Source organism: Apteryx mantelli, chromosome 5 (assembly GCF_036417845.1).
Source record: "Apteryx mantelli isolate bAptMan1 chromosome 5, bAptMan1.hap1, whole genome shotgun sequence".
Classification (NCBI taxonomy): Eukaryota; Metazoa; Chordata; class Aves; order Apterygiformes; family Apterygidae; genus Apteryx; species Apteryx mantelli.
The window spans coordinates 28,304,302-28,592,659 of record NC_089982.1 but is presented as its reverse complement, the minus strand read 5'-3'; the positions used below and the strand labels follow the sequence as shown (position 1 = coordinate 28,592,659).

Genomic DNA, 288,358 nt, shown 5'->3' with positions numbered 1-288,358 from the left:
AGAGAATATGTGAAATAATTCAACTTTTGTCCTGTTGACTCCTTTTGAGTAAAAGAAGAAAAAGAAACAATGCTTAAACACATAAATCAAAATTATTTTAATACTGGATTAGGTATTATGAAAGTGATATTTATAATATATGTACCATTCTGGCTAATAAAATGAAACAGGGAAAAAATAGGGAAAAGTAGGGAAACTTAGGAAAATCGGATGTGAAACAGAAGACAGAGCAATATAAAAAGGCTGAGAAAAAAAATACTTATTTAGGAAGTCTGAGAAGCAAGGTGTACATTTGGAAAGCAGTGAGGAAGATTTAACCACATCACTCTCACTGGCTTTACAGAGGCATAAATCCCAGGATACCATTATGAATCCCCCAAACATATACCGTTAGGAGGAAAAGGAAAAAAAAAACTTGACATTTCAGACAGGATTTACTAAGGGATACAAAATCCCACAGCTGTCAGGATTATCTCAGTAACTTTTATATTGTGAGCTCCCAAGTACTGATAAGACCACGAAGACTCCAAACCTTTTGTGCCATGCCATTAATGATGAGAAGCCAAATTTTTGTGGAATATTTTACTCATCAGTAGTAAAACTTTAGCTTCCAAGAGACTGATTTCTGCCTAACTTTCCTCTACAGTTTTGGATAAAAATCTGATGTAAGGAGATGGGAGGGTGAGTTAAGAAATAGAGGGAGGACAACGTCAGAAAGCCAGGGAAAAAGTGGTTAGAGTTGCAATGTCACTATTTACCTGTGCTGTGCAATTTAAACCTGGGTCCCACTCCATTCTTGACAGAGAGCAAGGTTTTGAGTCCACCTCCCCTACTCTGCAGGAGGCTATCCTAAATGCTGGCTACTCTCTGATGAATTTCTGTTGGCCTTCCCTGTAGGAGCTATTGCACTTTGCATGTAACACCTGAATATTTGTTGGAGCAGAGACCAGTATTTTGTTCTATACCACAGAAATCCAAGTATTTTGTTCTATAACATATCTCAGGAAGAAAACCTGTCACTTCCATAGATTATATTGCAGCAGGCACTTCACAAGACTGAGATATCAACAGAAACCTAAGTCTGCTTCCTTATTCAAGCCCTCTTCCATTCAATTCAGAAATGTTAAAAAGGCAAAAGACTCCTGGAATTCTGCAAGAGCAAGAGACCCAGCATTTCCATGGTCAAAATACCTGTGCCACGTAAGGCTGGAAAAATTGTAGCTGTGTATTTCAAGGGTACAGATAAACCAGACTGCTAGGAAAGGACTGATCTAAATTCTACATCAGGAAAATTATAACAGAAGCTACTGCAGAGAGTAACCTCAAAGCAGAACAGGTGCCTGAACGTCTCCTCCATCACACATGTCCCTGTCACTGGAAGTGGCATCATACCACATCAGGTTCTGCATGCTCAACAAATGAGCAATGAAACCTACTTTGAATAATTACATGATTCCAGTGATTGCACAAATAGGGAAATATTTGGGGAAGAAAGAGCTAACGAAGGTTTAGGTCTACTCTGCAGTTCTTTTGGGGAAAAAGAACAGCATCTTTGTCGTTCAGTGATTCCTAGGTCAAGTACATCCACTTTGCATGCAAAAGAAAGACTGATTTAGCTTCCAGCAATGCTAAGTCCATCTGAACCAAAGAGACTGGCTAAGGTCTTTCCATTTCATATCTAAGCACTAGCAGTAGTGTTTTTTTCCAAGCCATTACAGTCATACTGATCCTACAGTCTACAGTCCTCCTGTAAGATCTTCTGTATCACTTTACTAAACATGAGCCTGACTGATGCAACCAGCAGAATCCAGTCAGCAATGCTACTGGTGGAACAGGAAGAACAAAATCCTGCTCCTTGGTAAATATTACACTTGCAATTGAATTTGTAAAGTCTGAATTGCTGTACCTAAAAACCTAATAATAATAAAAACAATCAACAGATCTGACAACCCAAAAAGAAAAGATCAAATGAGAAGCATGACTTTTTTTTATACAGTCAAGATACACCCACTGGTGGTCCACTTGTCCTCATACGAGTCACCCAATTGTCTATTAGTGTCTAACAGTGTTGCTTAGACACCTTCAGATTATAGATGTTACTTGTATTGATGTATAAGAGCTTAATCACAGGAATACATAAACACATAAGAAGAACCACCTGTCTAATCTAATTCCATGGTTATCACTGTCACAGTTAAATAGTTACTATCTTTTTCTCACTACATGCTCCTTTTACATGTCCATAATATACACAGAACATCCCAACCTTCCCATCTGATCTACCATGACAGTGTCAGAAATGGTAACATGTATTATGCTCCTGTATTAGAGAGGCCAAGTGCCACAAACACTGCAAGGCAAAACCTTCAGGTAGCATGTAGAAGTTTCAGACATTAGTGAAATATTTCTAGTTAAGTGTTACTCAAATGATTACATCTCATATTTGTTTCAAACTACTACATAAGGTAAAGGTAAACATTACACATAGAGAGAAGACTGGAGTTTAATATTTTGTGGATAATTACACTACTGCTAGAGGCTGAATACTAATCGCCTGAAATCAAAGTAAAATAAAAAGCAACCTTCATAGCTGTTAATATGACAGCTGGTCATTTCCTCAAATCTGATAAAGAATCCTTGGGAAGAGACCGTTTTTAGAACTGTGCAAGTTATATTCCTGTAGGAGGAAACACAGCTGCAGGACTTCAAGGAGGGAACCTGATCTTTATTTAATAGACTGGCAGCTACAGGAGAGAACTCAAGTGCATTTGCAAATGTGCCTGTAGCTAATGAGTGCATGTGAAGCTCAGAAGGGTTACAGATCTCCACATAAAACTCTGACCTAAAGCTAACACTCAATTTAGAATCAAATTATAGGGGGGAAAAAACGTGTAAATAATTCATAAGAATTTTAATTGACATTTCCTTTCTGTGGCAACAAGCCCATTAGCAGTATGGGCGATTACCTGTTTTTTAATCACTCTTTGTGTTATAGTTGCGCATTATATAAACTACCCAGTCCTGATACGCTAGAACAATTTAATGACTAATTCTGCCATAATACTTGCACTCACACAAGCAGTCCCATTTTCTTCAACAGATCACATCAGTAAAGGTAACTCACCAGCAAAAATGTGTTGTACCATACCTTAATTTTGAGCCAAATTATTCCAACATTTTATTCACTCTTAAGCCCCACTGGTTTCCACATCACTAATTGCCAGGTTAGATGTTATTTAATTCACGGGCAGCTGACTTCAGTCCTTTTTCAGATAAGACCAGTGTAACAGCAAGAATGAAGGAACAGTACAGCATAGCACATTCATACATATTCTCACCCACTCCAAGACTTTTTATAATAGTACCTTAGTAGTGTTAAGCCTACTCTAAGAATCACCCTGTGGAGCTCTTACAACCTGTCAATCTCTTTCTCAGTCTATGATCAGCTTCTTTTTTTTTTCCACCTTAAGCAAGCACGGTGGTGGTAGCCTAATGCTGTCCAAGGATTCAATGTCAAAGCAGTTTGGGGAGAGGTAAAGCCATATAAGCAGCAAAATCCTGTCCTTGGGACTGGTCACTGGTGTTGGCCATGTCTTTTCAGGAGTAGCACATCTGTGTAAAGGTATATTGAGATTGTATCATCAATGATACCACCCACTTTCCCTCCAGTGGGAAGTCATTAAGGCCAGCACATCAAAATAGGATGCAAGGTGATATTAGGAAAAGGCTTAAAATATTATTTTTTCCCCCAAATGCAAACATGTGTTTCGTACAAACACATACGTGCAAATGTATGGATTTCAAGTTCAATTTCAAGTTTCAAGTTTGGACGCTTGTGCCAAACCTCTACCACATTCCCTCCCACTGTTCTGCACAAGTCTGCACTGGGAAAAACTGCTGAAGATAAAAGCACAGGAGATTCTGGATAATTATTCTGCCATTGAGCTACCAAACCAGCCATAGCTTTCAGAATTCCCACTAATCAGACTTCCTGAATGCTTTCTTTCATCAGGAAAAGCCACGTCCCTAAAAAGATAAGGTCTATAGCTTTGCGTTGGAAAGATGTTCTTACAGTGAGTATTATGTACGTACCAACAGAAGTAGCACGAGAAGCATTTATGGGAACACATAAACAATAAACAAAAGCAAAAATAAAATGAGTGGTGTAAGCCCAGAGACAAAGATTGTCTTTCTCTTCAAGGGCTCTAAATCTGTTGGCTGCAATGAGTCAGTCTGAAGTGCAGAAAGGATATTTTTCAAGAAAATAATAATACCAACTGTCATTAATATATTTCCTCATATCCAAAGTGATTAAAGCACCCTGACAAGTTCTGCATGTTGGTTTACAAGCAATTCCCTGATCCTCCAATCATGTATAAGTCTATAGATAACTAAATCCCTGGGTAGCTCCGACTGCTGGAACAACTCACATGCTTAAAGTTGTGCATGTGCTTAAGCATTTGCAAAAGTGGGACCTAAATTACAAATTGCATCCCTCATGCATCTGGGATAGAGCATGGCAGCTGTTTTAGCTTCATACATCAACACGACATAGGTACTGAGGCAAGAGAGTATCTGACCTCATGATACTACAGGGAGAATTGCAGGTAGGCTGATTAAAATTACTCAGATGGAATGAGTCTTAAAACATGAATCTTATAAATTATATAGTCCTGTCAATGCCACAGTGACAGAGTACACAGCAACTTCCATATATTTACACTCACAGTTTCAACCACCCCACTTTAGGGGTAAAGTTTGAACTCTGGTGTCAACAGAAGAGAAGGCAGAGGGAGACACTTTCTGCCAGAGCCTTGGTAAAGAGGGGAGGGAAGGTAATAAAACCGGTGGGCTACTCGAGCTAAAAGCATTTCTTTTAGTAATAACACTAATTGGATTAAAATTATAATTTTAAAATCTGACCACTAGTAGACTAGAAGCAAAGTACCGTACTGCCATCTGCTGGCACTACAGTATAATGACACTATGTCAACAAAATTACTTTTTGGCCATTCCTGCAGGACTTCACTCTTTGCATATTTGCCAGTGGTACCATACCAAAATAATTACACTGGTTTGCACTGCCAAGGCACGTGCTGCTTACAGCAGCTATATTAAGTGGATCAAGAAATACAGAGATTATGTTTTCTGACATGTACTGCAAGATATAATAGCGACCAACACAAGTTAAGTCCATACAGAAATCAAAAAGAAAAGGGGAACTGCAGAAACAGAACAAAGGTTTGCTCCTATCACCAAACCTGGGAGCAGGTTCTGCCCCAACTAGTATCTAAATTCACTATTAAAGTGCAGCAAAACAGAAAACTATTAATCAGTCTGAAAGATAACAGGAAGCTTTTGTCTGAGGAAAATGAGCACCTTTTGATGTATACTTACACTATACATTTCCATGCCATTCATCTCCGTATAAGAAGTTCATTGAAGCCTTAAACTGAATGCACAGGAACAGTCTTTTTTGAAACCAAGGATAACATCTAGTGTATGTTAACTTAATGCTACTGTATATTCATAAGCTGTTTTGATTCAAAAAAGTTTCATAGCAAAAGAATCAATACTTCGTACATTTTCTCCTAATATTCCCTGGGGTCTCCCCTCAACTTTAAAACCATTTATGGTTAAAATCAAGCTGCCCAATTGTTCCATTACTTCCTAGTTCTCATTATGTACTAAAATATCTATTCAGCATTTTTGCCCCTCTACTAATGTAACAGAAACTCATCTGCTCAACGAGATTTATTACTTGCTTTTTTTCTGTGTTCACAAGAGATTGTTGTGCATTTTGCAGTAGGTCTTTATTATCTAGTAATGATGGCTTGCAAATTAAATTAGTTTTTAATGGCACAGTTAAATTCTAATTTATGCTTTGGAGCTTTGTTTAATTCATTTAGTTGTAATGTAATCGCTTTCTCACTATTATCTTACATTACATAGGCAGAACAAAAGAATAGCAGCTCCTCTCCTCATATTCAGTTGTTTTGCTTTTACTAAATCTTGTTACTAATTGCATTTCCCTAAGAAACTTTCTAAACTACTGTAGGCTTATACTTTGGGCCAAAGAAGTCAAAAAGAACAGTTACTGCAACTCACTGGGCTCTGCCTGTACACATTGCTTGCTCATACTCTTTAGGAGCATGACTCATTACTGCCTTACAGATTTTTCTGCAACAGGTATGCTTTAAAACAGGGCTGTAAAGAAAAGGTAACAGCTCTTTATTGTCACTTTTTCAGCAGTGAATATCTGCTTCCCCCCCCCCCCCAAGCACTATTTTGGAGGACTGGAGACTTAAAGAGTGAGATTGCACCTGCAGGTCTACCTCTGAGTGATTTTCCTCCTTGTATTCCTGTCAGGTCATGTTCTGACCTTTAAATCTCTGCTTTTGTGATGAAGGTTTCTTACAGATGTCCCACCTGTTCAGCAGGAGGTAAAAGGGAAAGCATTTGTTCAATACATCATATAAGATACAGTAAGAGTGTATATATATATATGCATGTGCATATATATACATACATATGTGTGTGCACATAATGTGCATAGTATATGCATATAAAATATGCATAGTGTATGTATATGTATTATACACACATCTATAGTATGTATACATGATGTATAAATAATATACACATGTGTGATCTCGAATAGTCTGATAAAATTTTATCATGGGTATAACAACAATTTCTAAATTCATTTAATCAAGGATTTAGAAAATCTTTGAAGTTTACATGGAAATTAGGCATGCTAGTGGGACAGAATGTGCATATCTTGATCTGTACGTGATGAGCCATTTTTAAGCAACATTTCACTCTTCATTTGTAACCATAATGTACAATAATCCTACAGTCATGCAGGTGCCATAAAAATACAGATGCCAATAGCATGAGTACAACAGACAATACTTTACAGTGCTCCTTTCTGATATTATTAATGTATTTCTCATTGCTTCGGGAAAATTGGGAAACTTGTTTTTCTTGGGAAGAAAAACAAAAAAGAAAATATCGTTAACAAAGTCTTCAGAGTTCAAAAGAGAGTAAAAATCTTATGGTCCCACACCTACATCTTCTACCTGAAGCTCAAATTTCAATTACAATTTCATTCTCATTCTCTATCCACAACTGCTAATGATGTCAATAGCATTTTCTGCATTGAATTTTAATGTAAAAATGTAACAGAGAACCTGCCAGTATTCTCAAGCAAACATATCGTTAACCTTAGCAGAGGGATTTATTCTGAAGAAAATACGGGAGAAGATTAAGGTTACATGGTAGGGTGGACATAAGTTACATGAACAACCTTCTCTTTCTGTATAGCTGCAACACGTCAGACATTTCTTAGCATACTAGCCCTAGCAAACAGGAATCATTTCTGTTCTTGACATTGCAGTCTCTTACCATGGACAATTCAAATTCAAGTCTGCTTTCATGGAGAGATCATGTGACTGAAGAAAATGGAAAGTACTTTTTTTATGTATAAGTGTTCACTCCAAAAGGAGCAAAGATAATTAGAAAGGCAGGTATGCAGAGACTAAAGTGGCTTAGTATTTACCCTGTAAGAAAAAACCTCCATACACACTTTAAGCTACTGTATAGTAAATCTAGCTGGAGAAAAGTGTTTCTATTATACACCTCATAATGTGAAAAGGGGGGTACCAGAAGGATTTTTTTTTTTTATAGTTGCTAAAGGCTTTACCACATAAATGTGATAGCTCTAGAACTCCATAAGGAATCTGCACTGATAGATCATATTTTCATGACTTCAAGGATACTCAAAAGTCCTTGCATTACAATTGCTCTGCAGAATTAGGCTTTTATTTCTGAGTACAACTTCACCCATATACAACCTTGGGTTGGTCTACACCATCTAAAATTGTGTACCTGGAAAAAAAATACAGTAGAGACTGATATTCTGTTTGTATAAAGTAGCACCAATCCAATAATGTCACCCATTCCATTTTGCATCAGTTGAGGACCTGGCCTGGCAGATCTAACTCTCTTCTCATTTTCTGTAACTTAAATCAACCATTTAGACTCCACCAAGACAGGCTAGACTGATGGAGAATTAGACCAAACATACTTCAAACTGGAAAATATTTATGTACAGCAATTACCCCATACAACAATGCAAATGCATGTTGCAGCTAATCACGATTTGCCTGTATTACCGCTTGTGGGGATGTCAGTTCCTTGGTACACAACACCCACTCTCCTGCTTTATAAGGCCACTGCTTGGCTTCAGTACTTGCTAATGCAAACACAGCCACTGTCTCACCACACAGGCACTCTGACACTGAACGCACACTTCAGAGCACCAAACGACCTAAGGAGCTCGGAGAGCGCTTTATGAATTTCATCCATTAATTTAACCCTACAACATTACTTGAGAAAAATGCAAGGAAACTAAAGTACTGTGGCTAAGTAGCTTCCGCAAGCTTATATAGTAATTCTGACACATTAGTTTCGAGTCAATAAGGCTGATTCTGTCAATGCAGTTTGAGAAACTAGCCTGCCAATCACATGTACTTTTAAAGTTCATCTCTGCCTTTCCATAATCTGCGCTTTCAAAATTTAAAGAAATAAATAAAAACTGGGTTTAGTTTAGTAGTTTAAAACAACACACACAAGTATACGCAAAGGTAAAAATTCTGTATTTGCTAATCCCTGTGTGCACCAGAGATTTGAGCAAATATGTTCCAGATGCTAGGAGAGGAGATTGAGAGCAAGGTCTTCAGAAGTCTATTTCCAGCTGAGGTGACAATTTCCTCAATAACCCCAGAGACAGTTCCCTTTTCAGGGCCCCACTTTCTAGTCTGTAAACTGGCAATGGCAGCCTTTACTTGTTTTCAGTCTATTTAGGAAGATAGCTAATCTTTTTTTTTTTTTTTTTTAAAAACAAGCCAATGATTCAATCCACTCAGGTAAAATCAAAAGAGTTATAAAAGTGTAAACCATTGCAACTATAAAATCAGAACCATTTGCATGTAAGTGGTGCTGCTTAACTACAAAGAGAGAAGTAGAAAACTTTCTGAATTAACATATTTTGGTATAGTTTCATTTCAATTTCAACATTATCTGACATGTCACCTCTCCATGACCCTGGAGGGCCTACCAAACTGAATTTACTCTCTGCAATCTGCTACTCCTCAAACTAATAAAAGCTGGTTCTCAATGCCTGTGACCTAAGAAGAGGCTGTGAAAGGAATTACAGGTCTATATTTAGTCTAGGGACATCCATGTTATATATCTACAGTGTTTTTTGATGTCACAAATCTTTGGAGACGGTTATGTGGTTTATCACCTCCCAAGGTAAATTCAGTTTTGTACACCCTTGCATGTTAAACAACATTAAAGTGGTACTGTAAGAAAACAAATTACATACAGTACAGGAGACTTCAGGATTTTATCCAGTTCTTGAGAAAATATGATCGAAATTGTTCACATAGGAAGAATCTGCACTTTTGCACTCTACACCAACACTTCTCTCTAAAGATATATAGATTCCCAACTTGCTGTTTGCCTTTAATGACTCTATCAATAAATTGATAATTATCAATAATCATTTAATGACATCATTTAAAACATTGAACTTCTCAGACACAAGAGAATCTGAAGTACTGCTGTGAACATATTTTGGGGTTAATGTTTCATAAGGGTAAAATACCTTTCCCTCAATATATATTTTTTTAAAGATTTGGGACATAACATTCATTTGCTTGGTTTTTGACAGTTTTAACAGACTTCTAACAGGCATAGTCATTTTTCTGTTCTATGTGTGTTTTTTTTTTCTCCAAAATTAACAAAATTATCCAAGATGAATCTTCTAAAAAGAGTCCTTTCTTGCACAAAAGCTGTAACTTCTGTATCCAGCCCAAAATATCACTGGTCTGTTTGCTGCTGAATACAACAGCCAAAGACTGCCTTCAGCCAGGCAGAGTCCTATAATTAGCATGACAAGGCCACTGCAGATTTCAATTACTATACAATGATCAGTATCTAGAATAAAGAGGCAATTTTTGTAGAAGAAATCCATAGAAAATAAACTGGACTGACAACTGACTAGAATCCAATTTTACTGAAGTGATATTGAAACACGGAGAAGTAGCTGTGCATTGATTAAGCCTCAGGCAGCTGCGTTGCTAATACTGTCTCCTGAACCTGTATGCTCTGTTATCACCATGGCAACACGACCATCAGAGCAATCCAGAGAGCATGCAACACTACAGACGGTTCATTTACATTTGGGATAGACGTGGAAAAGACCTGGGCTTTAATAAGCCCAAATTTCTTCTAGTGCATGCAGGAAAATGAAGCCCAGAACCATAATTGAAGTTCATAAATTAAAGTCATAGAATAGCAAAGTGGAAAATGCTCTCAGGATTTTAAATATGTGTATTTACTCTGGATTTTATAATAAGACTTTCCACCCTCCAAAATTCTCCTGATCCGTTACATTACTGGCAACAGTATACTGTTAATGTCTCGCATAGCATCCAGACAGGAATTGCTCATACTGTTAATATTTTAATCTTAGTCACACCCACCCTAAAGTTGAAGTGGTCTTCAGATTATGGACCTTATCTTTAAAATCTAAGTAGTTTTCTCAAAAATTCAGATTTAGACTTTATACTATACTTCAAGTAGTACCAAACTTGTGAATACTTCTGTCTGAGGTATTGTGATGCAAATGGAGTAAAGGCCTACAAACATCTTTAAAAGCATCAGAATTGGCATATCCCCAGACTCATAATTCTGAGTAAGGCTATGCAACATCAGAATTTAGGACTGAAACTTTAGCAGGCTAATGGAGTTTGAGCTTTGAAAAAAGCAAAACAGACCCAGTACGGTTCCTTTAGACCTTAGTGTCTTCCCCATTTGCCAAAACAGACTCAAGTAGAGCCAAATTAGATGGAGGGATTTTGGTTTCCTGTGGCTCATGGGTTATATAAGACAGTTCTGTATCAATCCAGAGGACATGACTGCATTATCATTCCCTAGACATACGCTTCATGTCGCAGCCAGCGTCATCCTTTTGTGAAAGTCAGTCACTCAAATGGCAATCCAGTTGACAGCGTGGTTCCACATATAACTGTTCCAGTACAAGTCACAGGGCAGCAAATTAAATTAAAGTGGGAATAAGCGGCTAGAAACAGGTAGATAAGAATTATAGCCTATGTCAGCAAGACTATGTACCATTAGACTGAGAAGTGCACTATTATAAAAAGCAGAAGTCTACTATATTGGGGCACCTTTAAATGTAGATGTATGACTAAGAAACTGAACAAATACCTTCAAAATTTCAGCAAAATGTTTCAATAACGTTACACATATTAACATGCATTCTATACTCATGTGTACTGATTTTACAGAACGAAAATTACATAGATGCTTCTCCATCAGTCACTAAAGTCAGTCAGTCATTACACATGCATTAGCCAAATGTATGCATGTGTTCTGCCTCCCAACAGCACGGGCTCTTCCAGTTATGGACTACGTTGGGCACAACTCGAAGTTCTTTGTTAGGGCTGGAGTGGAGCTCCCCACAGGGCAGGAGGACTACCGTAAGAGGAAGTGCCTTCCTCTTAAGTTGTTTTGTTTGTTTGTTTTTAAGAGCAGTTATTCACAATGCCTCATGAAACCGAAATGCCACAGTAAATGCTGAGAGAAAGATTAAAAGGCATAAAGCAGTCAGAGGTGCAAGATAAAGCTACCAAATCTATTTCAGCTCCACCACATGGTATGTATGTAAACAGACACAGGCTTATATGGAATGGGTATATATAAAATAGCATCAGACAATTTAGCAGGGTATATATAAACTAGAAGTTGAAGCCAAAACAATCAGATACTCTTATGTTATAAAAATCCATCAAACTGAACCCAAGTAACACTCAAAAATGCTAAAAGTAGTAACACAGGTTTAAACACTCTTAAACAGCAAACACTTAAATATGATTTGAAGCCATTAAAGGGCACTCTTGTCTACAGTTATCTGCTCTTTTGAACGATGAGAAAAACTAAAATGCTGTCTTTTCCAAATGTACAATTACAGCAGTTCACAAAGCCAATTACAAACGAGTATCACCAGCTCCAGTTGCCTGCAAAGTAGAAACTTCATGAACAAAAGTGCAATTATTGTAATTTGTCACATTCCCATGCGATAGGCTGCACTACTGGCACAACATGTACGTTTAAGAATTATTCTGCAGAAACAGACCTCAAGCCCAGGCACTAGAATAAGGAAGATTATTTCTAGCACAAACTGATAATACATGTGATTAAAAGAAGAATACTAGAGGAAACCCAACACACAAACATCGTATCAGAAGCAGGAAAATTTATTTTTAAATCCCCTGGCCATAGACAATATTTGCAACCTGATCAGTTCTGAGCCCTGAATCTTGGTTCCTTGATTCATATTTACTGAAGTTCCTCTTTCCTTTTCTCTCTCTCCATTCTTTTCTACACATTATAGACCATGGGAAAAGTTGGTTCCTGATGAATACTATATTCAGATATTGTAAGCAACAATATTGCACTCATTTTATTACAGGATTTTACAATATCAGTGAAGATAGTTTCTCAATAATTGCATGCAATATAGTAAGAGAACAAGTCACTGTCCTTTTACTCATTCACATTTCCTGCTACAGCAACCAAAAGACTTTCCACCTACAGGAAAAAGACCAAAACACATACTAGCAGACAAGAATTTTTCAGAAACTGAATTACCTCTAATAAAAAAATATTTTAAAAAAGAGAAAGCACTTTGCAAATTTATGCCACTAGTCTTCTGAAAACTGTTAACAACTTACAAGGGTCAAGAGCCCAATGCAGTTTAGTTCCAAAAAAGCATTAAACATAACTACCTTTAACTAATAGATATTTTATGTTAAAGGATAACTTTTAATTCTGCTCTAAGTATATACTTGCCATTCACTGCAGACATTAGGAAATAAGGTGTGAATGGAAGTCATTCTGTAAAAATTAAAAAAAAAATGCCTATATAAACTTAAGTGATTCAACACATTGGAACTAAAATTGTGAAGTTAAAGAAATAATCCATAGAACTCAGATCCAAATGAAAATGAATTTTGGGAACTGGTAGATGTTTTGTATCTCAATTAGATAAAGTATTGATAGGGACAGATCAATGCCATGTATCACCATGTAAAATGACCCCTAGGAGGGAGTCAGAGAGAGTTCTCACAAACTAACATTCCAGTCTGTTAAATGCATTATGGCTTGACCCCCTTCTCATGTAAATCAATGAAGAATGGAGTCTAGAAGCAGTGGGAGCTATACAAGATGCCCAGCTTTCCTGTGAGACCGGATATCACAAAAGACTGACATTGTTCCCCCAGCCCAGCAGTTCTTTCAAGTCTTCTAAACAAGTCTCTGAAAAGTGAGCATTTCCCCAATACATACAGAAGATCATTCTTCAGTCCAAGTGTGGTTACTAAGATGAAACAGAAGGCCATCTCTTGGAAACATAGCCTTGAAAAATTCACTGTTAAATAGAGGTGCAGTTAGAGACTGTATCTATAAAGAGTATGCACTTAAGCTGTGTCCCAGTTCCACCTCAGGACAAGGCCTGTCTCTGTACCATCCCTTTTGCATTCGTCACTCTCTACAGGCCTGAAGGGAGCTAACCAAGACCCATCTTGATGATCAGGGGAAGAGGTCCATAGAGCCAACTGCAGAGAGCCAACTTGCCCACCTGCCCCACTGCACTGCCCCTCTACACCCCTCAAAAGGAGGGGGCTCCCACCTACCTAGGAAGCCACCAAGGGCTAGGAGGGAGATGGTTCACCACCACCAGGAGGGCTGACTCCTTGCTCTGAGGCATGGGAATGCATGCAAGCAGAATCCCAGCCAGCAAACCAATGAAAATGTAATTAGCTCCTTGTAAATTGCCAAGCTGAAAGGTGCGCTTGAGCAGGTGAAGGCAGGATTTTTTAAAACCAGTTTCTTGGCAGCTGCACACTAAGTCCCTGTGGAGACAAAAAGTGGATATATAGGAATGGTTATTCCATGGGAAGCGAGCAATCACTCACAGGGATTTCTTTTAATACCTCTTCATGTTAACACGGTGTAATGAAAGAAATTAAGCATAAGCTTTCTAATATAGAAGTATACACAGCTGAATGCAAAATCACAACATTTTCTAAGGACAGAGGAACAAAGTAATCACTATCTTGAACTATCCATTATTAGACGAATGACAAATTCTTTGGCAAAGGAAGCAGAGACTGTGTGGCACAGGCGGAGTTTTATGCATGCCCTAGTAGAAATGTTTGGTGACAACATGAAACCTGGAACAGTTTGCAGATACCAAACATCTACATCTACATAACATCTACAAGGGCAGGCAGTCTTCTTATTTGTTCTAAATACAGAAAGCACTAATTGCATATTTAAGTCACTTATGCAGTACCCTGTAGTTTCATATACATTAACTTTTTTTTTTTTTTTTTGGACAGTTGTACCATTCATTCTGCTACAAGGTGAATCCATGTTTTCACTTTTGGGGAAAAGTTTCAAGTAAGCGAGCAATGATGGAGGAAAAATGGTTGTTCTGAAACTACTATATATGCAAAGCAACAAAAATCTGTATTTTAGCTGTTTCCTACAAATATATAAGGTCTGTTCTTAGTTCTCAATATGCAGACATCTCATCAACTTCAATGAGAGCCTTAAATATGCAGGATCATGAACAACTATTTCTTTATGGCTCTGTTCTGAGATGTCAATTACTTCTTTGAGAAATGTATTCAAGGACAGTGCAGAGAGGAAAAGTCTGATAGCAAAGAAAGGAGAAACTATATACACAGCTTTGGAATGGACTGCAGCAAAAATGGAGAAAAACCTTTCAAGGCAGAATTATGTATATACTAGACACATTTTTTATTTAAAAAATAAGACCTCTGAAAAATAATCCAATGCTTAAATAGAAGAAAGTGTTTTTCCCACATCCACCCCATTTCCAAAGCTTCAAGTGTGCAATAATATCCATTTTAGGAGAAAGGCCATAAGTTATAGAAATTTGAGGGCAAAATATAGACAAGGAGGAGGATAAAAGTAGTCATTTCTTTCCATTCTCCTTCTATCTTCCCATCAAGTAGTCAGCCTGCAGTCTGGAGTAGTAAAGGAGACTCCAAGCAGGGAAATGTTATTTGGAATGCTCACCTCAGGGCGAAAAAAGACTTCCAGCTAAACAGATTATCTGGCAATTACTAGCAAGAAGAGTTGCAACTTCCACACCTTCATCCAGTCAGGCTTCAGTGGGGAAAGTACCACTCAAACAGCTGTGCAATCACATTCATCTTCCTCCAGTGATGTTTTGCTGACTGCGCGTACCCCCAAACCCACATCTCTATCTGTAGGAATATCTACAAATGCTAAATCAACAGTTCCTAAAGCATACTCCTGAAAATCCTACATGTGACATCAGATAAAAATTTACATTGAAAGATATGTTCTGTAATAGCTCCGAGTTTTGCTTTGTACTGTACCCAAAAATTATTTTTCTAACCTCTATTTCTACTGTCCAGACTTCTTATACGAGCAGCTGAAGAGGTTTCACCTGCTCACATTATCCTTACATACTGATTTTTTCACAAGGCATTATTCATTCAGGACTGATCTGAATTCCAGCAAAGTCAGTAGAAATATTCTTGTTGATTTCAGCAATCATTTACAGGGCAAAACCAAACCTTGTTAGTGCAGCTTAGAACCTGAACCTGAAGTGGTGCATTGTGTGATAGCAATTATTTGCAGGATTTAATATTTGAAATGATTACGATCAAAATAGCTGACATTTTATACTAGTTTAGAATCAGGCGAGCAGTCCTAAAAATGCCAAACCCATCAGACATTATTTACGTAGCTAGTGGACTCAGATAAATATTGACCCGCAACCATTGCCTTTTTGCCTGCGTTCCCTTGTATTATTTCTTCCCATCTTACAAAAGGTTTGAGGTAGAGATTACTTTTTTTTTTTTTAATGTGATCTTCACCTCCAAGAACTACTACAATACAATTAAATAAATATCAGTTTTTCAAAGTGCACAAGGGAATATTAGGTGTACAGCATACTTACCATATACTTCATAGGGGATTTCATGGTCTGTATGCTTGCACCAAATTCACCGCCTGATTCCAGTTTAGTCTAAATATCTCCTGATTCTGTCTCAGTGAAGTTGCAGTGGCATTAAAAAAAAAAAAAAAAAAGGCTTTGAACCAAGCCCTTTGTCTTCCAAGATGTTTCAATTAATTTATTCTACCTGTTGTTGAATCCCTTGCCAGGGATAGTCCCTGGCAAATGAGAGGGACAAGCAGGTGATCTTCTATGTCATCCATCAGATTTCACAGGATTTCCAAAACCAGAATCATCTTGAACAAGAAACATATTTAGGATTGCTTATTAGTGCACAATAATCAAAGCAATTAAAAGGAAGATTTCTTTCCCTGCCCAAAATCCTAAGCAGATGCAGCTCAGCTGCTGCCTTATTTCAAACAAGGAAATATTTACATAGCAGCAGTATATATATGCCTAGCACAACACAAAACTAATATCATCATTTGCTGTAATGACAACTTGACCACAGATAGTGGTGTCAATACTCCAGCATAAATACATTCATAATTACATGTCCTCCTTAAGCCTGATGCCAAGAGCTTACAGGTGGAAGGTTTATGTTGACAAGTGGGAAGTTATATAAAAAAGAAGTCCTGTCTTAGCAAATAGTTTTAACAAAATATCTATCATACAGACAGATCAATCCTTAGCATCTTTACCCTTTTTGGAAGCTTACTCTTCTTCAGCTTCATATTTCTCAATAATCAAGCCCTTGAGGTAGGGACATTATAGACGAAGGAGGAAAAAAAGGTAAAGGATAATACAATCCATGGTGTTACAAAAACAGTATTAATGTCCTGACTGTATTAGTCTGTCACTGTCTAGAATAGAATGAGTTCCTCAGCAAAATGTTATTCTTTGAGGGTGAAACGAACAGAGTGAGTTTTAACTGCACAGCATGAAGAATAGAGCAAGTTTTAACTATATCTTATATTGGCCTGTACGCCCCATAACATCAATTCAGAAAACTCTACATTCAATTTGGGCTTAGGCTATGCTCCCACAGTTGAAGTTTCCCTTTCATAATTCAGAATTTCTTGGTTTTCAGATATAAAGTTTCTTCAATCCACAAATGGCGCAACCATCTATTCTTCCCTTTTTTCTTATGAAAGACAAGAATTATTTTAAATCAGATTGTCCTTCACGCTTCAAACCAACCACTATTTTCATTCTGAAAAACAGTAAATTTTCCATTATATAAATCTGAGCAATAAATTCTGATCCTATGACACCTTACCTGATTTCATGAGAACTCAATGTCTAATACTGAAGTACAGAATATTAAAGATAGTTCATCATAATTTACTCAAGATAAAGATGTTTTGTTTCCTAAGAGCTTCACATATGTTGCCAACATGTTAATCATCTCAAGCAGCATTTCCAAATGGAAGTACATGGTTCTCTCTTAATCATACAGAAGATATCAATGTCGTCTTCTGCATTACTTCAGTATTTTACAGGAATCTACCAGTTTCTCTCAGTAAGATTGATTTACACAAGTTACCACGAATATTCCTTTGAAGAAAGTCACCCAGTCTCGTACGCTGTCATTTCTAGTAAAAAAAACTTCGTCAAATGCATGGACCATTGATTGATGGCTCATTTTCCCTGAGATCCAGCAAAGAACCCATGACATAAGAGGTGAGCAGAACAGTGACAATTTATCTGTCAGTAACATAGAAAGCCACTGTTTACTCCAGATATGCAATGATGAAACTCAACTGAAATCAAGGGAATTCCACCACTGTAGTGTAACACAGTGATCAGTCAGGCAGAAATCTTTTAAAAGTCTGACAGTTTGAGTTTCCCTCCACTTCCTCTCTTCCTTCCTGCCCTCTGAAGTGTTTAATTCCATTAGTAAAATAATTTGGGAAGAAAGTTCCTAATAGGGTACAGGACTAGGTGTCAGGAAATGCAGCTTCAGTTCCTGTCACTTTTCAGTCACTGAAGAAGTTACTGTTCCTCTCTGCTTCCTAATTACACATTCTTTTATTCTCTTTTAGGAAGGCAGTCAACAGAAAAGCAGTACAGTCCCTGGTTTTAAAAGTTTCAGTTCTAAAGTCCACAGTGATGAAATCATTCTATTTAAATTCCAGTATTTTTTCCAAGACTAAATCTCAACAACTCAGTTCTCTCTCAGGCCCCATCTTGCCTGAAAACATGGAAGACACACTATCCTATATCCACCAGATAAGATGAGATGGAAATGCTTCTGAAATTTCCAAAATAAAATAATATTCAAACATATCATAAGACTGGTGAGGGTAGCAGCTGCAGTGTTTACTCATGCTGATAAACCTTTTCGGTAAAACATATTAAACTTGATTTTTATGCTCAGTTCAAGAGTAGAGTTCAACAGTAGTAGTTTCAGTAACACCTAACAAATAGTGCCTCTACTGTGAATATCAGATTTTGAAGCAAAGGACATCAAGCTCTCATTTTTATGCTCTACTCAGGCAACTAGCAGCATGTGGAAGTTACTAGGCTCTGGACTATGCCACACCGTTTGGTGCGATGTGACAGTTTTCAGATTGACTGGTGGGCTGGGGGTTGGAATGTATTGCTGAGGCTCTTCATTGTAAGCCTACTATTGTAATGTCAATTAAAAAAAGCTCTCAAGCACAGAAATGCTTATTCAAGGATTCTGGGGAGCAGCTCATTGTAATCGCCACCACAGATGCGAAACATATGCTACAAAGTTAAAATGTCTTACTGCTTCTGTCTGCTGAATTTTACATTTCCTAATGACTGATACAGAAACAGGTGCTGTTATAAAGTCATGGGAAAGCACCAAGTTAGCCATATGACTACAGTGGTAATGCAAAGTTGGCCACAGGAGGGGAAGACTTCAAATCAAAACATGTGTAATTCATTTTCTGTTCAGAATATTCTCTGGTGACATTTGTACAAACCTCTGGGTGTTCTCTGGGTTTTCGCAATCTATTTGTGATGTTTTGCAATTGGTTCTAAGGCAGTTTCTGCTCTACAGAGTGACAGCAGCAGCAGCAGCAGCGATTAAATGAGGCTGGAATGCAAGAGCCTGCTGCGCTTCCCCTGCCGGGTAGCAGCCAAGTTTCAGCACTTGGGAACTTCAGGGAGCTTTTGTTGGGCTTTTTCTTGTTTTCCTTGCCAACTTGTGATTTGTTCTGTTTGACTTACTTCCCTCTTCCTTAAGATTGCCACTATCTATGACAAGCTAATTATGATATACTCAGTTCTGAATACTTTTAGAAAGATGTCCCAGAAGGTCGAGTAATGTTTTAATAGAGATGAGGAGAAAACAGCAGGTGCTTGACACCTAATTTAGAGCTGCCAGTCTGAAATAACAGAAGACATGAATGTACAACGCATACCATGCACATATTTATTAACTCTCCCTGTAGCTGTAATAGAGAACTCTAACCTGGCCAATGGATTTCACTCTTCTTCCATATCTCTTTTCCACTCTTAAGTTTATGCAGAAAAAGCAATGTAGAGTTTGGAAAATCCAGCCTCTCTGGAACTTTTAACCTACAGAGATTCATCAAAAGTGGAATTAGGAATTGAGACTAGGATAGTCCCATTGCATTCAACAGCAACTGAAGCTGTTCCATACTTCTCAGGAGAGGTCTCACACTTTGCAGGATTTGCAGTTAGAAAAGCATCAGTCACAGAAAATGACTACAAATACTACTGGCCCTATCTTAAATAGTGCAGCCTGTCCCAAGGAGTCATAACAGCCTTACAGCGAGTCATTCCCCCAAACACATGAATTAAAATACAAGTTCACCCTGCTTTCTTCCCACCCACAGACCTCAAGTAGTTTGTTAAGAAAATCCTTCTTTGTCTGATTACAAGCTCATAAGACAGTAGCATGGGGCTACACCATTCTTTTTTCCCTTAGACGATTCTTTCAGACATCATATTCCACATGTATCCTTGGTTCACTGGAGTTTAGATTTTCTTAATATGTGCTTCCCTTGAGAGATGAAACTTGGAAGGGCTTAGATTAATTTTACTAGCCTCATTTCCTCTGGTAGATATTAATTTTCTTGCACTGTTACATACCTATGCATTACTCTGGTGATGCCTGAGACTCCCTGCTTTCCTGTTTGGACACTGAGAGCCAGATTCACCAAGCAGCCTAAGCTAGAAGCCTAGCACCCTGAGCTGCACATACCAATGGTAGATACAGGTTGAGGCACTAAGGCATCCTCTGGCTGCGCCCCTCTTTCTCTCTCCATCCACTATAGGAGCATCAGACTCCTAATTTGGGAGATCTAGTCAAGTGTCTATAAAATTAGGTGGTTAGGCAGTATGAGCTATGCAGAGTCACAGCCAAAATCTGCAAGAATCAAAACGGTACCATTAGATATTAACTCTGACTTGCTGTAGATGCTCTTCTTATATTCACGTATGTTTTATACACCAGCAGGCTATATTAGGCACTGAGTCCAAACTGAATGTCTCAAAATGTGTTTAGGAACAGGCACAGAAAAAAAAACCAAAAAAACTTATGGAAACTGAGCAATAGCTTTCCTAAAAAGTTCATGGGATAGCTCACTTGGGATAGGCAAGCTGGTACAATTCATCAGCTGTGAGACTGATATGATTACAGTAAGTCTAAAGCTGAAGTACAAGATGCAGAGCAATCACACATGAGAGTGATGCTAATTAGCACATCTTCTGTAATTAAGAAATAAAATTGGCAGCACTCATGAAGGAATCACTGGACTTAAAACTGAGATACAAAAAGTGAACAGTGAGACAATCCTGCGGCAATCATACCCATTTTGAATGCTAAAGGTAGAAACATCTGTATACTTAAAAGTGGGGGACTGAGTCAAAATGCTTTTTGTCTTTATAAAATAGGCAAAAGAGGAGAAATGCAAGGCCTAGTTGAGAAATTTTATGATTTTAGAAATAAAATACAGGTCTAAGAATGGTCTGAATATACTAAAAATTAAAAACATTAAAATTTTAAACAAATAATAGGGATAGAGGTAAGAGAATCTTTCAGAATTTAACTTCACAAAAATGATAAAAGACCACTGGAGACAGTTTACCTTGTGAATAATATAAGTAGAGACAGATTTTAAAGACAAGTAAAACTGTAAAGGACCTCAAAACTAGAAATATCAAGTCTGAACTTTGTGTCCACAGAGCGGGGGGGGTGGGGGGGGAGGGAGGGAGGGAAAAGAAAGGATATTGTTACCCTCCCTTACCATAGTGGAGTACGGTAAGTCATGCCAGATCAATGAAGTATGCATGCATTTCTTGCATTCATGCAAAGGAATAAGATTCTTAATCATTGCATGACTTAATGATCTGTGTTGTTCTTACATAACCATCTGAAACTCCTGCCAGCTTACATCTATTTCAGATGCTACCTTTTTTTTTTTTTTTGGGGGGGGGGGGACGGGACGGGACTAAAAAACACTAAAAAAATACAATGAAAAATCCCAGACAATCTGGCTAGTCTATATGTATTGAGGGCTAACTAAAAAACAAACAAACAAAAAAAACCTGTAGCCACTGTTAACACCAACACAATTTATGTCCCACTTTCTACGACTGCAAAAACATCACAATTATTTTGACAAAAGAAAGAAAAAAATAGGCACAATTGACCTTGATATTCTTTTCATCTCCTTATTGTGAAAGATGCAACACACAGCTATTGGGGCTCTTTAATGCTCAGGAGACAAGGACAGAGGACAGCAACTGCAAGGAAACTCTCCAGATGGCCAGCACATTTGCTTAGGTAAGTCTTTAAAGCCAACAGGGCAACTGGAAGAAATCACTGAAGTCACCACCCTTAAGTCAGAACTGGCCCGTAACAGAAATCTGTATTATTTGTGTTAAATGTTTCCTCCATCCCATGATTGCTCCAGGACAAAAGCAAAACCATGCTGTCCTATTCACAGGCCATACTATGAGGCCTGAAAATGGGACCAAGGAAGAAGACTCATTTCAGTAGAAATCCACTAAAAATCCTCCTGTGAAATAGCATTTTACATAGAAATATATATATGATAGCATCTTATTAATAACACAAAGCTTTCTTTCAGTGCTCTATCCCCTCTGAAGTATGTAAGTGTATGAGGGATGGGAAGAAAAGACATTAGTTATTGAACTGAGAATAGATAGTCCTCATGATACTCAGAAGACCCCTGGGAAACTGGACTTTCTTGTAAAGCACTTTTGAGATTGATGTGCTTATGGCTCAAGTGCTTTTGCTTTCTCTAAAACTGTCAAATAAATACCAAAGAAGTCCTACTTATAACACTACTCTGTACAAGACCTCAAAATTTCACCAGCTAACCCAGTAACCCTTATCCTCAGGTACAGTACCCACTTGTCTCCAGCACAAAAAGCACAGCTATCTTAGTATTTATGAAACTGAATCTGTAAGTCTCCCAAACTCAGGCATATGTCCTGCACTGCCCTTCAACAGAGCTGCATTAAGTTGGTACTTTCACATTTGCATAATTTAAACCTGGAAAGAGCTGGCTACACCTCTAGATCTCTCAGGTTGCTGTGTGTCATTAATGGAAGGAAAAAAAAACAACTAAAAAAGAACTACCACCAACACAGGAACTAGCAAACAACAAAGATTGAGTATTCTCAAAAATAAAAAGGCCACAGACTACATTTTTATAGCTAGTACTATGCATTCTTTATAACACTAGCAATATCTGTAGCAAACTGCACTTATTAACCAGAAGCCTAGGACCATCATGGTCACCTCAGTAAATTAATGCTGCAAGGAGACCTTAAGTCAAAATGCAAAGTTGTGTTAACGTAAAACATGCAAAACCCTTTCTGCAATAAGCAGTGGATTTTGGCAGACAGCTGTGACACCAGTGTGCCATGATCCAGGCTGGCTGTCATCCAGCATCCACATCACTGGTTTCAAACTTTAAAGCTACAGTGGCTAATATCCATGCTAAAATGGGTGCCCCATGGGACTAAATCAATCTGGACAGAGGACTACATAAACATCACATTTCAGCAAGAATTCAAGCTAGCTGTCAATGTAGACATGCCCACTGTGTAAATACACTGCAAGTGTAACATCTCAAGTCCCAGTCAAGATACTGCCTCTTAGCAAGGATCCTAGTGATCTTATCTAAACCAGCAGCTGTAGAAGCACTAACAAATTCTCCAATCCAGCTAGATACCCTGCATCTAGCCACTCCCATACCAGTTAGACTTGCACCTTTATCTTTGCAGGAGAGAAACCCAGACATACAGGACAGAAGACAAGGCCAAGAGCATTCCAGGTCCTTCACTGGACTTTTCAGGAGCAGAACCCTAGGACATGCTGAAGAATGCACCTGTCCCTCAGCATAAATGTAGTATTAAAAAAGCAAGTTTTTTTTGTTTTATGTGAGGCAAAACACTCAGCAGCATTTTCTTCTTTCTCTCAGACACTTAAAGATATCAATCTTGCTAATTTTTTTGATGGAGGGTAGTTTTATACTTGGCTTCCGCTGCATGAGTTAACTCAAAACTAGCTAAACACAACAACAGCATCAAGCTAGCTGTTATCTTAAATAAGAGTATTTTTGACTGTCTTCCTTCTTTGTTCTCCTTGCTTATGTATTAAACAATGAAGTGCCAGTTAAAACTTCCGATTGTCCTTGCAGTTTCTGGAACATTTCTTCTCCAGAGGAACTTTTAAATGCTCCATCCTTCCTCTTGGAATATTTGTGTAGTTCACTTTACTTCTGATACAACGTGCTTGTTCTGTAATCAGAGCCAATTGAGAATTAGGAAGAATCATGCTTCATTCAATTGCTGACTGTAACAGGTCAGAGTTGCTTAATATATCACAACACAATAACCAGGTCCCAACCATCTCTTGCTAGAAAGATTTTAATGGCATGAAGACTATTTCAGATCAAGGATATAACCAGTTCTTAAAAGTACCCTGCCAGCAGCCCTTCCTATTTTCTGGTAAGCTCTAAAGCTTTCATAAATGCATCTGAGGTAATGGCTTGGGCATAAAGATGGCCCTTTGAGTAATGAGGTAAATTAAAACTTAGATGTTTCAGGAAATCATGGAATCTTTTGCTGAGGCTCTCAAATTATTGGATTTGAAATTCTTCCAGTTCCTGATGGGTTCCGGAGAGTTTTATTATGGATATTTCATGGAGACACTGAAAGCTCACCATCTCAGCAACAATTTCAAAGCAGCTGTTCTTATGCCAATCAGAAAGTTTACATGTAAAGAAACCACAAATGGGATTTCATACACCACACTGAGTCACCCTAGAACATGCACAAAAGTAACTTTTCTAACTTTTCATTTGCTTACAAATCCTCTCCCCCCTCCTCCCCCCCCCCACTGAGTTAAGGTAGGACCAACAGGTCCTACCACAATATATTTTACCACAACTTAAATCACTGAAAGAACATACCCCAAGTTTTGGTGACAATAAATTTAATTGATAGAATAACCATAGAAGAGTTCAACAGCCTCCTCTGCCACTTTAATAAATGTATTGCACTATTATAAACAGGTTTTATAATGAAAGTGCTCAACAACTTTGGTAGCTTTTAGTAGGTAGCCACTATACCCTTCCTTTATCTTATGTCTTCTCCCTTTTCTAATACAACTTAATGTGCTATTTGCTTATTTTACTGAAACAGTTCAACAGGATCATGGTTTCAACAATTTTTTCCCCACAATAATCCCCAAGTCTTTTGCTTGATCACTGTGCTGGATGATTGTTCCACTTAGTAGGTATTCCATAGATTAGTTCCTTACTTCAACTTTAATTATCTTACATTTCTCTACATTGAACTCTATTTGCCATCTGCTGGCCTGGTCTCAAGTGAAACAATTCCTTCTAAATTTGATTACATTACTCTGCATTATTTGTTCTGCCTCTAATCCTGGTATCATATGCAATCTTGGAGAGTTTTTTTTTTTCTGATATTCTTTTTCAAGTCAGAGTGATAGGTATCAAGAGAAAGGGCTCAGCCAGTTCAGAAGAGAATTTTTTTTTTCAAAATGAATTCCAGTGTTCTTCAGTAATTTAAAAAAATAAAGAAGCTTGTGTTTCATATACCACAGAAAATATAAATTACATACTGTCATAAACAGGCTGTGTACTGTGTCCTTTTCTCCCAAGGAAAGGTGACCTAGAAGTCCTCAGAATAAATTGTTCACCATTTTGGAGACCTCCGATCTTTGTGAATCCTATTCATCCTTAAAATTGGTCTTAAATGGACCTGTGAATCAGCCGATTTTAACTCCCTCTTGCAAGTTTTGTTTTCTTTTATTGGCAGTTAATAGCTGTATTTTGCTCCTAGAGAGACCAATCCAAAGCCTATGACATTCAGTTAGTTTCTTATTGGCTCTAATAGGCTTTGGCTCAGGGCTATCTTTTTTTTTTTTTTTAACCCAAAGAACTCCAGCTAGCTTAATTACAGACAGGAAGATAATTATCTAATATTTACCTTTTACAATATTGAGTCAATATTGAGTCCATATTGAGTCCTAGAGCCTACAACTAAACTAAACTAACAACTAACTAGAGGCTACAACTAAAGTATAAGATTAGCAATAGGTTTTGATCATTGCTTTTTAACAATTTGCCAAAGTTAGTGGTAGCATAGAATCAGAAACAAGACTCCGCATCAGTAATCATTAGACTACTCTGACTTTCCTTTAGATTTATTTCACAGTAAATGATTTCTCAGTATTCCTTTGAAGCAGATTTTATCTGTAGTGTCTGTCTGAAGACCGTGAAGTTAACTCACAATCAGATTAAAAATTGTTACCAAATTCTTAAGGTAGAAAGCAGGATTTTTTTTTTCCAACTGAAACAGAGACAATCAAAGACAAAACCTGAAAAATATTTCATTTGCTGAGCAGCAGGTTTTGATTTCCTCTTCAACTGATAATGGTATCCTTAAGACAGGCATAGAATCAGGCTTTCTGCAGACCAGAGGTTCTGATGTCAACTACAGCAAAAAAAGATAGTGCCTTTTGAATTCAGGCCCCATTAAGCATTAAAGAGGTTTTTTTTTTTTTTTTTTTTTTTTTTTTTAAGTACTTCCAAATGTCTGTCTGATTCAAATACACATATTCAAACTTGAACTGGAACAACCTGCTTTAGCTGGACATGTTTTGAAGTTCCTTCCAACTCGCATGATTCTAAATCAGTTGATCCTGATCCACTCACACATTCCAATCAGCCTCTAAAAGACAAATGGAACAAGTCTTGTAGGTGTCTGGCATATTAGCCATTTTTACATCCTCCTCCTAGAAAATGCTTTTGTATCTTAAGATCGCCCATTAACATCACTTCATAAGGATATTTACAAGAGGTTTAAAATACTATGAATTTAGAAGTTTGTAAGACATTCTTTTGATCCATATTTAGGAAAATGTGGTAATTCAAAGAGCAATTTGCTTTCAAAACTGAGTTTTATGTGCAGTCACACCCCCTCGCTTCTGGGGTGGACTGTTCTAGCTGAATGCTCAGGTTTGCAGTGCATTCTACATATGTAGTCCAATAGATTGAACTATTTCTTTAAAATAACAGCCTGCCTTCACAGAATCACAGAATCGCTGAGGTTGGAAGGGACCTCTGGAGATCATCTAGTCCAACACCCCTGCTCAAGCAGGGTCACCTCGAGCACATTGCACAGGATCGTACCCAGGCGGGTTTTGAATATCTCCAGAAAAGGAGACTCCACAACCTCTCTGGGCAACCTGTTCCAGTGCTCTGTCACTCTCACAGTGAAAAAGTTTTTCCTCATGTTCAGATGGAAGTGCCTGTGTTTCAGTTTGTGCCCGTTGCCTCGCGTCCTGTCGCTAGGCACCACCGAAAAGAGTCTGGTCCCATCCTCTGGACACCCTCCCTTCAGATACTTGTACACGTTGATAAGATCTCCTCTCAGCCTTCTCTTCTCCAGGCTAAACAGGCCCAGCTCTCTCAGCCTTTCCTCATAAGAGAGATGCTCCAGTGTTGGGGCCCTTGCAGTGCTTCACAACAATAATCTGTGAGGATCCCTGCGGCTATGTGAATTGTCCTTGAGCATTCCTAGACCATTACAGAAGGGGAAGATAAGTAGTGGTAAATAAGTAAAGGAGGGGGCTGATAAGCCCCTCCACGTGAACAGCAACTTTGCACCAATCGTGTATTCGCTTTAGGCGCGTGAACAGAAACTGTAAATCAATCATATTAAGGCAAACACCGCGTGCTTCATAGCAGCTAACCAATCATAGTGGCCAAGGTGCCGCGTGCCTGCATGCCACGACTGCACAAACATATATAAGATGGGCACATTGCTGAATAAAGTGGAATTGAATCTGCATTCTGTGACTGCGTATGATTCTTTCCCGCTACTCCCGCGGACCGTGACACTCCAGTCCCCTAATCATCTTTGTAGCCCTTCGCTGGACTTGCTCCAGGAGTGCCACATCCCTCTTGTACTGGGGAGCCCAGAACTGGACGCAGTACTCCAGATGGGGCCTCACCAGGGCTGAGGAGAGGGGGAGAATCACCTCCCTCGACCTGCTGGCAACACTCTTCCTGATGCACCCCAGGATACCATTGGCCTTCTTGGCCACAAGGGCACATTGCTGCCTCATGCTTAACTTGGTGTCCAGCAGCACTCCCAGGTCCTTCTCCACAGAGCTGCTTTCCAGCAGGTCAACCCCCAACCTGTACTGGTGCATGGGGTTATTCCTCCCCAGGTGCAGGACCCTGCACTTGCCTTTGTTGAACTTCATGAGGTTCCTCTCCGCCCACCTCTCCAGCCTCTCCAGGTCTCTCTGAATGGCAGCACAGCCCTCTGGTGTATCGGCCACTCCTCCCAGTTTTGTATCATCAGCAAACTTGCTGAGGGTGCACTCTGTCCCTTCATCCAGGTCATTGATGAATAAATTGAACAAGACTGGAGCCAGTACTGACCCCTGGGGGACACCCCTAGCTACAGGCCTCCAACTAGACTCTGTGCCACTGATCACAACCCTCTGAGCTCTGCCATTCAGCCAGTTCTCAATCCACCTCACTGTCCACTCATCTAGCCCACACTTCCTGAGCTTGTCTACGAGGATGTTATGGGAGACAGTGTCAAAAGCCTTGCTGAAGTCAAGGCAGACAACATCCACTGCTCTCCCCTCATCTACCCAGCCAGTCATTCCATCAGAGAAGGCTATCAGATTGGTTAGGCATGATTTCCCCTTGGTGAAGCCATGCTGACTACTCCTGATCACCTTCTTTTCCTCCACATGCTTGGAGATGGCCTCCAGGATGAGCTGCCTTATCAATCATACTCCAGCAACTCAAATCCTGGTTACCCTTAGGGGCTGATCCCTCACTGTTCAATTTCCTGCTGTGATGCAGCAGATACAACTTGCCCTTGTCTAATTTCTGAAGGGCTTTAACTCAAGTTCCCATACAGTTCAGTGATAGCATTGATTTTGTTTAATACTATAAAGTATCTAGTACTATTGTTTGTAAAGTGACATCCTCTTCATCCACATTTACATATTTACAGCAAACTCTCTCTTAATGGCTATTTGTTTCCACAGAAGGAGTATCTTTACTTGAACAGTGACTTTTGAAAAACATCTGAGGAATCAGTTATATGCAAACACATTTAACTAGGTGTTATAAAAGACACAGAAGTGTTTGTGCTCTACAAGCCTTAGCACTGGCTTAAAATTATGAGCAGAAGCCTCTCCCCTTAGTGGCACAAAAGTGTTGGCATAGAAGTATGTTGCTCTCCTACTGCTCACCCTTATCCTTTAGCCACTGCTGACAGAGTTCTCCAGTGGAGGACAGCAAGAGTTAGGGCTTTTTCTAAAGTAGCTTTAATTCTCCATCAGCTTCCTGCCAAGAAGTCTGCAGGGCCAGCAAGGAATGATGTTAGGAAGTCACTTTTTGTTGCTTGGATTTTAAGCTTTATTTCAGTTTGAGCTTCATTGTTCAATATTTTATAATACCTTAAGAAATACACTGTAAGCACCAGTAAGGGACATCTGTACTGCACAGAATATTCTCTCATCCCACTAATAATGGGCCCACCAGCACTTAACAAACATGCCCATGAGCTTTCTAAGAGGTGCAGTTTATCATTGGATTATCCAAATCTCGACCTTCCATCTTATCCTATTACTTACCCCTGTAGAGAGTAAATGTCATACCTGTCTTTATAATAGCATTTTGGTCTCAGTGGTACACCACTGCACAGTTTCAACTACAAGATCCATAAAGGCTTCCTTCCTGCAAATGCCTTTGAGGCACAGAATCTTCACTAGATTTACTGGAGGATTAAAATGCACCTCCTCAAAGCTGCCCAGCAACATCTCCTAGCATCTCCATCAAGCTCTGGTAAATACTATGGATTTCCATCGATTTTCAGATTACATTTAGAGAAGGGACTATCATTCAGTGTGAATTGTACAGAGCTGGGGTCCAGATCCATCACACTTAACTGAGGCACCAAAGGTAAGAGTGTAATAACCCTAAGTTCTCTCTGTAATCACTAGAGACAGAGGTTTTCAGAAAGCAATTTAGATCTTCGATGGCATGAATGGCTTTTGGAAAGTGCCCATCTCCTTCCAGTCACTACAGAGGGAGCCTAAGACAACAAGGTTCTTAGTTGAGGTATGTCAGTGTAGCGCTAAAAGTTAAGTGGCTGGGAGGTCCAAGCAGTTTCTGACTATTAAATACTGCTATGTTAGGCAAAAATAACATGGGTGCGTAGTTTTCTCTTTCGGAATCAAACACTGGATAAAATGAAGGGAGTAAATGTAAGGACCTTACCCAGTGATCCATATCACTTGCATGTAACATGCTATGGACTGTGGAAAACAGCCAACCTAGTGTCCACCCTGACCTCATTTAGAGCTCACATATCCCTTCTAGGACTCTTCATTATAGTACCCATATTATACATTGATTCCTAACTCCATTTCAACACTTACATCTAGATTTCAAATGCTCAGCAGTAAAACAGCTCTTTATTCTTGCTTTAAAACCTTTGTATATAGGATTTACATGTAAAAAAAAAAAAGTAATGACTTGCCCAAGTTCTTCTTTAGGAATATGCTGAGCAAGATCAACTGTAGCTAACTGTAATAAAATCATTACAGGTTATAATGTCACTTAACATTTACCTCACCAGGAAGAAAAAGTGGTGTGCCCAAACCCTTCTAAGGGAATAGAACCATTATTATAAGTCAGTTAGGCTTCATTAGTAAAACAGCAGCATTTGTGAGTCAGAGCAGCACTAGCAAACAGCAGGTTGGCCTATTTGATCCATTTTTAAATCCATTTCTATTAGTCCTCAACTATTATTTTCAACAGTAAAATGTTTAAACTGCTTACCATAACACAAAAATCACCTTCCTCAATGTATAATTGAAGCATTCAATAAATGAGGTATTCTGTCAAGTAATGAAAAACAGGGCACTATATACAAGAGTAAATATTTGACTGGTTCTTCAAATGAAAATTGCAGCATTTCAATATTTACTTTCAGTCAGAAGTGTTGATGATTTCCCTGCTGAGCAATAAAAGAGGAAAATTAAAAGTGCATTCATAATCACTTGATCTTCCTTTTAAAAAATAATATTTGCCAAAATATTCTCTGTATTCCTATTGTTTGTGAATTAGAAAATGTAAGCTTGCAAATATATTTGGAAGTGTTACTGTTTTAAAAATAGCATCCCAAACTTTGATTTTCAATATCTGTTCTCTGCCCTAAAGCAAATAGTAATTCCTCACTATGACAAGATGGATCTGGCATCCTCAAGCTATATCAGCATGAACAATCATCAGCACTTGCTGAGCATCTCTCATATTATATATAGTTCCTAGCATGTTTATGCTACAATGGCAATTATAAAAGTAACAGTGGCCGCCTGCAGATGCTTATTTGATCCATAACAAAAATAAGCCCTCGTATTGTTTATTATCACTGGTGTAAAATCTCCCACATCTGAGTAGGAGACAGATAATGGAGATCTTATTTTATCTCTTTAATAATGCAGTCTCTTGAAAGTGAATCATCAGTTACAACATATGGCAATACAGATGCCCCAAAATATCACTTCAATTTTGATCATTCAAAACATTCAGAATAAATCCCATCTAAGGTAGTAACAGTAGTCTGCCTGCACACCCCTTTCTTCAGAATTAAATGTGTATTTAACAGAACTAGATACAATTCACATGATGAAAAGTCATCTTATTCTTTGGATCCCACCTAAATTGGTAGCAATTGGATGCCTGTTAAGAATCTAGTCTCCATCTTCATAAAGTAAAATAAGTGAATTAAGGTAATGTTCTGCTCCTAGGATTGGTAGCATGATATTTATTTTAAGATTCAGTCTGACACTATTTTGAAGTACTTACTCTATAAATAAAGGGCTTAATCCTTAAGTATGCCCAAAAGCAACACCTCAGTATTAATTTTATTTATCCATACCAAACCCCTAGTTTTACATGAAAAGAAAGGTAAACAGATTTGATTTATCTTACTTTGACTATCTGAAGTTATGCAAATAGGCTTAGCCAGTCTTCTAGGCTTTCCTTAGGGTCAATAAAGAGAAACAGCCATCTCCAGAGGGCAATTCATCCCATCCCAAGATAAATGTTATGATACAGCTGAATTGCCCTCTGCAGTCACCTATCACTGATACACCTACTTTTTTAAGTAACTAAACCAAGATGAAGAGGTCCTCAGAGAGTTACTTGTCCAAAGTAACAGACTTAACTGAGTAAGAGCAAACCAAATCCAAAAATTCACTGAGTGAGTGGTGGGCCACAGTCAGCCAGGGATTCTTGGCACATAAATCCAATACATCTGCAACAGTGTTTCAGAAAATTAATCATAACACTTTGTTTTTAAAACTGTGCTACAGATAAAAAGCTATATAAATGTAACAATGACTGAATGCTGTTTTCTCTATTATCAAAATACTCTGAATTCCTAAAGAGGAAAAAATGTTCTTCTGAAAATGAGCAAATGCTAAGTTCAAAGTCAGATGGCTGACACTTCAGCCCATCACTCACCTGGTAAGGCTGGGTTTAACTATGAAATGAGGAAAACATCAGCCTTAGTTTTACATTTTCTCCTTCTGTCAGCTTGCATGAGTAACTTCCATCCCCTTTTGCACAGCTCTTAATGTATTAAATATAATGAATAATGGAGGCTCAAAGAGGAAAAGTCAAATATGACAATATAATTAAATTACTCAACATCCAGAAATCTCCTGGTTTTCAGATCTGTGAGTTAAATACATGCCAATTCAATTTCCTTAAACACTTGACAGGACCTATTTTCTATGAGATTTCTTGCTAACAGGCTTTCAGTCACCTTAAGTGCTCACAAAGTGCACAGAACTTGTATTTTACTGCACAGCCCTAATTGAGCTGTCTGGGCTAAAGTAGCTGAATGTTACAGAAATGCTTATTATAGAAGCCCACTTACTCTCAAACTAGAAAAGAATATTTTTGTAGATTTGGATGTAATTTATCCTAGGAAAAAAAAAAGAAAAAGAAAGCAAAAGGCCTTTTACCACCCTCTCATTTCAGTGAATTATGTTTATGGAGTTCTTTTGCAACTGAGAATCTGGTTTCACTCCAAGCTGAAGAGGAGCAAAGTCAAATACCTTTCAGTTGGCTCTGTTACATCTGATGTCTCTTTTTCTGACCAAGAAATATAACTTAATTCCTTGTGGTATTCAGTGGCAACCTCCTAATTAGCAACTGTTCACATCATAGCAGCATATGATATGATATAGCTACTATGATTTAGCATAGCATATGAATCAGGAGATATATTTTCCTTTTCAAAAAATATTTTGCTGTGCATGTTTGCCTTTTCTCCTATAACCTCATTCAGTATTCATTTCTACATTCCCTTTGAACATCTATCCATCCAGTCTGAGTTAAAATTCAAGTTTAAAGGCACGTAAAACTACAAAGAAAATATGTAAAAAAAAATTTTAACACCATCATATGAAATGCAACTGTGGCTGAAATAACACATCATGCTCAAAAAATAAATTCTTTCTTCTGTATAGTCCATATTCCTAGCTGGTGGCAGCAGAGGAGGGAAGGGATCAACTTCTCTTAAGCAGAAGACAAATACAGGTCTGTTACAGACTGGACAAGTCTTATTGCAGCCAATTTATTGTATAAAAGCTATAGCAAAGTTATCTTAGTTGTAAAGCAAGATGACATTCATACAAAAGCTGGTATCAGCACTTATCCCATAGGGGCCATTTGTTTCGGAACATTCTTTTTCTTGACCTGACCAGGGTCTTCCTCATTTTTTGTAGCTGAGCCTCAGAAAACAGCAACACTCTGCACTTCACAGCCGCCTGCATTCCTACCACCCCTTGGCTCCAAGCTTGCCATAGCTGTCTGCTCACCTTGGCCACTGCTGGCTCTGCTGCATGTCCAGGACCAACATAGCTCATTTGACCCTCTTGAGCAACTCCCTGCATCTCTGCTCCACGGCTCCAAGAACCCCCAGCTGTGAGTGCATGGCAAGGTCACCTGATTGACCGCCACACTGGGCCAGCATAGTTCAGCAGAACCCATTCATTTGATTTTTGGGTCACACCTTACCTGCAAGTGTGCTTGTACCTCACCTCCTGGGTGAGGCAACTGATCAGCTGGGAATCACTGATCTAACAGCCTCTTCACCTCTGCAAAGATAGAACACGCTCTTTTTTCTTCTTCCACATGCTCAGAGAAGAGATAGGAATACTCTGGTGCTTATATCAAAAATCCAGCCCTTGATTACTTTAATCTGAGATGACAAAGAAGAAAAGAACAGAAGTGAAGAGCAAAAGTAGAGAACCTTGTCAATCTCTTTTTAACCAAAAAGCCCCCAAATAATTATCCCATTAATCTAAAATAAACAACTATTTTCCCTAATAGACTCCCTTCCCAACATGCAATCAGTGCAATTACAAGCAGGGATATGAGATCACAAGATGGAAAAGAGATGGCACAAAGTCTTTGCTCTCCTGTCAAGTCTTCTTTTCCCCTGTGAATTACTTCCACTTTTCCAAATGATTCATTTTACTTCATTTACTTTTCTGAAGTGTCCTCACATTATAATTCAGTATCTACTAGACCTGCACCTTGACTGACTTTTTTTTCCCCCTCATGTCCATGCTTGGCAAGCATTTAATAGTAATTAAAGCTTTCTCTAGTCTATTCAAAGGGTATACAATAACCAACAGGCAGTGACTTTGACAGTCAGTCATGAAAACTGGAGGATGAGACCTTTGAGTGAATTTCCTTGAAGAAAAGCTCTGTAGATACTAAGTCCCAAACTACTACTGAGACGTTTTTACCACATGCCAGTGTGGCTTAGAAAGATGGTATGGACAATCAGAGACTGGCACAATGAGAGATTTGCTGCAGCCATCTGAATTTGTGTGATCTCATTCGCCCTGGGGTATTTCACCTTCTCGATATTAGTTTAGACTCCTTAGTGGCATGACATATCAACTGAAAATCCATAGCAATAAAACTAGCAGTGAAGCAGCCTTCATTGCTGAGAAATTAAGACAAAGTGAATCCCATGAGTTTCAAAATAATGATGAGATGACAAAACCAACAGCAATGGTAAAAGGGCAAGAACAGCTAAAGAGTCTCCCTGGGTCATCACTGGAAAACATATTATTCTGTATACATGCTCTTGATTTAGTGCTGGCTACACAAGGTCTATAGTACCACAAAAGATAATAAATCATTGCTCTGGATGACAGCCTTAGCACCTGTGCTTTATTATACAGCAGGGAGCCTTGTAACTTACCTGGAGAAGCAACTGGTGACCATACAGCATCTCTGCAAAAGAATCATGCAAATCCTATTCCAGCACACTCATTAGGTTCACTTCATTTTCAATGTTATTGAAGTCCACATGAACAGCCTATAGTAATATTTATCCTTTTGGCCTGACTATTGCTTTTAGGATCAAGTTACTATCACTTTGCTTCTTGCGCTAATATTTCTGATTTTTGAAGTAGTGCCAGCATATTTTTGGCAACACTCTGGAACTTCTACTAATTTAAAAGGAAAAGCAATGGCTAAAGAGTAAACTTACAAATGCCTAGGGACTTCTGTATTTGAGGATAGCTGGACTATTTATTTATGTGGAAGTGAAGCGATAGAAAAATCATTGAAAAAAGTATTTGACTTGGTACTGAGAGTCTTTGGTTTTTCTTTTTGTCAAATTAAATTGCACCAAACTTTTTCCATGTCATTGAAACTTTATCAGAGTTGAACAGAAATATTAGACTATGTGTCAGCATCAAGGAGAGAAATTCCACTTAAATTACTAGACCTCTATTTACATCAGCAGGGTGGAATGTCCCAGGATATTGGCACTATACAGATGAATGTGAAACTTAAAGTAACTTCATGTGTTGTGTCTCAAATTACAGCCTAGAAACATTTAAGAGAATTCTCAGATTTATTCTTCCCAGTGAATGAAGTGACTTTACACAGGTTCAGAAAAGTTTGAAAACAAAGCAAGCATGAAAAAAAATCTCCTTCAAAATTGAGGTATAATTTAACTCAATGGATTAAAATGTTTGAGAAATTAAAATCTACTATTAATTCCTTCTTTAAAGACAAAAACAAAATAAAAACAAATTCCTGCACAGAGTACACAAATAGCCATTAGCAGCAACAATAAATGCTGCACTAATTCCTGGTGTGTTGAACACTTACTTCTGAGTTCCAGAATGCATTTATTAATGCATTACCTATCATGACTTCACATCTGAGAGAAATTTGGTCATTTTCCTCTTCTCTTTTGAAGGCTAGACAAGAAACACATTATAAACTTCTGGCACAAGGGACCTTGCAGTGAAAGGAAGCTGTAAGAACTGTTTTTTTAAAAACAGAGCAAGGTCAAAGAAACATGACCATCCATGAAGAAAGGCAGAGGTCACATTCAATTCATTCCACAGTCCTCAGCCACTACTACAAAAAGTGTCTCCATAACAGCAATTTTTACGTTTATACAAATGCTGGCAGTGTTCTTTATCCTAAAGATTTAAGCAATCTTTCAGATATCCTGAATTCATACCATCAAGCCCACTAAAGATAAGAAACAAGTCTTCAGTCAAAAACTCTGTGGGAAGACACCAGAGAACTGAGCTCAATGCTCTGTGTTACTGAGGTCTGTTGCAGTGCTTTTAACTGGATGTGACCTCTTAAGTACTGAGTATACCATACCCAAAAACACAACTCTGCTCTAGACCAGCAAAGGAGTGACAGAAAAAATGAACAGTTGAGTCAAGCTGTGGTCCATCAAGAACATGGTTGAAAGATGCTGCTACATGACAGCAAGCTACAGGCCAGTTTTATTAACTATGGATATCCTCCTCTACGAAACAGGTCAGCTGCAAATGTCTCAAAATACTTTGCAGCGCCCACCACTATCACTTGTTTCTCAGCTTCATCTTCAGTTGTTTTATATCCATGAACCCACTTCAACCAACTCCTGGGCATCTTCACGGTAGTACATTTGTGCATGAGAAAGAATAACTAGACATGTATAATATCTGCATATTGAAGGCACATAAGTTCTTTATATTTAACTAAGTAGTCGCAATCTATATCCTGAAACAAGCTAGAAAGCCATGTGACTGCAGACAGGGGAATTACTCTGGCTGAACAACATATCAGAATAGGGTTCTGTCATCAGTCACTATTCTGGCTAGATGATACAGTTTCATCCTTCAGGTAAAGCCCTTCTTTCCCAGTTGTAGGCTGTGAGTCTTGTGAGTGGTGAAGAATTACAGCCCCAATATAAACATGCCTTCTTAAATTGTACCTCCATTTTTTCCCTTTTGACAATACAAATTTGGTCAGACTCTTTCCTCCCACACAGAAACTGATGAGAACCACAGTCATTAGAGATTTAATACAAATGTAGAAAATTGAATGCATGCTTTATAAAACACTCATGCGAACAGGTTTCATTAAACGGAGTGCATCAGTAGAAGGTCATTATCCAAGGAATAGCATGACAGCATTATAGCCTTGAGACTGCAATAAGAACAAATTGTAAGAACAGTATAGAGACTTCATATTGCTGTCCACTCTTATTTTGGTTGCCCTTACTAGGAATATTTCCAGTAAGTTCACCTTTTTTCTTTCCTTTAAGATGGTTAAGATATCACAGGATTGAGGTTCAAAAGATCAATGCTCCAAAGTTTCTGAAAATTGCAAGCAAGTTGCAAGGAATCTGCACTCCCTCATTTCAGGCTGTATTAGTAGTCTGCCATTCTACTTGCTTAATTGACAGGTCATTCTCTTTGCTTCTCAGCTTTCTGCTTCCTTCTAGATTCACTCAGCTGTTGGTCAAAAGTGAAATAGATACCCAAAACAGACTGTTCAGAAGCCCATAACTGATATAGCTTAACATTATCTTAAGGCACTGTATTAGCTCTAACAGTCCTGCTAACATCTAACAATCATTCTTGCCATAAAGTGTCTGATTTGTCACTCCCAGTGAGGAAACTAGGTGCACAAGAAAAAGGAGGGAGATCCAAGAATGAAATAAAAATAAGTAATTATTCGCTTTTCATATTTAGGATGTCATCAGCTCAATGCAAAAAGAGGCCCAATGCAGAGTATACAAATGTATAGACACCTATCACAGTCTCAGATTCAACGATCATATTGACAGCTGTGTACCTATAGCTTCATGATACTATGTATCAGCTGAGCTGCAGTCACAGCACATGTGCATGATTTTAGCCAGCTGCACGCACCAAATAAAAACTGTTAGCTCAAAGGCAAACTCACATTTGTATCAGACTAAAAAATGTACAGGGTGAGCATAAGCACGGAGAGAAAAAAATCTGAGACTGCATGATTAGCAGTGGATATATTTTTTGCAGGATACAAGATATGATTATAAAATAAATCAAAAACTCTGTTTTGGTGGTTCTTTGACAAACTACTGGCCTAGTCAAATATTATTTGTAATCATGGTTGGAAAACTTGGCTTAACCTATTCATTTAAAGGTTTTGTACTGGCAGTGCTCTTCTCATTTTTAGGATAAAATTTTAATATTTATGGATATGCATTTTCAGTCAAAACTATTCAATCATCTTCAGCACGATTTGCCTTTCTTACAGAAAACTAGCAATAAAGAGTAGAACTTTTTACTTATTTTTAAACTAATTTAACAAGTCATCTTTTTTAATAAAAATGTTTGTTTCGTCTTTGCCTTCTTGCTAGTCACTTAGAGATCTCTTTTTAAGAGTGAAAATATTGCCAAAATGTTCCCCATGCACCCAGGGCACATCTGGTTTAGGGGAGGATAACTAATCAGGGAGGTAACTTACCTCTGGAAACAATTCTAGGTTTGTCTGATTAACAAAGGAAAGAATGAATGCACAAAAGCAAGATATTACATCAGTTTATATTCACCTTCTCAGATTAAATTATTCATTTTTTAATAATATTTGACCTATTACCTCGTAAATTATGCCAGTTTCACTGGCATGCAGATTGGAAGTTCAGGAAGTGAACAAATTACCTTCAAAGTATTGGCATGCTGTGAGGCAGATTGTAACATCAGTATTCAGATCAAATATTTTGTACCATGAGTAGTCCCACAACAGCCAACAGGACCAGTTACAAAGATACAACTCAATCTTAGAGACAAAAGCACAAACGGATCCAATGGTTGGAGAGTAGAAGTTGAAAATAATTTATTAAAAATGTCAATATTTAGCAGTAAAGTAAGGTAATTACTTCTTGGGACAACTTTTGGTTGATTTGATAGCTTTCCTGTCACCTAAAATCTTTAAATCCATTGTAGATCTCTTCCTAAAACACATTCTAACTCAACTAGAAATTTTGTATGATACAAGAATTTGGGAGCAAAATCCTGTTATCTAGGAGCCCATATTCTGTAAAAAGTTGCCTGGGATTAAAATGAAGCTTAAAGTGGCTTAAGTAAAACTGATGTGAACCTCTCAGAGTATACAAGTTTTAGGTTATCTAAAACTTCACATCAGCTAAACTAAAAGGGTATAAAAACAGCAGAGATTTCGGGACTTCAGGAGAGGTTTCCTTGAACTGAATAACTTTGTTTATTCTGGAATATGAATTTCAACCAACGTATTTTTGTTTAAAACAAATGAACACTTTGTTATGAAGAAGGGAAGACAGAATAATCAAGATGTTCCCATACAGACTTAAAATCTATTAAAGAGTGTTACAACTCATCCCTTTCTTTGGAACAAATCCATAATCAGTATATGCAAGAAAGCCAGCTGTGATAGCTTTTTAGCCATTCACCTAAACAATAAAAATGAAAATCCTTTTTTTAAAGCTAATTTTTTTTTTTTTTACGGCTTAACCATGTATTTTAAAATATACAGGTCTTACTGCTCATGCACACTAGTTAAAAGTAAGAATTACATTGTCATACCACTGCAGTTAAAATCAGTACCTATAGTATATGATTCCTTTATTTGACAAACTGCCATGGGTGAAAGCACTTAGACAAAATTGCAGACTGTGCAATTGCAGACTTGCAGACTGTGCAAGAATGCATAGACACAGGAGTGGCAAAGAGATGTTACTTCAGTTGTCCTCATGCCAAAGAGGCAACCTAGAACCACATCATCACTATCCCAGCTGCGCAGAATGAAAAGCCAAAATAGAGATTGTGCTACCAGTTCATTAACTCAGTCAGAAACACTCACTGCCTGACAATAACTTCTACAGTTTAGGTCCTCAGCCTTTAAGTGTCCTACCAATCTTAGAAAGGCTTCCTGCATCCTAGCTCTTCAAACAGGTACTAGGAATACCTGTTTTCCCTTCGGATATATTAAAGGGTTGAGGAAAAGGAACTTACACCCAGGCATTCACATTTCTAGACTCTGCTTTCAGGCTTCCTTACAGGCTCTGAAAGCTCATGTCACATCTGTCAGGAAGAGTCCCCACCTCTGTTACTCACCCCTGTGCTGGCCCCACTGCACTATTTCTACTCCTGTGGGAGCTAGGGCTGCCCCTCACTCTCACCACTAAAAAACAAAGGAGGGAAGTGAGACCTTAAAACTTGTTTTCTCTTGACAGCTAGATATATCCCTCTTCCCCTCTCCCAATAACCACTTCATAAAAAGCGTCAGCATGCATATTGTTTCAGAGAGGTCAAACATCAAGTTTCTCTTGAACATGAAATCTTTGATCCCCTGAAACCTTTCTTGCTTACTGGGATTTAGGCACACTGGAAGAGGAGGAATGGAGAGAATGCTCCATTACTGCCTACATCGTGTCTGCAAATAAATAGCTCCACGCTCCAAGGCCACCTTCTTTTACCAACAAAGCCAGCTACACATTTGTAAAAGATTATACAATATTCTTTACAAAAAATCCTCATTTAGATCAATCTAAAATGAACTTTCCTGCATTAGACCACTAGCCTGTAGAACATCCTGGTTGCGGCTTTTATCAGTTCCATCCAACAGTATTTTGACAAACAAGTTTAACATTGAAACCAACAGTTGCAATTTGGCAGCCAGGAGTTCTCTTTCGTTTTACTAATGTTTCTGCCAGCACTCACCACTCCTGTTATTCAAGGTACAGCAGCCATAACTCATGTCTGCTGGGGCATCATTGTATGTATACTTTGGAGTAAAGAGGGCTCTTAGGATGTCTAATATCACGTCCTTTGCAGTCTGTTATTAGAGTATGAATCACCTTGCCAGTTAATCACACCATTATGAATGCTGAAGACATGAAAACTGAGAAGTACTGAAACACCTATGTTCCAAGATTAAGTAGTAAAGATACGTTGTGAACTGTGCTAGATTGGTGCACAAAATTGAAAAGTTTTAATCAAAAGGGCTCTTTCTAAATTGCTGCTTTTAATGATACTGGGAGAGCAAAGGAAAGAACACACAAACTCCCATTTTCCGCTAAAAAGAGACTTAAAAGGAGGAATTCACTTGTGTTTGGATGAAACTCAATATAATTAAAAAAACAAATGATAAATACATCCACCCTCTATTTACCTACACTGTCATTTTAAGCTAGAAAAGTCTGATTCATTTAGTCAGAGTCATCAGTACCACACAGCATCATTAATCTCTTGTTTATGCCTTAGTGTACATTTTACTTTCCTTGCATGTACTTTGCTGCCACCACCAGGACACTGTGGTTATAACGGGGAAATAAAAATAAATAAAAACAACACTGTAATTGACCCAAAAGATGCTTTTGCTCTGAAGTGCAATATTTCAAATTTTAACCATAGCTTTAGTTTCATTAAGGAATAAAAAAACCAAAATCACACACCAGAAATATGTTTGCAGACAACATTCACAGGCATGGGTTTCACAGTGGCTTACAGATGCAGAAGCTGCAGGCTGCTTGTTAGACAAGTAAAATGGTGCTTTAAAATAATAGCTTATTTAGCATAATGCTGAATTACAGAAGAAATCCTATAAAAAGATATTTACGACATACATTCATTCCAGAGAAGTCTGTCATGATTGTTATCGCACTTAATGCCAGGAAAACAAATAGTAAACAGACAGTTCTTAAAAGGACTTATTTTAAAGGTGGGTGTGGTTTTTTTTTGGGGGGGGGGTGGTTTTTAAGCTGTATAGGGAATTCAAGGCACACTGTTAGCTTCTTAAAAGCAATGATTACAGGTGAAACAAAGGTTCAAAGTCCTCTGGAATGATGAGGTAGTAGTGGTACCCTCTTTCCTCCTTTATTAATGAGGTGGTTAAGTTCAAGTGGATGGAATATCAGGTATCATTAAGGAACTCATTTTTGCAAAGAATATTTTAATGAAATCAAAAGTCTCTCAGGGCAAAATTGCACACATTAGACTGCAGTGAAATCTGTTTAGATGCCATACAACTAGTAACACCTACTTCATAAGTCACATGCAACAATAATTTCTCTCCCTCTTAGAGATCTTTACATCCTTCTAGTCTTTCCTGTTACCTTTTTTTGGATATTTCCTGACATCATATAAATGTATTTACCCTGTATTGTACTTTATTCCTTTACATCATGTGTCTTCACTTGGCCACAATCCCAAATCTACACTTTACATCAGCTATACTAGGAGTTCCTTACTTCTCCATCTGTACATCAAGGCACTCCTAACATATCACTTACCTTTTCAACATTCAGTTCCAACTGTCCCTCTTTGCCTCACCACCTTTTGGTCATTCATACAATTCTGTAGCCTTCATTAGCTAGAATAATGTCTTTTACCATCCTCATCCCTGCCTGTATATAACTAGGAATATACAGCTAGGAATATAACACAGCACTTAGTAAATTCTGAGATACCTCATTATTGCACTTAAAAGTACTTCTCAGTACTTGCTGAGAATAAAGACTGAAGGCGTGTTCTTGTCATAGACATACTGTGCACTTCTTTTGCATCTTTAAAAAAATCTTCAAGTCATAATTTACATAGTGAAGGAAAGCTCAGAGAAACCCTACTGAAATTAGCTTTCATTAAAAAAAATAACATTCGATGAAAACTAGTTCTTACCCTATTTCATTTCCATCATCTTTCATCCGATTTCAGAAATATAAGATGCAGCCTAGTTCCACTGTCCAGAATCTACACTCCAGATTTTTTGGTCCCTGATGACTGTAACAGGCAAATGAACATATCATACCCAATAGCAGAAGTGGTCTCTAAGCCAGATTGTACCATCACTCTTCTTCCCTGTAGAGAATGCCAGCAGAGGTACTACACATCAGAGAAGCCACAAACCAAGTTTAGTTAAATTCAGGCAAAGCTTTTAATTCCCATTAGCCCTCTACAAAGTTTATTCTATTTGCAGATGCTTCTGCATGGATCATACTTTCCCTGGCTTTCGTGGCATTTTGTAGATGGCAAGCTAAAATGCAGACACATACAGACATCTTTCCATGTTACTGCTCAAGTGCTTTGCCAAAAAACATTCAAGGTTTTCATGTATAAAGGACAAGTTATTTGGCTCCATTTGTACTTACATTTTTGCAGTTATTTACTCAAATGAAGACAATCACATTTATCATGTTAAGATATATTTCAATCTAAGTTCCTACAGTGAACTGAAAGACAAATCTGTAACAAAGGCTGCCAAAGATGAGGTGCATACGCTCAGTTCTTCTAAAAGTACTTAGTAATAATCTTGCCAGAAAAAGTGGAAAGTATAGTAATCACCAATTTTCATTGATTTCCTGCACTAAGATGATTACTAACAAAGACATAAAAATGCATAGAATAGGTGTTCATTGTGTTTACAATACTGAACTATACTTGCCTTTCAGAATTCAAAAGACTCCATTATTTTCCTCTATTTTAGACAGAATTCACTTGCTTTCCAATGTGATCAGAATTTGTAGCAGTTAATTTGCACATGGCACATGTTATCATCTCTTTGTAGCTGAAAAGTTTAGATATTGCTGAGAGGAGGAAAAGACAAGAGCTATTCCATGAGCTTCAGTGCAATGTTTGTAACTTGATTCAGAAAATAGTGCAGGTATATGCCGGTATTTCAGAATACTTCAGAACTACTAAATAAATCATACCAAAAATAAAAGCACTGTGCTCAGAATAAAGACTCAGCTGTCTGGAAAATTCATCCACAGTGGCCTAGATTGAAATAGTGAACTACTCTCTGGGACCATGGGCAAACACCATGATTTTCTGAAAAATCTCTTTAAAAGACATGTTCTAACATCAACCTTCTTTTTGGAATCAGCTGTTCTGAAGAACTAAAATTTAACATGAATTTATTTTGTTCAAAAGGGAAAACTGTGATAGTTCATAGCATATCAGCACCTAATGAACACATCAGATATGCGTGGATATTACTTGGACAATGGAATAAGCGTGTGCTAGAAGTAATTCAACCACTCAGAGGTATTTTTCCTTTGGGATTTTTTTGCTTTACATGTTCTGGAAATCCTAGGATTTACATAAGAAAAAGAACTATTTATGATCCAGGAAAAGGCTAGAAATTCAAATGAAAAGAGTAAAGACTAGCATAAACATATAGCCTGTATATCTGAAATTAAGCTTTAAAGTATGTTTCTAAAAAGCATTATCAAATCCCTCACTGTTACAATTCATTCTCCAAATATAGAGCTTTTCCTAACAGAAGGCTGGATCACATTCTTCTCATTATTGTTAACTTGCTACAGTTCTATGTAAACATAATCCCAATTAGATGTTCATCACATACAGACTTCTGCTGTCAATATTTAGTATGGTTCTTCACCAGAAACCATCAATATGACCTACACACTATTTTCTGTCTGACAGGTCATGCATCAGCCACATGCTGTTTATTTGTTAGCTTCATTGATTTCAACACTTTCTTAGGCTTTCACTTGCATATCTAGGAGGGGGAAGTTATTAGCAGAGGCTCCACAATACAGATGCAATGAACTACCCAAAGTGAACACACCATGAGGTGTGTTCTAAGTCTCGAAGGGCAACTGAAAATTAAATACTGTAAGTATATCAAGCTGCTTTTGCCATTTTGATTAAAGGGTGACAAAGATCTTTCAAGCTTTTGGGCATATATGTCCCTAACATGGTTTATGCACTCCACTTGCCATGCATCATCATGTCTTTTTCCAGCTAAAACCTTGCCTCATTAAAACACACACACAAAAAAGCAGCAAATGGCTTTTTATAGTTTACACTGCTGTTGGGATAGCTAATATAGAAGGGAGAAAGAGTTCAAACCTCCAGTGTGGAGACTGAATCACAATTTCTGACACCTTTAAAGCAGACAGAAGTAAGCTTCTTCCTTGTCATATGAGGTTGAATGGAAACAGTACTGGTCCAGGCTAAAAGGAGGATTTACCTTGCTTTATAAATATGTTGAGATTACAGCAACTACAAAAAATAAAGGCGCAACTTAAAATTTCACCCCACAAAGGGGTCAGATTTCCTATATTCTCTGGATAAAGGCAGAAAATTCATGACATAAGACAGGAGAAAATCCTGATCAAAGCAAGCCACAAAGGAAAAAAATAAATTACTGACCACTGTGGGCATACTGTGACTCCTATTTCAGGCTAAATCTCATTGAGATGAAAGTCCCAAGAGAATTCCATTTAAATTAATTTAGCATAATATACCACTCAATCTACTGGTGGCTATGTCTAGTCTTAACTGTCTCCTGCAATTTACTTGCAATCTATAATATTCTCCACCTTCTGTGCAATTTCATGGCAGAAAAATAATACTTATAAAGGCTACTTTAAAACAGTGTTTCTGGTTACAGACCATTAGCTGTAAAGACACTGAAGTACCCTAGTGCTTCTCTCGCAAATGTAAATACTTGTGATCTTTAACATCTCATTATTCAAAGCAAGACAAGCTATTCATTTACCACACTTTTTTATTCAGAACACTTTGAATAATATTTATAGTCAACATTTTATTTTTGTAAGGAAAATAATTTTCTTGCCTAGTTCAGTAATCATTGTCTTTCAAATGCTACACAGGAAGCTTTGTTGTCACTACTGCTACTAAACACCATGGCATCGCTCAGAAATTTTAACAATTGCAGGAAAAAAGGTAAAAATGTTTCAATTACAAAAGCACATAGTAAATTGTAAATTGGGCAGTTCATAACTGTTCTGCCTCAGCAAGAGCTGAGGGAAGGAGCTTTGAAATAGTTATAATTATTTCCTTGCTACCTTTTGTCTCAAGACCTTGATTGGCAATGGATTACTTTGAGTTTCCACCCCATCCCCCCAAAACCAGTTAGAAAGGCCAATATAGAAAAGGATAAAGCAATTGCTGTCCATTCCCCATTTTTCTCAACTCACCTCTTTCAGCAAGAGGCAACAGACAGCAGGAAAGGGGTGGAAGAGAGAAAAAAACACCATGCAAGAGGGTGCACGGAAGATCACATACCCACTTCCTCCCATGCATTCTGGCCCACAGCAGGCATGGAAGCCAACACTGGATATTCCAGTAAGAGCATACTGTGCGAGCAAACAACTGCGTATAACCTTTACTCTACCTGATAGAAAATGATGCAGTACTCTTATCTACACTGACAAGTGATTTATTGGGATGCTTTCTGTTCCTCAAAACTGTTTTAAGGTATTACTCTCCACAACTGTACTGAATTACTAACTTGGTACGTGTGAACAGTAGTGCCAGAGATCTTTAATTCTTAATGTCACATTAGTCCATTTTCCCCCCAATACCTGCTTCCTTAGGCATACTTTTACAGCTACTTTACTACAACATGTGAAAGAAGATCTAAAAGTTTTGAAAGTTGCTTTTTTTGGTAGCATGCATGCTGTTTGTCTCCCCCCACCCAAGAATACACACAATCAAATGAGACAGGCGTAATTCTCTCTCAATATTTTGTCTCACTACCATGCAGCTTAACGTATTTTACACCAAACCATTTCAGATGACCTCTAGGTTGCTAGCTATTTGAATACAAATAATCACTTCAGGATTTCTATATAAATACTTTCAAACTAGTTCGATTTGAAGTATTCTCCCTAATGAGGCTGTATTTTTCAGAAGTTCTCAGCATTGGTCTAATTCCATTCCCACTGAATTCCATAAAGTCCAGTGTTTTGAATAGAAACAATTAGTCACCAGGCAAATACGTTTTAAAATACAAGTATGGTTAACGCACTGACAAGCTGCACTGCCTAAACTCATTCTGTTCTCACTGATATTGGAAAAGGTATTTTTTCCACTTTAACTACAATTAAGTAATCCAATATCCTGATAGTTAAGTAATTAAAAAAGTCAGTAACTTATTGCAAAACAAAATTCAAGTTGAACTACTTTTGTAGGAGGTTTCAAGTATTAGCAAGAGAAAAGTAATTTCAAAGTACAAGCTGTTTTTTCTCAGGAGTTATTTACAATATCTACAGATGATCTATACACTCATGCTTCATATCAACAGTTATGAAGTTGTGAAAGGAATACACAGGGCTAAGCCTCAGCCCTTCAGTAAATCAGCTAAGTTGAAGTGGTAGTATTAAAATTTACAACTGGCTGTTACAATGGTAGAGACAAGACCCTCAAGCTTCCAGCAGTAACCCAAGTCCAAAGTCAGTCACTTCTGCAGTGCTTAAGAACCTCATTCTTTCTTTATTACTAACTGCATGACTATTAGTACAGTTGCCTCTTCAGAAAAGACATGTTTAAGTAATGTTACTCAGTGCCAGCCATTAAAAAGGCAATCCTAACTATAATTGCTAGATTAATGCAGTGTTTCTTTCACTACATTTAATTTACATCTGCTAGGTTGTGTTTCGATTTGCCTGCACCTGTTCAATTACATTAGTTCTCCCCTCATCCCAGCAGATCACTTACAGGGGTTTAAGTTTTCATTCAGCTTCCTTAATCCACAGTGTAATCTCTCTCCTTTCCTCTACACTGAGCTCAAGCTATTCAGAATCTGGAGAAGTTTCCAATGCAGGTAACTGATGCACAGTGGGAGGGAAAAAAAAGTAAGAATTTCCCCCAAAGCCCCATTATCAGCTGCCCTTCATATGTGCTTAGACCTTTACTCTACTTTCCAGTCCAGCCTCCTCTATACAAGCTGTTGTAATGCACAGTAAATAATACCCTGGGTTTAAGTCACAGTTCCTTCTTCAGCTCTAGAATAGGGTATCTGCCCCCTACCTGTTGCATATGTATAACTGCAACAGAAGTACTGAAGTTGGAGATGGGAGTGGAAAAAACTGCATTAGCTTTTTTAAAGAAAGTATTAGGTAACACCAAAAAGATTAGATAAACACCAGACGCAATTATATGGACTATTTATTGAAAAAAGATGTATAGTCTGAAGAGTTCAAGGACAATTTTGACATTATTTTAAAATATTTCAGTCCTTAAAGGTTTCTGTTGAAGGAAACAGATGTTTCTTTTTATTTAAGCAAGCTTTTGAGCATTTTTGAAAATCACACCATCACACCCCCCCCCCAAAAAAAATTCTCAAGTTTTTAGTCCAAAAATATCAAAAAAATCTTTCAATCAATGGAAATGTATAAACTCTTCATATACTGAAACATCTCATTTCTTTCTAGGTTTTGCCCAATGATTCCATATGAACCCTCCATTGCAGGAGGAGCTGACTAGGGTCACATGTCTTGAGCCTTACCTGACAGGAGTTACAGGTCCCTTTCTTATAGGACCAGAATAAAACCTAAGGAAGATTTAAATAGTGCTTCAGGCCCAGCTTTTGGCTTGGCCAGGATAGTTCACGACTGCACATGTGATTTTTGTGAAATACGATTGTTCTGTGTGAACAGGTTACTGAGAATGACTTAACTGAAAAGTCTGTCGAGTCTGCCTTCACCTCTTGCTGGCTCTGGGAACACTTACAGCCACAAATATATACCCTGCAAAAAGAAACCATAGCATAAATTTCTCCTGTTAAGAATTTGTTCTGCCTTAGAGAAGAACCAGTGAAGCGCCCAAGTTCTTGTGTTAACCTTTTATTAAAGAAGGTATGTAGCCGTTGCAGCTGGGGAACTGTTTTTCCGAAATTTAATTGTAATCAGCTCTTTCACATACTTATTACAAAATTCAAGACATAAGGCAAGATACATAATTTTCTTTAAAAAGATTTAAAAGATGAGAAAAAACAATCCAACCAAAAAGAAGAAATATCTCAAAAAGTTAAAAAAATTATTCCCATTTGCTAACTTGCTCTATTTCTTTTATATATATATATATATTCATAGTGTGATTATTTTTCAAAGAAGGGGCAAGATTAAAAGTCAATTGGCACAGTGATAGTTCTCTATGAACCAACTTTCAGCCTAGAAAATAGAGCTATACATGCATTCATACTTCAAAGCAATGTTGCACATTAATTTGGGGTAATCATTCTCAAAAGTTTAACATAAATAATTTATACATTGATTCAAACTTAGTGTGAAGCTCATGGGATCTCAATTTTTCAGTGTTCTAATCTAACAGAAGGCAAATAAAGATGAAATAAAGAGACAGCCTGATGATACTCAAGGTCCCTCTAAGGAAAGGCAAGTTATTTTGTTGCTTAAGTCCACAGCAGCATGCCAAACAGTATTCATGAACTTGGATACCCTTCTTAAAAACTGCAGTTTTGTAGTTAATGAGCCATTGATATAAACACTTCAGAGATGCATAAAATTGGGACCAAGGGAGACTGCTGACCTAATAAACTTTCCATTAGCAATTTTTCAGGTATCGTTTTTTACCCCAGTCATAATGAAACTAAGACCTAGGTAGGCCCATTGATTGCAACAAATAGTCCCATTCCATTGTAACCCCACTGAATTCAGTGGGATTATTCATGCTAGTAAAGAATTTGAAGTCTGTGCCTGACAACAGCCTGAGTAAGCACTGAAATAGAATCACTGTCTGTCATCCTCTGTGGCCAGGATCAAAGTACATTCCTGAAGAACACACAAAAAAATTAGCAGTGAAGTTGCTCTTTGTACACAACAGAAGTGCAGTAAAATACTGACCTTCAATTGCAAGATACCTTCAAGGATACCAAGGTGGTATTTTTCAAAAGCACTGAATTCAGTGAAGAATAAATGGAGTGGGCTTTTATTACTAAAGTAACCAGTAATTATTAAATTAGCAGTGAAGTGATGATAGAGTCTTGCCTTCAAGACCCTACCTAAGCAGCAATACATGGTCTAACTACAATCCAGTGTAGTGTGAGCTGGCAAACAAAATCAGTTCACAGCTTCAACACTATTCCACAGTGCTTTGGTTGCATTATGTAAGTTGAAAGTACAACTAGAGCAGACATCCTATAAAAGCCCATAACGATGTGATACTCTTGCAAGCAAGAATTCATATACTTAAATGGCTGCTAGCTGTTGTGTCAGAAAAGCAAGAATTGTTGTCCTCTTTTTAAAGCAAGAACGAACATTATACGGAGGAGCACTAAGATGAAAATTAAACTTTTGGTGAATGAATACTTAAAAGGAAAACTAACCTAAACACTGCTTCCAACAAGTATCCTTCTGAACTATTTCAGCAACCCATAGCCAGTGCTTTTTGACAGCACAATTCTACCAAACAATTACAGAATTGGTCTAGGAGTTTAAGACACCATTATAAGTTACATTCTCATTTGAGAATGACCAAAGAATCAAAATTCATCAATTTTGAGACATTCTAAATATGTAATATTCCATTGTTAAACAATCATTATTCATCACAATCCAATGAACATGGCAAATCAGTAATGGCATCTATTTTCTTCTTTTTCTGGGAAATAAGTGAGAAGTATGCATCCCTAGTAAGGGTCATGTCTCAAAGAAGTGTGTGACAGCTCTGAACATATAAAAACTGAAAGGAGAACAAATGAACTCAAAGTGAGAATTTTGGAAGCCTAAAGTCCAGCTTTACTTTAGTATCTTCTATACAATTCAGCTGCAAATCATTTAGTAAATTCAACAACTTTAAGCTTAAATGATTAAAGAAAGGACATATAGTAAGAAAAGACACTAAAAGTAAAAGCCCAGCTCAGACTTAGCTATGTTAAAGAGACAGAAAAATTGTAATGAGGCCTACTTAGGAGAGAGCATTGTGCAGTTAATGTAAGTAATGAACCTTTCATGTGAAATGATGTAGTGTCACAACTCATTTGCATCCCACTTAAAATGTAATTAACTTTCCCTGACAGCATGGCTTATGGCTGAAAGAACAGACCTGGCTGCTAAATTAATCCAGAATCCCTCTAGTTAATAACACACTTTCATTTAAAGTTCCTAAACCTACATTTAAAGTGGCACTATAAGCAATTCCAGAGAGTATTTTAAAGACTAAGCCACATTCAATCCTATGACTGACTTGAAGGTGGGTGTACTAAATCACCAGGATTATGTTAGACCCGATCCACAGTACACAAGGTAATGGAGTAATTTGTCTAAACATGTTTCCATTTTTACTCTTGGACAACTACCCTACATATTGCAGTAACGCCATCACTAGGAGGACATTCTCAACTGCAGAGTTGTAAGGTCACACAGTGAAAGGAAGCTCCTATCTCCAAAACAGATCAACTGTTTCATTTATCATGATACCAATGTCTGAATCTGGATAACACAAGAACATCCAGCAATGTTCAGTAAGTCTTTTTTAATGAAAAAAGCCTTATTGACTCTTACTTTCAACCATCTATAAAAATCCATGCTCAGAACAGTAGCTTCAAAAAAACCACACAGGTATTGTCTATGTAAAGCAATCATTTTTGTTGGCTGTTAACACCTTATGTTTTATGGATCAGCTCATACTTTATGGAGTTTCATTTTAAAGACCTCATTTACAGCAAAGAAAGATGGAACACTCCAAAAAACATGACTCATATATAATCCACATGGACCTATGAAAAAGCTTAACTCATTCTCATGAACAATTCTACAGTCATAAGTTAATGGCTGTCTAGAGAAGACAATTCATAAACACTGTCATCTTATTTATCATTATATTCATTTATGTATTTTACAAATAGCGAGGAGCCTGTGCAGTCTCTCCATTAACCTGAGAACCTTGTTGGAAAGAATCCAAATTTCAGCTACTCCATAAGGTTACTCAACAGTAATTCTGAAATACATTACATGAAAATCTGCAAAGGCAGAATATAGATCCTGGAGGATCTATAAAAGGAATGGACATACAGTGAGTTCAATTAAACAAACTGTTACTGTTAGAAGGGGCTTATTCCTCCCCTCTAGAGAGTCTGTTAAGTCAAGTAAAAACCTTTTGTGACTGCAAAGCATGACTAGCTGAAAAAGTGTTTTCCAAAACAGTGATGTTTTGGAAAACAATTTTACTGTATATTGTAAGAAAGTCAAAGCTGGGAGTAAACTTTTAAAATGTGTTCATTCAACTAGTCACAAAAAAACATGGTAATGGGATATGCACAAGCAAGTCTCTGATAGCTCAGTAATATGAATACCACCACTATTCTGAATATCGATCAAAATAATTTCAAATATTTTCTGCGATGAAGATGTTCTAGGAAGGTACACTGTGCCTGGAAAGAACAGTTTAAAGCACCAATTATCCTTGCAATGTCACAATTTAATTTATAATGATAAAAACGTGTGCTTAAGATGTAATCCCTTAGATGATGCAACTTGCACATTTACTTGAATGTGACTTTGAACATCAGACAACACAGTTTCAGAGATTTGAACCAGGTTTTTGTATTCAAGTAGCTAGTACTGTTACTTAACAGTAGGAACAGATTTCTCTATTTCCATAATAGTAAGGCAGCTGGTTCTCAAATATCTCCCATAATCCATTTTAGACTGAATACTATGAAACACACCAAATGATAGCTAGTGGAGAAAAATCAGGAACAGGAAAGTACAATGTGCAAGTAAAGAACATGAGTTCCAGAAATACTATGCACTTAATTTTTCTTAGATATGGTGAAACTAGAATTCATAGTCACCGGGTTTTGTGTGCAGCCACTCGCTAAGTATAATGAAGTAGATGTTAAAGGGCACATATGTATCTGGTCAGATATAATCATGCCCTGGCTGGGCCTCTCACGGCAGCAAAATTCAATTTTGCTTGACCTGTTGGAAAGTTTTGAGTTGGTTTTGTAAGTAATTATCAAGCACTTATTGGCATCAATTGAACTAGTATTGTATAAATTCAATATTAAGAACATAAATACTTTTATATTCATGTCAACTAGGTAATTAGGCATCAAAATACTATAATTTGTATCTACAAATAAGTATGCCGTTATGGCAAGGACAACAGAATTTACAACTACTTTGTTGCAAAAGTGAATAGCAAAGCTTGCTCTAACATACGTAAATGCATGCATCTCCTAGGGTCTTTCAGGCAGCCAGAAAATGTTGGGGTACTGCAGAAACATTCAGCTTGAGTGAAGGAGAAGCTGCTACAGTAGTTTTTCGTCTAATAACTTCCTGCTTAAGCACTGAAATCTTGGCTACTTAAGGTTTATAAATCAACCCTGGAACTTTAAAGTCAAATGTGTTCCTGAATGGCAAGAACTATCTAAATATATTCTCTGCAACTTGTTCACATATCATCACATTACATTTCCTCTAGTGTAGGCATTCCCTGTAATTGTATGCAAATAGTCATCTTACATAGGATGTTCTGTATTCTCATTAGCTGGAATGTCTCAGTGCAGATGACATTCCATTCTGGATCTAATCCAAAACCCATTAAAGTCAGAAAAACTTATTTCCAGACTTTAATGGCCTCAGAGCCCAATCTTGCTCTACTGGCAAAAAAAAAACTGCACTCACAAACCAGGTTCTTGGCCCAGTTCAATCCCTGCTTCAAGTACTGGGTAAAGTGTTCATCTATTCTTCCAATTCTACATCCACAGATAACAAAATTCATTATTCTCAGGTGGCACATACTTTCAATGAATAAATGATATGCCATTCCAAATGCTCCAGCTTAAAGTCCACTTTATATAGCAAATCAATCTGTTTACACGACATTTAAAAATTATCAAAATGTCATCCTCATTTTTAACATGTGAAATTAGCAAAGTATTTTGAACTAAGGCATTTTCAAATACTTCTAAATATCTTAATTATCTGCATTATTTAGACTCTTCATACAAGGGTCTGCAAGTTTCTCTGCTATTTTATAATTTATTATTTAGAGATTATTCAACTGATTTTCCCCCCCAAAAAAAATTCAGCATATAAATTCAGATAATACAGAAAATTACTTATAGAAAAGAATTACTGGATGTTATCATTACATGTATTATTCAAATGCACATTTTGAAATATAGAAACTGACCATACTTTGTAATTTTTAATAGTATACTTATTCTTTCTTCAAACACAGCAAAAATCTATTTATTTTGATTCTCTTATTTCTGATATCTGTAGAGATGAACAGAACAAGTTGTAATTTAGGACCCTTATTCTGAAGAATCTAAAATTAGAATATCATCACAGCAAGAACTGAATCCACATATTCACCTTGTATTTTCCAATACAGATTTTTCAAACCTTTTTCACAAGGCAGAATAGCCTTAACCTGACTTTTATACCTTTCTTTCATACCTTTTATACCTAATCTCTCACTCCAGATTACTCAGGAACTCTTCCAAGCTAGTCCCATTCCTATATACCTCCTTCTGTCCCATTTGAAATTTCCTGTGAGGATTGACACATGAACCTTCCTAAGCCCACTATTAAAACAGTTGTGGTAACTCCAGTAATTTCTTAACACATTATTAAAGTCATATTTTTAGCTGTCTTGATACAACTAGGCAACTGAAAATACAGAATAGCAGTTGGTATTATACATCTAGCTGAATCTTCACAGACTTGCTGCAAGTGTTTCATAAACAACAGTTTCTGAACACTCACACTAAGAATCAGCTTTTGACAAAAACGGATTTGCAGACGCTATTAAATGGATCATTGTATTATCTTACAATGAGTTGCAGTGAAATTATATTTTCTAACCAGTTCTTTTACCTCCACATGCCAGTACTAACTTTTTCATAAAGTCAATAAACACATTGAAGAGTATGGGCCTTCTATTAAGGTGCTCAATAGTTCCATCAGTTTTTCAGTTCAAATTTCAATCTGAAAGCCACCAATTTCTCAATTCAGCACTGATACAAAGGTATAAATGGTTTCTACATATTGGTGTTATAACAATTTCTTACCACTGTTGTGGTAAAAGAGAATAGCTTTTCAGAGCACTTTTACTGTGGAAGGTGCCGGTAAAGGTTGAAGTTAGTATCTTTTAAATCCATTTAACATATTTACAAATGAGGGAGAATAGCAGTTTAAGTTGTCACTGACAGGAATCTAAAAGGACCAAAAAGGAGCTGGTAGAAAACCAAATATCTTATACACCCAGCTACTGCTAAGATCAAATGCAAGTTTGTTCTGACAGCAAAAGCAAATTCTTCTTTGATAAGACAGGCAGCCCATTTACTTACAAATGCAGGAGTATTTCATTCAGTTTCTTGCAATATGATGACTTCTCCAAAATTAAAGATCTCTGACTTGGCATTTAGGTACTGTGTCTTTTATTGTATGCATAAGCAGTATTACTTATTTTTCCTGAAGTGTTCAGTTTATATTAAAAATACAATTCTTCATATTGTGCTAGAGTATTTAATACAGAACTATACCATATTGCAGATTAGATTAGAAAGTCTACCAATGATCTCATCCTATAGTTTTTTAGCTTAATTTCTATACAGCCTTGTTACATTTCTCCTAAACACTGATTTTATTGGTAAAAGACCTTTCATTTCTCATCATTCCCCAGACCTGCTATTTGGCCTATCTATCCAAATCTAAGAAGTCAACCTGTTTTAGCTTTATAGTTAAGATGCAGTAACATTAGAGCAAGCAGAACAAACAAGTCACACTAATTTGTGCTAGTATAATTCCACTGACTTCAGCAAAGCTACACTGACTGAGATCACAAGTATGTTAGAGCAGCCTAAATATATAATCTTTTTTGTTCCAAATGTAAATACTTGTTTTAAAACCTAAAGTTGCTTAGTTCTCATTCTTAGGCAAAAATATTGTCAATACAGAAATACTGTAAGAGAGCAACCAGGATTTCAATTTCATTTTTAATGTTTAATTTTTCTTTCACTGTTAGATGTTCAAAATTAAAGAGATATCATCAACTTAAAGTTTAGTTACATGTGATTTCATATACGTCTGCCCAACACATACAGTAAATGCTGCTACTTTTATCAGACATTGCCTTCTTTCCTCTGTAGCTTTGTCAAAGACACATTAAAAATAAAATGACAATCACGAAATTGTCTAACCATGTTGTCCAGCTACTGGCAAATATACAAAATCAAGACAAACCAGAAAAATTACTTTTCTTTAACCTTAGTTGTAGTAATATAAGGTATTAAAACACCTGCAGCAATGCAAGTGTCACAGATTAGGGCAAAGAGAACACTGAAGCACATTTCAAAAAAGTAGGCTGCAAATATTGTGTGCCTGCATACACATGAAGCTGCAGATGTGTGTAAGAGTACCTCCATGTAATCTATGGTTGAAGAATATTTTAAAAGGCCTTAGATGCAATTAAGCACTGCTGGGAAAGGCAAAGGAGACCTGTCCGTACAATTCTAGAAGTATCCTTTTTCTTCCAGATCAGGCAATAGCTAAGCTTCAAATGAGCCTAGGATTACAACATTGCAACTATTTCACCTGCCCAACTGAAGCCAAGGCCTTTTGTTATATCGCAGAAGAAAGTATCACTTCAGAAACTCACCTGGGGAGAGCCACTATGCAATACTGCACCTTACTGCAGTAGCGGATGCAGTATGTTGGTATTGAGAAGAGCAGTATTTAAAACAACCAAAACACACACAGAAAGCACAGGATAGGAGCCATCATTGCTTAAATACAAGCAACATTTTAATCACAGAGCCAAATCCTGTGAGTTTTGTAATTAATTGCGCAGGGGAAGAATTACAGCCTTAACAGAAGCATAATTAAAAACTCCACAGTAACCAGCTAACATTTCTGCAGTTTAAATGCCACTTTCTAATGGTCCTCAACTTTTGTCTTAAAAATCAGTATTATCACAGTATACAAGCCTTCTAGAAGCTATGCGCCAAAGATTTCACAAGACAGGAATTCTATTACTCTAAATAAAAACATTAACCTAGATGTGCAGTTAACTGTGAGCACTACTGAAAAAAATATATTTGTACTCTGCAAAAAGAGTTAAGTGAGGTTAAACTATTCAATAGTTAATTATTAATTGGAGAAGAAAAAGCAGCTTTAGTCATTCATATGGTGTACGTGAAGCTTAACTATAAAATTGAATATAAAAAAAGACAGCCACAGAGGAGTTTTCTGATTGACTGGATAACTTGAGCCAACTTACAAGTGGTATGGAGGTATCCTGACATTACTCAAAGTGCACTATTTCAGTGATTTATATTAGGACACTAAAATAAATGAAGTTAAATTTACAGGTTTTAACAACAGAAAGAAAAGAAATCATGAAGGGGAAGATGGCAAAGAGAGCAATAATTGTCGATTTGCAAACCTGTCAGCAAATGAAAAAGTGGAATCTGTTTAAAAATAAGAGATATTAGAAAAATTGATTTTACAATGATTGTTCTCATCTATTTTTAAATCATTAAAAAAATAACTTGCATTTAACCTTGAAGCTAGTATACTTTACATGGAGACCTACTAAGTGAAATATTTAGCAAGGTGAGAATTTGTTATAAAATCAGGAATATTTTACATATTCTTGGATGTTATGTTTTACTGTCTGGGGTTGTTTTTTTTTGGGGGGGTTTTTTTGGTTTTTTTTTAATAAGAGTAACACTGTTCAAAGAGCTCTAACAGAAAAAGTAGCTTATAATTAGTTCAAAAGTGTTTTCACCATCAGAGGAGGAACTGAACTCTTCAAACGTATTTTTAGTTCTCGCCTCCAGGTAACCTTCTTCCAAAAAAGGGAAGCAAAGAGCATCATGTACGAATAAGCAGTTCTTGATTTGAAGAGTCTTCTTTTGCCCAGTGCTTATACATATACACACACACACCTAGTCCAGAAAAATATGTCTAAATCCTAGCTTTAAATAATCCTCAAAACCTATTAGGCACCTAAATTAAATAACCAAATCTGTTTTAAAGGTGATCAAGAAAAATGTTTGTTTTAGACTTCCTGTTTTATTCTAATTTTTCCATGTAAAAAAGTACATGCATGAGAGCAATGTTTAACATAACAATACAAAACTCTGTACTTTTGTTTTTCTAAAGAAATCTGGACCTTACTGACGGGCGAGTGAAGAGTTAACAGGACTGAAGTTTGTCAATTGATATGCAGAAGAACTGATAGCACAAGAGCTGACGTGCGCAAAGCTGCTGAACAGAGGACTTAACAGGACTAAAGAAGTCTACCAACCGATATGCGCAAGGACTGACATGCGCAAGGCTGCGGAATGATTAACAAGACTGGAGAAGTGAAGTTTGCCACCTGGAATCTGCACGGACCCCCGGGGAGGGAAGAAGCAATACGGAGGTGTTGGGGTCTTGCCTCGCTAGCAGGGTCCTCCCGAGCAGACAAACAGTCCTGTGATTGCGAAACTTGCTAAAAGTCAGCAAAAGCAGTGTTTGCCCAGAGCCCCAGCCGTATAAAAAGAGACTTGGCAGCTAGGGGAGTTTGAGCAGGGACGGGAACATGACCTGATCATCCTCTCCGGCTGGACCGTGAGTATTCCCCCCCCCCCCCTTTTCCTGGGACGCTGGGTTAAGGTAACTCCTCGAGGTTGAGAGCCCTCTCACTAGGAGAGTGAAGAAAGCTTTCAAGTAGGGATAAGCAGTCCTTCCAATTAATAACGCAGTAATCGACGGTTTCAGGTTATCCTTTCTAAATTAGGAACTGATGGTTTTGTGTTATCCTTCCTAAATTAGTAATCGCATTATTTTAATGGATGTTACTAATCCAAGAACTTGTGTGAGGAAATAAACATCTTCTTTATTATTATTGTATTACTGTCTCAGTCATTGCTATCGAACCTTCATAGCATGACAGTGTGACACTTACCCACTCAGCAATGTTCTACAAACCTTGAAGTACCATTAACATCAGGACACTGGAGTATCTATCCAACCCATATGCTTACCTGTTCTTGTAGGACTCACTGTGATGCTTCAGTGCCTGGAAGAAAACTTAACTCAAAATAAAAGAGAACTGTATTTTGATTGCTGCAATTTCTGTTTTAAGATGTGGCAGCCCATAGCTCCTGTCATGGGAGTGGCAACCATCTACAGCATGGGCCAGCAACCCCTTCAACCACCCAACTGTAATTTGTCATCACATTTAAGTCAGAATTCTTCCCCTGGAATGACAGCTCTGAAGTCATTTCAATACCTCAAACAATTTAGTCCCTTGCTTCCTGCTGCTGCCCTGCTTTGCACATGATGAAAGCAGAACATACAGGCCCGACTGTATCCTAGACCTGTACTCACCAACTTTCTACTCCGTGGCTAAGTAAAATGACATATTACTAGGAACTATGATGGCTAGCAAGAAGAAGAAAGGACAAGGGCTCTGTTTCCTCCTGTGAATTTACAGGAAGGCACAATTTAATCTCAATTTGCATATAAGATTCACAGAGCCATACTGTATTTACAGAAATAAGTGTAAAGAGAGAGTGACATCGTATCCAATTAGCTGTATCCAGTCTATGTATTATCCAGTTATTATCCCCTATTAGTGGAGGATTTTGACAATATTTTTTATATTTTGGGAAACTTGCAATCTGTTGTCTGAACATGCCAGGTACTTGCTGATAACCTGAACAGAGCTAATTCTTCATGTGGATCTCAACTGTTTCTAAACACTAACATGCACTGAACACACCTAGAACTCTTTTCAAAGACTTCCTTGCTCATTGTTTTCTCCATGTAAATAATTGCTGTATTTTCCATAGACATAGTGGGAAATTATAGGGGAAGGGAATATTGTTCACAGAAAACAAACTCCAGTAGGATGTCTTTAATTCAGAAGAGTTCAAAAACAAAGCCTGGTTGCATTGTGTAAACTAAACAAGGGGAAAACCAGTCTCCAATTAATGTGTAAGATGACACAGAAACAATGAGAACTGTCTTTCCAAAAATCTGACCTTTCTGAAATCATTTTCCCTGGAAATTCTCTGATCTCATTGATAAGAACACACAGATAAAAAGCCCTTTCAGCTCTTAAGAAAATGAAATAAATAAAAAAATAACATCAAGAGGGTAAACAAGACAGATGTTAAAAACAGCTGAACACAAAACACTGAGGGCTGAAGGTGGGGCTATAAGAAACATCCTTGATACCAAGTTAGTTTGGCTGGCTTTTCATTATTTTTGCAGAGTATTGCTCACTGCAAAATAGTCTCCTCTAGAGAGGATCCCTTCACAGCCCCAAAAGTCACATTAAAAATTTTCAATTATAATATCAAAACAAGCTCTATAACAAGCTCAGAGTCCTCATTTTCTAAATACAGTTTAATTTCACATCTAAACTCTTCTTCAGCCAGCAACGTGATTGATCTATCCTCATTTCCCATCAATAATAGCAATCACAAGCATATGCATCCACACACTTTAAAGACAGTGGTCTATTTTATCCCAATGCAAACATTGCAACTGTTACAAGTTCAAATTAAAATGGTATTGAAATTTAGCTTATGCACATATACACAGAGCATATATCAAAACTTCATCAGCTAACTTTTTTGCTCCATCAGAAGTTAATTACTAGATAGGAAAACAAATTTAAGAACCAGATGTTTGGATTCATTTTAATAATTGCTCATCATACTGTACGTAACTTAAAATATGATATACATAAAATTTAAGTCAAGTTAAGTTTCAGCAACCAACCACCTCACAATCAGCATAGTGTTATAGAAAGGTAACTTTACTTATTTAACAATGATAGAGTGATAATTTACACAAATCCCTGTTGACAAAACTAGTAAACACATTATAACCCTGACAGTTTTGTGACGGCTCTATCTTTTGGCAGTTACATGAGTTTTTGTCTGGTTTTCCAAGTAAATAAAGTTTACATGGTTGCGCTACTTGTCTACCTGCCCTGCTGTAAAAACTTTTGAATCCGCTGCCAATCTCATCTAAGTTTGGGGGAAGAGAAGAATGAATTGACAATAATTAGACTTCTGAAAGTTTTGTGGGGAAAAAGAAACAGTGCATTGGTAGAGGGAAATCCAAGTTACTGTCCTTCTGAACTAAGGAGGGGTAGAATTTTCAGCCTTTTGTGTTTTATTTAATAAGCAGCTGCTAACCCATCAGTTGATGCAGGCATCCAGCATATCAGCCCAGATACACCCAGCCTCATGCGTGTGTGCAAAGCTCTATGCATACACCATCTTCTGCCTAGTATGTGGCATCAGAAGACAGGCAAGTGAACACGGGAAAAAAAACATAAGAAACTAGGTGCCACAAACCTGTTTGGAAGTAAGAGGTTCTCATTACATGATGGATTCACAGTTCACAGCACAGACTGAGGCATATAATTTGCTTTTTTTTTTTTTTCTTTTTTTAATAACTTAGCTCTCACTCTAAGAAAGCGAGCACCCACAATTCCTAGAATATTAGATTGGACTTGCTGCTAATCACAAGCCTGCAGATGCTGCTCAACAAATCTCAGAATTAGGCCCAAGTTTTATATGATTCAGACTACAGGTGCTTATATACTTTAAATCCAATCAGTATGCAAATCATTATAGAAAAGCAATTCCAACATTTTTCTGGGAACAACAGGATTGATTTAACAAAGCTGAAATGAAAATTTGAAATTACAACCTGACCATCTGCCACAGTTTTTTTTCCTAGTACTAAACATTTTCAAAGTCTTACTCACACTTAAGACTGCTTCATTCCAATGGGCACTCCTGTGCTGCATAATTCTACTCATTGCATCTTATAGCCTTGCATATCTGCAAATCATAAATGTTAATTGTCAAAAGACTGAGTAACAGGTGGCATCAGCTGGTTTCTTAGAACATAGCTCTTCCAGTGTACCTTTCAGACCCACACATTTCAGATTCTGCCAACTTCTGTTAGATTTAAAAATAATTTTCAATATCAGTGTTAATGGAGTTTAAGCAAATGTGAAAAGCTTCAGATTATCTTATGCTTCAAAAAGCTTCCTAAAATATAAAACACAAGCTCACAGACTTTGCTAAAACCTGACAATACATGTGAGCAATGAAATAATTAATCTTTTCACCAAAAAAAAAAAACCACCTCAGTATATTCCTGTTGTCTCCATTTGTGAGAAACAGATGACTGTTTTACTCAGCTCATTCAGAGTCTGACAGCAATTACAAGCTCCTTAACTGTCACTCTTCTAACAAGACCCAAGATTCCTGAGCGACTGCTAATGTGGATAGAAGGGCTCAGGGAACATAAAACACAAATCCATAGGAAACTAGGCTTCACAAAACAGCTTATAATTAGTATGCTCTAATTAGATGCTTAGGACACACAGCCATCCACAATTATTTCTCTTCATGGTATGTTTTAAGGAACATGACAACTAAGTTAGAAAAAAACACAACTGCCAAGAAAGAGAGCAGTGCTAGGTGTTTCCCATGATTTAGCCTACTAAACATAAGTCTTATCTTGTATAATCCTTGGAATTTAGTTTTAAGCAATCCAGTCCTTATGACCATAATTACTTAGATTATAGCTGCTGACAAAACTAGAGAATCTCAGTAAATTCTAATAAACCAGCCAGTAACTTGTGTATAATATAAATGCCCAATTTCAAGAGTATATTTAATAGTTTACAATAATCATTACATTTTTCGATTAGCACTATTTTTAATAACACAGCTTTCCATGAATGTAAGACAAATACAGAATCGGTTTTATTAAATTTAAAAACACAGCAGACAATTCTACATAAAATCCAGTTTTCAAAAGCTGTCATGGCTAAGCTAATGTTTTGAACTGTAAACTTAGATGCACAAGCTAAGCAGAGAAAGAAAAAAGGTTGCACAGATCTTTGGACAGAGTTCCACTTTAAGGTGGTCATTCTGGTCTTGCTAAACAGGAAAAAATGGATTTCAGCAGAATAACATTGTTGAAGATTATATAGATATTTCAGAATACAATTAAGAATCATGTGGTGTAAGGTATAAATAGCCTAAGAGGGGAATTCAGGATGTTACATTGCAGTGAATATAAAATTGGGGGAATACAGGCAATGCCTGTGAGGTAATTTGTTAAGATGAGGGCTGTCCCACAGGTAAATTACACATCTTTAACTAATGCTATAGTGAAAACGCTTCAGGCACTGTAGACTCATGAGGCTGAAAGGCACTGTGATACTAACACATACAGACTGATTATTTTTCCCCCCCTATATCATTTACTAAACCTGCTAACTAATCTGGAGAGCCACACCCAATATTTCCACAGATTGAGATGGAAAGCAGTCAATTTACTCCTCTATTAAAACTAAACAGGTGCAGAAATAAAGAAATACATTTCCATTTCTCATCAGCTCAGATATTCTGCTCCAAGCCCAAGAGCTAAATCTTAAGAAGTCTTGAAAACGTAGAGACGCAGCATGCAGAAATGGACTCAGGTCCAAAAGAACTTTCAGTATTTAGAAAAAAAAAAAGAACTTTCTTCAAAGGAGGAAGCAAATGCCTCACATTTGCAAATGCCTTAAATCATAGTAATTGCCTCTTTTCCCCTGATCACATGTCCCTCTCCCTTACCTTATGTCAAAATTCATCCAACTGAAAAGGGTTTTTTTTTGGTTTTTTTTTTTTGGGGGGGGGGGGTAGAGTTTTTTTCCAACATGCAGGGCCAGGGCAGGGTGGGTTTTTTTGTTTTGTTTTTGTTTTTTTTTGGGGGGGGGATGTTTTCAGCTGAAGCAGCTCTCCAGTGACTCAGTTCATGGCTGGGTAAGTGCCAGTGCTAGCACAAAAGGGATAAGGCCAGTAGCACTGCTGGGATAGAGTTGCCCCCTTTTCAGTAGCAGCCTGCACTCAGCCTAAAAAACACACATCCCAAATACTTCACTAATGACCATCAGTAGCATTTGGATAGCTATAACTAGTCAAAATTTCCTAACCAAATAACAATACCACTATATGGCTTGACAGGTTTTGAAAGTATGAGGTCCCTCAAAGGAAAATATTTGACTGTCGTCTTCTCTACCCAGATTATATCAACAACTTACAAATTCAAATGAGAGAGACCTACTTGAGAGCGGAGAGAGACCTACTTGAGAGCGGAGAGAGACCTACTTGAGAGCGGAGAGAGACCTACTTGAGAGCGGAGAGAGACCTACTTGAGAGCGGAGAGAGACCTACTTGAGAGCGGAGAGAGACCTACTTGAGAGCGGAGAGAGACCTACTTGAGAGCGGAGAGAGACCTACTTGAGAGCGGAGAGAGACCTACTTGAGAGCGGAGAGAGACCTACTTGAGAGCGGAGAGAGACCTACTTGAGAGCGGAGAGAGACCTACTTGAGAGCGGAGAGAGACCTACTTGAGAGCGGAGAGAGACCTACTTGAGAGCGGAGAGAGACCTACTTGAGAGCGGAGAGAGACCTACTTGAGAGCGGAGAGAGACCTACTTGAGAGCGGAGAGAGACCTACTTGAGAGCGGAGAGAGACCTACTTGAGAGCGGAGAGAGACCTACTTGAGAGCGGAGAGAGACCTACTTGAGAGCGGAGAGAGACCTACTTGAGAGCGGAGAGAGACCTACTTGAGAGCGGAGAGAGACCTACTTGAGAGCGGAGAGAGACCTACTTGAGAGCGGAGAGAGACCTACTTGAGAGCGGAGAGAGACCTACTTGAGAGCGGAGAGAGACCTACTTGAGAGCGGAGAGAGACCTACTTGAGAGCGGAGAGAGACCTACTTGAGAGCGGAGAGAGACCTACTTGAGAGCGGAGAGAGACCTACTTGAGAGCGGAGAGAGACCTACTTGAGAGCGGAGAGAGACCTACTTGAGAGCGGAGAGAGACCTACTTGAGAGCGGAGAGAGACCTACTTGAGAGCGGAGAGAGACCTACTTGAGAGCGGAGAGAGACCTACTTGAGAGCGGAGAGAGACCTACTTGAGAGCGGAGAGAGACCTACTTGAGAGCGGAGAGAGACCTACTTGAGAGCGGAGAGAGACCTACTTGAGAGCGGAGAGAGACCTACTTGAGAGCGGAGAGAGACCTACTTGAGAGCGGAGAGAGACCTACTTGAGAGCGGAGAGAGACCTACTTGAGAGCGGAGAGAGACCTACTTGAGAGCGGAGAGAGACCTACTTGAGAGCGGAGAGAGAAAACATGACAGTGCTAGTCTGAAGAGTGATTTCTGTCATACAGTCTGGTATCATCTTACCCTAAGAGAAGTATTCACTTATTGTCCCCAAGGCAAAAGAGTCTATAGGAGAGACAAGGGATCCAAAGAATAAAGGAGCATAGAAATCCACTGACCAAGTGCTCCGCAACTTTAGCTAAGGTTGCTCGTGTATATTCCATAATTTTCAGGTTCTTGGGTGTAATCATATGATTATCACATTTATTCAGTGCTCTCATTCCACATGATGGACAGTATGCAGGGAAGAAGCCTGTTACCATCAAGATTTCTGCATTTATTGCAGGAACTGGGAAGAATACACACAACAAAGTGTGAAATCACAGGTCAGTAAGTTGAATATCTTGGTAAATGGAATTGTATTTCTTCCTCTGACACAGAATTCTGATGTGGTAGTCATTTAAACGCAACTTTTCACAATTGACTACTAATGAATCTCCAGACCTCTAATCTGAAGCACTTGATGTCCAAAAAGAAGAGTTGAGCCTCTAAACTGCAGAAATCATCCTCAGTAGCAGCAGAGTTAAGTAACTACAGGGTAAGTACACTGTAGTAACTAAAATACCAGACTACACACATCTTTAAGTAGACACTGAAACTTACTGAACAACATTGACACTAATTTAGAAGCATCTTTTCATGATCTATAAAGTAATAATGCCACAGGATTTTCTCAACTTCATAAGATTAATTAAGCAATGCTTGCAAAGATACCAGATACCACAGTGATGAGAGTGATGAGCATCTTGGAAACCTCTTATAAAAATAAGAGTTTATATCACAGCATAGTTTATGTGCAGTAAATAATTTGTTAGGTGACAAACAAAGCTATAATGTTCAATATTTACGTTGAATATTCAATATGACAGACGATGTAAAAACTGTATGATAATGTAATTAAAATTTGTCATGATACATACAAGGAGAAAGGATTCAAATCCTTTCACATCATTCCTTAGATTTAATCCTCCTCCCTGCCCCATATTCCACCTCTACATAATCATACTGACTTTATCAGGTTAAAGTCTCCAGTACAGGTTAAAAGTGATAGCAACGAGAGGCTATTTATCCTCTTCATGGTCCACCAACAGACTATAAAAGATACAGTCTGCTCTTGGTCTTTATGTGGATCTAACAGCAGTAGAATGTGGTTATATTCCTGGATCTAAAGAGAACATCCTCTAAGAAGTTACTGATCCTTTTTCTTTGTTCTTGTCCTGGCCCTATCTGCATTTCTCATCTCCTCTCTTCCCTCCAAGTGCTTTCCCCTGACTCCCCCCAGACTTTTTCCCAGGCTGAGTCTACTCCCCCATGCCTTCCTTTAGTTCTTCAGTCATGTTTCCCCAGCCATCCCCTTTTGATTTCTTGTGCAGTTGCCTTTACCTCTGTATCATTTTCCCAGTATTAGCTTTCCCTTGCAGCTCCATGTCCCATTCACTCTCCCATGTCCTCTTCATTCCATAGTTTGTTCTCATCCCACAATAGCTAAGACTGACCTTTCCAACTTCCTGAATACTAACCTGCAGCTTTCTTCTTCCACATCTCATTACCTTGGTTCAGCACGAGAACACCAGTAAAAAGAGCTGCTTTGCCCTTCAGTTCCAGTGCACAGTTCTAGCGTAACTTCTAAGCAACAAGAAGCAACTGCGGGAAATTCCAAAGCAAATCCTTCAGCTGGGGCTTCCAGATATAGGAACAGCTACAGTGTTCAGGACAAAGTTCATTCAGGACAGTAGCCTTTATCCATAGAAATGCCTAAGGAAGAATAAGAACAGGCCTCCCTACCACTGAGAGGGAGGATGACAATTCAGTACAGAACAACTTAAAACTTGGCAACTCTACTGGCCAATGGTATATTCCTAGTGTCAGAATCTTCACAGAATTCACCTGTCAAGTTGCAGAAAACTGAGGATGGTCAGAACAGGTTTTTGAAAAGTTCCATTTCACAAAGATTACAAAATTTTTGTAATCCTCCTGGTTGTCTCCTCCTGATGACAATATGGCCTTTCATCAAGTCTCAAGGCCTCATTCTAAAAGTCATAAGATTTTAAGAAAGTACAATACCAACATTTTCCCCCCAACATCATGAAACATATTGCTCAAACAGCTAAGTGATTTTGCTGATATTAAAAAAAAAGTTTGAAGTAGATACCTGGCATAAGAAACCCCAGACCAACCTGTTAACATTTAGGAAAGTAATAAGCAACTTAAAAACAAGAACTAATTATTTGAAGTGCCAGGCACAATTAAATATAAATGCCATGGTTTATGTAAGCTATAAAGCATTGAGAAAGAGAAAGTACTAGTTTCTACAATGTTTAATTTGCTGACAGAAGCAAACTCAGCAGTAAGAAGGGAACCAATTACATTGCCTAGAATTAAGGGGATGAATAATTTTATGACAGCTACAACTGACATCAAGATATAAACTTTGCTGCCTGTGGTGACTGAATTCAAGAAGAAACTCATGAAATGAAAGACAAGATTAAACTGGCTAAAAATCTGTTCTGCAGAGGGCACTTCTGTATTTTAAAAAGGTTACACATAAAAAAAAAGGCAGCAAGGAAATTAAGACTATACTGCATATTCCAAGAAAGGCATAGTATTAAATTAGGCTGGCTAACTTGGTTTTAAAACAGCAGTGAAGGCACAGTAATTTGCATTTTATTTCAGTGCTATTTTAACAAAATGTAGTTAGTTCTGTTTTACCAAGTGTGTTAGTAATATATTTATATTTGCAAATATACTGCACAATAAGTGGTATTTATGTACTTGGTAGTACTCTTAACATTATTCCTGAAATTAACTATAAACATATCATTTGATATATTCATAGCCAGTGCAGATACAAACAGTGCCTCCTGGACCATTACATAAAATCCTCCCACTGAACCTTTAGGTAAGGCTCTTGTTTGCTTTAAGCCAGAGAAAAGAAAACAAGCAATTCCAAGCAGTGTGTTAGTAGAGACTAGCTTCTAGAATGGAATTCTCCCAACAATATTGATACTCTGATTTCAACAGATAGACAAGCAAATGGAAAAGGCCTAACTGCAATACAATTTCTTACATTAATAGTTGCACTGATCTCACTGGGACTACTTGCATGAGCATGTGCATAGCTGTTAGTACAACCAGTGTAAATAAGGGTTCTATCAGACTTAAATCACTTTCCAGTACTTTTGCTTAAGCACCGTTCAGAGACACAGTAGTAAACTAAAGCATTTACTGAAAGAAAAAAACAAAGGAATCATTAATAAAAGAAATGTGGGTTAACTATCAAACTCCAAAAGCATTCTTGTAAATGCACTGTGATTAAACACAATGAAGTACACTTTAGAGATGGATTTGACAGTTTGAAAGAATATTTTTAAACTGTATGTGCAGTAAATTAGGCACTGTGCTGTGCATATTTTGAAAGCATTTTACACGATTAGAATTTAAAATACAAGTGTAACACTGAGCAGTGCCTTTCAGAGGCATGAAAGGCACCTCAGACAGGGGAAGAGCAGCAAAGGTAGCTAAAATTGTCCATGTTCTTTTAGTCAGGAAGTGCTAAGGAAGGTGAAGAGGCCTTCAATTTAACTGAGGTAGCCTTGAAAAGTTATTTAAATTATACTAAATTCCCCAGGGTTGCATTACTCCAGCATGCCCACCATCAGGCTTGCAAGATGATCTTTATCATCTGGCCAAATGATGATCTTTATCATTTTATAAGACAAGATATCATTTGATGATAAAGATGATCTTTATCATTTGGCCAAAATCCTAATTTGGCCAAATATAGGACTTTTAGAGCCCGTGTTACCTCAGTTCATCTTGTTTAGTCAACTTGAAGGGTTACCCTTGCTGGTTACTGAGTGTGTATCGTGACTTGCTTTATTTTGTTAATAGTTGCATTGATCACTGGGACTATTTTATGTAAGAGAATGGTGGGTGAGGGGGTGTGTGGGTGCATGTAATTTTAAACATGTGGAATAAAGTTATTTCCATAAAAAAATTAATTCTCACTATTAGAGAAAAAAATCACATTGATTTCAACAGAATTAGTCTAGCACATGGAGTTAACTAGAACAGATAATACAGCAGCTATGCCAGCCACAGCAAATAGAACGCGTGATCAAGCATAAAGTTAGAGCACACTAGATGACATCTGACCTGCCATAAAGATACCCTATTAAATGAAATTATTAAAAACATACAATATCAGCAAAATTTTATTCCCAGAGTTTTTCCCTCAAAAACTTTGCAGTGTCACTGCAGTGTTAGATTTTACTGCCGCAAGCCTAAGGGTCTCCCTCTCCACGTTTGAGAGGCAAAAGACTTCTGCCAGTAGGACTCACTACTAGCCAAGTTTTCTTTAAAGGAAATTTTGTTTGTTTGTTTGTTTTTTCATTTTTATATTAAAGAACAACAATTCTTCTATCCACCTGAGGCTGTGTCCAGATTTTTTCACATTCCTCTCTTCTAAGCTTCACTCAAGTATTTGCACCTCTCAAACTTCACACTTGAAGTCCACCAACTCTTACAAAACAGTTCATATTTAAGAAAATATTTATTACTCAGAATTAAGTATTTATAGCCTTTTTGGAAGGTTTGCAAGAGACCATCTAAGACATTTGGGAAAAAAGCAAATGAATATTCAAATCTTTTGTGTATCAAAATACTATGTTTTATATTACTGTCATTCACCTTATTTGATTGTATCTTATGGTAATTTTGTCTCACAATTATATTGTATCTTATGGTAATTTTGTCTCACAATTATTCATAAAAAACATTACCATAGGGAAAAAACACTAGAATTGTAACCACAGTGCATGGTATAATTATTTTTTTTTTTGGGTGAAGATGTCTCAAGAACTCAAAATAAGCCATCATCAGTAAGACAAACATCTTTTTCTAAAAGAAAATAGGGAGTAGATCTGGTTAAGGATAACTGGGCTGGTAGCACCAAGGCACAGTTTTCATAACCTTCTTCTTCCACCTAGTGGCAAGAAGCATTAAAAACAAGGTCTTTGGAAATACTATCTTGAGATGTTTCCAAATCCCAAATCTGTAAAGATTCACTGACATAACAAGGAGGGCTGAGTAATGTAGAAAGTCTGAATTTAATGTTTAATGTTTAAGTGCATAAGTGATAAACATACTGTCACAAGGAGTTAGAAATGCACTTAAAGTTATTGAAACAAACCAAAGTTCTCTCTTTACAGGTATATTTTTCATTCATCAAGCCTAGTATTATTTTCCACATTAATCAGTCTAATCATTTCCCAAGACATTGTCACTATCCAACTCTGCAGTCAGACTCAATTGCTCATTTGAAAAAAATTTAAGAAACTGCAAAACTGCTTGGCACTTCATTAAAGTAGTTCAAATGACACAATAGCACAAACAATTTAAGACATAGTTCTGTGGCCCTGTAGACAGAGGATTTATTGGAGTAGAATATAAGAACTAATTCAAAGTTTCTGCTGAATTATCTCACCACAGTGGAAAAGAACCAGGCCAGTTAGAGTGCTTTGTAGGAAACAGAAATATAACTCTTATCTCAATTGTAATTCTAAATAAGACTAGTGCTTTCCACTAGTCTTTCTCTTCTGCTTCTCTTTGGGATCAACGTTCTCACAACAGAACGTAACATCTTAGATTAAACCAGAAGCAGAAGTGAATTTTGTCCTCATGCTTTCACAGCTCACCCTGACATTAAGCTTGTGGAAACTGTCTCTTCTCTCTTGTGCAGAAGCTTCTGCTGAAAAGGTCAGAAACAGGGAACTGAAGTTCATTTATTTCTAGTATCTGTTAGTCACTTTTAATATAGGTTTTTAAAATTAAACTAACTGTGAGAAACTTAGTGACACAAAATTACTATACACTTAAGAACTACAGCAACTTTTTTCTGCACTGTAATTAAGAATAATAGAGAAGTATCCAGTACCTGACAGGCCTGATATGATGGACAGGCTCAGCAACATACCCTGCAGCAAAAATGAAAATCCAGACAGACACCCTTTGTTTTTTCCAGACTTGTATCAATTTACTACTTTTACACTCAATGCTTAGGTTAACACAGCCAAACAACTTTTGTCAGTTATAAATAACATTTACCATCTTTGTCAATGTTTTCATAATTGAATTGTTACAGAGCAGTGCTCTATACTGATACATTGCAGGCAGCGATTCACTTTGATGTTTTGAACAATTTCCTTAATCATAAAGACAAAGCATGCAGTACAGTGTTATTCATCCATATGGGGTACAAGCTATAAATAAACACAAGTAACAATATGCCCAAAAAAATCATCCAACAGATCAAAAACACTGGTTCTCTAACTTAATATTAGGCTTAGAAATACAGGTTGGTCAAGTCCTGCACTCTGAGCAGTGCAAAAGAAGTACAACTCTACTGAAGTCACACAGGTTATATCAGTATAATACTGTTTGTGAGTAGAATCAGGCCTAGAGGTATTTTAGACAGATTAGAATTTACTTAGGCATTGTTTTTAAGCCAATACAAACTAATAATTTACTGTAGTTACTAATATAATGATTTGTAATATACACATGCCAATTACAAAGGTGCTGCTTCAAAAGAAGAATATTCAAGTAAAGAAGAACAAGCTGCCTTACATAAGAATCTGGCAAAGACAGACAAACTTCAGATGTAATCATCTACCTAATCATTCTACTTTTCTTCCCAAGAAGGACAGAGTTAAATGGGCACTACCCCACCGCCAGTCCTTCATCATTCCCATGGGTTGTTTCCCTGTCTCTACTCAAAAGGCTCTTCATGGGCTCCTTCTGCTCCCTGCTACACAGATTCCCTTTTCCCAGGCACTGGCAGTAACAGCTGCAGGCAGAACTTTCCCACCTGGGGTCTCTTGATAGGTGTTCACTGAAAACTACCATCAGGCACTAACCTACTCACTTAGAATCAAATTGCTCAGGATGGGCAAGTAGCTCTGAACCACAGGATTTCCCTGTCCTTTGGGATGCTACTCTAAGGAAGCTATAGGGAATACCAGAGACACTGAGGCAAACTCCTACTCCAGTCTGCACTGCAGTTACTTTTAAGGTTAGTATGTACGTGACAGTTGGTAAGTTCTTGCTAATTGTGTAACATCAGGATTTCAAAGGGAGACTTTAGAGCTTTTCTTAAGTTGTGTCTAACAAGGTGAGGTTTCATTTCTTTCATATCCCTGATCCATATCAAATAAGGGGGCCATGAAAATAAAGCCTCTTGACAGAGCCCAAATCACTTCACCATTTTAAACAAAAAATAAAGACAACAACCACCAAGTTACTACACAATGATCTAGTCTGTGGACTACAATAAAGTCTATGATAGTCTGTTCTATTGGTTGTCCAAATGATATTGTTCAGTCTTTCAAACAGCCTAGATAAGTAAAGACCAATAGAAGCTTTTTAAACAGAAAGCCTCAGCCCCTTTTTGACTGTCACATGTATACCTACAACTTGTAATCTCTACAGTAACACAAAATGACTTGAAGACTAACCAGAGAAGCCATTCCCTCTCCAGCTCATGTAAGAATACTCAGCAAACCTGAAAACAAGATTTCATCTAAAAAGACCTATGAAACTGAACCACATTTTTCATTCCAGAAATTGCTCTTTCAGAGCATGGGCACATAGTGCAGTTATGTTGTAATTCTGCAACTAATTTGCTCACCAAAACTATTCAACTAGTACACTGTTCCTGAATGATGAGTTAATTTAACAGAAATACAAACATACAAGAAAAAAATATCTACAACATGGAGAAAAAACAAAACCCAGCACAGATGGGTCCTAGAAATGAAAAAACTCAATGAAAGGAGATCTGATAATTCCCAGAAAGCTGAATCAAGAAAACCTTCAAAAAAACCTGAGAACTTTGCAGTTTCAAAGAAACAGAAAAGTTACTGTAAAGAAAAGCTTTGGACAGATTAGAGAGGGTCATTTACGCTATTTTCTAGACTGGCATTGGATATTTTAGGTTTTCAGAATTGAAGCAATAGAGTCTTAAAGCAAATGAGGAGCTTGTGTGCTGCTGCTCTGCAACAATTAAAGCATGGAACAAGCTTATGACCCAAAATCTAGAGATGTTTCTTACTGCAAGCATATTTGGGGATATTTATGGAAAAGGCAGGAAGAGAAAGAGCTAACAGGTGTTAGCAAACAGGTGTGCTTAACTCTCCCCACCAATACAGCATGATGGGAACCAATCCCACAACTAATAGCCTCAAAGAAGAGAAGATGCATAATAGGGTTGTTTCAAAAGGTTTTTTTTTCTTCACACTTTATTGAGAATGAAGGTCTCTTATAGAAGAAAAATACACAGTAAATTAAACAGATTACACAAACCTTCATTAACCCCCTTAAACCTAGTGTAATACTGTGCATGTCTATGCAAGGATAGAATAGTTTGCTTATACAGCCCTAAAATGTTTTATCAGAACTTTTAAAAACTGAAGTCTCAATATCTGTAGAGCAAGAGTCAGAGTTGTGCCTCCAACTCCAGGTAACTTAAGTTTTGTCACAAGTTACTGTTGAAAAGAAGAATTTTCATAAGTTTTTCCAAGAGCAGTAAGACTAACGAAATAGGTTCCTCATAAATTTGTATTTTATGCATACACTCCCTTTCCCAAGACTCTTACCTCAAGATAGCAATATGACATAGTCTTATAACACCTAGGCTAACCTCTGCCACAACATCTTACAATCCTTCAGTCCCATGCACTTCCTAATTTCCTAGTCAACGTCTAAGGTCAAGAGGCTGCATGTACTGATTTGAAGTGCATGCATCCAATGCTTTTCAAAGAGCTGAGATGATCTTTCCTCTTCTTCATGAGGCTCTCTATCCAACTGTTCATGTCCACACAACTTGCAAGAATACAGTATATTTTTGAGACCATCTGCTCCTCTGTCTAGTTCAGCTGAAACTGGCTAAAGGATTTAAAAGCTGCTGTGATAAGGGAAAAAAGAGAGAAAGGACAACATTGCCAGAAAGGAAACAAGGTAGTGATATCCCAGCAGCCTCAGTTCCTTAAGAATTGTGGCCAAATATGGTAAAGCAACTGAAAATTATGATACTTTTTACATGTAAAGATGGCACATTTAAGAAGGTTATCTAGAGCCTTTGCAGAGCTAGAAAAAGAAAAACAAACACAACAAATACCCCACTCCCCACTGGGTATTCCCCATTTCCAAAGTTAAAATTCCAGTATCTTATATTCAGTGTGCCACAGGATAACTGGTACAAGGCTGAATATTATCCTCAGGAAACATTTATCAGACAGGTTGATTTTTTTAAGAGCTAGTGATGGCTCAAAAGTGCTCACAGGGTTGGAGCGTTTAAATCCATTTCACCGTGAAATGGATTTGTGGATAGAGCACAGTCACACGATCTATGCTTTTTCATCATGCAGCTCCACAATTTAATCAAACTGATATTCTATACAGATTATATCCAAAGTGACATTTTAACAAATTTATCTGTACATATCAGATTCCTGAAATGAGCTTGCCACAGAAACACTGCAATACTTAATGCCTCTATTTCTCTGTGTGCATGTGCATGTATTTCCTGCCCCCCAGCCCCTGCACTGAGCTGGAACTGGGTTGAATCCCATCCCTTCAAGACCATGATTAACATTTAATGAACAGATACTGAAATGGAACCCATGCAGGACAAGAGTTTGCTTAGGCAGTCTTTTCTTCACATTTGCCTGTAGATTAAAAAAAGGGAAATTCAGGAAAGTTGGGGCTGAACTGGCTTCCACAGTGTAAAAACAAGGCCCTATTAGAAAACAGAAGCAAAAATGAACTAGCCGGCCATTTGAAGGAACATTGATACCTATCCCTGCAAAGTCCTGAGAGATATAAGTTACACTGGCAAGTATTATGTTATGAACTCACTGCTATGTGCCAAGACGCTGTGCTTACATCTGCCACATTTCATGTTGAGACTCACTCCTCCAGGAAGTTCCTAGTAAAGGATGAATTTAAGTTTAGACTTCTAGAAACAAGTCAGTGCACAGGTTCCAGCTCCATTAGCTACAGTACAGTCTGCATTTCAAAAAAAACATATAGAAACCTTTTGATGAAAGGCAGTGTTTACAGTTCAAGCAGACTCTAAAAGCTTAGATGAATACAAGTGAATCACCTGACAGTGGTGGAACAGCATGGAGTAGCATGTGCCTTGAAGAAAGTCTGTATGATTATTTCCATTTTCAGAAGAATCCAACATTACATTCTGTGCTGCAGCAACACTTATTTTACTCGTTTAGAGTAAGAAAACTACTTCCCTCAAAGCTGATAATTCACTAGTTGCATCCAAAGTCAAATATGACAGTCAGTTTGAAGTAGGAATGAATGAGGTGAAATCACCTGAATGATTTACTACTCTTACACATAAAAGATCATTTATCACAAAAAAACACTTTATGATAAGCAGTAACTTTTGCACTCACTTTTTTGACAAAGTTAATGTATTTAAAATGAAGTCTAGAAGTGTAGCAAAATATGTCTTTTGCTTTTGACTAAAGCTTCAAAAACAGCTTTGAGATGTCAGAAGTCAAATAGCTTTTTAAAATCAATGTTTATTGGATTATTCAATATCTTAGACTATGATGTCAGTCTTCAGAAAACCGTACACAGACTGAAGGTAGCAAAGAAGCCAAACAATTGCACATACAATACTTACAATTTTCAACAGATGGCACTTTATAGCAAGGAATCTATAGTGTCTAATTAGGAGAACGGAAAGAACTGGATGATTAAGTACACAGCAACGTGCCAAACTTTGTGTCTGTAAAACCAGTATCCTAGGTTAGAAAGTGAAATCCTATAAAACTGAAAGTACAAAGGGGAAACCTAAAGCCAAACAAGAATTCTGAAGTAGCATTCTATCTCACAGATATTAGTTACGTTGAGATAGTCTTTATAAAGGTAGGCTATTCCAACCCCTGTTCTTCCCAAGCAGAATTTACAGTCAGAGTTAGATTTAAAAATAGCAGAGAAAAGCATGACTGTCAGATTATGGCTACTCATGCATGGATGCTCAAAACAGACAATCCTTTCAATAACACTTATACACATAAAATGTAGTCTAGTCCCAAACTTTACAGGTGTTTTGCTATTTAAAGTTACACATAGGACTTAAAACCATTTATGAGCTAAAGGAACAAGAACCACTTGGGAATATGGCTACCTCTGACTTACAACTCAAGATATTCATTTAAGCTATCTCTAAATATCTGACCATGAGGTACTTAATGCAATTCACAAAAAGCAAACTGAGAAAAACAACACTCAAAGAAGCCCAAGGGAGATCTAATGATGGGTAGTTATAGAAGAGAAAGAATCAAACTTTTTGAAGGTGCACAGAGAAAGGACAAGAGGCAATGAGCAAGTTGCAGCATGGGAAATTGCAAGTAGATTAGAAAAGTTTCCACAGCAAACATGGTTACACATTGAAACAGACTACACAGAGCATTTGAATCTCTTTGGAGATATTCATAACTCATCTTGACAAGGCCTGGAGCAAACTGATCTAGCTTCAGTGACGGCCCTGCTTTGAGCAGGATGTCAGACTACATGAACTCCAGAGGCCCTTTCTAGTAACTTTTGATTCTAAATTGTTCAGTAGGAAATGCTACACAAATGGGTAAGACCCAACACTACATCTCAAGGAGTCATCTTTCTGAAAGATATTCCCTCAATTACAACTCAACCATATTCTCTCAGAATCCCAAAACAATCTTTCTCATACAGCCAAAAGAAATGTCCACATTTTACAAAACAGCTTTATAATGACATTTCAACAGGATGCAGAAAGCCTTCTTTCTAATACAGAACAGTGACCATATCTTGGTGTGAATCCCACACTGAATTAAACAGAGAAGTTTGATTTTAGGTTACCCGCTTTTCATATGAAGAATCTGGTTAGTGGGTAAGCTTTTCATTTTCCAAGATACCTTATACAGGATCCAATCAACAGTCATGACTAACGAACACCTATTCTGCTAGACACAAGGTCAAGACACAAAGGGAACATCTCATTTGAAAATCCTGTGGGAGTTTAGTCATTAGATATTACCATCCTGTGAGAGTTTAACAGCATTCAGTACTGTTAAAATATTTGTGCCAATATGTAGAAATGTTGGCATTCACAATTCATTTGAGTGTTTCCAGGGTCTGGTGGCAAGCAAATACAATTTGTTAGTTTCAAGTATCTCACACCTGAACTGAATACTTAGTGATATGACAAAAACCTTGGAACAAACATTGTGTTAGGCAGACAATTATATCAGAAGATCTTACTAAACATTACCTCTCTCAGAAACTTTGCCTGGGGTGCATAAAACTTTTTCTTTATCTAGCCTCTGTACCTAAATATCACTAAAAATTCTACACCGACTTTGAAGCAAAGTCTGCTAATAAACTAACAGCCAGACTGAGTTCCCCCTTCAGCACTGTGCAAGAAAAAGCTTAAGGTATGAGAAAGGGGTTGGTTAGTGTCAGACCTCCAGAACATCTTGCAACACAAGACTTGGGCCAGAAAAAGGTATGAGATCTGTGTTCTCTTCTGTTCCTGAAGGAGGCATACGTTGTCCCAATTGCAACAAAAATAATTTAGGCAAACAAGAATCACATTTAACAGCCAAGAAACAAGTAGCAGTGAAAACCACAGCAGAAATACAGCAACTATAGGAAACTGATAAAGGTCCCAAGCCAGATATTTGCTTTGTCAAGCTGAGAGTTGTCCTGAAAACAGATGCAATTTTGGCACACTTTTTTCCATCAATTGGTAGGGGCAGATTCATCACTACTGGACAGACAGATAAAAAAGCTCCATACACACGAGTGGAAACAAAGACAGTTGCACGCTTCATACATTTAGAAGTAACTGGTCCAGATACTTTGCAGTTGACTGTAAGAGCAATTAATGCTTCTGATGTCAAGGAAAGCCTTACTAATCATATATTTACAAATACATACTGAAACTCTACTTAAAATGAAGAGATTGTTTCCATACAGCTTCATCCAACCTTAATCCTATCAAAAGTGTAGGCCTCAGTTTTGCTAATCAGTGAGAGATTTCCATATATCTGATTCAGGCTGCTTCCAATCTTCTCCCATTAGTTCTTTCAGGTTCAACTGTTTGAAAAATTCCAGGCGATGACTATAAATAGAAAAGAAAAAAAATAAAAATAGTTACGGGTTTTGTAGTATATGTCTTAAAAAAAGAAATCTCCTCAGCAGGTTTGCTTAATCTTTATTTTCCTGTTTTCTTGAACAGGAACAGAACCAACATTCAATGTATTCACTTTCCAAAACCTGAGTTCATAAATAACACTACAGTACTTCTGCAAATCTTGTATTAACACAAGGGAAAATCCTCAGCTATAAGTACGTACCACACGGCATAAAGTGAAGTTAACAAAGCGTTCATCTTTTTACCCATCCCAACTTTTATGTTGCCTCAAACTGCAGTCAGAGCAAAAGCAAAGAGGTATTCTACTTTGACTTCCGTGCTGTATTAGAGTAGATGTCATTTACAGCTCTTGATCAATCAAAAGATCATATCACAAACAGAGCCTCTCCTTACAGAAAAGAAGGCTAGGATAATGAAGTTAATATCATCTTTTTCCCCCATAGACTAGAAGCCCCATTTCCGTAAACATTATGAATCAGGTCTTACTAAGAACACCTCCTTTAGGCTACCATACAGGAACAACAGAAGGAAGACAGCTGTTGATTTCTAATTGATGTTTACATTAAGCAACTGCCAAACTGTAAACAGAACATTTGACACTAAACTAATTCACTTAGAAAGGTAAAGGAAATTTTCTCTTATTAGGAAGTGTTAATTCTGAAGAGTGAAGACAAACTAAAAACAATAGTAGTAAGGAGTAACCTCTTCACATCAATGCACCTGCTATTATGGTCTGAAAAAGTCAAATTTTTTTGGAAAGGGAAAAAATCCTCTCCTGGAAAAATATTACAGGCATTCTCTGGTTTACTGCAGAAACCTGAAAGTGTGTATTTCTTAAGGAACAATGATAAAGAGAATATACTTCATTAATAGTAACTTAGAATTTGTTTAAATGAACAACTGAGGAAGCTAAGGATTTCCTGAACAAAGGAAAAATAGGGTTGTTTACCTTAAGTTTACCTTACCTTGCTCTCATTGTATGTTGAGTAGCAAGTTTGTGGAAGAACTGTTGGTCCTCTAGAGCCAGTTCATTTACACAAAACACCCAGAAGCAGCAGTTTGTGTCAACTCATCTCAGCCTCACAGTCAAAGAAAATAAACGAGCCCAAAGCACAGTCTAAAGATCAAGATATTCTAGTTTTCTATTGACATTGGGTATCCTTTCACTACATTTTTCAATTTAGTCTGCGCCTTCAAATTTTTCTATAATGCAGAGCCATCTGTAGAGGTGAGGTTGTTTAGAACAGTAGGGGAGAAACAAGAGATTCACTGTAGATACATCTGGTGAAATTAACACTGAATGGCATTTCAGAAGGTGCTATAGGCAAGAAAAAAAGTGGGACAACCAGTCTATGATTTAGCAGAGGAAGGTGATAAAACAGATGCCTTTGGTGCTGAATGCATCATTTGCTATGCACCTAGGGAACAGCATAAAAATCAGGCACTAATTACAGCTATCTGCCACAGTTCTTTACACAAAGTACTCTGCCAATGGGTCTGGGGCTAAGCAATGTAATTAAAGTACTAGCGGCACTCGATCAGAAAACCAGATTAAATTCCTTTTGTAAGTATTCCAAAAATAGTGCAACTATGTTACAGAAGAGCTAATTTTACACTTACAAGTCTGGTTTCTGTCCTTCCTGTAGTTCATGCTGAGGCACAGGATAAAGCGCTTCAAATTTTCTCTCTACTCCCGAGCCATGAATTGCAAATGCATTAAACTTGTCAATGCATGGTGGAAAATAATTCCAAGGAAGACAAGCTTTACCCTCCCATTTGTTTTCCATTCTGGTCACCTCAAATTCTAAAGGAAGTTTTTCCTGTTAAAGGAGCAAGAAAAAGCTAATGTCATCTTCCAACCAGGCAACAGGTATCTAAAAGAATTACTTTTTCCATATATTATGATATGTACTTTATCACTTACTTTCCATACTCTTCTTCTGCCAGAAAGAAGCAGCAACAAGTGTTGTCCATGGCTGTCAAAGATCAGAGCCACAATTTTCTTAAACTGATGCCAAGATGCCAAACTGATGCATACCATTCTACTACAAATATGTGCACATTCCCTACATTGAAGCAATTTCTGTAGTTGCGTTCACTCGCAGCATTCCTCATGCATATATCTTGCAAGCATTAGAATTGAAACTGGAAATTCAAACTAACATTTAAAACTTTTCCAAAGAGTGCTGTACTTACGGACAAAGTTCAACTTCTAAATATTGTTCTGTTCTGTCACTCAAGAAAAATGTTTCCACAACTTAAGAAAAAAAAAGAGATAGGCCATCGGTATTTTACATTGCTTACCTATTTTGCAACATTCCAAGATCTCCATTCCCCACTATAAGTATTATATTGTTTTCATAAAGAGCTTTGCCTGTGCTATTCCAGAGTTTGACTAGCATACCTGCCATTGACAGCTTCTAAACCATTCCAAGCACTGTATGATAATCCTGTATTTGAGAACCTTCACTTAATGACTACTACCATAAAGAGATGTGTAAGGCATGGTTCTAATTTTACTTTAACTACACCAGTTTTGGAGACACTCATCTTGATAGAGCAGAAAAATGGCAGTTCTGATAACTAATGCTAGCTGTTAATAGAGTAAGAAGTGGGTATGGGCTGGTGCTATTCACCTAGTCTGCTTGCTATGAATGAAGATGAGTAGGACAGAGTAATCTTAGTCAAACATACTCACAGCAAACACCCCACATAAAGTACTTAATTGCAGGAGTTTGATGCTCTGAACCCACAAGCCAAACGAGAAAAGACAGAACTGAAAAGAGGAAGACACTCAGAGCAAGCTGTAAGACGACTGTTGATGGAAAAAACTCAGCTGATTCTCAGAAACAGTATGAAAGCATTTAGGATTTAGATGGCTTTTCACTGTAGATGACATACTTTGGACTGGGAATTACAGGTGCACCTGGAAGCCAGGTGTGACTACTGAATCACCTTTCAGGAACACTAGGTAGAATTACAGTAGTGATCCACACAGCAATGACATTTTATTAGAAAGCTTTAGTTAGGGTTAAGTTTGTGCACTGTCAGCGCTATCAAGGTATACCGGAACATTTCCGAACATTTGTTTGGGGCAACAACCACAAAATTACTGGTTTCAGCAACAGAAAGGTATGATTTATATCTTGATTGTATTTTCCATGAGCCTATTCTGTATATTAAGTATCAAAAAGGTCCTAACAATGTTCTAGTAGGACCTTAATAAGAATTTTTCAATAATCAAGAACTAGAGAACTGCTAGAAGCATGAAATTCTTTCATTATTCAAAGCAACAGTTAAAAATGAAAGTATTGACAGAAAAGAAGAGAGACAGACATCAGCACTACCGTAAGAATATTCTCCATTCCACTTTGATACAATTTGGAATCATATTTTGAGTTTCACCTTTTGTTACACATCCTCCTATTTCTCAAACAGGCTTTGGAAAAAAAGTGATTAAAACAGACAATGGTTTTAGCTATTGCCTGCTACTTCTTAAAGTCAAAGTAGGACCTCTCTAAGATTTCACTTTTGTTTCTTTATTCCAAAGGCATTTATACATACATGGCACAAAATTATTAATATCCAAAGACGTCAAGCCTCTGTTCTTCCAAAAGTTATATCAATAATCCAGAAACCAAGTTTGAGAGCCCATGCTGTTGACAGGATCAGGAAGAGTCAATCTTATCATTCTTGAAATCAATCTTAGTTCACTGTATTCCATCTCCTTATGTCCACCTAGTGGCATCAGTGTAATATATTTGCTTCTCTTCCCAGTCATTTTTATCATTACACTACTATGAAACAACTGGACCCCCTACTCCTATCTGTGTTTGTGGTGAAAGCAAACATCACCTAGGAAAAAAAACACACTTTGGAGGAGTTTTTAGTTAAATACAGTATAAAGTTTATGGTTAAAGAGCTTTCTTAAGGGTAAAGCTGTGATTACAAGTAAATTCTTTCCCAGAGCACTCAGGATAAAACAGAAAGGAAATTTTTACTTTACATTTCAGTTCTGACCTTCAAAAGTGGTATTGTCATCAAAGACCCTAAATTGAATTAGTAGATGTCATACGATCATCACTTCAAATGAAATCAGTTTGAAAGAATAACTGTAATAGAACCTGAAGTAAGACTAGATGTATTAACTACAGAGGAACATTAGTGTCTACGCAAATCAGATATACTTGCAGTGGAACAATCGCACTTACCCTCATAGTCCCACAGTCTACTAAAGGGTTTCCCTGGCTCTCCAAGTGGTGCTGGAGGATCATTAAAGAAGGGAGCACTAACTTCCATTAGCAGTCCTGCATTGCCTGACTTCAGACTGACAGTTACGGGCTCATGGCTCACAGGTATACCATCCCACGTGTGTTCAATTGTGAATTCCATTTTAATATTCTGCATAAGATAAGTGAGAAAAGAAGCTTTCAAAGAAGAGTCAAGATTGCATTTCAGCACCAACTGCACAGCTTGCTTGGCTAGAAAACATTGCCAATCAAAAGGCTAAAGAATAAACTTTTATTAAGCATAAAACTCCAAGACAGACCCAAAAGAAAGGGACTGATTGCTCTGTCCTATTTACAGTCATGAAAGATATCTACTTGCATGAGTCATTGTTTTAAAATTGACTATTCTTTCATTGAATTTCTCCATAGAACAAGCAAAACATTAGGAGACAAGGACTTGCGCAGTGTTATCTGTATCCTCCACTCAAAGCCTGAAGAACATGAGCATAGCCAAACAAAACCCCGTCCCTTTCCTAATAGCACAGAGCAGTTGTGTTTGCCTCTTATGCTACAAAAGCAGCTTCCATACACTGGGTCTGCAGCCTAGTCTCTATAGCTAGGCTTTGCCAGGAGCCCTGCTGTTACACAATCAGCACAGGCAGGATCCAAATACAGCCTGCTTCTAAAAATGGAGTTCCAGCTGCCCCTACCCTGACTGCATGTACATGCCCCCTTGTCTGTGCTATTCCGGTCCACAAGAGCCAAACAACTATTAGGACAGACTCAAAGGAAGACCAGAGGTAGAAATGCTCTTGCATCCACCTCTAGCCATCCTTCTATAATCCCAGACAGTGAATCATCCCCAAAGTGATAACATTGCCTGAATGGTTCCCGATGCTCTGTGCAACTCCTCAGCACTTTAAGGAACGCATTACAGGAAAAAAAAATTAAGGGCAGAAACCACATGGGTCATTTTTGTTAATAAAATACAGCTATATCTATTGCTGCAGAATTATTTTCAACAAGATTAAATTTAAACAACTGATGCCAGGATTTAAAACACAGCAATAAATAAAACAGCATTGTTAACACTGATGTAATTTACAGTGTCAGCTGCTTTATTGTAAATCCTTGAACTGTAAGGTTTGCTTTTGCCTACATACTTTTGCATGATGTTATAATCGTAAAATCATGCTTTTCAACCTCAGAAGAGCTGAAATAATTTAGCTGTATAAAATGACTAAATAAATACTTAAATGAATGCTTTTCAGAAGTTTTTATACTTGCATGGTTATAAATCATTTTTGGAAGTCCTGCCAAGCTTAAGGCATTTCAACTACATAATTGCAATAAACACCTTCCACAAACCGTAAGAGATTTTTATTAAAAGAACAGACAGACAAAAAGTTTCCACAAAATGATATTAAATGATTGGGAAGTATTAAGAAGAAAAAAGTAGTTGACAAAAACCTTCCATGAATCTCAAATGCAGGAAGATGGAATGATTAGCTAAATCTTTCCTTAGTGGTCACTGCAACCAAACTCAAGAATTTAGAAGTCAAACTGCAAGTGCATCTTGTTAAACACACTTAGTTCCAGAGCAGCATGAACAGAGAACACTCCAATTCAACAGCTTTTGTGTCTTAGAAATAAAACTGTACAAGCCTTAAGAATAGCCTCAATCTAGTTCATGAACAAAAGAACTAGTGTAGTCTGGTTTCCAGCAAATTCACATCCCCTTATGCCTCCCTCCTCAGTATTATGAGCTTCTTCCCACGTCCACAGCAGCAGTCCTTGATTTGTTTCCTTACACATCTCCTAGCCACACAGGAAAGAAAGTGGCAGTACATGGCCTGACTGAGAATTACACACATGCTGATAAGCCCTATGGCTATCACAGTGGCCAAGTTATAATCACCTTTTCTTCAGGGGGGAACCTTAATTTGGGTCCTCCATGCCCTACTCAAACACCATTTTTCTTGAGACTCATAGGAAGTTAAGCGTAAACTAAACTAGTACATTCTGCAAGTGCAATAAAATTGACAGAATGTAAGCACACAAATCTTATCTCCCCATACAGTGTAGCCTTATCATTATGACTACACTTTAAATATGTTTGACAACCTCTGCTACAGTCATATTAACCAGTTTCCATTAACCGATGTTCACACTGAAAAGGGCCAAAACTCCTTTGATTTGAGTTCAAGTTAGTAAAATAAGTAGTATGATGTTAGACAAGTAGGTATATTTACAAACAAGGAGGTGCTGAAGTGAACAAAGAAGTGTAACAAAGATTAAAGCAAATATGAAGCAATACATTTTGTAATCAGTCATCTTAATTTGAAACATCCAGTGAAAAAGGAAAGTAAAATATTAGCTAATTAAATTGCCTTTTAAGTCAGCATTTTAGCTGCATGATGAACTAGACAAGCATCAGGTGGGTTATATGCAAGAGACCTGGGATAGCCCTAAAAACCATGAAAGACTATTCACTGTCATCAATGCTCATTCCAGATCAGGTGGCAAGTTTCTGGAAGCAAGACAATACATAATGAAAGAAAATAGTCAGTGACTTAAGGATGTAAAAAAAAAAAAAAAAAAAAAAGACACCCAGTAGTGTCCTAACAACATTATGTTAAGTCAGCTGAAATACATACACAAACTCACAGTTCAGTATTATTAAGTTAAATCAAACAGGCAAAGCTAAACAATTCATGCAATAGAAAAAAGAACTGCTAAGAGAAGTCATTCTAAACAAGTACAATGACAATTCCTCTATCATAATTGAAATGTACACCACCAAACAAAACTGCAACATGCTAAACTAAGTCATCATACTGTCACAGCACAAACAGATGCTTAGACACATCCAATAGGCTATTTAATCATGAAATGATCTAGAAAATATTCATCTTCAGGAAGCACAGACTAAGTTGTGCAAAAGGTATATATGCAAATCATACAGCTTGAATTTAAGCCTTGAACACTGAGCAGCAAGAGTATGAAATCTCCACAGACAGTAAGACCTTTTCCAGTACTTGCTGAAACAAATGAAAGGATTCCTGTTAACTGTAAATGGAGCTCTACATGCTTTATGTGTACTTACAGTGAAGGGAAACAAGGCACAAGGGTACAAGCTTACACTAACAGGCTCAGGGTATAAGAGTGGATGAGTGCACCTAAGAATGTAAATAAGGTGTTATGACTCTGTTTTACACTAGGAAAAAGCTAAATCACCATTACGCAGCTAAAAGTCAACATTCCCTTGCTTCTACTCTATTTTCATTGTGCTAATATATTTAACTCTTTGCATTCACTGGTTAAGACAAATATCTGAAACACCTATCTGAAAATACTGCCAGATATCAACAAAGTTTTAAAGTTACATGGCCTTCTAAGAGAAATAGCTTGGGGGAATCTTAAAATACAGGGAAAATTACATGAATAAGACTGCAAACATCCTGAGTAGCTGGTTAGTTTGTGACTGAAGCAAGGAACATGACACTTCTCCTTGTCCACAAGATTCAAAGGAAATTAGTCACAACATAGCCAGTCTTTTTAAAAAAAAGACAGCAAAATAATGCTTCTTACTAAATCATCTACTGTAACTATAGCATCTAGAGTGCAGTTACAGAAGATAGGACACAACAGACTTAACAGTTTGCTGTTTGCACCTATACAAAAGACAGGTGTATTTTATTTATTTGGTTTAAAAAAAAAAAACACCAACTCCTGCAAACGACTTACAGTGTATGCAAAGGTCCATTTTGACTGAAAATCTAGCCTATGGTAAGCAAAGGACACTTGTGACTACAAGAACATGCAACTTCAAGAAGAACCACAAAGTAATAAGGAAGACTACAAAACATCTATTAATTCTTGTTAGAGACCTGCCTAGCATTAAGATGTTACTTAACATCTAGTGAGCTAATATTTCCCAATTAATAGCCTTTCACACAAGTCTTGAGGAGAATACATGCTGCACTACATAGACTTTGGGAAGCTCATCACCAGCATACTTTTCAAATATAGTAATAAGAGCAATATAAACAATAGCATAAAAGTATTTTAAAACAACAACAAGCAACCTTTAATAATATTCTAATACTGTATTTACCTAGCAGACTCAGCCAAATGTCAGTACACTGTAAAGAAATGCAAACTCCAAGTGAAAGAGTTTTATAGCAAGTGCTTAGCCATATTAAAGTATAAATACTGCATAGCCTCAAACTAGATGAAACAGACAGCATCCGGCTTATACACTCAGACCATCAACTACATCAGTCTTACAGTAATGAGTATGCTATTGCTGCCTGCAGCTTCAAACACCTCACTTCTCCAAGTATCAGAGTCTGAGGTCTTCCATCCCAAACTCCATCTACGTTGGCAACAAGAACAAAAACAAGCAGAAAGTAATCATATTGGTGTTTCTTCTTAATTGCTTCAACAGGATGGGGAAGAGCTGGGAGCCCTATGAGAGTAGCTATGGCTAGAGTTACATTATTAAACGTAGATACGGGCTCGCAGAAGACGTTACAGTTTCAGCCGTATCTCCCCTCCCAGCTTCTCCAGCCTCTAAGCGGAGCAGCACTTCCTGAAGAGAAGTTTCACACGTAAGCTTCGTAGTTCAACGTAAACGTTTCCTAAAGCTGAACGCGGATTTTTTGGACCTTAAGGCACCACCCACGACAACTCCAGAGGATTCAGCCCCCCAGCGAGCCCAGAGTCCCTCCACCTCCCGCTCCCCTCCCAGCCGCCGCCATCAGCCCCCAACGGTCCCCAACAGCCTCGCCTCACCGCCTGCCACCCCCGCGCGTGCGCAGCCAGCCCTCCTCCCCCGCCCCCGCCCGCCGCCTTTCTAGCCTCGCGCCCTCACGTGGGCGGCCAGGGGGCGGGGCGAATCATTTAAATTGAGAATGTGCCGCCGCTGTCATGTGATCGCTGCTGCCGTGTCTTGACGAGCCTGTCGCTAAGGGAACAGCGCGGGCTTCCCCGGCTCGTGGGGTGGGCTGCTGGGCGCGCGCCGGCAGGTACCGCCGCGTCGGTTAGCCGTTGGGCGCGCGGGGGGGAGGGGGCGGCGGTTAGTGCTGGCTGCTGCGTGGGGCCGCGTACTGCTTGGGCGGCACAGGAGGGGCCGCCTCGCCGGGCCGAGGGGAAGGGGCAGGTGTGGGTGGAGGGCGAGCGAGTGAGTCTGTGATTGCTGCCCTCCTCGCAGCCCCAGCTTTGCCTCCTGGAAGAAACGCGGGCGGGTAGGCGAGGGAAGCGATTCCCGCCACACACACACACACACCCCCCCCGGCGCCTGGCGGCTGCTGTTGCCGTGTCTCTCCCGAATGGCTTTCGCCCTACCCAGCTGCTGGTGAGGCGAAGCCCGACGTGGCGCTGGGGGTGGGCAACGGCTGAAATAACCGACTTTCCCCCGGGGTTTTGCAGGCTTTCCCTGGAGCGGGCAGTCACAGCTGCGGGGAAGCTTTCGACTGAAAACATGGCCTCTGACCTCGGCAGCTGGGGAGAGCCGGGTGAGGTCCCTGCGAGCGCGCGGCCTCGTGGGGTGCTCGGCTGCCCCCGGGCGTTGCGGGGTGGCCCAGGTGCTGCCCCGGTGCTGTTTGAAGGGTAGAGCAGGGGGAGCCGAGACCTTCCTGAACGCTTCCTCTCAGGGCTTGGGGTTAGCTTCTGCACGGGTGGGAAACCCTGACACCTACAGCTGAAGCAATGAGAAGATACCTTTTCTAACTCTTCTAGTATTTGCTAGAGTAAATGACAGCATCAAAAACTATGTTATAGTTAGTAGAAGAATTGTAGTTAAAAGTTGTTAATGAGGATAATAGGCCAAAAAAAGTCTACTGTGATCATGTCTCTTTAATAAAGAAATTACTTTTCATATGCTAAGCTTACACCTGAGAGGCAAACAAAGCCATGTTTCCAGTTATTCATGAGATTTGCTTAACAGACCGGAGCCAGTATTTGTAAATGTGTGTTCTCTGCTATAATTTTGATAACTGTAAGTTAAGCTTAAATCGATTGAGTTGGTACCTACTTTAATCACCAACAAAATACTGGCAGAAATTGCATTTGCAGAGCCTGTATTTCTGTAAATAAGGAGTAAGCTGGTGTATCCCGAGAATGTTACAGACCTGAAACTGGTTGCATTGCAGGAAGTAGGAACAGGATCAGAGAGCAAAAAGTGCTAGGGCTGCACATTTGATCATTCACTTGAAACTCAAAATTTCTGCTGATAGCAGAAAGCTTGTTTTGTGTGATACCTTTGGCCACCCAAGCTGAAAGACCAGCTCTAGAAACCAACAAGAACCTCTCCAGAAGAACAATTTGTGTCTGAGCCAACTGAGTCATCCTGGCTCAAAAACCCAAATTTGATTTTGCTTGAGTATTTATTATACTGTGACTTGAACCATTGTGTCTATGCTCAGATATTATGGTTTTCCTTTTTCCTATATATTTGACATATTTGGGGATAGTTTCTTGCTTATTATTTTGGGCTCTAAATAAAGCTCTGAACAAGTCCTCTGTGGAGTGATAAGAGCTGTCTTTTCTGTTGAGGAGTTTGATTTTTCTAAGAGATAATTATATACCTTTTTCTTAAAGGTACCAAGTGACAAATTTGAAATTAATTTGCATGCCACTTCAAATATAACTTTTAAGGCCTGTTCTAAATCTGACACATGGATTAATGTTTCTCTTGTTTCATGAATGTGAAGTCAAAGTTTTAAAATACTGCATGTGTGTAATGCAGGTAAAGCAAGATCCTTTAAGCACTGCTAAATTCGTCTTTGTAATGTAAATATTTGTCATGTTAAATATGTAGTTGTAAAGAAGGTTCTCATTGTGATGAGTTCTGTTTCCTGGCTGTGATCAATTTTAAATTGAGTTTTACCTGAATGCATTTTAATTATCAATAGCCTGTCCAACGAATGAAAAATTAGTTATGCCTTTGTCTGGTAATCTACTGAATAAACATAGCTTTTATAAGAATATATTTAATGAATGTCCATTGAAGATGAGTACATCTGCAAGTGGTGCCTAAGGCTTGTCCCCTTTTGCTCCTATAGTCTCTCATCTTTGCAAACTGCTTTGACTGGCTGGGGCAGCTACTTTTGCCTTTACTGCTCTTTGGCATCTTTTCAAAGTTACCCCCTTTCTCTCCCCACTATTTCTTTTCCACAGCCTCCTTTAGATTATTAGAACTGCAGAAAGAACCATTGGGATGTATATCAAGAAAAAGTAGGCAAGAAGTTGTTTTAAATCAAAATGTTTGTACTACTTTCCATTCCCTTTTCTTCCTCTTTACCTGTTTCAGATACAAAGGTGTCTCTCAGATTCTTATGTATTTGTCGGACTGAAGAAGGCTCTATCAACAAAAGGAAAGAGCTATTTATCCCTTCAATCTCTCTACTGTTGTTTCATATGTAGTAGAAGTAGCCTCTGAAATCCCAGTAACCAAAGTTAGATGAGTAAGGAAGGATGATGTCTTAGTTCACCTTCCCCATTCAGCAGTGTGAGATCGTTAGTCATATCATCATTTCCTCTTTGTTTCAGAAGATGCAGATACTGACAGACCACATATCTTCCATCTTGGGGATATGGGGGGTTTCTGGATATATTTGAATGCTCAGGTTCACTTATCACAGAATCACTGAGGCTGGAAGGGACCTCTGGAGATCATCTAGTCCAAACCCCTGCTCAAGCAGGGTCACCTCGAGCACATTGCACAGGATCGCGTCCAGGCGGGTTTTGAATATCTCCAGAGAAGGAGACTCCACAACCTCTCTGGGCAACCTCTTCCAGTGCTCTGTCACCCTCACAGTGAAAAAGTTTTTCCTCATGTTCAGATGGAAGTGTCTGTGTTTCAGTTTGTGCCCGTTGCCTCGTGTCCTGTTGCTGGGCACCACTGAAAAGAGTCTGGTCCCATCCTCTTGACACCCTCCCTTCAGATTATTTGTACACGTTAATAAGATCTCCTCTCAGCCTTCTCTTCTCCAGGCTGAATGGGCCAGGCTCTCTCAGTCTTTCCTCATAAGAGAGATGCTCCAGTCCCCTAATCATCTTTGTGGCCCTTCGCTGGACTTGCTCCAGTAGTGCCACATCCCTCTTGCACTGGGGAGCCCAGAACTGGATGCAGTACTCCAGATGTGGCCTCACCAGGGCTGAGGAGAGGGGGAGAATCACCTCCCTTGACCTGCTGGCAACACTCTTCCTGATGCACCCCAGGATACCATTGGCCTTCTTGGCCACAAGGGCACATTGCTGCCTCATGCTTAACTTGGTGTCCACCAGCACTCCCAGGTCCTTCTCCGCAGAGCTGCTTTCCAGCAGGTCAGCGAAGCTCTTTCGATCTAAGTTCGTCAAATGTTTATTGAGAACTTGCAGGGTCCAATTCCCAACAACAGGTTAACTGTCAAACATCCATTAACTGCACTGGCCACACATGGTGTTTCTTCCACTCAAAGGCTTCATGAGCCATTAAGATATTGCGCCATATGCATTTGTGGCTTTTTAGGCCGAAATGTTATTTTTCAAATTTCTAAAATGAAAGAATGTGAAAGAAATGGAACTGAGTATTTATAACACGATCTTTGTAGGCTTCTTCAACTCCTATTTTTTATGAAAATAATTATGCGCTAAGTAGAATAATTTTATGAAGCATGTTGTGTGCCTTTAACCCACTACATCATTAAATAGGTTTCTGACCGCCAGTCCTTAATCTAAATAATGATTCATGAGGTACGTAAAATTCTCTGACTGTTTTTCAGATCAGAGACTGAATGCAGCTTTTGGACAGTATGAAATGGATAAGTTTTTGAGAGCTACTGCTGAGCAGGTATGTGAACTAAGGGATGGAATTAGTAAGAATTTTTGTGCTGAAGTAGTATAACATGTCTTTGCTTCTCTGCTGCATAAAGTGCAGCTCATTTTAGTGTTATCTTGCCTAGCTGTGGGTTGATCACACCGCTCAAGTGTTCCTTGTCGTTTTACCAAGCAGCAAGAGAATAGAACTCCTGTAACAGTAAATTCTGATATTTTTTGCACATTTTCAAAAGTTTAAATCATACAGAAGAGGTAATGTATCCCAGAAAGAATACTTGATTTCTACAGAGTGGACTTTCCACTTTTACAGGCTTGCCTTTTCTAAGAGACTAGTCTTATGTGGAGACAATTTTTTGTGTTAAGTACTATAAGCCTGTCTGACAATCTGTGCAGAAGCTAGAACGTCAGCATTTTCCTGATCTTGAGACACATGGAAATGAATTTAGCACTTGGGCAAAACCTTAATAGTTCTTTTAAGAATGAGCTGATTTCCTTTTGTATGCGGTTATGCTTTATTTCAGAGAACCTCCAGGAAAAGAATCAGTAACAATTCTTTTTCAAATTGAAGCAGCCTTCCAGAATTTTTGAATGTAAACATGAAGCTGATTGCATGGAATATTATGCATGCTTTCAGTGCAAACAGAATAAACAGCTTTGGGTGATATATGAAAACCTAAAACTGTATGCAGTGTAAGTATTAACATGTGAAGTATTCCATTACAGAAAAATGTCCTTGGACGTGGTGCTGTGTCAGGATCCAGAATGATGAACCAAAGGTAACAGCAGTTCCAAATGATAAGTGGGAATACTGTGAAGTGTTCAGAAGACTGTCATGTGCTTTTAAAAGTATAAATATCCAGAAGAAGCTGGGTTTATGTACAGGTATTCACAACTCTGACTTGTGAATAGATGTCTGCAAAAGTTTTCCCATAGCTGTTTTTAGATACTATTCTGTTTATACAGTAAATATATGAATTTTCTTGGACAATTTGTAAACTAAAGGATGGTGGATGAATGAAGAAATTATTCTAAATTTTAAAATAAACAAAGGTGGGGTGAGATTGTGTGAATCTAGGTAGCACAGATAATTATCTACCATCTGAACAAGTCAGATGAATGTTTTTAAAAATGCTTGCTGTGTACATTAAATCAAATTTTCTGTATGCCCATTAGTAATAAGTATTGCTTAATATTAATTGTAATTTCCTTTTTATAATGTGAAAACAACCTGCCCAATCTTGTCTACTGAGCATTTAGCTTTTAAGGCATTATTGCTTTATATTAATATAGAATTTTGGGAGGATTACCATTAGTTAGAAAAAAATTTGGAAGAAAAATATGTAAATAGAACTGCATTATTTTACATTGTCTTGTAGGCTGCTTAACTGCTGTTATGTGAAAGCAGCAAACTCCAGTGTTAAATCTTTTTCTTGTGTTCTGTGTATAAAATGTGGATAAAATATTAATGTTGTATTAATGCTCCTTTATAATGTCACATATTCTAGTTTTGGTGTGCAGGAATTTTGCAATAATGATCATGCTTGACTAACATTTGTTAATGTGATTCTGATGAATGTTGACCTTGGGAGTAGAAATGAAAAAGAATAGAAAAGTGACTGTTCAGTTCTCCAGATTAACAATATTGTAAAACCAGTTAAATGCTGAAACATTGTTCTGATAATTATAAAAGGCATTCTAAGCATGTTTTTCTACTTTTTAGCTTGTCGCCTCTAATTGTGGAGTATGATAAGCACTTGGAAGAAATGAGTGAACAGCTGCAGCTTTATCAGGTAGGGATGATCCTATCCTATTTCAGACTGTACATTCTCAGTATTTTATAGTATTAAAATTTAGACCATTATTTTTTTTATCAGTAAAGGAAAGTGTGACTGCATCAAGCTTCACATGAACTATAGTCTGCCTGAAGTTGAAGGGAGAGCTTTTTATGAAAAGATTGCGAGACTGTCCAAACTGATTAGAATATCTTGTTTGGAGAAGTGATATTGTGAAATTAAATACATGTATTCTATTTCTCTAGACATTGATATCGATGCAAGTATCACCTTCTTAGGTGATACCTGGATGAGGAAGCTGAGCCTCTCCTGAAGAGACCGCTCTTGCCCTTTTCTTATTGGTCTGATGTTGGCCATGCAGTCCTGCTCAGTCCTGCAAGTGTAGATACACTCAGACTTCTTCAAATGTTTAGCTATTATCATTGGTGGGGGGACTGTCCTCCTTTCAAACCACAGGAGAAAAGTTTGTGTTTTGGGTTTTTTTTGTTTTGTTTTTAACCAATTCTTCAGAAAATCCAAAAGCAAAGTGGAAAGCAATAGAAGTGTTATGCTCTATACTTTAGTTAACAAAGTAGTATATTTAACTTCTATGTAACTGAAGTTTCTCCTTAATTCCTAAACTTTTTAGTAAAAAATGTAATGTGTATTGGATGGTAGTTGTCCTGTATTTCTAAAAGAACTTGAGTTAATTAAAAATCAAGAACTATAAAAATTCCAAAAGCTAAGTTTAGTGGTGATTAATACTAAATTAAAATCAAACTTAACTTTCTTAACAGGACTTAGCAGCTATTAAATTTAAGTGTCATCCTGTGACTTTTCTTACAAAAGAAAATGTTAGTTTTAATTACTGTATTGTACTGAATTAAATTGTCCATCTTTTACAATATTAGTCAGAATTAAAAGATGAAGTGAATTATCAAAGCTTCAATGTCATTTGAATATGAGAGCTCACTTAAATATTTTTGCATTAGGCACAGATGGGTGAGATGAGACTAAAATTTGAACAAGTCACCAAGGAAAATGAAAGGTAAATAACTATTGCTCTACTACTGCGGGCTTTTTTTTCTAAACCTTAAAGAGCATTTCTCTAGGACCTAGAAATCTTTTGAATCTACTTAAAATAGTTGAAAATTTTGTACTTGTGTGCTTAGTGTTAGAATCTTAAAGTTCTTCATATGGATTACAGCATCAAATTTAGGAGCTTTAGCCATGTGTCTGTCTAAAAAATGTAGACATTATTTCAAAATGTTTACCGTGCTTATAGAATATAACTTGCTTAATACACTTGCCTACAGTTTATATGTAAACAGTATGTAGTAATTGAAGGTGTGGTACTTCAGTTGTTCAAAAAGTTCCTGTTGAGGAAATAGGTTGCCATACTTGGCTCTTTCAATTTCAGGCTGCATGCAGAGTTGAAAGAGGCTGTTGAGAAGCAACTGGAGGCTCTTCCTTCTTTCATGCTTATGGGGACTGATGTTTCTGCAGATGAAGAAATAGTGAGAAACCTTCAAGAACAGCTACAACTGGCCAGTCAAGTATGTGAGATGAAACATTTGTATTGGTTTATTGCTCATGTAGCCCCTTGGCAGATTGGGGGGAGCGGTTTTATTTCTTGGTTATGAATTTGTTTATAACAGTTTCTTGAGACTATTTTTAGGCCCTGTTGATTTTTCTGTAGCTAAAGAAACAAGTGTTTACACTTCTGACTTCAAGACATGAGAAAAAAAATTGCTGTTTTTGTACCCTCAGGGAGTTTTTTATATTGTTTTGTGCCTGTAGTTTCTCAGCTGACTAAATGTTGAATTTCTGACCAAGAAATAAAGTTCCACTTAGTTCAAGTTATTGTGGTAGCTTGTCATTTTGACTAGCATATTTGATCAAAACATTGTAATGTGAAATGAGGAGACAACCATATGTGGAATACAGAAATTAGTATTTACAGCTGTAAACATCAACTGAATTTCCTGAGGTTATTACAATGATACGTTAATCCTGTTGCACAGGATTAAATTGAGTTAAATTGAAGGCTGGATTTTGAAAATTGAATATTGTATATACCATAGGCCTAAAGTAAATATATGTAAAAGTCTGAATTTGACAGTTTCCTAACTTCTTAGTGGAGTTCCACTTATGAAAAGAGCTGTTAAAGATTATGGAAAAATTAGTAATTCACTTCTAGATAGAATTCTAACCTTTGTCTTTGTTTATCCATCTCTGAATTTGGTATTTCATGTGGTTGCAAAATCGGTGCAGAGAAAAGTACAGAAGGCAACCTTTTCTTTAAAGGTTAAGACTTATCTTTTTAGAGAATGTTATATGTAGATAAATGAGCTCTAATAAGAGAGAATATTTTATATAGGCCATCTTGTTCTGCAACTTTCTAGGAAAAAGAACAAGCACTAGAGCTCTGGCAGACTGTATCACAGGACCTTGATCGACTCCAGCAGCGGTACCAGGAACACATGACTGAAACACAGATTCATGTGGCTGAAAGGCAAAAGCAGAAAGTAATTTTCATCTATATTATTGTTAATTTTGGGAAGTCTTTGTATACTGTAGTGGTTCTGGGTGTGCGTATAGTCAAACTGAAGGGGGGGCTTCTGCCAGTACTGTTAATTAGTTTCTCTAATATACTCATCTAAAACTGAGTGCTCAAATGTGGTTGCTGATTCATCAGATAACAGCACAGTTAAGACTGGAAAAAGTTTTATATTTCATATGTCTATGGACAGTAATTTAAACTCAAAGTGAGTCTGAATGCAAGTATATATATGCACAAAATGCACACGCATATAAAATATTTGCATTGGATGGTCTCAGAAATCTTCAGTAGAATTCAACTTCTGAACAAGCTCCTAAAGATTTCTAAATTCTAAAGTAGAAGTATCTTGTTCGTGTTTTCTCCCATCTTTGAATCTAGACTTCTGTCTGCAAGATCAGAGTGGGATGCTGGGAAAAGTAGTCTCCATTTCAGTTTCCTTTTTTAATTCAGTAAACAAGTACATGTAAAGAGATGAAAAAAATCTAAGAATCAAGTTCTCCAGTATTTTTCTAATGCTAGTTTGTGTTTAGCAGCCCATTCTTCCTCTTCTGTTTTTGGGGAAGGCCTTTAAGCCGTATGTCAGAAGTGTGCAGTGTCTGGTTGCTTTTCAGGAAATCTTAGTTCAGAAAAGACTCAGCAGACTGTGTGAAGGTGTTTTGCTCTAATGAGCTATAGGAAAAAGATGCTCAGTATTTGAAGAATTAGTAGAAACATCATGCATATGTGCCTCACAGCAGCTATTTCTAGTTCTATAAAGAGATGCTACAGAGTTCTAGAGTTTGCTTTCCATTTTCAAGCACAACTATGGCTCAACTACATAACAGGAATTTTTGTTTAGTAACAGACTTTTGTTAAATCCCCTGAAACAATATTTTCTCTTCTCCGCAGCTGTTGTGCTCAATCAAGTTTCATAATTATTTCAAGTTATAGCTATGAGGACTTTACATTTTATCTATATGCAGTTACAACTTTTCACTCCTATTCCTTCTATCAGATTTTTTTTTTATGTTCTGTTGTCAGATTCTGGTAACATACAGAGAGCACTGTCACTCGTAGCTCTCTGGAGGTTTCAGAGCTGCAAGGCTTTTCATTAACTAAATTCTCAGCAGATCTTCATGCCATTATAAGAAGAATGAGGTTGAGCTGCCCTTTGTTCTTAAGTGCTACTAGTCTGCTACAAAGGAAAGGCTTTTCAATTGAATAAAATTTCCATTTTAGGTTTTGCTTTTAATGGAGGAATAGAAAATACCTATCAGTAGATATAAATAGAAGTAGGTAGGCTGAACAGAATTAGAATCGACAAAGCTCCAGAAAATTTCTGAAAGCAAAGATGAGAATTGAGATCGTAAGGGTTGGACATGGTAAATAAGGGAGGAGTTGGAATAGATTGCTTACATATGGTTGTTTTTGGGCCTGTTACTTAAACACAGCACAACTAATGGATATTCCAGTTCTGGGAGCTGAGTCTTGGGTATGCTTTGTAGATGCATGGTATGAGGAAGGTGATTTTTCGCATTAGTCTAGTGTTCCTACAAAGGCAGAACTCAAGCCCAGGGACTCAAGAGTTTAACTGAATTAAACTATTTTAGGTATGAACACAGGATGTTTCTATGTTGCTAAGAGCAAATTAAGCCTGTCATATAAGCATTTTTTTAATATTCTTAATGGGTGCATGCCTGAATACTTTGTTTAGCAGAAATAATCACAGTAATGTCATAGTCTGTGTGGGTATTTGAAGGCACTGCTCAGTTAAGTTTTCATATTTTGGTAGTCAATGTGTATGGGTTTTGGAAGGAGGCTATTTGTAACTGAGTGAAATTCAGATGCGTTTTTCGTTAGTAAATCTGACTTGCCAGATGACTAGGTCAGCAGGTAAAAATGATCTAATTCAATCTACAAAGACACATTGGATTTTCTGCAACATGCATAAATGTTTTTGAAGATGTTTTCAGTTGACTATAGAACTATAATGATTGTCCTTGATGATTAGAAGCTGTGAATTCTCTTTTCAGGATCAACTGACTGGCTTTCAACAGCTGACTCAGCAACTGCATGTAGCCAATGAGAAAATAGAGTTGGTAAGTGAAACCTAGCCAGTGATCAAATTAGTCAATTGTTTTTTTTCTGCTGGACCCTCAAAGTATAGGAGAAAAGCAAAAAGACCTTCAAACATGTATCTAGTTGGAAAAGAACTTGTGCTACTCAGATTTGCAAACTCCTCTAAGGACCAATCAGAAATCAAGAAGAAATGGCTTTTTTTCCTGGAGTCTAAACACCAGGTCAGGGTGGTTGGGAGATAAGACCTTATGTGGGCTTTTTTTCTGTGGTGAGCTTACACTCAGAATTTACGATGATAAATGCATCAAAACCGTCTTCACAAGGAAACTATAAGGAAAAAGGTTATTTAAATGAGGATGTCTTATATAGGCCAGCTCTGCCACACGCTTGTTGATCCCTAGTTTGTCACTGCTGGCTTCAGTGCCTTCACGTTTGATCTTATTAGGGGTTTTTCTGAGCTCTAATAAAATTTGAATGCATCATCGATACCCTTAGACTATGAGACTTTGGTCTCAAAGCTTTAGCCCAAGACTTCCAGGAGTGACAAGTAATTTTAATACTATCATAGCAAAATAAGTGTGTAAGGGATTTTGTGTGATTCTTGATCAATGTTTGTCTTAAATACTGTCAGTGCTAAAGACTCAACCTACCCTAGGCAGTCTGCTCTCTTTCTATCTTCTTTGCTAGAATCTTTTTTCCTACTGTCTACCTTCTCTTTCTTGGTTCAGTTTAAGGCTATTTCTTTGTGGAATATTGTAGTTATGAAGGAAAGATTACTTCATTCTTCTTTGCAGTACCTTTTTTGTTGTTGAAAACTGTTACATTGGCATGTCTTCCCTTCCCTCATTTTCCCCCTCTTTTAGGCAAAGCAAGTCAATTCTTCTGATTTGTTCTTTGACTATGCCTAAGACCTCTAATCATTCTTGCTTACCTCTAAATTCTTTCCAGTTGTCCCATCATTCTTGAACTGAGGTGCCCAAAACAGTATGCAAAATTCCAGTCAAGCCCTTACTTTGTATCATGCAAGCAGTTGCCTTGCTAGGCAAGGTTATTTCATTAGTATTAAAAATGAAATAATGCATTTGAAGAGAAGGAACTTTCACCTCATGCACTCCATGATGGAGTCAACTAACTGTTCTCTCAGGATAGTTACTTTAAAGTTATTGGGCACAGCTGTTTCAAGCAAATACAATGCTGAGGTTTTTAAAACAGTTTTGGTGAGGATTTGGAAGTTAGACTGCTTGATCTGATCGCTATTTTAAGCAAATCGGTGGAAGGTATCTCAAAAAATAGAATTAATAGATACTTAAAAAAAAAATCATGCAGCAGGGAAGAGATGATGTTGCTTTTATGGGAGAGTGAATTTTGGGGATTCTTTGAAGGAGGCAGTGTTAAGTAAAGGTATTCCATTTGCATTTGCTTTCTCCGAAAAGCATTTGACAAGGGCTGTTATGAAAGGCACAAAGGTGTCATGGGATAAAGGAGCATGTCCTTTCTTCATTTTTTTATCATAAGACAGCAGTATCCCCTAGATGTTCTCTGGTTGGAGTTGTTTAGTATATTTGTAGAAGTTCTGGAAATGAGATTCAGTGATCAGATGATAGTGTTTGCTACTGATGTTAAACTATTCAGGATAATGAAAACTGAAATAAACAGACTTGCAGAAAGATCTCATACTGATTAGCTGAGTAAATTTCAAACTGTCGTTTCATTGGTATTAGTAAAAGCAAAATAATGCATGTGAGGAAGAGGGAACTTTCACTTTTGGTACTCGGCGATGGTCTCTGAGTAGGTATTTTAGGAGTAGCTTTATGAAAACATTTCTCAGCAACAGTTTAGAAAAGGGAGGGAGTAAGTAGAATGCTAGCAGTTACTAGGAAAGGGGAAAATGAAAAAGACTAACATGGCCTTTAAGTCCATAGCACACTAGCATTTTGAATGTTGTGCAAGGTTATGGTTATCGCTCATGTCTCAAAGGGGAGTGTAAGAGAGCTAGGAAAGGCTATCAGAGTAACAAATATGAAATGATTTTCAAATGAGAAGACAGCTGACAATGTGACATATCCAGAACTATGGGTGCTGTAGAAAAAGTGAAGGAGGAGCAATTACTCATTACTAGTCAGAGATAGAGGGCATTAAATATAAGTCATTAAATAGCTGATTTAAAACAAAGGAATTCTTTCTTTCCAGCAATGGGTGCTTCAGCTGAGGTGCTCATTGCCACAGAGTATTCTACATAGCTAGAGTAGCTAGATGGGAAATGTAGAGGGTAGGTCTGAGCTGTTACAACCCTTGTCTCAGGACATCTTCACACTACCAAAATATGGGGAGAGAAGGGGACAATTAGGTCACATCACTCAGCATGTGACTTTCTATGATACTCTGCCTAAGCCTTGGTGCTTGGAGACCAGCCACAGTGTTAAATAGTTTTTTATCAGCTGTTTTTATGGTGTTGTATTCTGTAGAAGTGTCCTATAACGAGTTTGAACACATGACATTTTCAACAAAACACGAAATGTGTTACAAATCTCTCCTTGTTTTGCAGAGCAATCAACAGTTTCTGAAAACAGTAACAGAACAGAATGTGGAACTAGAGCAGCTACGCAAACAGCTGAGGTATAAATCAGGCCATTTAAAAAATGCTTGAGCATCTTTTCCATGCCTTTTTTTGACTGCTGTATCATGGACCTTGTGTGTACTGCCAAACTGACCTGATAGCGATAGCCAGAATAGTTTGTTAATGTGTCTTAACAGTTCATTAAAAATGTGTGTATCGGTATTGATAGTGTAGCATGTTTCCAGTTAGCATTGTTTTAGCTCATTGAAATATTAAATGCTTTTCACCTTTGATTTAAAAGGAATAGTGTTCAGTACTTCAGCAAAATTGACTCTGCTGATAGATTTCCTTATTAGATGATTTTCACAAAATCCAGTTATATGTGTAATTACTTATCAGTTATTGTCATGAAATTTGAATGTTCTGAATAGTTGAAGTTTCAGTTTTTAATGTTTGTTAATAAAATTTCCATTCACTATTTCTAGATGAACTATAAACCATAGGCTGTTAGGATGTTAGAGGTAAGAGAAGCTTTAATTATATTCATGAAGTATAGCAGGGAAAATGAGAAAAATACCTGAAACAATTTCCTGATTATTTGTATTTACAGCCAAGCTGTTTAATGCCAATATCTGCCAGCTTTTTTAATTAGCGATGGTTGAGGTCAAACTAAAGTCTAATTTCTTTAAGCAGTGGGTTTATGTACTGACAATAAAAAGGAAAACAGATTCATCATCTACAGCAATATTTTTTGTATAGCATTACCTAAAGCTTTTTAAAGTACACATGTAAAACATTTACACAAGATGCACTTAAATATTGGTTTATCTAATTATTACATTTTCCTTGATTTTTGTGATTGTGGTTTGATACTGTAATTAGTGTTCAAAATAGACTGCTGTGATGTTCTAGTTGGGCCATCTTCTGTATAATATTTTGATTTAAAAGAACTTCACACCAAAAATTGTGCAACTGATTTCTAGAATTTACCACACTTTTTATGTAAAGTTAAAGCTGACTACATGTGTGTGTGTTTGTATGCATATGTGTTCATGCACACAATTTTGCATGCTGCTTTTACAGATAATGCTGGTATTTAGTTAAATGTGTGCTGATACTAATTTTATGACTTCAAGTGAAAGTCTGATGCAGCATTCTTTCTCTCCCCTCTTCAAAGCCCATACAAAATATTTACACAGACCATCTGGTATCTGTTGTAATGGTAACTGCTTATCCTTGTGAAGGTTGGGTGTTATTCGAAGTTCGGCATTATAAGGAGTTTAGAGTACCATATCTCTTACACTCACAGCTCTGACAGCTATTGTATACTAATATCCACAGTAAAGATAAAGGTTTAGAGTGACTGGACTGATTGATTCATGTTCAATATTTACTTGTTTAAAAATTGCTCACTTAAAGATTGGTTGTATCTAAACTTTCTTGCTGTTACAGCAATAAAAATTAGCTGCTTCTAGCAGTAGGCTTTCACCAACTGTTTAATAAGTTACGGTTTGGCTACCGTAAGAATTCTATTTGTCTTAAATGTTTCTTTTGTACAGTAGATTTAGGATCAGGACTTGCTTACAGATGCAGAGTTATCTTAAGCACTGAAAATGAAATTGTGTTTTTGAGGGGACCTGCTAACACCTTTCAGATTTTTATTAGCCAAGATTTTCCACAGCAAAATTATTTTGAAAAATAGCCTGGTTTAGAGAAGAAAATATGACAGAAGCACAGGACGTGGTTAAAGCATTGTGCAAGATATTTGCTAAAATAAAGTATTTTCCAACTCAGTTATTTGCAAGTTCCTTGTGCCTGCTACAATTCCATTTTTAAAATGGAAAGGAGAATGTTTTCATATCTCTGCATTTTGGGGATTTTTGTTTGCGTAGGGTACTAGTAGTGAATTACTGTTGTGGTATTGCTCATCTGTAAATCTTCAATCTCACATTGACATACCCTTCTAGTAAGGGAATATGAAAGCAATTAGCATGAACTGAATCTTTTTCTTAGACATGCAATAAACATGTTATCAACATTCAGTCTTTGTCCCTTATATTTCTAAAACACAATAGTTTTGGTGGGGAAAAATGAAGCCGTTCTGGTTGCAGCTGGGCAGCCAATGGGGTGGTTTTTGTCAAAATTATAGGTGTTGTGATTCCCTTTGAAATCATGGGTCTGGTTTGTGTCTTTGTATTTTTTGCTTTTAAAAAGCAAACTCCTCTGTAGGCTGGCTTCTCTGAGTTGTATGAAATTCTTCCATGATAGCACTTTGCAGGTCAAGTAACTGAGAACACGGAATGACAACCCAAGTGGCTGAATTAATATTATTTGGTTCCTAGCCATGTATACACACAGGTTCTGTATACACTTTCTACATGGCAATGAGTGTGCGTGGTAAAGAAGTGCATATTTTCTGCTTAAACTGCTGCTTCAGGAAGAAAGTTATTAAAGGTGGAAGCACAGCATACCAAAAAAAGGATCTGAAAGCTAATAGATCATCCTCCTCTGAACTTGTGCCCACAGCTGCCACTGTTCAGATGAAATATTTTTGATTAGTTGCTGTTCTATAAATAGCAGTAAGAAATTGTAGTGAGCAAATTTTCATACATTTATGCATGTTCTTTATGTATGTGAGTTTATCCCATCTATGTTATCTGCTGGGGTGGAACAGTCATCTTCATTCTCAATTCAGAACACTAGATTTCTGATTTAATAGGGTCCTGCAGAAGACTGTGGTTTAAATCAGGATCAAAGCAGTTTGTTTCATTAATGGTATGTAATTACTGACATATGTTCATGAATATCAACAATGCAACAGATAAACCACAGTACCAGGCATTTACAAAGTATTAATAAATGCTTGCAAACTTGTAAACACCCATCTCTAATCCCATAAAGTCGTAATCACACGTATATACACTCTTTGTTCTTATGTGTATGTGTATCCTCTCTCAGAGGAAGCATGCGTGTGCACAGACTCACGTTTCTAGGTGTGCTGATTTCCCTATTTACATATCCTTCCTATTGGATATGTGGGTGCTCTTGTTAAGTACTTGTACTGCTCCCTGAATTCTGCTAATGTACACGTCGCTGAGAAAGAGCCCCATGAGTTCACATAATCTGCCCAAGACATTGATCCCTTTCTACTTCGCCCTGCACTGTCAGTCTGCTAGCTAGATGCAGGCTACTCAGCATCTGGCAGGGAGGCTGCTCTGTCAGGCCTGGGCAGGGTGATGATCTCATGGGACAGCTTCTGGCAGGGTCAAACATGAATTGACTGCTGCTCAGGTGCTGTCTTCTCACTCTAAGGTCTCTCTGCCCTGCACTCCCAAATGTTTGTTCCCCCCCCCCCCCCCCCCAAGCTGTCTCCTGCTCTCAAAAGTCTCTTGGTTACTGTTTAATCAGGCTGATGGTCCTCGTAAGCAGACTTTGTCATTGTTACCTCTCCCTGTAGAATTGAGTTTGGGGCAAACACCCTCTCAGAGCAGTTTTGGGTCTCCAGTTGCAGGTGCTGGTTACATTCATGTTCCTCTCAGATAAGCTGTTATAATCCAGGCTACATAACCAAGAGAAGGCCATGTGGATTCCCTCACCATAGGTCTTATGGGATCTCAAATGATTTAAGAAAACTTAAAGACAGTACTTTGTCATATTCACAAATATTGTGACATAGCAGCACTATATAATTCTAAGGTAAGTGCTGCAGTGATGTTCCAAAAATATTTTCACCAACTGTTTTTTCTCTAACATGAAATTAGATAGAAGTAGTTTGCATGGATTTTATAGCATATATTCCTGATAATTCTAATATTTCTTTCTGATTCTAGGTTTTTGGGTTCTTAATAGGTTTGTATTGACTTAGGATGATAGGATAACAAATGTAGAGAGGAAAAGTAGGTTCAAAAAAAACATACATATAAGAGAATTTAGGTTTGATTTGTATGACCTGGATTGAATGTAACTTTGGAGTTTTTGAAGTTGCTTATAAATAAGACTGTAAATGTACATTTTAATACATTTTAGGTATTTTAAGAGTAATATGTAACAATGTAAACAATCTGCTAGCTGTAGCTATACCTCATTTTAAACATGCTCCTGACAGGTTGTCATCCTGTATTTCCAGTACTTGTATCTAAAGGAAGACTGCTAGATTAGATTTTGGTGGGTATTCTGGAAAAAAAATTTGAGGATTCTGCTGGAGGTTAATTTCAGGAAAATATTAGGTTTTATTGTTTAGATAAGAAGTTGGCTTTACCCAAAATAAAAAATAGAAATTTGGGGTGAAAACTGCCTAAGAAGAGTTTGAGACCTGAGTCTTTGCTTCTTATCACTGTTATCATAAACTCGAACTTGTTTTGTTTTGTTCCACACCACATTTTACAGATTTTTAAGGAAGCAACTTACTGTCCTTGTAAAATTAACAGCACTCTTTGTAGAAAAAAGATGCATGATTCAAATCAGATCATGATCAAAGGTTTGGATCTGCAGTGAGGTTCATATGTCTGGAAATACTGTTTTTATCTTCATTTTTGTTTTTTTAAGAAATGACAAAATCAACTTTCATTACTGATGAATTAAGCTGAAATTAAAAACTTGCTGTAGAATTGGAGAAATAATGTGTATGTTGCTTAACTCTTACATATAGGCATGATATGCTCTTGCCTTTTATGCCACCAAATAAAAATTAGTTATTATTTCTAAAATCAATTTTTGCTTGATGTTGATTCTTAAAGGTATTAAATATCTTCTAGCTTATTTCATAACTGTTAGTGCACCAGGTTTGCATTAGTTTACCCAATATGTATGCTCTTTTTTAATTTTATCATGCATGTATTCACTGGTCTTTAAATTTAGCCTGATATGCAGCCTGAATAATTGGTCACACCCCAGTGAAAGTACTTTGTCTTTCTGTTCCCATGTCAGAGGAGTAGCAGGGGTGCTCCTTTAAATAAGCTTTTATACTGAGGAGGAAGTGTGATTTGATAACTAGTCCATTCTTGTTACTTTTTCTGTTTCAGCTCTCTTGCTGAGCCTCTTCAGATTACAAAGCCTATCAGTTCAAATCTATAAAGTAGTTAATGATTTTTTTTAATTCCTAGTCCAAGTTGCTTTAAAAAGTAAAATCTAATTCTAAAGAACATTTCTCTTATCTGAAGCTGATTATATAATTTGTTGAATCACTCCAAATTTTTGACTACCTAGTCCTCCCAAATATTAATTCAACATGTACACCTTCCTGTTTAGCCATCTTTAAGAAGTCATTTCCACAAGACAAATGTTTTAATGAATCTTGCTGTGCTACGTAATAAGTGGATGGAAGGGGAAGTAGGTTCTGCCCTGAATGAACAGTTTTGTTATGAAGTCTGACTGCCCTTCACACCTGTTTCAATAAAGTTGTAATAGAGTCTGTTTTTCCCCGTAATAATTGAAATTTAATTCATAGACTGTTTTCTTTATACAGGCAAGCTAAAATAGATGGGCGGACAGCAACTGCTAAGGCTGATGAAATGACCAGATTGACAGAGAAGCTTCAAGGCCAATTGGAGAGAAAGGTATTGTAGAGAAAGGAATAATTTTCTATTGCAGTTGAATCGCTAGTCATTTACCTGAGTGCGGACGTGATATTATGGAATTAATATCAGGTTGTTCTCTAATTTGTTTTATGCTAGTATATCTTCATGTTGTTAAGTAAAGCTCAGATCATGTCTAGGTAACGCATATATCCTTTCTAGGAGGAAGACATGGTATCTGCTCAGCAGAGAGAAGAAGCATCTGACAAACGCTTGCAGCAAATGCAGTCTAGTATAAAACAATTAGAAACAAGGTAAAGATATTTTGTTGAATGTTACTAACAGGTTGCATACAAGTGATATAAAATATGATCTTTTCCTCAGCATCTGGGTTTTGTATTTCTGAATAGTTCTGTTTTCTCAAAATACAGATGTTTTATGTTTGGCTGCTTTTTGTCATATTTGTTCTTCTCTATGACCTTTCAGAACAGTTTCTGGCATCAAGGTATTTAAAATTATAAAACATACCACCCCATCTTATTGACTGTAGTGGAGGAAAAATGGGACATATGTTTTTCATTCTAATGCATGAGTTCCAGTTACTCAACTCTCATTAGCTTTAGGTAGAGTTTTAAAGGAAAAGATTTGCAATGGAATTTGAAATCATTTATGTAAAGTAGCTGGTTTGGGGTGAATACAGTTTTTTCTCCATATTAAATAAAGTATGGTTTCAGGTCTTAGCTTAGCACTCTTCCTACAAAAAAGATTATTTTAATAACACTGTTAAAACACACTTCTTAACAACAAATGCTAGCTACAAAAGTCGTTTGAATACCTGAAAAGGAGTAGAACTTTATTTCCATCATTATCTACTGAAAGTTCGAAGACTCAATTAATTTTATTTTGTGGTCTCTCTCCCCCCCCCCCCGCCACTCTCCAAGATTATCGCACTTAGGCGAGCACATTAATTTTGTTTCAGGTATCATGAGCAATTGTTTAATTATTAGAATTAGTCAAATGACTTGATAGCTAAGAAGAATTCTTAAATTTCTTATTGAAATATTTGTGTGACTGTTCATCTTCTCTTCTTGGTCACAGCCTTGTGGTTTGAGTAGCAGATTCTTCAATAATTCCAGGACCCAAATAATTATCTGGGCACTTTGTGACTGTATGGTCAACTGTTGCCTTGAAGAGTTACACAGATTTGTACAGCTGCCTCTATTTAATGAATTTTCCTGGTCTAAGCCCTGTGGAGGCTCTTATGTTTATTTTGGAATGTATTAAGGAACTGGCTAGCTTTATTACTTTCTATAGGCTTTTGGTTCTCCAAAAATTGTGTTTAATAGAGTTGTTCTTGTTTGTTGTGTATTTTCTCATATACATGTTAGAAAGTAGAAAGCCTGGCTGCTTGAAGAGGCAGCCCAAGTGTTGCACTATGGACATTTAGAACCATGCACTTTATTGAATGAGCAACACTTAGAGAACTTACTGAGTTTTATTTTTTTTGAGGATACCACAGAGACCCTCTGGCCCTTTCTCATGCCAGCCAATGCTGACAATCATAATTAAACAATAAGAATTTTTGAGCTATTGTAAAATTACCAGTGTTTTTCTTGTTCTAATGGTATAGTTGAAACTTCATTGCCCACATCTAATTATTCCATTTCTCCCACAGAGGAAAACTTTATCCCTTCTGGGGTTGTTCTATTCTGTTTTAATATAAAACATTTTCAGTGATGTATCCCTGGATAGCAACATTCTTCTAAGGATCTTCTGAGACTAGGTATCTGAGTTAACTCCTTTAGTTCTGTTTCTTTCTAGGACATGATGAACATTAAACTGAAAGGATTTCTCCAAAAACAAGCAGAAAACCAGTAATGCAATTTTGGCAAATTACAAATAAATATTTTCTACATCTGAAAAGTAGTTTGAAAGAATTAAAGTGTCTTAATTAAGCATCTTATTGTTAAATGAGAAAAATTGTTACTGTCTTGTAGATTACGTGTTACTGTCCAAGATGCTGAACAGCTGAGAACAGAAAGAACAGCCCTGGAGAAACAAATCAGAGAGCTTCAGACAAAGTGTGCTAGTCTAGAAAAGGAGAAGTATAATGCTGTTACAAAAGTCCAAGATAGCATACAGCTTTTAGAAGAAGCTAACCTACAAAAAAGTCAGGTAAGGCAATGAATGAAGGTATTTAGATACTGGAATAATTTTATCGCTTATAATTGCTAAGTGCCAGGTAATGTATTCATATACACATTCATGTATACACAATCAAATTTCTTCTATTTCTGTTGTTCTAAAGTTAGTCATGCAGAAGAGAGCAAACTATGATATGTTCGTACATTATTCAAACTTGTCATACAATAAATTTCAAAATAGATGAGTGCCTGGATAAAGGTGATCCAAGTGTACTGTACTTGAACTTGAATACTGAAAAATTTCTGATAGTGTTTCTTATCAATACTTTTAAACAAATTGTTTTGTCAGAGGAAAAAGGACGCTCCTGTTATGAATTTATAATTTGTTAATAGTTAGGAAAGAAGAGCTAAAACTAAAGGGAATTTTTTTTTGTATGATGAACGTAGGTCACTAATAGAGTGAGTTCTGTGCTCAGATCTTAATTATTTGTAAGAAATCTGGAAGAGTGATTGATTAATGAGCTAGTGAAGTCTGCAGGAAAAAATTGCAGAGGTGCTTGGATGTGGATGATAAAATAGCAGATGAAATTCAAATTCACATATGCCATACTCAGTGCTGAATTTACTGTTACCTATCGAAAAAAAGTTTTCAGATTTGCTGCAGATATTTTTTATGAATACATTCACTCAGTCCTCAGTGATAGTCAAAACAATGAATAGAATGTTAAGGAAGAGAGTTGAAAATAAGTTTTTAAGCACAGTATACCTTCATGTGCAGTTCTGTTCAGTGTATCTCAGATAAAACATAGATGAACTAAGAAAGTACAGGAGAGGTCAGTGAAGAAGATTGCAGGAGTGGAGAGGCTTTAAAACAATTTTGATGCAATGTGGGATTAAACTGTCATAGGATATGTGTATGCCAAAAGCATAGATATGCAAACAATCAAATTCATGATAGAAGAATCCACCAAAACTTAAGAACAGTCTCTAATCCAGGAGGTCTTGACACATCAATTGATCCCCAAAAAATCACTTTGTTTTCCCAGTTCTTACCTCTTTTGAAGCGTCTGCTGTTGGCCCCTTTCGGAGATAGGATATGGGGATTTGATAAACTTTTGTCTAATATAGGCGCTTTCTTGTTTTAATGCTGAGCTTTAGCTCAGTCAGGTCAGGCCTTTAGAAATATAGAAGTAACTTGAACTGTGTTTGCTGGCAAGACAGAACTTTAATGCACTTAATAGACTATAGTCATCAGTAAATGAAGCCCAGCTTAGTTAATGCCTGTGGTAAAAAATGGAGAATCTTAGAATTCTGTTCAGGATAACACATTGAACAATTAAGGAGATTAACACACTCTTTTAGTCTGAAGTTGCTTTTCAAACTGAGTATTCTCCTGGGAACCTAGTTTTTTAGTTTTATGTTTTGGAATATTAAAGTTAGTGTTTTGTCTTTTTTGCTCTTTCTGATTTCAACTCTGTGACAAAGGAGCTAGATCCTGTCTGCCAGAAAAGAGGACTAACTTCTTTGACAGGTCCTGCTACCTTCTGGCCTTCTTCCAAAATAGATTAAAATATTAACAAAACTTACAGACACTGGTAGTTATTACAATAGGCAGTAACTTATTGTGATTCTTCTTGTTATACAGAAAAGAAGCATGATCAGAATGATTTGTAAAGGATCATTGTAGCTGAAAGTGGTGCCCCTGAGAAGACTGAAATTTTGAGCACTTGGTAATAACTGAAAAGTAGGAGACAGGGGTAGGGACAATTGAAGCTGTGGGTGAAGGAAGTGTTGTGGTACTTGGGAAAAATTACTAGAAAGGAACAGAGATATTTTCTAGTGTATGCACCACGTTTTCCTAACTATGCCTGACAAGCACTTTTTTCTTACTTGCTGTGGTTTCACTGTCTTCCCATATATTTTTTGTCATTTAGGAAACCCTTATGTGGCATCTTTCCAGCATCCTGCTTCATTTTCATAACTTCCTCATAACTTTCCACATCTCATTTGTTTTATACACTGATCTCCTGCAGTTCTCTTAACCTATTAGGATCTTGTTCAGAGAGAAAAAAAGTTGAAATTTTACGTCCTTCAGCTCTTGCTGGATGCCTTTAGAGTGGTCATTTTCTTTTTCCTAGTAAGAAATATTTGATCCTTAACAGCATGCCCCCTAGAGCCAGACAGTGGAGAACATGAAAAATAGAATAAAAGATAAAAAGCCATTTTTCAAAGTTTAAAGATCAGAAAACACTCTTATTTGAAAATTACTGATAAGGAGTGTAAATCACATTTCCAATCTGCTAAGTGTTAGTACATCAGAGCAGTGTTAGAACACAAGTATTCATTCAGAAGTTCTTTAGCAGAGTGTTTGATGCCACCTGCTATGAACTCACATGAAGTGTTTTGACAGAAAGAAGTGGCCCCATAAAGATTATGGTGCTTTAAAGTATGCCTCTGAGACAGTAACTGAACAGTATAGGTAAATATGTGGTTTGTTATTAGTAACAGTTTAGTATAATCCTGTAGTAAGAATAAACTTGAAGTTACAGAAACTTGTTAATTTATTGTTATAGCTAAAATACTCCTTCTGAATTTTGCTTACTGGAAAATTAATGAATGAACAGGATCAAAATACAGCCTAATATATACATTTAGTTAACTCTGTGTTTAATCTGTGACCAGGGAGGTTTCTCTTTGCTTTGTAAGAGATTATACGGGGAAAGTAATAGGAGCCTATCATAGTAATGCAAGATGCTGCTTCTGTTATGTTAACATTGTAAAGCACACACAGTTAAACCTATGAAAAGAAACCAGAAGAATTTTAATAGGGTGCTTTGAGAAATAAAATACAAAATCGAATTGAATGGGAGCAGTAAAAGAGAAGATGACAAATGAAGTGGCACGTTACTGCCTGAAGGGAGTAACCTTGTCTGGGTTGAATTCATACCAGTCATTAGGGCTGCTTTTCATGTCTTTCTATCCATCTGTGTATTCTCTAGGCACAACCTAAGATTTTTTTCTCTCTCTTTCCTATCAGGAGTTCTGTAATCTGTTTTACCTTCTGTAATCTTTCCAGACCAGGATCTCCTACTACATATATGCACTATATTCTAACTTCAGTAGCTTTCTTCCATCCTCATCTGGCAAGGTTTCTCACTATACCTTTTTCTGTAATTTTCACCTTCCTTTTATGCTAAAGAGCTGTTTGGCCCATTGTTATCCACCATGACAGGGGTCACATACACATTCCTTATTTGCTCGTTAATATTTTTTCTGTTAACTTTAGTTTTCTGGGAAATGAGTAATTTAGTATATCAACATTAAAAATGTTCAGCTATATGTAGGAACACGTGGGTAAGTGTGTGTAGGTGTGTGTGTGTGTGTGTGTGTGTGTGTGTATACAGGTATTCAGATTCCTAACAAAAAACTTTCTCTGTGTGATTCCTGGCATTGTTTTTTGTTATAGATCCTGGCCCCAAATAAGAACATTGGAGAGTACTCTTAACTTACCTATGTTTTTTTTCTAGATCCCAATACAAAAAGGCATCTATTGACACAAACTTTTTGCATGGTTCTGGTTTACAGGAATGCGCATTTCATGCAAAAGGTTCTCGTTGATCTTGTTTTCTTGTGTTCTTGTTTCAGCTACCCCAAAGTAGAAGGAAAAAGGACTTTTTTGGACAGTGGCTGTGTGTGGCTTCTCCTCAGTGCTAAAGATTATCTTATCACTGAAGTATTATCAGTAGTATTTCAAGTTGTTATTTTTTCTAGGCACTGTTTGGGGAAAAACAAAAGGAAGAGGAAATCAGAAAGATGAAAGATGAAATGTCACAACTTGCAGAAGATACTGCTGCAAAAATTAGAAAGGCAGTAAGTTATCCTGTTCATAAAGAATCAGCTATGAAGTCAGAGTTTAGTCTGAAATAAAAGTTCCAGTGTTTATAATAGGAAGTATATTGATTCCAGAATAATTTATTGCAGGGTTTTTTTTGTTTTTATTTTTCAAGAATGTATCAGAGTGGGCACATCTGTGTGACTGAATTCTTATAATGGTAGTGTCCTGTGCAGGTCAAACATTCACCTCATGTGCCTGTATAGCAGTTCAGATTAGGTTCAGATTTCCATAGAATGCCCATGGTAATTGCAGCTGACCTCATTTTAAGTCAAGGTAAATTTTAAAAAGTCTCACAGTCTTTGATATTCTGTGTCAGCTGCCCTGAGCAGCTTCTGTTGCCTGAACTAGACTTGCCTGAATAGAGCTTCTTAACTTTGCAGATTCAGATCTGTTTTCTTTGAATTGTTAGCACTGCAAATACTATGCTGTATGATCTGTATAAATGCCTTGGAGGTGGTTTCAACTAATGAGAAAGAACCGATAAAGATTATGACTGCTCAGCCTTCTTGCCTTTATACAGAAGCAGGAGGAAATAGTAAATATATATGCAGGAGCCACAGTTGACGTTACAGGATTGCATTTTAATTTTACTCGGTTTTTGACTACAGGTAGACTCTGCAAAGAAACAATATAATGTGCAGATTTCTCGACTAACAGAAGAACTTTCTGCTCTTCAGATGGTATGGTCTTGACTGATGAAAATATGTTTTGATAGCAAAACATTTGAGAATTCTAGCTTCTGCTGATCAAATGAAATAATACATTCTGGTATTTATTATTTGTGATTTAATAGCAAGCCACATAGGAAGAGAAACGAAAATGTTTTTCAGGACTGAAAATTAAGCAACACATTGTTTGATAGCAGTTTTGTGAAGAGAGGATTCTTGGGTTTAGACATACATTTTGAAACTTTTAGGCAAGACTGTCAAAACTTTAGTTTAGTTGTTTCTAGGCTGGTGTTCCTTAGTGTTATTAAATAGAAGCTATTAGTGACAATTTGCAAAAAAAAATTGATCATGACTGACTCCACTATCCTTTTTTTTCATGTGTGTAGATCAGTGAATGGAAATCTGTTAGAAAGTACATCAGAAATAGGTTTGGGTGGTTTTTTTCTTATCCCATTTGAGAGATTTTACTAGAAATCTTATGTTTTTAGTGTAGTCTGGAAATGATTGTGTGTAGATTTTTATGATGGCTACCAGTAATTTTCCTAACTGCATATGAAACTTTTGGTGTCAGCCCCAACAGTCCCATAATTTCTGTGTACATACATGCTGTTTTTGACTAGTGAGTCTGTCTGGTCAGAGGCAGTAAGGGCAGCAGTTTAGTACTGCTGTGTAAACATTTCCACATTACCAGTATAGAGCATCTTCACAGCTCTTCTGTACAGTTTGGTTGGCTTAAAAGACAGTGAACAAATAAGGTAGACAGTAATCCCGTATGCAGAGGAGTCCTGCATGTATCTCAGGATTAATGAGAGAAAAGTAATTGTCTAGAATTATGCTTTATTACTGTATAGCACTTTGCCTCCTGCGGATTTCCAGGCGCTAATACACTGTTCAGTGTCTTTCATGTTACTTGACAAGAGCAACTGTCTTACAGTTAGTGCACAGGATTTGTTGATGGGGTAAAGGATACTTTGCTTTGAAAAATCATTTTTAATGTGCAGATTTCCCCTATGTGTATTCAGTCATATCTTACTGTGAATCTTGGCTGGCTCTGCAGGAAATAACATGGTTTTGCAAATACAGCAGTTTCTTTGCATAAGCTTATTCCTTGAGTTATACATATTTTAATCATAGTTCACAAGCTTATTTACCCTGAGATTAGTAAATGACAAAATTCTGTGCTTTAGCAAGTATTTCCCATGTGATGGCATCCCTGTTTCTTTCAGGGATAAATAAATCATGGAAAGGTGATTATTGTATATCCATAGTTGGATGTGTAGAAATGAAATATATGAAAGTTAATTAAGTATGCTAAGAGAAAGTCTTTGCATCACAATTATCATTTTCTTGAATGAACTAGGAACTTATAACAAGTCATGTGGGAGACCAAAAGAGCTTGGTTAGTAAGCACCTATTTATGGATTAAATTTAAAAAAAAGTTTAATTTTACATGTCTGTGGAGTGAATGAGACTGATCCCATAGAAAAAAATAATAAGCAGATAAATATAATCAAATGTATACATACCAGCAGTGAGAATTACATTTGCAATGGCAGGTTTTTGTCTTTGGGATTTCTTGACCTTTGCTTCCCTCTGCAAATTTAATGTTTTTGTTATGAGGTATTTTTTGATTAGACATATTTAAAAATGACTTTCTTAAAAAGGAATGTGGAGAAAAACAGAGTCAAATTGAACGGGTCATTAGAGAAAAGCGAGCAGTGGAAGAAGAACTTGAAAAGGTAAGACAACTTCATGCATTTTTACATGGCATTTAAGTTCTCTCTTTAGAAAGAAAAGATGTATTGACTTTTTCCATGTTTCTCCCTAATATTGGGATGAAAGATTATACTGTGATCCTTAATTTTTTTCTTGTATTATTTTTCATTAAATTTTCTTGATTGTAAACATTCATCTCATTATTTTAAGTTCTTTTTTTTTTCTGGAAGACATTTTAAAGCTGTACTAGTAAACTGAAAAAGATGGTTCTTTGGAAAGTGTAAAAGGTAAAAAGAGATGCTTAACATAATACGAAAGAATGTAGGTACATGTCCCAAATAAACTTAAGCTCAATAGACAGAAAACTAACTGAATGCAAGATCTTTGAAAACTTATTTCCCAGTAGCAGCAACATTGATAGAAATTCAGTTTTGTTTTAGATCGCTGGAAAATAGGACACAATGAGGAGTAGCCTCATTGTCAGTACTATACTGTCAGTCACCAGTGCAAGGTAAGGATGATCTTACATATAAGTTTATTCTTCAGATTTACCGGGAAGACAGAGGACATGAATCTGACAGTAGAAAACTAGAGCAACTGCATCAAAAATACCTACTTGCAGAATGTACAAAAGGTGACCTTCAGCTGAGTCTACAGACAACACAGAATAAACTGAAGCAACTGGAAATGAAGTAAGTAATGGATGTTCTCCAAGTCCTTATTTAATGAAATTATTTCTGCCTAATCTAAAGCCTCTTGCTGATTGTATTAGGTTTTTGTGATGTCTTTTTAACCAGTAGCAGGAATAGTAGTAAGTTATCATATTTCTGAATTTTGTAAGCAAGGACAGTTATGAATCATTATAAAAACATTAAAGGGGAATAGCACACTGTAGAATCTAAGATTTTCTTTGTTTTACAAAGGAATGAAAACAGGAGCTTATTGTTTGGAATCTTACTGCATTTTTAAATACTGTTACTAGGGAAAGTTACTTTCTATAATATATTCAGACAAATTATTACTTTATAAATTCATCTATGGTGTGGTGTCTCCAGTCCACACAGAACATTGTATGTTGCATACCACAGTGAAGTTTGAGTCTGTCTTCAGAGCTCATAGACAATACTGCAGTTCAAATAAAATAACAGTAAGAAGTACAATATGCTCCACATTTTTAGACTAGGTTGTTTTTAGCATGAGAAGTGGAGGATTCTCTAGAAGTTTCAATCATTTCTGTATTCCAATAATCATAAATCCTGCCTCTTCCCCAGAGCAATCCCCAGTTGGGAACCTGGAAATTCTATAAAAATTAAAATCTACTGCTTCATGTTGGCATTTCACTGAGATTGCTACGATATTAGATTGTTTCATGAATGCCCTCTTCTCGATAAAGTTCTTTGCTGACTTGTACATAGTCCCAGCTGTAAAGCCCATTGCAACATATGAGTGCATATACACTTCAAAATAAAAAAAAGAAAGAACTAAAAGTTCAGGAAGAAACAAGAGAACATCTGTACTGGATCAGTCCAAAGATCTGTCCGTCCTAATATTTTCTCTAGGACTGTCTAAAAGAAGCTGTCCGAGGAAGAACTGCACACTATGGCAAGCTGACTGTGATGCTTCATTGGAACGCTCTCCTGGCGTTCCAGCAGTGATTGGCTGCTTAAAAATGTCCAAAGGTGCCCCCATAGATTTTTTTTTTTTTAACTATTATTACTATTACTATTCCACGAATATCTCATTGTTACTTGAATCCTTGTAGATACTTCACAACATCCTGACAGAGAGTTCCAAAGCTGAAATATGACTGTATGAAGAACTCCTGTCTTTTTTTTCCAGTTTGCCTCCTGGTAGCTTCCTTTAACAGCCCTCTGTTCTTTTATTGGCAGAAACAGTTTCCTGATTCCCATCTCCATACCTTTTGTGAATTTTGTAAACCTCTAGCAAGTTCCTTGCTTCCCATTGTTGTTCCTTTCACGGAAGCCATTTCTTACTTCTGATCAGCCTGTAGGTAGAGACAATACCCTACTAGACCAATTGCTCTATTAAGGTTTTGTTGCTACTTACAAACTTTGTCTTCCTTTTCTTCTTCAGACCATCACAACTGCAACAAAATAACCCTAGAAAAATGTAGAATGGGTTCAACTCTTGAATAAGTCTTCAAACAAGACTTCTTCTCTTTCAGCTCTGAGGAAGAGAAATCTCGTTTGCAGGAAATGATCTGTAAATTGCAAAGCATTCTGGATTCTGAAAGAGAAAAGAGTGGCTTTGTCAGTGAACAAAGGCTAAAACTTCAGCAAGAGAATGAACAATTGCAAAAAGAAATGGAGGGCTTAAGAAAACTGGCCATGGAGGCTCAACAAAAAGCTAAAATAAAGGTATTGTTTATGTTTTATTTTTATTTTAGCATAAAACTGTTTTTTGCTTAATAAGACAGCATTTCTTTGAAAAAACGAATGTAAGCATAAGTTGGGGGTGAAAGCTTCAGTCATATGCTTCCTGTTTTCTGCTTTGTAAGTATCTTTTTGTTGTAACATTTTGTTTTCAGGATCTATTTGGTAGCTCAACCTCTGCTAATTAAATTGTACTTTAGTGTGTATTAAGTTCTACTTAATAAGAAGATCCCAGATGTTCTTTGCTTTTATAAAGTGAATAGATCAAACAATAACATACTTTCCTTCAAGTGATTTCGCTTATTATTCCAATTCTAGAGCTTCATTTATCTACCATTTATAATACATTAGGAATCTCTGTATGCCTTTCAGTCCAGAGTTTTCATTCTGCTTTTGTTCCTTTACTTTTGTGTCCACCACATTATCAGAGCAGTGCTTAACTAATAAATAATTTAATAGCGTGGTTGTCAAACATGGTTTCTGTATTTTCAGAAGGACCAGAAGAATAGGATCAAATCTGTACAAAGAGTACAGGTTTTTGGATTGATAGGTGCAAACAAGATACTTATCTCAAAGAGGATTTTCTTTTTCAAGGTGTTCCATTAAATGCACCTGAACAGACTGCAGGTGGGATAATGCATTAGTAGCTAACCTCAACAGATCAAGGTACCTTTGGCTTCTGAAGGGAATAAGTTTTGATGCTTGACATGATTTCTAAATATATAAAGCCAAGGTATTTGCTGGTACTTTCCCCTCTATTCTTAACTCCAGGAATGTTAAGATCCTGGAAAGACATCTAAGAACCTAAAGCAATGAGGAAGACCTCAGTAAGTGGTCTTACTAACCTGTGAATGGGAACCATCTCAAATCCAGTTACTGCTTTGTACCACGAAGTACAAAAGCTGTCTACCAAGTAAAAATTAGTCAAATGAAATAGGAAATCTTGTTCCAACTCCGGAACCCTTTGGTCAAACAGTTTAAAAACAAAGGATCAGAGTCTCATAATGGATAGGTAGAGGTTATAAAGTTGTCACGCTGCGACGGTTTGATAGTAACAACTGAGACAATAATATAATAAAAAACTATGTTTACTTCCTCACGCAAGCTCTTAGGTTAGTAACATCCATTAAAATAATGCGATTACTAATTTAGAAAGGATAGCCCGAAAGAATAGCCTGAAATCATCGATTACTAATTTAGAAAGGATAACTCGATACAATGCAATTACTGATTTGGAAGGGATAACCCGAAATAGTCAGTTACTGCGCTAGTAACTGAAAGCACTGCATATCCCTACTTGAAAGCTTTCTTGGTTCGCTCTCTCAGCAAGAGGTCTCTCAAATTTGTGGAGTCACTACTGGTTCACTCTCTCAGCGAGAGGTCTCTCAAATTTGAGGAGTCACTACTGGTTCACTCTCTTAATGAGAGGTCTCTCAAATTCGAGGAGTTACTACTTGCAAGCTTTTGGTTCACTCTCTTAACGAGAGGGCTCTCAACCTCATGAGGAGTTACCTTAACCCAGCATCCCAGGAAAAGGGGAGGGGGGGAAATACAGTCCAGCCGGAGGGGATGGTCAGGTCACGTTCCCATCCCTGCTCAAACTCTCCTGCTCGGTGCCCCTTTTTTATACCTGGCTGGGACTCTGGGCAAATGTCATCCATGCTGATTCATGCATAGTTGCATATTCGTAGAGCTGCTTCTTATTGGCCCTTTTGTGCTTTATTATTTGTTTCCTGCCCCTTCCTGATATGCTAATTAGGAGGGGGTGTGCGAGATAATATTAAAATAGGGTGTAATGAGCTGAAGGTTATCGTGGGTCAGAGTTAAGTTCTGTGATCATGGTCTTTTGCTCCTTGCGAAACAGGGAGGTGGACTGCAATGTCTTCACATCGCTTCCTCCTTTGCCTCGTTTGTCTCGCCACCATCTTCTTGTAGACAGCTTGACCCAACCACGCTCATTACTCAATCCTTAACTTCTCTAATTTCGTCAATTTGTGGGCTCATAATAATAATTTTGAGATGGTCTTTAGTACCCAAGTATCCTTATTTATACGGCTGCAACTCTGGGCACATACTGTTTTCGCTGACTCCTGCGAGTTTCATAACAACAGGGCTGTTTGTCTGTTCGGAAGGACCCTGCTAGCCAGGCGAGACCACAACACCTCCGCATTGCTTCCTCCCTCCCTGCGGGTCCATGCAGACTCCTTAGTTGGCAGACTTTTTCAGTCCTGTTTAACCCTTCACTCACTCGACAAAAGTGTATACCAGATCATTGTCTGTCCTGTTTTTATCAGATGAGCTTCCATTATAGTCACAGATCAGATTAATTGCTTGCCTCCATTTTCCTCTGATGCGCAAAAGATTTTAGATGCAGTTAAGAAAATCCTGGATGAAAAAGAAAGAATGTGTTTCTGTGGAGAAAACACAAGGGAGAAGGATAAGGATTATTTACAAAAATAAGTGTACCCAGCTCATTATCCTTTATTGTCAGTTGTACTATTTGCTTAAATTGGCTTTGGGAATATGTGTCTATTTGAGCATATAATTACAAGTTTAATTATTGTATGTTACATGCTTACAGCAAATGTTTATACATCTGACTCAAGTGTTTTAAAAAAAAGAAAGAAGTGAGCAACTTGATTGTATCCTGTTTGTATTTTTTTCTAGATAAGCACAATGGAACATGAGCATTCTGTGAAAAAACATGGATATGAAGCTCGACTTAAAGAAATGGAAGACAGCAGTCAAAAATCTACTGCTGAACTGAGAGGTCTCTTAGTAGCTCAGCAAAAAGCAACAAATCGGTGGAAAGAAGAAACAAAAAATCTTACTGAAACTACAGGAGTCAGGATCAATAAGCTAAAGTAAGTGCAACCTTTTTTTCCCTTCTGGAAGCTGTTATGGTTTTAGTTACCATTTGGTGCAGCAGTATACCTGTGGTGAAAACCAGTGAAGAGCAAACCATCCAGACCAGATCATCTGCTTCCAGCTAAAAAGGAGGAATGATCCAAAAAGGAATGTTGAGGCGCTTTTTGTGAAGATAACAACTAAGCACTGAACGAAAATTTCACATCTTGTAATGACAAAAAGTAAACTTCTAAACAACTTCTAAAATAAACCAGGAAAAGAAAATCCTTTTGGGAGGCACATCTAATGCTCTCTTCTGAATACTTGGTGTCATAAATGAGGATAGAAATGAGTTGTGTGATTGCCCTAAGCAAAGATATGATACAAACTTTACTTTTCTGTTAATTCATACAGGTTGTCAGGTAACTGGCAGATACATGTATTCTCAGCACAGTACATAAGAATATTTTCAGTTTTGAGAGGGCATGATAAGAAGGGCATCTCACACAACAGATAAAGATTACATATCATTCCTAGCTACTGGGGAATACATGCAGCTATGGTGCCTCTGAGCCTGTATACAGACAGGCATCAACTTGTTTAGAGGAATGAGACTTACAGTGGAGTTATTGGAAATGGCTGAGTAGAGAAGGAGGTATCTCAGTAGGAAATGAGCCACTTGCAAGTCATCTTTGAAATAAATTCTACCAATGTTTCATTGTTTTAAATGCATAGTGCTATATAAAGTGTTTGCTTCTGCTTGTATATTAATTTTCATTTAAAGATATTAACAGTCCACAGTGATCAACTCAATACACAGATGTCACGTCTACTTTCATCTTGGTTTTGTTTTTCAGTGTGTGGCCATGTTGCACAGTGTTAAAATTTAAAAATTTATCTGTGTACAGTAGATTCGTAGTGTCTTTCCTGTTCGGGTACTGCTTTCCCCCACCTCAGCTGCCTGCGTCTTGTGTTTGGCTGGCGGGTAACAGCCAAAGTGTGGCCGATTATAAGCTGCCACACACAACGTGTGTTTGTTGGCCAGCTGGCTGCTGCTGCTTGTCAGGGGTAGGAGGCCAAGTAACAGACTGCCTCCCAGTGGAGGCAAAGACACCATATCTTTGCTTCATTGTTTATTTGGTTTCTAAGATCAAGAGGGACTGTCAGAGCAAGTAGCCTGTAAATTAGAGATCAAATTAGCCTGATATTTTTATACAACTTGTAAGAATTTTGTATCCTCAAGATCTCTTCCTCTTCAAAATTGGTTGAAAATTGAAGGAGATTTACAGACTAGGACACAATAACTTCTGAACCAGGAAACCTGATTTCGTAAGTCTCACTTCTTTAAATTTAGAATGATTAGAGAAGAATGCAATGTTAGAATAGTGCTTATCATTATCTTTTAGCAAGTGCATTCAGTCTTTGTTTTAAAGGCTTTGTTTAAGCCATTATTTTAATGGCTTAAATATTCTCAGCTTGAACCATAATATTTCCAGTATCCTCTATGGACTAGGTAACTGCACAAAAGGTAATTTTTTTGAGACATAGTTTTTAATCTTAATTTGACACTTGTTAGTTGACAGAAACAGAATGCTTATGGTGTGAGTAGGATTAGAACCCGTGGTTCTAAACATGAGCAGGAAGATAACTTCCTGAAAATCTTACCTACATTTTTACCAAATTTTTTTTAAAAAATTTACCAAACCAGTACACTGACTTGTTTTTTCCTCTTTCTGGAGAAGTGTGTGATTTTGACATCCAGTGAACTTTGCTAATAGGAGTCTAGTATATAGCTGTTCATCCCCTAGAAACTAGTTTCTTTCCTGTCTTTAAACTGGTACAGTTTCTAGTATCGTGACTTGTACCTATTGTCTGTCCAAATAGAGGAATACTAGTAGTTCTATCCTACTAGAAATATAAGAAAATTGAACAATGTTTCTGTTTTAATATCAGCTCACTGATCTACCTAGAAACCCTTTCTTTTGAGACATTGGGAGCTATGCTTATTCTCTTTCAGTTTTAGTAGTATAGCTTCACTGTATGTAATTAGTTGGGTCTTTCTGATGCTTTTTTAGCATCTTTTGTAAATACTGTAACTAAAGAAGAAAAGTATTTTGTAGTGTTACATGCTAAGGTAAATTTAAGCTGGTAAGCTTATGCTAGGAAGCTATAGTAAAGTGGTTTATTTTCAGGAAACAAAACTGTATAAACTGTCACAGTTGAGCATCTAGGCTCATAACTGAGATACTGAATGTAGTTCAGCAACTTCCGGTTAAAAGAGAAAAATTGCAGACTTCCAAAGTGATTGAAATTGTCTGTGAAACAGCTGCTTTCCTTCTTAAGGCTTTTAATGTTAAATGTTAAAATGTTATTATAGTGGGCCAAAAGCTTTAGACGTTATTTATCTGCAACAAAGTGCTGACATAGAAAATCTAACAGACACGAGAGGAAGTTTGTTTTGTGAATCTGCATGAAAAATGGGTAGCAGATTTTGAAAATGTCCCAATTTATATGAGAGACTGCCTATGTAGCATCATCTGAAAAGTCCTGCGATGATTTAACATCCCATTTAGTAGTGCAGTAGCTTTTTCATCAGAGAATACTGCCTGATGAACAGAAGAGAAAAAATGTACTTTTCACGTTAAAAGTTGTAAGTCTACACTAAGTCCACATGATTCTCTGTCGCTTTGGTTGATATTTTGGTGCAAGTCTAAAAGCAAAGTCAGTTACTTTTTAAGATGATTTTGTAGATGATGTTTATACATGTTGTATAAAAGCCAGGAACAGAGGTTTTTGTCAGATACGTTTATTTTAACTACAAAGGAAGCTAGTAACAGAAACAAGTTAGTTATTTACTAAAAGAAATTTGTCATTTAAACCAACATAAGAAATTTCATAATTAAATCTGTGCAGTGATGCTCTGATACTATGTTGGCAAGTGCTATTCCAATGCCTATAAGTAAATATCATTCAGGACTTTTAAAACCAGCTTATTTTTTACTTGCTGTATACATTAGTGCAGAATGAGATTGGTATAAAAATTAGCTCCTGTAGTAGAATGAGATTGGTATAAAAATTAGCTCCTGTAGTTACACAGTAGTAGTTATTCAGTGCAAAATCCTCACTCATATTATGAATGAATAATTATCATATGTTTATTTTAAAATCTTATAGCAATAACATTTAAAGTAAGTATTTTGAGTGCAAATACAGAATGGTAAATCACTTCTTATTTTGCTGTGAACCAAAATAGTCTTGCTTACTTATTTAAAAGACAAAATAATTTTGTGGCTAGTGCATTTATAGATTTATCACAGAAACATCAGCAAGACCACTAAATAATAGAGTGATGCTGGGTACACACAATCTATTGAGTTAAAGGCTTCATTTGAAAACCCTCTTGATATTAGCAAGCATAATAGTGAGGTCCAAGTAAATGGCTGGTGTTCACCAAGCTTTCCTGTATACATACATCTTATGTGTTTCTGAGAGGGTTAGTTAAGCTGTGAGCCATCTGTAGGGAAAATGTAGTATTTTTCTTAGACACTTAATCTTGTCTTGACTGGTCAGCAAGACTGTGAACCTAGATGAAGATATCAACCTGTCCGTTTGGGTTTAAACACAGAGCACTCGAAATAATACCAGCGTATCATGATTATTTACTAAATTTTCAGGACTGCCTGAGATATTTTGTGGAACTTCATGAACTTACTATTGGATAAATGCAATTCATATAAATATATGAGAAAATACAGTGATTTGTGTTGGTGACATATAGCAGAATTTCAATTTTTAGTAGTTACTACTCTTACAGCACAGTAATGTCCTTTGTAAGTGCATATTTTTCATGTAGTTATAAACTGCTTTAGGGAGCCATACTGGTATATACTGGGGAGGTGGTTTATATAATAAAAGCATTTTGTATTGAATTTCACCAGCAGTTTGCTGTTAGCGCAGCTCTCGTAAGCATTGAGTCATTGTCCCATTTGTTAGTGTAGGTGTTTCCCATTCCTTTGCCTTAAATTCATAATCTGTTTGTTTTTTCTCTTCTCTCCCCATTACTTTAATTTTCCATGTGAAGGTGTCTGAAACATTTTGATTTCCTTGCTGACTTCCCAACAGCAGCTGCTTACTTTTCCATATTCTGTAGTGCTCGTTTGTCATCTTTTCAGTCTGTAATGTCTTTTTGGGAGGTGTAATACATATACATAAAGGAAACATCAAATAAGTATTTTAAGAAATGAAGCAACATCAGTGAACATTAGCTGATTTTTAAATTAAAAAATTCAAGAAGTAAATTTTGTGGCCTGTAACAGAAGAACAAAGCGATGATTTTTTTAAATTACATGATAATTTAGTAGTTCACTGAAAAACCTGTAGATAAAAATATGTTGATAGTTTTAAGCTTCACTGAAAACTATTGTGTGCTTTCTTGGACACTTGGGTCTGTCTCTCTGATTTCAAGTTGAATAAATAATCATTGCCTATAAAACTGAACTTGGAATTAAAAAACAAAAATAAGTCTGGTGAAACAGGGGGCAATGCACTGAATACTTGCAGACTAAATTCCATCATTCTCTTCATAAAAACATAACAGAGTCTTCCTACATGACAAGAATTTTCTTCCCAGTAAAGCATCGTAAGATGCTGTACATTTTTGAAAGGCTTTATTGATAATAGACTTTACTTTGGCCTTCCAAGAGGGCAGAGAACTACTCTTGCTTCTATGTACTTGTGCCAAAAGTCAATCTTGAAGGCAGCTAAGAAGGTCACTGATTCTTGCAACCTAAGTCATGCTTCCAAATAAAAACATTGCTCTTGGCAGCATGACTAACAACTCATGACTAGCATTTGTCTTGTTTATTCCTGCAAAAAGTCTAAATAGTCTTGCAGACTGTAAAATTAAGTTTTTCTGACTTTTTATTGCATGAATTTTAGATGTACTTTAAATTCTAATGACACTTATATGAAATGAACTTAGGATATAGTGGGTTTACGAACAATACAGCAAATATTTACAGTTACAAAATAGTTATGTAAATGAATGATTACTGGTAAAGGTTATAAAAAATGGTGTAGCACTCATATTTATTACAAAATGAGTTGTTCCAGGGCTTTTCTGTCGAAGTTTTAGGTTGTTTTTTTGTCTAAGAATGTATATGTATGTACAAAATTATTTTTATCTATCTCTAATTATATAAAAACATACAGAAAAATCTGTTACCCTCAGATGAAATTTTGGGTGATTCTGAATTTTAAGTTGAGGTGAATTTACTGCTTCAAATGACAGAGCTGGTGTTTGAGACAGAAATTCATATTAACACTTAATATCAGTTGAACTTCTCTTGGGCAGAAGATACTTGCTGTGTTATGACAGCTGCATCTCTGCTAGGGTCTGAGATAGAACCACTGTTTCAGTTCTGTTTGGCAAAAATCAGTAGAACCAAGTAAGCTTGTGAGAGGCAAAACGTTACCTTTCATATTTTTTATAAGGTTTTAAATGGAAAGTAGTAAGGAGAGACATATAGACATTCTATAACACTAGCAAACTTATTTCTGAAGGTAATTTTTTAAGACTTATAAAGAGCTTTTAAGTCTTGGTGAATAAAATTTAGTTATTAGATGTTCATTAACTTAATAGTACACACCTACTTGAGTTTCTATTTGTGTTTTTTTTATTCCGCTATATAATGAACATGGTTTAGGAAATTAAATAACTAAATCGGAGTTTGGTTTAATGTTAAAAAGTTAGTTTGATCTTCAATGTCACTTCTTTTCCACAAATTTCTGTGGTATTTCATAAGAAATAGAAGCAATCCACTTTGTTGTTTATCTGTGGGGTGTAGAGCTTCCAAATGTAAAGCAGTAAGTTCTAAGATAACTGTCAGTTTGAACGTCCCAAAAGTTCAAAGGATATAGGAGATCTGCCTTTGACAGCTGTGGTAAAATAATGGTATCAAATGATTCACTGCTTGCATTTCTTGTCTTCATTTGTAAGAAGCTACTTGTGATAGAAATGAGGGATACATACACATATTTTTAAAGATTTTTTTTTTTAGGAAAACAATTGTTATGACCATGTTTTTCAGGGAGAGGACTGGCTAGAACTATTGCTATTACCATATAGCATTGCATATAAAGCTATATAATTCTTCAGACTTAAGTTGAGAACAACATATGACAGCAGTGATAAAAAGCAAAATCACCAATACCAAAGGAATATTGAGGAAATATGTGAATTGGAAGGGAACAAACCTCAGTAAAGAATGAAGACCAGATTGAGAGAGATGGAAAAAGTTCTGACAACAGAATTTAAGCAAAAACAGGGTAATCAAATCTACCAGCATTTACCAAAAGAAAATGCAAATGGAAGACTCTGTATGCAAGTTTAAAAAATAGGGGCAGATTGTTCATTTATTATGTAAAGTCTAGTGATGGGCCCTGACTGGTCTGTACATATGCTAACTAGATTAAGCAAGTCAATAAAACAAGGTAGTAATACAAGTAGTGATAGGTGGTTAATCTCTTCTAATTAGCATAGCAGTATTTTTTATAGATTAATATGTTCTGATCCTGAGAGTGAAGGAAGGAATTGGGGTAAATTGAAAAAGAATTTGGCAGATAATCAGTGGCTACACATAATCCCTTACCAGAATCCTCTCCTGCGACCAAGGCCAAGACCAGGTCAAACAGGATTCTGGTTGGACCAGGGATCAGAATAGGATTCACAAAGAAAAGTTTCATGTTGAATCAGATTACTGAGGCATCCACAGAATGGCCTTCAGTAGAGTAGAACATGAAAACTGCAGACATGAAAAAAGTAGATCTTGTAACTTGAAAATTGTACAGGGAATTGATAATTCGGTCAACTTTGCTGTGAATATTACCTTGCTCTCTTAGAAGTGTGGATGACTGCTCAATAAAGGTATTATTAAGCCTGTGTGCAGGGGTAGTAACAGGTGTCCACAAGTTTGTTCTCTCTCTAGAAATATAAACTGAATCTGCAAAATAAACAGCACTTAAGAAAGAATTTGTAAACATTGGCTTAAATAATAAAGAAGGTAAGAACTTTAGAAGTTACTTTCATGTAAGAATGCATTTGAGTTAGCTTAACTTAAAAATCTTGACTTGAATGAAAAGTAGTAAGAAGATAAATACTAATGCATAGTCTGAACAAGTTGGTAAATTCATAATCCAAACCATCTGCCACTGTTGTCTAGTATTGAAATATAACTTTTTGAAAAAAATCAAAAACATTTGTTGTAACATAATCTATTATATTTGAACAAATAAATGCTACTGGCTTCAATTTTTTAAATTCACTTGGATTATAACTGTTAATAATTATAAAATGAAATCCTTGCCATAATTTTTTAAATATAAATACTGTGCTTAGTGTGTTTAATTCTTACCGTTGTTCTCATTTGATTGCAGCTGTTTCAGGTGTCTTTGTTGCAGTTTCTGCTTCTGAAACATTTCTGTGTCATAGAGTCCCTGAGTCATTTGTAACTATGTGCATTTATAGGAGTCCTGAGGTTTGTCTTTTCTATAATTGAAAAGAATCTGCTCTGAAGAATGACCTTTTTTGTGCCTGTGTATGAAGTGTTGGCCAGGACTGCCTTCTCCCTACATGCTGTACAGTACATTGAGTGAATTACACAGCATCTTGAGCTGAAGATGTTTCCTCCATTTCTAAAACATTATTCCTGGCTGCACTTCTGTAATGTTTGGCAGCCATAGCTGCTTATTTTAAGATGTTCATTAAAGAAAAAAATATTAACAGGATGAGAGACAGCTGCAGGTACTGGCAGTATACAAAATTCATAATTACTAAGAGTAACTGAAGCATGTTATAGTATAATTCAACTGCAAAAACATCTGGCACATGCTATATTTGTCGCATGAGAGTGCTGCAGAAAGTACTGGCTAGAGCTGGCAGATTTATCACCCGTCTGCCAAAATACTAAAAGCTCACCTTTGTTTCCTGCTCATTTAACAGAGACAATATGGAGCAGAGACTGATTTGATTATTCGGAAGTTTGGGTTACCTCTCAATATTAAAACCTCATAATGTGCGTTTGGGGGTGGGTTAACAATCAGGATGGATCAGTTTTCTAGACCAATAGCTGTAATGTTTCTTTATGCTTACAGAGTTAAACTGTTTCCTTTAGAAACATGTTCAGTGTGCTGTATAAAAATAATTTCTTGATATACAACTGTACATGAGAACATAAACTCTGTTTATAGTCTGTGCTGCTGAGAATGCTAATTCTACACCTTATACAAGTATAGGAGACAGATTGTTTTCAGTGACTTATTAAGAATTTTGAATTTAGAAAATCAGTCTATTTGGATAGTCACCTTAAGATGACATTGCAGTAAAGTTGATTTGTCAGAATTTAATTGCCGTATTTTCAAGGCCTTATCTTATTAGCATAGTTGAACATAAGCAGTCTACACATTGTAAGAAGTAATTTGAATAGTTTTTTAGGGAGTTTATTTTGAAAAGGTATGTTACTATCTTACACATGTGAAATGAATTGTATGAAATTTCATTGTGAAGAAGAATGTTCAAGTCAATTTGCTAATAAAACCATTTATAAAAACTGACCTCGAAGACAGCATTCAAAATCTGCTGTTCGTTAGGATTCCCAAATTGAAAGTGCTTTAACTTGATGCTTAATATTGATTATAGAGGACAAACTGCAAAAATAGTGTTAAGTATTAACATAATATCTTGATCCTGCAGTTTTAATCCATCTTTAATACTTGTTTTATATAAAAAATAATAAAGTGGAACATGCATATACGATTTTAATTGTTTAACATGGTTTAAATATCTGCCTATGTATTTTCATTTTTATAGCAGCTAGTCAAAAGATATGGTGAGCTGTTTTTAATGATATCTAGTTGGGATTGGTTAAGAAGGTTGATAGAGAAAAAGAGAATGGAAACTACTAGTCAGCTATACTTGCAAACTTATATTATCTGGCCCTTCAAGTATTATACAGCAGTTTTCAGTCCAACTTTTATGAAATACTAAGTTTAAAAGTTTTTGCAAGTAAATTACAAACAGTAGAGGCTTTCTGAAGATGGAGGTTTGAGGTTAAAAAGTCCCCTACCCTACCTCCATTCCTCTAGAAAAAATAGAGCTTTAGCTTCCTCTACAGGGCATGTCATTTCAGTAACCGGCAGAGCACCTAAGGGTTAGGTATTGCCTTTGTGAGCATTGTCAATGTACTTATATATTCATGAAAGCTGTTGTATTTCAGCATGTTTCCAAGTTGGGGGAGATAGATAAAGTGAGAACAGACTTGAAAATTCTTCTTCACAAGTATGTTTGAACCTAAAAGCAGAAGGTGAAATTGGTGGGTGAGGATCTTGATCACAGTATTGTTTTGTTATTGCTAGAGGAGATAGAGACCGATCAAAGATTGTGGCAGCCTGTTTGGTTTTGCAAGTTCCTCTGCCTAAAATTACCAAAGTTCAGAGGTTTTTCTTTTGCATCTTTGTCATCCCTCTTCTTTGGTGGCTTGTTGATAATAGAAGGCAAGAACTGTTTCCTTTGAGGACCAACTCAAAGATGTCCATGCTAACCCAGATATTTGGTGTCTTCAGTACTGTACAATTTAGGTTAGGATCACTAGAACTCAATCAATCCAAAAGTGAAAAGACCACTTTTGAAGAAGCTGACATGTTTTCTTTTTTGTTTTGAAATGTTGCGTTGTTTACTGTGTCACAAAGTTTAGAATGATTTGTTTTTAGGTACTTCAAAGCATCTTCAGAAATGTCCTCATTGAGTTCTGATTATAGGACATTAATTAGATGGTTAATCTAAAAATTGAATGCACTGCAAATGCGGTTTGTTTATAACTAACATTTAATAATATGCTTGTAAAATAAGATAATAAACAGCAAAAAATAATATACCTATAAAATATTGAATGTTCTTGGCAGAGTCCAGTTGATAGTTGATTTTGACAAGTACATCTCATTCCTGTGCCATTATAGTTTTGAATATGTATCGTTAAGAGGTGCAAGCTGCAGTGCTTTTGAAATGAATGTATTAAGAGCAATGTTATAATTAAAAATGCACCATAAACTCCTATAATGCTTCGAGAAGGTACCTATGCGATAATATTTAGGTAACTGATGTACTACTGTGTGTTCATTAGCATCTTTTTTTCTGGTTAACAGAAGTGAACTGAGTCAACAGAAACTTCGCATCCAAGAGCTCCTTTCTCAGCTGGAAATGGCAAATGAGAAGGTAATTGAGGTAAGATAATGATTAATGTGGCAACTACTTTCAGCTACAACTTGATGCATATACACTAGGATCTTACCAGAAACTTTTAGATGAGTTATGTTGCTAGTTTATAAAAACTTAAATATTTTTGACAGGAACAGTTGTAGCTTGAAAAACCCACTCTGTTTCTCCTGTCATGTTCAAATGGAAAAGGAAGACAAGTTAACTTTATTTTGAAATTATAAAATAGGATAAAGGAGAGATCCTCTTTCATGGTTACTAATACTGCAACTTTAGACAATTCAGAAAATGTTTCTGAAGACACTGCTATGTATGCATGCCTCTGAAAGGGAGGAGGCATTGTTTTATGTATAATGTAGCATATGCAGAGAAGTAAAATTTTTCATATACTACGTGTGTAGTAGAATTTGCGATTCCTGTATATGTGTATATGCATGTAGATAAAAGCATCATCCATTAAAGATTAAAGGCAGGGTTGTTTTGGAATGTACATTGTTTAATAATTAATGGTCACTTTAGAGAACAGCTATCCTGTCAGTTTGCCTCATAAATCTGGGATAATATCTAATTCTGTTTAGGGTAAGTCCTTACATGTTGTTTTTTGTAGTGCTGTATTATTTAGAGGAGAAAAAAGGGGCTGATGCGAGAAAACTTCCATTCAAGTAAAGGATGATTAAGAAAGATTTTATACCTACTCTTTGATGAACAGAGCAGAAGAAAAAATCTGACACAAAAGATTATCTCCTTTTTATTATTTTGTATGTTCTTTTTCACTTTGAGAATAGCTAAAACATTTATATTGTAAGACTGTGTAAATTAAATTACCTGAATTAAAATGTCAGCTTTTATGCATCTGACTTAAAGATGGTGAAATAAATAAAGCTTCCTCTGAAGATTACTGTGATTGGAAAAGTGGTATGATCTCATCAACCCCAGTTTGTATATTTGATCTAGAAATTCTCTATTATGTGTCAGCAGTATGTGTTCAGTCTTTTCTTACTGTAGGAGGTAAACAACTGCACTTCATAAGTTCCTGTTGCTGTAAGCTTTCTCACTACAGTACATATGGATCAGATAAAGAGAACTTCACATTTGTAATGAGATATCTCATTTATACAGGATGAAAAATTAATGATGGAATATCGAGAATACATCAATAGGCTTCAAAGACGACTAAGCCAGGCAGAGCAGAGGGCAGCTACAGCATCTCAAAAGGTACAAAACTTTAACAAAAAACCTGTTATTTTCACAAGCATACAAAAATCCCTTTGAACATTGGGAGGAAAAAAAAAAAAAAAACACTTTGTATTTTCCCCAAGGCAGAGGTGATCATTTATGTGCCGTATTACTAACATAATTTGAACAAGCTTGTGTTTTGAATATGTCATCCCCAAAGTGATGCATATTCAATTAAATCCTAAGTCTTCTTCTGACAGGATGCTTAAGTGACATAGATCTGTTTAGGGAAACAAACCAGATGTGAATTAAACTTGTATGGTTCAAAATCTGAATGAAGGTTTATGATCATTTTCATATTCAAAAATGATAGAAAGTTAACAAAGAGGGGGAAAAAAGCTCCTTTTCATGTCAAATTAAATTTAGAGCTATAAAGTTAAAGAACTACAGCTCCTGTTTACATATAAAACAAGCTTTTTTAGCTTGTTGCAACTTATTTCAGCTATCATAAGTGATGGCTTCATGTGATAAAGAACAAACATTGTGCTAATGCATGCATCTATCTCTTGGGGAACCTCTGTCAGATTCAAAACATAAAGCATGTTTTTAGTTGATGGCTAGACAACAGCCTCTATAAAAATTGTTAGGTAGCATGGCCGTTTGGCGGGAATTCTATTTTGTTTTTTTTTCAGGCAAATAAGCTTCCTCGTCTAATTTATTGCGTGGCTGCATGCAGAGGGTGGGGAGATGTGTGCAGTGGGTGAGGACAGACTCGATAGTGTGGACCTATACAGTGTTCATCAAATGGCAACCTTGAGCATCCTCTGTCACATCATGTGAACTCCCTGTGTTGTTAATTTCTTGTCTGCACACGTGTATTTTCATTAGCAGCCTCCAGTGGCTATGTCCCCCAAGAGTGCTGGCGAAGCACACCCCACTGTAGTTACTATCAGTTAGGTACCGTAAGTCCTGTGGTATATGAAAAGTACTGAAAATTGTGCAGACAGTCAGAATAGGAAATACTTGGTTTTCTCCAGGGTCTGGGGAGGGGGCAAAGAAAGGGAAGATGTTTGTGTATCACTGCAAAGGTAAATGTGCCTAGTGCATGTTTCAGTGACCCTGAAAACTTTAGACAAGCTGTGTCCGTTAGAGCCATGTATGTGCCTAAGACTTCCTTATACACCTGTGTGATTATGTAATGGGCTGAATTGTTGCAGACTTCTTTTTTCCAGTTCTCTTATAACTCAGAATTCCAACTTTCACCTGTACCCTTCAATATTGTCTCAACATAAGGGATTTGGGAAGGAAAAGTTTTGCTTATCTTCAAGGGGAAAGAGAGAAACTTCAGGCTGTAACTGCCTTAAACACTGTGCTATGTATAGCACAAATGCTACGTTGTCTCTGCTGGACAGCAGGGTGTTTTTTCCCATCTAGCATTCCTCTTTCCGTGCTATTCAAGCTGTACATCTTAAAGCAAATCCCATGAAGGGTTTCTACACTGGGTTCACTTATTTGACAAGCAAATTTGTTATTCTAGTTGGTCTCCTATACAGAAAAGGCAGTCCTTCCTCCTAATTTTATATGGTGATTTAGGAAACACTGTTTACAAATTACAGAATTTTAATGCGGGTGTTCCCATATAAGTTGCAGAGAGGAAATGTTCAGTCAATCCAAATTGTCTAATTAGAACAAATGGCATTTTTTTCCCCAACAGCAATGAATAAGTGGACATAGCTGCCAAGCTATCATAATATAAACTATCTTTTCTGGCTGTAGATGCTTTCTGTCACTACAAGGTCTCTCCAGCTGGTGAAAATTTGCTCTGAAAGACTGATTATTTTTTTTTAATTTCCTTTGTCATATGGATCTGTTAGCTCCAATATTTCTGAGACATTATCTTGCCTAAAGGAGTGTGGTCACATCAGCTTTCAAGGGAGCAAATTCATGGCCTCAGTACCCATATAGGAAGAGGTTTTGCTGTTCCTGAAAACATCAGTAATTATCTGTTCCTCATCAGTCTCCCTCGGAAAGGTAACAAAGCAAATTTGATAGGACATGTAGAAGCTATTTTGTTGTCCAGATCTTATTGCCAGTCTTCAGAACTGCCTTGCCCTCTTCAGGCTTGGCAGAGACTACTGCTGACAAACATCTGGCATGGCTTCTCTGTAGTGACTCAGGAACTTTTCTGTCAACCCCTCTCTCCTTCCCCTGCCCCCCCCCCCCCAAAGCCCTACTGTCAGTGCTTCTGCTAAAGGCTGGAAAAAGGGGTCTTCAGGAGTACTGGTACAAGAATGTCTACTCTTTTGAATCTGAAGAAAGGAAGTCTTCACACTTTCCTAGGTCTCAGAAGACTGAATGTGTATATATGCCTCCTCAGATTCAGGGTGGTAACTCTTCACTGTATTCTTAATCTGCAGATTCAGGGTTGCTTTCTGACTTTACTGAATTGTGTATTCTCATTATATTATCCAGTTTACTTGTAATTCTAAATCCAGTATAGGGTAGAAGGACTTCACCATCCCTGTCTTAGAGCTTATTGAACTTCCCTCATGCCTGCATGCTTGATTACATGTCACACACATTGACAAAACATATTCCAAACTCTTCCCACAACTGCTCAAGGGGCTTAGTATCTTGTGAAGCTGAATATCGTCAAAGACGAAGGTGAATTACTCACAGCATTCCTCCAGTTGGCAGATGCAGCTCCTGCACTTGTCATTGAAGCTCAAACTGCTGGAATCAGCTTGTTGCAAAAGCAAGCTGGCTAGAGAGCAATCTGTTCATGTTTGTGAAACATTATGCATTTGACTTGGCTGCTAGATTTAGTGGCAGGTTTGGTAAAGCATTACTCCAGCTTTTGCTGACTGATGCAGCTGCTTTCCTCTTCATTTCATCCTGAAGAAGTTAATACAACCTGCAACTTGAACATAGAACTCTGTCAAAAAAGGAATGATGCTGACTTTCCTTACAGTTTGTGTGCTTCTGAGAGATGTAGCTAGTATGGATGGCATCATCTTTTCTCCCTTCCCTGCTCTTAGCTGAGGGAACTGACATTCAGTTGTTTGTTTTCCCATGAAAGCATATTTGAAAGATGCTAGTCATCCATGTGGCGCATATAAATATATATGTTTTAATTTGTGTATGTATATATATATATATGTATGTATGTGTATATATGTCTTCATTAGGATCTGCATCAATTACAGTTGCAGTTCCTCTAGGGTAATTAACCTCTTTACTTGTTTTAAGCTTTGCAGCAAAACTAGAAATTAGCAGAAAATGCAAACCTGGAAGCTCAGATGGCATCTCTGTAAATTATTAATGCATACAAGTATTTAGTAGTAGGCACAATTGCTGCCAAGGTTGACATAGGACGGATCTTGAAGGCTATTCAACAGGATTAGGACCTGGATGTGATGGCATCTCAAGAAAGTCATCTATGAGAAGCAGCGGCACTGATTTTTCCAAATACAGAGGGAACAACTTCTTGTATACTCGCATGTACCAGCAAAATATTGCTACTAAAATGATATGCAAAACTATCCTTATTCTGCTGACGTTCTGCCAGCACTCTTAAGTTTTACTGGGGGAAGGCTACCTCTGGAAGATAACTACCTCTGGAAGGTAACCTGTTGCAACAACATTAAAATTACCAGAAAGGAGGTGTTGGTCGCTTCAAGAGTGCGTGCCTAAGCAGTTGGTCCCATATTCCTTTCCCTCAGAAGCAAAGCTTTGGTCTTGTGTAAAGATTGCCCCAAAGCTGTTTCCAGGGCTTCGGTACAAACCAGATACATTTGTCGGTGTAGGATAAAATTTAATACTCTGCTTTCCCATCTCTCTCTCTCTTTGAAGTGCAGGGTTATTTTAACAGACTTCTCTACATTGATGCATGTCACCATGCATTCCCACGAGCTGTTAACTCAGCCTTTCTGAAGAACAAGTGGCCAGAGACAGGGCAGGAGGGAGCTCCTTAAGCTAGCATAGGTGCCTGGGGACATGAAACTAAGGCCTAAGTAGGGCTCTCAAATTAATATTCAGTCCACTGTCAAATAGGTGTGTAGGTGTGTGCTGTTGCTTTTTGCCCTCTAAGCCAAAGACAACTGCTTTTCAGTGATGCTTTATTGTATGCTCTAGCTTGTGCAGTATTTTGGTATGAAAGAAGTATTTTGGTATGAAAAAAATGTTAAAATTTACCAGTGTTTAGTTCATGACTATAAATCTTAGCTTAAATAACAGTACTTCAGTGAGGAATCATCATTACAAATAAAGGATCATTTTTGCAGTTTTAAAATGTGTGCATTTTCTGTGTAAATGTCTTTTAAGTGTACTCCTGATAACCTGTTTTTCTTCATTTGCAATTCTTTGGGATCTGAAATAGGATAAAAACAATAACCACCTACAGACTCTATTGTAAATTCTTTCATTTACCCCAAATTCTCGCTTGTCTAAGCTTGTTCCATCTCCTCCATGACATTTTCTGTATTGAAGTTTTACTAACATTCAGGTCCTACAACGATTTTTATAAGAAGGGGAAACTATCTGCTTGTTTTTAATTACAGCTCAGCGTGATAACTGCACACAAGAAAAAAGTTGCTTCCCTGAAGGAGTTGGAAAATATTTAAATATATGTATTGTTCATTCACACCATGTTGGAGTTGAGAAGATTGCTGAAGAAACTCCTCATTGGAGCATTAAAGTCAAATGCATAGCAAGATTTTTTTGTAAAATTTGCAGAAACATTTTCTATTTTATTCAGGTAAGGAAGGGAGTGGATGAAGCTACTGTATCTCTATGCATAGTAAAGACAGGAAGACGACTGCAAAATGATGTCATTAAAGTCCTTCAATGTAGCAAATTCAACAACCTGATACAGTGCTGTGGTATATCGGTCTTTTTGGTGAAAATCACCCATTCCAACCATGACAAGATTGTGTACAGGGACTAGATAACAGTATATTAGAATTAGTAAACATCTTTGCTCATGTATAGTTTGTACCTTTTTCTTTTTCTTTCAATAGCCTGTGAACATTTTGAAGATGCTTTATGTAAGGTGTGCTGAAATCACTTATGATTTATAATAAGATACGAATTATGTCACAAATGTCAAATTGTTGCTGTTTTTATAGGAGGTGTGGTAACTGGGAAATACCTCTGTTGTCTTCCATTTGTAAGAATTCAGTTCAGTTTGTTCTGATGCCCCTGGAAAACAGTTAATAAATAAAGTGTTGCTATGGTTATTCATAGAGCTAGTTTCTAAGGACCATAATCCTTTCTCAGTTGTGCTTTTTCTTCCTAATTATTATTTTACATTTGTTCCTTGCCTTTGTGTTGATCTGCTTTTTGGTTTGTACATCTGGGAATTTGAGATACCTATTACTTCAATTTGCACAAAGTTGGTAAAGTCATCCAGAAAAATCTGCAGCTTTTATGCATTCTGAAACAGCATGCTTGAATTCTACAGATTCCAGAATGTGGGGATCTTCTTGGGTACAAGTTTTTCTTTAATAGAGAAGAAACTCCAGCTATATTATTCTAAAATCAGGACTGACCTCTGTTTTCTCAAATTTTGAAGTGCTCCAGATTTTAATCAACTGTGCATATATATATATGCATATGTACATATATATACACACACATAGAGGGAGGTAAGTACCAAGCACCTTATTTTCATTTGCATAGTGCATAACTGAGATGATGACACACTACTTCCATTCACTGCCCCTTGGAGAGATGCTCTAGCTGTGAGGCTAAACCTGGTTGGTAGGTGTGGGTTGTCTGTTTTTGAGCAGCAGGATTTGTGCATCTGTTCCTTTGCTTCTAGAGGCACAGAAGATGCTTGCTTACTTTTTAATGATGGGTATATTCATTTTCAGCTGTTGGTGTAGCTCTTGTGTAAGAGTGGTTATTTGCCAGAATATGAACTGAGATGATGACCCAAGCACTTAATAGCAAGCAAAGTTAGGGAGCAGTGGAGCAGTCTTGGCAGATACACCTCAGGAAAGAATCAGATTTCCCTCTCTTTCCTCTATCTCAGAGGAGCTTAAAAAAAAATTGAACAAATACATCTGTCCACAAAAGGGAATGTGGTCAAATTAAGCTTGCCATCCTAACCACCCCTCCTTTCATTTCAGTTTGACTTCTAGAGGGGGCTCCTGGCTTGCACATACTTGTTCCTCACAAGCTGGACTTTCAGAGGAAGGGCACTTGCTGATGCAATCAAGATTTAAGGTCTGCTGGTTCTCCTCCTTGTGACACTAGGTTATTTAATGGAATTGAACATTGGGCTTTTTGATCATCTTCCCTAGTTATTTTACCTTGTAGCTCTTTGTTGAAAAGCTGTCTCCCCCACCTTCCTTTTCCATCCCAACACTAGCGTTTTAAGTGTTTTAAGATTCTTTAGTGTGGTATTAATGCTCCCCAGTGAGTAAAACCTTTATTCTTGTCTATGTTTATTTAGGAAAATAGTTTCTAGGTGATATTTACTTCTACTCAACAGGTGAGAGACTGAATATGTAGGAGTGCCTGTTCCTTCTGGCACAGGTCATTTTGCATACCTTGAACTGTTTCTCAAAAGATTTGTCACTGCCTACAAGAAGCTCTTGCATAGCCTTTTGAAGTGGCTAGCAGCTCTGCCCTCAGCTCTGACGGTCTTATTCGTGTGACCTCAGCGATGCAGCGCCTTTCAGAAACGCAGCCACAAGCACCATCTGTAAGGCAGCTGCAAGAACCCCTTTCAGCCTTTTGGTCCAGCTCTGAAGAACTTGAAGCAGTAGTACCTCAGGGGAGGGCTATGCTTTAGTCTTCATTCTTTGCAATGTTCTGTGAGGGGCAACACTCACAATTGCGCACAATGCGAATGCATGCACATGTAAGTACATACAGATTTGACAGAGAAAAGGTACTCACCGGTAGCCATTTTTCAAAATGCATATGCATTCACAACCTTGTCCTTTCTTGTTCTGCTGAGTCCTTTCCATGTTTCAGCACCTTGGGTAAAGAGGAACCAAGAACGAGGGACAGGTTGTGCCCCCTCACCTGCTTGGAGCAGCTTGTGTCCTACAGATCCTGCTATAGCAGCAAACGTGCCTGCCAGTGTTGCCTGATGGCATGGATGTACACTCAGCCTGCTTACCTTGAACACCTACGGCTAGGAAACCTCTTTTGCTTCTCCAGGGGAATGTGTATGAAGATTTTGAACTTTGGAAGGACAGTGCATGTCAAAGAATTTGAGGTAAGCAACATCTCTTTGAGGATGTCAAGAAAAAAAGTTAATGTATAATTTTCTGCTGACTGGATAGGCACAGCTGTCAGTAATGAGACCCCATACTAATTGTCAGATAATTTTTTTTGCAAACTTAGGATGCATTTTTGATACCTGTAGTGATCCAAATTAAATGCTTATTTTAACTACAAAAGTAGTTCAAATCATTGCAGTAAGTGTTTATGCAAAACCCCAAACAGAATAATTAGTGCAGATTCTAAAACACTGCTACAAACCTATTGCAAAAATGTACAGCATTTATTCACATACAGACAAAAAGGCACAATTCTACTGAATATTTTAACAAAAAAATACAGCTGTCTTCAACTAGGTCTTTATAAATACTTCAAAAAAGGGGGAAAATAAATACAGGATTGGGCCATGTAATATAAAATAGTCATCTCTACATATACTTTTTATTTCTATCTGTTCTCTTCATGCACCTTTTTAATTTTAGCTGAATGGACACCAAAGCTAGGCACATAGTGAAAAATCTTCTGTACAAGGTTTTACAAATGTAATGACAGTTTTTTCAAATTTCTGAAATTAAGATTTATACACAACACGTATAACCCTTCATTTAGATTTGTGTGAGTTTATAACCTAACAAATGGCATTTCAGGCAACTTTACAAAAGTTTTAACTAGCCTACGGTTTGACATACACCAATCATAATCAAAGATTTCTTGGTCAGTCTGCACAAGAAAAGGTAACGCTTAAAAAAAAAAAATCAGCAAATGGTTTTATCCCAATAAAATACAGGGGGTGGATTTGTATTCTCACTGCTGTACTTACGACACCTTCTGCTGAACGCTAAGCCTGGGAGACAAAACTAACCTAGTGGTCATACTGCAGTCATCTTACAGCTTTTTGTAATTAGGGGATGGGTGAAAAGCGCTTTTTTGTTTTTGGTTCAGTGTAACTTGAAGCATTAGAAAGCTTATTAACCTAAACGTTGGGGAGCAAAACAGATAAGGCATTAATTCTGCACAATGCTAGCATTCATAATAGTGCAAATTAATCAGGTACCTCTTTCAAACTGGTGTGAGGTTAAATGTTTACTTAGAATCAAAATTTAGATTATTCCATCTATGGCTTGACAAACAATTCCCTATATGTCACAAGCTTCTTACAGAAACTAACAACGCTTGTCTAGAAAATGTTGCTATATGTTGAACAGAACTACTTGCATTTACCTTTTGCCTATCTTGTTGCTTTCTGATCAGATAAGTACTCTTATTTTATCTCATCCCAAGAATGACTACATAATTTCAGATTCACCAACGCCCTGTTAGACTTTAATCTGGCCAACTCATGAGACTAACCTAATTTCTTGGGAGCAGCAATGGTATTTTAAAAGTACACTGTGTTAAACAAAATTTCCCCTCTTCAATATCATCCCAAAAGGTATCAAAAGGTTAAGACTTCTAAGTTTTAAAACATGACAGGGACGCTTTCTGTCAAAATATTCAACTAAGTGATAACTTGCATAGCAAGATAGGGTGTTAATAAGCCTTTTTCTGATTGAATCCTCTGGAAGACTCCGTTATGGCAGTTCTATTGTATTTTAAAATTTTCCCTGCTCAAGAGGCAAGGGTCTAACATTAAAAAAATAACTGAATACGTTAACAGTAGGCTAGGAGTAGAAAAGGGAGGGGCTCTTCTTTATGCCTGCATTTCTGTAACTCATTGCTGCTTGAACTTTAACTAATATATACCTGACTTAAATCTATGCAGAATTCCAAAACTTACAGGCTCCTAATAATCCACTGTTATGTGTGCACTCTCAGTACAAAACAGTATCCTAATGAACTGTTAATATTATTGCTGATAGCTTACTAGTTATTGCCATTTGCAATTATTAAAAAAAGTAGTATGCAATCAGAAGGTGAGTTCCCTCTTCCATCAAATCTAGTCCAGAATAGAATGAAATAATTTTTCTTCATTTGAATGTAAAGAGCTAATCACAATTTATTGCCTTTCCATTTTATTCTCTTTAAAAATATATATTTATGTCCACTTTAAAGTAACCCTTTAGTGTCATAAGCCTGGCTTTCCCAATACATACCATTAGTGCATATGTGGTGGGCTTTGGGAAATCCTACTGACTAGTGCCTTAGATTTTTTTTTTTTCTTGAATTGTCATTGTAGTCCAGGAGGCAGGTGACTAAATGCTGATGGGTTATTCCACAGGGTGCAGTAACCCATAAGCCTGCTCTCTTCTCAAAACTAAGCTGTTTGGGAGTTCTTTCTGTGCTCAGTCTGAGTCTTGTCAAGCTGCTGCACTGTAAGGCAGCTGCAGCCCTGACCTGTCCCTTCCTTTCTCCAGTATAAAATCATGTTTATATCTGGCCATCTCTTAGATGTATTTACATGTAAACTCTGGAGTTTATGGAGGGTTTTGAGCTGCCATATATGCTCAAATTGAATGCAACAAAAAGCATTCTGCAAACAAAGGACAAAGACTTACCACCAACCAAGGACAGTGACCAGTTTTAACAGGGTTTTGCAGTGCAGTATGGTTAAATAACCACCTTTGAGTTAGTACACTCAAATTACCAGCTTGTGCTTTTTTGGATGGGAGGGGAAGGGAACAAAAAAAAAAAAAAAAAAATCTTATCAGTGCTGTTTAGCTAAACAGGGATGAATGCAGCCTACCTCCCCCTACCCACCCTAGCCCCTCCTAAAGTTTTTAGAGATTTTAGTGTTCATCACAAATCCTATTTTAGTAGTGATGTCATTTCTCTACTTCATCAGGAAAGTTGCAAATAAAGATTCAAATTTCTCACAGAATGGTTTGGGGGGGGGGACAAAAAACATATCTTTTAAGTGCATGTAAACATGTTTATACAGCTCAGGAATAATGGGTTCAATTTGTCAGTCTGTAGCCATGCCTAAGAACTCTCCCCTCTCACACCAATAAATAATGTGGGGTTGGCTTGTAGGCAGTGACTCTACTGACCATGGTGCTGACACTACATCCCTCTGTCCGGTCAGGATGCCAGAATGCTTCTCCTAATAATGTCCGTCCTCCTGTTGATCGTGCTGTTGGGACTGAGCCTCTGCTGTCTGCACTTTTTTTCAGCCACTTCAGTTTCTGAGTCGCTCATTTCAGCGTCGGGGACATACCCATCATTCTCGCTGTCGGGCTTTAGCTTGTTTTTCGCCCTGTCCTTCGGTGAAACCCTGCCCATGCCCAGGTAGGGGTAGCTGGAGTTCTGGCAGCAGGTCTCCTCCGGACTCTCGCCCTGCTGCTGTCTCTCCCCCTTCTTTGGAATTCGGAATCCGCCCCAGTTTTTCACTGGGCTCGTGGGCGTCGTAGGCACTTTAACTACTGTCTGATTAGAGTTTATTTTGACGAGACCTCCATTGCATTTAGGCACTATATCCCTCCGCGTGCCAGGTGCTGTCCTACCACTGGAGTGGTTCACAGCCCTCTTGTTTTCTGATTGCCTCTGAGAGAGTTCTGTGGGTCTCAGCGGTTTGTGGTTGTGTTTAGAAGTCTTTTCCTTCAGTTCTGCCTTGATTACCTCACACTGTGGACGATTGTCTCTTCTTTTCCTGTGGTCTGGTATAACTATGCCGTTTTTCTGCTGTGCTGATACAACCTGTGCTTCTGCAAAGGTCTTGTCAAAATTTATAAAGCTACCTGGAGTTGCACCACCTTCCCTTTGGCTGGGCTGCCTCAGCATGGATTTGCTGTCATTCCCAGAGCTATTTCTTACTCTGTCACTCTTGTGTGATTTTTTCAAAGAGTGGGTTAGAGACATGCCCATCTGTTTCCTGAAGAATGCAGAATGCCATTTCAAGTCCTCTATCTTAGGGGCATCAGGACCCAAAGATGGACTATTGAACAATACCATGTTTTCCATTGAGGAGAATGAGGAAGGCACACCTAAATGTAAACAAATTAAGTTAAAGCCAAGCAGCTGCATGTCTTTGTTATGTACCACTTTTCTGAACCGCACCTATTTTTAACTCTATTCTTCATGCCAGTGAGGCATTCTTCAGCATATATGGGCATTTGGTGGCCTATCCAGCAGTATATCATGACTATGCGGGTGCCTATGTAGTGGGTTCACTATGTACTGCCCATGGGGGTTACCTTCCTTATAGCAGTGCTGCACCTGTTTGTTATACTTGCGGTGAATGTAAATCCCAACACTGCTGCATGCACTAAGACAGAAAAAACTCAGGGGTGGGGGAGGCAGCCAGCAGGTATGGTTTTGATTGACTGACAATTTTCTCTAAAATTTGTATTGTTACTGAATACTTCAAGGATAGTCTAGTTAATCACTTTAAAAGTTTTTCATCTCTGAGGAGATCTCATTCTGCCACTGAGAATAGGCAGAAAGAAAACCACGTTGTTTCAAAACCTATTTGCTACCTTTTCCAAATTCATTTCTTTAAACTACCATCTACGGTAGCAAAGAAACACATATTAAACACTAACATAGCAGCATTAATAAACCACAAACTTACTGGGTACCGTATGGCACTTGCATGTCTCTGTCATAAGGAGTCATTAGTTTAAAAATAAAAATCACACCAGAAAGGATCTGAACCAGCAAGCCATTCAGTACCCTATGGATAAGAACACAGACATACCAGTTTCTATGGCAATGCGACCACCATTAGAGCTACACAGATTCTCATTTTTTCTCCAATCTGCTGATGCATGGTGGACTACACAAGATTTTAATGAGAATAAACAAGGTCCTGTTGTCCTTCAAAGTAAGTAATTAGTCTCTAACCAAACTTTTTAATGCTTGTGCCTGTGGTCTTACCCTTAGATGTGAAAAAGGTAACACTGAAGCATACCTGAAACTCGTTCCAACTGCTTTGCGTAGAGATTAAATATCTGTTCTTGGACTTTGCAAACAGATCTCTTGATTTTTTCCCTTCGGGTCACCATGTAAGTGAGATTACGTACCTAGAAGGCATCAAATTGATGAGTTTTACAGAAATTGTATTTCTATGATGCTAGAGATCTGTAGTCTGAAAAATAATAATAGTAATAATAATCTCTTGCTCAGCAAGATTTTTCCACTTATTCTGAAAAGTGTTATGTATGTGTATACCATTTAACAAGTTAAATATCTCAGTTTTTAACCTCCTTCAATACACTTCTTAGAAAGGAGTATTACATACCATTTAACCAAGAGATTAGTCCATCAAATTTGGGGGGCCCACAGTACAGAAATAACTTCTGTGAACACTTGTATCATAAATATGCAGAAATCAAGAGAAAGGCAGGAAATGCTTAAATATACTCAATGCTAAACAGCCTAGTGCTATTTATTTGTCTCTTACTATTTGAGACAACACAGTAGGGAATTATACTAAATAATTTACATGATGAAAATGTGGAGAGGTATTCAAGAGAACCAGTCTTTTTAACAAATTTTCCATTGCAGTATGATGGATCAAAATGGAAGCAGGCCTGCCTGTGCTCTAAAAATAACTGAGACCAGTCAAAATAATCTCTTTATTACTGTTCCTAATCCATGCAAGTCTGTTGTGCTATGGCACCTACAAACTACATTTTTGCCTTCAAATTTTGACTTTTTAAATCTAGACAGCGCTCTAAAATCCTGGTTGCACAATCACCACTCCCTACAAGCATAATAAAAGCTTTCCTAGAACTTGGAAGTTCTCTGTCCAACAAGGAGACTGCTCAGCATTGCTGACGCCCGTATGTGGGGGCTTCCAAGGCTCTCCTCTCAGTGCAGCACAGGGGCATACAACATGGCATGCTGGGGGTTATAACCTTGTGGGCTGATCTCAAAACCATTAAGGAGCAGACATTTACCAATTGTGATCATTTTTGCTAAGGCCCTGCTATTATATAAGGCTTCCAGTCCAGGCACACCCAGTGATTTAAGAAAGTGTTAAGTAAGTAACTCATTACTCTGTAGATTTTAAGAGATTCATCTACCCCGATATCCATTCTGATACAGTTCATGGCATTTTGTTCCTTGCCCTGCCTGATCCCAGCTGCAGAAAAACAGACATGTCAGGTCCACAAAATTACTTGTGTTTTTAGGTAAAGCGGATGCCACCATTTCAAAATCTGTTTCTAGATGGATGACACTGTCATTAATGACATCCATAATTACATCCACCAGACTTTACCTTGAAGAGGAACAACACTGGGAGCCATTTTTGTCAGAGGTTATCATCTTGGATATATGCATCAGTGAGAACAACAGAGCAGTAAAATATTAAAAGTAGCGCTAGAACAATGTATCCTGTTTTGACACCACACACTTACTTAAAAATGGAAAGGATACAGAATATGTTAAGATCCAGAGAACACAGTGATAAACTCATTTTATGGAGCTGATCAAGATTAAAGGAAATCTCGAACACACTGAACAGAAACAGAAGATGATATTGGTAAATGTCAAATCCCTAATCTATCAAAAGAAGAGTTGCTGGCTAGAAGTTGAAACTAGAAAAAAACACTTTAAAAAGAAAGAAACTGCAGCTATTCATTAGAAAAGTAATTAATTAGCCATCAGGACCTTTTACAAAAGGATGTAATAGATGTTTGAGCACCTCAAGTCCTGATTCAAAGACAGGATACTATTCTGAAGGAGAGCCCCTAGTTCACCCACAAGTTAGTTACTGGAGCTGAGGCAGGACCTTCTGAGTCAGGTTCCATATGTAGCCTGCCCAAGACATGCTGTACACACAAGATCAAACTAAACCACAATAATTTTTCTGGCCCTAACATTCCTTAAACTCTCTACTAGTTAATCCAGAAACAAAAGGTAATGAATTCAGGTTGTTACAGGGTCAGATGTACTTAAGATTAAACACCAAACTGATCCCATTAAACTGCTCTTCAAACACTCAAAACCTAATTAAGTGGAATATCATATGCCTACCAAACCTACCACACAAATAGCCCAGTGAAACATCATTCTATTACTATGCTGTGTCAATCAAAAACAGATTGGCTCCAAATCAAGATAAGTTTTGAGATCTTTTTTCTAGTGCATTAGAAGTAAGGACCAAAGAAAGCTCCCACTGGCAGAAAAGGCACTACCTGTGGGGTTGCTGCACTACAGCCAACAGCCATCCAGAGCCATCGATGTAAGCAATAAGAAAGCATAATCTAAAATATGACAATCCAGTTATATAAAGGCTGGCTACTGCAAGCCAAGACCTGTCAACCCTGTGGACTAACCTACTATTTGAAAAGCGTAATTGGTTTAACCCATTTTGCCCTGTAGAAGTTTAGTGTAACTGTCTTTTACCAAGTGACAATATAGCTTTGAGTTAGAAGGAAGCCGGGAGTGCCTGCGTGCAATGGCAACAACTGAGAGTGTAGTTTGGTAACTAACTTGGCTAATAAAGCCCAGCACACATGGTGCAAGCACAGGCAGTGCAGTGGCTTACCCGCTCCAGATCCTGCCGGAGGTGCGTGAAGAGCTGCAGTCGTCTGAACAGAACATCCTGCTCTCGCTTGGCCAGATTGTCCTCTTCATCCTTCTTTGGGGTAATCAAGGGCTTATTGAAATTGGCTTTTCTCTTCAGCTTCCAGTACTGGTAAAGGAATCCCACAGGCTCCTCAGGCAGCCGTAGCACTTTAGCCACTTCTGAAGACTCAACAAACGTGTAGAACTCGTCCTCCAGCTGCTGGAGTTTTTGCTTGCGGACGCTGACTCTGTGGGCCTCCTCTTGGTTTTGATCGATGCCGTGGAAGGGGTCGATGTGGGCAGGAAGAGAGCTGTCCTGAAGCCCATTCCCATTCTCCTGGCCTGGGCTTTCACTGAGGGGCTCGTCGTCCCCTTTCTTGGTGGAGCTGTGCTTGGGACAGTATGACTTAAACTTGACCTCATCATTCTCCGCCAGTATGGTCTTCATCTCCAAGCCACGGTCAAATGCACAGGTGACATGAAAGGCTGTTCTGCAGTTCTTCACTGAACACTACAGAAATTAAATTAAAATTAACCAAATATAAATTTTAAAAGCCACACTGCCTGTAAGTATTTGAGCAGCCAGGACTCCTTTGGATGAACAACCACATTACTGGGCTCTGCTTCCCAGCTGCATGTACTCTCTTGTTCTCTTTTAATTAGGTTTACAATTTAGTGCTTTCAATCCAGGCAACGATCAAGTGACCCAGTGGGACAGGGGTGGTTAACCCCTCCCTGGCCCAATCACACTATTCAATAACCAGCAAATCCACATGAGGACAGTTCTTACAGTGACTGGAGCCACTGACTCAAAGCAGTGTTACACAAAGCAAAATATTCCCCCTTTGACTATGCCAGCATGAGAGAGAGGAAAAAAACATCTCGGTGGCTCCAGGCCAGTCTGATACTTTTAATTAAAAGTCCTTCCTAGCACCTGTACCCATGCTACCCAAAAGGCTTCAACCAAGTGTATTTTTTCCTCTTGTTATCATAAGTTTATAATGTCAAATATTAAATCACTGTCAATCACTGCTTCACTGACTGTAGCCTTTACTTCACCTGGGGGATGAAGAGAAGGGGCAATTCAAAATTTTTTTCTTTTTGTCATTTTTCATCCTTCCCAGTGAAATCTAGCCATAATGGATTGGCACTAGTTCGGCTTATTTAACACTTCATTTCAATTATAATTTTCTCTTGCAAAATGCTGTCATAGTTATTACCAGCCATAAATTGAAAGGTTTAAATATATGTTCCTACATACACACACACACACAAATGTATTTCTATCAACTCACACTTCTGTCCCCAGTGAAAATAATTAGAAGTGGAAATGAATGTTACTGACGTTAACTAGGAGGGAACAAAACTACACTTTAACCCAAGTCATCTAACCTTAAAAAGAAATTCATTGCACTAGGATATTTATACAGTACTTTGTAAAGAAGCCAAATATCTTTCTCCTCTGGGTTTTCCTGCTCAGGTTGACTCAGCAGCCAGATGGCACAAAAAGGTACACTGGAGTTTAAACTGCAGAAGTTTCAAATCAACATTGCTTAATAAGATCAATATATAAAGTGAGTTTAAAAAAAAAAAAAAAAAAAAAGCACCTTTTGCCCTTTCTTCTCTCATTAACAAACAGGGCAAGAGCAGCCCAACTGGACATCAAAATAATACAAAAGAATACTTTAGCCATGGTCTCCAAGCTGCTATCATTTCAAATAATTAGCTCCTAGTGTGGTCATGTTTTACTGGGAGAAGAGAGGAAAGCCTGTCTCATTGGAAGGAAATCTGCTGAACTTGGAAGAAAACGCAGTCTTCGCTTTTCCCAGCTTACTGCAGCTGCTCTCTGCCCAGCCCTACACATACTTCCAGCTGCTGGCTTTTCTAATTATTGTGAACATCTCGTAACATCTCTGGAGAATCTCTCTCAGTTCAGCCAGTTAATGCTACTTCCTTTCATATGACAGCAACTTTGTAAAATGTTCTTCTCTGCTGTATAAAAATTTCACAACACAAGTGAAATATTTCTCACGCCTATCTTTCATGATACCAAGATTTACACAATTCCTACGAGATGTCAGGCAAAACTGTAATTTTCTTCTCTCCTTCCCCCCATAGGTTAAAATGTAGAACTATCTAAAGTGGCAGCCATGGTGCCTGCACATCATCCTGTGTCATAACTAGAAGGGAGAGAGAGGTATTATCAGAAGAAATATGGGAGGACACCCCCTTCTTCCCCGCACACTAACATATAGAAATATTCTGTGTTCAACATAAAACTACTATAGTTGCCCCTCAGAACAGGTCTGGAAAAATGAACAAAACAGTTTCAACTACATAAGAGCTGCCAAGAGGAAGGGAACAGATCTGCAAGGAGGTATTATGTTTACAAATTTATATGCTGTGGACAGATTTATTTTCTTTACTTAACATTTACTATTTTATACATTCCTTAAATGGAAACAGACTGATAGGTTTCACTGGAGCTCCTGCTGCATTGCTGTTTTACAACTTTTTCTGGCAACCTCATCAAATGACTCAGAGCAGGCAGAGGAAAACGGGAAATGGATAAGTTTTAATGTAAAAAAGTGTAGGATTTTAGGATTTTGTGTGTCCCAATTCTGGTCTTACCATCACGGATTCTGTAAAATTAGGCTAACCACAAAGTAATAACAGCTCTATTTCTTCAAATTTCCTGCTTGTAAAATAGAGACAATAATATCTTCCTATCTGTCTCGGGGAGCTTTCTGAGAACCATTTTGCTGAGGTATCTGAAGCACTTTGAAGGTGAAAAGCATTACCACAAACACTACATTATATTTTATTATCTTTTTCTAAAGAATGATACTACTTTGCCCCAAGTAGGTCACCTGCACTTACTCCCTCTCATCATTTGTTCCAGAGTAAGTTCAAACTTCTGCCTCATCTCTCAGCAAGCTGAACAGGTCCTCTTTCACAAACGTGGGGTTTAGTAATGTGTTTTTCTCAATTGCTCTAGATTTTAAAATTGCTCTCAAAATTATTACTTAACATCTCTGAGTGATTTTCCACTGCAGAGGATCCCCAAGTACTTTACAGCTAACAGACTGATAGAATTATGCATACAGAAAAGTCACAGTGCCCAGTCTGAAATGCTCTGGTGCAGATCAATTCAGTTATTTAAGAGCAGCAACAATTCCCATGCTAGAGTGGGAAATGCTGAATCCATATCCAATTGGAACCACAGAGAATTCTCAAAGTACACAGCAAGACATGCTGGCATGGCACCAAGAATGCAAGCTGGTGGTATGAAACAGGACCTTCATGCTGGCTTTACAGTTGAAGATTATTTATTTATTGCATATGGGGATTTTTTTTTGGAGGGGGGAGGGGGTACTATGGAGGCTATGGAACTATGGAGAGATTTTAGTTTCTTTGGTTCTGCCCTGTCTTGCTGTTCTACACAGTCATCATCCCTGTGCTAAAGTGAGTATTAAGACTCAAAAAACTGACACTGCTTCTATAGGGATGTAAACTGGGAAAGTCACACTCAGGAGGCTTATTTTCCTTAAAAAACACCAAAAGCTCCAGAATTTACCCACAACCAATGGAGGAAGTGGGGCTCATTTCCTCAGCTTGTGGCCTGCTTGAATCTTGGGCAGACTAGCTAAGCAATCTGTTTCTTTCCTACTGTTCAAAAAGCCTAATATTAAAAGGTCAGATGTACTCCTCAGTAAATTAAAAGCTGCAGCAACAAATACCAACAGTAACAGAAAAAAAACCAATTTCTTAACCCAAGACTTGTAGTACCACTGCCTCCTTAGCAGTAACACCAGAGCTTGAAATTCACTCTAACCCCAGTTACACTCACAGCCAAAATGTTCCAACATTAGGTTGTGCCTAAAATTAGAAATTCAAAGCTAGAACTAGCCAATACAATTAGTTTTATCATCAAAGTAAAAGGTGTTCACTTCCACTGACTTCAGTGAGAGCTGGGGATGCTTAGCACCTTCGAAAGTCAAGTTGTTGCAGGAAATACCCAACTCCCATTAACATATCTACCTTATCCCTAATAGGGATCAGCAGATGGGTTTCAGCACAGAAGCTTTCAGCATGCAAGCTTCAGTTTGCATGTGTGAGGTACATCATAGAAAATTAGGAAGCCTAAGACGACGACTTGGCTATTATTACTAAAATTTTACTAGAAAGTTCGTGCATACTGACTTTCAAAAGCACTTTGTGTGCAATTAAATCCATAGTAACAACAAAGAAATCAAAAAATTCTACTGCAGATACGCATTTTGTGTATCTACTAAATATGGACAAAACAAAACACACAGATATTAATGTTACTTAATTACCTGTATTGAAGCCCCAACTTTTTCATTACAAAGGCTGCACACTAATGCCCATCTACTGCTGGGAATGTGAGAAACCTTCGTAATAGGTTCCATTTTTTCTGGGCTGCCAATGCTCACCTAAGAGAAAAAAGTTTAAAAACAGAGTGACTACTATACAGTTAACTGAATAGATATGCAATTTTATCGAAAGAATCTAATTCCTTGAGGGCATATACCAAATTAGCATGTTCCAATTTCTTCAATTTATAAAGAACTAAAAATCAAACATTACTTAAAAAAAGTCAGTTCTTCACTACTGGAACAAAATAGTTACAAACTGAGCACCACCAATTTAAAATTATTGGACAGGATGAATATTTTGATTATCAGAACCCATAAGAATTCTCACTGTTACATCTGAACCTCCCCTTACTCACCTTTAAATTTCAGTTTACAAAATAAAGCAGTATTTTGTGCCCTCACTATAATGACCTTTGCCAGCAGTTATCCTTTTTGAAGTCTAGTTATGGTTGACAAAGCTAACATGCTTACTTTCTTTATGATGGATCATCCTGTCAGATCTTACATCTAATTGAAAATAAATGCATTTCTGTTTTATCTTTTATATTGCCTTTCTAAGAAGCATCACATACATGTTACAGTCCTTGCAGCAACATGCATTAAGTTGAGCAATGTTTTTAACTAGATTTCTTCTCTCCCAGAGTCACTGTAACCCTGAGTACTGGCACTCCCACGGATTGGGGCCTACCTCGGGAATCCACAGAGCACAGCTAACATGGACCCATTTGGTCCCACTCCGAGTCGGCTTCATGGCGCCACCCTTCTTGGGACACAGCAAACACTTGGGCTGAACGCCAAGCGCACAGGTCCTGCACAACCAGCTGCCTTCTGGCACCTTCAGGATCCCGTAACATGCCTGTGCTCCCATTTACAGAGAAGGGAAAGAAAAGAGAGGAAACAACATGCATTCCAGTTATTTAGCTGCTTACATGTAGCTTTTCACAACTCTCAGAATGTTATTGAAATGTATATAAAATATATACACATATGCATCTATATTTTATATATAGTATACATATTATGTGCATGTATATTATACATGTATGTATTTTATATACACACACATATATAAATATATATAAAAACATTAGCTTGTGGAGCACCTCAGGATGCTTTCCTAAACTTAGCGAACCATATTACCCGTTCCCCAAACAGATTTTTCCTTTCAGTGAGAAGAGCAGGAAGCCATCACCAGCTGTTAATGTAAAAAAAACACTGCCCACACTTCAATTGGGAAAATAAAGAATATTTTTACCAGCTCGAAGAGCAAAGGGACTACTGACAGACAGCCCTGTGAGCAGTGAGCTACAATGAAGCTCAGTATCAGAAAGACTACAACTAACAGGAACTGGTCTGTACCTAATTCAAAAGGCAAGAACCAGAAATTCAAGAGCCCCGCTGTGCAACACCCAATGTTATTGCAGAGCATTGGTTTTTTTACTTCTTGTTCAGAGGGAGGAGTGCAGCATAGTGACTAATTAAGATCACTTTCCTCAGAAGACTGTTTCTTTATGGAGACCTCCATCCAAACTACTGTCAATTTTAATCCTCTTTAAATTTCAGATTTGGTGTGATTAGAGATTAAGGTGGAACAGCTACAGGTCTACAAACATCAGCTTTACTCTTGGAGTACTTTGCAAGATAGCCAGTTGTACCTTACTGCTTTTGTACTCATATTTCTTTACCATGTGTACAAATACATTTAAGTAACACAAGCAAGAAAATGCTGTCTTGCTTACCAGACGACACAGCTTTCCTAACTCTGAATGACAAAGCAATCTTCTTAAAGTTGGAAAGGGAGGACAGGCTGATAGGAAGGTATCTTCCACAATAAGCAGCAGCCAAGGAACAGATATGCTAAAATAGCATCTGTTCTTCTCTAAAATAGCATCTGTTCTTCTGTGCTAAAAAAAATTGTTCAACTGCCACCAAAAGGTGGCACATAATGGTGCTTTGTTTGCTCAGCTCAGTAGGTTCTTCACTAAGGTAAAATTATTAGGATAAATCCGTCTGTGACCCTAGCAATTGCCTGAAAGTTCTTTTTTCCTCCCTGCTCAGTCTAAGTTGCTGATACTATAGGTATCTAGAAGCATGTAGAAAGAGGACAAAGGCAAGAACATAGCAAGAGAAGTGACCAGATGAGAATATACAACAATGTGCATCTGTATGTATTCATGAGACTATGCTTTATCTTGTAACTTCCTTCACACATATGCAGTATCATCTTTTAACTCTCTTAGCATGACATTTTTCAATTACATGTAATTTTTGATTATATAATTTCTGAACTCATCCCACTGCTCAATGGTCAACTCTGGAAAAATGTAATAGAGCAATGACTGTCACCGGAAAAATCCAGTCTGTTATCTTTAAACTTTAATGGTTTGGAGAAGCTTCTGTAAGCACCCCTGCATTCCCCACTGTGACTTGGCTGCCGTACCTGGTGCACACAAATATTGCATTTGTCACAAAACACCATCTCGTTGCCATCTTCTCCATCTGGAGACTGACAGACGTCACAGACAACATCTTCATCGTATTCAATCCCAAGGCCTTCCTCCGTCTCAATAGCATGATTCATGTTGTCATAGCATCGCTGTTCAAACTCCTCTATGACCCTTTCCATAGTGTATTCGTCCAGCTCAGGCATCCCTGGGAAACAGGATTTATTACTTGTTTGAAGAGAACAACCACCACCACACGCAACTCCAGCTTCTTTTTTTAATCAATAGCTGATTAGATATTGCCCACCTCCCCCCCACCGCAACCTCCACACGTTTCCTTCCTAGACAATCATGGCTACTCCAGCATAAACTAAGAAAAGCATAAAAAATGACACACTAAAAACATACATGGTCTTGTAACAGTACTAAACTAATAGAAGTGAGTTATCAAAATCAGTCTTTCAAAATCCTCAGAAGAATTTTCACAGACAGCTCTGATTTTGGTTTCCTGGTCTTGTTCTCATTTTCACTTCTCCTTGGACAGCACTATCTATGATTTTTGTTTCAAATCTGCAACCCAAATGTTGACTTTTTGGCGACAGATTTGAGAGTATTTTGAACTAAAAATGGACAAACACCAATCAGGGAAATATATCAAACAAAATCTGGTATGATGCTTGTAGCAAATTAATAGTGTCTTTTTAGAAGTCCTGACCCAACAGGGCACAACCCAGACTAAGGTCTCTATCATACCCTGCCATACCAATAAATAAATTTATTTTAGTAAGTGGAGAACACAGTTATAATAAATGCAACATTGAATCTGAGATTTGTTTTTTTCCCCCAACAGTGACCATCAGAAAATTGTATTCATGACACTACAGCTATGGACTGATTATGTTATAAGATATTATAACTCAAATGTGTAATTTATTTTAAATGATTATTACAGGTCTGAAAAAAATCCACTATAGAAGCAGCAAGAAAATACCAAAAGAGAGCACAGTCCTCACCTCTCTACCTGTAACTAACAGATGGAAAATATTCCATCTCTCCCTTGCCATGAGAATGAGCTAGTTGTAATACCTTCACGTTGGTACCACGCTGACCTTTACCACAAAATCATGCCACGCAGACACTTGTGTAACTGAAAAGGCTGTGCTACTACAAATAATCATTTCCCCTTGCAAAGTCAGTTTAGCACAAGAATTTCCATACTCTTAAATAACTGCAGTGAAGTGTAGGCTTAGGATATTCTGCTTCTGGTCCAGTTGTCAATACCTAACATTACTGTGACATACAGAAGATGGCAACCTCTTGACGTGCGTTTTAAGGAGAAAATCCTCCCTTCAGCTCTCACTGCGAATAACTCAGTCACAAACTCCACAAAATGAAGAAGAAAAAGCTTCTCTAGTGCTCCCAAACCAGAAGAGAAGAGAAACACAACACAACTTCCCTTACTGACAGGTAAATCCTTGTGGCAGTGAGCAGAGCGTTTCCTACTTAGCAAGCTGAAAGCTGAAAGCAAGAGGGAACATCCAAAATTCTGGTGAACAGAGTGAATTTTGCCCTGCAGCCCAGAAACATTACACTGGCAAAGCAGGTGATGACAGGGCTGAAAACCAGAGGGTTTAAGACCAGTTTGCCACAGCACTGAATTCTATCCTCATGATTGCTATCACTTTATAAAAAGCCCTTAGAGATATGTCATTTATATTTAGAAGGATTAACAGAAGGGAATTGAGGGATTGGAGTTTAGTTTCAAATGTTTAGATTCATTCTTTTAAAGAAAGAATATACATTTTCAATATCTGAAGCATTTCAGTAGATGTCAAAGAAAACATGGGAATTCATAGCTGCAGGGACATCATAAAGCAAATGCTACAACTGCAGATCAAGAAGTATTTCACTTTTTAATGCCCTTTAAGAGTATCTGTGGAGTGCAGTGTCTGATAAGAGCACCCAAGTACATATGTTAAGACCCACTGTGTACTGCCTGGCATGGACAGGAGGATTTCCTGCTGTCTGCGCACAGCACGATTGAGTTGGTCAAGATTTAGAGAAAATGAACTGCAACAAACTACAACAAATCAAAACAGCATATCAAAAGGTATCAAACTCATTAAATTCTAGCTGTTCAGTTCAGTGTGCAATACCTATGTTAAAGTTCATGTTGGTGTGACAGACCCCAGATTGATTTAAATCAAAGACCAACGCCATCCTGAGTTTATCGACAAAAGCCCCAAACAAGTTCCCTGCAGTCACAATGGTAAGTGAAGGAATCCCTCCTGATACGCTGGCAGAGATCAGGAAACGCAGGCCACAAATACAACCCGAGGCTTTTAAATAGATGCAAATCTCTCCTGTCACCGGTATCTGACGAACCCAGCCTCAGTCCCTGCTCTGCACTCTACACCCAGAGACACAGACTGCTGCTGTGGTCAAGCATCTCCTATGACTGCTGCAGAGAGGTGCCCTTACACACCTCTGGGTCTCTTTGGCACACTGGTTACACCCTGGGTATCATGGCACTGCCCTTTGCACTGCAGGAGCCTACCTGTCACATCCCCCGGGGAAGCCTGCAGTACTGACTGCTGGGGCACAAAGGGAGAAGGACAAGGCTTCAGTCTGGGCTGTGGTATCTCATGTCCCTGGGACCTTAGGCCCACACCGGCTCTTCACCAGCCACAAGGTTCATTCTGGCCATCAGGCATGCTGAGCTCATGTGAAGCACTCCCTGCTAGAGCACCCTGCACCCGCACAGCAAGCGGGACGTCCTGATGGCGAGCAAGCTGGTACAGCTTCCGCCTCTATCCCATCCAGTGGGAAAACACTCAGGGCTCAGCTGGGGTGTGCTCAGGTGGTTTCAATGGGGCTCCAAGTACAGGTACAAACCTGCACCAGAAAGAACCCCTCCTGTGTGATAAATCACTAATCTAGTCACTCCCACACTGTAACAGTGTGGTAGCTCTCCACTGGTTTTGGCAATAAACAGAAATAAAGATAGAGGAGATTTCTACATTGAAGAGACAGATAGATGGATATCAGTTACAAATCATACAAATTATTTTCAATTTTTCCTTAAAAAAAGCTAAGGGGGATTGCTGCTGTTTTCCTGAAGACAACTGGAAAGGTGACCTAAACTTTTACATCTTTTTTTGGTTTTTTTTAATCATCTAAGTCTAACACCGAACAGGACTAAGCCTGACTTGAGATCTGGAAAAAAGGCTTCAGTAAGAGACTAGGTCAGAGCTGGCTGGTCTGTTTCTTCCACATGTGGGTCCAGAAAGGAGGAACTTTTTGAAAAGTTGTAAATGGTCAGTTTGTGGTTTGCCCAGTCTTGAGCCATGCCACATACAGACTGCAGCCAGGTAAACCCAAAAGACTAACTGTAACCCAAAAGAGGGAACTGCCAGAGTGCTAAAAAAAAGAAAAAGTCAGCAGCCTTCACCGACATGTCCAAACCTCTTCCATCTGGCACAGTATCTTTTCCCTTATCTAAACAGTGTGGTCGGAGTTCTGTGCTGACTTACATCCTCCTCAGTTCCAGTGAAATCCACTCCTGAAGCACAAATCTTTCCAAAGACATGCTCCTGTTCCTCCCATGCTCTCCCACCCCCTCCCACACATAACACACAAGTCCTTCTGTACGAAAGGGAACAGTCGGCCCCACTGTGACAGCTCATTCTTCCTCCTTCGGAACAGGAGCACATGGTCACAGAAAGGTTTGGGAGGTTCTTCAAATAAATCACTGCGGAAATTCCTTACTGTCTCATTCCCTGAGCAATTCAGCTGGCACAGGTTCTTTAAACTGCCCAAGACTCCTTGTCTACCTTCTTTACAGTGAGCATAACTAGCCAAAGGGGAGGATATGGATGTGTGATGCAGAGGAAAAAATAAACAGAAAATACCAGCTGGACAAACTACCTGAATGGTCTACGTGATGATGAGGAACCTTAGTGATGGCAGAATAGGAACTTTGTGTGAATACCCTTATGAGAAGGAATGCAGCAGAGAACAAAATTGTGTGGCCAGACTCTGATCTTGTCTAAGCAGATACAACTCAGCAGTTATGAAAGCTTATAAATTAGGGCTCAGTCATATCAGGTCTGGCTTCCAGTGGCTATCTCAAGTCTAATATCAGTAGTCTTAGGAGATAAAACCACATGTGATTACTATCTCCTCTTATCTCTACCACTTTTTCCCTCCACTGCCCTCCCTACAGCTCTGTTCAAGCTTGCAAGCCTAAAAACAAACAACAACAAAAAAACAAAAAAAACCCTAAAACACACACACAAAAAAAAAAAAACCCAAACCAACCAACCAAACAAGAAAAACCCCAAACACTGCTTGCTCACCCATTTCTTTAAACTCTTCATTGGCAAGCTGCAACCATGCCACATCCACATCATTGAGATCGTAGCGACACACGCTGTCTGCTAAGGTTCGAATGTCAACATAGCCCAGCTCTGGAGGCTCCAGACCTGATGAAACAATGTACTTCCTGGGACGTGTAAACGTGACAGCTTTTGTCTCGGACACAATCCTAAAACAAACACACACACACATTAGCTATGCCAGGTTGCTGAGTGACTTGTGCCTAGAGAATTCAAAATGTCTTATTCTAAGTGGCTAGCAACTATCAGCAATCTTCTAAGCATGTCTTGTACCAGTGAGATGAGAACTGAAAACAGCATAGTGCGCTTTTATAAAGGATTGGCAAGGTTACGAAAAATTAATTGGCTTTGTCTAGAAACCCAGTTCATTACCAAAATCATTGATAAAATGAAAAGATTAGAGGACAGAGCTCTGGCTACTCTTACCTGAAATTCTTACCCGTTTCAAAGCTAGAGAAGACACACTGTTTTTAAGTAGTGATGGCTGCCATATACACAGATGCTAAGTTCTAAGATTTTTTTTAATCCATCTGTTTAACTACAGTAGCAAGATCAAGAAAATTCAAGAAAAAAAAGTAATACTTGCTACTATATGTAACGTTTTCTTTCTTACAGTAAATTTTTTATTGCGTACCTACAACGTTGCCATCTTTGTGAAATTCTGAAGTGCTTTCCACAGAGAAACAGTAGTTTACATCAGCTTCACCTTCACTTACCCAAGCAGATCCAAGCTCTGGCATCCTGGGTCTGCATTTCCTCTTTCACAATCACTGATATCACACTGGGCCAAACCTTTGAGCAAGTAATTGATCAGCTGCCACTGAACTACCTTCTCTCAGGTTTTGAAGGCTCCAGGTGGCCCACAAACAGGTAGGAAAGCGTATTTCAGCTGCCAGCTATATGAAATTTTGTTTGACCACAGGGATTGGTTCAGGAGACAGCAAAGTACCTACAGCACATAACTTGTTCTAGGTTAGATTCCTGGGGGGCTGCAACTCTGCAAAGCCAGGAACTGGGACAAAAGCACCTGAGTTGAAGGACAGCAGTCACTCTCCCAGCAAACTGACAGCTCGCTTCCAAACAGCAAGTTAACTCCACTGGTTCAGCGGCAGTGCAGTTCTCGCAGAGGATGTTCCACCTTCTCTCAGTTAACTGCACACACTGAAACCCAGTTTGGATGAAACCCACTTCATGGCATAATGCTTCAACCTCAGGGAGCGCCAGGCCACGCTGCCAAATGACTGCCTCCTGCAGCACCAGTCACAGCACTAGTACTGATGATTTCCATGCTCTAGTCCTACAAGGGAGGAGATGGAACCCTCCACACAGAGCTTTCTGCTGGGGCCAGCCTAAGCTCCACAGCAGGCAGGACGTCCTCTGCCCTATTTTTGCCCAGACCTGAGGCCCAACATGTTGACTCCTCCTCCCATCCAGGAAGATACCTTGATCTGCCATTACTGTACCTGTACATACACAGATCCCAGTAAAGCCTCTATTTCAGTCCCCTGCACAGCCTACATCTTCCCCAATCTAGCTTGTCTCACATGACAATCTGAGACATGGTTGGCGAGAGTCAAATGCTGAATTTGGGGCTTCTGAGGTGCAGAAGGGGACCTTTGGATGAATCAGAACCCAAATGGCTTTGCAGAGCTAACGGCACTGCCTGAATTGTTCCTGGCCATACTGCGTGGTATTAACACATTAAAGACTACTACATCTCACACAATTTATTTTAAACTGGGCACAGTTTTCTGAACCTTCGGTGCTGTAAATCCCTTCCTGAGTACCTCTTCATGTGGAATTTATAATCTCTGGGCAGCGTCCTGCACATGCTGCCTAAATACCACTGTGGTTGCACAGAAGAAATAAGCACAGGTAGTTTGGCTTTGAACCAAACCATCTGCATCTCTTCGGCTTTGTGACAGAAAGAATACAAAAGCAGTAACACTTACTACAAACCAAAAAGCACATTCAGCTGAATCATCAGCATACACTTACGCTGAATCACCACACTGACTCCCTCCTTTCCCCATGCTTCTGGACCCACTCTCCCTGCCCTGACCAGACATTACAAGGGCAAAGCCTTTGGTTCTCCAGGATCTCTCCCTTGTTAGCATCAGCTACCTGTACTGTATTTTCCTTCTGTTCTACATGAGTGACTATTTGACTACTGTTGATTCAATTTACAGTCACATCACCCTTCCTTCCCAAAGCCATGCACAGAATAGGTGCAGCACTCCAGCCCAACTGCAGCAGGGCTCTCCAAGTGCTTTTCGAGGGGCCGACAGGATAGTAATTAGGTATCAGAGGGCCACTCTGACCAGCAGGTACTCACCAGTAGGACCATACAAGACAGCTCAGCACCTAAAAAAAAAAAAAAGTGGTGCCTCCTGCCTCTATCTACAACTTTAAGGGCCCTTTTGCCTTGTCCCCTTTAATTTCTTAAACTTGGAGCAGCTCCCCTGCTGGCCATTCGCACAGAATGACTCTCTCCTAAGTGAGTACCTGGACCTGATATAACCACCCAACCATCTCCCCAGAAGCGAGACAGATCCAGGGAGCACCTGGAAGGTCTCCCTCTGCTAAAGCCCACAGGTCTCCTGCCCCTCCTGCAGGACTGGGAGACACCTTGAGAAAGCAGTGAAGAGAAAGCAATGTGAGCATGCATGTACATGTGGGCATTAACGCAGGGGGAACTGGGTGAGGTCAGTGTGGGGCAGGCCATGGGCGCTGCAGGGAGAGAGTATGCTCCCACGTCCGGAACTGCAGAGCAGAGGAGGAAGTGCTGAGTTTTCCTCAGAGCTCCAGGTCCAATCCTTCAGGAGGAGGAGGAAGGAAAGGATTTACCTGAAGTGGAGCCATGTTCCTCACTGCACAGACTTGGCAGGGCAGTGCAGCAGTCTGCAGGTTGCTGCACAGGACACAGTAAGCACTAACAACGTCCCCCTGTACCCCCCCTACTCCAAGGTTAAAGCTGGCAGGTGCAGATCTGACAGAGGCAGCATAGTGTCGCCCAGACTTTTTAGCTGCGTATGAGAGATCGGGCTGTTGTGGCCCCACTAGCACTGGTAGGTCATTTACTAATGCCTTATGAGCCAGACTGGACTTACTCACAGAGATCCAGTATGATTAAATGGCAATAGTTCTCACTTTCCTCACTTTCTCCAACTCCAATCCCAAGTAACCATAAAACAGCCAGATTGCTGCAGTATGCTCCTGCCTTTACAAGTATACCGTTTAATTTGAAACAGAAAACAACATCTGAATGTAACAAAGAGAAGGAAAATAAGGCTTCCTTGGATAAGAGCTGGAAAATCTCACATCAATGTATTTAGTTACATGCACATCTGGATGGTTCTTAAAACAGCTGAAATGTTGTGTAACAAAAAAACTTCTAAGTTAGTAAACAAAATGAGACCAGAAAACAGCATAAAACCAGAACAAATGCTGTATTCTCTCAATCCTTTAAATCTGGCTTGTCTAACCGATTCCTTGAAAGGAACCTCTGGCTTGGAACTAAGCACAAGAAGTGTCAGACAAGGACTCTTCTGGCAATCATGAGTGAGGTCAAGTCTGGGCTTAAAAATGGAAGCTATTTTTGAGGCCCTGTCATCACACTCCTTCCTAACATAATGCCAAAAATGATTCTCTGACGTTCATATTTCTACACATAGGCAGAACACGCCTGATTCTTGACCTCTCTGACCATTCAAAAAGCTGAGGCAGGTTGCTCTTCATCCCTGAGAAACAAGTCCTTCCTAGCTAGATACCACAGAATAAAGCTCAAGAAACCAAGGCAATGTAGACGTAAGCTGCTAGCATAAATGTACGTGTATTTGTTTACATTCCTCCAAACTATACCTGGCTACTGGTTCTGGGATGGTCCCTGGGCTAACTGGCACCTGAACTCCCTTTTCCCACTCCTGCCTCCAGGGATCTGCCAGCACATAGTATTCATCAGGGTTCAGCTGGAAGGAGTCATGTAACTTCATGGCAGTGATCAGGTCCGTTCTGAACACCTGCAAAGAGAGTGACCAAGAGAGAAAAATAGAGACACTGACATTTGATATTTACACTCTATGATTCACAGCTCCAGGGTAACCATGGAGCACAGTGCATAACAAGGTCACTGTATCAACAGTGAACTAACCCAGCCTACTGCAGGACAAAAGTTTAGCTTCATGGCAGGGAAAGGGGTGGTAGAAGGTGCAAATACTGATACAATGACTTGCAGCTAACTCCTCTACAAGCCTTGATGCTCCCCCCACACTGCAGACAAGATGCTGAATGGTGCTACCCACTTTCACCTCCCTCTTGGCTGCAATAAAAGCTGCAGGAACTCAGAGTCTTAAAACAGCAGCATAAGGAAGACTCAGCCTTGCCCCACGTGAGCACCCTTACCAATGATCCAGCTGGCTTCAGAGAGAGCAGGACCAAGCCTCAAGGCTTTTTTAATTATTGGAGCTCTGACTAATCCAAAAGCATTCTAGAAATTCCCTGTGGTAGAAATCAAGGCGTGACTCTACCGTGACCAGACGCAAGAGGAAATTCTAAGGAGATGACTCTTTGTGCAAGTATTTTAAAATAATAACCAAAAGATCAAGTAAAGTAAGCTCCAAACTGGAAGTCTGGTGGCAGCTCCATGCTCAGCACAGGTGCTTGTTATTCTATCAGCTACAGACACCTCTGCACCATAGTCATGATTTTGCTTTGCCTTTGCAAAGGCATCAGCCTCTAAAATCAGCAGGATGTCTGGCAACTTTGGGGTCAGCAGTCATAAACAAGCAGCGATGATGTCTTCAACAAGCCACAGAATGAAATAAAAACAGATTCACTCTTGTAGGGGGCACGCTGTGCTGCTGTTGTGGCAGCTTCAGCCTGGTTTGCCACTGCCTGTCAGCACTGCAGAAAGCAAAGGGTGATATCATAGGCATAAGAACCACAAGCCTGTACTTGTCTACACATCTTGCAGCTCTCCCCACCCGCTCTCCCTGTAAGGCAAAGCTGCTGTAGAGGACAGCAATAGCACTCAGTACTCCTCATCTCCACAACTCCTTGCAAATATTAACTGCTCAATGCCGCATTCAAAGGAAACGATTAAAAAGCAACCAGGTTACAAAACCTGAACACCATTAGGGCAAGAAGAAGAAAAGTAACATCGTAAGAAAAATTCCCCTGCAGACTTCCTAGTTTATGGCAGGCAGAGTCAGCATCTACGCAGCTCTGCATTGCAAGTTACAAATGAAAAGGCAGATTATCAGGAAAGTGCTCCAAAAGCTGCCCCTGGGGAAAGCGACACAACCTCCTACTCCTCTGCCCAGCCCCAAATCAACATCCATATTGGCTGTTTTAGGTTGCTTCTAGCCAACTGTTGCATATGGCTGAGGAAGGACCAGATCTATATAGTGTACTAACTAGGCAGGCCTCCCAAGGACAGCAACTTGTCATGCACCATTAATACACCTCAAATTTCAATAGATTATCTGTGATTTTTGGGAAGTATTTTAGAGAAACAATGAATCTGATGGTTAATTGTACTTCTTATGTCAAAGTGTGATTTGCCTTTCCAAACAGCATGTTTTGAAGCCTTTCCTCCCTCCCAGCACACACATACCCCCACTTCTGTCTCATATGTTTCTGTTTCAACACTGGGTTTGCCATAAAAGGTAGCATCAAATCATGACTTTTTTCTTATACTAACACCTGTCAAAAAATCACCACCCTTAACAAATAAAGAATAGTATCACAGTATGAAGGAAAGGGTGAATACAGGTAATGAAATATAATGAAAATGTTTTAATCCAATTACAAGTCTTGTGAGGCTGCAATCAAGGAGTGAAAAATAATCCAAAAAGTAAACTGGCTCACAAAATAAGCACGGCTGGCCAGGAGATTCTGCACTTCTAAGTGATTTGAAATAAAGCAGTCAAATGAAAACAAAACTTAAAATATAAAATAGGATGCAAAACTTGCTCAATCTGAGGGCCACTCAGGCTCTCAGATGAATTTGTCACAAAGCTGTCACAAAAGAAGAGAAGCTAACACAGCACCTGACAGCTAAGAAACTCCTTCCCAAGCCAGTGGCCCTGTGACTCCATTCTTTCTGCTCTCATTTCTGATGCAATCAGACTGCCCGGAGCAAAGAGGAGCTTACAGAACTGCTGGCTCTCTGAAGCACAAAGCACTTCAAAGTGAAGGGGTGAAATCCTGGCCACACTAGAGTCAATGGGAATTTTGCCACCAACTTCAATGAAGCTAGAATTTCACCCGGGGAGTTTAGCAAGCGCCACTTTTCTGCCAGCACACTTATCAGCAGAATAGTGTGCTGTGGCAAGCAGGGACAACGCAAAGAGGGGGAGGGAGGGGAGAAACTACTGTGGACCAGACCTAGAGGGAAGTACAGGAAAAGTCCATCCAGGTTGAGAAGACAAATGGAGAGAACAGCTCAAAACTGTAAAGAAATATTGCCAACAAATGCAAGGAAAGAAAGAGGAGAAAACAGGAACACACAAAGACAGACAACAGCAAGATTCATAATTATCTCAGATTATTTCTAGATAGCCTTTCATGAAGTAGATTTCAAAAATGGGTCTAGGGGCTACTTCTAAGGGAGATGCAAAAGATAATTAAGGAAAGCAATCCTATCATCAACAAGAATAAATTCACGATAGGTTTTGCCCAGTCACAAAAAAATCCGTAAGAGCCAACAATCAAAAAATTATTGAAAAACCACCAGTAAACTCTCCAGTTGAAGTTCTAACAGACTGAGCAATGAATGGGAGTCTTCCCATGAAAACTCTTCTCCAGGACCTAGGTACATTGCCATCAGGGAGACTAGCAAAGCATGTTTTTTCTCAGCACCAACCACTCACTAATGCATCAGAAGCACCTGTGCTGGCTAAGCACGTAAGCCCAAGAAATTCTGCCTCCCAAAGCTAATGCTTTCTTTGCAGCCTCTACAGAATCTGGAGTCCCATATTTGCCTGAAGATACAAAGATTCAGCATGAATATCTCCAAAGAACTGGATGGCGTTCACGTGTTACTAACAGCTGATCCACCCTGGAAAGTTCAAAATGATTTACATCTCCCTTGATATGTTTTCCTCAAAGCACTAAGACAGAACTGTCAAGAAGCAAATTTCTGATTTGACAAGCATGTTAAGAAAGATCACCTATTGAGGCCCAGTAACAGCTATGAAATGAATGCACCTAACATAAATTTTCACTCTGCACAAATCAAGCTACAAATAAACCCCAGCGCCCAAAATACTAGAAGACAGACTCCAGAGCTATGTTGGATGTGTGTCAGACTAAGCCAAAAATTCACAGCTAAAAACTGGTGCTGGCAGTGGCTGTGTCAACAGCTGAACTCCCTGATCTCCAGGCCAGAAAACATGGGGGCGGGGGGTAGGTGCCAGCTAAAATGGAGCAAAAAGAAAAGAACATGTAGTTCAGAAGAAATGGATCCATTACCAAGATATGTATGTGCTTTGCATTAGACATATGTAACAAAATGCAAATCTAATTGCAGAAATACCTCAGAGGGTTTTCGATCTTCATGTCTGGAACACGAAGTCATCCGACGTCGAGATCTTGAATGCTGGGACCAAGCAGACAAACCTAGAACACAGAAATGATCATTGAAGACACTGCTGCCATCTATCAGCAAAGGTCTTTCTCTCCCAGCACACCCAAGTAGGCTAACTGACTTCAGTAAGACTATACGAGCAAGGCAAGACAGTCGAGCTTTTATGACAAACCTCAGAAAAGCTGTTTCAAGATGAACCAGAAAAGAAGAAAAAAAAAAAAAAGTTGCTCGGTCACTTCTGTGATCACTCTTCTGGTTTTGTTTTCTTTATAATTCTCTATTGATATATGTATTGGCTGGGCTATACTTACTACCTTTCCACCCACCATTTGGACAAAGCTACCTCATAACATTCTTCTCTCTGAGCAGCAATAATCCACTTTCTACAGATTAATAACTGGTCAGGAAGTCTGCTGATAGTCTGACACGTAATCTTTGAAGCTAACGTACCTAACGTCCTATCTCTGTGGGCTACCCATTTTCTACTAGCCCAAGCCTTTCCAAAATTTCAAAATGAAGCAAAATGCTATGCTCACCCAGAACAGCCCCTACAAGACCTGCTGTCTCTTCTCCAAAGGAAATCTCTCAGCTTGGTTATGCCATTTTTGGTCTATAGAATTATTCTTTCATTACATTCCAAACAAATTATATCTTTTTGCCTTGAAACCTTTTGACAGAGTCTCTGTCAGCTTTTAAAAATATTTTAACAGGAAGAAAGAAAAAAGGGAAAGAGGGAAACTACACTCTATTGACAAGGTAGTGCTTTGACACCAGTATGTAACCCACAGTTAAACCTGCTTATATTACACATGTGCAAATCAACTCAGCTTAATGCAGTAAGACTTGCATGTATGGCAGGCATTTTCCAATGCCAACTACATAGCAGTAACAAAAAAGAAAAAAAAGAGTCAACAAATAATCGTCGTGGGGTGGAGAGATGAGGACAATATGAGAGAGCAGCTAGAAACTGCATACTGAACTCTGGGCTTAACAGAGACCCTGCAGCTCTGGGCATTAATTGTGGACAAGTAAAACAAAAACAGTGCAAAGGCCTTCCCACACTGCTCTTTTTTTTTTTTGCTGCCTGTGCAAGCAGATGCTAAGAGCAAAAAGTATAAGGCTACAACTTGTTAGAGCAACATCTCCTCATATCACCCAGCAGAAACCTCTCGGAGGTCAGCAACTGTAACAGCACTGGCTGTTCAAAACCAGGCTGTTTGCAGGGGATGGGACAGTTCTCTATTAAAATCACAAAATTCATTTCAAAGTAAGTGACTGCATATGAATTTCATTTGAAAGATACCGCTGAGTAACCAGTCATTAGAAGAATTCATTATGTTGTAGCTATGAGTGTCTCCTCTCTTCAGTTAGTAATACATTGAGGGATATGCCCCATTAAAAACCCCTCTTTAACAGTGCAATGAACATTACACACAACATGCATAACGGTCCCAAGCTGGAACAAGGTATGCAGCAACCAGCTACAAATCTGATCTTCTGAGGTAAGAATACAGAAAAGATAATTTTAAAGAAATATTAGTGTTTTAACATGAAAGATGGGGGTGGTTTTTAAAGGTCCAAAAAAAAAAATAATAATGGACACTTTCCCTAAGCCACTTTATTTTAGAATTATAATTTTCTAAGGAGAAAAAAAAAAAAAAAAGCACAGAAAGTGACTGACTGCAGTTTATTAACCTGTGTGAAAAGCCAGATCCCAAGACCAGCAAACTATTATCTCATTTAAATGCTCTCTTGATAACTAAAGAAAAACACAAGCAGCCCACAAATTCCTGCTTCTGAGGCACCTATCAACCTATGCCCAAACTCCAGGTAAGAAACACTTAAGAGGAGAATAAATTAAATCAATTGAAAAAGTGTCAGAGATACACAACAAAAATTCCTGACAGGAAAAGCACAGCAGATTTTTCTTGTAATCTAGCAATTTATATATTATCATTTTAACATTCAGACAGGTGTGATTTTTTTTTTTTTTTTTTTTTTAAATCAACACACTCTCTAAAGACATACACCACATAAATACCCACATAGATAAGTGCTCAGTTTTTTGGGGTTCTGACACTTTTTTCCATCTGCAAGACATTTAATATCTGACCAACTACCTGTTACAGCGATATTCAGCTCATTAGACACTGGCACTTCAGCCCCTTTGAAATTTCTCCTGCATTTGTGGATCTGGCTGCTCTGCGCACACACGCTGGGACTCAGGGAGGGGGCTGCAGACCAGGTGCGCGTACAGAAGGACGAGCCGTGTTAGCAAAGAGCTGTTTGGTTCTGAAGTTTCTGTGAGAGCAGAGCTGGTGACTTTGGAGGCTTTAACATAGCTGCTCTAAGTAATGTATGTGTCTGGCAAAATTAGAGCAGCAACAGTATGGTGTACTTCCGGATCTTTATCTGTGTGCTTTAATTCAGCTCTGGTGACAACTTATCACAAACAGAAGGATGACAGTAAGCAAGCATATGGGCTTTTTTTAGGGTGCACTTTCCCCCCAAAAGTAGGTATTAAAAGATGGATTTCCAGGTCTCTCTCATGCCATAGAGCTACAAATGTGCAGAGTAAAATAATCCTTACCATATCTTCCATCTCCATTTCTATACTTTGTTATCTGCAGATGCTACACGTCAACATAGTGTCTTAAATGCGTACTTCTGATTACAGACACAGTACAGGTACAGGGCTAGGCCACTGGATCAGTTAACCCTTTCATGCAATGTGAAGAGTAAAATCTTATCACTTCCTAAACTACAGAATCTACACATTCTACATTGCTTTTTTTTAAGGGCTATATGAAATCTCACTATATAATGTTTTCATATGGAAGGGACAACTCAAACACAGCCAGCCTTCTTCAGGATGAGTATTTTTTCCATGCCAAATAACTTCCTACAATGAAGGATGGAAGAAAGAGTTCCTTGCATAGTTCTGTAATAGCTATCTCCTTGCACATAAAGCTGGTGAATGGACAGTGAAAATGTTTTTAATAGGTTATTAAAGAGACTGTTGTATTTTTCTGAGCAATGTAACATGGCTGTACATAATACTATGAGAAAAAGGTGGAAGAATTTCTCATGGGACTGAGATTTTAGTACCCACTAAGATCTGTAACTGTAGCTAACAGGTGACCTTTGGCAAGGACTTCACTTCAGTATGGAAAACATTTACCCACTGAATAAACAAAGCCGAGCTATAAAGCACACGTTCACAGATTCAAATAACCACCACTTAAGACACAAAAGTGCAAGAAATTAAAGGAGCCAGCCAAATGATACTAGAATATCCAGCTCATAACGGCATTAAATTTAACTACCTATGTAATCTCAAAGAAGAACTTCAACTCTTTCACTAAATTCAATGGCAAAGTATCACTGCCTTCAACAGTGCCAAGACCAGGTCACTAAATTATCCCAAGTTTCTTTCTTTCATAAGCAATCCACCCACTCTGAGTATACCAATAGAAGTGCAGGAGGAAAATGAAGGATGTGATTTATCTTTAAAGCATCATTTCCACATTTTAGTACTAAATCCAGCAGAGGGATCTCCCTGAAAGAAAGAAGTTCACAGGCAATTACAGCTCTTTCAGTGAAAAATGATCCGATTTTTATGTCTAAACACATGAAGTAAGAACCATTCATGGAATATATGGAAGAAGCAATATGCTGCAGTCAAAACAAACACAGGATTCAAAACAGTCCTTCTGTGTTATAAAAACACATGAACCTGATAGAGTATTTTAGAAAGATTCCAGATTCTCTTCAGCAAAATTATCCCCTTTATTAAGTATCTGAAATGACTATGTTCACCAACAGTCTTCTGAAGAACAGCCTTAGTCCAACTCAGATGAGGATCACCAAGACTAGAAAAAACACTAATGATCAAGACAGAGTTAAACAGAGTTTTGGTAAAATAACAAAAAAAGAGAATAGAAGGCTGAATTACTGGGATTTTGAAGATATAAAACATTCATAAGATAACATTACACCTCATGGGGGAAATTAGTTCTGTGGAAGATCTATGAGATGTTAGAGAGCATATACTTGCAAAAAACCATGTGAGTAACAGCAAATATGAAAAATACAGAGCTCCAAAGCATGGAGTCCCCTCTCCCCCCCCCCCCCAAAAAAAAAAACCCACATCCAAAACATACAACCCTATCATCATTAGAAATCAGATATAAAAGGTGTCTTATTAAGGGATTATCCTTTTACATGATCGTGCAAGGTAAGGATGAACATAGCTGGCATCATTGCTCCGGGAGACACATACCAGGACCGTCCTGATTCTTCTATTTAAGATCCTTTTGAATGTCCTAGGTGTTCATATGTCTCTGACAATTCTTTTCAACACCACACACAGAACACACGAAAAACACCTCACTGAGAGCAAAGGGAAAAGAATCAGATCCTTACTCCAGGTCTCAATTCTCCCTTCGCATTTACTCACTTAAAAACAAAAAGCAAAAAATCCCAAACAACTAACCAGGCATGATTCACAACAGCTTTGTAAGCTCTTGTCAAGAGAAGCAAAGCTCTAACACACTACTGGTGCTGGAAAGAAGACCTGTAAGTCCCGAGCAGGAAAACTTTGTTTTCCTAGGCTGTTATATATACGTTATACTGTAAATACTGGGTTTTTATAATGTCACTAGAAGGTGTATATAATATATACACCTCCTGATAATAAAAGGAAACAGTCAAGGAGCGTGAATTCTTTTTCCATATTTGTGAAAAACATACGCATCCCAAAAGGAAGAAACCTAATCAATTCTAACTGTATCAATTTGTTAAATGATCTGTCAAAAACATGTTTTGATTCAAAAAAAGACCATCAAAACAGAAAATTCCTTGGGACCAATAAAGCAATTCAAGCCCTCGGAGCACTCTATAGCAACAATCAATACACCACACAGCATGAGCAGAAAAGGCTCAGTTATTATGTATCATGCACAAGGCTGTTGTAAAGCCACCTGCAAGGCACCCAGCTGTGTCCCTGGAGAACAACCTGCTGCTACAGCCTCTTGAACACTTCAAAGCCTCAGATCACCGGGCACTGGAAGGCACTTCTCCCACTGTAAATACACTCCTGCTACACCATTACACCAGACAGCACAGCAGGGTAAAACATCTGACGTGGATGTATGCCTGGCTGCTGCTTCTGCTTAACACTGGCATTTCCACATGCCTATACTCTTCCTCAATTCATTCTGAGGCAAACCAGGTGCTGCTGCCAACACCTGTCAGAAAGATCTGCAGCCTGAGGAGAAAACATAAATGCTCCGAGTCTCCCTGGCCTACATCTCTTTGCAGTCAGGCTCATGTCACTAAGACATAACTCCACATGTCTAGACCCAAATTCCAGCACAAAGGAAACGGGGGGGGGGGGGAAAAAAAGGAAAAAAAAAGGTACTCTGAAGGCAGTTTTCCATTATGTTAGGTATCAAAAGAGCTGTCTGTGCACAAATCTTCAGGCCTTATCACAGAGAAAGCAGCAAGTATGCAAACACAACCTACAACGTGGTTTCACGTATCCAAATTCCCCTTCTCATGTTTCTGTTGCTGGAAGATTTGCCCATCTATCTCTTCCTTACCTTCATGTAATAGTGTATTATTATGCAATAATCTCATTCAAGATCAAAACAGAAAAAGCAACTGCCTTTTATCTCGTCAATGTTGATGCTACTCAAAAATTAAAGTGTCATTTGACAACTACCCAATTCCACCTGCTGAACAACACATGGATCCATACAATCTCTGCAGCGCTTTACAACAACACTGCAGAGTCCCCCTGTATCTGACACGCATAATGAACAGTCTTTGCAGCCCCCTGCCACAGCAGTTCAATACAGGCTCCCTGCTGTCCTTGCTTTTGTCAGCAGCATAGATTTGAATTTCACAGAACGCATATATGACCAGGCACAGGCACACACCACTCTTCTATCAGAGAGGAATTTCTAGATCCCATCTTACTTTGCATCACAAGACACAAGTGTCACTCCAGCTCCCTAGCCCAATGCTTCCTATTATAGCTTTGCTCTAGCATAACAGTGTACTAAGTTTTATCGCAACCTGCAGTACAGATTATCAAAGTTCATTTGAGCATCTCCCAAGCTAGCATTCACAGGCCAACAACACATGAGGCTGTCAGGCCTTACAACTCAAGTGGAGTTAGTTATTCTCGATATTAGGAGTCTTGCAAAGAAAAATGTGCCTCTCCAAAAAGGTGATGATGATGTCATGTTTCTCCTCAGACACAATATCCTAGCAGCCCAGATGTGTCTTTCAAACTACTCTTTCAGCACGCTCAAAAGCATAACAGATGCTTCACCGAAAGCTCATTCCCCGCCCCAGTGAACCTAACCTTCAGGTAAGATCCAAGTTCTGACCATTTGTCATCGTTTCAAATCCCATAACCCTCTTTCAAAAGTGTAGCAGTGACTGCTAAATCTGCTGCTCTGGCCAAACTCTAGCATTATAATTACATTACATTCTGTTGTATAAAAGCCATCCTTCATCTTCCCAGTCACTTCAACTGAGAGGGGAAAAAAAAAAAAAGAAAGAAAAAAAAAGTTCTTCACTTGTTTTTCATAAAAGGCTACACAGGGTTACATGTACTGCTAAGTAGCAGCCACTGCTGGCCTGAAATGTGGCAGTAAGTCCCTGGTAAATGACGTACATACCTAGGTTTATGTACTCAGTAACCTTTCTTAAAGCACTTTTGAGATGCGTCTCAAACACTGGGAATCCACTGGGATGAAAAGCACTTTATAAATCTAGAGACCTATGTCATTCAGTCAAAGCAATGGATATTGCCAAAAGATGTTTACCTTTAAAACAACATTTGTTTAGCAACGGTAGAATAAAAGTCCATCTAAATTACAGAACTATACTCCATAATCCGTAAGTATTAAATCTTTCATTTCTCAGAAGCGATGGGAGACCTTGTAAAGCCTAGAAGTATTTTTCATCTGCAAGTGTCTTCAGCTCTTCTTTCGGATACTCTGGAAGGAAGAGTATGATAGATTGACAAACCCTCCAAGAATAAATGAAGAGGCACTGTGGGAGCAAGTAAGCGTGAAAAAATCATGCTCTGAATTCCTTGCTCATTGAAAACAGGGCTCAAACTGTCACTGACATCAAAGGGGGCCTGGACTTCACCCAAGCTCCCCACAACTGTCTGAGGTTCAGGCCTTGTCTCAAATGCCATCTTTCCAAGTGTCCGAGCAATTCTGTGCAAAAGGGACACACCAAAACTGTAAATGGAAACCACCACACAGCTTTATCTGTCAAGGAAACAGAGTGAAAGGTATATTCACCACAAACTATCTTTGCAGATTTGCAGGCCAATGAAGCTAAAAAGTCAGGTGAAACACTGAACAGAAAAGATCTAATACTTAATACTTCAGATCTAATACTTAATTAGAGTAAGACCTGGAACCACAAAGAGGAGGAGTTTTGCAATGGAGAAGCAAGTTGAAACACAATGTAACAAAAATGGCTCCAAAACTATCAAAGCCCTGGCCAGCCACTTAGATAACAAGGACATAATTGAGTTTGAGGTAAACTTTACTAATTTACTTAATGCAGGTTTTGAAGAAGATGTCACATACATCATAAGGCCTTTTATAAAGGGGCTGACTAATATTAATGGCTATTATAGTAGCTGTAATACATTATCTGGAGAGGTACAGAAACTAACAAGCTGCCAGATGACAAAAAAGGATTACTCTGAGGTGCCAATAATCTTACTCCCTTCCCCAAGCCTCTTCCAATACCATCTCTCTGTCTTTAGCAGAAGTTCAAAATTCAGAACTATGCCCGTAGCCATTTTTCACTCAATTATATTTATGGATACAATGTTCAAAAGTGGCCTATAATTTCAGAAACTGAAATCTCTGAGAAAATACTCAGATATCTAGGAACTGACTGCAGTACTGCTGCACACAACTTTCACTGGCACCTCTTGCTCACTGCTTCAGATGAGCTATTTTGGAGTCATGTCTGATGATTTAGGGATCTGACTTAGATTTAGAAGTCTGATTTTATGGAGACACAGCTGAACAATCTGCAGCAGTTAGGTTGCAGGAGAGAAGGTAACATTTTGGGGGGCAAGAAGTTTGCAGTTAGTTTTTGGAAAGAATCAAGTCAGAGGACTCGGTGTCTTCTGAGGGATCAGAAAAGTGAGAGTTCCCTCTTCAAGCTGCAAAGCTTTAACATACTTTAAATAATATATACCCACCCTCAGTAAAGTATCTTACAGAGGTCAATACAATTATGTACTGTAGGGCTGCAGCCCTGTTATTAAGCCTCCATCTATTTTCTGTTTGATGTATTTCACCCCTAAATGAAAACAATTCTCCCTGCTTTTATCTCACCAAAGGAGAGCATCTTTTTCTTTCTCTTAAGAACTACAGATAAGCTGATGTATTCAATTTTAGCGTCTGGTGTTTGTATCATCCTGTGACTACCAAGGAAACTAGTAAGTCATCTAACAAAAAACAATCTTCATATGTCAATATATTTTTGCAGATAAATCTCAGTATTAGTAGCATCATTATTATTACCTTATAAATGTTCAGGTTTCTAAGCTCAATAAAATAAAAAGCTTATTTCCTCATGACAAGGTATTTTGCAGGCAGCATTAGCGCACATAGTAGAGTCCACCCGCAAAAAACCATCATCGTTCAGGTTACTCCAACAATATATCCAGTGACATGATAAATCCAAGATGCCTGATCACACAGTCCTATTAAGGCACAGTATGAAAACTCAACTTCAGAACTGAAGTACCCAGCAGTTGGCAAGCCCAGTCCTCACCTTGCGAGATGAGGGAGAGCAGTGTCGCGCTCTCCGCCGAAGGACTACAGAGTTCAGCGTGACGGGAATGCAAGCAGCACACTGGAGGGTCAGGAGGTGGGACTGACTGAAGGGAAGCAGATGTTTGGCAATAGGATTTCAACTAAGTGTTGATTAAAATTTCAACTTTTCAATTAGAAGGCGGCTGTTTGAAGTGCTCAAAATAGTCTATTTAATTGTCTTCTGCCTGTGGGAATCTCTGAGAGGGAAAAATAGCTACTGAAAAAACTTAAAAGCTTCAACAAGGAGGCCAGAAATTCACAGAAATCTTTACCTTTGTTTTTGTTTTTGTTTTTTTTAGGCAACAGAATTTGGTTACCCTGTGTAACACTAGTATCAGTGCAGCGAATCAGAGACACTATTGACAGAATAATTACGGATCTCTATACAGAAATTAGCAGAGTCAGAGTAACCAGTAATTTCAAAGACAAGAGAAGATTAAACGAAGATGAAACCTATACGGGGAGAGCCTTTAAGTTCAAACATAGTTATAAAGAACTACTGGTATACTGGGGAAAAAAATCTAACGCGAGAGGAGTGGAGGGAAAGGGCATGAATGTCAGACACTGTTCTCATGGAAGTGTGAATGACAAAAAGCCTTGGAGATGCTGACTCTATAGTAAACGTTATCACACCTTCTGATTATTAACCCTTGCTCTTTTTGAACATTTGTGTAGTAATATAATGAATATACAGGGACCTGTATCTGAGTTTGCCCAGTAATTTCATAGTAAAAGGGAAAAAGGGGAATTAAGCCAAGGGGGAAAAAAGTGTAATGAAAGGGAAGTAATGTATATTGCAAATAATACTTGAAAATACTCTTAAAATTTCATTGGGTTTTGCTATGTAATTTATTCAACAAACAGTTATTCAGATTTGTTAATCAACTTGTTGTAAACTTAATGGTTACTAATAAGTATATAATTATTTGCTTGCTTTAAATTATAGAGATCAAAAAAACACCAAGGTTTTCTTTCTAGTTCATTTTCTTAGATCTTGATCTATGGAACAGATAAAAACACCATTTCTGAAAGTAGTAGTTGAGTTGTGTAGCTGAAATCAACAGCTCTTCTCTAGACAGTTATATATCAAATTATATTACAAACAAATATTACAACCAGCAACAGATCAGTCAACTATATATATTTTGGAAGTTCAATTCCAAAATTATCTGCTTCCTATTTTATTTGGTAAAGTTTCTAACACAAGGCACATGAAGGGACCAAAGAGTAAAAAACAGATATAAGAGTGAAAGACCATTATCAAAATGAAATGCTATTATATAAAGCTAGGAAAGAGGGAGTGAGAAAACGGTGAAGTAAAATTTAAATGAAAGACATTACATTTGCTGCTACTTGCATATTTTACACTTGTAGATGTGTAGATGTAAAGATGTGTAAACACATCTTTATTTCTTTTGAGGAAGAAATAAAGTATAGTGCACTTGACCTTTGGGGAAATACACCAATTTCAATTTTTATAACCTCAAGTAAGTAGTCTAACCCAGAAAAACAGGTTACGTTTGGTTTTTTTTTCTTCCAAAATCTCCTAACTGCAGGTATTTCTCCAACCACAAGCCAAATCCCATGCATCTTTAATAGCTTTTACACAATCCTTACTTGGACAAACTCCTAATCAACTTGCTAGTTCTCACCTCCTCCAATCCTTTTACCACACTTGCATTTCAGCAACAGTCTGCCTAAGGAAGGTTTGAAGCGTAGATTCGGCAGTACGAGCTACTTGAGCAGACTCCTGTACAACACGGATGCGCTTTGGAGTGACAGGTGAAGCAGTTCACAAGCGAAGCCCTTCACAGGGCCACAACACAGCACAGGAGCTACATACTCAGAGTTAAGCCTTCAAAAGCACCTGAAAAATCTCCCCAATCATTTTCAATTACATTCCAGACTGAAGTATCAAAAAACAAAAACAAAAAAAAACCCCAACCCTTACAGATTTGGCCCAATATCATTTTAAACTTATTGAACAACTTTTATCCCAGCAGATGTGCATGCATATAGATCAGATTAAAAACAAGATAATGTCTCTGACAACTGGCCAAGTTGCACTGTTGTCATGTACAATCAACTTGCTTGTTTGTGCAAACGAAACACCTTGGCACATTTCCCACGCTGCCATTTTTTTTTCTTTTTCACATGAAAGACTATCAATTCCCTGGAATTCAAACACAAGAGGTACATTCCACATAGCTCAGTGTTAGTTACGTCAGAACAGAATGAGACAGTTCAAGAAGAGAAATAAATTTCTATTCAAATTCCTTAATCACTGCAAATTGTTGAATGTTATTCCTCAACTAAGATAATCGTCAAACAAAAGTAAAGAACAACTGTTAAGTACTGTCAATCTTGTAAATGAAGTTTAAAACAATATACCTTTCCATTGCACAAGAGAGTATGAGAACACTGAAGCAAATTTAAAATCCTAATGCAAACTTCTATTAAATATTGAGCTGTGGACAATGTTAGCACATGCCTCCACATGGATTGGGTCCCTGCAATGACAAATGATATTGCTTAAAACTGGAGATTTAAAAAAGGAAAAAGAGACTTTTTTCTTGTTTTATCATATTAACTAGCACTGTTCAGTCAACAGTAAACCTTGGAGGATCCTGAATCTACCAGCCACCTGCATTCCCAACAAGTGAGTTCAAAACTGGTTCCTTACAACACAAATTTACACCAGTCCAACCACTATGAAAAATGCCTGTCATGTAAAATGTTGCATTAAAACGTGTTTCAAACTCATAACCCAGTGCACTCTACAACAAAGGAGCACTTACTGCCATTGTCGTCAGAGTCCTCACTGCTGCTAGGAAGCTGACGTCGTTTCATGATCTCCACGGGAAACAGCAGGCAGCCTGCAAAGCAATGAGACAGCACTTAACCCACAATAATAATACGCAGTCATCAAGTTGTGCTTCTGATGGCATTCGAGGATTTACAGCACACAAAGGAAAACAAACAACTTTAAACAGCATTTGAAAGACGAACAGCAAATATCTCAGCAATGCTTAATTAGGCAGTCATCATATGAGCAGGTGTAAACTGTATTGGAGGGTATCATGACAACCCCACTACCGCTTTCACCCCAGAACAACAGCATATTTTGCTCTCCGAGGTCTTAAAAGACTAAATATCTGCAGTAAATGTGCTTAACTTTCCCTGCCCACTCTGACACTAGACTTGCAATACAAAAACATTTTTAGTGCCTCTGTAAATATTTACTTTGGCTAATATGTTCTTGGAACAATTTTATTCCTGTGCAAAGTGCCAGATTATGAAATCAAAGATAAAAGTCTTCCACTTACTGGGGAGGGGAGAACAGCAGTAGCCAGGCAAGCTTTCCCAGATAAACTAAACATGCAGCATCTATGCTCTGGAAAGCACCACTTCTAAAAGCAAGCGAGTCATTTCTTCCTACAAGCACATTTCTACCGCCCTGCCTAAAACAAACTCTTCTGAAGGAATCAGACCAACAACCGACTACACAGAAGCTCCTCCAAGCTGCCAAAGTTGATGACTTCTGGCAATACAGAGTTCAACTGCGCAAGAACCAGTGATGTAAAGGTGAAAAGTTCCATGTCTTTTTATCAGCTATTCACAGGGTGTTGGCATATTCACATGTATTCTCTGTGGAATGAAACTAAATTCAGAAAGTTTAAGGAAGTTGTAAATAGCTAGAGTGCATCTACACGTAAAAAGCCATTAAAAAGCAGAAGTTAAAAAGCAGAAAGAACATGACAAGACAAGTGCAGAAAGGCATGTCCACCGTAAGTTAAGCTGACAAGGACTCCAGATCGCACATCAAATCCCCTGAGTCTTTGCTTGCCATGTTATCAACTGTGATGACAACCCGGGCTGGGCGTTCTGTTAGCAGCAAAACCCTCATACGTGCCTGCGGGATGCAGATTTGGAAATCAAATGCCAAATTACTTTTGCTTCTAGGTTGGTGCAGAAAATCTAACCTCTTCATTTTCATGTGAATTGGGATTTCCTAGAAACCTTTCAGCAAAACTATTTTCATTGACCCCTTCAGTTCACAGTTAACCACTTCAACTTTGTTCAGTGAGAACATGACCCAACTGTAGTAAACCTGATGGTAGTGTTTTCAACTTTAGAAGACTAATTTCCAAGGTGAGGAGGAGAAGAAAAGCTCAACCAAAGACTGCCACTATTCCCTATAAAAGCACAACAATATCTGCTCTTAAGAAAATGATTCATATAAAAAGGAATAAGCATGTTTTTGTTTGAAGGATTTCATTTTATCATCACTAGCAGATCACAAGCAACTGAAACTAAGACTCTTATTTTATGCTTCCAGTGAACTCCATATAGCCATAAGAACCTGTGCATTGAAAGATTTCCTCCTTTTTAATCTTATACATGCAAATTGCAGGGGGGGGGGGCAGCAGCCACGGGCTCTCACAGAAACTGACTTTACAGACTGGGATTGAACATGGCTGTTTTTGAAACACCTAAGAGTTTTGAGTTGCAAACGTTTGCTCACTAAAGGTAAAAGAAACTGAATGGTTCACTTCACCATGACCTTTCATAAAGTGAAAGCTCAAATACAATTTCTGATGCCAGAGAATAAAGAATTATCAGTGAAAACCTCCTTAGAGGGCTAAAAAAACTGTTTCCAAAAGAACAGCTTTGAGGTAAACCAGAACTCTGCGGGTACAATAAACAGAAATGCCACCATTAAATAAAAATATACACCAAGCTCAACCCTCAAAAGCTGAATTCAGATTTGGTATAAATGCAGTCTTTTCAGAGCCAAGTTTTGATACAGTCACTTGTTGAAAAACAACACTCGGATCCAAAACAGGGTTACGACAGGAACTGAAAAACAGACCAGTGCTACAAGGCCTAAACCAGGGGGATAAATACTTGTTCCTGAAGGTACTTTTTCTAGTTGTTCACAAACTTTTCCTGTAACTGAAGGAAATATGAACACTATAGACATAAAAGAGCATACTTACTTAAATGGAAATATCTCCCATGAACAAAGTAAAGGGGATATGGAGGAAAATAAAAACAAAGTTATCTCAGAAATTTAACTTGTACACTCCTGGTCATACTCCTCAATTCTTGACTCATCTCCACAAAGTCTGAAAAGTACTATGCGCCCAGAAGCAAAGTAAGACAACACAGATACACTGTGATCCACTAATCTCCATGAGCTCGAGATGAACAAGGAACTTAATTCAAAATTCTGCCCCTCCACATCTTTCGGAAGAGTGTATTTTAAATTCATCTTCTCCTAGCCATACTTCTGTAAATTCATGAAACAAGGAAAATCCAGGAGCTTCTTTCCTATCATGTCTTTAAAAAACAAAACAAAACAAAACACACTTCTTGTTTGTCGTTTTTAAAAGGAGAGGACAGTATTCACACCTCCCAATTCAAGCACTCAAGTTTAGTTAGTTAGCCTCCACCAATTCTCTAGGAAGTCAGAGAAGACAAAACGGAAACCAGTTCCCTGGAGTACCGAAGATTAGATAAGGTAGTTAATGTACTTTTCCACCCTAGTTAAGTTTCTGAAGCTGGCCACATCATTGAAAATCCTGGGCCCTCAAGAGTAATGTTAAAAGAAATACCCAATTTGATGAAGTTTATGCAAAATTCTTTTACAGATGCATGTGAAAGAACAGTTGAAGTCCATAGATCTCATTTTCCCATCTTTGAACCTAATCTGAGTTTACAGCGAGCTTAACCACAGATGGAAAAGCAGCATTTGCCTGCTCAGACCAAGTCCCAAACCTTGTAAGATTAACCCCCCAAAAGTTTTATCATTAGAAGTGATAAAACAGCATGTTTCAGCTTCTAAAATGATTTTAAACTGTTCCTACCAGATGTTCATGTCCATGGTTTAAAACACATTTTACAGATAACACTAGAAGAGCTGGTGACAATTATAACCACAGTGACTGAAATGCAGCTGCTCTTAAGGGCATCAGTGCCTCTGATTTTTGTAGCATGCTGTCAAAGACTATCAGTTTCTATTAACTACCTTAAGTCACAAAAGAACTGTATTAAAAATAAATGCAAGGTATTGATAGTGATGGTTAGGTGCAGCTTAAAGGTGCTTTTTTCCCCCCCCTTTCCCTGTTCAACCATGTACATACATATTCTGCCTGTGAATTCAAGCAGCTTTTAAATCTTGAAGAGAGAACAAGCTATAGTAACTCGTTCCTGCTTGCAACGTTTAACTAAGTAAGGATGTATCTCTACTGAAAAAAGGCAGAATGAGAAAGCTATCAAACTTTTCTTCTCAATGCTGTTGCTTATCTCATTCTCTTTCCTAATCTGGGATTCAAGTGCCTGCAACATTCAATTTCTTTAAAATTCTCAGTCTTAACATTCACAAAAATTTTGGTATTTTTCACTTGCCTTTATTTTGACATACACTTAATATACTCAGGTGCCTACCTGAGTATACTCATCTGATTCACCTCTGATCTCATTAAAATGTATTCTGAAATAGAACAAAGTCTGTCAATTTTCCTAGCTCAGAAGCAAAGGCAGTATCAAGACTGACTATACCACAATCAGTTTAATGGTACAAATTGGCTAAGATCATTATGCATGTAAGCAAAGCAAATTCACATGTAAGCACAGTTATATAAAAAGGGTGAAGTGTTTAAGCTAACTTTTAAGATCCATTCCAAGAAAAAGTAAGAGCTATGCAACTCAGCCTGCAACACTCACAGGACAGGAAGAGACCACCCAGGTCACCGAGACCAGCTCCCCACAATCGCATGTAACCACATTACTGCTGTTTAGTCCACAAAGGTCCACAAAACATTCACTGCACCCACACATGCCACACTTCCCAACCCCCTTAACAAACTGAAAACTTCTCTGAGGCAACCAGCCAACCAACCAGCATCCCCGAACATTTTCTAGCACAAACAGCATCTATTGCTGTTTTTCCCCAAACGGTTACACCAACTCCAAATGGGCATTTGCCCATATACTGTTCAACCGCAGAATAAGCCCAACACTAGAAAAGCTACGAGGTCCATTGGCTCCAGTGTACCAAAGACTGCTGGTCGGCCATGTCAAATGTTCCCCCGAGGTTTCAGTTACACATATAAATTCCTAATAACCCAGCAGTTGCAGTGGTATAAGCAACAGTACCTCACAAAAGTTGCTTACCATAAATACTCAGAGAGTTGCTACCAAGTGGCTCCAAGTAACACAGAAGCCCTCGGAATAAGCCCTCGGGTGAGAATTTTCGCTCCGATTCCACCTCTGCCTCCAACTGCAACACAACGAGGGAGCACTTCTGGCGTCACGTGCCGGAGCATGCGCCCAGGGCCACAGGGCAGAGCTTTGCTCCGTGTGAGAGCCCAAGTTCGATCCCGTGAGAACCTTCCTAACTTTTGTACCAAGCTTCAGCCCTGTTTCCTTGAGAAGAGATTTTTTTTCTTCATGTTAAAAGCATCCGTTAGGAAATTAGGCAGACCAATCAACACACAGCATGCTGATAGTTATTTCTACTGAGGACTGTAATATTTATTGGGGAGGAAAAAAAAAAGTGGACTGAGGCAAATGCCAGCCTTTAATCAAACACAGCTTTATAGAACAGCCATGACTCTGCTGGCAGCACAACCTCATTTCCAAGGGTGGACAAAGCATCTAGGAGTACTCCACATAATCACATCACAGCAATAAATCGTACAGATGGGACAGAGACCATGACTTTTTAGCCATCAAGCACAGCAAATGAGCTAGCTATACCAGGGCAGCGCTGGCAAGGCTGGCAGAGATCGCAAAGGGCGCACCAAGTGCTGCTGCTCTGCTGCACTGCCCCAGCGGCTGAAGGCATTACGCTTTACAGAGACAGCATGTCACCAGCAGCTCTTCTGTCTTCCTTTTTCACCACGCTAGCTCCAAAAGTTAAGCTCTGGTCTTTATTCACTGGTTAAGTACACACTTTGAACATACAAACTTAACTATGGACTTGTATTTTACAACTGCTAAGTATTATTCGGATCATTTTTAAGAACAAAACCACAATGCCTAAAACATTTCTTATGCCTACTGTATTTTGGAGAGAGCAGTAAGCCCTTTTAAAAATATATTTGTAAAATGCTGCACAAATAAAATTACTAGATGATAATTCAGAATCAACGTCAGACTCCAAAATAGTATCTGGACTTGCATATCATATCCTTGCAGAAGTCAGCAACGAATATATAACTCTACATAAAAACTAGATATAGTTAGGAATATAGATGTTTCTGCCTACTTTCCAGTATTGCTGGTAGATGCGTTGCAACGGGTTAGAATCAGCAATGTGACAGAGTACAGCAAATCCACTATTCTTACCAATATGTATTATCATGCTTCTCATTTTCAAGCTCTGCAAGAGATTAATTTAAAAGAACCAACAAGCAACAAAAATTACATCAGCCATCAATGCCAAAATCTTTCCTTTTACTTTATTTTTCCTCCCATACTGAAGTCCTAAGAGTTGCCCAGATACGAACAAACAAAATCTGAACCCTTCTTCCTAGCTTCCTCAGAACAGAACTCCAGACATTAGCCCATAAAAAATGGCATGGGCCTTTGCACACATATATACTCATGTGCAATATAAAGGACATTATAAAGCATTTTTATGCTACCACTACAAAGTAAAGAACATGGTATACTTTTTTTTGCTAAATTTGACCTCAAGTAGATAGATGGCCAAAGAGAAAGATGCAAAGTGTGTCAAAGTCTTTGTTACGGTAATAGCTAAACAGAAACAGATTTTTTTTTAATAATTATATTAGAAAAACATACATCCTCAGGTCAAAGATTTTATATAGCACAATTCTTACTAGCTTATTTGTAAGGACTGTATAAACCTCTGGGTAAAAAGGGTTTATAACTCAAACTCTGACAGACAATCAACTGTACCAGTGTTAATGGGTGTCACTATAATAAACTGCAACGAACAGTTGCAGAGACAGAATGGGAAGAAAGCAGAATTATGACAGATGTAAACCCTGAAGACAAACTGAAAAACTGACTTTTCCTGAAAGTAACCCACTAACTGCAATGAAACTGAGACCTAATTATTTCCAGTACACAAGAGATCACTTCAAAACACTTTCTGTACAAATGGAAGCAAAGTATAACATAATCAACTGGATGGTAGATGAAGACATTTGGTTTCTACTACTATACTCTTTTAAGTAGCTTGGTTATGACACCACTTCACTCTTCACTCTTCACAATCGACACCTGAGATGGCAAGAAAACATTATGATTTCTTCTTCTATGCCCATAGGAAAAAGCAGAATTACCTCAAAAGTAAGTTATACTGTTAAAACCCACCTAGAAGCTTCTACTTTTCCCTTTATCACCTATTAAAGTTTTGATTGCCACATTTTTAGTCACCAGAAGAGAAGAAGAGTTCATATCTTAATTTTAAATGAAATACAATTCTGTGGGACAGGCCACAGCACAAAAAGCCACAGACCTTAAATGTGGAGAAAAAGTCCTCAAAGTCTCCTGAAACAAAACAAAGTATGTTCCAAGGGCAAGAGCGTTCTCCGCAAGGGCTGCTCCCATTGACTTCAGCACACCTATTCACAATTTGCCAAGGAAAAGCAGGCACGCAAGTTGAGCGTATCAGCCCAGCGCTCTCAGGGAGGCTCCCTCCTCAGGCACCCCTTTCACACCTGTGCAAGATGAGCTCCCTTATGACCGAGGCAGCGACAGCAATTTATTCCCAGACTGTGCTGGTGCGACTGCCTAAAGCACTAAGCAATGATAAATTGGGCTCTACAAATTAATTTAACCACCCCTGCTCCTGTTACAGTTGATCTCTCACATCTAGAAAAAGCTGTCAGCGTGGTCAACTCCAGCAGAAAACAGGAGCATGAAGAAGCAGCACTAACCACATGGAGAAAACATTTGAGCAAATACTCAAAGTTTTTTACTATATTTTGTGAACTGGGAATGAAACCAGAGAAGCTGGAAGGGGAATCTGCAGCTGTGAGGGGAAAGGGTTTCTTATATTATTATTATTTTATTTTAAACATATGTATTAAACATAACTCAAAAGCAGGGAGTGAGTGGTATCTGCAGCCAGAGGGAAAAGCCTGCCACTAAAACGTACAACCCTTGCTGTTTCAACAATATCCCACTGAGTGTGAGAAACCTCTAGAAATAGAATCATAACAAGCATATTTTGGCATAACTTTTATGAAGGTTTTTGGTTTGCAAGTGTGGGCAGCTTCTGACTTATTTAAAAGACAGTGTCTGCTTAAAAAAGGAAATTATTTCAAATCACAGTTAAACCTTTCTCTGGAAAAAAAAAGGGGGGGGACTGGCATAAAAGCATCCTCCTGCATTGAAATTAAAATGTCAACTAAAATGTGTTGTTAAATGGTGTCATAATTTCTAATACTGTCTAACAGCTATCCAAAGGGAAGAAATCTATTTTTAACGCTTGTGTGCGGCATCACAAACGCCTGCATATCAGGCATGACAAGTTCTTACTGGACGACTGACAGGTCTCGAGACCCCGCAGACTTCACCTACGGGCGATCAGATAAACTTTATTAGAACAAAACTGTCACCTGAAGGAAAAGAGCGAGCCCCAGGGAGGAGGAGCGGGCCAGAGGCAGGCACTCCCCCTGGAAGCGTGGCTTTCTGGAGTCACCTCACCGGTGAGCAGCGCTGTGGCGAGCGACCGCCGCCCCGGCTGTCAAGGGCCGCCGCGACGGGCTGCCCTTGCGGCGGGCAGGCGCCCTCGCCGCAGGCGTGAATTCAAAAGCGGCGCCTCCCGCCCCCACTCGGCCCCGCTCCGCTCCCGCCGCGCCCCCACCTCAGCTCCCGGCCCGCGAGGGCGGCGGCGCCGGGGCGACCCCGCGCGGCGCCACCCGCCGCCCCGCGGCCAGGGCGCGAGCCCGCGGCGGCCGTTAGCGCCGGCCGCTAGCGCCCGCGCCCAGGGCTCCTCACGCCGCCGCCGGCTCCGAAGGCGCCGAGACACGGCCAGCGGCAGGCAGAGGAGACGGAGCCGCCTCCCTGCCCCGTGCCACCGGGCTACACCTCCCCCGCGGGAGTGGCACCTTCCTGGGCGGCAGCGGCGGCGGCACCGCCGCCGGTCTCCATTTGAAACGGTCCGGCTCGCCCCCTCCTCCTCCTGCTGCTGCTCCCGGCTCCCTCCCCCGCTCCTCCCCGCCGCCGGCCGCACCAATCCGCTCGGCCCCGGCTGCAAATCAAACTTGGTGCCCCCGGCTCCGCTCCCTCTCGCCCAAATCCGTGTCACTGACGAAAACTGCCGAACCACCCTCCCCATCTCCGCCCCCCCATCTTCATGCTACGATGGGGGGGGGGAGTGGAAGGGGAGGGAAAACGGGACGGCGGTTTCGCGGATTGAGCAGCAGCAGGAGCACGGAGACTTGAGCTCGTTTTCTGTGTCTGTCTCTCCTCCCACTCCCAGACAGTTCTGGAAACTGTGTATCACCTCTTGTCACAGGAAACCAACCAGCAGGCGGTGCAAACAAACAAACACCCTTTGCCACCACCCTCCCCAAAATAATGGAAACCCCACCACGTATCGCTAATGAACTGGCGGGCGCCAACGGAAAGGGAAAATCGCGCTCTGAGCATGCAAGCAGCGGAGCCCAGGGACACGGAGAGCGGCAGCAGCATCAGGGCGGCTTTGTCTAATTTCAGCAAGTGGAATAATCGCTGGAGCCGCACTCTCCTCCCCGCCTCCTCCGGGCAGGCCAAGGAGGGACCGTTACACAGAAATAATGCGGTTATCTGAAAGCACCACAACCCAGACCCATTTCGCTTGGAAGCCCTTGGGGAGACGGAGGAAGAGAAAAATCTCGGGGATACCCTTACGCCTAAGCAACTTCACACATCTGCCACTATTCCCTTGCACTGGTTGTTATACTAGCGTACGTTACATATGCATTTTAACACCACCGGTGACATTCAATCGCCTGGCTAATAATTTCTAGATCGATTTGTTATCGTACGAACTGCCGTGTGCCACACCAAGTGCACTCAGCGCCGTAGGGATGGAAGCAGGGAAACGTCCTACCCGAACTGCCCCACCAAGCGCACGCACAGCCAGGCCAGGCCGGGCCGGGCCGGGCCGGGCCGCTACGCCGCCGCCCCCCAGCTCCGGCTGGGCATCCCGCCCGAGCGGCGCTGCGGGGGCAGCTCGCCCGCTCAACAACGGCGGCTCGCAAAAGTTTGCGCCGCGCACCCGCACGTGTCTGCTCGAGCACAGAGCCCCGCTCGCAGTTCAACTCCCCAGCCCGGGGCGGGCGCAGGGCCCGAGCCCGGGCCCGGCCGCCCTGCCGGCCGCTCCGAGGCCGTCGTGCACCTGCTCGCCGCGGCCCGGCGCGGCCTCGGCGGCGATACCGTCCCTCCCCCTCCCCCCGGCGGCGGGCTGCGGGCGGAGCCGCCGCCACCCGCCGCGGCGCGGCCGGGCAGCCCCACACGCCCCCCCCCCGCGCGCACACACACACACACACACACACACGCACGCACACACACACTCTCTCTCTCTCCCTCTCTCTCTCTCTCTCTCTCTCTGAAACACGTGCACTTCTGGGCTCTTGCAACTTGCTCTCCAGGAGCACATACTGTGCGCTCGCTTGAAGGTGGGGGGGACCCAAACCACCTATGACAACATGCCGATCTCCCCCCTCCTCCGAAACACCCACCGGTGCCCGGGAGCGCAACCTCCCGCGGGCATTAAGCTCACGACTAACCGGCTGCGGTTCTCCCACTCGAAAAGGCAACTTCTGCTTAATTTCACCGATGAGCGGTTTTTATGCTTTCCAAGCATTTTTTTACTACAAGCAAAAGCCAAGTGTGATTGGGGGGAGTGCAACTACCAAGCTGCTTCTGCATATAAACACCTCCCCACTCGGGCACTCCCCGCCCTCGGTTAGAGGCGAGGGGTATTTTGGACATGTGGGTGATACGGTGACAAACACTGGCCATGGCTCCCCCCGCCCTCTTCCTATACATCTCTATCTGAAAAGGACCTGCGCTCTGCCATTGCTATCTGTCTACCAAGTTGCTCCACCGCGACTTCCCGGGGCGGGTGATGCGGGCTGCTGCGCGCCCGGCCGGCGCAGCCCGCGGCGCGGGGCAAGGCAGCGAGCGCGGCGCCCGGGCGGGCGGGCAGCCGGTGCGGCTCGGGGCTCTTCCGCCGTGCCGGAGCCCGCGGCGGAACAAAAAGGCGCCCGCCGCCGCCGGCATCAGCCCGCCGCCCCGAGCGGCAAAACAGCCTCCCCTCCCTCCTCCCACCGCCCCGTCCCGCCCGCCCGCCCCAGCCCGGCACAAGTTGCTTGTGGGATAGCGAAGCCGCAACTCGGCCGCCTCCCCTCGCCCCGTACCGAGCCGAGCCGAGCCGAGCCGAGCCGCACGGCTTTTGGCGCCATGTTAATGACGTACTATCTTATTTCCACTAGGCAGCGACCTTCGGCACGAAACTGCTCTCTCGCCGCCTCCGGAGCGACAAAAAAACCATCAAATATGGCTGTGCTGGCGGCTCCCCGGCTGGCGCGGCGGCGGTGGCGGCGGGGCGGCGGCGGGCACGGTTACCTGCTGGCGGCGGCGGCGGCGGCGGCGCGGCGGCGAGGGCGGGCGGCGCGGCCGGGCTCCCCCTGCGCGGAGGGCTCGGGGCCGCCTCATGAGTTCGGCGCGGCGCCGGGAGCGGGCGCGGAGAGCGGCTCCCTGCGCCACACACACACTCACACACACTCACACACACACACCCCGACTCCCTCTGACTGACGTTTGTACTTGTTATGGAGGAAGGACTCCGTGAATCAAACTCGTTTCTGGGTCACTGCTGCCACAGGGGGGAGCTACTTTAATCCCCTGCCAAAACTGGAAGGAGAGCGAAGGGGCGGGGGGATAATAATAATAACGTGAAGCCGGGGTGGGGAGGCAGCGGCAACGCCGGCGTTAACTCTTGTGGGGCCTCCGCGGCGCGGCGCGGCGCGGCGCTGCGGGGCGCCCGGCTGGGGGCGCGGGTCGTGCCCGGCTCCCTCCCTCCCTCCCTCGCCGCCGCCGCCGCCGCCGGAGGTCTGGCGGGGAGGCGCTTCGCCGCGCGCCTCCCGGGGACCTCGCTGCGCCACCCTGGCGGCAGCCCGCGCCCCCGCAGCGGCCCGCCTCGTCCTCGGGCAGGCGTGAACGCGGCGGTGCCGGGCGGCGCTGCAGCGCTGGCGGCTGGGAAGCCGTGCGTGCCCGCACCGACATCCTGCTTGTGGCATTAGCAGCGCTACCCTCTGACAGCTCTTCTCGCCAAAAATATTAATCCAGTTCACAGCCAGGGAATTGCAATGCCTCACAGCATCCCTACGCGTAGGAACATGTAATCACTACTTTTCCGGCAGGGAAACTGAGGCACGTAAGAGTTAAATGATAACGGCCACATTCATAGCAAGTAATTGCCAGGGACAGGAATAAAACCGCAGGCTCCCTCTTCTCAGCCCCCAGTGCTATCTATCCCTGTCGCTCCCCTAACTTTGATACTTTTAAAGAATACAGAGAGCTATTGCGGTTCAGTTCACATCCTTCTAGCGCGAGATGAAATTATCTTAAATTGCCACCAAATTACATACTAAGCTTTCCATTATCAAAAAAGTGTATTTGAATGCAGATTTTTTTGTTTTTCAGGTAAAATACCTCAGACCATGAACGTATGTTCCCTAGGTGAAGGAGTGCTCCCTTTTGAACAGAATTCCTAGGCAAACGCAGTATGAGGTAACAAACACCACAGAGAAGAGCTGAGGTAGTCCCAGACACAAAATTAAGGCTATCTGTGGAAACTAATCTCCACAGTATGCAAATACAAATCAAAGCAGCCCCCACAGCAATATTTGTCTGCCAAAGAATCACACCTTAGTTCAACAGGGGAATTTAGTTGTTACTCATCCATGCAAACCAAGTCATTCATCCTGCCATCTTCACCCACCTACCCACCTAATAATGAAACAGTACTTACATTGATACACATCCCCAAAATTTGCAGTTTACTACAAAAATACCTTTTTTCCCAAAAAATATTTTACTGTGCAAATAGGACAATCATGTTTTTAATTTCATAGAACAGCCTGAAACATCTTCAGATTTTAAAGCCTAAACTATTCCTCTTGTTTTCATCTACCTGAAAATAAATAAATAAAAAGAAACACACACACACACACCCCCTACGCTCTCCCACATTAACTTGGGGTCCAGACCTGTAAAGATACCTAGGAGAGTAGCTTCACGCGCGTCAGCAGTTTAATTGGAAGCAGTTCTACTGATGTCATTCACATTTGCTGGCTCCGGGCCTTAACTTTTTCCATTCATGGTATGCCCTCCAGGCAAGCGTGATCATCTCTGGGAAATGTCAGATCCTCTTATTTGATAAATAGTCCACCTACTGCCAGAACAACATTCATATCACCTATCGTCTTTCCCCTGAAATTCCAGAAACCTACCCAAAGCATTAATTTTCAATACTCCCAAAAGAAAGAGTCACAGACTGGAGAATTTGTTGATCTGTATTATCTAAACAGTGTATGCCCAATGCTGTGCTATAGTATAAAGTATAGATTAGTGGTTTTTTACTCAGTGGTCTGCAGGCTCCTTCGGAGCTCATGGACTACTTCTGAGGAGTCCATAAAAAGTAGCCAAGAACAGAAAAGCTATTGTCAGTAGGCTATTTGATATACAGAGGTATGCACCTCTATAATACTAATATATATGTATTTTTTCTTTTTGTTTTTAAGGTGTTCAGTAATTGTAAAAGACTGAAGAATCACTGTAAGTGCCATTTGTCCCATCTTTCTGAATGCTTTCAAAGAAAGTTCAGAACTGGCTTCTAGGAAAACCTTAAATGTGAAGGTGCTCTGATTTCTTTGGAGAAAGGCTAAAAACTTTCCTGTCTCAAACTCCCTGGATCTGAGACTATGTTTTTGTTTTTCTTTAATTGGTTTTCCTTTGTGTACACAGCCAAGTTTAACTTATGTATCATATTTGAGGAAACATTTCTCCTGGAAGTTATGCAAGGCCATGCATGTAAGAACAAAACATGAATGTCTGCAGAATGGTGGGCTGTATTTTAGAAAGTAGTGACTAAAAATGCTTTTTAAATTCCTCTAGAAAAGGGTCCAAACACAAGCCCTCTGCGTTGTAAAAGCAGCTAGTCCAGTCTTTATGAAGAAGGTAATGCTGAATAGAAGAAAGATGCTATTTTGCCTCTGCACATTAATCTGGAATAATGTGCTAATACTTTTTAAAAGAATATTGAAAAATTGGAGGGATAGCAGCTACAAGAATAATGTGTATCCTGGAAAACACATTGCAAAGAAAAGGTTACATCCTGTACTTCTTTAACATTACAGGTATAAAGTTTTATACTAATATAGCTACGGTCAGGCAGGAAAGTATATAATAAAGCATACCAGGATAAGCCACTTGCATCATTAATACAAAACAGCGCTCAAAAAGGCATCTACATAGGCTGTGGTGAGACGTTCACTGCAGAAATGGCTTTAGTGGCTTAAGACTCTGCTATTATTCCTGCCTGAGGATACCACTAGTCGAGCCACCAGAATGGACTGCATGAGTGTTCCTCACTTGCTTCTCTACAAAATCAGTGTTTAGCTCAACCTGCCAGACCAGGCAGGCTGCCTGCAATGAAACAGAGGAGGATGCTAAAAGCAAGCAACTCAGGAAAAAAAATTAAATCTTAATTCTATGTTAAAAATCTGACCAAGGCCTGACTCTAAAAGTGAAGAACCAACAAAGTGAAAGACTGACTTCATAATAGTTTTCTGCTGCCCTTTAGCCCCTCTACTGGCTAAATCTCAGGATTATGGGTAAAATCTTCTAGAACTAGAGTCAGTAGAGTTTTTCCACAAACATCAGTGGGACCAGAATTTCAGCCTTCAACCCGAACGGATATTTAACCACTCCGCAAAGTATGCATTTTGTTATAATAAAATCTCATATATTAATAAGGCTCTGTGCCTCGCTCAGTCATCTTTATATAGGAATTGGTACTCATTCCAGGAGCACTCAGAGAATACGTATCAACTCTGAAGTTAGGCTTTGTACTAACATGCAGAACTTCTGGTCCCTCCTCCAAGTTGTTTCATTAGGTATATTCGGTCCATATTAAATTTCATCTAAATCTTTGATTGTTTATATAGTTGCTTAATTTCTTCCTCTTGACTTATTTCTGGGCAGATGCATGCACAAAGCCAAGGAAGGAAGGAATATGTGGCTTTTCAGCATATTTGCTGCAGGCTTTAGTGGGAAATGTATTGCTGCAGCAGTATCTGCTAAAATCCTTTCACTCACATTTTTATTTTATTGTATTTCATCCTTTATTTGATAATACCAGTTACTCTTTTTATGCTTGAAATCTTTCACGTTAATCCTTGCATAGTCTCATCCCACATGAAGGCGGGACTAATAAACTTGAGTTTCTCTCCACTGTTAAACTTAGCACTAGTATCACTTAAAACTCCAACCTCTCCTTTTGCTCTTTTAGCCCCAATTTTTAAGAACTTTTGCTTCCATTTTCCCCTTTTTTCTTTCCAAGATTAGAAACCTGAAGGGAAGAACAAAACACTGACCCAAACCAGCAGTGTCAAGATTTTAGCTTGCATCCAAACTTCAGGAGTAATAACTCCAACTCAGCTTTTGCATCTTCTGTGATAGATGCATATATTGCAGAGAGATAAGACAGATGCACAGTTGGGCCAAATGTTGCTCAAGTCCTTTTGTCTTTGGACTACTCATATGAGCAAGGGAAAAAAGACTGACTCATGCATAGGTAAATCTATTTCATTTACAAATTGTATAAGAGCAATATTTTTAACTACTGTAAAAATAAATCTTTCTCACACAGCTTAGGCATGGACTATAAAGGAGCATGGTTGTCACAATTCTGTCTAATTCAAATACATCATTTATGGCAACACAGTATCTGACCATCTCACAAAATTACACGTAAATTATGAATCCCCCTCTGTCTTTTTCTCCCTTTTCCTTATCTGCAAGTTCTGAATTTTGGTGTGTCTTTATTAGGAAAGTCAGGGAGACTAGACTCAAGTAGTGCGTTATTTGCTTTTACTCTGAAGCTGAGGTTTATGGCCACCATGATTTCTTGTAGGAGCAATTTGCAGATTCAGAGGCCGGACTCAAAAAATGTGCTTTCTCCTGTGCTCCCAAGCCTTATTCTTGTGGTTTACAGTTCCTTTGTTCTATTGAAATGCAGCTGTCAAGGGTGTATGAGCCAGTGCCCCAGGAAGCAGAAGCAGTGCTGTAAGGGATGAGGATGTGGAGAGATAAAAATGAGTCTTCAAAACTGAACTTTATTTTTAAAATGTTATCAAGCAGGGTACTTGCAACAGAGAGGCTTTTGTAGTCTGTTTAACAACAGAACTTGAGGAGTAGAGATTCTAATACTCATTTTATGTGTGGGTAAGCAGGGGCATATAAAGGTTAAATCACTTGCACAAGTCACATGTTAAGTCAGCATTAAAACCAAGAATAGAAACCAAAAGTCATGCCTCTCAGTCCGAAGTTTCTAATGATTAAACTATACTCTTTCCTTTGGCCTGGTATATAGCACATAACACAGTACAAAGGATACCTCCATGACATTTTTCGCATAGATAGCTTAAAACATTTTTGCAAGTCAAACACAGTCATTGCACAGAAATGCAAGTGTTCAGCTTACACATTTATCTTAAAGTGTAGCATGAACAGGCATGCCCAATAGGTAAAATTTATTAAGTCCGCAATCTAAAAGCTCAGCTCCTGAAAGCAAGTGTTTCCAAATTATTCTAATTGAAAAGTGGAAGCTGACAGGAAACCAGCAGAACAAGAACCTCAAGGGAACAACTCTAAGCAGGCAGTTAACTTGTAGGTCTGTGAGTTAAGCAGGATGAAGTTGAGGCATCACCTTTAAGGTAAACAACACAATTTTGTACATGATGAGAGAACTAATTAGCAACCAAGGCAATGCCCTCAGCACAGGAAGAATGGATTGTGAAAACCTCAGGCAAATGAGAGTTCAGCAGCTACAGATCTAATCTCAGCTGAAGTATATACACGTGCCTATCTGGCAGCTCATCAAGCAGCATTACACTGTCTAATCTAAATGAACTTCAGCTTCAGTATTAAATTGTGTTTGTGCAGACAGAAATCATGTATTGAAAGGAAGGTGCTGTGACAAGACTCGTAGGAGAGTTCAAAAGAATCCGATTACAGATTTTCTGATTGCAGAATGTGTCCTGATAACTGGTTGCTAAAAGTGAAGTAGTGGTACCTGTTTATTGGGGAAGTACTAGAAAAATCAATTTTATTTTATTCTGTAAGAATCTAGCACCAAAATGACTTAAAAAAGAAGTGGCAACTTCAACTCTGAATCCTTAAGAGTCAAAAAAAGATTAAACTAAAAAATTAAGACCAGCTGTTGAGATTGCTCCCAGCAGCTTGTGGTAACATTTCTGGAAAGAGCAGAAACCTTGGAAGGAACTTCCTCTGTGGCCCTTTTTTGCTTCCACTCGGTACTTTATGGAATTGCCCTGGAGTTACTTCTATTTGTGGTCTCTCCTCAGACAGCCTCTTCCAAATGCTGTGACTCACTGTTCACTGCATTTAAAGCTGATTCCAGATTGTGAGAACTGAGGTCTGCCACAAGGTCTGAGAGATCACACACTCTCCAGTTTCTGCTAGGAAACAGTGGAGTTTTCAAACTGTTCCAGAGAGAAAATAGCTCAAGGTGCTCTGAGAGTTTATGACTACATACAATCTCCCAAAACACAGGGGATCCAGGTGGGGCTCAGCACAACAGCCTTTGGCTGGCCCTAGCCACGGCAGCAAACTGGACTATGACAATTAGAAAGAAGTTACAATGCAAAGGAGATATTCTGTTTATCCTCAGTAGATACATCTCTCTCTTCTCAGCTTACCAGTTTATCAGCTTCCATGCTTGAAACCCCCCTTAGGAGATGTCAATCGTAATTTTGACAAAGGGCAAATTTTCTCCCTAAATAGTTAGAGGTCCAGTGATTTCACTTGCAGTTGTCCTGAAACCTATTTCACATGTTAATAACTTCTAGCTCAACATTGCACAGATGAGGCAAAAAGGGTTGAAAGAAGCTGTTACTCCTGAATAAAGAAAATGCTAATCAGACAAACAGGCCACTGCTGGTTACTTTAGATTTTACCAGTTAGATATTTTAGAAATTAAGCTACTCGATGTTTAACACATATGAAAAATGATTGAGAAAACTACTGTAAATGTCTTTTCCTGTGGCAATATTGAGTGCTGAGATTTTCCACAGGTTTCACTGCATAAGTAAGCATAATAAGCAGTTTAGTAAGTTTTAATCAGCAGAAATGTAATAAAAACTGCCTCACATATTTCCATCTCTCTATGGAGACATTCAGAGGTTCAACATCACCAGACAGGACTAGGAACAGGATACCCAGAACAAAAGAACCTTTACACAGCAGGGAAAATTGAGTCCTCTAACCTACCTCTCTCGCCCTCCTCTGACCAAAAAAAGGGGGGAAGGGGGGGGAGTAATTGGGATAAACAGTTTATCCCATATCTCTCTGGGCCACATAGTCATGCAGCACATGGCCATAGCTGACTGTCTCTGTATCTGACCTGCACTAGTACATACCCAAAACAACGCAGCTCTTCTGCTTTGCTAAGAGCTTATCAGAAATACACACTCAGTAAAAAGTTCACAAACATAAGAAAAACCACAGTACTCTTATCAGGTAGGAGATTATTACTTTATCTATTTTGCAAATAGAGACATTGAGACATAATGGTAAAAAGATACACATGAAAATGGTCACTGGCAAAGCAAAGAGATTCAATGCCATGATTCAGCCCTAACACGTTACAATAGTGTAATCCTTCAGTGCTGTTAAAACATACACAAAAATAAAAGGTCAACCATCTTTAACAGTGCATTTGCAAGCTGGATGTGTCTAAAACTGAATTTCTGCTTCAGATTTTAGGAGAGCAATGAGAGTTGTAAGAGGTGGCAGAAGCTTTGCACATGAAGATGTGTTCAGAGGAAGAACCTCGAAGAGCTGCATAGTAAATTTTTAGTGCACGTAATGCAAGCATTCAGGATGTAAACAGCCCTTGAGTCATTTCATACCATTTTTAACAGTAATTCTGAAGTGACATTTCAAAAAAATGGACAATGGGGTTTATTGCTTATTTAGAAGTTACAGCTTCTTTGCTACTGATCAAAGCCAAGACTACCACAGTTATGTTTAACTATGCACATAGTGGGAAATGAAAAAAAACTTGGAAATCAAATCATTACTCTGGCTCCTGTGAACTTTGCTTCACTAAGCAAAAAAAATGCAGCAAACAAAATAGGCTCTGACCTCCCAGAACAACATTTAAAAAAAAAGTCTGATTTGCTTATGTGGGCAGAATTTGGCACAGGGTAAACATCCATGTTTGCTCCTCAAATTACACAAGCCACAAAAGAATCTTGTTTTCTTTTATCCAGTACATGCATTTGAGGATCTGAGGCAGGTTGCTTTCTCCGTGTGGAAGTGCAAGTTCTGGGGCAAAGTAAATGTACCCGCTGCTTGTAATGCGGTCTCGGTAAGGGAAGAACAGACACATTCTGCCCTGAGCACACGTATCCTTACGTAAGTACCAAAACGGCAGTTCCAGCCTGCTTGGCTTCTCAAATATTCAGCCAGCCATAGCAGCATCTCTGCCCTCAGCCAAAGCTAAAGGTGAGTCCACAGTGTGTCAGATCTCTTCTGGAAAAGGACCCAGCTACTTCAGGGAGCTGGGCAGAGCCGTCAGTCTCAGGCCACAAAGGGGAAAAGTTTGCAGAAGATAAGTTCAGGGGAGCCTGGCAGGACTCCAGCCTTGCAGAAGACACTCACACGCCAGAGTACAACTCGTACTGGCACTCTAGCTGGTGCTTTGGATCAATAACATCTGTAATAAAGCACACATTGACTGATAAGCTGGACAGAGGCACAGAAGAAGGGAAGGGATTTTTCCTCTCCCACACACTGAAGCTGGAGCCTAGAGCAATGATTTGGCTCTACTTTTCCATGTTTATCTTTATTTCCATACTTTTCAAAGATCTGCTGTTGTGGGTTCTTTGGGGTCCCCCTCCTTTTTAAGGAAATTCAGTATCTTCCATGACTGTCTCTTAAAAAATCCTGAGTACTGGGCACTCAGTAATGCCTGACACATGCCTCAGACATTGTAGGTAGCTTATCTGCAAGAACCTGATTTTGGCCAAGGAAATCAGTGACAGCAGTAAGGTCCCAAACTTTGGACAATGCAATTAGAGACCAATTGCACAACTCCTATCATTTTACATGAACAGAATAAATAAGTGTGCAAAACGTGTACATCCCCCACATACTGTCCCTAGAGAGGGAGCCCCAATAACAAAGAAAGTCCCCTTCAGAGTGCAATCAACATCAGCTGGTCAAATGTTTTTAATCCTTTTAAAGTTGCCCAGGATAAACCAATACCCTGAATTCTGTATTTTTCCATGAAAAATTGGCAGTCCAGGAAATCAGGCTACAACATACACACAAAATCATTCTATACTACACATACACACACACGCATATATACATGCTTTGTTTATGAAAACACCTTGAAGTCAGGAAATCTACATGCCTAGCTAAGGGAAGAAGACTGATATTTGTCTTATTTTTAAAGTTCATCCATGTACCTACACTTTGTAAACAACCACTGAAAACAAAAGCATGAATTGAAACTCTCTCCTCACTGGAAATGAGTGCTGTGCCACTGACTTCTGTGGAATGAGGATTTTTCCCTGCGTCTACATCTTGTAATTACAGAGAATTCTATACAGCTATTGCCATTCAACCAGTATGTTTTTTTATTTTTAACTGATGTACCAAACACAACATACTGTACTCACTTTGAAGATCACTATCTCAGCCTGAAGATCAAATAAGGAATTAGTTGGCAGAGAGCTTAAAAGCTGTATGTCATCTTCAGCATATGCACCAAATTAAATGATATTTAACAAGATGTTTACTACACTACCCCAGTTACACATCACAGAACAAAAATAGACACATTTAACCCTGTGAAAATTTATGCCATGATGGAGAACATCAAATACAAGTAAAGTCAGCCAAAAATGTGCTAGGTGACTGGACTAGGTTCAAAGGACTTTGATGCCCAAGGCTAAAAATGCAGTTCAGAAATTTCCTGCTCATCTGTCTAGTCTTGGAATAGCCTAAGCTTACTTCGTACCTCTATGCATGGCTGTAACATTCCCTGAAGAAGACCTGCAACTCTTATTTTTTTGGCATGATCTGAACTGCTTCAGTCTGCATAGCTAGGTCATGGCTCTGGTCTCAGCCCACTGAAGTCAGATGTGGCCATCTAGGGCTACCTATTGGTTAGATGCTCCCACTTACTCCAAGCTGAATTTCCCAATGCTGTGCTACAAAACCAGATGGCCTGCTTGCTCTCATCCAGCTTCATGACTCTCGTATTCTTTGCTGCATGATGTCTTAACTTTAATAAAAAGGGTGGAGAACGAATAACTCAGTCTATCATGATAGATGGGTGAGAACTGAGTTTGAACCCTCTCGGTTTGCAAATGGTATCACGCCTAAGTCTGAACAAAACTAAAGTCTGAGCAAAACTTTCTAACCAATGTAGCTCAAGTAGAACAAGTTCTTTCAAAAAGGATTTTTAAATACTTACTGAAAAAAAAAGATTTTTTACCTCCAAATCCCAAATAGATCGAGACACTTCCCTCAAACTCTGATTCAGGTACCTATTTTCAAGAGAGTATCAGGAGTCAGATACAGCACTGTACTTACTATTTTCTTGGCCAGCTCTAGAAGGCTCCTTGCCCCCTCCTTTTTCTCCCCCCCCCCCCCCAAATCTTCCCTGTCAGTTCTTCCCATTCACTATTTAAGGAGCCCAGATAATTAATTTGCTGTCCTACATTCTACTATTCTACACATTCTGGTATCTAACTTCAAGGCATAAATGCCCTTTTTTGGGCAAGTCTTGGCCTCTTACTCTTTTGAGTGTTTTTCCTAAACTCCTCTGAAATCAGAAAACCATAGGAAACCTCATCAAGCAAAGCTTCTTGTTGTTGAAAAGCATCTGAATAATGGTAAGAAATTTCTTTAAAAAGCTATCTGGAAATTTCACTTATGACAGGACATTTTAAATACTCTGGATGATGAAGAGATTCTACCCTTGAAGATAACCATACCTTATTCTCCTTAGTCATTCAGAATGTAGTTTCCATACAAGCCTTTTGGTAAATATGTAAGCTAATAGAAACATCAGTTTTATATTATTTTATGAAAAAAATATTTTTTGTTTTTAATTTAAAAAGAAACAAACAAAATCTGGACCTGTTGTATTCAAACACCTGAGCATCAGCAACTCAAATTGCATCACGCACTGCTACAGAAGATGGATAAACTAAAAAAGAAAAGACTCCTGCAAAGCAATTCATTTTTATCAGCCGAGCATATTGTTTCAGAGACCAATGGCTCAAATCTGTCAATCTGTCCTAACAAGCCTAAATAAAAACACTGTTCTAATATAAAAGCCTTTGCTTTTCATCCGTATGTTTGTAATTATTATTACAAAGTATGAATACAAAAGGAATGCTAGCCCTTGAATAGTAATTTGGTAAAAACACGACATATATATTCTGGATACCTTTGTAGGACTGGCTTACTGTTGCCTTTTTCAGTTTCCTTTATCCTGAAAATAATGTACTGATTTGTGCATGCATTTATTCCAAATGCATAAGTAGTCAATATACCTTTTCACACATCAAGAAAAAAACATTTGCAAAGATGTTTCCTGAGCTGAATGAACAAAAAGCCACCCATCCTTTATATCAAAAAGTTCAAAATTTAAATCTGTTTGTGTAGATGAGAAAATCTAATCAATGTATGTATTTAAACTGAAAAAAAATAGGTCATTTGTTTCAATGATTGACCCAGCTCCATAAGAAGGTTGAAAAATTTGTTCACATTTTGCAAATACATTTAGGTTAGGCTATTACTAAAAGATTAAGTTCATTTGCTTTTACATTCTGGGCTGAATCGTTCCATATCATATCTTTATACTTACTAATTTTATTATACCACCTTTTAAAAACTGCAGGAAAAATTCTTAAAGCCTGACTCCTTTTCTAAAACAACATTAATATTTTAAGGCTGAGACCTGCATAGGACTTTTGCTAGATGCTCTGTGCACATAGGACATTAACTAAAGTATCTTAACTGTTCCGTATTTTTAACCTCTATTAATTGTACTAATGTGTTCAGCTTATACTTGCTATTGAGAAATCCTTTTGTTCCACATACAGAAAAATCCTGGGTTTTGTAGGCCTCAACAAATTATTTGTTTGCAAAAACAAATAAATGATACATTTTTAAGGAGTTGAAGTTCATAGGTGCGTTACAACGCCCTACAATGACAGCAAACCATATGAATTTCCTCAGGAAAAAGCTTTTGCAAGAAACAAGTGAAGTTTCAATTTTTTTCTTTGCTCCGAGGTTACGTCACTGTTATCTCTTGAGTACAGACGACACTAATAAGCATGCTGCCTGGACTTCAGCTGAATTACAGTTTCCTTGAAACAGTTTGAGAGAAGAAAAACAGCAAGGACGCTGCCCAGGAAACTACAAAGGCTTGCTCTTGAACCTAATTTTTAAAATTCCTTCAGGTCGGCCTTTGAATTTTAATTTTACAGGTTTTCATATGTAAAGATCTATCATCTGTGCATGCAGACTCAAGAGCTGCATATGTTGCCACCCAAACTGCACACAGTACAATGTGTGGGTATAAATTTTGGGCCTCTGTCTCTGGACAAGTTCTAGCTATTCAACCCAAGCATTTTAAATGGTTTCTACCCTTTAGGAGACCACTCGCCCCCTTTGTTGGGAAAACTTATTTATCCCTAAAGTCTCTGGTTCTCATACGAGTAGCATTATGCTTTCCAGTGACGTTACACAGAAGTGTGCATACCCAAATATTTGTAGACAGAACCAGTTCTACATCTCTCTGTGAATTAGTGATAAAAAATTTGATACTGCAGGATGTTAGTTCTCCTTGTGTTGTCATTCTCTTATATATGTTCAGTCCCTGTACCATGTCATCCTTACTGTGTGTATATATGTGTATCTTTAATCACATGGACAACAGAATACATGCATGAAATATCACCACAGTCACTATATATAAAATGTATACCCATTTTGTTAATTAAAAAAATACAGATATATCCTGATAATGCAAAATTGTTTTATAGTGATAATTTCTGATATTTGTGGAACTCTATTTGGACTCTGAAAAAAAATATTGGCATTCATTTTTCTGTATTGTAAAAGTACAGGACACCTGAGCATCATGTCTTCCTCCCTCATACAAAGAATAGGGGAGGGAACATACATAAAGGACAATTCCACAGCTATTTTGTGGTAAATGATAAACTGCAAAGTGTCCCTTAGTAGATGTGCAGAACGTACAATCCAGGGTTTGGCATGTCCTTGTTCCCTGACACTTTTCTCTTTCATTGTCTATATAAGAACTGCTGACTACTACATTTCATAGGGAGAGGCAACCTTATTCTTCACTGTTTTACATGCCAGCCTTAGGAAAGACTAATTATTCTGTTCAAGTATTACAATAGAAGTTCTGAAAAGAAAAAACAGATATAAAATATAAAAGCTGAGGGTTAATGCCTGTCTACATCCTTTTTTACCCCAATTTTGCCACATAATTATTAGGATCTTCTTGGAATACTCCATGAAATGCTAAATTTGCCACTGACAGAAGTTAAAAGCACTTCTTCCATACTCGCTGATGCCAGCCTTCATAGTTTGACTTAAAGGTCAAGTGAATCAAATAAGTTATGTACTATGCAATAAAAGAAAAATGGAACAGAAATTCATGACCAGAACTGCAAAATATTTAAACTCCTTCATTCTGGGCCCTCAAGACCCTTGTAGTGTTTCTACTTTAATGTCCAAATCTATGCCATGATTACATGAAACAGACCTTTTTGGAATGAATAGAAGGTACTCTGATAAACAGCAAAAACATTAGATGTACTAAATAATTTCATTGATAGAGACCATAGTAATAGTATTTTCAGGAGAAAATTGCTCTTTAGCCGTTTGAATATGCCAAGTTCTAACGATCTAAAAAAATAAAGAATCAGTGATTTGGATTCTTACTCCAAAGTATGAGCTTGTGTACAAAATTTCCAGGAAAAAGCACTAGCTAGAAACCAAAATCAGAAGAGGCAATTCTTCCTATGAATGGGTAACTAAAGCTAAACACCATTTTTACTAATACATTCCTAATCTACATGGCTAAAATAAATAGCACCTTTCAAGGTATCTCTGCATCAGAAATCATATGTTAGATCTGGCTGCCAAAATATTTATAGTATGTTCCCTCAGAAGTTACTCTGCTTCAGTCAATATAAAGTTCCCTCATTAAAATTCTCTTACATTAATTGAGGAGAATGTGTCTTGTGTAGATTCATTTCCCTCCTTTTGCATTCCAAGTCCATGTGTCTCTTCTTTCATTTTAATGCATATTTCTCCTTATTTCCTCTTCTCCTGTTCCTCATGGATATTCCTTTACGTTGTTTCCATTCCTGGCAGCTGTTCCTCCCAGCAGCTGCAACAACAGCAAGAGACAGGAGTCACTTGGACTCCACTGCCCATGCAAAAGCATCGCACTTGTGGTCCCCTGGTTGCTAAATGCAGCATGGTTAGTTGAGCAAGAGCAGCCTCGTTCTGTTGCAATTTTTCTGCTGGCAAGCCTTGCTGGTTCTCACGGTGGGTGAGTGTCCGGTGACTGAATGAGATTTGGTTGTCTCCAGCCAGCTCTGTGTTAAAAACACATCACGGCCTGAAACAGCTGTCTAGACTTTCATCACACTGTTGGGTTTCAGTCCTCCATATTTGGTCTTCATGCTTCTAGGCTTCGCTTGGTTTGAACAGGCTTAAGTATTTTCTCTTTCTTTGCTTTCTTTGGTACATTTCCAGAGCGCTAGCTCTCTATCAGTCACTCTTTCATGGGACTTGTTAGTCCAACTGCTGTTCTGAATCAACTAATATTAACCTTCCTAAAAAGGTGCCCTTTTCTACATCTCTGCCTAGGGATACTCTGATCTATAGCTCATTTCTTCGGGGGCACAGCGCTGCTGAAGCAAACTGACCGTTAACTTTGTGTGTAACACCTGTAAATCTTCATTTTAGGAAGCACAAGCATTCATAGATTTAACTTAAAAAAGGAAAGCCTTATATGCTAAATACACCCATGTACATCCTCGCCTGATTCTCCTAAGTCTAAAAAAATGCCCAAGAATAAGATTGAAGTCCTCTAAGAAGTCTACAGTCTGCCATCTTCTACTCAGAACCCCTCTGAAACAGAAGGCCCACCAAACATTAGCTTTTCCTCACTCCTCAGTCAGTGTATTTGTTTTCTGCATTCTTCCTAATGTGGCTAGGCAGAAGACCTGTAAGTCCAGATTTCTTTTTGAGATATCTCACAGAGAAGTCCCAAAGTTCCTTCTTCTGTCAGATGAGCCATTACTTACTTCCCTGGCAGAAAGGATTTTCTTTCCTGTCCACCATTTTTTGTGGTGTGTTTGTTAAATAGTATACCTATTCTAATGTCATTGAGTTATAATAGTCCAGGCACCTAACACATAATAGTTAATGCAGAGATGGTTGCATCTTTTTTTCCCTCCATTCATTTCTGTAGGGAAGGCCATATACTGATTTCAGTTAACAAAGCTACACAACAAAAACTGTCAAATGAGACTTGTGGAACACTTCATACCAATAATGCAGAAACAGCCTCATTCTTATTGCATCATCAAACTAAGGTTTCTCTGAATGCATTTTCTAAAATATTATACCTTTTGCAGTAATTAAAGTTAAGGTAGTTAGAAGAGTAAATGGAGTTTACTAATTTATCAGCAAATAAACATTTGCAAGTCTTAAACCTCCATAAATACCCAAGAGTTTTATACTTTAGGATACCTCTATAGCACAGGCAATCTGCAAAATTAGTGAGAAAGCAGTAAGAATAATTTTCGTTTAATTTGACTGGCTTTAGTAACATTCAGAGAATTATGAGGACAATTTTTTTTAAAGCATCCATGCCATGATTTGAGCTGTTGCAGGAGTTATGCTATCTGTACTCCTGCAGTTTAGAAGAAAAGCCACCATAAAAACAAACAGCCCAAGATTTTAAACAGGAAAGCTTTTTACTGGAGCTCTATGATGCCAGTGGGTGAAATTCAGGTCTGCAAGTACAGTCTGTTTTGAAAGTTACCATTATAAAGACATAGCACTGCTGTACTTCAGTGATCTGCTCCCTGAATACAGATAGAGTCCTCTCCATTTATTTTAGTGATGAAAATAATATCTATTACTCTTTTAACTCAATAGAGTCAGGGCAGCTGTGAAAGGGAACTGAATTCTATTTCACTCTGGTCACCGCCAATAGACTTCCTTATTAAACTTCTATCACATACATCTGATATAGCATCAGGATTGAACAGGTAGTATTAAGCATCTGCTTTAAAGACTGTGACACCAAACTATTATGCCAAAGACCTGTATTTTCCAGGAGGTTTTGTTAATGATGGTAAGGTCTAAACTGAGTTTGTAAGGCTGGCATTTATTAAAATATTATTCTGTTGAAAACAGCACCAAAATGCCAATACTTACGCTATCTTTAGGACTGAAAACTCACTTTAAACGCTCTTTGTGGAGGTTGGTGGGAATACAGCAGAACTGTAGCTATGCTTTCATTTACAAGTTGCACAGCACAGTAACAGCAGGCCTGAAGAGATGTTGCTGGGAGCCAAAACCCCATGCTATAGGTGCTTCTGCAGGGAAAGGGGTCTCCTGGACTGAATGATCATTAGCAGTTAAAGCACTTTAAATATGCTCCTGTGGTATGCCTTTTGGTTTAGTTTCATCTAAAAGGAACTCAGTTTGTGTTCCCCAAGATAACTCAACAACACAAACCAAAATCAGGCAAGGGAGGATGATAGGAAAAGTCACTAAGGCGTTCCTTCTCTGAACTAACACATTAACATATATGCACCCTGTGATGATCAGCAGAAATACCTGAGGCAAAAACCATTTTATATAAAAGGAAGGATACAGATGCAGCATGTTTTCCATGAGGGCTCTGTTCTTAAATGCTTTCCCTGATCTAGTAATCTAGTACATTTTCAGGCATGTTACAAAGCCCACTAACTTTGGAGTAATCATTTAGGAAGGGAAAAAGGTGGCAACCAAGATACCTGTTCAGTGTTAAAGTGCATTAAGGAAACTTAAACAAGACTCTGGCTGGAAAGGAAAGATTAGAAGACAATGTTACACTACTCATATATATATTTGGGGGGGGAGAAAAGTATTTGTCCCTAGCAATATGGACACAGATGTTTTCAGAAACAGAAATAAAATACAGATGTGTAAGACTAAGTGAACTTCATATCAGTAAATGGGTCTAGATGGTCTCAGGAAGAATGAGAACCAGATTCTGTTCTTAATTTCATGTGTACATCATCACTAAAGCACCAAGGGGTTCTCTGAGTTGTAAATTCATTCATCACTATGTCTAAGAGTGGGACATATCCTGATGAGCCGGTCCATTCAATTTTCCTCCTCGCTAACTCAAGGATGTCACAAGTCAGTCTAAACTGGAGTTCTGACATCTGAGCCATTGCCATCTCTTGTCTGTAAATTAAACTCAGAACTCCCCAGCTGGAACCCATGGCCAAGGAGTTCATGTTTCTGTGGTCTAAGGCTGAGTTCTGCAAAGCACAGAGGTATGACCTTGGCTCAGCTTTTCTTGAAAAATTATTGCTGAGCTGTGAGAGAATATGTAAGCTAAACCCATGAAAGATAAGAGAAGTAAAAACAAAGACTAACATGAAATTTTTGAGTGGGCAGCAATAACTCAAGGACTAAAGAGAAAAATATTGCCATGAAAAAGTATAAAACACCAAAGAAAAAAAAGCAGTCAAAAGTCAGCAAGTCAGCAAGATCAAGGAAAAGCCTGTTACAAGAAGCAACAGAGGCAGATGCTTCTCCACCTGACTGGCCAGCAGAGAGTCATTAGATGCTTGCAGTAAGGGTGGTGTACACATTACTGTTAGGCCTATTAGAGTGTTATTCCTACCCAGAATAGATTAGCCAATAAATAATTGCTGGGTACTCCCACTTGCAGGTCTATATGCACAGCAGAGATGTTGACAGACACCGATGCCTATGGATATCAATACAGATTTCAGTATCAGCAGGCATCAATACCTATATCAATATCAAAAGGCATTGGTACCTATTACTTTGGATATGAATTTTGATATCAATAGGTATTGATAAGTATTGAATTTGATAGGTATTGATATTGGTAGGTATTGAATTTGATAGGTATTGATATTGATAGGTATTGATGCCTATTGATATCGATATGTATCAAAGCCTATCATTATCGATAAACATTGATACATATCAATAGCTATCAATATGAATCTATAGGCATTGAAACCTATTGATGCCTTTCGATATCACTACCCATCGATATCAACAGGCATTGATACCTATTGATATGGATACCAATTGATACATATCTATAGACATTGATGCCTGTCAGTATTGATACCTATTGATAGTTATTGATGTAAACATATACATTGGTATTGATAAGCATCAATACCTGGCAATATTGATAACATCCAATAGGCACTGATACTTACTGATTTGGATAACTGTCAATAGGTATTGATCAATATGAATACCTATTGATACCTGTGAATCCATATCATACCGATACCTTTCGATACAGATAGGCATTAATAACTATGGAATTCAATACCTATCGATAGGTATCAATATCAAAGGGTATAATGACCTATCAATACATATTAATATCAATACCTATCAATAGCTGTCAGTGTCTTTCAATACCAATAGTCATTTATACCTATGGATATCAGTAATGATTTTGATATCGACAGGAACTGATACCAAATGATATAGATACCTTTTGATATTGATAGCCATAAAGATATATTGATCTTGATACCTACCAATAAGTATTGATACTGATTGATACCTATTGATATCAATTCCTATTGATAGGCATTGATACCTATCAACTCTGATACCTATTGACAGATATTGATGAGTATCAATACCTATTGATAACTACTGATATTGATACCTATCTATAGGCATAGATATCTATTGAATCTGACACCTATCAATAGGCATTTACACCTATTGGTTTCAATACCTTTAGATATCGAAAGGCATTCATACCTATCAAATTCAATACCTTTCAATACCTATTGATATTAATACCTTTCAATATCAGTAGGCATTGATATCTCCCGATACCAATACCTATCAAAAGGTATTGATATTGAGAGCTATTGCTGCCTATTCTTATCAATAGTTATCTAATCAATAGGTATTGATGCCTATCCATATCAATAGGTTTTGATGTCTGCTGATTCCTATCAATTTTGATATGTATCAACAGGCATCAATACTTATTGATATCAACATGCATCAGTATGTATTGATAGGCATTGATATCTATAATATTGATACCTTTTGATAAGTATTGATATTGATAGGTATCAATTCCTACTGATATGTATTAAAAGGAGTCGATAGCTATCAGTATCAATAGACACTGATACTTACCCATTTCTTTACTTATCATTAGGCATCAACACTACTACCTCTCAATAGGTGTCGTTACCTATCTTTATTGACAGCTATCAATACCACTAGGTGTCAATACCTATCTATATCCATCAATACCTATTGACATCAATACCTATCAATATGGAGAGGCATCGATACCTGTCAATTTCAATACCTATTGATAGGCATTGATATGGGTGTTTATAGTCTGGCCCAAGAACTGTATGAAGTTTGGTATGTAGAATATGGGTATTATTGTTTGGTATGTAGCTTTTTCACTTGTATTATACCTCCCCAAGCAAAATTATTGAGAAAAAGTATATTACTATATAATACATTTTGCTAGTATTTTGCATTCACGATCATCTGCACAAAACTGCACTGCAAGTGTCAATGAGCAGGTGCAAAATCACAGCCTAGATGCAGGGGTAATTTCTGAAGAAGTGGTCCTTAATATTTAGATAGAGAAGAAAAATATAAAGGTCTTGTTCTTTCTTTATTTCCAGGAATTCTGAGTACTTACATATTCTTCAAATTTGTTTGATTTTCTTGGAAATCAATTCCCTCTATAACAGGCAAGTTTCCCTCAAGCATCTCTCCAGATAGCTCAGGTTTAGCCTCTAGAGATGCACTTCCTTCTTTCAGGTTTTGCAGAGTCATTAGTTCTATATAAATTTCTCTCTACCATACTTTGTCCTCAGACATGCCCACAGTTTTTATTTCTGAAGACTGACAACACGGACGCCCATATCAGCTTTTTCTCTCCCAGCTGCAAACATCATTTCTCAGTCTCGCATGGACACCTCCAAAACTAGCACAGTGGGACAGACACATTCCCACAGTGCTGCCTAAGAAACCACAGTGCCACATGGAAAGACATTTGCATTTACTGGCATTGTTTCTCATTTTAAATATTTTGTCAACTCTAGATTTTGCTTTGAAATCTGCTTATGTGATCGAAGGAAAACTGATAGCTACAGAGTATATTGCTTGCTCATGTTATCATAACACAGATCAGTCTTGCAACCAGAGAATCAGCATACTGCAACCAGCAGTATCAGCAGACCATGTGGTCTTGCTGGCACCTCCTGAAGAGGCAAGTTTTCAAAGTTCACCTCTTGCCTGCTGGAGAAGGCTAGAATCCCAAGACTAATGCTTCTTGCTGCTTGTAAATGTCACCATGGTATCTCATTACCACAACTACTTTAAAAAAGTCTGACATTTAAAAGATACTAAGTTAGAAACCACCTTCCAACTACACCACCGATTAAGTACTGACTTGTAAGAAGAAAACACTTACAAACATTAACAAGATCACAGCCTCAGGGGGTATGGCTGTTGGCCAACACTGAATCAGATAAGTCAGGATGAATGTAACATGCTATAGCAACATCTGCCAACACCAAACCTGGGAATGAAAAATAAGACTCATCTCTACCCTTAACTCTAAAGTAAAATATACTGAATATCAATAATATCCCAACATCTGTGGAACTGCTTCATTAAGAAAAGTCATGAAGTGTGACAGAGGTTCTTAAAAAAACTGGCAAAGTTTTCACAAGCTATAACAGTTCCCTTTATGAATATTTAACTACAGAAACAGGGCACAAATGAGATGAGTTAAAGACTAAATGGCTCAAAGGACTGCAGGCAAGCACCTTAGCTTTTAGGTTATGTCCCATCAGAAAGTAGCTTAGCACAATACAAGCGGCTCAGCAGGTCTACAAGATTGGTGCTGAAGTTCCTCATATCTCCATCATATTTGGTTTAGGAGGATTATTTTGGATTAGAACCAAGGGCCAAAACATCCTCACAAAACATGTTGCTCAGTACTTTTTGAAGGGAAGTTATCCTACAGAGCTTTACTTCCTCAGCTACAGGTCTCCCCAAGAAGCACTGCACTGTTTTCTCATTTTTCACAAATATTTCAGTATCCACATTAACATCACTCATGAAAAGCCTCATGTGCAAAAGCCTACCTATGACATTTCCAAGCAGCATTCTGGCACCCACTGTCCAAAACACTTCCCCACCCTGAGACTCGACAAGATGCTCTTCAAGGATGCATGGAGGAGAAGGGGCAGGGGAAGAGACTTAACCCTGCAGCTTCAAGGGAACACTGGAAGGATACTGTAAATGAAACAACATCCATCTTCTTACATCTCCTTTTCTCTCAGAAAAGAGAGATGCAGAATGCCTTTTTGGGAATCCTCACTGCTGCAATTGCTTGCTCCTTCATCAGCCAGAGGTGCTGAGCCTATGAGATGAGATCAAGCTGGTTGAGATCACTGACCTTCAGACATTGAACAACCAGCAACAATTACAAAATTTTTGGATGTGGAGTGATGCAGCCAAGGCCCTTTGCTGTGAGTTAGTCCCATGCTCTCTTCATCCTGGCACAAAATTTCAGGTACTCGCATTCAAGAAAGTATGGGCTAGATGAGTGGACAGTGAGGTGGATTGAGAACTGGCTGAATGGCAGAGCTCAGAGGGTTGTGCTCAGCAGCGCAAAGTCTAGTTGGAGGCCTGTAGCTAGTGGTGTCCCCCAAGGGCCAATAGTGAGGCCAATCCTGTTCAATTTAGTCATCAGTGACCTGGATGAAGGGACAGAGTGCACCCTCAGCAAGTTTGCTGATGATACAAAACTGGGAGGAGTGGCCGATACACCAGAGGGCTGTGCTGCCATTCAGAGAGACCTGGAGAGGCTGGAGAGGTGGGCGGAGAGGAACCTCATGAAGTTCAACAAAGACAAGTGCAGGGGCCTGCACCTAGGGAGGAATAACCCCATGCACCAGTACAGGTTGGGGGTTGACCTGCTGGAAAGCAGCTCTGCGGAGAAGGACCTCGGGGTCCTGGTGGGCAACAAGTGGGACATGAGCCAGCAATGTGCCATCATGGCCAAGAAGGCCAATGGTGTCCTGGGGTGCATTAAGCAGAGTGTTGCCAGCAGGTCGAGGGAAGTGATCCTCCCCCTCTACTCAGTCCTGCTGAGGCCACACCTGGAGTGCTGGGTCCAGTTCTGGGCTCCCCAATACAAGAGAGACTTGGAGCTACTGGAGAGAGTCCACCGAAGGGCTACTAGGATGATTAAGGGACTGGAGCATCTGTCATATGAGGAAAGGCTGAGAGAGCTGAGACTGTTCAGTCTGGAGAACAGAAGGCTGAGGGGGGGTCTTATCAATGTATATAAATATCTGAAGGGAGGATGTCAAGAGACCAGACTACAGGCATACCTCATTTTATTGCGCTTTGCTTTATTGCGCTTTGCAGATATTGCATTTTTTTACAAATTGAAGGTTTGCAGCAACCCTGTGTCGAGCAAGTCTATCGACACCATTTTTCCAACAGCATGTGCTCACTTCGTGTCTCTGTGTCACGTTTTGGTAATTCTCGCAATATTTCAAACTTTTTCATTATTATTATATCTGTTATGGTGATCTGTGATCAATGATCATTGATGTTAGTATTGTAATTGTTTTGGGCGCTACAAACTGCACCCATATAAGACAGCGAACTTAATCGATCAATGTTGTGCATGTTCTCACTGCTCCACCGACCAGCCGTTCCCCCGTCTCTCTCCCTCTCCTTGGGCCTGCCTATTCCCTGAGACACAGCAATATTGAAATTAGGGCAATTAATAACCCTACAATGGCCTCTAAGTGTTCAAGGGAAAGGAAGAGTCGCACATCTCTCACTTGAAATCAAAAGCTAGAAATGATGAAGCTTAGTGAGGAAGGCATGGCGAAAGCTGAGACAGGCCGCAAGCGAGGCCTCTTGTGCCAAACAGTGAGCCAAGTTGTGAATGCAAAGGAAAAGTTCTTGAAGGAAATTCAAAGTGCTACTGCAGTGAACACACCAATGATAAGAAAGCAAAACAGCCTCATTGCTGATATGGAGAAAGTTTTAGTGGTGTGGATAGAAGATCAAAGCAGCCACAATATTCCCTTAAGCCAAAGCCTCATCCAGAGCAAGGCCCAAACTCTCTTCAGTTCTATGAAGGCTGAGAGAGGCGAGGAAGCTGCAGAAAAGTTTGAAGCTGGCAGAGGTTGGTTCATGAGGTTTAAGGAGAGAAGCCGCCTCCATAACAGAAAAGTGCAAGGTGAAGCAGCAAGTGCTGATGTAGAAGCTGCAGCAAGTTACCCAGAAGATCTAGCTAGGAGAATTGATGAAGGTGGCTACACTAAACAACAGATCTTCAATGCAGGTGAAACAGCCTTCTGTTGGAAGAAGATGCCATCCAGGACTTTCACAGCTAGAGAGGAGAGGTCAATGCCTGGTTTCAAAGGACAGGTTGACAGCAAGAGAACTAGAACTGACAGCGAGAGAACTAGACTTAGAAGTGGAGCCTGAAGATGTGACTGAATTGCTGCAATCTCGTGAGAAAACTTTCACGGATGAGGAGGTGCTTCTTACAGATAAGCAAAGAAAGTGGTTTCTTGAGATGGAATCGACTCCTGGTGAAGATGCTGTGAACACTGTTGAAATGACAACAAAGGATTTAGAATATTACATAAACTTAGTTGATAAAGCAGTGGCAGGGTTTGAGAGGATTGACTCCAATTTGGAAAGAAGTTCTGTTGTGGGTAAAATGCTATCAAACAGCATCGCATGCTACAGAGAAATCCTTCATAAAAGGAAGAGTCAATCGATGTGGCAAACTTCATTGCTGTCTTATTTTAAGAACTTGCCACAGCCACCCCAACCTTCAGCAACCACCACTCTGATCAGTCAGCAGCCATCAACATCAAGGCAAGACCCTCCATCAGCAAAAAGATTACGACTAGCTGAAGGCTCAGATAAGGTCAGCATTTTTTAGTAATAAAGTATTTTTTAATTAAGGTATCTACATTGGGTTTTTAGACATAATGCTATTGCACACTTGATAGACTACAGTATAGTGTAAACATAACTTTTATATGCACTGGGAAACCAAAAAATTTGCGTGACTCACTTTATTGCAGTGGTCTGGAACCGAACCCACAACATCTCCGAGGTATTCCTGTATTTTCAGTGGTGCCCAGCAACAGGACAAGAGGCAACAGGCACAAACTGAAACACAGGAAATTCCATCTGAACATGAGGAAAAACTTCTTTACTGGGAGGGTGACATAGCACGGAAACAGGTTGTCCAGAGTGGTTGTGGAGTCTTCACCCTTGGAGATATTCAAACGCTGTCTGTACAGGGCCCCAGGCAGCCTGCTGTAGGTGACCCTGCTTGAGCAGGGGGGGTTAGACTGAATGATCTCCAGAGGTCCCTTCCAACTTCAACCATTCTGTGATTCTGTGAAGAAAGCAGCTATTGTGAGTGAAGCCTCATGGCCCCTGCCTACTACTAGTCAGTGGTGATCATGGTCTCTGAGGCCATCCTGTGTTATAACATTGTGTTATCAATGAAAATATCCAGGCCTTTGATCGCCAAAAATTCCCAAATTGGGGGGGGGGGGGGGATAGTGATGGAATATGCAACCCCATCCAGGGCTTGTTCCATGGCAGCTGTTACTGCATTTATTGCAAGGGCCACCACTCTGTTGCCATTCAGGCACTGCTAGGCCACCAAAACAGATTTACAAACATCACAGAAAGTTTCATAAGAAGCATGACAACTGTCTTCCATAGTTTCTACTTTGAATGCAGTGAGACACAAGTACCATCCAGTAAGGCTTAATGGGAGGAGGAGAATAACTGGGGGTGTAAGGCAATTGAGAGGGCCTGCTAGTCACTATGCTGTTGGCACTTGCTGCCATGCCTACCAGCTCAACTTGTACATCCAGAGAGGTGTTCTGAGGACTGGACATCACTCATTACAGGTCCCCCCCTCAGCCTTTCTTCACAGAAAATGATCACGTTCTGAATAGGATGGCTCAGCAAATATTGGTAAATTATCTCTATGCTGTGACTGGCACCATGGCACAGACTAGCAAGGGAAGGCAGAAGCAGAAAGGGGGAACTCAAGAAAACAGGCGAGAGATTTGTGCTCAACTGAGAGGGCAAAAAGAGGCTCCTCATGGTAATGTTGATTTCTTACTCTGTTTTTGTAGCCTCCACCATACAGGGAGGAAGTAAAAAAAAATCTCATTGCCCAAGAGTAGTGGATACACACAGTAGTGGAGCACAGCAGGGGCATTTTACCAGCATTTGCTGGTAATCTGCTTGATGCCTGCTGCTGCCTGTCCAAGCTCATGCATTTGGTGGCTGTGAAGAACACTGCAGGCTGCCCTCTGGGTGTTCCTGCTGATGCAGAAGTTTGCCTACATCTCCATCCCATGCTGAACTCAATATCCTGTTCAGAGTAATGGCATGCTAGCAATCAACAGCAACCCCTTTCTCTGTTTTCCTCCCCAAGAGGTTTACAAGTGATCCTGTCGCCAGGCTGTTTGCGGAAAACAGGAACCAGCACTGTTCTGTACCCATAACTCACAGCCCCCTAAAGTGAGGGTGATGACTCTGTGCCATGCAGCATTTCTGCAGAGGATGGCAACAGAAAGATGGGCAGTTGCAGGAGGGAAAGGGTTGCAGATCAGAATAGGTGAGGATGGATAAGGAAGGAGCACCAGAACTGCAAGAAAGAGCAGAGGGTTGGCAGTCAGCAGCAAATAGGATAGTGTGCATGGCATTTGGCCCTTTACAGGGCACCAGAGCTAATTCAGGGTGTTGTGAAAGCTGTCAGCATTTGAGATCCTTTGCTTGATTCTTGTGGGTTAGGTCTTTCCATATGACCTCATGGTGACACAGCCCAAACTGAGGCTCGGAGCCTAACGAGCTCCATCAAGCACAGCCGCATATTCGGAGCTGAACTTCCAGTTTTGTTTCCTCCTAGATGGATCCATTTGATGTGCCTAGACCACTTCAGGAACTGAACCAATGTGCAGTAAATTGAGACAATCAAGGGATTCACTTCAAAACCATACTCTTATTTAAAAATCAAACTGCTAATGTAGACATAACCATAGTCCTCCCATCACTGCTCTAAACCTAGACCAGACAAAATTAATCTCAAAGTTAATACTATCTGGGGACTGGTTTGTATTTTCTTTCTTCTCTTTCTAATTAAATAATGGTTAATTATTCTCTTATACTTGATCTGGGAAACCTAGTATTCGACATTCACAAACATGCTAGTCCCTCATTCTAAATGAGCTGCACCCATTGCCTAGGTAACAAACAGCCCCCCATCTCAATGGGTCTCCAAGTATTAGTTTAATCTCACGGCCTAAGGACTAACTACATACAAAATCTGATGCCTAAATTATTATTCAATTGGAAAGCATCGAAAGATTACAAATAGGGATTATACTCCTTTGGTACTGCGCACTGGATAAATATGATTTTCACCCCATCAAGTTTTCCAAGTTCCTGTGCTCTCAGAATAAAAGCCACGTCAAAAATTGTAGGGTTTTGGATCACAATTGACTCTTTTGGGCCAAGGGGGGGAGAGAGTTGGTTTGTTACCTTCTCCCTCTTAAGGGTCAGGGTTGAAGGATAGGTATTAGGCAGTATGAGCGAACTTGTAAACTAATTGCTTGCACTATACATATTTTGGACACAAACTGAGAGCTATCAATTTGCCAGTTTTTGGAAAAAATGTGTATTTAGTTTCATTACAAAAAATAAAAAACAATCACCATAAATCCTGAAGATTATGAAGTCTAATCTACATCCTCAGTTCTGTGGTGTTCGACTAAGAAGGGTCACATCTGACTTACATGGTCACACCACATACATATTTCCATAAGTCTATCAAAGCTTTCAAAGGGCACGGGGTTCTATAGAAAACAGAGGACATCCCCAAAGAATTTCCCTGCCAAGTACAAATCTTTCCAAAACTACATTATTGGCCACAGCTCTTGTGCATAGCTCAGTTGAGAAAGCCTTTATTTGCAAAGCACTAGTGATCTACTCACGGATTTAGTACACTTTGGAAAACTAAAACATTAAACTGCAATTCAGCAGCTAATGAGAACACAAAAAAAATGTTTCTCTGAGCAGAACTGAAAACCTCACTTAAATTTCAATGTCCTTGAGATACTATAACTGCACCCAAGATCATTTCCAACCGATGTTGGTCCTACTGGGAATTTCTTTAATTACTCTTTACTAGAGCGTGGTCACTTCTACTTTTTATCTCCAGAAATCATTGTATTCATGCAGTCAGCCAACAGTAGCAATGGTCTGGTAGTCCCTGTTTCAGCATCATATTGGGATCTAATATAATTTAGATAACCAACATGGAATAGGCCAAAACATGCTAAGTGGGTCTTGTCTAAATATTCTGTCTAGAACATAAGCTTAGTTCTTCAGCACACTTGTATTAACTCAAATCTGGTAAGTTCATTTTTGTTATAATCTACTATAGCTATTACATTCAAACATTTGTTGAAAGCCAAGGAGAGACTGGCCATAGTTTTACTATCTTTATCTGATAGCCCTTTTTAAATGCTTTAAATCTTCTCTATTGATCTAAGTCCCAGGAATCTTGAAGAAAGATTAAAACATCAATGAAATTAACCTCTCGGCCCTCCTGGACTCTGCATGTGCTTATCCATTCCTACTTCTAACTTAGTATCTCCACATATCTTTGCACATACATTGCTTCCAGCACTGTTTGTGACTTTATTATTATTACTGTAATTGACCATTCATCTGGATCATGCTTCTAATCTGTTTGTCTTGTTGAAGAACTCCTTTAAAGGGAAAGTTTTGACTTGCAGTTGATCCATATGAAGACTCCATCTGGAAGAATGCAATTTATATCTTAAGATATTCCACTTTTATTAAACTCCGTCTGTAAAAATGTTTAGGTTACCACATAAGAAAAGATATGATGCTGTAAGATATATTGTATACATACACACTAAGGCAAACCCATATCATTTACAAGCATCAGTAGTGGACGTTTTCTTCCTATGATGAGTTTGCCACAAGAGCACTACTCAGAGATAAGGTCTGGCTTATTTTGCAGCCTCCCAAACTTTCAGTGTGAAGTGCTATATCTTTTAGTGATTCTTGCTTCATTTTTCTTTAACAATGAGCTTTGTTGATTAATCTTGAAATTAAAAAAAACACAAAAACTATACAGCACTTCTGGCTTTTGAAACACTGTATCTATTTAATATTAGAGTTACTTCAAATGCTGTGAGCCATCTGGAACATTATGGCTCTGTCTTGACTGCCAGAAATGGGTTTTCTTTTGTTTATTCACTACTAGAGACAGTTTTTAGTCTACAGAGAGTCTGTAGTCTTATCACAAAACAAACCAGATAAAGTCAGCCATGAGCAGATGAGTACAATGCCCCCTGTCCTTAAATACCCCACAGTAACAGCCCTGCTTCCCTTGGGATTTCACAGCACGGTAGCTCATCTACCACAGGTAAAGACAAAGCCTGAAATCATATTATTCCTGGTGTTGCAACTGGTTTTTCCTTTCCATTATTTTTCTGCTGCGGCAAAGTCCAATTTTAGAGAACTTCTCATTTCTAATTAATTTGCTGGAGAAAATATAAATCCTATATAGAAATAAACTGATATCTTAATGCACATGTACTTCAGCATAAAAATATATGATGCAAACAAGGGCTCTCATCTTAGCTCTCAAGAAGTAAGCATACAAAATTATATGCTAATATATTACATAACGAAAATATCTTTGTGTACATGGTGTGGGTGTTGTGTCTTTGCTACATGCTTAAATAGCAAACAAAAAAAAATAGAAGCACCACAGCTCGTAAACTAAGAACCCTCTATCCATTGCACTTTTATTACTTCTTTTTTTATTAGAAAGCCAATATAGAAGAAAAGTCTCTCTAAAAAGGAAAAAACAGCTATTCGTCAAAGAAACAAAAATCATAATTGAAATAGAACCAGTTTGGTACCCTTAGCCAGATGCAAAATGGGGCTGCCTTGTTTCACAAAGTGAATTGACATCTGCTGGAGACAAGCCTGTCCTGCCCCAGTGCAGCCCTCATGCTCAGAATGTAAACTGCAGCTATCAGCATCCTCAAGGCCAGATCTGATAACTGCCTGGGCCCAGAGCAAATCTGTCTCAGCACTAGGAAAGAAATCATGCCATTTTAAAGCAGATGTATGTTCTTATCATTGTTTGCTTGTAAAGCAATAAAATAACTTGCTCTTTCCTAGTCTATCTCAGCTGCTAAGCATAACTACACTTGCTTTAGACATGGTCTTTATTGTCAAGCTACTTTAGCACCCTTTTATCTCCCCTGCCCCCCCCCTTCTTTTCAGAGGATATAAGAACACGCTGCTTTTGCATTATTGTCACACTGTGGGCCAGCACCTGCTAGGAAAGGTGGGAGGAAAAGGACTAAACAAAGACAAAAAACAGAACAACTCCTTTTTCTCTTCTCCTCTACTCCTGTCTAGTAACAGACATATAGTAAATCACAGTAAGTTTGTTTTTTTTTTAATCCTCACAACTTTGTATGAAGAAATTTTTTGAACGTTTAGATCTAAAGCACTGTGATGCTCTATTGACTTTTAAACTTTCATAAGAAAGAACAAAACTTCTTGTTCTATATGAGCCTCCTTTTTCTAATGTTAAACCATATATAAGAAATCAGTTCTAGTCTTTCTTACATCTCTTCTGTATGCAAAAAATATAAACAATCACATTATTTTCAGCATGCATCTACTTTTCATAAAAATACAGGTCAAAATTTGAAGCCTAAAGATTTAAATAGTTAGCAAGGTCATTGAGCGGAGCCAACTGCTTTAGATGAAGTCCACAAAATATTGAGATAGTGCTGCACAAAAAAAACAACAGAGGTATTTGCACTCCCTGGGAATAAGGGAAATTTGCCCTGCATCTGTGGGATACAAGAGCAGCAGTCCAATGGATTTCTGCCCAAAATTAGAAAGAGGTTAACAGTTACATGCAGATTAGCTTTTTCTCTGTCACTAGATTACCAGAGGTTACAACTTGCATCTTCTCCCCTCCAGATTAATTACAAATTCAAAAGCCATCTAGAACACAAGACAGAATCAGCATCCCATTTCTTATCAAATACATCTTTGAGCTTATTTTTGACCTTTCCTGGCTATGACATATAAGGAGCTTATTTTTGCCAAATAAGCCTTAAGGTATTTGGGAAAAGTGTGTATCTATAAAAATCAGACCAACAAACAGCTCCTTCCTTGTACCATACTGCCAGCAGCTGAGCACCAGGGCTGGAGTGCCAGTAAGAGGAGGCAGATGTGCGCTCTCTGCTGCAGCTCCCCAGTTTGGGAACTTACTCCCCCTCCCACTACAAAATAGTTCCAGTTTATTGACCTTCAGGGCAAACTAAAAGGCCCATTTGTTTTCCCTAGCTGTGAGAAGACTGGGAGGACCCTGGTGAGAGATCATAAAATTGACTCTATTCGCAGTTACAACATTGGTGATTTGTATGTTAATAATAGGAAAACTGAGGGAGAGGAGCCTCCAGAGAAGTCTGTCTGTAAACTATTTCCAAAGTGTGTCAGAAAAAGCTAGACACTTAATTTCTGGAGGGAAGGAGGGAAGGAGGGAAGGAGGGAAGGAGGGAAGGAGGGAAGGAGGGAAGGAGGGGATCGATCCATGTTGGTGCCTAAATTAATGTTATCTGACTTTTAGGAGTGCTTAGTACATACAGATCACATTGGCCCATGGGTCATTTGTGTAGAACATGTACATGTACTCAGCTTTTTTACATTGATCAGGCAGGAAAATAAAACAATACCAACCAATAAACTAATGTAAGTATGTGTGCTCAGTTAAGAGTACCATAGGTCAGCATTTGCCTACATGAAGTTCCCTAGTGCTCCATCCTTTCTCACAAATGAGACACACTTTTTACACTCCTTCAGCCACATCAGGTTTTTAAATGTGGCAGCATGACTTAGTTTCGTTATTTCAGTCAAACTAGACATCTTTTATCCAATATGACCTGAACACAGATGCAATTGACTGTAAGCGAGGGAGGAAGGAACACAAAGCAAGACATCCTACTTAAAAGCACTTCTCAGTATGGCCACCTGAAACATGAGAAACCAAACGGTAGAGCCAACCAGTGAAAACTCTAGCTAATGGTATAGCCATAAATGGGCAGAATCCTAATAATGCTGGGGAGAAACAAAAATGGAAAGGAAAGAATTAGTAACCATACCATTACTGAAGGGGTAGATAAAAACCAGGTAGGGATAAACAGAGTACAGTGACTTCAGCAGTTAACACTGGGAGGGAACATGGAGAGCTAATAGAGGCATCATGGTAGGCAATTTATCACACAACTTGGAATCATAGGCAAATTAACATAAAAGATACTACACCTTCATAAATTAAAAAAAGCAAAAAGTTAGATTTAAAAAGCAACAATATTGATGAGAGAACCTGAGAAAAATGAAAGTGAAATGAAAGACAGGAAGATGATCAACAGTGAAATAAATTTTGTTTTTGAAAACAAAGATTTTCAGAAACTAAACTGTATACATTGAGTTTTTCATAGTCCTTGCAACTCATTTTTTAAAATACGCTTATTATCTGGTATATAGCTGAAAAAATCATGTGCATGTTATGCTGCAGAGAAAGAACAGAGTAAGAGGTAATTGCTGCAAACTTTCATCATGGATGAAGGTACAATAAAGACCTTCCCTCAAGGAGGCACATAGATGAGAGCCTAGGATAAAAGGTGTGGTAGTAAGATAGCAAAGAAGGACACTTATTCTGCCTGAGAAAATGGCTAGAACAATTTGCAAAGCTAGTTGTACAGCCTTATTTTGCATGTTTAAATTAAAAATTGCAGTAGAAAAGTCATTTTCAGTTAAATCTGAATACAAAAATATCTCATTTAACAATACTGTTCCTCTAGTGGTTTGCTGTTTAGATATGAATGCAGCTTCTCTCCTGGCTCATTATCAAATAGAAAGCAACTGTATCATTGGAGAAGAATATCATATACTGAATAATTACAAATGCTCAGTTGACAGTCCTAAACTGCAAGTAAAACTTTTTAATTATTAAAATAGATGAGCAAAATATATTTCCATTGTAAAAACAGATCATTCCAAAGAGTCAAAATAAGATAGCATGAGGATAACACCCTCAGGAGGCAGATGTGGAATTAGTCAGAGCTATAATGACAATATAAAAATTTATCTTCAGGAGATGAGGGCTGACCTTATCAAGTAACCACCAGAAAAGTGTTCCTTACTGAGGGTAGATAAGTTCCACCCCTCCAAACTGCATATTTTATAATCTGCTTATGCAGCAACTCATCCGTACAGCTGTCCTTTCATTTTAAATCCACCTGCTGTTTTAGTTGCTTCTGCTATTGATAGCCAAAGTGCAACAAAGTACTGCATTGGGTCTATACGACAAAGAAGAGGGAAAAATAGACCAAGCCCCCACTATTCTGAAAGTAACAGTGAAAAAGGCTGCCTTTCTCTTTAACTAAATGCTCTTACTTCATACCCTATTTCTGAAATCCTGGGGCAGGAAAAGAGAGAGGGAAATTATTTCTAGGGGATAAGTGATGCAATGCAAATTATGCAACTTAAACTGCATTATATACATAATATTGTTACACCCATCTCAGTCTGGCAAACATCTCAATGTTAACAGGCCCCACAGTTTATCCAGCTGGGCACAAGGTCAGGCTGAGAACATCTCATGGTAGGTTCCATTGTGGTCCTATAAACTGTGCCTTGTCAGTCAAATCAGTCACTTAAAGAAATGAAACAGTTACTTGGTTAAATGACTGTTTCCCCTGGCTGTTAGACAAAGTGCATTACATCTCCAAGCACGTGATCAAATGATTGAGAGTTTGACCTAAATTTACTTACTGTGCTAAACAACCAAAGGAACAAAAGGAATTGCGCCTCAGTGCCTCTTGTCAGCTACACAGAATATCTGCGTGTGTAACTTCAGAGGAAAGGTAGTTTTGTAGCAGTCTGTGCCTGCTCACTGGAGCACCTGCAGTTCTGGCGACAAAGACATTTCAGGGAGTTTGGGTTTGTTTGGTTTTTTTTTCCTCGAAGCTTTATGCCAATTGTTTTTTGCACTTTCGGGCCCCTAAGATGATATGCTTTAGAGGTTCCTTGACATCAACATAGCCAAGCTTGTGTGGAATTTCCACTTAAAACAAATTCACTTTGAATCCTTACAAAAATACCAGCCTAAAAGCAGTCCTAAAAGCAGTCTCAAAACAGCAGAAGTACAACCAGATCCTAGTCTCACACATTTGAAAGCCAGACTAAAAACATAAGCATTTTTTTTAGAAATGTGCTTTCTTGAGGGGGAGGGGACATTCTGAAAATTTCATAGACTCCCTTGGTTTCTGGAGCACCTGCTAGAAGCTATTAGCATGCAGCCATTTGAAAACAGGTTGAGTTCTTTTATCATGATGTCATTTAAAAGAAAGCTGGCAAAATACACACTCAGTTAACAAGCCTGGGTATTTCCAATTGAAATTCAAATGTTTTGGACACCCAACTCTCTTCAGTTCCTTTATAAATAGATTTTCATCTTCTGGTAACAATAGTTTTTCAGTCTGTAGCACCCCTCAATGTGTGGCTTGTAGCCATTTTGAGAAGCAGCAGGGAATGAGCAACAAAATAGTCCTTATGTGCAAAGCAGAAAACACATGTCTGTGCCTTTATTTGGTCTCCTGCACCTCAGAGTAACCTGCAGTTTGACAGGGAAAAACAAGGACTACAGAGGAAACACTATAAAGGGTAACAAATCCAGACGCGAGAGTTTAGAGAAGTCCAAGGACTAACGTGACTAGGGACTGATTTCACTGAAAGCGGCACCTGATTCCGGTCTACGAGATCAGAGGTTTGGCCCATTTTAAAATAAGCTTTGGCACCATGGTGTGGGCAAAGCTTGTCAGAAGAGATCACCCCCCAAGACTAGATGCCTTGGCAGGGGTACTAACAGCAGGATAGGGAAAAAGGGCACGAAAAAGGACTTTCTGCTCATGAACGCAAAGCTCATACTGACCCACTTGGATAACTGCATACACAAGTACAATACCTGCGAGCGTAAGTGGCTGTGCTTGCAAAGGTCATTTGGTATACTCATTTTTCTCCTGATGTTGCTTTGCTCTTTAAAGTTCGGCCCATTATAATATTTAAATTCACTAGTTGCGCTCAGTGTAGAAAGCTTTTTCACTTGGCAGAAATATAAAACAACAACAAAAATAAGCTTCATACACATACCTCCCCTCACACATTCAATCTCAAAACCTCTTTCAGCTCCAGCTTCCTCTTGACTCCTATTGCCATGCTCAGAGAAAAAAGCTTATTCTCGACTAGCCCTATAACCACTTTTCTTTCAGAAAAATGCCATCCAAAGCTTGGCATTAACTGTTAAAGATTTGGGGAGGTTGATAGGTTTTCTTCTTTGTTTACTTTTCTATGAAAATACATTCTTACCAATATAAACTTCTTTTTTCCCCAAGATGTAAAAGGAAAGGATTGAGAAAAGAACAAACTTATTCCAGATCCTAGGCACCACCCAGTTTTATTTACAACAAAACCCAGCAACAGGAGATTCAACAAAAGGAAGGGTGAGGGGAAGAGGCACACATCCTGACACACTGACAGTATGTTGACAAACTTCTTTCAGCATCAAAAAGATTCTTTCTTTCTGCAGTTCATTTAAAGCTCTTGCTCAGGGTTTTTGAACAAATGGGCCATTGGCAGGCCCTCAGGAATTAATTTTCAAAAGAACTATAGGCCCCAAAAGAGCATTGCTTAAAGATAAACATTTATTTCTGTGAGTCACCCCCATCCCCTAGCCACACTTCAGATGCTTGAGAAGATGAGCATCTGAGTCAAGGTTTTAAAGGCACTTTGAATATACCTCTGGAGGCTCAAAAATGTCTTAAATCTATTTCCTTGATAGAGAATACTATGATGCAGTGAACATTTACCCTACACTGCAGATTATTAAGCCTGGATAACAATTCCCTGCTGCCAGCACAGTGAAGTTCTTCCTACCTGCCCCAAGCCCCACATCTCTCCCCACCCCCACCCCCAGTGATGCAAATCTATGCTCTTCATATACCAAATAAAAATCTACAATCAGAGACAAGGGAGCTGCTTGCAGCTGAGCTGACAGTGACAAACTTCAGGTTATACAAAAGATCTCCTTACAAGCTATGCCAAGCAGTATTACAAGCAAAGCCAGCAATGTGAACCAGCAGCCCTCTAGTTCTCACTGGCTGTACTATATCCCTACCTTCAGCAAAAATCCTTCAGGGCAGCAAGAACAGCAGTAAACCTGTCATTAACAGCCACAGTACTGACACATCAGCGACTCTCCCATGTCAGCTACAATCTTTAATTCAGCTGTGTGCCTCTTTGGGGAGAACTTTTGTCGGTTGTCTGGAAATAGAACACGTACATCGGTCCCTCATAAGCATATACAAGCCCTCCAGGGCACAAATAAACAAAACAGTCTTATTCTTTGGTAAATCATGTTGATTTTTTTAAAAACAAGCCAAAAGAAACCTTTGTGAATAGTCCTATATATGAACTAGCATGGTATAACTTACATGCAACTGTGTCATGTAGAATAAGCCACTATCACTCATTTCCTTTCCCTACACCAGAACTGGAAAACAGATTATTTTTACCACATGCTTGACACAGAACTGTTTCCAAAGTGAATAGCTAAAGTCCTTGAATCACAGCCAAACAATTGGCTAAAACCCTAGAAACCTACAGATCATTACCTTGGCCATTGGCATCTAGAAGCAAAAAAAAAAAAAAAAAAAAAAAAAAAAAAAAGGTCTCTTCCTTCCTTTGTGCCACTGTCAATATCAGTTAAAAGCAACCACCACAAGTAGGGAAGCATATATGTTCAGCAATCCAAGATGCTATCCGTTAGATAACAGTTCATTTTAAAGCATCTAAAAAGATAAGAGTTTCATAAAAGTAACTTTTTGGTACAGCCAAAGCATTTATACCACAGCTGAGTGGTAATGCAGTGGCATTTTGGTAAAGTAACACAAGCTTTAGAGAAACTTGGAACATCAAGGCAGGAGTTTTGAGGCCTCTGAAATCACTGAAGGTTACTCATTTCTCTGGCTACTTAGAATATAGCTGCTAAGACACAGCACATGGAAGGGAGCAGGGAGGTAACAACAGTATCAGAAACATACTTGGTAACTTGGTTAAGAGGCAGAAGAAATAAGAAGTGTACACCTCTGCAAGTCACAGTCCTCCACAGCTCTTAAGTCTGTAGGAGATTATTTCAGGAGATTATTTCTGAAAGCTTGATTACCTAAGTAAACTCAGAAGTCCAAATTAACCTAATGGATTACTTAAAGCATTAAATCCTTGTGTGGATACTCTCATTCAGAATTATGGTGGACCTAGTTTTATTAATCTTGCATTCATTTTCAAGATTAACTATTTGGAAGGGTAGACTTCTCATCAATTATATGCCCCCTTCTTACAAGTATTTACATAGTAAATCCAAGAGGAACAAAGGTGTGACTGAGGCTACAACAACACTGTACATGAGTATAAAGCACTAAAGAAACAGTAGATACAAACAAATGCTGCTGTTATCTCCAAAATGGCACAGTCATGTCCCCACTCCGCATGCTGGCTTTCCACAGAGTAGCAAACCAAAGGCAAAGCCTCAGTCCCCATCTTTAGAGCAATCAAAAATGTAAGCCCAGGGCCTACAAAAGTTAGCCCTTGGCAAGATGCTGAAGACCATGAAGGATAACCTGACTTTTCTGAGGCAAAAGAACGTTCTCCCAAAAAGAAGCTCATTTTGCAGAAGACAGAGGGTTCACAAGAGCCAGCAAAATCTGGAAATAGCTTCTCATGGGAATCAAAGTCTATGACAAGTCTAAGGACATAATGGCAACAAACTAAGACAGTGCTTAAAAGCATATATATGCCAAACAAGACACTTCACTCCTGACTGTAGGAAAGAAGATGAAATAAAAATCATATGATGGCTGTTAATGAATACACTGTATTAAGGTATTAGGTCATTAGTGTAGAACCTGTAGTGAATAGATTGACTTAAAAAGGCTTTGTCAGCTCCAGCCCAGAAAACAGCTGGCTGATTTCTTTTGAATAGCTCAGCAGAAGCGGCTTATTTGGGGAAAAAAAAAAAAGCAGTAAAAGAAAAGGATAGAGTTGTTCAGGGCCTTACAAAAGAAATACTAACTTGATATGACAGGAATAAGGAGAGGAAGCTGAAGAAGGGGCAATTCAGACAGAGGTAAACTAAGCTATAGAAAAGGTTAGCTCCCATCATCTAAAAAAAGATACCTTTGCATATCCAGTGCTGACAAAATTCTTATTTTGACCATGGAGTAAGCATCATGATCTCTCCAACGAAGCAGTGCTGTCAGCCACACATTGGACATATGTATACAATGATGTAAGTCTTCACTAGTGTGACAAATTTTTATGCTATGTACACAAATATATTACAAAATATAATCTATAAGCAAGTTATATACTCCATATGATATGTCAAGCATTGAACGTTTTTAAGAGCATCTGAATTTTGTTTGTTCCTTAAATTAGAACTATTTTAAAATCATTTCCTTTGCAAAAATTTAGTAGTGGTGATTTGCACAGAAGACAAAGAAAACCATAGAAAGCTCTAAATTGACCTAAGATAGTTTTCCTGCTAAAATAATTCATATAAATTCTAAAAAAATGCAACACGTCTTTTGAGAGGTTCTCTTCATTAGGTTTGCTCAGTTTTATCTCAATTTGGTTAAATGGGTGAAAAGTTCTGCATTTATCTCCCTGTCCTTCCCCCAAATTATTTTCAGCAAATCTTTCATGTGATAATATGAACCCAGAACTGCCAGTCAATATATAAATGTGCCATAAGATTCCCATATGAGAGATTCAATGTTTTGAAAGGAAATTTAAAAATCAAGCATCATTTTTAAACAAGGATTTGAACCCTGCTTCCTATTTTGCACTGCAAATTCCTCCAAACACACCTTATAGTGCTTAGCCATCGTAGTCACCATATTTCTGATCCATCTCACCTACAAAGGGATTATTTTTTACTAAGATAGCCTGACCTTCTTGGATCCTGCTAAAACATGCTTGCTAAAGACAGCTCCCTCCTTCCACAACATACAACATTTTTCTCATGAATGAACTTGATAGTGCTAGCAGCAGGTGTTCTGGGAGAAAATAAAACATCTAGGAAAAGATACCTTGCTGTCCCATGTATTCTTAAGGTATCACTGATGCACACTTCTATAAAGACTTCAAATTATACAAGCTGAACAATATGTAATGTTATCTGTTTGCTTTACACACATTTCAAGACTAACCAAGAACAAACAGTTGTCACAATGAGCAACTTCAGATATATTTGTTTGCCAAGTTTTCCTGCCTCCCCCCACAATTATACTTGAGACAAGGGGTTTTGTTTAAATGAAAACCCGTTTTAGTATCCTCTGTGGAAGAATCCTCCACTTTTTTTCCCTCAAGAAAAATTCCCCAAATCCTCCTATAAAAAACAGGCATGACATTACTACTACAGGAACAATTAGACACACAGAGAAGACAAACACATACGGAGAAGTGGAAGTGGGGCCACCCTTTTTTGCAGCAGCTCCCCACAGAAGATCAGCTAAGCTGCTCTGCCCAACTACATCCCCAGATGCCCGAACAGGCATCTCCAGAGGACAATCCAGTCCATCTAGAGTAATTAGAAAAGCTGTAAGAAAATTGACTTCTTTTTCTTCCACTGGGTGATACGGAATAAGGGGAGGTGGGAAGAGTCAAAATAAAAAGGTTGTTTTCAATTTGAAGAACTGAGTTCTTTTAAGAGAAAACAAATAAAAACCTAAAAGGGAATCTTCTAGATGACATATTTAGCCTTTTTCAGATTTTTTTTCCAAGGTTTTCTCTGCATGCTGAAACAATTCAATGTATCAGACACAAATTTATGAAATGGTTCTGTTGACCCAAAATAGCGCACCTTGGTTAAAAATAATTTCAGTGAAAAATTCACTCTACACAGAGAGGAGTTACAGGAAATAGCTGATGCATGCCTGAAAGACAAGAATTATACGAGGATCAGCAAGGAAGTCTCGCCTGATTTGTTAGATGGAACTATGAACCGAATTCTGAACTTAGAGAAATTCTTTCATTAAAGACTTTCACCATATCAAAGCTCTGCATCTGGAGTTCCTCAACAGCTGAATGAAAATCAGCATTTTAAATGCAAAGAGTAAAGGAAGGATACTATAGGTCAAATACTTGGTTACCTACAACCAAAAATAGTCAGCTGCTTTTATACTATATTAAAAGTTTTTGAAACCTGACAAAGCAGAGGATTCAAACAAAGCAGATTAGAAACATGACTAGAATCCATCACAAAATTACCTAAGGATAAAAATATATATATTTTTTTTTTAACTGTGATGCATGAGTCTGATCTTTAGAAGCAAGCCATTTCTTTGGTGGGAAGAAATTCAGATGAGAGCTTGTATCTCATTGCATGCCAAGTTTTGGCCTCTTATGGTACAAACTGAATCAACTAGATGCACTTAATTCTATCTGTCTGTCAAAACTCATCACTGCTTTTATTTTCAGTCTCTTGATTTTCATTTGGCATGGATATTTTGATTTGTACAAAAATACAGCTTATATTGATCCAAGATGTTCTCATCTGTAACATGATATTAACAGGGTTATGCCAAAAAGGACAATATTTAGAAAATGTGGCAACCTAAAAAATTTCTTCTGATATACCAAGTAAAAATATAAAATCTGAAAAATTAAGTTTTGTGATGTAAAAATATTATTTTAAAATATCTTTTTTGGTCAAATTATTATCAAAAATTAAAGGGACATGAGCTTGATTTCAAAATGTAATTCTGTAATTAAGCTTATATTCTTAGACCAAAAGAAAACTAAAAAATTATCTGCTCTTGTCTGTAATACATAATTAGCCCTCCCACACACATTTGCTAATACACCTATCAATGAATTGAGAGTGAATTTTGTGAAAGGAAACAAGCTTATAGATCTGGAGAACAATGTATTCAACCACAGAATAGATGTACAGCAGAAACAAAATTAGTGCAAGCTTTCACTTACTTCACTGTGGGCCTGAAAAAAGCCTTTATGTAGATGCCATTATAGTTCCAGTTCTCATAAGCCTTTATTGTTGTTGCATCCTATTGGGAAAGCTAGCAAGAATGTCCACTTGCTTGTTTTTGTTTTGTGGGAACATAGAACATCTTATATAGTTATGTCAATAAGCACCAAACAGCACCTGGCTTACATCTGCATAAAATATTGATCCAGTGCATGCTCTCTTTAAAATTCTCTTGGTAAGATTTGAAACAGTAGGACTATTATCTCTCTCAGACCAAAATGACCTTCCATTCAAGACAAGTCACTACAAGTTATCACCAGAATCCTCACCTAAATAAACTGTCTCCTGAAAATGCTTACTACTTTAGTAAAGCTGGAAAAATTTGGTTGTAGAGATGAAAGGAATGAAGAGCTGAGAGTCAAAAGGTGGGACTGGTTGGGAAGAGAAACTAGTGCTACTGTCCAGCTGGATGGAGCTTTTCACAGGAATGCTCCCTATATGCCATATGCTATGAAGAAGTCAGAATGGATATATCCCATGAATTGTGCATGGATAAAAATACTAGAGCCTGTTACCTAGTAATATGTTCATTTGTAAGTCTGTATCACCAAGAGACACCCTGGGGGAAGGTGAAGATGATGCCTATAATAACATCCAATCCTGATAATGTTAGGCTTGGAAGAAAAACTCATCGTACTGTTAAGGAAGCATTCTTTCCCTACAGCAGAACAACAAGATACTGACTATCACAGTCATTGCCCATAGGAAGAAAAGCCACTAAGAGCCATGAAGGAGAGTGTCTGAAGGCTCAGGAAAAGGCCAGTTTATCTTGGACTGACCACCAAAGGAAGGAAGAAGAAGAAGAGCACAGCTTATCAATCAGGTACTCTCAAATCAGCAATGGAAGAACGAATGTACCCCAATCTGTAGATGTTTTTCTGGTCATTTATATCTGATGTTCAGGCTCCGAGGGTCATTGTACTACAATGAAAAGTCCTCAACAAATATGCTGAGGAACACTGCCTTTACCTGAATCCTGATCAGACAACTTTAAAAGGTACCTGGGAGTCTTGTTTGGATATGTAACCTATATTTAACATATATATGTATGATCTGTGTGTGATAAGGCAGTCTTAAGCATAGAGAGAATCTCTGCACCTGGATTCACCCTTTGGATATTTTGCTTCTTTTTCTCCACAACTTAATGTCAATGAGAATTGTACGTATCTGAATCCCACACAGTACAATCTGCAACACACTTAACTCAACCAGAGTCTTGATTAGACTTCCGTGTTTCGTCTGTCTCTGAAGTGGGAAAAGCTACACATATGGGAATAGGTGAGAAGATTTAAAAAAGGACTAGTGAAAGTATTATGCAGCTTAATAATGCCATGTGATCAGAGTCGATTCCTCTTCAAGTCAGACCGAAGAGTTTCTGTTGACTGGAACGGAGATTATGGACCAAGTTACGCTGACCACTCAAGGCATACAAACCTTTCTAGTACTACTCAGCCAAACACCCACGAAACCAAAAATAGGGTTGTTCTGTTGTTTTGTTATTTAAATAAGCAGACCATTCTTGGATCATTTGTTCAGACGCAGTTTAATATCTGAAGAGTCATATACATTCCTCACCTTCATGGAAATAAAATACAAAAGTAACTCCACCACATACACACCCTTTCTCTCCTATCTAAACATAAGCCAAAAAAACTGGAGTAGAAAAATTTTCTTATCCAAAACCCTAACCTAAACAAATTCTCTGAGTTCCAATTCTCAGGTCCAAAACTCCAAGAGAAAGGAAGTTGAGTCTTTGACCCCAAAAGCCAGATTCTTAATTAGTACAAACCTCAAAGTTCCAAATTCATCTAACATGGATTACTGCTTCCAACTGTTGAAGCAAATTTAGTATATGTCAGCGGCACAGCATACCCTCCTATAAGTGAAAGGAGAACAAAGGAAAGCTGGATTTTGAATGCATAGAGGTAGAGACTTGTTTTGTTTTGTTGTGACTTGAGACTGATTCAGGGGCACACATCAATTATGATTCTTTGAATATTTACTAAAAAGGTGGGAAATGCTTAAGAGTGGTAAGGAAAAAACTCCCAAGAACAACAGGCACGTAGAAATGCATACACCATATTTACAAACAGAACTATTTTAGGTTTCATAGTTCCTCACCCTCCAATAGCAGAATGGTCTTCTAGTTATGCTTTCTGGAGCTTTACCTTTGGCAACTTTTTTGTTGTTGTTGTTAAATAAAAGAGAATGCTACACTATAAATAAATAAATGAACAAACGTGAATGGCCTTAACATGAAAATCTTTCTGTGATTCCAATCTCACAATTAGTCTCGTTGCCCCTTTCCTCCCCCTGCCCTGCAGAGAGTTGCTGTATGTAAATGTATTCCATCACTACAACTTCTTTCCTTCACCTTAAGAGCCCATTTTCTGTTCTAGTTTTGCCTCCTTCCTCTTCTGTGTGGTTCGTTTTCTGTTTACCAATTTCTTTAAATATTCTTCTGAGAGAGAATAAAAGAATATATGTGCAGGTTGAAACATCCAGCCGTGGCTCCACAGGCATGGGCCTCACATATGGAGCTGGACCTTATGAAAAGAATGTAAGCATACAATTATCACATTATAACCACATCCTGATTTACATTACTGCTTCTAGTTTATGCAAAACAATGAATTTTAAAGGTGATCTACAAAGAAAAAGCCAGATCAAAGCAGAAACCTAGTACAGAAGAAGAAAAAAAAAAAAAAAAAGCAAACTCAAAACAGCCTTAATCATTTTGGTCTTTCTTATACATCATAAAGGAATGAAGAAAACAGAAGTCTTATGAAAGACCCCACTAAAAACACTAAAAATAATTTTCCCAATATTGATCTATACACTGCCTTCTAACTTCTTATACCCAGGTTTCTCAATGAAAAAATCTTCACATGCTTTCTCTCGCACCCCAATAATTTCTGAAGCAATTGGTTAATTTTCTCAAAGATAGTCACTTCCATCAAACTTTATGATAATAGGTAGTTAAGGAGAGGAGGGAGACTATCAACACCTCAGAGAAAGGCTGTAACTTGCCTTCAAGCCTTACTAGACACCAGAAAAAGCACGCGTGGCAGAGGTGCTGCAATTGCCTTGTCTGCAGAGAAATCTTTAGTTGAACCTCATATCTTCATAGACACCAAAAACTCCAGCTACTCAGCACAAATCCACAAGAAACCAGGGCTTATTTGTTGTGCTGCTGGTGGAGTGACTTGATTAAGAACTGCTTTCATAGTTTTTACAATGCAGTTCAACTAACTTATAGACCTGATTAGCTGGTCTAATCATCTCATTTAACTAATCTGAATTCCTTTCCCTCATTCTACCCTCCTGCAACATTCAGTTGTGCTTTGAAGACAGAGGCAGCATTTATCACATCTGCAAAACAACTGGGACATGAACAATTCCTCCTATGCAAACCTTATGAAACATTCTTCAAAACCATCCAACCATCAGAACATAAAAGTTTATTAAAAAAAAAAATCTCACCACGTAATTTAAGCACATGACAATTGTGATAGAGTGCATAAGGTGACACAGATGTCTCCCTTCAGGTTATCTTCTGCTAGATGTCTCAACTAGCAGATTTGAGTGGTAAAAGGTATACGAAACTCTCATAAGTACGTTCAGTGGCCACAGCCATTTTTTCCCTGCACTGGTGTTTCATTATTGTATATTGGTAGTACTGAACAAACATAAAACACTTTTAGAATGGAAAGAAAACTTTACAATAGCCAAAGTATCTGCTTGTCAACCACGCTGTTCTAGTTTTGGCAACAAGAGAATGAGAATTGGTTGTTTAAGAAACTATTTATTGTTTAAGGGCTAAGCTGAATAGTAGACTTGAAAAAAAAAAAAAAGAAAAACACAAGTTGCTGCATGAAACACGGTGCAAGTCTGCATGCCATATACAGGCACTAGGAATTTTGTCAGTGTGCAGAACCAAAGTTATTCTTGGGGTAAATAATCCGTAGTAAGTACAGTACAGTAAATGTACAGTATGTACATTTAAATGAATTTGAAAGTGAGGCTTTCATTTTTTATATTTCCCCATAGTTGAGAGTACAATACAATTTAGCAAATGAATTAAAGCTTTTACTCCTGACATACTGTTGCACAGAAGAGCAACAAGGGATTCATAATTAGATGAATAGGTGATTTCTCCTTTCCCTGCATATATGAGCAAGAGTAAGCCATTTTTGAGCTTGGTTTGGTTTTAAAACAGCTTTGATGATTCAAGTAATATTCAACACGAAGTAGCATCACAGAGTCTCTTATCTGGTTTTGGTGAACTAAAAATTGAAGGCAGTGTTAGCTAACAGCAATACACTGAAATAATCAGTCCCCTAAGTATCACCTCTTGTATCAAACACTGAAAAAGGTATTAATGGGATTTACTTCTTAATTAAGGCTATAATCATTCTCCAGAAAAGGCCCAATCTTGGTGGTTTTTCCTTAAACTTTGTAAAAAATACACATAAATAATCTATCTTAAAATTAGGGTCTGAATTAAAGCTGCTCTACAAAATTGACAAGGAGGAGGCATTAATCTATTGTATATCTTAAGTATATAATACCTATATGCAATCAGCAAAGTTCAGAAGTATAATTTATCACAATTTGTGAAAAGAACACAAACACTGATTACATTTTAAGATTAGTTGGTCACACTTGCCGGCACTTAATTTTGCAGGCACTGTCTGTACTAGCAGATATGTTAAACAATATCAAAAGTTTTGTGGAGACTTTGAAAACATGATTACCTCAATAAAAAACCTGAACAGATTTCTTACAGTCTTACAGATTTCTCATGTCTTAATTTTTTTTTTAAATAACATTCTTAAAAGTGTATGTCCTCCAAGCATGGATGTGTACCTGCAACTTCCAGTTCTCCTTGGAAGGTCATTTGGCAGGACGAGGGGGTGGGTCGTAATTAAAATATATAGTTATCAGACATTCTCTCTTGAAATAACAATTCTAATTGTCATCCTCACTAACAATACATTAGTTGACAAGTTCCAATATAAATGTTGATGTTTCCAAAGAGAAGGACCAAAAAGACAAACAAGAATCTACTAAGGACAAGTGGGAGTTTAATAGCTCTTATAGTCTCAACTAATGAAACTGCATTAAACTGATTAATTGATTAACTGATTAGTTGATTAACTTTTTTCTTCTTCTTTTTCTGCTTCCTACTCTTGCATGTCCACTGTACCATACTAAGTAACTGCAGGTAGCAACCTCGTCAGAATAAACCTGACTCTAATGAGGAGGAAAATGCAATACACATTAACTGAATTGCAGGAAACAGCTACCAGACAGAAGTTACTGTAAAGTGTTTGGAAAATATATGGAAGGAAGAAGTCTACATGCACTTGCCTCAAGCCCTGATTCAGTGCAGACCTCAACTCCTATTAAAGTGAAAGAGCCTAAGCACCCGCAGCACGTTACATCTTACTTCCATGGTAAGTGTATATAATGACAAACATTTCACAGAGGATCTCTCTCATTCCTTCGTTTTACCTAAATCTTAAATACATTTGTACTGGTGTTTATACTCCATTCCTCAGATCCACTCATGATCACTGTCAGAGCCTACTTCAGTATGACTCATCACAGCTTATGTTACAGATTTATATACTATTGTTTCTTGGAACCCTTCATGGTTTTCCTCTTTTCTTTTGATATTTAAAGGAAGACAAACAAACAACATACGTTCCTCTTCAGTATCTACCCGAAATCCCCATGGCTGCTAATGGCATGGGCATTAAGACAATAGCTTTGAATACTTAACAGCACGGATATTTCACGAACACTGGGTTTACAAGGACTCATTCTGTATCTTTCTCCTTACTGCATAGCAACCTATTACAATGCAAGTGTTGCTTGTTTTGCTTAACACACACACAAAAAAATTATAGGCGCCAATTGTTTTGAATTCCTCAGCTATCCCACAGAGGGGAGTTTGCACCAGACTGGAGCCAAAAAAACAGTGCAGATTATCATGATACTGTTTACTGATCTAACAACATGCTAAACTACACTCTACCATTGGACAGAATGTCCTACTGCAAAATACAACTGAAATATCTATTTCTCGCTACTGATACCAAGCCTTCCCACAGTATACAGTGAACTACATGCCCTCTGAAGCTGATATTTGTCCTTATCTTTGCCTTTAGTCAAGGCATTCCCCACAGTTCCAGAAGTGCAGACAAATCTGTAAATATTTATGCAGCATGGAGACAGCCCAAGTGCCACCATCCTGCCTGCTTAGTGCTTCAAATTTTATTCCTCCTGTCTTTCATATTCTCTCTCCCTTCCCTCTGACTCCTAGATTTTAATTTTAGATTCAGACAATTTAGAATTGCTGTACCTAATAAAAAATGGTTCAGGATGTTTTCCTCCTCTCCTCCCATTAAAAAAAATAACAATCACCTACCTTACACACATTTCTAATCCTGTGCACTATATGCTAATGTCAGCTGAATTGTTACCTACGGTGCAGGACTGAAATCTGCTATGGTGCTGTGTTTTTCAGTTAAACATTAGTAAGATATTCATTAAATAAGCCCCGTTACCATCTAGTTACCTACTATTTGGGATTTTTGCCTACTTTTTTTAATGTGATATTCTTGCACATGTGTGTACAGACATGTAGTAAGAGTACAAATAACTTTTCTGCCGGTTGGGCAATTTCAGTGAAACCGAACTTGACTGTTATGTGACATCAGGGAATCCACAGAGGCTGGAGTTCACTCCTTGCTCGGCAGCAGAGAACTTAACCACTGGGTGCATATTGCCACGAATAAGTCCTGCTGCTGCTCACAGAATTACTTCTGCTTGCTAGAGCTGCAGTGAGACGGAAAAAGCAAAGGGTTGAGATCCCTTGGAGCAAATTTTTTTTTCTCCTGGTTACATTTACTCCCAGCTGCTGAGGGCAAGGGAGGGAAGAGCAGGAGAAAGCAGGGAGGGGAAGATATTAAAATCAGACTAGGTGAGACACTTTTTAGAGTACAGTCTTACTCTAAAAAAGCTCCTCTGAAAGATGGTTCAGAGAACAAAGTTATGCTCTTGCTCAGAATCACCCTCTGGAGGTGTCTGCCTCTCTCCCCATCAGCCTAAGAGGAAGGTAACCCTGGAAATGAAGTGGCTACAGTTATATGCTGTGAATATCACGATTTACATCTTCACAAGTAACTTTTAGCTGGGTCTAGTCTTAAAGTATAAACATGGACACAGTCAAGTACTTCAGTGTACAGTAAGCTGGCTGTGTCAACAAAAAAATCAGGTCTAGAGGTGAAAACATACTCAGTTGCCCTATTTTGTGCCCAAAACATGGATGCAAAGCAAAGATGATGATTAAAAAAAACTAACAACAACAAAACAAAAAAAACTAACTTTCTGAGGAGCCCAGAGACCTCACAGTAACTATGTATGCTATTTTCTTCATCAATGAAACATCTGCTGCAAGGGAGTCTTCAGAATAATAAGGCTACAGCTTTTCCTACGACTACTCTACAGTTTGACTGTAGGATGGCACAGCTTGCCACTGTTAAAACTGAACATGAATTAGACAAAATATGTATCCAGTATGTTAAAGCAACAGCTGAAATTTGGTATTAGCTTGTTTGAATTTCCACCAGCACCTTAACATTTGGATGCATATTTGAAACTTATTTAGAAATAGAATCAAAGGTGTGTACCATGCAGCAGATTTTCATGCATATCCTTCTTTTCAGCAGTGATAATCTGTCTGAATAACCTTATATTTTAGTAATTACTTCCTTCCAACTTAAAGTGGGAAAGCTATGGAAAAGGAGGCAAAAATAGCTTTGCTATTCATCTACATTCAAATAGCATCCAAAGTATTTACACACTTTAAGGGATACCAAAAATAAAGCTACACTGTCCCAAAGCAATTATTTCATACCACCTCCGCAGCATATGACCTGCTGTTCCATATGAATGGTCACATTGAGCCAGACAGAAGGTCTGTTTTTTCTGACGCCAGCCGGTAGCAGACATGCAAGGAAAGAGCACAAGAGCAGGGCAAGCATGAACTGATAATTCACCAGCGTATCCTCTGGCTTTCAGAAACTTTCTGAGTCACAGGGGATGTCTTTGCATTCAGTAGGCCTTAGTGGACTTTTCCTCTATTACTTGGTGTCATCGTTTCTGAACCCAAGCATACTTCAGGCATTTGCGCTGCTGCATGGCAGTGAGTTCCCCCGGAACTGCCTTCTTTCTTGTATGCTTCCAACCTGCCACCTGACAATATCATTTGAGGCTCCCCAACTCTTTGAATAAGTGTGTTTACTTGTTCCTTAATCACCATTTCTAGATGCCCAGGATTTTATAGTCTTCTATCATATCCTCTTCACGGTCATGTCCTTCCCAGCTTCAAGTATCCTAGGTTAATTGGCTGGGTTTTGTGTGGAAGTCATTCCACATCTCCGAGTGTCTCTGTCACCTTTCACTGTACATTTTGTAATGAGAAATGGGGAAGGGAAAAATCAGAAGTGCTCCAAGTTTACAATGGGGTTTCACAGAGGGCTTTAAATAGAGATGACTATTAACTCTGGTTCTTGGTCAAGACTAGAAAAACAAGGCCCCTGCCACCTCAGGGGGCCTCACACTGGCTAATTCTAAATGAACTAGCCCAGAGACAGGAAGCACCTCAGCTTATTAGAGCAGCACTCTACCAGTGCTAATTAACCCAGCTAAAAAAATTTAAGAAGCAGTTTGAGCTAAGTAAAACAAACATGTTTCATACACATTCTTCTGGCCATCTTTTCTCCCAGTTTCCACTCTCCCAGAAAGCTGTCATAAAAGGCTCCCTCTCTGGAGTCTTGCTCTGTTTTAGCTCCACTCATCTTCCCTCCCCCAGATTCCAACACACACAGAAACTATTTCTGCAGTTCCTCTTCTCTAGCTCTCATATGCCTGGCTTCTGCCCAATAATTTTATAGCAAGGAAAATCCCCATTTAACTCTTTTCTGAGCCTCTACCTTTTAGGTTTCTTCCTCTTGGAATGCCTTCCCCTCTGTCCTTAAGTCTTGCCTTTAAATCTCAAAAATGAGAAATAACCTGGGAGAAGGAAGATAGAATTGAATGAAAAAAGACAAATGTATATAGTCAAAGATATCAGGCAATGATTTTTATGACCCCTTGAATCAAAAACAAGTCAATAAAAAGTCAAGGTCTATATCATATGGAGACATTTTGAAGAACATAAATCACTCTTAAGTAGGGTGGGAAAAATGTAAGTTCTGCTTGAAGTAAGCTAAAGAGGTCAATATTATCATTTCCTAGGACCAGAAAACTATATCCTTATATGCTAGGAGTCGAGAACTTCGTAACAGAATATTACAGACCCTAAAACTGCATCTCAGATTGCACTCCTAGCATACAACTTACTTTATATTAAAGGAAGAACTAATTTCACAGTCAGATTTCCAGTCAATATTTAATGTCATAAGACAGGAGGACAACAGTGCAAAATCTAGCACATTTTCATCGGACATATTCTGAATGTACTGATTCTACCAGAGCAGTTGCTGTAAAATCAGCAAAAATGCCATTGTTTTTATAACTTTGCTACCTTAGAAACAGACTTATGAAATAAAAAAAGGCTTCTGAAATGATCATTTCCATTTTATTAGTACGGAAACTATTTAACTGTCTCTCTTCTCCTCCAGTTTTTAATTTGCCCTGCACTACTCAACAGGAAGATGCATGCATACACAGTTGAAATTGAAAAGTTATGCACATTTCCAAGCTCTGTTACAGCACCTAACTTTACAAAATCAAAAGATAACCCAGGTCATATGTTGGAAGTCTCTAAAAAATTCAACTTGTAAAAGCATGCATTAGGAAATGCATGCTTGGGCCATACACAGAAAGAAGAGATTATTCATTCTATTAAAAAGAAATAAAAAGATCTCACTAATTCAGAAATATTCAGGTGCTTTCAGACATGGAAGAGTTTGATCCACTCAATACCATAATGATTTTGAACTTTTATGGAGACATTGTCCAGTGGACTGCAGTTCATTTTGGTCAGGTCAAAGTCTTTTAAAGCAGCATCTCTAAACCTTGTGATTTCCATGAACATGTTCAGAAACTGGAGCTGAGTGGAGAAGGGCTTCTTTTGATTTGCTACAAATATTCAGTTAATTTAGTGCTTATGAGAACTTTGTGCTTATAAGAACAGATTCTCTGCTATTCCCAGCACAAGTTCAGCATAGACAACGATTATGCAAACTACTACTTAGTGTTGGGTCAGCGCTCCATAAATTCAAAGGGTGAGGAAGACATCCTCTTCAGAAATGGCCTTGCAGTAGGGAGAAAGTAGCTCAGTTCTCTCTGGAGACTTGCTTTTATGCTCAGATATGAAACTATGCACCACAAATAGTATTAACTGGCACTGCATTGGCAATTTGAAGTCTTCTCCATTAAGACAAGAAGTTGAACTAGTCAGCTTAAAATCTCCTTGATTATTCTTAAATATTGATATTGTGGCTGTAGCAAAAATGCATCCAACTCCCATCTGTGCCTGTTACTTAGATCCATGTTCCTCTAGACTAACAAAGATTATAAGGAATGACTTGTTGTACAAAATGTCAAGTGAAATATTCACAGACTGCTGCCTACAGACCACTCTGCAGCACACAGTTTACTAACCACAGACAAACATGTATCCTGTCTTCACTGGGGATTACCCATGCTTATAATCTCCAAAAGTCCTCTTGTTCAACAAAACGTGAGTTGAGCCTAAATAGGACCACTGGCCTTGCTAACCTGCGATAGGTCTAAATCAACATTAAAGACCCTGAAGATGCATTACCAGTTCTCTCTCTCACTATTCACTGTATGTTGTTTAAACACATTTCTCTCCCTTACATATGCAGCTAACAAGAAGTAGGTATTTTCCATATCACACATGCATTGGGCACCGAATAATATGACCAAAAGTCTTGCAGGGTTTAATTTACAATCTTACATGTTGTGAGCCCCTTGGGACAGGAAGCTCTCATGTTTTATATATCTACAAAACACCGTGCATACCTATGACACTGTATAAATAACAGAGGATCAGATTAAAAACATCTGTAGACACTCTGTCTGGTCTATTGTCTTGCTGCTTGCTGTCTCTTCATAATTTTTCATGGCAGAGAACCCATTTCACACAACAGGATTGCTAGCAGTGCTGATGCAGCTACATACACATCTGTAGCAACATGTTAATAAGAGACCTGATGAAGAGAGAAATTAAAAAATAATAATAATCTGTCCTTAAGGCATGGCCTCCTGCCAAGTTTCTGTTTATTTTCTGTTTACCTTTTGCCAAAAAACAGATAGGAAACATGGATGACTCAAACAAAACAGTTTTGGAAATGTGGTAGGAGGTAGTAACAACGATATTTCTCAGAACCAAGTCTGTTGTGATATAACTTTTCTGTGGCTGCCCAGGGCTGTCAACATCTATTCATCTATTGCAGATTGCTTTGGTGAGAGCAAAAATAATGTATGTCCACAACATGGTGATAGTCACAGAAGATATAAAGAGATTCACACACTGTGCAAGTATCGAGGATAGAAATAATGGTAACAGGGAGACAGACTGCTATTGATAGGAAGCAGGGAAGGGAACAACTACATTTCCAAGAGAGAGGCAAAGAGGAATCCTAAATTTAGAACAAAATTCAGAACTGATGCCAAGATACTGTCACCACTAGAGCTGCGTGAACATCTCACAGAAAATCCTTCAACAGTGTTAAACTCAGCTCCTTTAGAAGAAGGAAACAAAATCAGTTCCTTTCACATGAATCTTCTCTGTGTCCTTCAAATCACTACCTAAAAATTAAAACTGAAACACTGTTTTCACTCTGCCCAGCTATATACCTTTCTAAATTGATTAGAAGCACTTCTCTTTGACTCCATAGTCAAACTTTTGGCAGCTGGTCACATGGTATGTCTGCTAAATTGAACCAGCCTGGTATGCTTTTGCAGTACCTCAGCCTGCTTTCACAAAAGACAAGCATTAAAAGTCATTCCATCTAATAAGAAACTTCACCTTCATCATGATAAATTAAGAACAGTCTGAAAGACAGAGGAAAACACCAGAAGTGTGAAACTGTATGAAAAATGTTTTCTTCAAAATTAGATGATCTAAAGTATCCTAGACAGATCATTTCACAACACGAATGCTTCCCTCCACCTTTCCATGTTATTTTCTCAGACCTATCCATATTTAGTTTAGTCTATTTTGCTCTCTCCTTCCAGTAACCACATTTATTTGTTCTGGGGAAAATAAGTAATATAGTAATGATACCCTCTACAGTTATATTCAAAGCATGGTATTTTCTATTCAGCTTTCATCATTCCTTTCCAAATAAACATATTTAAACCTAAAAAGAAGTGTTCTAGAGCACAATACTTCTCCCTTTACTCTTCTGGGAAAAGAGATTTGGGTATATATGTACATATGTATGAAAACATGCATACAGAACTCACATAGCTTCCAAATGTAGAGCATGTGAAGTATTTACATTGACACAATACAATTTTTTTCCATGTCACAAGTCTAGATGCTGGAGACTTTCCCTCTACAGAGAAGACAGGACAATCAGTTTGATCAATCATTCACTTTCTAAATAACTTCCCAAAACTGAGATTGTCTAAAAATGAAATTAAAATGTGATCAAACTCTACCACTGCCTGCTTTCCAGCCACAGGGTGCCAGGCCAGCTTGCTAGCAAGGGCTTAGCAGGTGTAAGGCATCTGTTGCAGCTGGCAGCATTTTACATGCTGCTTCACGACTGCAGTTACACTTAAACCCATCTTCCTCAACCTCCTCCCTGTGCCCAGGTAGAGGCTGACAACAAGAGCAAGTCAGAATCTTAGCCTATTGCTTACTATAAGAGATTTTTACTAAAATACATGAATTGCAACAATAAAGCACCTTAAAGATTAAGGACAGAATCAGGTTACTACTGGAACCAGCAAAAGGGACAGAGTCTCTATCGTGTTGTTCCTGCTGCTGCTAAGGAAGCAATCAGTAACTGAAGAAGGAAAGAGCTAATGAAGGCAACTGAGTGGCTTTAAAAACATCAAAATCCAAGTGAATCCTAAATTCTAATCCCCCAGTGCAACACAACCTTTCCAGCTACACACAGTGCTGTACCATTTATGAAAAATCAGACTGTGCTTTTAAACTGTAGTTCATCTTGGGAGTACTATATATCTGGAAGAATTGCAGGCCATTAACTCTAGGCCTGCTGATCTCTATGGTTCATCCTAGGTGTGCCACTGGTTTGCTCATGTACCAATTTGTTTCTTTTTTAAACCCCAGAGAAAAGAAAGCTCAGAATTTAGAATAAAATTCTCAAGAATTCCAGAAACAGTTCACAGGGTCAGTTCAGTTGTTCTGCAAAAAAGCGTTGTTTGTAAAACATATACAAATTTCTCTTTTGAAGTCAGGACTTTAAACAGTTAGATTTTGAATTGTCCATCTTTTAGGGCTTTGAGATTTATTACAGTGAGAAGCACAAGCACATTCATTCCAACTGGCAATATCAGAACCTTCTCCTCTTTTATCTTTCTTCAGAGTTTAGGGGCTCTTCCTTTATTGCATGAAGTTATAACCTTTCACAAATGATTCTGAACACAATAGAAGAAGGAGAACAGCTGTGAAGTTCTTGGCCAAAACCATCTGAGTTAAGACAGAAACAGTTCCTACTAGACTTGGATAGGAGTAGGGGAAACAAAACAGAGCAACACACCCCCATGTACACACACACCAACAATGCCATTTTCTGTCAAAAGACAAAGACAAAAAAACCTGCACAAAATTGTGTCAGTTTTGCCAAAAGACTACTTAGGAGAGAAGAGTTGGAAGCATACTGGGTGGGAGGAATCACAGAAATGCTGAACATTCATTTCAACCTTTTGTTGCCCTGAAGAACAGGTATTTTTATTTTGACTAATACTGTAATATAAGTGAAGGCTGAATAAAAACACTAATGAACTTGCAATCTTCCCCCCCCCTACTTTAAAAGCACAGAAGTTTTCAAGTTTCCTTCCTATTCTGAAGGAAACTGGCTCACAGAATCCCCACTTAAATGAAGCTTTTCAGCTAGTGCTCATTCTTACTAGTGGCCTACAGATCTTTTCCAAATAAGGGGAGGAGGAAAAATTAGGATTTCTTTATATTCTTTCAAAATTATCTTCCTTATCCTTCCCCCGTTACTCATTTAGAAAGAGCTTCTTGACCAGATCTGCAAGTAACTTAGAAGAGTTAATGGCATATACATTCATTCATTCAATCACTAGTGGAGTTACAGTTGCTTAAAACAGCTGAAAATCTGACTCTCTGTGCCTTCAACCTTTGAAATACTTGATAAAGTATTTTATATAGCTAGGGCTTGAGGTGTAGAATTATTGGTAAAGCACTTCCATTTTATCTTTATCTTTGTGCTTTGCATTCCCTCAAGCAAACCAGTTCTATCCTGCACTGAGTCAGTATTTTCTGTCATTTTGCCATCCCTCATGTGACTTGACATGTATCATCTGCTTGCATTTTTAATCCAGAAATGCAAAGGGAAAGGTTTATCTGGTGAAAGGTTTCTGCCTTTTTCTAAAATGGCAAAAAGGCCATTGTGTAAGCAGTGAAAAAAAAAAAAAAAAGTACCCCAAAAGTTTCATTTCCCTCAGTTAAACCACATAATTATTCCCATTCTACATTTGTACAATTTAAACATACAAAATACCACAAAGAACATGTAGAAAACTAACACATACTCAGTATTAGCAATAAATGATGAAAAACATCTGTAGATGAGGATGCATGACATGAAACACAAGGAGTCAAGTAAACAATGCTGTATGATTTATCCTAATACTAGGAATTGCAGGATGACGCCTTTTAATCAAATGGCCTCTAGCAACAGCCCTGTTGCCTGGGAAGAAAACACATGTGTAAACTTTTTTGATAAAGGCATGATAGCTGGTAGACAGCCTGCATCACAAAAAGAGCCTTGTTTTAGCATCTCCTTAGCATTTTAGCATTCCTCACAGAATCTGCTTACATTCATCACTGCTATATGCATATAAAGTTACAGTAGCTTTGATAGAGTTTCAGTCCTGCTTGTAGCAGTAATTTACTTGGCCCATTTGTGCGTGTAAATTTACCTATCAACTTTCAGCACACAGAGACGGGTTTCACTCATATTAGGATCACAGACTCTCAGGATTTCCAAACATACTTGTTTTTCTTGTATATATTAACACAAAAATACAGAGGCATTTTGAAGATTTTTTTCTGTAAAAGTTCACACAACTATTACTTTTAAAGAAGCTCCTGTTCAGCAGTCAGGCACCCTAAATATGTTTTACACATTATCAAAAAGGATAGAAACAGATCCACAAAGTCAGTGGTTCTACTAGATAAGCCCAGGGCAAGACTTTCACTGACCAAGCAGTTTTTCCTTTAAAAATAAAAAAATAAAATTTAAATAAAATTTTAAAAAGCTATATTCGATAACATTGTCCCAAATTGTTCTGTGACAAACCACTATCCCCCAGTATCAATCACAGCTTTATAAGGACAGCAATAAACTGCAAAACTTGCCTAGTAAAAAAGCCTTTTCCATAGTATTTAAGAATGTTACATTCCTGAGGATAATTTTGGAAATAATGCATATTAATACAGCAAAACACAAACTTGAACACACTTGTATGAATAAAGGCTGTACATATAAAAATAACTATATACAGTAGAAAGGATGGGAAATAGGAAATGAAATTTCATGGAGGAAATGGCAACTGGAATGGTATTAGGCTTTGCTTTAGTTCAAGAGGAAGGATCAAGAGACATAACCTGAATAGGAGAGTCCCAAGAGGATATCTGAAAGCAAGTATGAAGGCAGTTAGGCACAGAGGTTCAGTCAGTTCAGTTGACTGGGAAAGCACGAGTGTGCAGAGAGACAGGACAAGGAAGCAGAACATCTTCTGGTATTTGAACAGTACAGGAAACAAAATTTCGTCTCAGAACTAACACACCTTCAACTGTAATAATGAATGTTACCGATAATATACACTCTGCAGTCATGAATTGCAAGGAAAACATAATACAGACTCTTTTACTAAAGAAAGTGTCTATGCTTGATGTGACAAACCAGGAATACATGTTGCACCATCACTTGATTTCTTTGCATAAATGCTTAGGAATCTCAGCTAAAAGTCATTGACATACACAAATGAATTTATACAATAGTAAAGCTATCTTTTTAAAAATTGGATGCAAATTCAAGACTGAACAAAATACAGAACTGACTTATAAACCACCTACATTGCTTCTCAGAGCAACATCTTCATATAGATCAAGATCTACCCCTTCTAACTTACTTTCTGAGGTGCAAAGGAAAAGCATGTTAATTTTGGATGGTTCCTTTACCAGACAGCTAGTGGTTGCCTAGTAAATAACATCCTCCTTTCATTTTGTCAGAAAGCACCACTTCTAGTTGTTGATCATTCTGGATATAATCACTGAAAAGGGTGATAATGAGTAGTTGGGAAGATACAAATATTTCATATACTTCACATTTCTTCTGCACTCAAAGAGTTGAAATGATGCACTCTAGAGCCACCATTTATTAGATCAGGGAGATCATTAATTCCTGCTATGGCTGCACTTACAGTTATTCACCTCCTCCTAAAACAGAGGAAGATAAGCTTTGTGATTGAGTTGTGGTGTAGATGCGACCCTACCCAAATAATTTCATCTGCAAGGACAGAGCTCAGAAACCACAGTAAGAAGAAACCCATGCTTGAATCACTGACCCATTCTGATCAAGAACAAGCAGATTCTCAAAGTGGAATATTTACTGAAAGAGGCTTAAAGCTCCAAACTGTGAAATTATCTCTGTTTATGTGCAGTGCTAAAGAAAGTCAGACTTGGCACATGTTTCTCATTAACTGTACTAAAGCAGCTCAGTTTCCCTAGAAATCCCCAATTTCTCCTCCTAAATAGGGTAATCTAGAAGACCCCTAATTTTAGCTCTTTGGTCAGAAAGGGTAACACATACATAAGTAGTGCTGAGTGAATGCTGCTGAAATGTCTATGATTATGTTGAATGCTAAAGCAAATTAGCTTTCTTGGCATTTACAACATCATTAAAATCTTCAGAATAGCTTCTAAAAGCAAGGAAGTCTCATAGATACTTGTACGATATATTTCACATATGAAGCATTCATATAGCTATCTTAAACATCTGTCAGTGAAGTAAAGTGATAGTGTGTGTACTAAGTGACCAGTCACATACTTGTGTCAAACTGGTCATATTAAAAGACACACACACAAAAAAAAGTGTTGTCTATGAGCAAAGTATAGGCCAACATTTATAGAATAACCTCAGAATCTGGACACAAATTATTTTCTAAATTCATTATTATTTCTGAACAGGATAAAGTAGAATGGGCCAAATATATTGCACATAGTTTATCTAGCACTCTTTATAACAAAAGTCATATTTGAAAAAGTAGTGCTGTATGCCTTTCTCTGTGTTTATCATTTCCAGGCACATTAAATCACTTCTGAACTGTTTGCTTGTTTGTTGAGAACAGCTTTCAAGACGAGGTAATTAAAGGAAACCTATCAATTTAGTATATATTTTCAAGTTAATAATGTTGACATACTGTTCAAATAAACCCCCAATTTACTACAGTCTGTTTTTAGACAAGCCTTCCATTTTAACCTCCAAATGGAAGGAAAACTAAGTGACTTTCCTCATCTCACTTAATAGAGAACATATGTTCAAAGATAATACTGTAGGCTTGTTCTGAGAAGCTCTGTTCTTCCTCTGACAGAGATGCAGTGAGCTTGCACAGTAACACTGATACACACTGAAAGTACACATTGCCATAAATCTCAGGCACTGCAGAGGTCACTTCAGAAGAAAATGGACTGCTGATTGAACAAGCACCAGCTAAACTAACCTCCCAGACACACACACACAAAAATACCCCGTCAACAGCTGAAAATAGAACCTAGTGTACCTCCTGTCAGCCATAATGTCAGAACTGAGAGCCACCTCAATCCTAAACTGTGTTTTGTTTTTGTTTTTTGGGAGGAGGGAATGTAGTGAAGATACAGAGAGGGGATGGAAAGAAGGAAGAGAAGACTAAAGAAAGAAGAAGCTTCGTCACAAGCATCACAAAAAGCATGAGAAGCAACTCCAAAATAGAATTAATAGTTTTAAACCTTTGCATTACAAACTTCCTGAAGTAATTTCAGGTGAAAACACCACAAAAATATTGACAGTAACTTACATTTGTTTATTTATTTTATAATTGTACAAAGAATGTCATTGTCACTTGCTTCTCTGGGTCTCAACTTTTTAATCTACAAATGAAGGTCAGTTGACTTGCCAAGGCCACTGGACTTGCCCCTGGAAGAACCAGTAATAAAACCCACATTCCTTGAATCCCAGTCCATTGTTTGATTCATTAGACCACTTCTGTAAACAAACTAACATTTTAAATTGTATCTAGAAACAAATCAAAACCACTTCATCTACGGTGCTCAATGTCATGCCATCACACCACTAGGATGGGGGCCCACAAGGATCACTGACATAAAGCCATAAAAGAAAAACGGATATCTATCACAAGACTTTATTGACATCTAGTTGCAGATCTACCTGATTCTACAAAGCCAGACCACATCAAACATTCCAAGTGCATGCAGTATATCCACCAAATCAAATGATGACAAGCAGTACTGCACAATTCTTCAGCACACTTTGACACAGCCCGTTATAGCCACTTGCCTGAAAACCAGAAGGAGGAAGTTGTTCTAGTAGCAACAGGTGAGAAAACTGTATGAGATGGTAACAAACTGGCTACATGAGAAACCTAAAAGCGGCATCCTCTATTGGTTCTGTGCAAATCTATCATTCATCTCACAAGTTCCCATCCAAAAGTTATGTTTTAGAGCAGAGGAATCTCACCCTTAGGGTCTAATATAGCTAGCATAGCCTAGACCTTCTCCTCAAAGTCACCACATTGAGTCAAATCCTCATCAGTTCAGAAACAGTCCTTGTATCTTCAGCTGACGACCAGCACTAACTGCACAGGCATCCCAAACCCTGACCACCTGCAACAAGTAAGGGTATGCTGTTCACAAGAGAGTCATGGGCTGAAACACAATATTCACCTAGTTGTTCTGAACAACAACAACAAAAAAACAAAAGCCTTCACATGAGTCTGTACACAAAGATTTTGCAGAGCACTGAGAATAGCTATATTTTGCAAATAAGCTTTTAATGGCAAACAGTTAAGCTATACCTAAATCTTGGGATTCTTGGGCATCTGATAGTATCTACATCTACATATTACTTGGACCCTGGTTTTACCTCAAGAACAAAATAAAACTTTAGCAGAAGTAGTAAGAACTCATTCTTTGATAAGCCCTTGATACATTTCCACTTATTAGAGCAGGAGGCTTTAACTGATACATAATTTCAATTTGTATTTTAGCATGGCTTCTTTCTCTGCTTCATCAGTTCTCTCAAGACACTGTTCATTCTGTGGCTGAATTGTGGTGGAGTAGCACTTACTTTTTCAAATTGCTTATTTCTAAGACAGAAAGCCTCACCAAAATCTATGGCCTTACTTGTGCACATGAACAAAAGATCTTCACTGAGTTTTTCATGTGTAGCTATTATCTATTGCAGGCAGTGTTGCATACGCTGTTGACAGAAACATAATTTCAGAGGGAGCACCACCTTAAAATGCTGGCAGCACTGCGACTAGCTTTAGGATTGGCTGTGGCTCAAATTTCAAAAGCAAAGGCAGCAATTCAACCTGTGGTGCCTAAACTTACATTTAGATGCCAAAATATGGACATAAATGTCTGAATAAGTGTTTTGGTTTCCAAGAAACCTGAAGTCCCTGCTGGCAAAGGAACTTCCTAATGTAGTCTCCCACAATTAGATACTTCAGTAAGTAAATGGTTTGATTACCAGAAGTGCTTATGCAAACCACTTCCATTTAATGCAGTGGCAGCTGCTGCAGGTCACCGACTTATAAGCCTAGTTACAAGGTGTCCTACTTTAAATAATGGGGCATTAATTTGAGGAAGTGGTTATTTGCACAGTCTAACAACCTCTGAAAACAACAGAAAAGAGTGTGATTGAAGTCAACCGTGAGGAACATTTATGGGTTTTTCTTCATTTTGGCAAGAAAAAAAGATAGTACTATAGGACAAGACACAACACTTCATTTAACCTCATATGGAACAGTTAGGCTTTCTGTGCAAGAAAGAATTAAATTCACAGAACCATATCGGGAGAAATATCTTTTTACTCAACGGTCTAGTAATTCACACATTCACACAGGCTCGAAATCTTTTTTTGCCCAAGATCTGAACCGCCGCCTCCCTGGTCTGGAGTGATTTCTGGAGTGTGCCACTGTCTTCTGTTACTGCTGTTCCTATGTGTGTCCAAAATATTTATCAAGGCAGAAAGAACGATGACAGGTTCATGGTTAGGAATCCTAACCGAGAATGCCACAAGAAACGCAATACTTTAGATACATTTAACTTGCCTTTTAAACATGCCTGTGCTAAGGCCCAAAATTTGTACAATGTTTTATACACAACCCCTCGCTCCAGTAGAGACTTTCTGCTAGTTGCAGATCACAAAAAAGGACAACATTTAATCTTATGTGAAGCCTTTGTGCAGGACTAACCAAAGCTGCAGTCTACATAAATTCTGCCTACTCAGAGCAAGTCCTCAGCCACATAAATCTTGATGCTTCAAGCGACAGCATATGACAGACAAGCAATCCTGAGCTCCCTCTGAGCAAGCTCCGGTGAGGACAGAGGCTCAAAAATGAAGCATTCCACATGCTTCATTCCACATTCCTACCTATACATTTTATACAGCTCTACTGAAAGGTTACAATCTAAAATTTAGAAGATTTGGACCACATAAATGAAAGTTCGATGAATAAGAATTTAGAAAAAAAACCTCATCTGCATATTCCAAAAGGCACTTGCAGTTTTTAAAAAGAGCCTTCCACTACTTGGATCTCATGTTATATATTTTTTTCATATTCAGGCATATTACAAAATAATTCAACGTTAAGTATTTTAGTCTGTTCTTATTGCTTGGAAAGCCTCGCAGATCAACATACTCAGAAACAGAGCCTCCAACATGGGAGTGAGAAGGAGATTCGCTGTACCGTGAGAACCAATGCAGAACCAATGCAATACCTCTGATCAGGATGACTTACTAAAGAAGGAATATGTAATCCCAGATTGGCTTGTCACAGGCATTTCTTCAAAAATACAAAATTAGGTACCATAAAACCAGAGCCCCAAGAGTTCCACAAGCATGAAACCTTGACAAATGCAAGAGTTACAAAAACAATCATTTTTAAAGCTTGCAAAAAGGGCACAAAGAAAATTAGAGATCAGCTTGAAATCAAGTTGCTGTAAAGCACTTCATGATGTTATAACTCAACAACTAAAAAGTTTTTTTCTCATCTATCTGAGAAAGAGTTTTGTTTTCACAGAACTATTTCCAGTCTGTCCCTACGGATAAATGGATCAGTCTGGTATCAGTAGACTTTAAACAGAACAAGACAGAAATTTAGGAGTAAGAGAAACAAAACAGAACAAAATGCCCACACGAAACTTGACAGTAGCCAGCTTCAGCTGCCACTTCATGCAAGTTGAAAAGCTATTTATTCTATTGTTCTAGCTCTGAAGTAACATTATAAGGTTTGTAGGGAATAAAATCCTGGGCAGTCAGCAATTTAGCTATAGATCTTTTATGTATGAGTCCTTGTCTATATTCTACCCCCAGCATAGAGTGAGCAACTGAAAACATGAGGCAAGCTGTGAGCAAACAGGGCTCTGTCTGCAGAAGTCAGATGCAGACAAGCATGATCTCAGCTATCAGGAGGACTCTATGAGTATTTTTAAGTCCTTTGTATTCATAGATAGGTCCCAGGACAGTCTTATTGCCAAAGTCGAATGTTCCTGGGAGCCAGGAGCTGCCCATTCTAGGACTTGCTCCCTTCAGCAGATGGTCATATACTAAACCCTGTAAGTTTCAGACCATTGTTCAAAATACTGTTTTTACAAAATGGGATGATGTAACTCCAGAGACTGAAAGAGAATTTTAACAAGAATCCAGTGCTCTTGTTTCACAAAGCATTCTTTCCATTGTTCTCTGGGTACCTGAATACATTACAATTACTATCTGAAGTCCACATAAATTAATAAAATGAGAGATTAAGGGGTTTTATTAGTATTTATACTGTATCCATATGTGTACAGCATTTTTAACTAACATTATGGCAGAATTATTTATTTCTTACACACAAATATTCCAACTTTGTAAGCAGTATACTTAAGATACACACTACTTTGTTCTTATTTGATACCTTTTCATTCATTAAGGGAAATAAAAAACAGTCTTTGAGGATCTGGGGCCCAGTGCTTACAGATATCTGTTTAAGCTTACAATACCTTATATGCAGCAGTCAAAATTGAAACTTATATACTCCAGAAGAGAAATTGAAGAAATCTACAGCTGATATTCAGATCTAGTTTTTCAAAAAGTGCTAGTACAACATGCAGTTGCATACTTTTCAACCACTGCTTACATTCTAATCCTTGCCATCCAGTCATTATCTTTCAGTTGACCCTTAGGAAGTACCTGAATACATTAAAGTTTGCAATACTTCCTTGAAAGCAGATAATGGTCATTTTTAGGAATTACCCATATCATTCATTCTAGCATTTGCCAAAAATCTTTGCAACATTATTAAAAAAAAAAAAAAAACTATCAAAACCAGGAATAAGTTATAAACTTCAGCTCAGGTGACCTTATCTTTCATTGCTGCAGAATGCTGAAACAGACCTGATTCTTTCCATCCTTTCTGCACTGTCTATTGAAGCAAAACTGCTGGATCTCATCTCTCACTTAGAGACCCAGCTAAAACTCATTTTCCTTTTGGAATGAGTCCCTCTTGCCTTTCCCATTTTAACAGTCCCAATGTAACCACAAGGTTATTCTCCACTCTCATATTAAGATTTGGCCCTTTGACACTTCAAATCATACTAAATAGTCCATTTGTCTTTAACAAGATTACCCCTTGATTACCTATTTGGAATGCAACAGATTGCCTAAATGCATTGATTAGTATCAATCAGAGCCTAGTATCCAAATGTATGTATTCAAAATTGAATCTTACATTTACCTTTAAGTTCTCAAATATTTTTAGTAAGCAGTCTGTAGAAGTGAATAGCTTATTAGGTGCCAATAGCTTCATTATGAAATATTAATCAACTTTATGGCTTCTTTATAAGAGTGCCTCAAGTAAAACTGGTTTAAAATATGAACAGCAGAATTAGAAAAGACTGATTTCCTATAGCTTTGGCACTCACAACTGGGTTCTCCCATGTCTATGAAAGCACACATCACGACAGAACCCATCAGTGCATTCATAGCATTGCTGCTACCTACAGATTATCTGATAACTAATGAGGGTTGAACTGACACTACCACCTTTTCCTAATGAGAGCACTGATAGATAGGCAGTTATGAAGATGGACTGTATTTTCATGAAGCTCATAGAAACTGAATATCTTTAAGATTGATCTCCATAGTCAGCTTTGGCTGAAATTAATCAATGGGTTCAGAAGCTGTTAGGGGAGGCACAGACACAAAGAGATTATACACTCGTAGTCTCATTTCCTAAAGAAACAAGTCTTATGCAATCTGTTTAATTTATCATCACGTATATGCCTTTCAAATCTGTTTCATCAGATAGATTATTACAACACCAGATGGGAATATTGTTCAAATTATATTTACATAATGAAGAACATGGAGCCCTGTCAAATGAATCTGCCCTATGTAAGTCAAGAAATGTAACAGGGCCCTCCCTATTCAGCAAGAACAGCCAAGAGTTGAATTCCTTACTCTAAGAGATCAAATTTTCTTCAATAAGATTACTCAAGGCACTGCAGACTGACTGTGCTATAAGTTTTTGCAGTTTCCCCTGACTCCACAGAAGCCTAACAGATTACCATTTGCTTGTTCTCCTAGGGCACATCCTTTTCCAGGCAGGCAAATTGGCTTTTTCAGATGCCTCAGCTTCAAGCATCATTTAAAAAAAGCTGAAGAACATAGAAAACAACAGGTTGTGCGAAAGTGTTGCTAGTGTGAAAGTAGCATATGCCTCATTAACTGGGGTAAAACAAACCAGATTCTCAATTACAGCTGGGTCCTGCTGCAGAGAGAATGGTAAAAGGTAGTTGGAAGTGACATATGACTTAACAGACTTTTTTCAGGTGTTGAACACAGTTCTTAAAGAAAGTAAAATATCCTCCTTTAAAGTGTCTGGTCTCAATCTTTTGTCATTAGAATCAGAACGCATCAGTGCAAGCATTTCTTTCTATCCTAGGCCCCGATTCCTTTGGCATGTTGTACTTGGAAACATTACACCCCCTAACAGTATTAGTATCATATTTCTAATGATCATCCACATCCACTTAGCACAGTTTTAAATGAATACAGACAAGAATCAAGTATTGGGTCCAAAAAGCATCCTTTTTGATTTCATTTAGAACTCTTTATTGTACCAGTCCCTTACACCTCCCTTTTTGTTTTCCTCTTTTAAACACAGAGTCATTGTATTTCTCTGAGCCATAGATGGCTGCCTTCTATGCAAGCTGCGAGACAGCCTTCGGTTCTGCAGAAAGCAGTGAGGCTTGCTGGCAGTAGTGTCTAGCGTCCCCAGGCATTACTTGGAGCCAGATCTTCCCACACCCTGAAGCATAAGGCAGATGAGTCTCAGAGAGCCTTCACACTGAATTTCCCCTCCAGTATTTTGACATGTGACCAGTCCCATTTGAACACGTTTCTGAGGGCTGAATGGGAAGTCTGACATTTACTAAGTTTCTGGCCAAACAAGCTTTCAGTTAGTCTATTTTCACTTTCTTCAACTGACAGCAGTTGATCTTCTGGCTAATCAGTTGGAGAATCTCAGATAAACTTCACCCAGCTCTGTCCTGAAGAAGCTACTTCATGTCTTTGCCATGAGAGAAAGCTTCAGCAGACTGGAATTCAAATCTTGTCCCAATACTGATTGCACTGTAGACATTTATTAGTGATATGTTTAATGAGGTCAGTATAGCTGAGCATAATGTACTCCTGAATATATTTAATATTGATTTCCTCAGCTGCACTGGCAGAGTAATATTGGACAGTCCTCCAAAATATTATTCAATTTAACAGGCATTTATCTCTTCCTAAGGTTGATTCCAACAGAAAGATTAAGAAGATTTAATCTATCTAAAAATATATTCCACATCCAGGTGTTCTACTGTTCCTGCCTTCTGGTATCCTCTGTGACTTTCTTCACACTATAAAACCTGGCTCTGGGCTCCTTACAGCTATTTGCTTCAGCATTAAACTCTCTGTTCAGCACTTGCCTTTTCTTTCAGGTGTTGCCAGTGAAGAATCTACTTTTTGTTGGTGGCAGGCCAAATCAGTCCTCATCCAATTGACTGTGAGGACATTTTAAGCTCAGAACTGCTTTCCTCAAATACTTACAGAAGTGTTTTTCCCAGGAAACCTTATCATCAATATCATAGTTTCTGGCTAAAACATGTCAGCTAGCATCTGTTCACAAGCGTGCACAAAACACACTCCCTGTTTTATACAGATGGCATTATATTCCTTTTATCAGCCTTTGCATAAGATTACACATTTTCACCAAGTTTCAACAAAACATTAAAGCAGGTAAATTGACCAACGTATTTCAGCCTCTGTCAGACACAACAGCAGCATAACTGGGAAGAATCTTCCCTACCAAACACCCTGATCCATTCGTCCCTGACAAAACAGCTAAGTTTTCTTAAGTTTTCCTTAAAGCTACCTTAAACAACAGTACCAACAAGAAAAGCACAAACTACCTATTTCTTTCATGCCACTGGAGAACTCCAGAATGGAGGGGGATAATTTGGAAATAGTAATACACAGAGTTTTCTTTAAAGGTAATTATAAACATTACTTATTTCTGAGTACTGAAGTTAACATTCCAAGAAGGCAGGAAACCCAGATGATACCGAACCAACGGTAATTTCAGTTTTGATGCTCTTCATTCATGTAGTGTTTTCTATACCATTTCATGTAGTATCATAAAACATGAATTAGAAATACACAATCAGTGCAACCAAATTACCTTTCTAGAAACCTTCATTTTTACTTTCTCAAATGTACATCACTATTTACATGGTAAATTATGCATTTTTCATAAAAGTTAGGAGTTTTCTCTCCTGGTTTATTAGGTATTTAATCAGTCACATTAATAGAGGCTTGCCTGCATAAGAAATGTGGAATGAGGTCCATTCTTAATGAGAAAGGAATAAGCTTCTAAAGCTCTGTAATAAATTGTTCTGAAAGCACTCTCTACTTTTCCCCAAATGTCTATCCTTTACCTCTTCCCAGTCTCTTTTAACTGCCCTGTCCTTCCATCTTATAGCTTACTCTTAAATATTTCTAAAATGATCTCCTAGTAAAAAAAAAGCACAGTCTAATATTTCACAGGTGCACTCACGCTCTCCAGGGTAAACGTATCACCTTGTCATCACCATGGTCAACGCATTCCTCACAATCACATTATCAGCTGCTTGTGTTGTTTCTGTACTTATGGGGTGGTTGGGAATGCACAGAACTGCCATATGAAAGATTTCCAGGTGCAAGGTTATAGCTTTGCATCTGTTTTTCTTCTCATGAGAGATTTTTCTCCAATAGTTATAGTATTTCCATGTGCTCTTACTGTGTTATCACTAGTATATGAAATATACACAGCCTTTTAAAAGTGGACTGAATACTATGCAGAGTAAAAGCAACACTGGATTACAAGATTAAGGTGATTTTACCAGGATTTTATTAATATAAACACTATAAATAAACTAGTCCAGTCCTGTATTGCACTGCTATAGCTATTATGCTATTTGGAATTTTCAGCTATCCTTCACTTTCTTCTGACTTTCAGTTACTTCTCTCCAAAGCTCCTCTTACCTAAAACCTGAGAGCTATCTTTCTTTCAAAATATTAGTGTCAAAGGCAAACATCACTTAGCCAACTCTGTATGTGACTTGCCAAATAATTTCTAACAACAGTACCAATACTGTTTGTTTAAAAAAAAAAAAAAAAAGAAAAAGAAACTCATCCCTCCAGGACTTTAGAGGCAGTTGGGTCCACATCTGGACTTTGCACCTTTCTACAAGATGGGAAACAAAAGATCTATTTATTACTGAACTTTAAGGAAGTTGTATTTGCATTCAAGTGTGCATTGCCTCACAAATGTCAGATTCTGTTTTAAAGATGCACACTGGAAACAGTGTTGGAAAGCATGAGCTTGCAAGAATGATTCTTATTTTCCATAGCTACATACCTGAATATTGGTACACCATTTTTTTTCTGTTTTGGCTCCTGAATTGTTAAGGATTTTCACATGAATTTTGCTGATTAAACATAAACTCAAGCATCTCAGGAGACACCAGGCCTGAAAGAAATCTTCTGGGTCATAGTTCCTTTCTCACTCTTACGTTTTCATGGGATCACCTTGTGACAGTATTTCAACCTTCAGGCCAGCCACCACTCCAACTTAGTTACTCTAACCACCAAGGAATTGGAAGGAGAGGAGAGTCTGCATGTCCCCTGTTAGTTCTGGAGAGTGAATTATCTCAAAAAACACTAGCAGCAGTAGGTTAGTACTATTCTAGGCTACAACTGAATGAGGGATGATGACACTGCAAATTATATATGAGATCCTAGGTTACTAAATCTATCTATATGGTACGGGCATTTGTCACAAAAGGTTGTAAGCCTTTGAGATCAACAAGCCTAGAAAAACAAGACTGTAACCATGAACTTTTTAGAAGTGAAAATTTGATTATAAATTAACAGCACAACTTATTTACACACCTCTTATTTTCAAACCATACATGTATCCCTTGCAGCAAACTGAAAGGATTTTTATTCCATCTGAACCTACTTTTAAGGGTTCCTTCCCATCAATTTCACTAGCATCTCTACAGCACTAACTGCAGATTTGCATGGATAAATAAACAAACTGGGATTTCATGACAAATTCTTAGGCTTTCTCACTGAGTTTTTATAGGAACTCACAGTTTGTCCCTTTAATGCTCCCACCTCTAACAGTTTTCTTTATGTGATTTTCTTCCTCTTTACCATGTGAGGTAAGTGAGTATAAAGCCTTGGCCTTCCCTAACATCTCTGAGCACTTTCATTTTCCAGAATTGATTCACGTGCTGAAGTCGAAAGGTGAAGATTCTAAAATTATCTTGTAAGCGGCCCAGAATTTGTGCCGCATATCAGAGCAGCCAGTCAAATTCTTCTGAAAACTCAGTGTATACTTTAAAGTCTTCCCTGTGAATATAGTAGATACACTGAAGATTTATTTGTAGGTAGCAATCCTTGCATCTCTTGTCACTCAACTAAACAGCATAAGCATTTTTAGTAGCTGTTATGTTACAAAACAAGACTCAATTAGAATTAGATCATGCCAAAATTGGAGGCCAGAAGATTTACACCCTGCCAGATTGCATACAATACTCTTGTTACAGCTAACATACAAGCCAAGTTCCAGTGAATACATTTTTATAAAATGCTTTGAAATTCTCTAACATTATTCTTGCTTCAGATTTCAGACTGCGCTAGTGCTTCCTGACAAAAGGCAGCCAAATCTAACTGTTACGATACCAATTGTGCTGCTTTTTGAGTAGAATATGTGATCATATTTTCACCACACTTTTGAGGAAACCTAGTAGGAAGCCATAGCCACAGAAGAGGAGCAGTGAAAAGATTTGCCTCAGAGAGACCTATTTTCACCAAGGGCTGATATAGCTAGATCAATACTCACTCTCACTGAAGAAGATATTTTACTTAGGGGAAACAGTAGGATAAAATAGCCAACAAGCCTCAAAAATTATTTAAATGCAAGCATTAAAGCTTTATACTTTGAATTTTAACTATATAGGATATTTGAAGAATTCTCAATATTAGAATGATTTGAAATAAAAAAGTAAAAAGGACTACATTTCTTAAAGGAAATATTTTTAATAATCAAACTTATTAATCAATTTAGTTGCAAATTTAAAAAATTCTGAAATAAAAATACTGTAAACTTAAGAAGAATATTATAATAAAGTAGCTGAACACTTACATGCAAAATAAAACTAACTTTAACAAGGGACTTTTGAATAGCTATCTAAAGGACATATAAGTACTATTAAAATCCACTTTCTGTCTTCTATGGATACAACCCACTAGAGAACATTTTCTAACAACATACTTAGAAACTAAATCTCTTAGAGAGTAATTTTGTTCATTTTGCCTGCATTTCCCCACCAGAGTAATGATGCTGAAATCTAACAACGAGAAGCACAGCAACAGCTCAGCGATACTAGTTTCATTCTACTCCTTGTTGCTCTAGTGAAACTCTTCTTAACATGTAACACACACGTGGTTTTTTTTACCAAGAACAATTTTACTCTCATACACAAAATAATTTACCACATTCTGAAAGAAAAACAAGACCTCACATTGCACTGTCCTGTATTGAACTAACCTACACTAATTTTAACTTTTCAGGGGAAGTTTTCATCTGTAATCCATCCTTTGAAGGCCCCACTGAGTAGATCAGGGATTCTCAGAAAACAACAAAAAGACCAAGTTTATCCTCTAAAAAACATTAACCAAAGCTATGCAATACAATAATCCCGCAGAAAGAAAGGAGAAGAGAGCTAGAGAGAACTAACCAAGCAGCCTCTGAAGCCTGCTAGTAACATAGACACAGCAGCTGGGCCATGAGGTTTCAGATCTCTCTCACCTGTGCTGAGCTGGGAGCACTCTCTGGAGAAGGCTGAGAGTTCAGGAGCAAACTCCTTAGGGAAAAGTCTGGCCTAGGTTAAGGATAGCTTCTTTATCATAAGATAAGCTTGTTACATTTGGCTGAGAACAGACTTGGGTTAGTGAACAGGCTCCCTGGAAGGGGGCAAGTTCTCTGAGGTAGAGGGTAGGGCCTGAGCAGGCAGGTACGCTCCTTGATGGAGAGTTTGAGCTGGGTTGGGAGCCGGCTCTGAGAGTATAAGCTTTGGGGATTCTGCTGCATGTGGGGCTAAAGGTTGGTGTAAGTTTTGCTGGATTGCAGGAAAGAACATTGTAGGCAGTGTTTCAAAATGGGATGTAACATCACTTTAGAAGATCTGGAGGTACATGTGCTAGGTTTAGAAGTGACTTCTAGGAAGGTGTCTCTGCCATGGAGCAGAAAATGCCTGTGGTAAGTTGGAGAGCGTATATTGGGGATAGAGAACTAGGTGGCAGGGGAAGTATTAAATAAGGCAAACATCCGTTTGTTCCAGTCCTCAGAATGTGCAAAAGTGAGGGACTGCATCCTATACAAAGGTCCTCTTGCACTGGGGAGCATGGTCTGGAGGTACTCAGGGTCTTTATGATTTGAAATTAATGGGGTTTGGGGACACAACCTGATTCTGTGCTCCCATACCTGTCCTTGCAGTATATTTATGGAAGCCATTCCATTATCTAGCTCTCTTAGCTCTCTGTTGCCCCAGATAATGGAAAGCTGTTAATAGTCTTGATGGTTAATAAGTATGCAGCAAAAATACAGTGCCCCAGGCACCATTCTGAACTGTATGGGGAAAGTATGTCCCCGAATTAAATACTTCAAGTTAGTTGGTTAGAACACCCTCTTTTTTTTCCCTTTCCCTCCTCTTCCTTCTCTTTCTCCACTCTAGCTACTGTTTCCGCTATAGCACCATGAAATTGTCCATCACCAAATAAGGAGCTTCCCACCACCATATGGTACTTGAATGACTGCATCTTTAAAAATCCATAAAAATCTACATGGCTGTAATATTGTCATTGCCAGCGCATCAACAGTAGTTTATGAAAAATGTTTGTTTAAAGTACTATTGAGGTAAAATCATCTCAAAATAGTACTGCTACTGCTTTCATTTTGAAGAAGTATTTTGCAGTGCAGACAAACCAGAAAAAAACAGAAGAGAAACCAGAAACCAGAGTTACTAAGTTTAAACAGCAGAAGATGAGTTTACTAACATGCTTAGTTAATTCTGTGAGGGCTTGCAGCTGACTTTTCATACCAGTGAGATTAAGAAAATTTGACGAATAAACTGCATACAAAGGGAAGTTGAGGAAACATAATATTTCAATTTCTGTTAATCCAGTTTGACCATAATTTTTTAAGGTTAATTGCTATAAAGTTTACCTGCTACATAAGAAGCTAACCATTTGCTCACAGTAGTTCATGAAGAACAGTAGGCAAAAATGTTGCCTTGATATGTCTGTTTAAAGTATATTTTCAGCTATACACTTGGAAATATCCTCACAACAGATATCACTGTAGCTATTTAGTAGCACTAATCATACACATCATATACATCAGAGACCGAAAATTGTGTTATGGATGATCATGATGTAACTGCACTGTGATTGTCTTCAGGATCGTCAGTTTGTCATCTCTAAGGATTTTTTTTCATGGAAGTTCTTATAATCATGGAAGAAATAAAAACAGGATGTCATTTCTACACATCAGGTCACATACGACCATTTCTAAGGTTCTTGCCTATCAGGTGAAAATCAGAAAATCTTTGTAACTCTGCAAATATTAATTAACATTAGCTGATTTCTTTCCTATTATGTTTGTCAATAAATAGTATTTCTATCATTAATTTAAATAATCTCATGGTATGTAGCCCATTACAGTGAATGTGTGCAGGTAATAGATAATTTCTTCATGCTTTTAAATATACACTCACTTAGTCCAGATAGAAAAGCTGTACAAATCATACAAGGATTCCTATGACAACAGAAAAAACAAAAACAAAGCTCAGCCACACTTCACTGAAAATAAAAAAAAAGAAGAGGTTGTGGGATACTACAAGAGAGAGAAATAAACAGTAATACTTCAGACCTCTGAATATACAACATCCCTTATACAGCACGCAATAGCAAAAACCAATCTCTGATGCTATGGCCCATTAGTAAAAGCTAAGACCTCAGCAAAATCACAGAGCTTCTTCATCCATGACACAGTACAAAGGGCAAAATAACAGTATGTTTTCTGGCAGGTTTTTCAGCATAAAGGAAATCTAACGCTTCAAGGAAAAATATGAGGAGATATATTTCCCAGGGAAAAGCATCCTTTTTTTGTCTTTTGGCTAAATTTTATAGCTGTAAGAAAATAACACCTTGCTCTTATAAGAGTTTATCCAATCTTGGTGCCTGTTATGTATTTGAACTACAATTACCTATCTGTGATTTTAAACTCATCCCCATTGCACTTAGTGGTATATTAAGCAATAGCATTTCTCATGGCTTTAACTTGGAAATTCATATAGAGTACACAGTGATCTGTATTACACTGAGTATTTTATAATATCAGGGTTTCATATGCAGATCTAAAGTGGTGAACTAGAATGAGAAACAGTAAGAGCTTAGATTTTACTGTCAATCCAAGGAGAACTAGAGTAAAAGCTAGCTAAATAAACAAAGGTGACAGGATGGATAGATAATGGACAGAAGGATATAAGGATGAATAGACAGAAAACAGTATTTTTTTCTTTGTTGAGAATTAGCAATTTGTCCAGCATTGTACAAAACAGAAGGTTTGTTCTCCCATAGAGTTTATCATCTAAATAAATAGATAAATTATGTTCTAGATTACAATACAGTATTGGGATTTTTTGAAAGTATGCAACAGTCATTGTAATTTAGATGCACTAACAGTGATAAGGTTGGCAGAAACCAAGTGTTTTAAGGAATAATTTGAATTAAGGTAGATTAGTAATTTGCATATAAAAGGTGAGAGAGACAGCTTCTGACATACGATACAGTTGGTCTTTAATGACACTCACTTATGCCAGTCAACATCTGAAAGTGATGAGAAATCAATATAATTAGTCCTCCAACAACATCTCTAAGAAAATTTTAACAAGTTGGGACTTATGAATTCATTTGCAAGTGACATAGACAATTAGGCAGACACTGACAACACCTCTTATGGATGCTGTATACAGTCCTCAGTGTTTGAAACATTAAAACTTTCTTGCATATCCTAATCAGGTCACAAGGACACAAAATGCCTGTCAGTCACTGAGTCCACAAATCATGTGACATTACCTCTTTGGAATTTGGTGATGCTCTGTACAGATTCACCAGCTTTCTTTTATAAGAAATTATGTATTTCTTATTGTAGCTATTTATTTGAGGATAATTATATAGATGACATTTCTGGTCATATATGATGCCTATAATGCCTCTGGTCATAAAAGGCATTCCTTTTAGTGTGCTCAGAAATTTTCATAGTTATTCTATTGGCCCCCGGAGAATATTCATTGGATTCTAGTCAAGGGAATTCTATGTCCCTAGTGAACACGGCTATCACTAAGCATGTGAGCAGTCCTGTATCACCAAGCATGTGAGCAGTCCTGTTGAAATTAATGGGATTACTTTCACAGTAAAAGATAGGCACACATAACTTGCCTTGCTGAATCTGGGTTCTCCTGATGTAAATTAAACCTGGGCTTACTTACATGTTTCGAAAATAAAAATCTGTGAACTCTCATCATCCGTTAATTTACGTGCAAAAGAATGACACTCTCATTATTCCATGTTAAGTGACTAGCAATTTTCTGTAAAGAGTTAAACACTTATTTGACTAAGACTATCATCTGCAAGGTAGCAGAAATGAGGATTACCAAGCCTCATACTTCTAGAGAGAAGATGATTCTGCATGGAATAAAAGGAAATCCTTTCCTAAAGTCTTACAAAGAAACTGATCTACAGCCCAATCAAATCTGCGGAAAGACTGTTCTTGGATAAACTGCCTTTCATCTGGCATTTATATTTGCACAGTTTCAGTAGGTGTGCTATAAGGTTATTACGCTTTCTTCCAACACCTGATGCCTAGTTATCTGAACCATGCATCTTGTCCAGTAAAGCAGTTTTATGAACGAGCATAACCCCAACTAACTAACATAACCCAACTTCCATATTTTGATGAATTTTGAAAGAAGAAAAAAAATTAGTTTCTTCATCATCTTTTCATGATTAAACAAGCAAAGAAAACATCCACTTGTTCCAAACCAATTTTACAGGGAATCACTTTCGCAAAACGAAATAGTATTGTACGCTACCTAGGTTATAAATCTAAGCCTATTCTGTGTTTAAGCACTACAGCAAAAAGAAAATATGGCCTTTGACATATCTGTGCATTTCAGAATGTGTCTGTATTTCATAACTGTAAATGCACAACTTCAACTATTTCCCAAGTTCTATATGCTTAGTTGTACTATGCTGGGCTAATAATACAAGAAAACAGTTTAGTCAGCAAGAAAAGAATTCCCATGTAGGACATCCAATTCTAAAAGTTATGATTGATACAAAAAGACTGTAACAACCAAAAAGAACGAAAAATTAGCTGCCATACATTTTAAGAAAATATATTTCTACTAAAATTTTATATATTACTGAATAGCTTTCTGGGAAGGATTAATTATTGATCTTTCAGAAGCAGAGAAAACTGGTTTTTTTTTCTCCAACTTCTACTTCTTTGAATTATATAATTCCCTATCTACCAATTATAGGTGAGGATTATTCCATGAGCTCAGTCTATTTAGCTTAGACTGTGGGTAACTTGATTATAATCTTAAGTAGCTACCGGGGGGGCAACACTTTCACACAAGTTTTCAATATAGAAAACTAAGTACAACAAGATTTAATAGCTAGAAATTGAAGAGAAACTTATTCAGACTCAAAATAAAATGTCTTTTTTTAATGATGACCATTGAAACAAAAGAGTATGAGCTGGAAAGTCTCCATCATTGGAAATCTTAAAATTAAGCTTGGATGCTTGCCTAAAAAGGGACTCTAGTGTAAGAGGCAGGAAGAGCCTTGCTCTAATCGATGTGAAGTGGCTATGGCTTCACCACTTGCAGAAGTGTCCAGGGCACCAGCCCGTGCTAGTCTGGATTAAAGTCTTCTCAGTATGGTGGATCTGGGCCTCAATTAGGCAAGAACCATATGGGCTGTGAGTCCTCATAGGACCAGGTATCTGCTAGTTCAGAATCCACTCTCATTGCTGTTTCAGCTTTGAACTCCCTTTCCGAGGGGACATAATGTTACCATCATTAAAACAACATTTGGAAGGCACAGCATTATTCTACGAAGTACTTTGCCGACTGCCTAGGATACAAAAGAAGGGAGGAAAAGAGGCTCAACCTGCTCATCTGTTCACAGGCATCTTCTTAATTATAAATATATAAATTATAATTGCAAAGGGTTACAAAATAAGTAGCAGATTCCTCCTTTTTTGGCATAATTCAGAAAGTTCAGGTTCTGCTGCTAGAATCATGCACAATTTAATTTAATGCTGAAAAGCACCAACATGTCTAAAATGCTGTTTGTTTCAGGCAGTCTATTAAAGATGTTGACAGCTATTATCTGGCAGTAAAAATAATGGACTTAAAATTAATTAAGCATTCCAGAGTTCAGACTATTAAGGAAAAACTGAAGACAATTTAACAGAGAAAGCTTCTCCTGAATCTTTAAAAAATCCCATCTAATTTACTGAATGGTAAAATGTCTGAAACACCTGCTGGAAGGATCATTACTTTTGGATGTCCAACACTAGACAGCACGTTATACATGCTAATTCTATTTAAACCTGTGCTTTAATGCAAATATATGAGATGTAGAGCTACTGTTTCATGAGCAAATATAACTCCAACAATGCAGAGTTCCAAGTATAGATTAACCATGAACATAGTAACAAGTTGCTGTTCGCATCTATTTCCAACCATTGCAAAACTACCCGCTTGCTTCTTTCAGGCTTTCTGCTTCCTCCCTTGAACTGTTACCAGACCTCTGAGAAACTCATGTTGTGCTAAGAAAAGGCTGTTTCAATTCTTTATTGGCATAAAACAGCTTGGACCCACAGGAATTCCCAATGAACTCAGGAAGGAGATGGCAGTACAGAAGTAGCTGCCAAGGTTTTTTTTTAATAAAGGGAGTAATACTTAAGAAGTATTATAAACACGTAAAACCATATTGCAATGATAGCACATAACTGTAAAGAATTGGAGGACGCACAAGAAATCTACCTTTTCACGATGTAGAAAGGCTTGTGCAGTCATAATCTCTGCAATTTGGTATTGCAAGGACTTCACCACAAACTGCAAGTCACCAAAAAAAGGGAAGCAGAAAAAGGCATGATCACAACTCAATCAGACTCTGCTTTCAAAGAAAGGTTGAAGAATGAGAAGGAGAAATCTACTATATCCTAAGTATACGATAGAGTATATCTCAGAGAAGTGTAAACCATAAACCATAGTGTGTAAAAACTAGCTTTAATGAAAAAGCATATGAGACTGTATCCTTTAAAAATGTATATCTGGTATTTATATATCATTTTGGGAGATAAGATGTCATCTGTAAATTTTTAATTACTTATGTTAGTGGTAAAATCATATCAGACCTGTAAAAGTGAAAAGCCTTTGAAGTAAGTGTTTAGAATAAGTCCTGTTCTATTCTCATAACTTACAAGACATACAGACAGACCCGCAGACAGATGTCCGAGATTGCTAAGAGTGTATCTGTTGCCTTTGTCAAGTTAGGATGAACTTTGATGGTGAGATTTCTATGGGAACACCCAGTACCAAAAGTATATTCTCAAAATCAAGTATGAGTTTTGCTCAGGGGAAAAAATTTCTATGCATGCTTACATTTAGGTTTATATTTTAGGGCTTTGTTGAATATAGGCCTAGATTTTTTATCTTAATGGTGATGCATATGGGATATGCTTGTATATGTCCGTATACACATTTTTTTCCCCTGGCTTAAGTATGTCAGCAATATGAAATACTGTCCTGTTAACATATGCTCAAAATAAATTTCTTCTGACCATCATAAAAATATGAATTGAAACAGAAGATTTCAAGAGGAAAACAGATGTGTTAAAATTCTAAACAGAAAATATCAGGAAATAATCACCTTTAAATTAAGAAAAAGAAATACAGATCCCTTGAGGAAAACTTCAAGATTTATTGACTCAAAGGATACATTTTAATGAAAGCAAAACTACCTAATGTAAATTTCTGACTAGTCACACATAAAAATGACCTACATTTACAATTTGGTAATTATTAGAAGGAGCATCATTAAAATGGAAATCTGTAAAAATGATGCATCTGAAGTATTTTACTGAATCTGCATATTTACTGTCTCTGAGTGATCTTTGTATAACATGTTTAGTTGCAAGTAAAAAAATTGTATATGGATATCTACAAATATACTTCAGTTACTACCTTTGCACTTCCCATTCTAGCTATATAGAAAAATGGAGAACCACCATAGAAAATACACTTAGGGATAGATCCACTTCATTGTACATGCTATTAACACCTGTAGGCTAGTTTCTCAGCTGATGCAAATTGGTGTAGTTGCATTACTTGCAACAGAAGTATGTTGATTTTTGCCAGCTGAGCAGCTAGCCTTGTTTTTTTTCCTTTTTGTTTGTTTTGCTTTGTTTCTAAAACCAGATGGAGGGAATTTAAAAATAAAGATATGAGACATCTTAGAGAAATTATTAACACTGCATTATAACATATTCGTATTTTTAAATTAAACTCTACAAGTTCTGGCATTAAAAATTATTAGATTTCAGGCTTACAGTTAATTCACTTGTGTTGGACATCGTAACAGATAGCCCATACAGCTACATAAATTCCCCTTTCACCTTAGCCATTCAGAAATCCCCTTCATATACTGAAGTGTTTCTTACAACCTTTGTTGTTACAGCTTAGTTTCTGTTCTTCTCCAGCTAAAGTATCACTTAGCCTTTAGCTTGTACTGTGGTTGCATTTTCCTCACAGACACAAATTCTTGGGTAACAGTAGGAAAAGCTCAAAACTATTCTCAATAGTGAGGGAGGAACTAATAACTCACTGAGCATGACATTTTTATTAAACACCATGGCCTAAGTTTCTTCAGGAACCAACTTTAATAATTTGGTTGTACATCGCTCTGAAGGGATTAATATTATTTACTTATAAGCATGGCTTGGAGCAGGAGACTGCTAACACATCCTGTACTATTTCATCAGTTCTATGTCCAATTTTGGCTACACATAATTCAGAAGAATCATCACAGAGTGATTTCCCAACTATCTATGTGCCTCCAAGCACACACAAGGGAAAACTCTATCAGGCATAAAAAAATGGCCTTTAATATCACAGTACACCTTTTTGAGATGCATCCCTAAACTAATTCAGAAATGCTGATGAGAATTTTTGTCTGTTCATTCAGAAAAATACAGCAAATTCTACACCGTCATATACAAGATCAGACTGGGACTATTTTCAGCATTCACCACTGCTATCCATACAGATTTCACTTTTTATTCTCCATAGTTTGTTGAATATTCAATAACATTCCTGACTGCTCACTGTTGATAGTCAGAGAATGGCAGACTTTTAGGAAATCAGCATAGTTGTCAGACTTCTAAATAGTAGGTTGAGAGAGAAATAATATATTGGAATGTAATGTGTCATTAATAAGACTTCTCTTATTTAAATTATAATAATTTCAAAATGCCTTATAGAAATAACTTGTTTTAAAGGTACAACATCTGCTTCAAACTCATTGAGAATCTTTTAACTTATCATTATTAAAGTAATATCTACCATTATGACAGCTGAGTAGCAGCAATATTTTCCCCTATTTTTTTCAATTTATTTACCTCTTATGTTTGATTATCAGAAGGATTCACGCTGACTGGAGTTCAACAACAGGTGTGAGTATACACAGTTTTAGACCGTTTAGGTCTTATGATATGTGACTGAGTTCCCTTTGCCATACTGGGTTTTCAAGCAGGAACCTTGTGTTTAAATGATGTAGTGAAGACCAAAGATATTACTCATCTACTTGGGTGTGTTTGGCACTTTATGTAACTTTGTGAGCACAAAATCTGAGCGTGAATATGCTGTAATAGTCTAAAAATCATTTGTACCTGTGCAGGTTAACAGGACTTCAGAATCCCTTTTTACAGTAAAACGACGTTTCTCTGTTGAAGGCTTGCACTTGTACAACAAGGTAACTATCTGAATGAAAGAAAGGTAGCGTAAAGAAGACTAAAGCTTGTAAAAAGGATATGTAAAAGAGTGCATATAGAATATGATAGGAAGATATCAAAATGTTGCCTCATACAAAGGAAGGAGGAGAAGGTTCTCTTTGAGTGAATAATTATCTCAAGTATTAGAAGGAAGTAGATGGTCTCAGCCACGAATGAGGAAATCATCTGTGGTTGATTTGCAAACAATTGCTTCATTTACATGAGCTAAATATACTGGGGGGAGTCACTCTTGTCTGGTGATTAACTAGTTTGGTTCTGCTGCTGATCAAAAAAGGTTTTCCTTGACGCCTGATAAGCTAGGTAAATATGGTTTAGAGCTGGTAATTTTGTGGAATTTTCCATATTAGATAGCTGATGATGAAAGACACGTTGTCAGGTCAAAAATAATGACTGGTGACAACTGCTGCTTTTCTGTATTTACATTACAGACACACCCAGAGGAGCCTCCCTTAAGGTTGCAGCCTTGTTGTAGTAGGGGCTTTTCAAATAAAAGCTAGCTCTTTGGGGCATTGCTGCTACCTGAGAAAATCAGTAGCAAATAGCATTCAGAATATTTCATGAAGTTACAAATAAATAAATCAATACATATTTAGCAGTGCTTACAATACCAAATCACTGTATTAATGCACAACATGTGGAAAATAGAAAAAACACAGGAAAATAGGAATATGTGGAAATCCGGAAACTATGTTAAAGTGAAGATGAGTAACTGCCTTGGGGATGTGCAATAAGAAAAACACAGGAAGTATTCAGAGTAATATGAAAAATCCACTTCTGTTGTTTTAATGATGTGAGGGTTAGCCTACATAGAACTTAGGCAGTTAGAACTAACCAAATACCACAAGAAAACTTTCCATAAATATTTATCAGATTTTTAAAGAGTTTGCTTGAATTATGTTCTCATAATACTTTTGTGTTCACTGTCTATTCAAGTGATTTATTCTCTGTAGACTGCCACAGATTTCTGTGGAAAAAAGGGGAGGCCTCCAGATTGAGCACAGCTATTAACCTAACTGGTTCTAATTCAGCAATCAAAATTTCAGAATGGGCACGGGAGGCGAAAATACTTGTTATGGCTTGAGCCAATACGAGAGCTTACCACCACCAAAAGGGTGAGATCATGCTTTCTTCTCTCCCTTTCTTTCCCAGGCACATGTCCCTCACCGTTAACACTTTGCAGTGAGGCTTCAGATCCCTCTGTGTGTGTGAGCACACACAAACACGCACACAGACACACAGAGCTGACTCAGCTCACTCATCTGACAGAAGACTGCGTATTTTTCTGGGTCAGGGGAAGAAACTTCCTTCTTTCAGTAATGATGAGCTGCCAGATCACTAGTTTGGCTTGAGCCATATCATTTAATTTTATCCCAAGGGTAGAGTTTCCTGAGATACTAGCTTCACTGAAATGATCTGGGCTAAAAATAAGCCTCCAAAAAAGTGAATTTTTAAGCCAGATCATTTCAGCGATCCAGCTTACAGTGTGTCCCAAGAAAATATTATATTGGCAGAACTGAGGAGGCAGACAACTTGAACATATGGCTGGAAACAAACCAACAAGGGAGGGAGAGAGAGTTTTTTTTATGCTGGCTTTCTTGGCAAAGCCAATGTCTGGCAAAACTGCACCTTCAGCATCCATCCTTCATATTTGCAGGCAGTTACTTCACTGGTAGCGTATCTCAGTGCCCATTAATTCTCTATTTTTGTAGTGTAGATTTTACTAGCCACCCTTCTTTTTCCACCTCTCTTACACTAAGAGTGAATTCTCATGGAATGGCTGAGCCTACCTAATAGGATCAGGCAAACATAAGGGAAGCAACAAGAATGTGCAATCAGGAGCAGAAGGGAGTTGACTGACCCTTTCAGCAGTGGCAAGCCACTAAACCAGTTTAACCTCAGAACAAGAAAAATAAAACCTCACCCTGTGTGAAGATAATAACCAATGGTTCAGTTACCACTGGCTGTAAAATCTGTCCCAACAACTGAGTTTAGCAGTTGTTCAAAGAAAGTCTTGTCACCTTCTATACTTTCCTAGGTATAAAGTATATAATCAAAGAAGAACTGCAATTCTCAGTAAGAGGAGCCAAACTTTCTTGGTAATAAAGCAATACTCTTGCACCATGTTAGGCATTTGTAGTGGTGATATCATTTGTGTCTTTCATAATACTGACAGTAGTAAATGTGGCGATACCTCTAAGAATGTGCTATTATTAAACCTTTTGGACTAGAGATCAATGCAGGGAACTTCATCAGACAGAGAAGATTTCTCTCCCTTCCTCTCTGTCCCTTCACTGAAGGGCTCATCTCTAACCACCTTCTAAGACACACAAACTCCACTTGCACCAAATGCACAGTGGCTCGATTCTCTTCTATTCCTTTATTAGGAAAAAGCAGCAACACTGATGACTGCGGGGCAAGGAGAGTGAACATTTCCATGAAACAAGGTGACCATGAAGATAATATAATTCCTACTCTGTGAGGAGGCCAAATGAAGAGGCAACAGAGAAAAGGTATAGTGTGGGCAGAGGCACAGTTACGCTCAAAGCTAGACTGTGCAGACTTGGCACAGAGCACAGCAAAAACTACTACCACAGATACAATCCTGGCATTGCAAGAACAGTTACTAATAATTCTATCATATACATTTAGAACTGCAGTATTACCATATATCACCATATGCCATAACCACCCACTGTTAATAGGAAGGATCTTTCAGTTATTTTTTTTCAAGCATTAAAAAGGGATCCATTATTGGCTGGATTCCATCTGAAGGATGTGGGAGGATAACAGCCAAAGGAACTAAAACAGACCTATTTCCATATTAACACCTGCAGGTTAACATCCATGAAAGCATGACTCCTCCAGGCATAAAGAATCAACCTTTTTGAACTGTACCCTGCAGAGGTATCTCTAAACGCAAAATGATTTTACATGAGCTGTATCCTGGATTTTTCTTAAGTGGAAGGATCAAGCAAGTCTTAGTCATTTTAAATTTTGCTACGGATACAGTCTATTGCCAATTAAGCCACAAGCATAACTGTCTGACTTCAATGAAACAGCAACATGCCCTGTGAGACTACCACAAGAGAAATATCCAGGAGCTTAGAATGCAGGAACGTCTGTGAGTAGAAAGGGCATTAGTGAAATATGTATTTTTTAAACCTATTAATATATTTCATTTCATGTAGTCTTGTGTACTTCTAGAAAAGCAAAACGTAGCCAGCAAGGAATTTATTTTCTTTTAGGGGTATAGTTTGCTTGGGCATATTGGGAGAAAAGTGGATGTCAGACTTGGAATGAGTACTGGATAGCACTGAGGACTCTAGGAACTCAGCAGTGCATGGAGTACTGCCACCTTTTGGTCATTTTCTACAAAACCCATTTTCTTCTTTTTTTAAACATCACTAGTGTAACATAGTTTCTTTTTCCATAAAGTCTTTCTGTCTTGGAAATTCTTTCTCCTTTCTTTTAACTGAGAGTTATGGGGAGATATTTTCAAGGATATTTAATATCCTTCGTTGTACTTTGTTATTGGATCATTTTCTTGGTTTGTGAGTAGTCTTCTTTTACTATGCTGAGAAGGCTTTGTATTTGATTAATATATATTATTACAGTTTTATTCAGATTGACAACAATGCTGCTATACCTGACTGTAATCTTTAGATATCGCTATCCTGGACAGAGTTATTAAATATGTCCTTCTTCAAAATAAGTGTTACAAATAATAATAACCAGTAACCCCTGTTCTAAACCACAAGACTGGAAACCAATATCCTATGAAATTGTCCACTTTCAATATGATACAAAAAATCCTCAAAGGCCATTCATTCCAACAGATGTTTAATATAGGGGATTGGTTTTTTATTGTGATAAAGAGCCAAATCTTGCATTCCTTTGAAGTCAACAGGAGTTCTGAGTAGAAAGATTCCGTCTGAAACTTTTCAGATTGTATTTGCTGCTTTCCTGCATGAATTACTGAATCTCACTTAAGTTCCTATTCAATGCAGGCACATATCAGTTAAGCCCTATACATAATTCTTTTTCTAGAGAGAACAGAAAAATCTCAATTCTTAAAAGTTCTGAATGTCCTACTCCTTGGATTGAAGGACATAGGAACTGAAGTAGAAAAGGTAACACCTTGCATCGTCCTTACTTAGGACAGTAAACTAGCATATTTACTTTTTTCAGTTTAAATTACACAGTACTAAAAGTGACCACTCATTTCTCTTCATCTCAGGGGTCGTAACACTTCTGAGGGGAAAACCTGGGGATCTTAAGATACATAAGAAGTGAACCTGGGTTCTTTCACTGTCTGCTCTTTCTCCTGCCTTTATTTATGATCTTGAGTACCTGCAGAGAAAAAAAGACTGTTCATGTGAGGATTCCCCAGGGTACAGGACATTTTTTTAGTTTAGTGACAATAATTTTTGAAAAATTGCTCTCTTTTCTCAGAGGGTAGGATGCTGGGGATTATGTTGACTGCTGCATTAGACCCTTATGGTTACATTTTCAAAGCTATGCTTGTGGTGTTGGAAACACAAATCCTGCTATTGTTACAGGATTAGTGCACATAACTTCCCAAATGCTGCTTTGAAAATGGAGCCAAGAAATATTATTTGTGTGTATTTTCTGGAATTAAAGTAGGCTGTGATTATTGGCCAGTCTTATGACAGCACTGTTACATACACAGCAAGTGATGTACTGTCTGTAGATACTCATCAAATCTGTCTGGATTTCTTCAGTAGTTGGACATTCATAAAAAAAGGAATGACAAGACATCAGTTTCAACTTGCCTCTTCCTTTGCCACAGATTAATATAATCTGTCTTGATTTTGTTAATATTTTTTCTTCCTTTTTTTAATTGTCTCTTAGGAGTTAAGCCAAGAAACAAGACAAAGCAAAAAAAAAATCCTGCCATCCATCACAGTTAAAATTAATAACATGACCTTTGTTTTGTTTAGTTTCACCAGAAATTTAAAAACCTGCCCTGCAGTAGTGGAATCAGCTTGATTCCCTGTGTAGGCACTGCCAATTCTCCAGTTTGTCCAGCTTGATTAAACTTTTTCTCCTGTTATAAATTTTTGTTTAAAATCTTTAGAATCTTATCATAATCTGTAATTTGCTCTTTTAGGCAGGAATAGCTTTCTCCTTCTGTTACTGTACAGTTTCTACGGTAATCAAAGTGTTAATTTCTAACCATAATAATTAAAAATTGTCCTCTGTTTGTATAGCAGCTTTTAAATCACAATGGGCCTCCTAACCATTGTTTAACCGCTAATATTATTAATAATGCTCTTGACAAAGAAAAAAAGGATAAAAAGAAAAGAATTTATTTCTCCTAATGGAGAGAACATCTAACTTCTGTACCTTGATTAGACTGGGGCATGACATACATTACCTATTCAGCACTACCAAATCTGAAACAGTTCCAGATACATTCAGTGACATATCACTAGGCACCTGGAAAAGTCTGAGAAAACTAGAAAGGCAAGAATTTGTGTAGCATATAAGTAGATATTCAATATTATCATTTTGGCCTCAAGTGCCTAATTTTGCATTAGGCCTCCTACAGATACCTACATACTTATCCTGATTTGATTTTTATTCCCAACAACTGTGATTCTCTTTTTGCTCCTGATAAAGTCTTTAGCTAATGTCAGCACAGATACCTACTTTTTCATAAAACCCTCTAAGTGAGACATTATTACAACCACGCAATTACTACAGGGATCTAATGGTACGTCTAAATCGCAAGACCCATATCCTGACTCCATGTGTCACCTCTAAGAACACATCTAACTACTTACCCTCTCTCCCACACCCTCTTGGCTTCCCACAAGAAAGAAACATACCTGAGTGGGACAAAACGGAGTCATGGTGTATCCCACCCAGGACTCTGCCCTGGACCACAGAGATACTGCTGAGTACACCTCCTCCAAAATCTATAGCCTTAGTGCTCTGTGGTGTATCCAAAAGCAGGAAATGATATGCTAACACACCCATATTTGAAAGCTAGGCCTATAGTCTATTGTTCTGTAAACCACTCTGATCCTATAAATTTACCCTTATAACTTAAAGGCAGCATCAAATAATACAAACAAATGAGTTTATAAAAATAAAACCCTTGTTTCTACATAGAAATCAGTATACATGGCAGGAAATACCACAGAAAACAAATACAAGATAAATAACCTAATGTCTGAAAGCGAGTATGCTAGTAAATTTTCTGCAGTTTCTATCTCACCTTAAAGTTATGGTTTGTAGCCAGCTGATTCCTTATTAGTCCACGGTGTTTTGTTACATGAAATAGAAAATTTAACTGTCGTATCTCTTCTGTAAAAATATGTATAGTAATCCCAGCCCAAGGAAGGCTGATGAGAATACAGCATTGGCTTCAACAGCCCAGGAGTTCATGTTTTGGGACAAAGATGAAATAACACAAGCCTACAATGTGGTGGCAGAAAGAGGAGGAGAACATGGTCTACAGGCATTGAAGGCATCTGGAGAAGGCTGCTAGTCTCTACTAAGTTCCTAACACAGGCACTTGCTCGGAGTGCCTCAAATTAGGCAGTGTGAATAGCACCCAAACTTACAAACTAAGGCCTGCCTGCATGGGTAACCCAGAAACATCCTGTTTTTATAAAAGCAAGTAAATTGTGATAAGTCATCTCTTCTGATATTGTCATGCAGCCCACATCTTACACAGAGCTGACAGACAGTACATATAAAACAACATTTTGCCACAAGCCACATTTCAACTGCTTCAAGACTAAATCTATCACTGACCTTAGTTTTCATCTTCCTCTTTTGTTAAAGTACTCTAGGATTTGAATATACTCCAACTAGAAAGAACAGAGATTATTTCCTCAGTAAGTAGTGGTAATTTCTCCATTGTGCTGTTGTGGAATGAATACAGGCACCATCCAAAGTCTTACAGCCATTTGTATAAAGTTCTTTTTTGCTGTGATTAAACATCAAATAGTTTTAAAGCACCCATTTATAAAATCTGAATTTCAAATGCCTACTTCACTGCTGAAAATCTTATATTATTTTCGGGCAGCTGATCTATAAATCCTCCCCATCCTTAAACTGTACTGACCAAAGTACTAACATCACTCATTAAACAAGGATAGTGACTACCTCATTTATAATGAATTCCAGTAGATGACAGGAGGTGGAGGGAATATTTTCTAGTGTGACATGAGCCAGAAATGCTGTTACCTAAAAGAAATAGCATTGAGGGGTAGCAGATACTGGAGAGGGAAAATGATTGCATAATGATGACTGTGAAGGAGGCCATTCAAGACTTCTACACAAGCAATATTTCTTACATATTGCTTGGCTACCACCCAAGACTATACACATACATATATATATGTATAAAAACATACAACCCATGCTGGTATATAATCTAAAACATAAATTAGTTATAATTTACATATATTAATCCAGAGTTAGGGGCTACTTACTGTGAAAGTCCATTATTATATTTTACAAGGAACAATATTATTCTCTTTCTGTATTGTGTAAATACATTTGGTCTAGTGATGTGTAGAAAACTGAAGATGTAAATCTGGGATCTTATATATCATTTGGCAAGAAGCAGACATTTCTAATGGTTTTAATCCTCCAAAGACAAAGTAATAATTCAGTTACCATTCCTGCAAGTCATGCATATGTTTAACTTCTTACATACAATATAAAAAATCAATGGGAAGGTACATATGAATAGATTTTAGGAACACCCATAAAGTTGGAAGAACTAAGACCTTACTATATACATAGACAGAAGTAGTTTTATGACAAAGTAGAGAAGTTGTCTGTAACAACTAGACATGTCCTCCATAGAACCTGGAATAAAATCAAGGACCTTAAATTGAACAGATGATTCAAACTGATACTGAAAAATAAATAACAATAGCCTTCAGGAGCACTTCAGTCTGGTATTCAATTTTTTAATGTTCCACTTTCTCTATGTTTACAATTGATTTGCACATTAAAAAATAAGAACTAAAAGAGCAAAATCATTGTATATCTTTTTAAGTAATTAAAATCTTTTGGAGATGAAGTAGGTGTTTTGAAATTACTGTTTCTCTTTTAGTGCTAGGCCAAAACAGAATGAGTTTGCAACAACTTATGGATATACATAAACATGGCTGCTTACCTGTATAAATACCGTGATCAACACATGTACATGTTAGGATGGAATATCAGTGTGTTTTGCAGCTAAACCATGCATCCATACAGCTTGACCTGACAAAGTACTCCTTCAAGCGTGTGATTGCAGGCATTAGAGAAAGTTTCTAGAAGGGAATGGGCTCAGCTGTATTAGTAGAGTTTTGCTCGCAGCATGGTGGAACCACCCTCTGCAGGCATTTACTGTGGCATATAGCAGGTGCAACACAAAGGAGAGCCTGTGCAGGGTAAGCAAGGGCCTACCTGCAGATTACCGATCACACCTTTGACAGCCGCTTATTTTATAACAGTGAGTTGGGAGGAGTGGAGAAGGGCAAAGACAATGTATTTATGTATAGCACAGACAGCGAAAAGTGAAGTCTTCAGTCTTTCTTTGGTGAAGTTTTGAAGGTTATTTTTTTCCTTCATTTAAACCAGTTTCTTTGCCCCTTCTCAACCTGATATATATTTTCTTTTCTTATTAAAAAAAAAAAAAGTTAAAACATTTAAATAATGCAAAGCAAAAAAGAAAATCTACAGAATAAATACAGGAAAATTACAACTACTTCTCTTGTACTAACCTCAGGAGACGTGAGTGGTGGGACATGTTCTTCCAGTGCATGTGCTAAGGCAGGAACAAAAAGCTTAGTTTAAATTCAGCCTGGAAACAAGGGGAAAATGCTGTCAGTGACATTTTGGTCTTGTCCACATGGGGTTTAGGGGTACACTGGCTACATGGCCTTTGACCATGAAACATCCTTCATAAAGGTTCTAAAAATGAAAGTTAATGGTTAATTTTCCTTTTTCCCTTCTTTGATCATTGTTAGATTGAAAGCTTTATCACTGCTATCTTTACCATCCATTATCAGTGTGAGTTTGGGATAAGCTTAGACAAAGCTGTAATCAAGACAAATAAAAACCTTTCTTTAGCACCAGCAGGCCCAAGTTTCCCACTGCTATTGGAAATGTTACAAAAATCATCAATGTCTAGTGATGAAAGCAGAGGGAGCCGAAAACTTCATCATGGAGTTTTGAAAAAGATGATACAGGAACTGTTTCTGACACCTAGAACTCATACTGATTAACACTCCACTGAGCAGATAGTCCTAATGGTTTAAAAAGAAAAGCTTAATGAAGAAGAATCAGGCCCATTGCTTGTTGATAAGAAAATAAGTCTATTTGTTTCTTTTAAAAAATTGCCAGATAAAATTATGTAGTCAGATTCATATTAGTGTTCATCATTGATACCATATTGCTTAGTATATCAACTTTTAGACCAACCCAGATGTTAGTGTTGAACAGCGATGCCACACACCTCATCAGGGGTCTGTTAACAATGCAATGGGACTTTCATAAGACATTTTCTAACCTAGGGAGCTGTAAATGCTCAAATATTGCTTTACTCAGTGCTAAAATGCAGCCCTCTCCAGAGCAGATATAGCAGTGGTTTAAGAGAGCACAACAGAATGTGAAGCATGGACCATATCCAGTTAGAAGTGAAAAGAGTATTTTGAGACTAATTCAATTAGAATTCAATCAGGATGGGGGGTTTAGGCATAATTTAATATGCATTCAAAATTCTTAACCATGCTAATGAATGCCATGAGCACCCATCCAAGTGAGAGTGGGCACATATTTCCACTGTTTGTTCCTTGTTATGTCACCTCTAAGAGTGAACAGACCTGCAAAAGAAAAATGCCGAGCAAAAAAGCTAGACTGATTAAGAAGAAACATCATTTTTCTAGATTTTAAAATTTCAAAAATATACACCAATTGTTCAGCAAATGGAACAAGTAACTTTACAACCTGGTAGTGAGTGTTCTGCCTCTCTTCAGATATTTCAATAATCAGAAAGAACTGAAGCAATTTTTGCATCACAAGATCTATATACAGTGGGAGCATACATTTCATGTCTCCTTTACACTGTCCAAAACAGTTCTGTTAGCATTTGTGATGTGTACAAAGTTTTTAAGATATGGGGTACCTCTCCTCAGTTGTTCAGATGCATTTCAGCTCAGAGTGCAGCAAAGAGGTCGAGAGAAGTTTAGAATTTATTAAAGAGAAAGGATTGCTGCAGTGGGACCTCTCTGGCACGGAGCCCCAGGCAGCAGAAAGCAGCCCCCTACAACTGCTGGGCTACACAATCTCCATTGTTCTCTCAGGTTTCACAGCTGCAAAGATTACTTCCTCTTCCAGAAAGCACCAGCGCTCCTCCCTGTGAGCTGCTCAGCAGCTTCATGACAGGAAGGATTTTTCTGCTTGTGTCTATGTTTTGGGGAGGCCAACCTTGTATGCTCTTTGTGGCGTATATGGCCCTGCCATAGAACCAACTAACTTGGTATGCAATGGCCTAAATAGCCCAGTGGGTCTCAGGAAGCTTGGGCCTGATAAGGCATTTACTTTGTGTGTGCTACTCTTGATAAAAATGATTTGAGGGATATGTCTCCTAAATTATTTAATCCCCTTTACTCAAAAAAAAAAAAAGCCTTTTTCCTTATATGTAAGAATTTGAAGATAGCTGAGAACATATGAAATAAATATTTAAAGATCTGTTTAATAGATTAACCCTGTTTCTCAGAGGCACTCCGGCCTAACAGTGCTATTTACTCCAACCAGTTCTTATCTAAGAGGATCCTGCACCTAACAGTTTTCTTTAATGGAGGGTGGCCCAGGCTAAATACATTTCCAAATTTTTTTAATAACTTGATCCCTTCCTATACTGGAATTCTCCCAAACCTCCCAGCAGGAATCTTTCCCAATTCCTAGTTTATAAAAGTCTGAAGAGCAGGATATTTGTGACATAAGGAAACTACAGTTTGAGCAGACCTCTGGAGTTTAAAAGGAGATACATCCATGCTATAGAAGGGGAGCTGTAGCCGAGGTATCCTAACAGCCTGCTATAGCGTAGCGCCATCTTGTGGACACCAGAGGTTTCTAGCAGAAAGTAGAGGAGGACAGAAGGTGGAAATGAAGACGGAGAATAGGTCGTTTTAGAAGAGAAACCCTAGTTCAGCTACCTGATGTAGCAGAGCATTCAAAGCAATTTATAGAAATCTCATTACATAATTTCCATTGTACATGATTATCCTTGCCTGCTTTCACGGTCTTTTCAGGCAACACACATGTGAAATCTGGGCCTGACCACTCCAGAAAGCTCAAACAAAGCATACGAAGATTTAGCCCCAAATCTGAAGTTTAACCATGAGTAACTCTGAGTAATAAAGGCAGTAAGAAAAAAATATACTAAAATGAAAGAGATCTGAGAGGTCAGAGTCTTTCCCTATCATTATTACTGTGTATTAATATCTGTGCATTACTTTTCATACTTAATGCACTTTAAACAATTAATTAATTTACCCACACAACAACTCCCTAAGTTGTGCATCATAAAAATCTAGACAAAAAATTATTTGTTTTACTTCACAGATTTGGTGGTCTGAGAAGGACAATATGTCACTATTTTTTCTAATGAAGTGACTTCATATTATTTCCAAATGATCCTCTTCCACTCTAGAGGGCAGTGAAACAATTTTGATTTATAACAATTTAAAATCACAGACTTGTATGTGGAAAGCTAATCTGTCATACTTCTGAATTCCCATTTCCACTATGCATAGGAATTATTTTGTCAGTCTAGTCAGGTTTTACTTACTGTACTTCCCCCCAAAAAATAGATCACTAATCAGCAGCTACTAAAATAGCATCCAGTCTGAATCTAACCTTGTTGCAACAGAGTTATAAAAAATTAGTATCTTGATTAATAACTATTTTGTTTTCCTAGTTTGATCACAACCTTCTTCACTGCTTTGGTTAAAATACTTTCTGATATGACTGGAAACTCCCTTGCTGAAGGAAATATATCTGCCTTTATTAGATTAGGATTTGGCACCAAAATCTGAAATTTTATAGTCTGTCATATCAGATGACACTAGGGCTTAAAACTTTTCACATTCCTTTAGTTGCACATTCTATTAGAGCTCTGCACAAATTCTCACATCTGAAGCAAAAAGATGTCTCATTTTTGGCTTCTGTCTGATGCTGAATGAGCACAAAGAACTCTAACATTTTATTTTGTTGGAAATATTCAGTTGCTTTTAGAGTAGAAAAATTAACTTGGCCAAAGTCCATCAGGGATTTAGGTATTGCAATAAAATTCACGTCTTGAAAGAGGGTGCCCACATTCCTCATAAAATGAAGGAAACTTAGGCATTCAAACCATACAAATTTAATGGACTGCCACCTAGGCTACCAGTAAGAGATGCCAAAAAAGGGACAGGGTCTAATTCTTGCCACTTTCAATCAGTTAGGGGTCTACCCTCATTTGGGATTTTGAGCTATCAGCTCTCTTCTAGAATTGGTGTCCATGTCCCACCAGCCCTTGCTCATGAACAGCAAGAAAGAATTCACAATGTTTCCCAGTTTGTAATACTTAGTAATCTAATGGTTAAGCACTTATTTTTGTAGGGAAAGACCCATGTTTGAATTTCTCCTCCACATAAATTGAAGCCTTGATTTATGTTCTCCCATAACTAATGTAAGTTACCCACTTTTCAGGATATATGATCAATACTGTTTTCTCCTCTCCCTCTGGCTCCAAATTAGAAAACAAGAAATTCAAATCTTCTGCCTCAAGAAAGAGCTCTGACCACTGTGTTTTTGGGACACACACACATACAAACTTTACCTGTCTTGTTCCTATCTGTCTTTTGTGTAGATGGATCTAGACCTAGTTGCCATTTCTCAAAGAAAAAAAAAAAAGAAAAGAAAATAGCCCTTCACTTGATATTTCCAAAACACCTTAATCTACCAAAATAATTTAGTTTCAAGCTGTTTTGGTGGACATTCCTTATAAAGAAACTGGAAACTCTTAAATTTCTTACAAAAAGACAGATTTGAAAAGGCTTTTTTTCTCTTTTTCAAAATGAGAAGAAATATCTGACACAGTAAGTTTTAAAAATGCTACTTTAAACTCAGAATATATAGCTGACACTGACAGAATATTTGATGATCTCATATGTCTCTCCTACTCCCAGCTACGATTAATAAAGTCTTCACCTCCCTTTTGGCCTCCAGATCTTATTCCAGCAGGAAATCACATGTTAAAGAAAGCGATCCTGCCAGATACTTCATAGATTCTCATTAACAGTGGAAGTGGCAGACATGTTCTATCACAGATCTTCACAAATGCACTGAAGTGAAACAGAAAAAAAAAAAAGGTGTGTTCATCTACACATGTAAGTATGGTCTGTTTTTTAAATTAATATCCTTTTTTTCTGGATGATATCCACACAAGGTTTTGGTGTACTATAATTTCTTTTTAGTTTGGTATGCTTATTATGATTGTATTACTACAGTCAAAAATAATTTAAATTATTTAATGAAGATCTATATTTTTAAATACCATCCTCATATATATGCTGAAATACTTTACACAGATAAATTCTGAGAATTATTACACAGTACGAGTGCATTTCTCTGAAATACACGTACTTCCAGTAATATTTACATAATTAAACAAAAAACAAACAAGCAAAAAGCAATCCGGTGGGGGGGAAAAAAAACAAGCAGAGAAAAACAGAAAAAAATATACCAGAGATGAGCCAGTGTTTGAGGGACTCTGTTAACCAGTTCTCTTATATTTAGCCTGGGCCCAGTGATGGGACTGTAGTATATATATCCAAAGCCATGTGTGACTGTCAATTTTAAGCATGGTGTGAAAATGCAAGCACATATTTGATCAACTTTTCATATTACTCTGGAGAGTGATATCAGATCTGCAGTTTGTAGGCTTTTCTTTTTTCTTTTTCAAACAGTAACATTTCCAGGATAGAACTGATCTATTGTTCTATACTGTGAGCTATTATTCTAGATTTCCAAGGGGAAAGGATGAGTATGTGGACTTCAAGACAGCTCTAAGAAAACACCTGCATTTAGAATAAGAAATTTTATGGAGCTATCAGGTACTATCCAGGATACAAATGGAAATATTAAGCATTATATCCCATCTGAGGCTGAAATTAATACAGTTTAAATTTCTTTTTCACTCTTGAACACATGGGATATATTTAATATAATTCTCAATGCCTGTGGATTTTTAAAGCATTACTGTCAGAAGAAGGAACTGCGTATTCACACAGGAGTAATTATTTTTAGTCTTTTTTCACATTTTAGACTGAAACCTAGTGAGTATTTTCATTGCCACCACAGAGACTCTGATGTGAAAAAAAAACCCACTTCTAACTGTAATCACCTAACCTCTAACTTAACTTTAACTTAAGCCTAGCTATTATTATGATTAAACTACAAGAAGAACTGCTGGAAGACCCATTTTGAATGGCACCAGATAACTAAACTTCTTTTAGTTCTTTCTACTTAATACAATAGAGCAATGTGGATGAGACTTGATCAACCAGCCAAGTTCAACAGAAGATCTGGATAGCTGATAGGATATCAACCAAAACTGTCTTGCATGTCTTCTCAAGCCAAATTTAGTACTAAATATAAGTGTCCAACATAATGGCTCAGTCCTGCTCCCACAACAGGTTTTGTATCATACACATGCTCCTGAGGTCTGAGGGGCTGGCTGGAGTCATTTAGGCTCCAGCACAGAAGAGCCACATAGCCAGTCCTACATTTCCATATGCACTCAGAAAGCACAGCTGAGCCATAATGTACCTACCTACTGCTAGGGCAATATATTTGAGTAACTGTATTACAGAATACAAAGTCTGTAGACTTGCAGAGCTTTACAAAGGAAAGGGAAGGACGGTGGTGCACAATAATCATATCCTTTTAATGCTACTTGTCCTTATCTGATTGTTCAGATTTGAGATCAGAACATGTTATGGGATTTTGATAGATTTTGGGGATTATTCAAAATAAATATTCACAGATAAACATACCTCTCATTTTAGCAATGTTACAAAGGTAATTCTGCTTAGAGACCTCCACTGTTTTATAGATTCCACCCACACATAAACATCAGATGTTTTTCTGACTAGCTTTTGATCAAGGTAGATATTGCCTTCTTGGTCTAGACCTTAAACCGCTGAAACAAATTATCTTGCTTACATGCTTAAAGCTCCGTCAGACTAAAACTATGCAACATCCCCCCACATGATCAGAAATGCTTGCTTCAGATTACTATGCTGCACAATGTCAAAAATAGATATTTCTATAGAAACAAGGTTGTTATTTACTGTGACTGAGTTTAAGCCTGAAAGCCTTAGCTAATACAGAAGACATGCTGTTATTTTGTCTTTTTCATTCAGACCAGCTCTCTTCCTCCTCTGGGTCACAAGCAAATACAGTTGTACAGTCTCATTCTGATTCTGCCAAAAGGTTTGGGAGTCATTTGCAGTGCAATCTGCAAAATTCCCCATTTTTTATTACTGATGCCTGCAGATCTTTTTATTGAGAAACAATTTAGCTCAGTTTCGCATCTTCTATGCACTGACTGAGGGTATTCCTCCTTTGTTGCTACTATTTATCATTGTATGGAAATCTTAGTCTTAGCATTAAAAATTATCTTCTGTGGAATTTGCCATGAAAATAAATCATCTTGTTAATCTTTAGTGCATTATATATATTCATTATCTTCCTAACTTGCCTGTTTAAATATGTACTAACATATTTTCTGGTTTTATACTTCAATTTACACTTCAATTTATATATCAACAGTAGTTTAAAGCCCCAGATTGTTCTGTGTAATATACAATCACAACAGCATTACAGCCAGGAAATGAAGTGAATTACACTGAATAAGTTCAGAATTCGTTTGAATTACTTCCATGAAACTCAATTGTATGCATCTGTCTCTGGCAATGGTAGAGCAAGACATCTTGTAGAAATGTTTACAGTTATCATTTTAGTGTCTAAGTTTGATTTCTCTATTAAATATCATTGTTTTCCTCTTGCTGTTTATGTAGGAGCCCTGCTTCACAGAGGATGGAAAAGAAGCAAAGCTAAGCAGGACTAAGATCGTCCCAGGGTTCTGCTTACATCAGAAACCACTCAAGCTTTGCTTCAACAAACTCCTGATGTATTAATAAGCCTATAGTTTACAGTTACCTCCCATTTACTCTATACGTGGGTGACCTACTGAATGTATGCATGACAGCTAATATGTTGGACTCATTACACATCAACAGTGAGCCAGCTGATGTTAGGACCCACACTCTCACCAAGTCTGGCAATGTCCTGGACAAAACATTAATCGTGTAGCAAAAGCTATAGGAGCAGCCTATCTAGCTATGAAAACAAAATAATCGGAAAGTGAGGCTGCCAAGAGTGAGGGTTCTTTACACAAATAGTGCTGTTCTTCTTTTTTAATTTCTTGGTTAATAAATTTCCTTTGAGCCCAGTGGCAGAACTCTTTGGGCAACATCCTCAGCCCTCACTCAAAGTCAGGTGAAGGCATCATTTAATCTGAGATGCTGCACAGCTGCTACCAGGTCAGGTAACCTTAGGTAATGCTATGACAGAGGTTACAGTAGCCTTTTTCTCCTCCCAGTAACTCCCTGGATGTCCTTTCCACTCTTTTTCATCAGTCCTATGTAAACTGCCTGTTTTGAAAGCTATTACCAGCAAGCACAAGTTTAAGTAATGAGACTACGAAGGTCAATGTGTTGGTCCTAACAGCTTTTTGGTAGCACACACAACATGATGAAATGCACAGCACTGTGTGACTACAGTTAATCCTGTTTTTTGGGGTGGCTAAGAGGAGCGATCTGATTAGTCAGGGAGGTTTCTGGCGTGCACATTGATATGAGCATGCTCACCAGCATTATTTCTCAATGGTCAAAGTCTTTCGCTTATGTACAAATAGAATCATTTTTTAATCTTATCCTTAAATTATTACAATATTTTAGTGTTGGACAAAAGCTTGTTGTTAAATGGGCTTGCTAGAACAGTTTCTGTTAACACGTCTTCAAAGGTGAGCTACTATTTGCAGTTGGAATTAATCAAATGCCACTGAATCATTTTATATTTTGTTAGAAACAAAAATTTCCTAGTTTATTCATTATATTAAAACTATCCTTAGCTAATGTAATCCCACTCCCTTTTTCTTGCAATCAGCCCTCCTACTTCAAAGGTAGCTTAGTTGCCTTAGATTTTCTAGTTGTATCTAGATGTCTCTTGGAAAGACACAGAGAGTTACACACACAAAAAGAAGACAAGCATTATAGTATGACGCAGATGGCATCTGGGTGCCAAAATTCCAAAATTCTGGTTTTGAAAATTCTGTCCCAAGAAAGGAGTCATTTGGATAATTTCTTTGCTTTTTGTAATAGTTGAGTCTTTATGCTGTGAGGAATGAAGTAGCATTCACTAGAAGTACGAACTGTAATGACTGAGCCTCCACCATTCTTGACATGTGTGCCCTGAAGCAAGTCATTATTGTCTCTGCCACACTTCCTTCAACTGTAAAATGAATATATTGCATACCTTCCTCAAGGCAAGGATGGAAATGCAACCAGTAATGTAAACATCAAAAAGATTTTGTGATCCTTACTTCTACAGTTTTAAAATGAGAAAAGTGAGGGGACTGACAGGGTTTTGTATACTGATTTTTATTATTACAGTAAAATTAAAAAACTGTCAGAAAAACTACTAAAAGATGAAGCTCATTTGTTGCCTACTCCTTCACTAACCATTTATCAGGCATCAGTTTGGGGAGGAAGGTTTATGGGAGAGTGAACATCTTACCTACAATTCCTCCAGCTCTGTCAAGAGGTTAATTCAAGGGGAGACCAAGAGGTTACACCACTAGCTGCAGGACTGCACATAGGCCAATAGGAGCAAGCACATCACTTAGTTCTACCCCCAAACTGGAATCCCTAGGACCAGCTTATGACTCATCTATGATATGCTGTCTCCTCAGTCTGTGCTTCCTTCATAAACAGATGGACTGTAAATATTCATGAAACAAATTTTTCAAAACCAACTTTTTCAAAACCAACTAAAACACTAACTGGAAAAACCTCTGTCAAAATATAATTGAAACAGTTCTCTGGATGTAATCATAAGAAATACAGAAAATAACATCATAAACCTGGCCTACACATTTTTAGAATGACTTTACAGTTTGAAAGACTCTATTAAATGACATAATGGCATTAAATTAACCCTTTTTTGCAAAGTCATTTGACAATCCGTATTAAATTGTGCTCTAACATGCATAGGAGAAGATTTAAAAGATCATTTCTTGGGCAACATGCTCTAGGTGACCCTGCTTGAGCAGCGGGTTTGGACTAGAAGATCTCCAGAGGTCCCTTCCAACCTCAACCATTCTGTGATTCTGTGGTGCTTGGTTTAGAAAAAAGGGTACTAGACTTATTTATTAACAAAAGGATACTAGACTATTAATATAGCTCAGATTCGGTAAGCTTGGAAGCTGTCAGAGTCAAAAAGCAGACTCTAGTACAGACTGGTGAAAAGGCCTACCACATTTTGACTCCTTTTCCCATCTTCAGTAAGGAGCCCAGAACAAATCAGAACCTCATACTATTTAATCCTTGTCTTCTAGATCACAAAGAATAAATCATTTGGGGAAAATAGCTCCCTATATATTTAACAGAGCAAACAAAAATAATACAGTGGACACCTCTGGAAAGATTTGCAGCTATTGCCACGTACTAAAAAGCCAAGTTTTTATGGTTCTGTCATTAAATGATGAAGTCATAACTGACACATGAATGATAAAATCCTAACATGGGCAAGAAGAGATAATAAAAAACAACCAGAGGATCCTCCAGTTGTGCTCAGAAGAAAGGATAGGACCAGGGCTATTTTATAATCCCCAATTATCCTTTGCATGCTAGTATTAAAAAAGAAACAGCCAACTCCAAGGAAACCTATGTTATGCTCCAACTCAAAATATGCTGAGAGACACAGCTGAGAGGGAAAGGAGAGTTAGGAGCTGATTCAGTGGTTCTGTGTCACTCAGCTCTTTACTCTTGAAGAGGAAAGTGAATCCATTAGATTTCAGCCAACTGTGTGAAGCTGGAACAGTGCAAAAAGCAGCTAGATTGGGGTCCAGGGATGTGTTGGACATTTTCTGCTTCATTTGGTTTAATTCATAATGTTCCTAAAAGTGTACTTTCATTGTGTTCTTTTGCAGCCTTCTTATTTTATTTTAAAATCCCATAGAGCCCAAATATAGTGTGTTTTCAGGTCTGGAGAGTACTTAGGCTAGCAAATAAGCTGCCATGACTGAAAATGGTTATAAAGTTACTGTTACCCTGTTTAAAAAAAACCCAAACCTTGAAAGTAGAGTCTCCGCAGCAAAACAGAGGATTTGAGCTGTATTATATCCACAAAACTTTGACATTCTCATTTTTGTAGTAATCAATGCAGCAAAAGAGAAATGTAAGATTCTAACTTTAGATGTTATTACTAAAAACAGATATCTTGTTGGAGAGAAACTGCAAGAGTTTACAAGCACAGCAACCTCAGTAGTGGCAATTCCAGATGGACAATAAACAAAGTTCTGTAATTTATAAGAACTACACACAGATAATATAGATGCAACTGTTGTAGCACAGCATGCAATAGTTACTATAATGTTATTTTTATATGTACAAAGTGCCTATCATGATAGTATCTTAGTCACATTTCTGAAACCTTCTAGGGTAAGATCTATTTATGTAGATTGAAAAATAAAGCACTTTAAATTTAGGAAAAGCTAGATTTAGGCTGGTGTCACAGATGTCCTTCTTTCTTTATCCATTCCCAACCTACGCACTAACTGAAGCAGGGCACCCATCAGCAAATAATAGGCTATCACATAATTGTACACTGTATCATAATGTATTCACTCTAGAAGGCAAAATTAAAGCTACATTTACTTTCATGGGAAGAAAAAAGCAAGTAATGATGGTGAAGATTTTAGAAGCCTGCATTTGTCAAGAACAGTGAATTAAAAGGCTTTTAGCAAATGGACTTTTTCTGACTAGTAGAAGTATCACATTGGAATTCTCCATAGTTACAACTCCAGCACTGCTAGCAACAACCGAAGCAATGTTAGAAGTAGGGTTCAAGGCACTGAGGTTCAAATTGCTTTCATCACTGAGGGAAAATGCTGCTGCATCTAATTGTAGATTCCCAGATAATCAGCTAGCCTGATTTAGTTTAATGAACCATTAAGATTCAAATACTGAACTTATGTAGGATTTTCTGGAAATAGTCTATACATAAAATCTTAATGTGATTTCTGAAACACACTGTATAGAACTTGTATTCAGTTTTTAAATTAATTTTCATAGTATTTATGTCATTTAACAATGAGCATTATATTTAATTGTCAGAAGATGTAATTTCAAATAGGTTTGCTTTACCAGAAATACGAGCATGCTGAGATCTAAGAAAACTATTTTCACAAGAGCTTGCATCCACATTGACCTCAGTTGCCTCAATTACACAATGAAAAGAAGCTAAAGCTTTTCACTCACCACGTTTCTCTTCCTCAGTCTAGTAGGTAATTCATTTGAATGTGAATAAATTATCATTAACTTTTTATTTCTGTTGCTGCAATAACAGATCAATTCTCAGCATTATTCAAAAGCTGCTTTACAGATACAGACTTGCATATTGCCAAAGGCTGAGTATTCCAATTGTGCATTTTGGTTCATGCTTATTTCTAGTAATAATATTAACTATACTATTCCATAAATGTAACCGCAATTACCAAGGAATTGGAATTTACCTTTTGAAATATGCAATTCCCACATGCAGCCACTGGATGGACTTATGGAGCCAGTGGATATTTTGAGATCACAGACAAGATGTGCAATTAGGTCAGCAATTGGGAAGAACTTTCTCTTCTGGGCAGTTGCAGAAATTTTCTGTAGAAAAGTTCTGAGCCTAAAAAGCAAGGGACAAGAAGGAATTTTAGTGTCTCCTATTTATTCAATCCTTATTTTTCAACACAATTAGTTTAAGTATGCTTTGGAACAAAACAGAGTGATAAGGAAACTGGTTTTGTGAGAAAAGAGGTAGGTCCGTCCCACAGATGTAATTATTTGGTATTAAAGTTCTAAGGTAAAATCACTAACAATTATACTGAAAAGAGGCTACTTTTTTGACAGCTCAGTTTGGAAACAGAAGCAGATCACTTATTTAAAGTTCTGTTTACTTTTTTAAAAGTATGCTACTTTAAAATATGCATAATCTTTAGGAATAAATTAGGAAAGTATTTGCTTTAAAGATCTTACCATTTGCTGGAATAGGGACCATATGAAAATGTGAATTGCTCTGCACAGTAAGTGTAAAACAAGCCCAGCATTAAGTAAGTGTATGATCATCAAATAATATAAAAGTTTTAATTCCTTTTTTATTGCTGTTCCAAATCTGTGGGCAGTGACAGCGACTAACATGGCCATTTCATTCCCTCTCTGTAGATAAACCCAGTTACAGGATCTAAATGTGGATCACATAGTTTTATCATTTTATCCCACTGTCATCACCCTACTCTGTCCCAAATTATTTAGAATGGTACAAAACCTAACTACAGTTGAGGTTATTCTGCATATCTGAATTTCTTTTGTCTTTGTACTATGAAGGTCATATGCAGACTCTCTGCAGTGAGTGAATGTCCTCTGACTCTATTTAACTGCATATGATAGTCTGCTTTTGGAGCACTGCTGGGACAAAACATGGAAGAAAGACTGCAGATATGTCTCAGCTAACACCCTCTTCCCTATCCTAATTCACTTCTTAACCCTCTATATCAGGAACTGTGG

At 38.3% G+C, this 288,358-nt stretch overlaps 3 protein-coding genes across 10 annotated transcripts; 1 reads left to right on the top strand and 2 right to left on the bottom strand.

Moving 5' to 3' along the window:
• Positions 1 to 74,469: 74,469 nt before the first annotated feature.
• Positions 74,470 to 87,122, bottom strand: C5H4orf33 (chromosome 5 C4orf33 homolog). 3 transcript variants are annotated; one of them, XM_067297730.1, is made up of 7 exons: positions 86,942 to 87,122; positions 86,733 to 86,820; positions 82,425 to 82,614; positions 80,410 to 80,470; positions 80,126 to 80,189; positions 79,834 to 80,033; positions 74,470 to 78,180 (listed from the first exon to the last, which is right to left on the bottom strand). In XM_067297730.1, exons 3-7 carry the CDS (start codon positions 82,603 to 82,605, stop codon positions 78,081 to 78,083), a joined length of 606 nt encoding a protein of 201 aa, XP_067153831.1. In that variant the 5' UTR covers positions 82,606 to 82,614; positions 86,733 to 86,820; positions 86,942 to 87,122; the 3' UTR covers positions 74,470 to 78,080. The 3 variants fall into 3 exon arrangements, with proteins under 3 accessions (XP_067153831.1, XP_067153832.1, XP_067153830.1); XM_067297731.1 differs by lacking the exon at positions 86,942 to 87,122 and adding an exon at positions 86,560 to 86,587 and having other exon boundaries at positions 86,733 to 86,744; XM_067297729.1 differs by lacking the exons at positions 86,733 to 86,820; positions 86,942 to 87,122 and having other exon boundaries at positions 80,138 to 80,189; positions 82,425 to 82,620.
• A 272-nt stretch (positions 87,123 to 87,394) lies between these two features.
• Positions 87,395 to 135,476, top strand: SCLT1 (sodium channel and clathrin linker 1). Of its 3 annotated transcripts, none has more exons than XM_067297728.1 (22): positions 87,395 to 87,472; positions 87,876 to 87,961; positions 91,211 to 91,278; positions 91,989 to 92,041; positions 92,986 to 93,055; positions 94,030 to 94,085; positions 94,458 to 94,593; positions 95,443 to 95,565; positions 97,613 to 97,678; positions 100,204 to 100,274; positions 105,680 to 105,770; positions 105,951 to 106,042; positions 107,726 to 107,903; positions 111,644 to 111,742; positions 112,376 to 112,447; positions 114,100 to 114,174; positions 114,698 to 114,843; positions 116,337 to 116,529; positions 119,212 to 119,408; positions 129,589 to 129,658; positions 130,778 to 130,873; positions 135,394 to 135,476. In XM_067297728.1, the coding sequence occupies exons 2-22, from the start codon at positions 87,928 to 87,930 to the stop codon at positions 135,454 to 135,456; spliced, it is 2,049 nt and encodes a 682-aa protein (XP_067153829.1). In that variant the 5' UTR covers positions 87,395 to 87,472; positions 87,876 to 87,927; the 3' UTR covers positions 135,457 to 135,476. The 3 variants fall into 3 exon arrangements, with proteins under 3 accessions (XP_067153829.1, XP_067153827.1, XP_013807176.1); XM_067297726.1 differs by having other exon boundaries at positions 129,589 to 129,667; XM_013951722.2 differs by lacking the exon at positions 87,395 to 87,472 and having other exon boundaries at positions 87,892 to 87,961; positions 91,216 to 91,278; positions 129,589 to 129,667.
• Positions 135,477 to 135,993: 517 nt separating this feature from the next.
• On the bottom strand, positions 135,994 to 187,082 carry JADE1 (jade family PHD finger 1). Of its 4 annotated transcripts, XM_067297725.1 has the most exons (12): positions 186,821 to 186,894; positions 176,020 to 176,097; positions 164,301 to 164,383; positions 160,625 to 160,782; positions 156,725 to 156,912; positions 152,363 to 152,574; positions 150,611 to 150,778; positions 149,863 to 149,979; positions 145,503 to 146,033; positions 142,917 to 143,028; positions 137,741 to 137,821; positions 135,994 to 136,033 (listed from the first exon to the last, which is right to left on the bottom strand). In XM_067297725.1, exons 2-11 carry the CDS (start codon positions 176,069 to 176,071, stop codon positions 137,754 to 137,756), a joined length of 1,689 nt encoding a protein of 562 aa, XP_067153826.1. In that variant the 5' UTR covers positions 176,072 to 176,097; positions 186,821 to 186,894; the 3' UTR covers positions 135,994 to 136,033; positions 137,741 to 137,753. The 4 variants fall into 4 exon arrangements, with proteins under 4 accessions (XP_067153826.1, XP_067153825.1, XP_067153823.1 ...); XM_067297724.1 differs by lacking the exons at positions 135,994 to 136,033; positions 137,741 to 137,821; positions 186,821 to 186,894 and adding exons at positions 138,333 to 141,990; positions 187,014 to 187,082; XM_067297722.1 differs by lacking the exons at positions 135,994 to 136,033; positions 137,741 to 137,821 and adding an exon at positions 138,333 to 141,990.
• Between the last annotated feature and the right edge of the window lie 101,276 nt (positions 187,083 to 288,358).

Bases quoted from the DNA above. Each gene is read 5' to 3' on its own strand.
- JADE1 (XM_067297724.1), bottom strand. From the start codon at position 176,071: ATGAAACGACGTCAGCTTCCTAGCAGCAGTGAGGACTCTGACGACAAT. The intron at 152,575-156,724 runs GTGAGCAAGCAG...CCTGTTTCCCAG, and splicing joins TGAAGAGTTTAAAGAAATGG to GGATGCCTGAGCTGGACGAA. The intron at 143,029-145,502 runs GTAAGCCACTGC...GATGCCTTCTAG, and splicing joins TCCGGCAGGATCTGGAGCGG to GTACGTAATCTCACTTACAT.
- SCLT1 (XM_067297726.1), top strand. From the start codon at position 87,928: ATGGCCTCTGACCTCGGCAGCTGGGGAGAGCCGG. The intron at 114,175-114,697 runs GTAAGACAACTT...TTTATTCTTCAG, and splicing joins TGGAAGAAGAACTTGAAAAG to ATTTACCGGGAAGACAGAGG. The intron at 116,530-119,211 runs GTATTGTTTATG...ATTTTTTTCTAG, and splicing joins AACAAAAAGCTAAAATAAAG to ATAAGCACAATGGAACATGA.
- C5H4orf33 (XM_067297729.1), bottom strand. From the start codon at position 82,620: ATGCAGAATATTAAAATGGAATTCACAATTGAACACACGTGGGATGGT. The intron at 80,190-80,409 runs GTAAGTACAGCA...GATCTTTGACAG, and splicing joins TTAGAAGTTGAACTTTGTCC to CCATGGACAACACTTGTTGC. The intron at 78,181-79,833 runs GTAAGTGTAAAA...TTCTATTTATAG, and splicing joins GAAGGACAGAAACCAGACTT to TCATCGCCTGGAATTTTTCA.